Here is a 274,198-nt window from a genome sequence, read left to right as displayed (position 1 = left end):
GGAATGGAGAGTGACTTCCATAGTGTAGTTTTTCTTTTGGGGGAAACAAAATGTTTTAGATTTAATGCGGATTGCTTCACAGCTCTGAGTTGTGTCTTAATAAAACTGTTAAACAACAACAACAAACTTGGTGGTCTGCCAATTCAGACTTTGGTCTAGCTCAGCTTCCTCAGAAATTCATTTATTGCTTTACTCATTCTGTTATTGACACATTAAAGACATTAATAGAGAAAAGACAGGTTCTCTGATCTCAGAAGTCCTCAGTTGAGTAGGGAAAAAAGATGTGTACATAAAAAGTTAATATTCAGGCCCTGGCTGGCTAGCTGTTAGAACGTTATCCTGATATGCCAAGGTTGTGGGTTCAATCCCCAGGTCAGGGCACATACAAGAAGCCACCAATGAATACAAAAATAAGCGGAACAATTCAGTGTGGTGTGATAATATAGGCATAAGAGTAGAAATGATAAAGGGAAAGTTGGGTGGGAGCTACTAACTGAGTTGAGAAAAATGGTTAAATCAGATTCAAGGCAGATTGAAGGAGCATTGCCCAGAAGCACAGAGATGTAAAGGACTATGATACAAGAGTCTCCAAATACAATCAAACCTCTGTTCTCCATCATCTCCCATCTTGAACGATTCGGTTCTTGACCAAGTTGTTTCTGGAAAAAAGGCTCGGCTCTTGAACAAAACTTCGATTCTTGCCCCAACAACCCTTTCATGCTGATACTGGTATGATCAGACATGCATCTCTGAGGCAAAAAACAAAGGAGAGAATGTACAAGTATGAGTATGATTCAGTATTTGAACAAATCACTTTTCAAACAGCCTTCCAGAACAAATTAAGATTGAGCACCAAGGTTCCACTGTAGATCAATATGGCTGGAGATTAGGATGTTTGCAGGTATAGGGATGTTGGAAAGATGATAGACAGGGCTCAGCAAAGACACATGTGGAGCAACTTGGACAGATGAAAAAAGCAAGCAATACTCCTCCCCAACACACTGCCAGGGCAATTCTGCTTCTATTTAAAGTGACTTATTTCACATAAGACTTCTTTTTAAAAAATACATTTTAATGATAATGCTATTACAATTGTCTCAATTTCCTTCCTTTGACCTCTCCACCCGTTACCCCCATTCCCTCCAGTAATCTACCCCACTTAGTTCAAGTCCATGGGTCACACATATACCATATTTTGCTGCATAAATGTGCTGTATATAATGCATACCCACATTTTTGTGCACATTATACAAGGGATTATTATACCTATGGTATATAATCATTATACCCATGTATGATACACACCCTTATTTTCTCCTCAAAAATTTGGGCAAAAAGTGCCCGTTATATATGGCAAACTATGGTAAGTCCTTTGGCTACTCCATTTCCTATACTGTTCTTAACATCCCCCTATTTTGTACCTACCAATTTGTACTTTTTAAAAAATATATTTTATTGATTATGCTATTACAGTTGTCCCATTCCACCCTTCACTCCCCTCCACCCTGCACACCCTTTCCCACCCACATTCCCCCCTTTAGTTCATGTCCATGTGTCATAAGTTCTTTAGCTTCTACATTTCCCATACTATTCTTGCCCTCCCACTGTCTATTTTCTATCTACCATCTATGCTACTTATTCTCCGTACCTTTCCCCCTCTCTCCTCCCACTCCCCTGTTGCTAACCCTCCATGTGATCTCCATTTCTGTGGTTCTGTTCCTGTTCTAGTTGTTTGCTTAGTTTGTTTTTGTTTTTGTTTTAGGTGTGGTTGTTACCACATTTTACTATACATGTTTTTTATCTTCTTTTTCCTAGATAAGTCCCTTGAACATTTCATATAATAAGGGCTTGGTGATGATGAACTCCTTTAACTTGACCTTATCTGAGAAGCACTTTATCTGCCCTTCCATTCTAAATGAAAGCTTTGCTGGATAGAGCAATCTTGGATGGAGGTCCCTGCCTTTCATGACTTTGAATACTTCTTTCCAGCCCTTTCTTGCCTGTAAGATCTCTTTTGAGAAATCAGCTGACAGTCTGATGGGAACTCCTTTGTAGGTAACTGTCTCCTTATCTCTTGCTGCTTCTAGGATTCTCTCCTTCGTTTTTACCTTGGCTAATGTAATTATGATGTGCCTTGGTGTGTTTCTTCTTGGGTCCAACTTCTTTGGGACTCTCTGAGCTTCCTGGACTTCCTGGAAGTCTATTTCCTTTGCCAGATTGGGAAAGTTCTCCTTTATTATTTGTTCAAATAACTTTTCCACTTGTTGCTCTTCCTCTTCCCCTTCTGGTACCCCTATAATTCGGATGTTGGAACATTTAAAGATGTCCTGGAGGTTCCTAAGCCTCTCCTCATTTTTTTGAATTCTTGTTTCTTCATTCTTTTCTGTTTGTTTGGTTGTTTCTTTCTTTCTTCTGGTCCACTCCATTGATTTGAGCCCCAGTTTTCTTCCCATCACTATTGGTTCCCTATACATTTTCCTTCATTTCACTTAGCATAGCCTTCATTTTTTTCATCTAATTTGTGACCAAATTCAACAAGTACTGCGAGCATCCTGATCACCAGTGCTTTGAACTATGTATCTGATAGGATGGCTATCTCTTGGTCACTCAGTTGTATTTGCTATGGAGCTTTGATCTGTTCTTCCATTTGGGCCATTTTATTTATTTATTTATTTTTGTCTTGACATGCCTGTTACATATGAAGGGCAGAGCCTTAGGTGTTCACCAGGGTGGGGCAACTCAGTTGCTGGGTTGTGACATTTATGTGGGGGCGGGGTCTGAGGGGAAACAAGGGCGCTTGCTCCACTTTATGCCAGCTTTCAATCCCTCTGCTGCTTCCCCCAAGCAAACTGGGCCTTTCTGGTGCTCATTCCCGTGTGGGTGGGCCTCCCCAGCAAACTCTCCTGTGAGGCTTGAGAGTCTCTCCCTGCGCCTCAATCTCGACAGGTGTTCTCAGTTGGTGCTCTGAGGCTCTATTTCCTGGTGCTGGGACCCTGGGCTGCACAGTCTGTCTCACTCCCCAGTTTCACCTGGTTTATCTGTGTGCGAATGTGGGACCGCCCAGTCAGCCAGCTGCCTTGTGCACAGTGCCTTGCTTCACAATCACCCACTTGCTGGGTCTTCCAGCCACCACCTGTGCACCCAGGATCCACCCGCTACCTTCTTGAGCGTTCAGGGTGACTTGCATGCCCAGTGTCACTGCTTTTTGTGCCACCACCCCTCTCTGCCTGGCCGCCGAACTCCGCCCCTCCTACCGGTCTGCATGAATGTGTCTATTTTAACTCCTTGGTTGTCCAACTTCCATACAGTTCAATTTTCTGTCAGTTCTGGTTGTTATTTTGTTTCTAAATTGTTGTCCTTATTTTGGTTGTGTGAGGAGGCACAATGTGTCTACCTACCCCTCCATTTTGGCCAGAAGTCCCAATTTGTACTTCTTAATCCCTGCACCTTTTCCCCTATTTCCCCCTTCCCCCTCCCAACTGATAACCCTCCAAATGCTCTCCACATCTATAACTGTCTTCTTGTTCTACTTGTTTTTTAGATTCAGCTGTTGATAGTTGTGAACTTCTTGACATTTTAATGTTCAGAGTTTGCATCTTCTTTTCATTATATAATTCCCTTTAACATTTCATATATTAATGGCTTGGTGATGATGTGCTCCTTCAGTTTTACCTTCTCTGGGAAGCACTTTGTCTGCCCTTCCATTCTAAATGATAGCTTTGCTGGATAGAGTAATTTAGGTTGTAGGTCCTTGCTTTTCATCACTTTGAATACCTCTTGCCAGTCCCTTCTAGTCTGCAAAGTTTCTTATGAGAAATCAGCCGACAGTCTTACAGGAACTCCTTTGTAGACAACTCTCTACTTTTATCTTGCTGCTTTTAAGATTCTCTCCTTATCTTTAACCTTGGGTAATGTAATTATGATATGTCTTGGTGTGGTCCTCTTTGGGTTCATCTTGTTTGAGACTCTCTGTGCTTCCTGGACTTGTATGTCTATTTCCTTCACCATATTATGGAAGTTTTCTTTCATTATTTTTCAAATAAGTTTTCAATTTCTCTTCTTCTGCCACAACCCCTATGATTTAGATGTTAGTACATTTGAAGGTGTACCAGATGCTCCTTAGCCCATTCTCATTTTTAAAAAATTCTTTTTTCTTATTCTTGTTCTGATTTAGTTTGTTTTTCCTCCTTATGTTCCAAATCATTGATCTGAATCTTGGCTTCATCTCCTCCACTGTTGGTTCCCTGTAGATTTTTCTTTATTTCATTTGATCTTTCATTTCTGCCTGAGTCTTTTTTATGCCCTTGAAGTACCCAATGAGTTCCTTTAGCATCCTGGTAACAGTGTTTTGAACTCTGCATTTGATAGGTTGCTTATCTCAGTTTCATTTAGTTCTCTTTCTGGAGTTCTGTCCCTTTCATTTGGGCCATATTTCTTTGTTTCCTCAATTTGGCAGCCTTCTGTGTTTGGTTTCTGTATATTAGTAGAGCACTTTTGACCCCTGTCTTAGTTTGGCCTGTTGTAGAAAAAACACACCTGCAAGTTGTATTGGGCAGAGGCTAGGTAATCACCAGGGCAGGGCATCTCGTGTTTCAGCTCTGTTGCTTCTGCATGAAAGAGGGCTCAGAGTGGAGGCGATGCTGGCTGCTTGGCCTCTGGAGTTTTGCCCAGGAAGAAGCTGTCTCCTGGGCACTCACACTGATGTCAATCACTTCAATATCTCCTTGTATGCTATTGGTTTCCTTCCAGCTGTTGCCTGGTGCTGAATCCCAGAGGGAGTGGGTCTGCATGAGTCCTAAATCCATTGCAGGCCCTTTTAAGAGGAGGTCTCTTGAGGATCCTGCACGTTTCTTCCACCACCCCAACCCCCACTGGTTTTTATAGCCAGAAGTTATGGGGAATTATCTTCCTGGCACTGGAATCCTAGGCTGGGTGGTGTGGTCTGGGGCTAGGATTGCTCACTCCAGAGGTATCCCTCCCAATTTTTATCCAAGACACATGGTTGTAAGACTGCCCCATTCCATGCCTCTTCACATGTTTATGCCCCTCCTATCCATCTGGATGAATGTGGCTTCTTTAAATCCTTGGTTGTTGAACTTCCATACAGCTTGATTTTCTAATGATTCTGAGTGATTTTTGTTCTGTAGTCTAGTTAATTTTTTCTGTAGTTGTGCAAGATGGTGAGGTGTGTTTACCTACACCTCCATCTTGACTAGAAGTTCACATAAGACTTCTTAAAAAGAAAAGGGGGTGATCTGTGTTGCTGAAGGAAAAAAATCATCAGTATGAGTGGAATAGTGCAACAAAAGCCAAGCTGCAGCAGGTTACACAGTGAATGGAAGATGAGGAAATGGAGGCAGTGACTGCAGGACTTCCATTCAATATTTTTGGACAATAAAGGAAGAAGAAAGATAGTATCTAACTCAGGTAGGGTCCTTTAAATTATCATATATTACTGGTGTTGAGAAGAGCTAGATGTAAAAGCCATCAATATGCAGATGCCACAAGATTTAATTAAGATTACTTGAGAATGAATGTAAATAGAAAATTCTGAGGCCTGAGCTCTGGGGCACCTCTGTGTTTAGAGGTCAAAAAATGGACACCAAGAGAGCACAAGTAATTTAGTAAAACACAGATAAATATGACTACATTAAATTGAACACTTCTGTATGGGAAGACAACATAGGCAGCTAAAAGACAAGCCAAGGTTGGGGGGTGGGGGCTGGACCCACCTAACCAAAAAAGCAACTAGTAAGTAGAATTTATAAAGAATTTCTAAGAATCAATGGCAAAAAGATCACCCAACTGTATGTATTTGTATATGTATGTGTGTGTGAATGTACATACATATACATATATGTTTAACCTCCCCAGCAATCTAGGAAATGTTTATTGAGGTAACAAGATACCATTTTGCATTCACTTGCACAAGTAGAAAAATTTAATAGTTCAACAGCAGATTTTGGCAAGGATGTGGAACAAATGGAACTCATGTAGTGTTTGTAGATACGTAGAACAGTATGATTTGGAGAGCAATTTGGCAGTATCTAATAAAGTAGAAGAAATACATATATCTTATAACCCTGCAATCCCATTTCTGGGTACCAAGATACGTGTTAAAGCATCATTTGTATTAGTGACAATTTGAATACACCAAAATCTAATGTCTACCAACACAAAAAATGGATGAATAGGGATATAATTCATATAATAAAATACTATAAAAACAGATTTTCCAGCCATGATTAAGAGATATCAGTCTAGTCTTCCTACCATAAACAACTACAAAATCGAAAAATGTATGAGGAAACTACTTTCAACTAAAGGACAACAGGAAGCACAAGAGTGGTTCCTAATCACCTAGAGCCTCTACTTGGGACAGTATCCCAACTGTGGTGAAGAGAGCTACAGTCTGACCAGAGTAGAGTGATCCCACTGGGCTGAAGAGGCAGAGATCAGACTTAGGGATCACTGTAATAGCTGCAAACCATTGGCCAGAGCAAGGAAAAGAGGGCACCATACAGACATACAGATAGGGAGTTCCAGAAGTCCATGTGTGAGTGCCCCATAGATCTGTGACTAAAGGCTGGTGTGATGATTAATTTTATGTCTCAACTTGATTGGGCTGTGGGGTTCCCAGATACTAAGTTAATGTTATTTGTGGTTGCGTCTATGAGAGTGTTTCTGGATGAGAATGACACTGGAACTGGTAGATTCAGTAAAGAAGGTGGCCCTTTCCAAGTGGGTGGGCCTCAAACAATCTGTTGAAAGCCTGAATAGGACAAAAAGGCTGAGTAAGAATTCTTTCTGCTTGACTCTCTGAGCTGGGGACACTGGTCTTCCACTGCTTTCATATTTGGACTTGGACTGAAAATCACACTACTGGCTCTTCCAATTTTTAGGTCTTTGGCCTTGGATGAGAATTACATTATCACCTCTCTTAGGTCTCCAATGGCTGACTACAAATTCTGCAACTTCTGGTGTCACTTCCGGCAAGATGGAGGAATAGGTGGATACACCGTACCTCCTCGTACAACCAAGATTAGAAAAACAATAATTTACAACAATAATTTACTATCAGAATAACACCCAGATCTGGCAGAGGATTTATCTGAATGGAAGTCGGGCAGCCAAGAAGTTGAAGTAGATGTGTTCATCCGGACTGGTAGAAGACGAGCCGGGCGGGCGAGGGGCTGGCTCGAGTCGGCGGCGCGCGGCGGACGGGGAAGGCGCGAAATCGGCGCAAAGCCATCCGGGGGTGCAAGAAGGCAGCAGTGATCCCTGAGTACACAAGCTGCGGCTGGCAGACCCAGAGGGGTAGCGATTGTGGACCAGGGCAGAACTCGCGGACCAGAAGCCCAGACAAGGGTCTGAGTCCAGGAGAACGGAACTACCGCCATTGTTTTCTCCCGTCCCGCTCCCGCCCCACCCCCACATATAACGTCACAATCTAGCGACTGGGGTGCCCAGCCCCGGTGAGCACCTAAGGCTCCGCCCCCCACCGTAACAAGAGCAACCGGACCGGGGAAAAAAAAAAAAAAAGGAGAGATAGGGGAAAAAAAATATGTTTTCAACAGAGCAGATCAGTCCCCCAGGACTCATCCTTTTGAGTGACCAAGAATTAGCCAATCTATCAGATGCGCAGTTCAAAACACTGGTGATCAGAAAGCTCAAAGAACTGGTTGATTTTGGACGAAATTTAGAGGAAAGAATGCAGATTACCATAAAAGAGATGCAGGAAGACACGTGGAGGAGAGCCAATAGTGAAAGGAAGGAATATGAGTCTCAAAACAATACAGTGGACCAGAAGGAAGATAGAATCGACCAAGCAGGAAAGCATGATGAAATAAGAATTCAAAAAATTGAGGAAAAGATTAAGAGCATCCAAGACACCTTTAAACATTCCAATATCCGAATTATAGGGGTACCAGAATGGGAAGGGGAAAAGCAACAGATTCAACATGTATTTGAACAAATAATAAAGGAGAACTTCCCCAATCTGGCAAAGGGAACAGTCTTCCAAGAAATCCAAGAAGCTCAGAGAGCCCCAAAGAAGTTGGACCCAAGAAGAAACACACCAAGGCACATCATAATTACATTAGCCAAGGTAAAAACAAAGGAGAGAATCCTAGAAGCAGCAAGAGATAAGGGGACAGTAACCTACAAAGGAGTTCCCATCAGACTGTCAGCTGATTTCTCCAAAGAGACCTTACAGGCAAGAAAGGGCTGGAAAGAAATATTCCAAGTCATGAAAGACAAGGACCTACATCCCAGATTGCTCTATCCAGCAAAGCTCTCATTTAGAATGGAAGGGCAGATAAAGTGCTTCTCAGATAAGGTCAAGTTAAAGGAGTCATCATCACCAAGCCCTTATTTTATGAAATGCTAAAGGGACTTATCTAAGAAAAGAAGATAAAGAAAAGACATGTATAGTAAAAGGAAGCAAACTCACAAATATTAACAACCACACCTAAAGCAAAACCAGTAGAAACTAAGTAAACAATTAGAACAGGAACAGAACCAGAGAAAGGGAGGGCACATGGAGGGTTAGCAGCAGGGGGGTGGGAGGAGGAGAGAGGGGGAAAAGGTATAGAGAATAAGTAGCATAGAATGTAGGTTGAAAATAGATAGGGGGAGGGCAAGAATAGTACGGGAAATGTAGAAACTAAAGAACTCACAAGTATGACACATGGACATGAACTAAAGGGGGGAAATGTGGGTGGGAGGGAGGTACAGGGGGGAGGGGAGAGAAGGGGAGAAATGGGACAACTGTAATAGCATAATCAATAAATATATTTAAAAAATAGAAACAAACAAACAAACAAAAAAAACAAATTCTGTGACTCTCAGCCTCTGTAATTGCATGAGCCAACTCCTAATAATAAATATTTCGGGGGCTGTCCATCCATCCTATTGGCTGTGTTTTTCTGGAGGATCCTGAATAATGCAGTGAGGCTATAAACACACAGAGTGAGATCACCTGAGGTGTGAGTACCAGAAACAGGTACTATGTGGGGTTGAGTTTAGAACAGAAATCCTGGAGTTGGAGCAGTCATTGGATAAGAATACTGCCAGGGAAGCTGTGGCCCTGCCAAAGCAGAGAGATCTTGTAAACCCATATTTAACATCCTTGGCATTCAGCTGAAAGGCAAGAATATTTACATCTTGAGTTAATGACCAGAACACAGATATGCCCCACTCTAGGTTGATCCCAATAAAACCTAAGTCAAACCATGATAAGGTCCATAGGAAAAGAATTTGGAGGTTGAGTCTTACAAGTTACAGGGCTTGGGAAACCATTTAGGGTCTCCATTAATCTATAAAGACAAAACAAAACAAAACCAAGCCATGCCCTGGCTGGTGTGGCTCAATGGATTGAGCACCGGACTGTGAACCAAAGCGTCACTGGTTCAGTTCCCAGTCAGGGCACATGCCTGGGTTGTGGGCCAGGTCCTCACCAGGAAGCACGTGAGAGGCAACACACTGATGTTTCTCTCCCTCTCTTTCTCCTTCCCTTCCCTCTCTCTAAAAGTAAATAAATAAAAATTAAAAAAAAAACAAGCCTAACAAAGTATAACTCATTAGCCTGTAATTACATTGCCTACTAAAATAAGAATCCATATACTTCATGGAGAGATAACAGACTCTGAAGTATTGTTCACAATGTACGATATTCAATAAAAAGTCACTTATACATACAAACCCCCCCAAAAAAATGTGATCCACAGTCTAGAAAAAAGCAATGTACAGAAGTGAATTCAAATGTTAGGCTTAGCCAACCAAGATTGTAGATATGTCCAAATAATTACAGGAAGGCATGGTTTTAATGAGTGAATATATAAGGAATCCTTACAAAGAAATGAAAATTATGAGTTTGAAACATACTGAAAAATAATTGGAAAATTTCACTGGATAGGCTTAACAGCAGATTGGAGATAACAAAATAAAGTCAGTGAACTTAAGGACAGTTCAGTAGAAACTAAAATTTAAACATCTGCATATACTGTATTTTGCTGTGTATAATGTATACTGACATTTTTGTGCACATTATAGATGGGAATATTATACCCATGGTATGTAATCATTATATCACATCCTTATTTTACCCTCAAAAAATTTGGGCAAAAAAAGTGTGCATTATACACTGCAAAACATGGTAAGTGGACCTGCACAGTTCATATCTGAGTTGTTCAAGGGTCAACTGTGTTTTCAATGTGCACTTGGGAATCTGCATATGCAGAGGGCTAATTAAAATTTTACATGGATTTTCAACTATGCCTTGTGTTAGCACACCTAACTGCTGTGTTGTTCAAGGGCCAACAATACTTACAAATTCAAGTGAAAAGACAACATAACTTAATGGAATACTGTGATGACAGTGCTGAGAAGGACAGGTATAGATGTAAATGCCTACACCTAAAATGAGGAAAGCCCTGACTACTGTGGCTTGGTTGGGTGTTATCCTGCAAACTGAAAGGTTGCCAGTTGGATTCCTGGTCACGGTACATGCCTGAGTTGTAGGTTCAGTTCCTGGTCTGGGCACATAGGAGAGGCAAACTGAACGATGTTTCTCTCCCTCTCTTTCTCTGTGTCTCCCCCCCCCCCGCTCTAACAATAAATAAATAAACATTTTTAAAAAATAAAATGAGAAAAGATCTCAAAGCAATAACCTAACTTTATACCATGGGGAGCTGGGAAAAAAGAGCAAACTATACACAAAGTTAGTAGAAGAAAGGAAATAATGATTTGGGTAGAGATGAATAGTATACAGAATAGAAAACAATAGTGGATCGATAAAAACCAAAATGTTATTTCTTTAAAAATACAGGGTTGGGCACAAATAGTGCCCCTTTTTTATTACAAAATCATAAGCATATAATTCTGTAACATAACAATATCACACTCAAGCACACCATATAACATTTTAGGTGAAATGTTCCAATTAAAATTATAAATTATTATACCCTTATTATTACCCAACCAACCACACTCAAACAGGCCTTACTTCTGCTGGACCCTGTATTTTTAAAATGGATAAACCTATAGAGACTGACAAAGAAAAGAGAAAAGAGAAATAACTAAAATCAGAAATGCAAGTGGAGATATCACTACTAACCTTACAGAAATAAAAGGCATTGTAAGAGAATACTGTGAACAACTGTGCACCAAAAAAATTAGAAAACCTAGATGAAATGGACAAATTCCTTGCAATATGTAAATGACCTAAACTGACTAAAGATGAAATTGAAATCTCAATAAACCTATAATGGGTTAAAAAAAAAACTGAATCAGTGATCAAAAACCTCCCAACAAATAAAGAACCAGGTGGCTTCACAGATACCAAAACCAGATAAAGATATCACAAGAAAATTATAGGCTACTATCCTTTGTGAAGACAGTTGCAAAAATCCTCAACAACATACTAGTAAACCAAATCCAGCAGCACATAAAAAGGATTACACATCATGATCAAGTGGGATTTATCCTAGGAATGCAAGGCTGAACCTTTATATGACTTTCAACATATAAAAGTCAATACACTATTTCACAGTAATACAATGAAGACTAAGATATCATTCAGTTGATGCCAAAAAAAGGCATTTGATAAAATCCAATATCCTTTCATGATTAAAACTCTCACAAAACTAGAAATAGAAAATTCCTCAACACAATGAGAGTTATTTATGAAAATTCTGTAGCTCAGCATACTCACTGGTGAAAGACTGAAAGCTGTACCTATATGATCAAGAACAAGACAAAGATGCATGCTTTAACTACTGCTATTCACCACTACACTAGATGTTGTAGCCAAAGATGTTAGACAAGAAAAAGAAGTAAAAGGCATCCAATTCCAAAGGAAGGAGTAAAACTGTATCTGTAGATGACATGATCCTATATATTTTAAAAAAAAAATCCCAAAGAATTCACAAGAAAGTCATTGGAGATAATAAAGTCAACAAGACTGTAGGGTATAAGATCAACTCACAAAAATCAGTCATATTTGTATATGCCAGCAATAATCTAAGAAGGAAATTATGAAAGCAATTCCATTTACAATAGAATCTAAAATAAGAGTAAAATAACCAGGCATAAATTTAACCAATGAGGTGAAAGATTTGTACACTGAAAATAGCAAAACATTGCTGAAAGAAATGAAAGAAGACCTAAACAAATGGAAAGGCATCCCATGTTCATTGGAAGACAATATTTCTAAGAGGGCAATACTACACAAAGTAAACTACAGATTCAATGGATTGCCTATTAGAATTTAAACGGCCTTTTTTTTTTTTTTTTTTTTTTTTTTTTTTTTTTTTTTTTTTTGCAGAACTGGAAAAGTCAATCCTCAAATCCACATAGAATTGTGAGGGGCAATTCAGGCCCCAAATAGAACAATATTGAAAAAGAACAAGGTTGGAGGACTTATGCTTCCCAATTTCAAAAGCTACACAGAGCTACATTAATCAAAACAGTGTGGTTTTTGGCATAAGGGTAGATATACAGATCAGTGGAAACAAACTTAGAGTCCAGATATAATTATGCCCATATGTCTATAGCCAACTGATTTTCAACAAAGGTGCCAAGTCCCTTCAATAGAAGAAGACTCTCTTCAATAAATTGTGCTGGGACAACTGTATTTCCCCATGAAAAAGAATGAAGTGGAACCCTACTTCACACCATATGCAGAAACTGACTCAAAGTGGATCTATAACCTAAATATAAGAGCTAAGATCATAAAACTTCTAGAAGAATACATAGGTAAATCTTCATGACCTGGGATTTCATGCTAAAAGCACTAACAGCAAAATAAAAAATCTGGCTTCAACAAAGTTAAAAAGTTTTGTGCATCAAAGGACATTATCAAGAAAATGCAAAGACAATCCACTGACTTGGAGAAAATATTTGCAGACTGTATGTGATAAATGTTTACTATCCAGAATATATAGCAATCTTTACAACAACAAAAAGAGAAATGGTCCAATTAAAAATGGGCAAAGGACTGAAGCCATTTCTCCAAAGACATACAAATGGCCAATAAGCACATGAAAAGATGCTCAATATAGTTACTCATTAGGGAAATGCAAATCAAAGCCACGAGGTACCATTCCACACCCACTAGGATGGCTGTAATTTTTTAAAAAAGAAAATAAGTGTAGGTGAGGATATAGAGAAATTGGAAGCTTCATATAGTACTGTGGAAAGCAGTTTGGCAATCCCTCAAAAGTTAAACTTAGAATTATATGATCCACAATTTCACACCCAAAATATGGGAAGCAAGAGCTTGAAAAGATTGCCAATTAAAAAAAAAAACAGACAAAAGACTTGACTGGACAGTTCTTTGATAAACGTGAAAAAATACTCACCATCAGTAATTATTAGAGAATGCAAATTAAAACCACAGAGATATCATCTTACATCCATTAGGATGCCTACTATTTTAAAAAAAGCAGAAAGTAAGTTTGTGAGGATGTGGAGAAACTGGAATCCTTATGCACTAATGATGGGATTGTAAAATGTTGCCACTGCTACAGAAAATTGTTTGGAGTTTCCTCAAAAAATTAAAAATAGATTTACTGTATACCCAGCCATCTCATTTCTAGGTGTGTGTCTGAAGGAAATGAAATCACTTTCTTGAAGAGATAGCTGCATCTTCGTGTTCATTACAGCATTACTCACAATAACCAAGACGTGGAAACAACCTTAGTGTCTACCGACAGATGACTGGATAAAGAAAATATGGTATGTATACACAACAAAATATTATTCATCCATAAAAAAGAAAATCCTGCCTTTTGTGACAACATGGGTGGACCCTGAGGGAATTATGCCAAGTGAAATAAGTCCAACAGAGAAAGACAAATATTGTATGTTCTCACTTAAATGTGGAATCTAAAAAAAGCCAAACTCATAGAAACAGAAAGGAAAGTGGTAGTTGCCGGGGCCTGGGGACATGGGGAGATGATGTTCAAAGGGTATAAACTTCCAGCTTTCAGATGAGTAAGTTTTGGGGACCAAATGTACATAATGTGACAATAGTTAACAATACTGCATTTTATACTTAAAAGTTGAGAATAGATCTTAAATATTATCACCATACACAGACACAAACAGTAATTATATAAGTGGAGGTGTTAACTAACCTTATTGTGGTAATAATTTCATAATATGTACATGTATCAAATCATGTTGTAAATCTTAAACATACATATTATGTAATAATAATATCAGTAAAGCTAGGGGAAAATAACAATGTATTGTGGGGCTTATATCATGTGTAAAAGTAAAATATGTAACAACAACAACAGAAGGGCCAGGAAGTGAAAAGTATACAGGGTATGGCAAAAGTAGATTTACCATCATTTGTATAGAAAATAATATAATAAAAAATACTAATACAAGAGTAAGTGCTGTGTTTCATATACTTACTACTGTAAACCTACTTCCCCCTACCTGTACTATAAAGTTCTTATGCTACACATGATGTGCCTACTATCACCTGAAGGTAGATGCTGATGACATAAGACGTATACTATAAACTTTAAAGTGATCACTACAATAACAAAATGAAAAACTGTTAATTAGTCAACAAAGGAGGTAATGGAATAACAAAAAGTACTGATTAATTCAAAAGAACATGGAAAAAAGGGAAAGAACAAAGAATAAATATAAAACAAATAGCAAGATGATAAAAGCAAATCTAAAAATGTTAATAATAACATTAAAAGTTAATGATCTAAACACCTCAATTTACAGGTTTTATAAAGTAAAAAACACAACAAAATTCAATACCCATTTATGATTCAATTAAAAACCTCCCAACAAGCTGGGATAAGAAAGGAACTTCTTTTACCCAATAAAGGACAAGTCAGAAGCCCACAGCTAACATCACACTTAATGAGGGAAGACTGGGACAGGGTGAGGACGTCCACTTCCATCAGGTCTATTCAACATTACCAGGGCAATAAAGGCAAGGAAAAGAATGAATTAATACATAAATTGTAAGAGAAGCTGTAAAAATGTTCTTTATTTGCAGATGACACAATTGTGTTCACAGAAAATCTCAAGCAATCTATAAAAAAGAAAAACCCTTCTGAACTAATGAGTGAATTTAGCAAGATTATAGGAAAAAACATGGCCAATATACAAAATCAATCACACTTCTATATGCTAGCAACAAACAACTGAAATTTTATATTTAAAAATATAACAATAGCATAAAACATGAAATACAGATAAATTTAACAAAATATATTCAAGACTTCTACATTAAAACATTACACTAAATCTACAAAACATTTCTGACAGAAATTAAAGAAGATCTAAATAAATGGATGGATATATAGTCATGGACTGGAACCTTCAATATTGTTAAGGTAGCCATTATGCTCATATTGATCTGTATCGATTTGGCACAATTCTAAGGAAAAACCTCAAGGTTTTTTTGGTAGAAATTACCAAGCTGATTTAAAATTTACATGGTTATCCAGAACAGCCAAGTCAATTTTGACAAAAGAAATGATAACAATACCAAAGTCGGAGGACTTATGTTACTAGGCTTTAAGACGTCAGGGAAAGTTATTGTAATCAAGACAGTATGTTGTTGGGATAAACATACACAAACAGCTCAGTTGAACAGAATAGAGAGTTCAGAAAAAGACATACAGGTGGTAAATTGATGTTCTATATTGGCAGCATTGTAATGCAGTGGAGAAGATGCTGCAACACTGGAGGGATTAGTTACCTGTTACTGCGTAACAAATTACTCCACAACTTAGTCAACACAAATTTATCTTCCAGTTTCTTTGAGGAATTTGGGAGTGGCTTAGATGGGTAGTGTTGGCTCAGGATTTTCATGAGGTGAGAGTGAAGACATCAGTGAGGGCTCCAGTCACTGATGAAGGCTCAAGTAAAGCTGCAGGATCTGCTTCCAAGACAGTTCATTCACACAGTTATTTGGAAGAGGCCTCAGTTCCTCACCACGTGGATCTCTTCCTATGTCTGCTTACGTGTGTCCTCACCACATGGCAGCTGGCTTTCCACAGAGTGCGTGATCCAAGAAAGAGAAAGCAAGGGGGAGCCACAGTGCCTTTTATGCCTTAACCTTGGGTCATAACACCATTTCTTCACATTCTATCATTAAAATCAAGTCATTAAATACAACGCAAACCTAAGAGGAGAGGAATTTAGTCCCTATCTTTTGAAGAGGGGAGTGTGAAAGAATTCATGGGCATTTGTAAAATGCCCATACTAAGTATCCATATGGAACAAAATGGATCTCAACCTCTACCTCACAGCACACACAAAAATTATTTCAAAAATGGGTCAGAGGACTAGATAAAAGGTAAAACTACAAAACTTCTAGAAGGAAACACAGGAGATAATTTTTGCAACATTAGGATAGGCAGATTTCTTAGAATACAAAACACCATTACAAAATTCAATGTCATACACATAGTAAATACATATAAATGTCAAAAACAGGGTGGAGTGGAGGCAGATCATGCTGGGCTGCTGCTGCTGCTGCTGCTGCTGCCGCCGCCGTCATGCCAGCCCCTCAGTCTCAACAAGGCTGGGTGGTGCTCCATAATGGGAGACAAGCCAATCACGGAGCAGGTTGGATCCAGCTTCATTCAACATTGCTACCAGTTATTTCATAATGATAGAACTGAGTCATGCCTTACACGAGAAGGTCAGAAATTCCAGGGGAAAGCTGCCATTGTGGAGAAGTTGTCTAGCCTTCTATTCCAGAAAATCCAGCATAGCATTACGGCACAAGACCATCAGCCCATGCCAGATAGCAGCACCCTCAGCACGGCTGTGAGCTGGTGTAGGGCTGATGAAGACCCCGTCATGGGGTTCCACCAGATGTTGCTATTAAAGAACATCAACGATGCCTGGGTTTGTACCAGTGGCATGTTCAGGCTTGCCCTGTACAACTTTGGCTGACCTCCTCCCAGCCAGGCACTCATGCTGTTTCCTCCTCCCTCCTCTTCCCCATACTATTCACCCTCCTCCAGATACGCAAACAAGCAGGGCTGCAGTGGGAGCGGGCGAACTGTGCTGCTGCTACCTATGTATTGTGCATGATGTTTGGACGCTAGATAAGTTACATCTGACAGGAGTTTGTGTTGTGCTAGTGCATGCTTTGGGGAAGTTTAATGCAAAAGGTTGTCTTTTTGTTTTTATTATTTTTTAATCTGTTGACAAGTTACTCTAGTAACCCAAAGTGAAGGAGAAAGAGGCTGCCTTGCAGCCCAGATAATGATTTGTTCAGATGTTTCAATGCTTCATGATACAATAAAACCACAAAAGTTTTCTAACAACAAAACCAATGTTGAGTGCAAAAAGTAGTATAATAATACATGCAAAGTTAAAGAATACTGTATAGTAACATACCTAAAATGGATACGTACATATATATTGAGTATAAATGTGTGCAGGGGAAAACATCAACTTCAATATTGTGTTTACCTTGGAAGAGGAAGAGAAAGAGGGGAAATAGCATCCAGGTGGGGAGCACAAAGAATCTTAATTACATCTATAATGTGTTGTTATTTTTAAAGATCTGAAACGTAGCAAAATATAAACATTTGGCAAAACTGGGTGACAGAGCCCTGGATGGTGTGTTTCAGTGGATTGAGTGCCAGCTTGTGAACTGAATGGTCGCTGGTTTGATTCCCAGTCAGGGCAAATGCCTTGGGTTGTGGGCCAGGTCCCCAGTAGGGGGTGTGCAAGAGTCATCTGCACATTAATGTTTCTCTCCCTCTCTTTCTCCCTTCCTTATACCTCTCTAAAAATAAATAAATAAAATCTAAAAATAAAAGAATTTATTAAAAAAAAACCTGGGTGACAGATACACAGGGTATTCATTGTAGAATTCACTGTACATTTCTGAGGTTTGAAATAGTTTATAATAAAAAATTTTTTTAAAGGAATGGGGTCAGCAAGCTATGACCTGTGAGTGGGCTGTGTGTTTCTGTGTGTAAAGTTTCATTGAACACACACACACTAGATTATGTATTGTCTGGGGCCGCTTTCCTACCACAACAGCAGAGTCAGTAGTTGTGATAGAAGCCATATGGCCTCTAAGCCTAAAGGATTTTCTACCTGGCCTTGATTTATATCATTTATAGTGTGTGGCTTAATGTCTTCAACATAGTGGGCTTTCAAGAAATGTGCTAAGTACTCATAAACAGCACATGTTGGCTTTTTGTTTAATGAATATTAATTGAGCTCCTACTAAATGCCAGGTAATGTTGTAGGTACTGATTATATACAGTCAAGAAGACAGAGCCAGGCCTAACACTCAAGTTTCTTTGTCCTGGGATCCACGTTGCCTCAGGGTGTGATGTAGCAGGTATTGGGCTACTGTCCACTAGAGGGCAGCTTGAAGCTTGCCCAAAAGGTGCAGTAATAGCTCTTAAACCCAACAATCTAATATTACCAGGAACTATCATGAAGGACAAAACAGCAAACTACCTAAGGTTTGCATTTATTCTCTCAAAATTGTTTTTCTTTGTTTTTATTGTTGACACTATTACGGATGTCCCCATTTCCCCGCTTCCCCGCCATCTACCCAGAAGCTGCCCTCCCTTCTTCCCTCTGGCCATCACCAGGCTGTTGTGTATGTCTGTGGGTTATGCATATATATGTTCTTTGGCTCGTCCCTTTCACCTTCTTTCATCCAAGATTATTGTTAACAAAATTATAAAATGGGTCAAATTTGCCTTTGGAACTCCTACCCTCCTGTTTCTTCACCTTTTCTACCCCTTTCCCTGCAAAGTTAGAGTGAAACATTGCAGGTGCCACCTGTAATTAAAACACATGGGAGGGGCAGGCAGGTGCATCTCTAACTAACAGATCAGTCAGGCTGACAAGGGAGAGGAGGTACCCAGGCAGGCAGGGGTGAACCCGGGAAACACAGAACTGCAGGCCAAAGCCACCCTGAAAGCAGAAATGCTTGTGTGCTTGCTTGCACACAAATACCAAGTTTGGTATCTACCACATTAAAAGAAGAGAAGAAACACATACCTTCTATTATTAGCGCACCCACTACCTACTTTGTACCACACAGGATACAGCAATGAACACTACAGACAGTGCCAGCCCTCAAAAACAGGAATGTGCTAAAAGCATTGGAGTAGTAAAGACTTTCGGTACTAATAGCATAAGTAACCAAGTGTAGAGGCAAAAAACATTTTATCCTCAGGGATTCTGTGATTTCAGTGGACTGGCTTCTTTCTGTGTCAGGAAGATTAGAAGGCCATGGCTGATTGATGGTGGGGGGCTAGAATCATCTAGAGGCATCTTTGCTCATAGCTAGTGGCTGATGCTGGCTGTCATCTGGGACTTCCACTGAGCTGTGGGATGGAACATGTATACATTTCTTCTCCATGTTGTCTTTCCAAATGGATTAGTTTGGCTTCCTTGGAGTATAGCAGCTTAATTCTAAGAGCAAGCATTCCCAGAAAGAAGGGTGGAAGTACATAGCATGTTGATGATCTAGCCTCAGCAGTTCTACAGCATCACATCTGTCCTACTTTATTTGGTCAGGCAGCCACTAAGATCTGCATAGGTTCAAGGAAAAGAGACATAGACCACCAACCCCCACCACTTGGTAGAAGCACTAAAATTACATGGTAAGAAGAGCATGTGGGATGGGAGATGTTATACTATGGCCATCTTCAGAAAATATTATTGCCACCAGCTGTCATGACAGCATAGGGTGGTGGAGGGGTGCGTAACAGCAGAGGCCTCTGTGAGGAAGCCTTGTCTTCAGCTAAGGGGGATAGGCGGCTAAGAGGGCCTGGGGGAGAGTTTCAGGTAGAGGAATCAACATTTGCAAATGGTGCACTCCAGGAAGGGCTAGTGTGCTTGAATCATGTATGTCTCACTGTGAAGGAAGTATAAAGGGTAAGGGAAACATACTGCAAGAGAAGGAAACAGAGGGAAGACACCAAGTGTCCTGGGTCACACCTTCTGTGCTGGACCCCTGAGATCAGAGGCAACAACCACCCCGAAATTAATGAAAGTGAGGGAAACCCTATATGGTTTAGTTACCACCAACTACCCCAGGGGTCCCAGTATGGAAGACAAAGTTGAAACTGCCCAATTCTATCCAGATAAAGTAATGGAAGTCTAAAGAAAATAAACTATGCCTCTAACATGCCTGAGGCAGCTACAGATGAAAGAGTTGGCACAAGGCACATCAACAATATAGAGGAGATGGGGAGGCCCAGCAAGTCTACAGTAAAAAACTCACATTGCTGTCACTTAGGCACCCTACTACCCTGTACTCTTTCCCCTTGTTCTCATTTCAGATCAGTGACTGAGTGTTTTCCTCATTTTATACTTGGGATTGAATGTATCTCAAGCTAGTCTTGTCTCGACAGCTGACTCTTGAGACAATGGAAAATTAACTGAGTGCGCAGTTGCCTAAAAGGCACTGCGCTTGAAGATCAGGACAAGGAGGCCATTATTGAAGAAGCTAAGTTTGCTGTATAATAAGGATCAGAAGATCCAGTCCTGATTACAGAATCTGGATGGTTTCCCCCACCTCATCCTTTGAGACCATTCCAAAAGATCTGTTAGGATTCCATCTGGGAAAACACTAGTTCTTGGAGAGCAAGAAGGAAGAGGGTTATTGGTTGAAATAAAAACAATGTTGAATGAGTTCCAGCAAGCAGGGTTCTCAAACTCGTGAACAATAATCTGCCAAAGAATACAACTTCAAAAAACCCAACTAGAAGCACTATGCAGAGAAGTAAGATGAGAGGGGCCCCTAGGAAAGAAGACAGCCGGTCCACAGCACAAGAATCTGGATCCAGCCCTCCAGGCAGATGGAAAGGTCGCTCTGCAGAGAAGCCCCCTTCAGGATCTGTGAGGGAGACATAAACAGAAGACTCCTGGAAACGGAGATGGTGGCAGTACCAGCGAAACCCCTCAGGCACCTCAGAAGAGAACAGTCCAAGCAGACCCCACTGTTGAAAGTGAGGAGGCATTTAAGAATAGAATGGAAGCTAACAGGAAGATTTCTAAAGAATTAGAACCATGGCTTGTTGAGCACTACGACTTGGTTACCAGGCAGAAGTGGCCGTTTCAACTCCCTGCTAAGAAAAATGTAGATGCCATCCTAGAAGACTATGCAAGCTGCAAGAAATCACAGAAAAATGTCAACAATATCCCTGGCTGGTGTGGCTCAGTGGGTCAAGGACCGGTCTGTGAACCAAAGGTCACTGGTTCAGTTCCCAGTCAGGGCACGTGCCTGGGTTGCTAGCCAGGTCCCCAGTTGGGGGCACAAGAGAGGCAACTTGCACATCCATGTTTCTCTCCCTTCCCCTCTCTCTAAAAAACAATGAAATTTAAAAAAAAATATGCACTGCCCACCGAAATCCTCCTGGTTCACCCTGATGCACCAGTGTCCCAGGTTTATGGAGTGCCACACCTACCGAGATATTTGTAGGAGTCACAGAAATGTTGGCATATATGCCCCTTGATCAGAAGAGCCTTGCCGTATTGTTGGGCTATTTGCATATTGGCAAAGAATGGTGCATCTCTACTGCCAGTGATTCCAAAGTGGCTTTGGCTGAGCACCACTGCAAAGCCCTGTGAGGGTCTACTGACCACTCACTACTATGTGTAAACACTCTTTCTGTTCTTAGTCTTTTTCTTGCATAACTGATGTTCTTTAAAATTATTAATGTTTAACAGGGCTTATAATTCAGTTTTGTTTTAAACAGCAAATAAAAACAGTTCAAGCTCCTTTTCTCATTGAAAGTTACTACCAGGGTAAGCAGTAATTAGACAAAGAAAAAACATTCAGTAGAATACTTTCTGGCCTAGTTGACATTGCTTGAATGATGATGGTTCTATCCCTTTGACACTACACAATTTTCTGATTATCTATAATGCTACATGATAAAAGTCTCTAAGTGCCAAAGGTTCAACTTTATATACTTGAAAACCCGTATGTTTGTGCTCCTTTTCTAATGGTGCCTAGAGTGAAATAGTCCATCCTCTGCATGTCCCTCTGTGTTATTCCTCAGGCATTGTACCTTCTCTCAAATTGTTGAAGGAAGCTGGGTTGTCTCATGGTTTTTGTGTTTGAATCTAATGCACGTTCTATCATGATAGAAGCAGTGCATTATTGTGTAGCCATGGTTTTCTGGAGAAGTCAATATTTTAGGAACTGTATTTCAGATCTTAAATACAATCTGTTTCTAAATTTCAAAGAAAAAAAGAGTCAGATGCAAGAAATCTGTCCTTAAAATGGGTACTGTGTATCACTAGGCAGGTATTAATGCATATCAGATAAATTATAAATATCTGTATGCAGATGACAAGAGATAAAATTGGAGAGTCAAGGGAGACCAGACCATGAAGGATCTTATAAATTAGGTTAGAGTGTGGCTCCTGTGCTTCCCTAATGATACAATTTCAATCCAGCCGCAGACATATGACACAGATTATGTGGACACTAAACTACCTGCCACAATGACTTATGCTTTTGAAATTTTTGTTCATCCTACTTTCTGCATGAAATGGCTTTACTGAGCTGGGGAAAACCTAATTATCTTCTAAGATTCAGCCTAGGTGTCACCAACTCTGTCAACTCTTCCTCAACCCCAAATATATGGCCACCTTGGTGTCCCTACTCTATTTTGCACAGACTATTTTCACTGCACTTATTTACTTTATTGTACTCATTCATATACATGTTCTCTGCTCTAGTCTCTGGGCTCTTTGAAGACACTGATTGTGTCTTACTTGTTTATCTTTGGATGCTCAACACGTTGAGCACTCAATAATTGTTTGCACACTATTTCATGAGTGAAAATTCCACCTTCAAACTGAAGCTAACACGAATATGACTTTCTTACTTTGGTGAAGATCATAGATACTTTGGATTATCTTTTATTTTAAGCTCAGGCTATGCCAAAATTGAAGGGTATAACCATCACCAACACCATGTAATGACTGCTTTTTCTATGGCAGTTGTATGTTGTAAGCACTTAATATGTATTAACTATTTAATCCTCCTACTAGTCCTACTACAAGTTCAAGAAGGGTTGCAAAGGCTGCAGCTCATCACCTGGAGAAGAAGGCCCAAATGGGTAGATGAAATGAGGAAGATCTGGAGAGGTCTCATGAGCCACAGTGCAGAGGAAGAGAGCTGAAGAGTAGAGTTCTTTAGGAAAATGATTTGGGCTGTGGGATGAGGTTTTTACTGCTTATTGCAGTATGGGACCATGAGACATAGTCCATACACAAAATGGGTAGGATTCTTCATTATACACAGGAACAAGTGAGAAGTAACACTCTACAACTTATCAAGAAAACAATTAAAAATGCCATATGTTGTTTCCTGTTCCACTGAAGATGGAGTAAGCACATTCTATCATATTTTTCTTGCTAATTACAATAAAAACTCCAGTTCAAAATACACGAATAACTATGAAAAAAAAACATTCTGAAAGTGGAGAAAAGAAGGCAAACTGGCTGGGGACTTGAGGGATGACTCAGTGGTGAGTTCCCTTGGGTGGTCTATTTGTTTTGCCTCCTGTATAACCTGGCTTGGATGTTAGAGCAACATGCAACCAGAAAATGCTAGTAATTGCACTCTCAAAAAAAAAAATTCCCAAGAAAAGCCCACTTTCTCTAGCCAAACCACCAGAAGAATGTAGTTCTTCAGGAGGTTACCCTTTTGACAATAGCTACCCTGCTCTAGTCAAGCACCACAAAAAAACCTCAGAGCTTTCCCCTTCCCCACCAGGTACTGCAGAGACTGTGGGTCAAAGCCCTGTTGACCATCCCTTCCTTATACCAACAAAGCAAAGACGGCATTTCTTTCCTCCTTGCCAGGCACTGAAGAAACCATGGGGAGGAGTTCTACTGACTATTCACAACTTATACTAGTTGAACAATTAAAAGGTGGTACCCCATCCCTTCTCAAATAGAGTGGGGAAGTAGAAAAAGGGATATTGACTCTGAAGCAACCCATGTATGAAACTAACTGGTATCAACAGAGCAAAGCTTTGAGAACTGAACTACAATGTGGAATACTCTAAGGCATCATATTGGCCTCTGGGTAGCATACAGTGGAGCAGGTCAGAATAGATTTGCAAAGGCTTTGAAAACTAAATCGATGTTCAAACCAGAGCCCACAAAATTGGACCAGAATGTGCATTCTATATGTCAGCATATTGACTGCTTGCTGAAATAGAAGATTTACAAAGGAATTAGAGCTTCATAATATTAAAAATGAACAGGATAAAAAAATTACCTCTGATACTAAGAAACATGAAAAACAACTCAAATCAGAATATACAACAGATGCCAACACTGAGGTGACAAATATGTGGGAATTATTGAACAAGGATTTAGAGAGGCTACCATAAAAATGCCCTAAGTAATTATGAACACTTTTGGAACACAATGAAAAACAGGAAATCTGATCAAAGGTGAAGAAATTATAAAGACCTGACTGCAAATTTCAAAACTAAAAATTACAAGTAAAAAGCTCACTGAATGGACCTGAGAGCAGAATGGAGACTTAACAGATGAAAGGATCACTGAACCTGAAGATCTATCAGTAGAAATTATTCAGTATGAACAAAAGAAACAAAGCAGAAAAAAATGAACAAATGCCTATGGGACAATACAAAATATCTAACACTTATGTCACTGAAGTTCCAGAAGGAGAGTAAAAATAGTGCAGTGCACAACAAATATTTGAACAAATAATGGCTGTAAACTTCCCAAATTTGACAAAAGACATAAACCTACAATTCAAGAATCTGGGCAAACCCTAAAAGGAGAAACCTAAATAAATCAGCACCCAGACACACTGTAATCAAATGTCTGAAAATTAAAGATAAAGAAAAAATCTTGAAAGCAGCTGGAGAGGAACAAAGGATTACCTACGGGGGAATAACAATTCAAATGACTATAGCTTTGTCATCAGAAGAGCAACTTCTTAAGAAGGAAGAGGAAGATGGTGATGATGAGGATGAAGAAGACAACATGTCTGAAGGCTCTAAGGTGCCTTAGGGTGATCGTCCTGCAGGTGCCCAGCTCGACCAGCTTAATGGTGAGCAGGGCCCTCAGAGTATCAATGAGAGCGTCAAGGAGTGGTCACCCTGTGGACTCCACTAGGGCCAAGATAAAGGATGGGACGCAGCACCAGGCAATGGCACCTGTGAGTTGTCCTCCATGGCAGCTATCAATAAGGGGAATCATTCTTTGTTGCCATTGGGCCAGACCCCAATCCCCTATGCCATTGCTCCCAGGAACACCAGCCCTGCCTGAGGCCAGTGGGGCTCCCTTTGGCTGCCCTTCTGTGTGCAAAGAGAAGCCAGGTAACCCTATAGAGTGGACAGGGAGGGATGTGGTAGAATATTTCACAGAGGCTGGCTTTCCTGAGCAGACAACAGCTTTCTAAGAAAAAGAAATCAATGGCAAGTCTCTCCTGCTTATACAATAAACAGATGTGCTAACCTGCCTGTCCATCCGCATTAGCCTAGTGCTGAGAGCCTATAAGCACCACATCAAGGTGAAACAGGGTGCAGAATGACAGGTTCCCTGCAGCCCATGGTTGGGGGATGGGAGAAGGGAGAACAGATGACAGGCTAAAGATACTTTGCATGTCTATGGCAAGTTGATGACTAGCTAATAACCATGCTACCTGCCTGGGGCAAAAGGTGTACATGACTTTCAGAATGTACCTTGACTTGTGACATAGCCAGAGAGGTGGAGGCCACTGCATCACTGAATCATGCATGCCCTGACTAGAGATGGCAGGCAGCCAAGAGAAAGTAGAAGATGCAGGAAACCTGGCAAATGCAGCTCAATGTGGGAGGAGCTACATGGGAGGTCACGTAGGAAGCTCTGGGTCAGGATTTAAAAGAAGGGTGGGCAGCCCTGAGGTATAAGGGCTATGATGTAGCAGCTAAGCAGTTTGTAGAAGCATTGGTTTGCCATGGACAAAGCCATGCAGGTCGAGTGAGAAAAGGGAAGGAGGAACAGCCACGAGGAAGGAACCATGAGCCAGAAGGGAATTCAGCCATGTTGCCTATAATGATGTACCAGCTATGCAGTTTGTAGTCAGGATTCTGCCATGCAGCCTGGTGCAGTAAGGAAGGAGGCATGCTGCTGCACTAACTGTGCCTGCTCTAGTTGACTCTGAAGCCACCAAGAACTCTGTCTTGCAAGATGCTAACCTGCTGCTTTGCAGACTTGGACTTTATCTGGACTCTAGGGACTTGGTACATATGGAAAGGTCACTCTCTTGGGACTTGTGCCTTTCCTGGACTTCACCACGATCCAGTGCAACATGGCACATGCTTTCCTGGACTATTACATGGAGGCTAAAGACAACGAATCCCAGATCCTGAAGTGGAGAGCTGCTGTAAGAGGGTAGCAATCTGCCTGCACAGCCAGCTTAATAACAGATAAGAAGATGGGGAACTATTGGGCTTGGTTTTGGCTTTTAGCCTGGTGGAGAGCAAGGGAAGTGCTGGGTCTCATGGGAGAACAGGGATCTGAGCAGAAGTGCTCTCAGCACCCCCAGCTTTTTACCCCATAAATAAAAACTTGTTTCTCTCAACACTAATTGTTGGGTCATGCATCAGGGTGCCATGTGCACAGGCCTGTTTGCTCAGTTACAGAGATGCTCCAGCAAGGCTACTTTGAGAATAATGACCCTGATGGCTTTCTAGGCTGATGCCCAGTCTTGCCCCTGCACCAGCCCATTCCAGCCCCATCTCACTGAAGAGCCTCAGAGTCCAAAAGCTGCACCAGAGACACTTTCAGCCCTTATAACAGGTTTCAATGAAGGGGCACCCTTCCCTCTTCATCTCTGTCCTGTCTCAACATACATCTGGCTTTCAGCACATCCTAAACTCCCCAGCCTAGGACTTAAAAAAAAAAAGAGAGAGTTTCCCATCTCCTCTAGATCTTTAGTTCAGCCAGCTGTTTCCCATATAAATGATTTGTTCTGCCTGTTCATCTTGGTAGGTGGCCTTTCTTCCCTCCCCCACCAACCAGGCCCGTCCTTGGTCTGTCCCCAGCCTCTATCGCTGGGAAAGGTGGGGTGTGGTGCAGGGGTCTTCCCCACTCCTCCCCTTTCTGTTGGTTGTTGCTCTAGATGGCTGTATTGCTTTTAAATATCGTGTTGCAGTTTTTAAGAAGGAAAAAAATCATGGAGAAGGAACGAGCAAAACATTTTTAAAGTGCTGAAAGAAAAGAATTGACAACCCATAATTCTTTATGCAGTGAAAAATACCTTTCAGGAAAGAAGGTGAAGTAAAGATATTATAAAATGAAGGAAATGGGACTTCTAGCCAAGTTGGAGGCATAGGTAGATACGCTTTGCTTCTTTGAACAACCAAAAGGACAACAAATGAAAAAACAAAAAACAACCAGAACTGCCAGAGCATCAAACTGTATGGAACTCCAATAACCAAGGAGTTAAAGAAGAAACATTCATCCAGACCTGTAGGAAGGGTGGAGATGGGCAGCGGGGGCAGAGAGGATACACAGCAAGGTGGCAGCTGGTATACTGAGCAATTATGCATTTGCGTGTGGGATAAACCTGGAGGAACTGGGAAGCAAGACAGATTATGCAACTCAGGGTTCTAGCACAGGAAGATAAAGCCTCAAAACCTCTGGCTCTAAAAACCTCTGGGGGTTGTGGAGGTGGGAGAAACTCCCAGTCTCACAGGAGAGTCCACTGGAGGGACCCACGGGGTCCTACAACGTATACAAACCCACCCACCCAGGAATCACCAGATGGAGCACCACATGGGCCCAAATCACTTGTGGGTAGTGGGGAAAGTGACTAAAAGAAGGGCAAGAGCCAGGCAAGTGGCATTGTTCCCTCTCTGACCTCCCCCTACACATACAGCACCACAACGTAGTGAAGTGTGTTGCCCCACCCTGGTAAATACCTAAGACTCTGCCCCTTACCATATAACAGGTGTGCCGAGACAAAAATATATGGCCCAAATGAAAGAACAGCTCAAAACTCCTGAAAAAAAAAAAAAAACTAAGTGATGAGGAGATAGGCAACCTGTCAGATGCAGAGTTCAAAACACTGGTAATCAGGATGCTCAGAGAATTGACTGAGTATGGATGCAAAATAAAGGAAGACATGAAGACTATACAAAGTGAAATAAAGAAAAATATACAGGGAACCAACAGTGAAGGGAAGGGAACCGGGACTCAAATCAATGATTTGGAGCAAAAGGAAGAAATAAACATTCAACCAGAACAGAATGAAGAAACAAGAATTCAAAAAAATGAGGAGTTGTTTAGGAATCTCTGGGAAAACTTTAAATGCTCCAACACCTGAATCATAGGGGTGTCAGAAGGAGAAGAGGAAGAGCAAGAAATTGAAAACTTATTTGAAAAATGAATGAAAGAGAACTTTCCCAATCTGGCAAAGGAAATAGACATGCGAGTCCAGGAAGCTCAGAGAGTCCCAAAGAAGTTGGACCCAAAGAGGAACACACCAAGGCACATCATAATTACATTACCCAAGGTTCAAGATAAGGAGAGAATCTTAAAAGCAGCAAGAGAAAAGGAGACAGTTACCTACAAAGGAGTTCCCATAAAACTATCAGCTGATTTCTCACAAGAAACCTTGCAAGCAAGAAGGGGTTGGAAAGAAGTATTTATAGTCATGAAAGGCAAGGACCTACATCCAAGATTACTCTATCCAGCAAAGTTATCATTTAGAGTGGAAGGGCAGATAAAGTACTTTCCAGATACAGTCAAGTTAAAGGAGTTTATCATCACCAAGCCCTTATTATATGAAATGTTAAAGGGAGTTATCTAAGAAAAAGAGCAAAACTATGAACAGTAAAATGACAACAAACTCACAACTATTAACAACTGAACCTAAAAAACAGAAACTAAAACAAATTAAGCAAACAACTAGAACATGAACAAAATCACAGAAATGGAGATAACATGGAGGATTATCAGCAGGGAGGGGGAGGGGGGATGAGGGAAAATGCTGTACAGGGAATAAGTATAATTGGTAGATACAAAATAGACAGAGGGAGGTTCAGAACAGTATAGGAAATGGAGAAGCCAAAGAACTTGTATGTACGACCCATGGACAGGAACTGAGAGAGGGGGGGATGCTGGAAGGAGGGGTACAGGGTGGAGGGGAATAAAGGGGAGAAAAAATGGAACAACTGTAATAACATAATCAATAAAATATACTTAAGGAAAAAGAGATGATCGAAAATGGAATGATTTGCCACTATCAGAGCTGCTTTAAAGAAAAAAAAAGTTCTTTAAGCCCTGGCTGGTGTGGCTCAGTGGATTGAGCATCTGCCTGCAAACCAAAGGGTTGCTGGTTTGATTCCCAGTCAGGGCACATGCTTGGGTTGTGGGCCAGGTCCCCAGTGGGTAGCACGGGAGAGGCAACCACACATTGATGGTTCTCTCTCTCTCTTTCTCCCTCCTGTCCCCTGTCTATAAACAAATTAAAAATCTTTAATAAAAGTTCTTTAAATGAAAAGGAAATAACAGAAACTTGATATTTTGGGGGTAAATATTGGGTTAAATATAATCTCTTGAATTTTTAGAGCCATGTTTGATGGATGAAAGCAAAATTATAACACTGTCTCACATGGTTCTCAATGTATATAGAGATATTATTATTTAAGATAACAGCCCTGGCTGGTGTGGCTCAATGGACTGAGCACCAGTCAGGTTGCTGGTTTGATTCCCAGTCAGGGCACAAGCTTGGGTTGTGGGCTGGGTCCCCAGTTGGGGGCATGAGAGAGGCAACCAATCAATGTATCTCTCACACACTGATGTTTCTTTCTCTCTCTTTCTCCATCCATTCCCCTCTCTCTAAAGGTTAATAAAAATTTTAAAAAAGAAAAAGACAACAGTATCACCCTGGGCAGTGTGGTTCAGTTGGTTGGAGTGTCATCCCGTAAACTGAAAGGCTGCAGGTTCAATTCCCAATCAGGGCACATGCCTAGGTTGCAGGTTCAGTCCTGGGTCATGGCAGGTACCAGAGTCAACGAATCAATAGTTCTCTCTTTTTCTTCTTCCCTCTCTCCCTTCCCCTCTCTCTAAAATGAATAAGCATGTCTTCGGGTGAGGATTAAAAAAAAAAAAGAAAGAGGAAGACAACAGTATCATAAAGGAAGGAAAAAGACCTAAAGGTGGTAAAGTTTCTATATTCTACTTGAACTGGTAAAGTATGTATAATATAATCTCTACAGCAACAATTAATTGGTCTATACAGGCCAGAAAATACAGATTGTCAGATTATATGTTTTTAAAAACACGACTTAAGAGAGTTGTCACACAAAACAGCAAAGCAGAAAACTCTAGGAGTTGGTCCCATCATCAAAGCAACCACCGAGCAAGGAACAGTGATTGAAATCAACTATTCTGGAACACTGGAACATGACCAGAAACTTTTAACAACCAAAGGAGTCCTCATAAGAATGAAGGGAGAAGTCACTGCTCTTTCACAAGTGAGCACCATGTGCAAACCAGCCAACATCCCCCATTTCTTAGACATGTTGCAGCTGTGTGGACGGCAGCCTGCATTCCTGGAGAAGCTGCTGATGCCATTGCTGGCAGTGGAGATGTTGTCCTCCAAAAATTAGGGCTTATACATTTCGGTCAGTCTTATGGATCCCCGAGGACCAGCAGAAATGCTTGCCTTGCATTTGAACTCTCTCAGCAGCCAACATCAGCTTCCCCAGAGAAATAGTGACTTCACAAAAACAAGGGATACACTTTGCTGTTGTCCCTAGGGGAGACAGGCCACCGCTAGCCAGTTCCCACATCCTCAGGAGAACAGTGAGGCAAAATCTGTCAGAAAAGGAATAGAAGGTTTACCAGTCCTAGGTGACCCAGCAGTTTCACAAACAAACCCTCCAGTGAGTTTAAAAAAAAATTAGGCCCAACTCAGGGGAAGTGGAATTGCTCCTGCTGTGCAAGGAGGTCTAGCTGCTCCAGTGAAATTGATGCACAGAAAAGTATTCTGTCTGACACATCCTATGACGAAGAGCGACAAAAAACAATTCTGGATGTCCTGAGTCATCGCCAGATCATCCACGATTCTATTCAAAACCTGTATAAAAAGTACGATATCATTAATGGAAAAGTTTCAAAAATTCACTATTTTCACGTGAAATCAATGTGGCAAAATCACCCACATGGATATGCATAAAATTACCTTCTTTCTAGAAAGATCAAATTACAGAAAATGAAGAAGGACCCTCCTCCCTTCCCATTCTCTTACCCTGAAAGTGACAGCCCAATTATACCAGTAGAAAGGCCAAAAAATGATTCCAAGAGCAACATCTTGTAGGAACATCTTACCAGTCAGTGAGTTCATAGGATGAGATCAGGAGTCACTCTACCAGGAGTAGGAGCCGCACCTCAGCCAGAGTTTGATGATTTCTTCCATCTTCACACAGTCATATCAGTCATATTACACACTGATGATCTAATGCTGGGCTCCTTTTCCATGCCCTGCTTTGCCAGCCCAGGGGTTTGCAGCACCCGCAGTATCTTCTCAGCTGCCCAAGATGCCACGTAAGTACCAACAGCCACGTTGGGCCCAGGCAGATCCAGTGCAGTACACAACCCTGAGGTGATAGCTTACTCAACTTTGCTGAAAGCCTCAGCCATACTGCCTCATCTCTCTGCATCCCAGTTGGTTTTGCTACAAATTCATCAGTAGAAACTGATTGGGATATACTGAAACAAAACTTCTCTGATGACCTTTGACCTTGGTCCACAGGAAGTGATCCTTGGACACTCAAATCCTTTGTGCACCTCTTCAACAAAAATGACACTGATGGGAAAGCTCTGCTACCACTCGAGACATGATGTATATGGAGTGTAAGCTGGGGACAGCTCTGAAGTTGTGCCACTACATCAAAAAGCTTAAAGGAAATATGTTGACGTTTTTAAAACATTTGTGTAGATTTAGATTGAACTTAATTCTGGGGAGACCAACGCCATCTTGTTTTAAAATCATTTTGCTGCCCTTAGAAATTTTTATGTTGTAGAAGGTTCCTCTAAAGATATGTTATCTCCAGAATTGTAAAACTACATTACAGTCCAGTCTACTTCTTTAGAAACCATTTCACACATTACATTAGTAATTCAAATTGGCAGTTTGTTTTTTACTGTTGTCGTTGGATAGTTTACAAATATACTTCATATAGGAAACAGAAAAACACACTTGATTTTGGTTAATGTTTATATGTACAATCAAACAGCTAAATCCCAAAGAGAAAAGTAACAGGGATTGACAAGTTCTCTAATAAAATCCATGAGACGTTTTCCTTAGAAGAGAATTTAAAGGTACAGCGGTAGATATCATCATTCTCAAATATTTTGTCTGTTACTGCAGTGTTCTGTTCTTGTTCTACCAGTTTCCTGAAAAGGAATAGCCATATAAATTATTTTCCTTTTTGTATTATTTCTCTGTATACTGTAGTTGTTCTTTTTTAAAGAAAAAAAGTTTATAACCTTTCATGAAGTGTTCTTACCAGTTTTTTCATAAATTATAAGATAGATAGAATGGTTGTTTAGTGCAATTAGATCTTATACTAGAAGGGTGGTTTTGATGGAATCTGGTTATATTCTTTTACATTAAATATCTATTATTTTAAAACTCCTAAAATATTTTGCCTAAGTTTGGATATTTAGCTAGCCACTTATAGCTAACATCTCTCTGTAAAGATGCCTAGGTCCAAATTTTTAAAAGATATACATTCTATTATCTATGTTTATTCCTCATATAGATCCTGTTTCATATTTATATTTTACTCTATATCTAAAGTATACACACAAGTAAATCTTTTTTTTTAATTTAAAATGGCACATTGCACTCCAATAGAGGTAAAGATTAAATCTATGATGCATGCATGACCCATGGGCATGAACTAAGGAGGAGAGGATTGCTGGAAGAAAGAGGGGTACAGGGCAGATGGGGGCAAAGGGAGAAAATTGGGACAACTAATAGCATAATCAATAAAATATATTTTAAAAATATAAAAAATAAATCTACGTATAGTGAGATGTTCTTATTCTGTAAAAAATATGCGTATCATTTGCCATCACTAGTACCTCTCAGTTCACTTTTCAAGGTTTCCATACAGGAAAGTTCTCTCTCCTGTGCAACATTTCTAGTTAACTTGCTTTCTGAGCCATTTACTCTATTAAACTTTGGAAGGTACATGAGTTCTGACTTGCCATTTTGGACTTCACTTTAAAAATTAGAACTTCAAGCAAAACATATTAATCTTTTGTTATTTATTACATTGTTATATAACATTTATTGTAATATAACTTATGCTATGAGAATTGGTGCTAATTATATTAGCCAGTAACCAAGTGTCCTTTATATTTATAAACGAATGCAACTATTTACAGGGCATATGGGATCTAAAGAGTGCTTTTATCTATGTTATTCCTTTTGTGTTATTAGATAAGATTCTAATTTACACTTTTCATCTTTAATTGTGACAATTCTGTGCCAAGTTGAACAGTCCTCAGGTGTTTACAGAGATAAACATATTTACATGTTTACATAGATAAACACCTGAAGACTGTGAGAACTATGTTTTATAGTTCTCCGATTTTAAAATACAATGAAGTTAAAAGCTATCAAAATTAAAAAAGGAATATACACCTTGCAAAAATAGCTTGGAAAAGTAATATACAACCCTCAACAAGCAAAGTTTAGCAATCCCTGATGACTAAGAGAATCACGTTTTGAGAGTTACATTATAACACTTGGAATATACAGCTCTCAACTGCAACAAAAAAAAGATATACAAAGAAACAGCAAAGTCTGGACCATTCACAGGAAAAAAACTTGACAGAACCATCCCTGAGGAAGCTGAGACATTGGACTTACTAAAGAAAAACTTTAAATCAACCATCTTAAATATACTCAGTGAGTTCAGGACACTTTGAACACAGAACCAAAGAAAATCAGGAAAACAATGGATGAACAAAATGAGAATACCAATAAAACAAGAGTTACAGAAAGGAGCCAACCGGAAATTCTGGACTAAAAAGTACCTGAACTGAAATGAACAATTCACTAGAGGGGTTCAACAGCAGATCTGAAGTAAAAGGAAAGGTCAGCAAACTTGAAGACAAATCCTTTGAAATTATCCAGTCTGAGGAGCAGAAAGAAAACTAAATGACGAAAGGGAACTGAGCCCTGACAGGGTAGCTCAGTTGGTTAGAACATTGTCCAGACAGGCCAAGAATCACAGGCTCCATTCCCAGTCAGGGCACATACAAGTATCAACCAATGAGCTCTGACCAGTGTGGCTCAGTTGGTTGGGTGTCCTCTGGTTGCAGGTTTGATTCCCGGTCAGGGTACATGCCTAGGTTGTGGGTTCAGTCCCGGACAGATGCATAGGAGAGGCAACCAGTAGATGTTTCTGTCTCTCACCAGTAGTTCTCTCCCTCTCTTTCTTCTTCCCCCCTCTCTAAAAACAAATAAATAAACTTTTAAAAATGTTTAAAAAAAGAACCAACCAATGAACGCATAAATAAGTGGAACAAACCAATGTTTCTCTCTAGAGTAAAATTTTTAAAATTTTTAAAAAATGAAACAGTTAAAGGACCTGTGGAAGAGCAGTGAGAAGGCAAAGGACAGAATATTGGAGAGAGCTTTACAGGATCTCACAGAATGATGGGGTTGGAGACATGGTTAAGAGGCAAATCTGATAGTTTCATGCTTTCTTTAGTAAGTCTGGTGAATTTAGCGAGCACACAGGAGACGGGAGACTGGGAGAGGAGGCGAATATTATGACTTCAGATTTAGACAGAGTCTGAGGGATGGAAAAAGGCACCTAATGCTGCGCTATGCGGTCCTGGAGCTCAGAACTTCTATTAGAGGAAAGTGATTAAGAGCTTTCTAAACAACCTTAGTAACTGAGGAGATGATGTAGCAGACCAACATTTACTGAGTGCCAAGAACAGCCCTGGCTGGCATGGCTCATTTGGTTGGAGCCTCCTCCTGTACACCAAAAAGTCACAGGTTCGATTCCCCATCAGGGCAAATACCCAGGGTATCGAGTTCGATAATCGGTAGAAGGAGGCAACTGATGGATGTTTCTCTCTCACATCTGTGTCTGTTTGCCTGTCTCCCTCCCTCCCCCTCTCTTTAAAAGCAATAAAAATATTTTCAGAGAGCCAAGAACAGAACCCTGAACAGGGATGTGGTGCTGAGATGAGGAGTAGAAACCCAGAAAGGAGCAGCAGGCAGAGAAGAGGGGCTGGATGCCCTCGGAGGCACCGTGGGATTAATGAGAGCGAGAGCACAGGGACCAGCGAGGAAGGCGAAGAATGTGCTGGAGCAAGGGTGTCCAGCCTGCCTCCTAGGATGGCTATGAATGCGGCCCAACACAAAATTGTAAATTTACTTAAAACCTGTTTTTTGCTCATTGGTTTTCGTTAGTGTTTATGTTTTTAATGTGTGGCCCACGACAACTCTTCTACCATGTGGCTGAGACTCCAAAAGGTTGGACACCCCTGCAGGAGCAATGCTAAGAAACGCTACGCACCTACTAGGCGCTGAACTAACTGCCTTTTAATTGTGACGCGCTTGACACACCCAAGCACACAACGCTCTGCGCGCTCCTAACGTTCACCTCCTTGGGGTGGGAAGCCGCGGGTGACCCGCCCAGAGGTGAGTCTGCGCGAGGCCTAGGCGGCCCGAGGGCACGAAGGGGCTTACCTGACCGGGCAGCTCTGGACTGCGGCCTGCCCGCGCCGCCGCAGCCACCACCCAGTTTAAGCGGCTGTGGTCCGCAAGGCCCCGGGGGGAGCCCCTCCTCGCCACGAGGACCCAGCCTCCCCGGCCAGCGCGCCAGAGCAGGCGGAAACTGCGTGGTTCCACGTGCACCTCGCGCAACTCTCGTCACTGTGGGCAAGTCCCGCGAGAGGGGCACGAGGCAGCTGGTTACTGGGCAACGAGGCTAGGCTGCTGCCCCCTGCGGGTGCAGACTGGGGTCTGGGGTCTGTGGAGAGCAGAGTGAGGCTCCTGCCCTCTTTCTTCACTCCGCAGACCCAGAGAATCCAACTTGATGACAGTTTTCTGCAGGAAAGGGTAGTTTGCTCAGTCCCAGCACCCGCGTTCCCAAGGGTAGTGAGTTCCCCCACGACTGTGGCTCTTTGAGGGCCCAACCCCCCTCAGCTCTGTCCCTTGCAAGTGCTAGGTTTTTCTGGGGCACCCCCACCTCCCCAACAGAGCACTCCACACAGCTGGGCATTTCCCACGGTTGGTTGTTTGGCTTTGTTTCGTTCTCTGTAAGTTATAGGGATGGATCATTGGCAATCCAAATGCAACAGGCACTTCTTCTTCTTCTTCTTTTTTAAACATGCTAAGGGGTTTCCTCTCTCACAATCATGCTGTCACAAGGTCCGAACCAAACTGAATAGCTAACACCTGTTCTATTAGTCTGAGCATTTAAAGAAAAACCCTCCCTTGCCCCACTGGGGAGCACCAACCCAATTTCCACTTGGATCAATCACTTTCCCGGGGTCAGTCACCCCAGCCAGGACTGCGACTTCCTTTTCTTCCTGTTTGTTCAGACGCACGAAGAGCCTAGGATGGCTCAGCTCTTCAGTGGACCTGTGATTGGGGGTTAGGACGTACACGTCAGTCTATCCCAGGTTGACCTGAGTTGAATGTGATAGTGTATTTGAATGCAATAAATGTACTCACGTTTAAACAAACAACAAAAAACCCATTTTTGTGGGTTTCAAACTCTGAAATTCTGTATAATTCCTCTCTCTTACCATAAGCGGATCCTGTCACCTCTCCTCCTCTTTCATTTATTGGAAATAGTTTATTTTACATCAGGGGTCCCCAACCTCCAGGCCTGTTGGGAACCATGCTGCAAAGAAGGAGGTGAGCTTGAATGTAATGGACTTGAATCATTTCAAAACCAGCCCCCTCCCCCTCGGTCTGTGGAAAAATTGTCTTCCACGAAACCAGTACCTGGCTGCTTTATGTAGACATTCCTTCAGGTCTATTTCGAATACACTTTTCATCCTCAGTAGAGCCTGTAAAGCCCTTTTGCTCGAACCAGAAGCTCTCTGGGCTTTGCTTGGATATTATGACCAATCATTTTATTTCTTGCCTCAGTGATTTTTAACTTTGCCCTTTTTGCAAGTTCCCATCCCTTGCTAAAACCAGCAGTGTGGTTTCCCCAGTCCCGCTGCAGAGATTCCAAACATTGCTGGTGAAAGCAAAGAATCGGGCCGTCACTCTGCCACAGACACATCGTGCTCCTATGGCACACTGGAGGCTATTTTGCCCATTCCTGTGACCTCGTTGTCACATGCACTCCAACGTGTCCTCCACACTTCATGTAGTCTGCCTCAGGCTTTCCACTCGATCCCTCTCTACTTTTAGTAAATTTTTCTAAACATCTTTTAAATAAAAATTTGAAATATAAAAAGTATGAAAATAACAGGTATCAAATAATCCCCCACTCAGAAAAAACAAATATTGTCATTTTGTCATATCTTTCAATACTTTTTTCCCCAAATATTTTTAAATGAAAAAAGTGTAGAGAAGAAAAAAAGTATTTTTCCTCTACCCTTCTCAGTTCTCAGCTGGGGATCCTGTAACAAAACAACAACCAGAAAACAGGCTAACAAGAGAAAAGCATACACATTTAATGTAATTTTTGTGTGACATGGGAACCTTCATAAGGAAGGGACCCAAAGAAACAGTTAAACCTGAGTAAATAGTTATGCTAGGTTTGATGAAAAGTGGGGAGGTGTGAGAAGATGATAATACAAAAAAGGGTGTGAGCTGAGTGTAGTAAACTGGGGGCAACAGCAAGGAAGGCGCATCTGTTCAGATTCCTCTTGGCATCCCTCCGACTAGGAGATAAAGATGCTCCTTTCCTGGACTTCTGGCCAAGATGGACGCATAGGTAGACACACTGTGCTCCTCCCACAACCAAAAGAAGGACAATAATTTAAAAACAAAAACCAACCAGAACCAACAGAAAATTGAACTGTATGGAAGTCTGACAACCAAGGAGTTAAAGAAGAAACATCTATCCAGCCTGGTAGGAGGGTGGAGACGGGCAGCCAGGCAGAGAGGACTCACCTCAGGGAGGTGGCTGGAGGACTCCAGTGAGGCAGCAGATTGTGGAGCAGGGTGCGAAAGGCTGCAGCTGGCCAGTAAGGCAGCAGAGGGTGGACCGGGCAAGGTGGTGGATTGAGGACTGGGTGGTCTCACATTTGTGAGCAGATAAACTGGGAGAAACAACAGAAGCGGGACAGACTATGCAACCCAGGGCCCCAGCACGGGAAATAAAGTCTCAAACCACCGAATAGAAATACCTGCAGGGGGAGGGTTGAGGCTGCGAGAGAAACTCCCAGCCTCACAGGAGAGTTCATTGGAGAGACCCACAGGATCCTAGAACATACATAAGCCCACCCATGTGGGCCTCAGCGCCAGAAGGACCCAATTTGCTTGTGGGAAGCCGGGGAAGTAACTGAAAGCCAGCAGAGAGCAGAGCAAGCACCATTGTTCCCTCTTGGACCCCTCCCCCACATATAGCATCACAACCCAGCAACTGGGTTGCCCCGCCCTGGTGAGTATCTAAGGCTCCACCCCTCACCACATAACAGGTGTATCAAAACAAACAAACAAACAAACAAACAAACAAACACAAACAAAAAGGCCCAAATGAAAGAACAGATCAAAGCTCCATAAAAAATACAACCAAGCGATGAAGAGATAGTGAACCTATCAGATGTGTTACAGAACAAGGGGGGGAGGACAAGGGCAATGTACTATTACCCTTGGTCTGCTAAAGACCGAGTGGTTCTCTCCTCCTTCACTGGCTGTGATCCTCTCTCTGCACTGCCACAGGCGAGTGATCCTCCCTGCACAATGGCTGTGGGAATCCCCACTCTGGCAAAGCTGCGTGGTTCTCTCTCCAATGGCTGTGAGGATGGGGGGTCGCCACGCTGCCAAAGCCGAGTGGCGATTCTCTGCTAAAGCCACGGGGTGATTCTCTCTCACATGGTCATGGGAGCCCCCACTCTGGCAAAGCCGTGTGGTTCTCTCTGCACAATGGCTGCCACGTCTGGGTTTAAATCCGCACGCCCATCTTCCTCTGCAGCCCCATTTCCAACTCTGCCTACAACTGGCTACACTTGCCAGCACTCTCATATCCTTCCAGCTTTACTGGGCTGCCATTGTGAGTCTGGGCAGGCGTGGCCCCATGTCATGGAGCCAATCTTCTCCAAGCTCCCACACAGGCGCTATAACTCTGGGGGCCTGGCCCCCCCCCCCCCGTTATGTCTTGGTGGGGAAGTTACTTCCATTCCCCTGGCTCAGAGCATGGCCACAGCTATTTAACATATCTATACAACCAGTTAAAGGTTATAGATATGTTAAATGACCACACCAGAGGTTAGCTGCAAAGCTGTTGCTATGCAAAACAGCTCTCAGTGGCCCTGCTCCATGTGTTCCTTCCCCCAACGCACACCTGTTGGGGGGGGAGGATATCCTAATATTTCCTGAACACCTTGAGCTCTGGACCCCATTCCAAATCCCTATTTGGGGTCCCCCCTCTTGGCTGCACCCTGTTACAGGTGCACAGTTCAAAACACTGGTAATCAGGATGCTCACAGAATTGGTGGAATTTGGTTGCAAATTAGGTGAAAAAATGAAGGCTATGCTAAGTGAAATAAAGGAAAATGTACAGGGAACCAATAGTGATTGGAAGGAAACTGGGCCTCAAATCAATGGTATGGACCAGAAGGAAGGAAGAAACATCCAACCAGAAAAGAATGAAGAAACAAGAATTCAGAAAAATGAGGAAAGGCTTAGAAACCTCCAGGACATCCTTAAATGTTCCAGCATCCGAATTATAGGGGTACCAGAAGGGGAAGAGGAAGAGCAACAAGTGGAAAAGTTATTTGAACAAATAATAAAGGAGAACTTTCCCAATCTGGCAAAGGAAATAGACTTCCAGGAAGTCCAGGAAGCTCAGAGAGTCCCAAAGAAGTTGGACCCAAAGAGGAACACACCAAGGCACATCATAATTACATTAGCCAAGATTAAAGATAAGGAGAGAATCTTAAAAGCAGCAAGAAAAAAGAAGACAATTACCTACAAAGGAGTTCCCATCAGACTATCAGCTGATTTCTCAAAAGAGACCTTACAGGCAAGAAGGGGCTGGAAAGAAGTATTCCAAGTCATGAAAGGCAAGGACTTCCATCCAAGATTGCTCTATCCAGCAAAGCTTTCATTTAGAATGGAAGGGCAGATAAAGTGCTTCTCAGATAAGATCAAATTAAAGGAATTCGTCATCACCAAGCCCTTATTTTATGAAATGTTAAAGGGACTTATCTAAGAAAAAGAAGATAAGAAATATGAATAGTAAAATGACAACAAACTCACAATAATTAACAACCACACCTAAAACAAAAACAAAAGCAAACTAAGCAAACAACTAGAACAGGAACAGTAACACAGGAATGGGGATCACAGGGAGGGTTAACAACAGGGGAGTGGGAGGGGGAGAGAGGGGGAAAAGGTACAGAGAATAAGTAGCATAGATGGTAGGTAGAAAATAGACAGGGGAAGGGCAAGAATAGTATGGGAAATGTAGAAGGCAAGAACTTTTAAGTATGACACATGGACATGAACTAAAGGGGGGAATGTGGGTGGGAGGGGGTGTGCAGGGTTGGGGGGAATGAAGGGGGGAAAATGGGACAACTGTAATAGCATAATCAATAAAATATATTAAAAGAAAAAAGAAAAAAAAGATGTTCCTTTCCTCTGGGGAGTGTACTTCTCACAGGAGGGCTTTATGATCTGTTTAGTGGAATGTCTGAGAGTCCTTCCAGTGCATTTTTTTCCTCAGATTCCTTCACTGTAACATATTCAGTATGCCAGAGTACCATACTTTAGGGTAGCATGTTCTGGACCCTGTATCACCTGTCTGAAACCTCCCCAAGAAGTTTCATAATCCAGAAACTGAATTGGTAGATTGTCCCATAACCCACTGACCCAGTCTCTCAGGCCTGGAAATAGGCCTGTCCAGAAAAACAGCTGCATCTCATTTCAGGAGGCAGTTTTGCAGGGGAGCTCCCACCAAAGTTAGGCTTCTATGTGGCGTGAGCAATCAGTAAGGCATTAGTAAGGCATTAGTAAGAAGCATTTCTATGGAAACAAAAGAAAAATGAAGGCTAATGGTTGGAACAAACTGTAAGTTCAGTGTTTGAGTTCAGAGGGCAGTCGAGAAGATTTCTAGATGTTAGACAGATGGAGTGAGGACAGGCAGTGGCAATTTGACAGACTGTCCTGGTTTTCAGTGTGAATGTCTCTGCAGAAGGATGGGAGAAAAAGTGCAATTGTTAGTTTGGAGAGTTGTAGCCAGATATGGGAGGAAATTAGAGAAATTCAAGATCTGGTTCCATTTATAAATAGATAATAAAACCTTTAAGATGATGAAGGGGACTACAATTTAATATCCATGAGATTGTACTATAATTTTCCATTGAAACAGATCTTTCTAGTCATTGAAAGTTTTTAAGGAAGGGATGGAGGGTAACGAGATCAGATGTGACTTTGGGAATGACTGCACTAGCTGAAAACTGAGAAAGGCTTGGCAGAGGGCAGAGTTAGCTTAGGTGTAAGATTTAGGAGGCCACTGAAGCTATTTAGATGGAAGGTGATAGCTGGTGTCATATCACACTCCTGCTTAAAATCCTGAGCATAAAGCCCCAAATCCTTCAAATGGCGCTCAAGGCTTTCTGCAATTTGGCCCTTAAATCACTCACGCATAAGTGACAGGGCTGCTGTCATTCTTCAATGTGCCAAGCTCTCATTGCTATTAACATTGCCTACAGTACAGTGGTAACTTGGTACTTAGCATTAATTCACTCTAGGGTTTATGACAAGTGCCAACACCAACAAGTACCAAATGCTGAAGAATTTTCTCTTCGGTGGTGGTGTTGTGACTCATACAAGTTCTAGCAAATGCAATGGGTCCTGAGCAAATACCGAGTGGGTTTGACAAGTTCTGAAGCCAAAGGGCACCAAGGCATGACTATATTCTTCACCTCACTCTTCTCCCCACCAACTTCTACTTACTCTTCAGGTTCTAGCCTCAGTGTCATTTCCGCATGGAAGCTTGCCCTGGCCTCCTTGAATGCACCAGTTCCCTTGCCATGTCCTCCTTTGCCTGCACCCTTTGGGTCTTGCCTTGCACTTGTTCAGTGTCAGTTGGGCCACCGGACTACCCACTCTAGAGGGGTAGAGTGTCCCTGGCACCGTATCCCTGTGCCTTAAACACGGTAAATGTTGAGTAAGAACTGGTGGGAGGAATGAATGAATTTGCATCTCAAGGAATCTGCTTCAGCATACTCCTCATTTCTGTTATACTTCAATTCCTACCTCCTCTGACTTCTTTTTAGCCTTGAAGCATTCTTACCTCTTTCTCCTTCCTTGATGCCATTGCTTTATGAAGTTATTGCCTGATTTCTCTCCTTCCCTTGAATAGTGCTAGGTTTCTTGAAATAGTGTTTCATTCCCTTCTTGTGTATACTTCACTTTCTAACGTATGTGTCTGTCTTCCAAGCATGGAAGATCCTTAGAGAAGGAACTGTATCTTATTTTTCTCTTTCCCAGTCTCTTGTGTACAATATGAACTCAGCAATATTTGCTGAGTTGGCATAACTCAAGAGGACGTACCTGTTGTAATATTAGTCTTTTAAAAAGAAATTGAATACAATTTAGTTTTCAGAATTGATTGTGAATGTTGGTCGTGTAAGGACAAAATGTAACTAATTAGGAGACATGGAAAGTTCACTAGAGGTCTTGAAGGACAGTCTGAGATGCTTCCAAGGACTTTGGTATTTAACTCAGAAACTTAACCCTTTCTCTAGAAACAGTACTGCTGTGTCGTCAGCGACATTTAGGCTCAGTTTTGCCTCAGAAAGGGACCATGGTGCACACGAACGGAGGAAGAAGGGTTACAGAGCCCGTGCGCCCCGTGAGGTGGCCTGACGCAGACTTCATGGACTGCAGGAGGTGAAAGGCCAAGGGGGCTGGGAAAGATCTTGTGGGGTGACAATGCATCAGCCTGCAAAAAGAAGTGTTTTCAGTTGGCTAGTCTCACTGGTGAACACAGGAGGTGAGGATGGGAGGTGCCCTGTCCTCCTACCTAAGACTGGTCAATAGCTTCCTACTCTGTGGAACAAAATGAAAGCTTCTTAGCCTTATTGGATTTCCCATCGACTCTTGCTCCACTCTCATCTGTTCTCCAAGCTGCATTGGAACGGTCTTTTCAAAATGCAAATATGATTTTGGTAGCCCTTTGCCTAAAGCCCATCAACAGTTTCCCATGTTTGCCTGAGCTGCTCCTGCCTTTGCCCGGACTCACCGTGTGGCACTCTGCTTGGGCTCCAGCTACACTGGCCTTTCAGTCCCTTTAGTGACGCATCAGAGCGGATCAACCTCTTCACACTCTCTGTCTTAATCTTAGTCCAGATACCACTATCAAGAAAGGTTTTTCTCTGACCCTCCTAATATGCTCAGAGCACGCTATCATGTTCCTTTCTTCATTTACTCCAATCAGTTATACACTTGTTTTTTTGATTAATTATCCTAATTGTTTCCTTCAACAGCCTGTGAACTCTAGTACAGGATCATGTCTGTTTTTGCTCTCCATTGCATTTCCAGTGCATGATAAAAGCAGACACTTGATAACAAATCGTAAATACATGAGTGCAACTTTTGAGGAATCTTCATCTTTGAAAAATCTCAGCACCTACACAATGAATGGATGCATAAAATACGTGTAAAATTAAGAATGCATTGTAAAAAGAGCATTCACTCACTCCACAATGTTTGAAGGCCTGTACTGTACACTGGGGCAATGAGTTTAAGACTGAGGACAACCATGGTGAGCAGGATTAACTCACTGGCTTTAAGTCACAACAGTGCATAGTGTGCTTCTTGTATGTGCCCTTGGCCTAGATTTCACCTAGGCTCTCTTCCCCTCACCCATTTTCAACCCTTTATTCCCTTTTACTGTGGCAGGGCCACACCTGGCCCCTAAATGAATTTGGCCCCCTCCCCAACCCCTTTGTTATGGCATGTAGCATGTTGGTGGCCTGATTTCAGGACTACTTATAATATCCAGAGTGGTCAGCTAGCCGTGCTACCTTTCTAGAATTGCAGAGCAAGCCACAGGACCCCAGGAAGACCACTCAGGCATGAGCACCAGAGCCTTTGGGGCAACTGGTCAAGGCCATATGTAGGTACAGGGGGCCATTGAACACTGGAGTACCTCTGGAAGGGGAGAAAGGCACTGCTGGCCCAGGCCAGACCCACGCCCTGGACACTTCAAAGCATGGACGCCCCATCTCTCAAGGCAGTCCCCTACCTGGCTTTCTAGACTCTTAGATTCACACTTGATCTGCAAGACAGCTATAACCAAGAAGTGCCCAGTCTGTCAGTGACACTTCAAATGGAGCGGGCTCACCTTTGCATTCTGCTAAGGTGAGGAAAGCCCAGCCACAGGCAAATGTTCCCCATCTTCTGTATTTAACCAGATGGTCTTCTCTACTGGGTGATTTCAACACTATTTCTCCCTGCTCCCCTCACCGGGGTTCTTTGACCTCCATATACTCCATTGCTTCTAATTACTTGCATCATTCTCTGCTGACCAACCCCAGGTCTTGCCCTCACCCACCTGACCCACTCCTTCCCTATAGGCCCCCTTGGTTTAACATACTGGAAAGCATAAGGTTGCAGACAGTCTTGCCAGGGACAACCAGCCCCAGTCTGTCAGATCCCTCTGAAAAACCCTCTGGTAGCTGTGACTGGCTAGCTCCGCATCTTCTCACGATTGGCAACTTCCGTCCCTGAGCAAAATCTGTCCCATCCAATGTTAAGGCAGCAGTTTACTTTGACATCTGGAAGGCAGAGGAGGGCATACCCATAACCTAAGGCCCCAGGGTTTATGCAGAGACCTGGCCTTCCAGACAAATTAGAGAGCGCTCCACTCTGGCACTTTAATCATCCTCAGGGAAAGGAGGGGCGGGGGAGGAGAGGGTACAGAGGATGGCGCAACCTAGTTTCCCTACAACAGCAAAGGACATGCAACAGGAGTCCAATGCTTCAGAAAATGTTGTGTCTGGGACATATTCCCAGAGATGCAGAGTTTCAGTGGATTTAATGAGCCCTAGACTTTAAAACCACTTTGTTTGGTCAGTTATCACTGCTACTCTCCATTGCCAGGTTGAAATATTTATTTGAAAAATTGAAAACACAGATGCAATGTTTTGTACAAAGAAAGGTCTTAAAACCATAATAAAAGTATCGTTGGAGGGGAACAAAAGCCAGTGGCTACCTGCCCTGGGAAGGTAGGCACTCCGTGAAAAATGAAATTGATTTATAAGAACTATTCTAATGGAAAATTGGGGGAAAGGTTAAAAACAGAAAAGAAAAACAAACCCAACCCCATCCCTGCAGATCTAAGTGTGAAAGAGTTAAAAGTTAGAGACAATTGTGTTATCACCAAGATTTACCTGAACCCCCTCGGTTTGGCCCTATGAATAATCAGCTTAATTTAGGGCCTTCAAACCTGAGGTAGTTGAGGGTCACCTGAAAGACCTGTCTGGAAATGATCTACTCTCAGAATCGAACCCAATGGCATCGAACCAATTGTTTCATGTTGCTTTGGCTCCTGGGGTGAAAGGCTGGGCCACCACTGTGGGTCGCCGATCCTTATTTGGTCTGGACCCAGGAGACCATGGACTTGAGCGGCAGACAGCTCACTAGGCCAGTCGGTGGTGTTGAGGGCCGGCAGGCCTGTGGTGGTGGTGGTGTTCTATACTGTGGCAGTGCGGTCTCTGGAGAACAGAGGATGGCAGAGGGAGAGGGCAAAGCTGATCTGGTTGAAGGCCAATGCCAGCACTAAAGGCTTCTGTTGGCAGGAGGGATTTCCAGAGGTGTGGAAAGGTGGCAGAAGGTAGCAAGAACTTGACAGTAATTCAAGACCAGGTTAAGTGGAGCCAGAGGACCCCTCTAGACCAGCGATTTTCAACCTTTTTCATCTCATGGCACACATAAGCTACTAAAATTCTGCAGCACACCAAAAAATATATTTTTTTGCTCATCTGACAAAAAATAGGTATAATTTTGATTTATCCCCCCCCCAAAAAGCAATTACCTACCCTTTTTTGCTCCAAAGTGACTAAAAAATCGGATGCAATGCCTAGACCTGTTTGTTTATAAGGATTTCTGGTACCAAGAATTAAAGACACAACCTGAAGATGTGATGTGACCAATAAGATACAACTCTATTCATGGCTCAAGTGAGGGCATTCACACCAGTCAGCTATTGCTGTGTTGGCTACCGTCATTTTTCAATATGACAATCTCAGGGAAAAGAGGTCTAAATAGTCAGTATTGCCTGTTTTAAAAATTCTTACAGCATGCCGGCTGAAAAATTGCTGCTCTAGACTACGGAGCTGGCAATAAGTGAGCACTTCCTGGGTGTAAGCTCAGAACCAGCTGCTCCTTAGTGAGGCCACAGCATAGCAACCTGACTGAAAAACAGGCACCTGTGACCCCCATGGTACTTGGTGTCTGATGTGACAGCTCAAACACTTCCAAGAAAGAATGCCCTGGACGTTTTGTAATTCCAGCCACAGGGATGGGGACTCATATTTAGGTGGGAATCCTAGGGACCAATCTTAATTATAGACTAATTTAAACTCCTTGTTCAGATATAAAATAACCCCACAAAAGCAGGTCTTTTCTATCTTTTTCCTTATTATGTACACACACACCCTTATTCTAGAGGTATTAGAGCACCGTATTACAAAATTAAATAGATGCGGCAGCCTTTCAACCTCTGGTCAATCCTAAGCCACTCTTTTGCTGTTGTCCTCTCGTGACCCATTTACACTGACTCATGAGACTCCAGTCACAGATGATGCTCAGTGACTAATTTAAAAGGCTGTGAGATTCACTTTTAGCCTTAGGATATGATTTCTGTTTTCATCAAGGTGTACCACACTCATTCTTAGAAGAGCCAAGACAGGGCAATTTGACTTTGGCTAAAGAATGGGCTAGCTTCGAACCTGAGCAATGGTGGAAGTAATGATGTGACAGGTACTGCCTCACGTGAGACTGATGGAGCCTGTGCTCCTCTTCAAGTGCTTTCTTCATGGCTTCATTACTGGCTAAGCCCATGAAGATTTTAAAAATTACTGTGGCTTCTTTTCAAGAGGGAGTGATTTTTCAGAGTCCTTATCTGGCCCAGTATACTAGACTTTCCCTGAAGCACAACTGTTTGAGCGGCTGAGATTCTGAAAATGGGGACTAACCACCTATGGAAATATTGATCCACACCGAGAACATACTGATTGGCTTAATTGGCACAAGTGGGCCCGGGATGCCACACACCACTCCTTCTGAGCGTCGGATGGGAAAACGCTGAGCACAAAGAAGCGTTAAACATGAGCGCGCAGTTTCTACTGAACCCTCTTTAGCCTATGGTGGAGATCACACATCTGAGTCTCATCATCTGAGCTACAGGGAGACAGTTTTTTGAGTGCCCTACTTAGAGAATGCAGAGACGGAGTCTGGGGGGATATTGAAGGGGGGGGGCGTGTTGATTCACAGTGATCAAACAGGAGTCTCACAACCTGTCACATAGCCACATTTACAATGTTCCTTTGGGACAGGTCCTGGGAAGTGCTTGTTGGCTGCTACCTATGAGTTGCTACAGATAAGGAAGACATTGTTTGTCCAAGATCGAAAGGTCACTTGAATGCTGGGTCCATCTGGAGGTGGAGGAGTGCTGCCGGGCTGCCCGTCTCTGTGAGGGTATTGACACGCCCTCATCTCGTCCACAGGGCAGTGAGGGCCTGGGACACGTGGCTGGAAGGGAACGGAGCCATGGTCCCCCTTCATGTTTTCCCTGCCCAAGAAACTCTGAGGAACCTTGCTTGCTTCACGATCCAAACCAGCGACAGATTGGGATGGCATCTTGGCCTCGTTTCCGATTCTTGAAGACTGATGTACAGGCCAGCAATGCAAGCCTTGTTACAGTCACACCTGAAATCTTGATTGCTCCAAGCGTCTTTTTGTAGGCTGCTGCTGCTGCTGCTGCTGCTTAATGGAGGTTAGTAATAAATATTAAAGGAACCTAGCCAAGCACGGGGTTCTTTCCTACTGGGAGCAAGTTTGCCTGATCTTCTGGGTCTGTCATTAGGTAGAACATGGAACTAGCTTCTTCAGATTCAAGAGGATACCAAAGGCAGGCAGACATTTGGAGAAAGGAATTGAAAACCCCTCACAAGCGCCTTCTGGGGGCCCTGCCTGGGTCTGAAGGGAGGTGACAGGGAAAATTCATTCTGGGGGAAGAGGTGTGGCTATTCTCACCAGCTCCATTCAAGCATGTGATAAGGTTTTCCAGCCTGGTCAAGAGGAGTTCCCGAGAAAGGCGTCTCCTGAAGACCTGGGCCGTGTGCACCCTTCCTTTCCCTCTTTCTGTGGCCCTTTCATTTGTGAAGGTGGGCAGAGGCTGGCAGCTGGGCTCCAGCTTTGGGGAGGAAAGGCACTCCCTCCACTTCTGCCTTTGGAGGAAAGCTGTGGCTCAGCAGCTCTGCCCGACCCTGGGGAGTGGCCTCGGCTGACCCACGCTCAGCAGGAGACTCAGCCTGGAGGCTGATGGGAGCACCAAGGTAGAGCCTGAGCAGCACCGTTGCTGTTAACTGCTGTGGTCAGGGGCTCCTGGGAGCTCAGAGCTTCAGAGGTGTTCCCTTTGGGAGAGTTGGCTATGTGAGCGAAACTTGGAAAAAAGAAAACCCAAAACCCAGCCAATCACCATAAGCAGCAGTGGGAATCCATGGAACTGCCAAAAAGAGGGGGAGCACTGCCTTGGCATTCTCAGCCAGGACACTCCTCCTGTCCTTCTGACTCTGCACAGACTCAGGGTAGTGTCCTGGTTTGGAATCCGCCAGCCCTCTGATGCTCACAAGTTTGTGCAAGTGATGAAACTGAAAAGACTGAGAAGAAAACAGAAAAGAAAACTCATAAGACCTTCCCTCCGCAGGCTCTCAACCACAGCCACCACAGCCCCTCGGACAAGGACACTGATTGTTTAAGGCTAAAACAGCAGGCAGGACTGGGAGGGAGGTCCTCTCTGTGGGGGTGGCCCTGTTCCCGTCCTCTCTGGACACCAGGGAGGCGGGGGAAGAGCACAGATCACGGGTTCCGACACAAAGGGCGTCACTGTGGAGGGAGTCTTTGGAAGGCCATGCAGGTCCTGAGCACTGGACAATGGGAGTGGTGTGGCCGCCACTGCGACTCCAGGGGTTCAGTCTGTGGTGGGGAATAACACACACATAAAGGGCCAACTGAGATTTACACTGTGACGTGTGGGGCATCAGTGTGGCTCTATTCTTTTTCGGTTACCGCTTCTTGCAGTGCAGGTGGAGATGCTTCTGTTCCTAAAAAACAGCAACAACCATTCATGTTTCATAGCTTCCTGCATGCACACATTCAGTTAGCCCAAACCGCCACCGTGTGGGGCCCTAAAGAACATGATAATCATAACCACCCCTCCCTAAGTAACATGTCCAGAAAGGACTGGGTTACACGAGAGCCAGCCAAGTCCAACAAGAATTGGTCATCTTGGTTGTGATCAACTTGGTCACTATGGACATGCGGAAAAGCAGCACTCAGAGTCCGAGCAACAGAGGGTCTCTGGGCTGGTGGGCCGAACGTGATTCGCTCCACGCTATTCCTAGCTCCTGACCCTTCCTATCTTTTGGCTGTTGCTGCCCTTCGCCGGCTCTAGACAGTCAGAGCCTTGTAATTCACTTGTCCCTGGCTGCTGGATCTTCACTGATGACGATTCATTCATTCCCTATTCAACTCTAGGCTGCCCAGACACTAAACTCCTGGGGCACAAACCAGGCTTACTGAACCCGGAAGGGAATGGTGGTGGGTGACCACTCCACTGGTCATCATTAAGGCCTTGAAAGGTGACAACAAAAGCTTTCAATTGACAATTTACCCCCATTTGGGGCTTATAGTTATTTATAACTGAAAACATGCCCTGTGATACAGAGAAGTAGGAGGTCATTGACCAAAGGGCTCCTCATCCTGCTACATTCAAGGGGAAAGCCCTCCCCACACAGCACCCCCCTCCACTGTGGGGTAGCGCAGGTCCTCAGAGAGGCTTACCTTCTTCCCAGCCCTCCGCCACGCCAGCTAGCTCGTAGTGCTTTTTCCGAAGCTCTCCCAGTTTTTGACGCTCCTTCTGCAGTTCATTTTCTAGTTCCAGAACCCTCACCTGTGGGGAAAGTGGAATTTTCTTTTGAGCAGCAATCTGAGAACTATCTTATTTTGACTCATTTCCTTTTCTCCGTGTTCCCATTTTCTTCCATATTATTCCATAGCTCACCCAGTTCTCAGCCTCGTCTCTGCTCTGATTTCTCTGCCCTCTCATTCATCCCTCTGTTCCATCTATCCTCTCACCAGGACCCTCTACTAGAAATAAATGATGCCTTATTGTCCAAATGCCTGAAAGGGAGTTAGGGCTTATCTTAATTTCCTCTGATAAATCACCATCTAAAAACAACCCCGCCCTGGCTGGTGTGGCTCAGTGGATTGAGCACAGGCCTGCAAACCAAAGGGTCACTGGTTCGATTCTCAGTCTAGAGCACATGCCTGAGTTGCAGGCCAGGTCCCTGGTAGGGGGCTCATGAGAGGCAACCACACACTGATGTTTCTCTCCCTCTCTTTCTCCCACCCTTCCCCTCTCTAAAAATAGATAAATAAAATCTTTAAAATAAAAAAAAAGAAATAAAAACAACCCCAATGTTTGGCTTATCTAGTCATAACCCTTCAAGCCCATTTCCCTGGGAGTTCAGGCAGGAACCAAACATGATGGTTCTGGCGTCTCTGAGGGGTTGGTGCAACTTGGGGTTGTTATTATACAGGCACGGTCTCACTAAAGGTGAGTTACTTTTGGCTATCTGCACTTCTCATTAATTTGTTGTTACTCAAGAAATATTTGCTGAGCACCCATCATGCAGCCCAGGCCTTGCTGTAGGTGCTGAAGACAGTAATGCATATACAGACGAGGTCCCTGCTTACCTTGCAAGGGGAAGAGACAAACTAACAAACAAGAAAAGGTCAGATCATCAAGAAAATGACACAAGGTGACGGGATCAATACTAAGGATGGTCAGAAAATGAAACAGCTTTGGAGCTGACACCTAAATGGCCATAAGAGATCAGCTATTCAGATCACTGGGGAACAATATTCTAGTCGAGGAAGCGGACTTTCAGGCAGGAACGGGCTCGAGGGGAGGGAGAACAGGAAGAACCCTGTGCGGCTGACTGCCGTGTGGGAGTGGGAGAGGGCTGTGAGGCTGAAGCAGGTAAGGATCATTCTACCCAGGCCCACACAGGCCGGGTTAGAAATTTGGATGTTACTCTAAGTACCAAGAGAAGCCATTGGAAGATTGAAAGTGGGGAAGTGACATGCTGTCACTTATGTTTTTAAACTATGTAGAGAATGAGCGAACAGTAGAGGGGCAAAAATGGAAATAAGTAGGCCCAGTTAGATGTTCCTTTTTTGTTTTTAAACTTTTTATTATGGGAAATGTGACATAAATACAAAAAGACGGAGACTGGTACGATGAACCCCATCATGCGCCTTCCACCTGGTTCCACCGTCCGTCAACTCGTGGTCCCTCATACCTGTCCCCGCTCTCCCTCCCACCACCATCCCACTGGCCCCTCCACAGGGTGATAGTGAAAGACAGACACACATACTATAAAGTTAAGTTGCTTTGTCAGTAGCTCAGGAGGGAGACAATGGCAGCTTAGACTAGGTTAGGGAGGCGGAAAATACTGGGGAGGTTAATCAAGATTACCGTTTGGACATTTTGAGTTGATAGGACTTTCCATGCATTGGGTGTAGAGGGTGAGGGAAAGAGGAACCAAGGATGACTCCTAGGTTTGGGGCTCAGCACCCAGGTGGGTGGTGGTGATGCCATTTTCGGAGGTAGAACCAGGGAAGGGGACATATTTGGGGAAGAGGGAAACCAAGAGACCTGTTTTGGATATTAAGTTTGGGATGCTTACTCAGCAGCAAATGGAGATATCATGTCAGTGGCTGGACAAGTACAGAGCTCAAGGAGATCTCAGCTGGGGAGAAGAATCTGGTGTTCATCAGCACACAGGTGGTATTTAAAGTCAAGAGGGATTAGTTGAGACCACTAAACAAGAGAGTGCAGGTAGAGCAGACTCAGGCTTGAGCTGTTTTTTCAGTGTTTACACAGAAATTTCGCCACATGACTTTCCATTAAGATACCTCCTTTGGGACCCATCCACAGATTTTAATAGTTTTAATCTGGACTTTACCCCAGGACTGATGACTAGTAAGTCTAGGAGAAGGATGTCAGGTTTGGGGACACAAGTCCAAGGCTAGCGGGCAAGAGTTAAGATTCTCATTGTCACTAGTCCACTCTCTTCATGTCTACTGTCCCTTCCGGCACCATTTATTTATTCTTGAGCCAAAAGGTACATCTGAGTTCATTTCCCCCCAGGTCTCTCTCTCACTGGCTTCCTACCCTGGGAATAATACTTGGGGTTGATATCCTAAGTCATAAAACTGGCTAGACTTAGAGAGATGGAGTTCGTACCTGGGAGTCCATCTCCTGGCGTTTGATCTGGGTCAGCGTCATGCTTGAGAAGTCCATGTTGTCTGCCAGGACAGAAGTGAGAAATTCTTGTCAGATAATACCCCAGGGTGAGTCCCGCCTGGGAGGTGGCCGATGCCAATGCTCTACTGAAATGCTTGGTTTGCCGTTTACTAGCACGTGTGTGCCCATTGCAAGGGATGGACAGGAAGAAAGACGCAGTGACAGGGTAACCGGGGTCAGAATTCCCACCCCTCCACCCTCCCCACCAGACAGCCAGGCCTACAGATGCGTCTCTTTGAATTCAGAGAAATGGATAAATGGAAAATCTGCCTAAAGGTGTGTCACTGCAACAATACAAACAGCATGCTTGTGCAGTGTCCCTTCTTATGAGAAATTAAGTATTTATGCAAAAAGATGAAAAGTAAAGAGTTTGAAAACAGAACTGTGGGAAACTGGGATCATGGAGCATGTAAAGAACAGCTAACTTGGATTAAGGACAGTATTGCTTCTGAAAGGCTACCTGTTTCCTCAATCTGCGATTTGCCAGAAATGGTCGAGGCCACAACCGCAGCAGTGGCCTGGCTCACCCCGCGGGAGGCTTGCTGCAGCTGGGCCAGGTTGGAGCTGTCCTTGTCGGCTTTCACCTGCCAGAACCAAGCATGCTTAGGTTCACACGACACAGAGCGGTGGCAAGGACTGAGTCAGAGCTGGACTGATGGTTCTTGACAACCGGACGTGGATCCACTGCGGCTACCAGTCAACTGCTCAGAGACTGCTGCCTGTGGGGTCAACTCTGGCGCATGTTTAATCTAAAAGACGACCCCTGGCTTATTTGCTGGATGGCCTCAGACTCCAGCTTTATAAGGTATTTTGATGAGGCGCTCCCGTTGTGAAAACCGATTTGGCATACAAATAAGTAAGTACAATAAAAGAACACTCCCTGGGATACTATCAAACTCATGGAAGGATTTTGGTGACAAGCTTTGCATTAGGATTAACTGGGCAATGGTTCAAATCTGGAGACACTTGAGGAGAGGCCGATGCTGGCTGGGGAAGCCCTGCACCCAGCCGCTCCGACTCCGTCCTCATCTGAGAGCTCCTGGAATGCTGCGATTGCTCATCAGAGGTAGGCACCGGTGGGATGCTCAGAGGCCCCTTGTAACCAAGTGAGGAGAGCCACGAGGAGAGTACATGGTGAGCCGGGCAGAAGGGCTTGTTGCTGACAGATGAAAGGCTTTTGGGAGAGGTGGTAGGGGACCCTTGAGAGTCAGAATTTTAATTTGGGACCCAACCCACTGGGCCCTGGATAAATGATCTGTTCCTGGAGGTGCTCCCTAGTCCAAGTATCTCTAACCTAGCCAAGCCTCACAGTAAGTACCCCAGGGAGTCCGACACAGGTCCTACCTTGGATGCGGCCACAAGCTGGGCTGTGCTAGCAGCGATTTCATGGGAACACACCATCAGCTCCTCGAACTTCCCTCTGCCTTGTACCACCAGATCGGCCGCGTCACTGACAGTCGGGAAAGGACCAGACGGACTTTGTCACTGTTGAAGTCAGAGCTGCAACCCCTTATGATTCCACCTCTAGCCCAGCCCACCCCCCCTGCCAGCCTTGCCCCTGTGCTGCCCCAGGACACCCAGGATCCCTCTTAAACTTTATCATCAGTGCATTTCTAGGGGCGATATTTTTTCCCTTAGTGTTCTCTGGGGTGGATCAGTGGACTGGGGGTGGGGGAAGGACCATGGGGACCGAAAGACACTCACACCATGACAGTGGCTCCCCAGCCCACAGCTTTGGAGGCTGAGATGAGTCCTTCTGTCCATCGAGAATTCTTGGCATAAAACTCTTTAGGGGATGCTGTGCCCTAGGCAAATGAAAGATAATAATAGGTACCTTATACGGATTGCCTACTACGTGCCAGGTACACATACACACACACATATATATATGTATATGTATATAAATACACATGTGTGTGAGTGTGTATGTGTATATATATCCTCATTTGTATCTTCACAGTCACTCTGAGAGGCAAGCATTATTATTCCCATTTTACAGATGAGAAAAGTAAGATTCTGAGAAGCAAGAATACTTTCCCCAAGGTCATTCAGGCAATAAATGGAAGTAAACCCTAGGCTCCTCTGACTCCCAAACTCATAGCATTTCTATCATATTTCCACATTGTGTGTGTGTTTATATATTTTTTAAATAATTTTTTTAGATTTTATTCATTTATTTTTAGAGAGAAGGGAAGGGAGGGAGAAAGAGAGGGAGAGAAACATTGATATGTGAGAGAAATATCCATTGGTTGCCTCTCACATGCACCCAACCAGGGACCTGGCCTGCAACCCAGGCATGTGCCCTGACTGGGAATCGAACCAGTAATCCTTTGGTTTGTAGGCCAGCACTCAATCCACTGAGCCACACTTGCCAGGGCTATATATTGTAAAAATAATATATATATATTTTATATATGCATAAAATATGTACTTATAAGTAACAATCTCAGAAGAGTCTATCTGCTCTTCATGATTTGCCAAAAGAAGAGAGTATACAGTGAATAATTTTAAAAAACTATTTCTACTTGGCTTTTAAAAATGTATTTATGTTTTAAAAGTGTCTGATAGTCTGAGAATCTGCAGATACTCCTTGCTCAGTCCCTCTTTCTGTTTTTGGGGACCAAAAACATCACCTCTTACACTGATAAAAAGCACCACCAAAGCAGATAGAACTTTGTTCTTTATATGATTGTTTTCAGGCCCATAAACCGTTCCTGGACCTTTGTCTCTTGAGGTGCAGCTGCGCCAGGGATGTGAGAAAACACCAGATGGCAATAATGCCAGCAAAGGAGAAAGTCAAGGCGCTGAAGTCAACACGAGACTGAGGCACAGTCTGTGAACACTGCGAGTTGGCTGCTGCTGCTGCAGAGACACAGCAGAGCCCACTGTGAAAGTTACCACCAGGTTCGCTCGTCTGATCTGCCTAGTCTTCAAAAGCTCTCAGGTCCTCCTGCAAGGGCCCAGGCCTGCAATGCACACTGGGTTTCCACAGCAGGTTCCAGTGGTGTCTGCCTGGGTCAACGAGCCAGTAGCCAGAAGCTGGGGCTGGCTGCTCTCTGGCGACTTGGCAGTGTCCCAGTTTCTTCCCAGGATGTCTGCTGACACCCAAGGGGTGGCAGCTGTGTCCTCAGATGGACACGCAGGGTGTGACAGCAGCATACACAGATTTCACTGAGTGTGGACAAGTATATCACGCAGACTTAGCCTCTCAGTGAGCTGGGAATCCGTAACTAGTGTCCGTTCTGTTCTCCCTGTCTGTGGGCCCTCACCCACGCTTACCCGGCCGCTTTCCACGATCTCTCTCTGGAGGTCCTTCGAGGCCACAATCAGGACCTGAATAGCTTGCATTAGACTGGTACAAGATCCAAGAATCCTACAAACAAAGAAACAAACAAACAAAAGATGAAAAAAAAGGTGAGGGATACAGAGCAGAGACCAACAATGAAGAAAGCTGTTCTCTTTTTCCTTCCGAAACACAGGCAAACTTGGAATGGGAAATAAGGCAGGGAATGCCTTTTCTCGGGTGAAGCCCCAAAGGAAAGGCAGATGAGTTAAGGAGACTTGATTGTGGATCTTCTTCATAAGGAAGAGCTAAGTGAGGATTCTTGGGGGTTTCTTTTCCCCTATAATGCAACAACGATACTATCACCATCACTAATACTGTTACCGACAATTACATAGACTCAACCTTCCCCGTGGCTGCCAACGTTCTACGCTAATTAGTATAATCCAATGCAGGCCAGGCGGATCCTGACCACCTACATGCCACCATGCTGGTCAAACTGACCTTTCGTTCACCTCCAATTTGACTCCCGTGTCCCCTGCTCGAGATTTGCTGAGCATTTCCTGTTAAAAAGAAGCAAGGTTTCTTAACACGTCACAGGTACTGAGAACCACTGGTGTCCTACTATACTCCAATACCCAGATCTAGATGGGCCCATCCACATCCTCTCGAGAATTGGGGAAAACACCTAGACTTCTGATCTACTCAGTGGGAGGCAGCTCCAGCAGGCTGGTTCCCCTGTCCATGTCCTGACATCCTGGCCCCCAGGCTGATGTGCACAGGACTCTGAGCTATGGCACCACATCAGGAGGGGTAGCGGCTACAAGGCCCAGGAGGCAGGTACTTACACCAAGGTGGGTGGCCTGAGTCCTTCATCACAAGAGCAACATGGGGCCTTTCCAAAGGTGCCCACTCGGCTTTTCCCTGAGACAAGCATTATCACTGATTTACTGAGTGTCCAGCACTGACAGAGGTGGGCACTATCTCTCTTTTTTAATTCTCACCCGAGGACATGCTTATTAATTTTAGAGAGGGGAAGAGAGGGGGGAGAGAGAGAAACATCGATTGGTTGCTTCTCATGTGTGCCCCAACTATGGACCGAGCCCACAACCGTTTGGTGTATGGGACAACATTCCAACCAGCTGAGCCACACTGGCCATGGCGAGATGTACATTATCTCATTTAACTCTGAAAACATCCCTCTGAGGTAGGTGCTTTTACTATCGACATCATATCGAAATGAAATCTGAATGTTAGCGAGGCTAATGTAACATCGGAAGGAATACGGTTAGTAAGTGGTCAGCCAATCTGGAACCTGAATGTAGGATGGCCTGACAGCAAATATGCGAGGCTTGAGGAAGCTGCTCACCCTCTCTTGGTGAGGACTTTCTCAGTTCCTATTCCTCAGATATCCTGGTGGGTTCAGGTTCTGGTTTATTTTTATAGGGGGCCTCTGAAGCCTTAATGAACGACTATCATACATTCCATAGGAAATGTTGCCAAAGGGTAGCTGCCAGGGCATCACTTGAGATCTTTGGACACTTCCATACCTCTATTCTGGCTGTAGCAGTTTCAATGGCAGCTGAAGTAGCAGCCATCTCCTTGTCCACCAGGTCTCCTAGCTCCTCCTGCTTGATGTCCAGACCCCTGGGCAGGAGCTCCTGTGAAGAGATCGCGAGGGCTGAAACAACCCTTTCACCTCCTCTCTCCTCTCTTACAGCAGACCTGTAATCCTCACACGATGGCAGAAGGTAGGAGGATCCCCACCACATAACCTACTTCTGCAAGCCACAGAGGGGCATCCCTAATGGGCCTTGTCTGGAACTCTCCACCATGTGAACTTGGGAGCCGCGTGCCCTGCCCCCTCTACCTTCACTCAGAGCCCACCTCGTTCCGGGAGGCCAACCCTGCTTAACCCCACAAGGCTGCTCAGTTGCCGCTGCTCAGACCCTAACCCCACAGTTGCACCGTGTTGACTGTGTTTGCTGCTTGGGATGTTTTAAAAACCTCTTCAAATGTAGACAATGTCTTCCCAGTGGACAGCCTGCCCCTGATGTTACTTCCCACAGCAATCGGGCGAGGCAGTTCCTACTCCTGCTGCACAGGTGGGAAGCCTGGACTCAGAGAGATCAAATGCTTTGAACGCAGTTCTGCTAAGAAACAGCGAAGCAGGGATTGGAACTCAGGTCTAATGGCCCATGGCTGTCTTAAAACATTATGTGTTACAAATACAAGTGTGTAAAATAGATAGAAATGATTTAGAGAGTAAGAAAATGACCCATGTTACCCAACTTAAGGCATAGCTTAAGAAACATTATTAGTACCTTTGAAATCTCCTTTGCATCCTGCCTGATTCCCTCCCCCTTCCTCCCGACTCCTCACACCGAGGTAAGCACAGAACTCAGGAGAATGCTCATAATGCCTTTTCTTAACTTCATAAGAATGCATCCTTAAACAATACAGTGTTAGGGGTTTTTTTTGCATTTGTTTTGGTCCTTATTAAAAGGAACCATACTATTTATATTTTCTATGACTTGCTTCTTCACTCAGCATTCTGTGAGAGTCATCCTACACCGTAGCCATTTGATTCCTAGACATACAAACTCTAGAGAAACTTTGCACTCATGTACCAGGACGTGTGGAGAAGCATGATCAGCGACACATTCACTGATCACTATTCACTATTCACACTATTCACTATTCACTGATCACATTCACTATGATAGCCCCAAACTGGAAATAGCCCAAATGTCCATCAACAAGAGCGCAGATATAGAAATTAAGCAATATTCATGCAATGGAGCACAACAGAGCAGTGAAAATGAATGTATCTGCATGGAGAACTCTAACATACAGAATGTTGGAAACAGGAAGTTGTAGAAGGAAAGTCTTTAACATGTTTAACAATATGTTACTGGGGGTCAAACATTCTATCTGTAACCTTTACATTCCAACTTATAAAATCTGTGCCATACGCTATGCAATCCCTTCAGTTCTATCATCCGGTTTATTAATTCTTTCTTCAGTCTTGTTTTAACTCACTATTGACTCTCTATATCTTAAAGTTATTACTTTCAATGATTATATAGATATTTCATTTCTAGAAGTTCCATGGTTTTTTTTTTTTAATCTATCTGGTTATGTTTGAAACTCTTATTCCCTGTCACATTTTTAACACCTTTTAAAAAGTCCTTTAACATGTCAAACAGTTACTGTGAACTTACAGTCCTTGGGACTGTCTATGAAACTTCTTTGAGGTTTAGAATTCAAGTGTATTCCTTCAGACAACTGGGGTCTGTCTCTGCCAGGTATCGGGGCCCCTAACAACCTTAGGCTTTAAGCTTAATTTTCTGTTTGGAGATTTTTAGGCCAGACAGGTAAGCATGAGATTTGAACCTGAATCCGTGGAAAAGAATTCTCTAGGCAGCCATGTTTGCTGTTTTAACTCGTCAAGGTTAAGATGAGATCTTCCCTATGGGGCAGGATTTTTTTCCCCATTCACTTCAGACTTCCTTTTTGGGGAGGAGGGCTCCCCGTTCTAATCTTTAATCCTACTTAGGGTTAGGTTTTGTTTCTCATTCCCCTCTGTATGTGTGGCCCATTAAAATCCGAACCCTAGGTCACCAGAGATGGACAAACACTGGTTCTGGTATTCTTTTGGTTTCTGAATTTGAGAATCAGTTTTAATTTTTTAATTCTATTTTATTGCTATTACAGTTGTCTCAATTTTCCCCCCTCTGCCCCCTCCACCCAGCACCCCCCACCACTGCTCATGTCCATGGGCCATGCATATAAGTTCTTTGGCTGCTCCATTCCCTGTACTGTACTTTACTTCCCCATGGCTACTCTGGAACTAACTGTGTGTACTTCTTAACCCCCTCACCTCTTCATCCATTCCCAAGTACCCCCTTCCTGTCTGGCAACCATTAACACGCTCTCTGTATCCACGATTCTGTCTCTGTTCTTCTTATTTACTTAATTTGATTTTTATATTCAATTGTTGATAGATATCACTCCTGAATTTTTACCCACCACATGTGGGTGTGGGACCAGTCCAGGCCACGTCTCTGCCCCTCCTACCCATTTGGATGGATGTAATTTAATTCTGTGGTTGTCAGACTTCTATTCAACTTGATTTCTGATGGTTCTGAGTGATGACTGTTCAATTATGTTTTAGTTGCAATTTTCACGTGGTTGTGGGAGGAGGCTAGCCCTGTCTGCCTACACCACCATCTTTGAGTGTCCTCTGTCTTTAGCCAGTTCAGGTTCAATTAAAAAAATTTTACAAATTTTATTCAGCACTTTTCATGTCCTATTCTGGGGAGAGCCTCTAAATATCTGGCAACCCCTAGTGCCAGGAAGGAAACCTGCTTATGATCTTTTTATCACACGCTGCTTTGCTTTCACTGATTTAATCTGTATCCCTTCGTGGTGTCCTGCGTACTTTGCATGTACATAGTGATTTCTCAATTCTGCACTGTATTGGGGAAGATGCTTTATCTCCAACAAAAGGCAGACTGTGCTAATGCTGCCTAGGCTGCCACAGCAATTTAATAAGACCAAACCATCACCATGATTATGTCACCCTATGAAAGGGAGGTTAGCAATTCACCACTGTCCACAGTCCTCCTTTACTCAAGCCTTCCAGGTTCCCCACCTCATTGCCCACTTCTCCCCAGCACGAACCTTCCTTCCCCTTCTGACCCATCTCTGTATCTGGTTTGCTCTCTCTGCCTGCACAATTAATTAAACATTTGTGGGGTGCTAACCACCGGCCAGATACTATGCCAGGGACCAGGAATACAGCATGAAGAAGGTAGGGGCTCTACCTCTGAGGACTCACTGGGGGAAAACAGGCAGGTAAGGAGGCACGCTGCAGTGCCGGCCACCAACTGCAAGGTGAAGGGAGGGTACGAGAGGAGCCCAGAAAGGCGACTAAGGGCCAAGCTCTGGAGGCCCTTGCATGCAATGTTACATAATATGATTTTTGTTATCAAACAAGAGAAATCATAATCAGATCTCTGTTTCTGGAAGAGAGCAGAGGAAAAAGAGGCCAGAGGCAGAGACACTGATCAGAAGCCTGTTTTAAGAGCTTGAATGAGGGATGATGAGGATCTCAACTCTGGTCCTGATCTCCTCCTTCCTTGAACTTGTCACCACGCACTTTAGGAATTAATTAAATGCTTTGTATTGTACTCTTAAAATAGATCTCTATTTTACTTCTCATCACACTGTATAGAAATGGTTGCTTTCTTTATTTTCCCTCCTAATAGAGCCATGTCTCATTTGTCCCTTTATAACTTCACCCGGCACAATTCTCAGTATATGGGACATATTCACTACATCTTTATGGAATGAATAAATAAATACATACATCACCGTATCCGTTTTAGGCATCTCCTGCCCAACCACATAAAAACCCTTGAAAACAGAAAAACTATTCTAATTCTTCTTTAATCTTGCCTAGCATAATGACAACCACACAGTAAATTCTTAATTAACAGCCAGTGAATTAAATGCAACTGGGATGTCGTGCAGGGAAGTCAGATTTTTCAGCTCTCTTATTTTCTCGAATCAAGTTTAAAGTGCAGAAAGAACTGGCTTAAAACATCACTGACTTCCTGGCAAATCACAGGCACTCACACGCAAGATCAACAATGACTTTGTCCAGTGATGATACTGATAATACCTCGCCAATGGCCATGATCTTGCTGAGGCAGCTCTTCATAGATGTGCTGTTGACACTCTCAAGGGTTCCTTCTCCCTCCAGGAAAGCCAGATAGATGAGGGTTTCCTTGCCATACTGCTTACAGGCCTCGGTCAGTGCTGGTGATGCAAAGCAATAGGGACTTTTAAATGCCCTCTGCTCCCCTGGCTTTTCGGAATGTTCCCCCTCTCCACCCTGGCACTCACCATCGGCAGCCTCTGGTGGGGCTCTAAGGCAGGTGGTGCCACCGTGAACAATGGTGTCACTGGTCAAGCGGGCAAGGAGGGTGACCGAGTGCAGAAGCCCACTGATATCTGCCAAGAATTTAGAGGAGAGTTTCTTAGTCCTGTTTGAGGGGTATCACTTTCACATGTCTGCCCTCCCCACCCTTCCAGTTGTGCACGCTCTTTGCTGGATGCACAGGAACCCAGGTTTCACATTCACGCATTTCTGACCCTGCCCGGCCATCACTGGGGACAGACCCTATCCTTTCCCTTCTTACCTTCTGGGTGGGCCAGGTACTGGCTCCAGCATTTTTCCAGTTGCTCAATACAGTTGGAAACATACTTGACCGTGGAAAGAAGGTGATCTGTGATAGGAAAATCAGGACGAAGTCAAAACCAGAGTTGTCGTAGCTTGCTTCATCCCTGTTAGTTAAGTCACCTGATGGAGGAGCCTACTTAGTGCGTGGCTCCAGCCCTAAGGGAGCTGCCCTGAGGAGGGGGAAGGAAGGGAAGCTCCTTGGTTACACTGGTACATGATTCTCTTATTATAGCTTCAAAAGTTGTGCTTCTGAGCCTACCTGGTCTCCAGACAAGAGCCAGGGCAACCCCACTGCCCCCCTAGATGCTGCATCTCACTTCTCACTACTGCCCACTGTATTGAATCCAGACTTGCCTGGTAAGTCTCTCAAGGCCCCTAGACTCTCATTAATCTGGAGCCCAGAGCCTTGGCTTCCCCATTAGGCTAATCTGTGCTGCACACAACAGCCACTCCCACTGCTGTGGCCCTGGGCACAGGGCTGTGGAGGCTGTGTCGCCCAGGAGTTCCAGCAAGGGCTCTCTGGTCACACGGCCTAGGTGTGGCCTCCGGCTCTGCCACTACTGGCTGGGACCTCATGCCATCTGTGCCTGCTTCCTCACCTGAAAGCAGAAATAACAGTAACACCTCCGGCAGCCTCGTGAGGACTTGCTGCGCCAAGGCATGTGAAGTGCTTAGAATAGTGCTTGGCACAGAGAAAGCAAAGTCAGCTATTTTTATTACTGTTCCCCATTTTTCTTCCTCTCCATTGGCTCATGTCTCTTCTCTTCCTTCAAAAGCTAGCTCATCACATCTCTTCCCAGAATCTGCCCACAGCGGCCCCATTTCCTGGCATTCCCTCAGTGTGCTCCTTCATTTGTCCTGCTGTGTTTCCTCACAGACGGGCTCCCTGTCGAGTCAGATAGAACAGTTCTTGCTGTAGACTTCGCCACATCGTGACCTTTCTATTCCATCACAAAAATCAACTGTTAGCCGTCTCCTCCCATCTGCCCGTCCTTCAGTGGAGCCTCTCGTTCCTTTGCCAACACGTCTTCTCTGCTTGTGGACGAGATCTGCTCATCACTGGGATTTCCCAAATCCCCTGGGCCCGGGTGCTCCTCCACCCACTGTGCACAGAGGCTCTCCCCTCTGACTTGGAGGGCTTCCCTGACCTGGGCCCTGCTCTGCTCGCATGCTCTTAGGACTCCGGTGCCTGCCAAGTGGGCCCCTGGTCACACCTATGACTATGTGGGGATTTTTACTGCTCCTGCCCCTCCATGCTCATGATGCCTCCCTGTCTGACTTGAAGCTCATGAGCGACCATGCCTTGATGCAGAGCACATTTCTCTCCTTAGACATAGGACTGTCTGGTCCTCCTCCTACTGGCCTTTAGAATTGTTGTCAAGGCTCAGCTCCCAGTAGGCATTTGATTAGTGTAACCCATGGCTAAAGCAGTACTTATCACGCCTGGAAGCTTTAGAAAATACTACTGCCCAGTTCCTCCCACCCCCCCGGCCATTATGACACGCAGCTGGGCTGAGAACCCCTGAGTTCAGTGTCACGTGAGATTTAATGTCAACAGGATCTGATACCTGCAAGCCAGGAAGAGTACCTGCAGATCCGGGGCAGCTGATGAGAGTGGGCTCCTCGAGCTGCCGCAGGGCCTCTTGTATCACCTGCTCTGCAGCCTTCCTTGACTCTGCTAGAAGCATTTTCCGTTGGTCCTTTGCGAGCTGGCACATGGATTCCTAGAAATGGTCCAGGGAGGTGAGAGTCTGCCACAGACCCTGTAACAGGCTTCGAGCAGCATCCGCCTGTGACATAGCCAGGAGTCCTGGCATCTTAGCTCAAGTTCTTGCTTTGTCTGAGGTGTGAGCCACTGAGCACAGGAGGCTATGGGGATGGACCACTGCAACCCATCCTCCAATCTTGGGGAGAGAGTGTTAAGTGCATCCCTTTTTCCTATAAAAAGGAGAGCTCTGCTTTCCCTCATCTGCTCTGTGGGTGACTCAGGGCACACTGGCATTAGGGGCTATTCCTACAGATGTCTTCAAAATCAACCAGGAGGCCCTAAATCCCTCTCAGAGCCCCCTGGCTTCCATGAATCCACCACTGATGCCATGGGTGAGAGGTCGAACTCGGCTGGCCCGAGGGTGTCTCACTTGCCTGTGCGCTGGACAGTTTGAGCTGGGTGTGTTCCAGCTGTTCCTGAAGAGCAGAGACTTCCTCTTCGCGACGAGCCATGGCATTCACCAAGCTGTCCCGTTCCTTCTCCAGTTCAGCAATCTGAGTCACCCATTTTTCTTCTGCCTGCAATGGTGACCACGTGGAAAGAGGGAGTTGCCGGGAGGAACTAAACTGTCCCCTTCTCAGAAGTCCAAACCCACCACTAACTAGGCCACAAGGAACAGAATGTCATATCTCTTTAACATGACACTTTGATTCCCCTGACTACGCACTTATCACAGATGGGACCAGGCTGACCATATGCTGGACGGTGACAGAGGCTCAGTGACAGCAACACAAAAGCCAGAGCAGGGTGGGGGAATAAGGAAGGGAAGTAAAGAAGGCGGGGATCACCTGGGCACAGGTGTCCAGGCTGCCTTGGGCAATCTGGAGCTCCTGCTTGCTGGTGGCAAGTTCTTGCTTCAAATTCTCTAGTACTTCCGTCTGCTCTTGAGTCTGAAAGGGGAGAAAAACAGGAGCACCCTCATCTGGGTGGTGGGTACAAGGGATAAACATGTGTAAAAAGATCCCTGACCTATAAATGAGAGTTGTGTTGTCTTTTGTATGCAAGTTCTACCTCAGCAAAAGGGGCAGGGGCAGAAGGAGAGAACTCAGAGTGTACAAAAATTTTCTTCTGAGTAAGTGGAATGTCAAGGGGGAAATTTTAGGACACTTCCTGAATGCCGTGGTTAAGCCCATAATACTCATTAAAGTAGAAATGGATCTTTAATTCAGGTGTCCCAACACTGGTACACTACCAAATCTTGCCATCTAAAAATAGTCCCCTTCTTTGATTTCTAAGTGGTATTTTTCAAAGAGCAGGTTGTGACCTATTGGTAAAATTCACAGATAACATTTAAAAAAATGAAACAGCAAAATAAAATATCCCAAAGCATTCACATAGTAAGGAAAAGTATTTCTTTGTGAGACTTTTATTCCCATTGGATAGCTGTGTTTTTCAGTCTGGGTCACAGAAAGGGTAAGAGCCCCAACTTGACGTGTAAGGCATCCAGTTCTATCCATCTGACATGGCTCACTCCAAAGGGCCCTGCCCGTCAACCCCACCCTGAGTCACGGGTGTTCCTCTGGCTACTGCTCCTTGTAAACCCTCGTTCCTGTCTGATATCCACGTGCTTTCCTTAAGACTTGCCCCAGGAAAGCCTTTGCTGATGAAATGCAGTCACTTCTAACCCCTTCTGCCTCAGAAATCACAACCTACTCTATGTGGCCTCTTGCAGCACTCTCACAGGGCTCCAGCCCACAGAGCCAGCTGCCCGTGGAGCAGAAGACAAGGCTTTGGATCAAAGCCCGCCTCCAACTCAGATGGACCCCTCCCTCATTTCCCACGTTTGCCTCCCTCCCACTCACCTTCCGCTGCGCCTGCTCACTTATGCGCTGGTAGGAATCCTCTAGCTCTTTTTTCTCTCGTTCCAAATCCGCTTGGGCTTGTCTGGCCACAGACACCTGTTTAGTCACTTCTGCATTCTGTAAGAGAAGAGCATTGGCGGCTCGTCTCAGGCTTAAAGAACATCTTCCTTCTATAACAAAGGACAGCATTCGGGCTGTGAGGGCCTTAGGGTTGGACACAGACTCACTGTCCTACCCGGGGGAAGCCAGAAGGAAGCTGTCATCTGCAGATACTCAGCTCTCAAGTAGTTAAAGAACTAATAAAGGTGGGGATAATGATAATGCATGTGGGGCTAGCATCTAAGGTGAAGCTCAAGATATGGGCGGTGAGGGAGCCTGAAAAGCTGAGGTTCCCAAGAAATGGTGGAGACCCACTGGAGACTGGTGGGGCACTGGACCTGGAGAGGCCACGAGGCCTGAGTTGCTCTCTGCCCTGTGGGGTGGGGCCTGTGCACGGTGAGAGGCAGGTTGAGGGCCCTACCTTCCGCAGAAGGTCCGCGTGGTTCTGCACCAGCTCACTGTACTTCTCCTTGAGCTTGCTGTACCGCTGCTCATTGGCCTGGGCTTTCCCTGCGGCCAAGGACCAAAGTGAAGAGCCTACCTGGTTGGGACCCTCCGCCCCTCTTCCAATAAACCAGAATCCCTAGAAGACTCTCCTTTCTTTTCACAAGTGTATACACTTCTTTTCCCTCAAAAACCCTCCTGAAACTCCTTGGGGAAGCCTCCTTTAAAGAGAATTCACCTGACTCAAATCACTGCACCAGTTCATGCGTCCTGAGCATTTTTATATATGCATTTATTTTATCTGTGTTTTTGGCTTTAAGTCAAGCTATTTCTTGGTCTCTTTCTCCTTCGGAGATCCAGCCTCCTGGGCCAGGCACCCCTGTCCCCTTCTGTAGCCCCCATCACCATGTTCTCAGCAGCGCCTCACACAGGAGCCCCACCTGCTGGACTCCAGTCGCCCTCTGACTGGTGAGGAGAGCTGGCACTGCTGACAGCTCCTCTGGACAGGCGCAAGGCTAGGTGGGGCTCTGCCACCCTCCTCCTTCATCCTGACTGATCTCCCGCCCCACACCCTCACTCCCGCCCCCACCAGCCTCTCACTTTCTATCTCTGTCAGGCTCCGCTGTGCCTTCTCCGTGTCTTCTCGCTTCTTCTTGAGCTCATCCAGCTCCGCCCGGAGAAACTCGCTCTCATCGACAGCCTGCTGCCGCAGGTGCTGCTGCTCGGCCAGCTCGGCCTCCAGCTCACTAATGCGGCCCTTCAGCTGCAGGACAGCTCGCTGGCTCTGTGGGAAGGACTTAGGTAATACGGCTGATCGCCGTGCTGCTGTGGGTCAGGTGTGCTGGGCGGAGAAGCAGGTCCTGTCATGTTTCTAGCACTGACCAAATAAACGCCTAGGTTTTCCTAACAAATCCACTCCCGAAGTCTCTTGGGAGCTGAGCCTTCAGGTCATTACAAGCCATCCAATCAGCAACAACAGGGGACGACGGTGGGGGAATTCTGGTCCTGTTAGAGTGGCTTGGGAGAGCGATGCAGGAGCGGGAATCAGGAAGGACAGAATGTTCACCTGTCCCAGTGAGTAAAGCCTCTGACCAGCTCTGGGTGTGAAGGGCTAGGCGTGTACAGCATCAGGCACTGCAAACAGCCATCAGAGTTAGGGATCAAACCTTCTTACCACCATGTGAGCATAGGTCTTTCTCCTCACAGCTTCATAGCTGGTAGGTGGTCACGGTTATTTCTGAGGGACACTGGAGCTTGGCTTCAGTGCCATTCTCAAAGCAAATACAGTAGAAATGCACTACAACTGAGACCACGGAAAGACCAGATCCTCTGGCTTTGACATTTCTACTAATGAATCCCCTTTAAAATGTGGTCCAACAAGTATCTATGAGAAGCAACTTTTTTTAAAATTCTCACCCAAGGACATTTTTTCATTGCTTTCGGAAAAGGCGTATGGAAGAGAGGAAGGGTGAGAGAGGAACACTGAAGTGAGACATTAACATCAACTGGCTGACTCCCATGTGTACCCAGACCGGGAATTGAACCCACAATCCAGACATGTGCCCTGACCGGGAACCGAACCCACAGCGACCCTTCAGCCAACTGAGCCACACCAGCCAGGGTTATGTGAAGCAAATTTAATTAAAATCTGCTCTGTGATGGTAAAGCCCAAAAGCAGATCAGAGCCCACTCTCACCTCAGTCTTCAAGTTTTCCAGCTGTGCCTTCAGCCCACTGATCTCTTGGTACAATTGATCAATTAAGTGATCCCTGGGAACAGAAGGAGAACGAGTTTGCTTCCACTGTGGTCCTACCCCTCTCCTCCTAAATGCAAGCTGGGAGATCAGGGGAGGAAGTTAAAAGCCGGTGTTAATCTGGGGACAATTCTTTTCAAGTTCATCAATTTTACTCTAAGACAGTCAGTGTTACTAGATACTAATCTAATACCTACGGGTCCACTGTTATTTCAGGATCACTTGATTTTCTTTGGGGATCTAATGGGCTAATATTTGAGGGCCAAGACAGTTCTCTAAGAAGCCCAAGCATCATTAAGGATTCCTCTACGGTGAGGTGTGGCGAGTCAGATCACGGCCTAACTTAGTTTCTGCCACGTTTGTATTAGCCCAGCTTGCACTCACTTCTCATCCTTGTTCACACCGTTCTGACTGTTGAAATTGAAGGGATCACTGCTGAACGAGCTGCCAAAGATGTCATCAAACTTGTTGTCAAATACATTCTGTGGTGACCAAAAACGATTGAGAACAAAGTTAGAGGTCCAGAGAATTCTGACAGGGGGTCAAATGAGTGACATGTAAGAATGGACTCTTTCTTAATCAGGTTCAAGTCCATTCACAGTGCTCCTAGGGACCACGGGGCAGGGTGCTCAGTCTAATTGCAGCCTGGGTTAGAAGGCAGCTGACCCTGCTTAGAGCCAAGGTGGCTTGGCCAGAGCCCCTCCTGTCCTCTCCCCTGCTCCTGGGGGCAATGGGAAGAGCCAAGTTTCTCTCCCACTTGGTCCTCACCTGCTGGGAGGCATCCATGTCCATAAGGTCATCCTTCTCTAAGACTGGCTCGCTGTCAGGGGACGAGGCCTCGGCCGGGATTACCACCACGGGGCTGATGTGTTCTGACAGGGCAGAGGCCCGGAGGAAGTTGGGTGGGTTCTGAAGAGGGAAGACACGTCCTGGAAGTCTCTCACTTGTCAGGCCTGCCAATCTCTAAGAGCATCCTGGACTCGGCAGCTCCCAGGGTGTGGCTGGGTACACTTACCTCGGGCAGCTGAGGGATCTGAATGAGCCGCTTGAAGTACTGAAGGTTGCTGGAGCGGTAGAACAGATCTTTCAACCTAGGGATGGGGAAGAGCCTGAGAGGGCTGGGGTCTTCACCCGCCCCAGGGAGGAGGGCAGAGTGTACACCCCAGCTTTTCTCCTGTGCCTGCCCAGGCCAAAGGCACAGGCTGTCAAGGAGATGACCCCCATGGTGCAAGGATTCAATTATGATGCTATAGAGAAAGAGTATTTATAGCCAGTCCTGGTGGTGAGGAAAGTGTAACTCAAACTGCAAAATCCTTTACAAGAGCAGATAATCTGAAGACTGATTTCCATATCACTGTTGTTTGACAGACGAATCTTCCTAGGAATGTTTGGCTTACAGTAACTTTAAAATAAATATATTTTTTTCAGGACAAACCAACTACGCACAGGAAAAGGGAAGGGAACTTCATTACTAAGGGAGATCTCTTTTAAATCACTTCACCTTGTGTTACAGCCATTTGTTATCTCCCCAATTAGCTTCTAGAGAGTGGGCGCTGGGTCCTGCTGATGCTGGTCTACTACAACACTAGGCATCGAGGAATTATTCAACAAGTATTCATTGGAAAACCTCTATTTATCCTGTGTCCTTAATCTTGGATGAATATGGGAATGAAGAAATCGAATTTCTTTCTCATCCTCAGGTCTCTATTTCGAATCTAAACATTGAAGGCCAAGAAAGCTGAGAGCACCAGACATATTGGGTTGGCCAAAAAGTTTGTTTTTTTCCTGTGATGGACCTAGTAGTGCTTAGCTGTCTTTAACTTCATTCAAAATAATTGTTAGATTGTACTGTGACAGCTGTCGTATCAGTGTATATTATAAAAAAACTTACCAAAATTGGTGAATTTTTGTGCAGCCATTTTAAAATTGAAGATGGAAGAAGATATGCAACGTTTTTGGGAACATTATGCTTTATTATTTCAAGAAAGGTAAAAACACAACTGAAATGCAAAAAAAGATTTGTGCAGTGTATGGAGAAAGTGCTGTGACCCATCCAATGTAACAAAAGTGGTTCATGAAGTTTCTTGGTCCTATTGACACTTTGGCCGAATAACTCTTGGCCGTGGGGCTGTCTGATGCACTGGAAGGTGTTTAGCAGCACCCCTGGCCTCTGCCCACTAGAAGCCAGTAGTGGGAGATAGCTGACATACCCAAAATATCCAAATCAATGAAGTTATTGGTGAAAATGAAAAAATGTGTCTTTTATTTTACAGAAAAAACATAACAGACTTTTTGGCCAAGCCAGTGTTTCATGAGATGAAAGCGGGTCGTGGACCCCAGCACCCTCTCTCTGCAGCACAGAATTTTCTCCAGCTTAGCCTAACGAACTAAATCCCTGGGGTCTCATGACAGCCGTTTGGACCCCAAGGTTAGGAATATCCCTGTGATGTGATCGCTGCTTTCCCAGAATTAGAGGACAGTGACGCCTCAGAGAATCATAGAGAATGCCACCTAGAAGAGAAAGTGAAGTGGATACTCACAGGAGATGTTTTCATAAGCTAGCAAAAGTTAAAGGAAGTAAAACCACCTGACCACGCATCTCCTCCTTTCTGGGATGCAGCCAACAGTAATAGGCTCTGCTGCTTTCAACAGCTACTGGAATTTACATTCCAGGAAATCAGCCCCAGGGCCCGTCTCCTAGGGTTTAGTAAGTCATTTATTATAGAATAAACATACGAGGCTTTTCAAATGGAACAAGGAAATCAGGAGGTTAGTACAACCCTGAACTTGTCCTCTGACTGCTGCTCGGGAACCAGTAGCAGAGAAACCTAAGCTTGGGATTTGGGAGCTATGCTTTTCCTGTTGTCAAGGCTGAAGAAATCAACGGGAAAAACAAGAGGGTCAAAATAAACCCTGTCAAGCTGACTCCCTTCTCCGCTCCCTCGGTCCTTCCACCTCCCACTCCATTCCTTCCCCTCTTCTTGGGCATGCTTAATTGAGGGCGGAGCTATACTCTTCATCTAGCCACTGATTTTCTCTTCCAAGTGCACCGGAATAATTTGCCTCTCAGATAAGCGCTTCCTCTTCTAGCTTAGATAACTGGTTTATTAGCTCATGAATTCATATTAATGCTTATTTATTAAACACTATATGCTTAATGGCTATGTATCAAGTGCAAGAGATGTAACAGACAAGACAAACAGAAATAACGTGCTGAGAACGATGAAGGAGCCCTGACTGGCCTGGCTCACTTGGTTGAATGTCGTCCCACAAATAGAAAAGGCGGCCGACCTGATTCCAGGCAGGGCACACGCCTGGGTTGCGGGCCAGTCCTCAGTTGGGGCGCATGCGATCAATGTTTCTCACATTGATGTTTCTCTCCCTCTCTTTCTCCCTTCCTTCCCTCTCTCTAAAAATAAATAAAATCTTGGGGGGGGGGGGAAGAATGATGAGGGAAATAAACAGCGTGCTGTGAGGGAGAACGTGGGCATGGAATGGGGTGACGTTGGAGGATCAGGAGCTGGGGAAGAAGATCCCAACTCAAATCAGGTGACTGAAGACTGCCGCTGAGAGTGGTGACCAAAGCTGGCCCAGGGCTCGTCATGCTGGGAAAACAGAATTCCCGAGAGGGATGACAGCGTCCCTAGGAGAGGGAACAGAAAGATGCAGGCCCTGAGGAGGGAGCTGGAGGAGGACTCCGTGTGGCTGACACATGTCGAGCCTTGGAAACCAGGTCAGAGATAGTGGGCAGGGGCCAGATCATGCAGGGTCTTGTGAAGCAGAGCCCGGCGTCTATTCTCAGTGTAATCTGAGCCACGGAAAGGTTCTGAGCAAGGGGTTCACATTTTTACAAGGACGTTCTAACTGCTGGGTGAGAATAGGGCTGCGGGAGGGTGGAGTGGAAGTCTAGGGCACCCCATTGATACCGGAGGTCCTGGCAGACAGCAGCGGTAGCCGCAGAGATGGGAGATGTGACCAGAGCCAGGGTGTCTTTATAGAGCATCAGCTGAAACTGTGAATGGATTGGATGCGGGGGAGGAGGCAGATGGCAAGTTCTAAATCTCTGGCCTAAATGGACAGTGGCAGTATTTACTGAGATTAAAAAAACTGGGGAGACAAAGTTTCTTGGAGGAAAACCTAGAGTCAGTTTGAGATTTAAGTTTGGTGTAGACATGTCGCATACACAATTGGGTGCATGAGACTAGAATTCAGAGGCAAGGTTCTGCTAGAGATACGGATTTGGGAGTTGTCAGCACGTGCACGGCCTAAGACTGCGAGAACGCAGGGCGGAGAAAAAGTGAAGAGGAGGAAGCCCTGGGCATGAAGCAGGTGATGAATGAAATGGCCTTCTTCTGTGTACTGCTGCTGCTGCTTCTTTTTTTTTTTTTTAGATTTTATTCATTTACTTTTATAGATGGGGGAAGAGAGGGAGAAAGAGAGGGAAAGAAACATCAATTGGGTGCCTCTCAACACGCCCCAACTGGGGACCCGGCCCCTAACCCAGGTATGCATCTCAACCAGGAGTCAAACCGGTGACCTTTTGGTCTGCAGGCTGGCCCTCAATCCACTGAACACCACCAGCCGGGGCCTTCTACGTGCTTCCAGGGGATTTACTGAAGAAATGACAGCTTCCCCAGACACTGGTAGGTTTGCCAGCCTCCTAGTTCTTTTTCTTTCCTTGATTGCTTTAAAATGCAGATACCCTCATTCCTCAATTATTTAAAGCAAGTGCTCTTTGAGTTTATGGTAGTTTTTGATCTATCCTTCATTTCTATCACTTACGCCACTTACTTGGTGAACTGCTCCATGAAACGGTCCCGGTGGCCTTGTAGGGTATCAGCTGGGAGACCTGGGAGAAATGGGAAAAGAGTGGGAGGGAAGGGGAGGGACAGAAGGCAGGTCAAGCCACAGCAGACCCCCCATCCTGGGCGTGTGGCCACCCCTGCTGGCAGGCGTTCCTGGCCCAGTGCTGCCCCAGGACTGGTATCGAAGGAGGCTCCACAGGGAGTCTGGGGTGCTTATGCTCCAGATCGTTCCTTCAGGTTGCTCCTGGAGTGTGAGCCATGCTGGGCACAGTGGACTGGGAGTTGTGTCCCTGGCCACAGAAGCAGAGGTGACCACTGTGGTTTCCTGTAGACTGAAACTACTCTACAATAAAGTTTTATCTTTAGGAAAGTGTATACTGCGTGGAGCGTCTCTCCCACTCTTTCCCCACCTATGCCGTCCTGCACAGAGGCCGTCCGGGAGGTCTTGTGTATTGCTTTGCCTTTAAGCCCAAATACTTAATTACCCGTTTCTTCTCACATCTCACTACTTTATAAGAAAGTGGGGATGTTCTAATGGGTAATTGGGTTTCACAGCATCTTAGAAACAATTACAAGTTCATCTGTATTCAGAGTTCCTAAGTAACTGCCTGCCTTCTCTTAGAATTTAATCCAGCCTCTGCTCCCTCCAGACATGCCCATCTGCTCCAAAGCCCTTCTCATCCTCGACAATGGAGTCCAACCTCCCTTCCACCAAACCCTCCTGGAGTCATCAGAGCAATGCTGACTCCCTTGTCCCGTCTAAGTATCCAGACCCATTCCTTGTCAGTGACCACACATCTAAGGGTCCCTTGTTGGAGAATTCTAAAGTACAACCTTGCTAGTGCCCATTCACGTCTCCATTTTTCTTGGTGTTCCACCACCCACACCTTCTGCACGTGTACACTCTTCACAGTGGCTGCCGTGGGGTGTGGCCCTGGCAGCACCCAAATCAGATGCATCAGGGACATGGCTTAACGATGCAGACCCCAAGGGCAACAGACCTACCAATGCAGACCGTGCAGGGGCAGAACCCACACACATCGTTTTAAACAAGAAGCACATGAAAGTATAAGAATTTCTGCAGGGCCAGGAGTCTCCAAAATAGATTATACAAAAGCATCCTGGGGCCTGTGGCTAGGTCAGGGTCAGCACTCCACTTACTTGAGCAGCGTTTTATGTTTTACGTATCGCTACAGAATTCCATTTGTACAAAGAGACCATGTGGTTGGCCACTTTGGAAAGAACGCTTTTGCTGCTGTGGGTCTGGGCCGGATCTGTCGCCATTTGTGTGGTTCACAGAATACAGGACATATGTGGATGCAGGTGAGTTCAAGCCAGGGGTGGAGGGAGGGGGCCATCCTGGGACCCCACTGTGGCAAGCCATGTGCTTCACGGGACACCATGAAGCTGGCACCCTGCTCTTCTCAAGATGGGTCTTTTAGAGCAGAGGATGAAAGCTCAGGCCTGGAGGAGCTGCACTTCTCCAGGGACAGCGTCAGGCTGAGATCCTCCTTCTGGCCAGAAGCTCAGAGAAGATCTGGCTGGTGTACTCACAGGAGTGGAGTTTGAAGAGAAGCTTGACAGTGTAATCATAGAGGTGACTGCAGTCCAAGATGACCTGGATCAGTGGGGCGAGGCGACACTGCCCAGCTGTTGTCACTGACACGGAGCGGGACATGTCCAGGGAGTTGAACACTAGAAAACAGAAGGGGGAGAGAGGCAGTGGAGCTAGGAAGCTGTAGGTGACCTTCTCAGAGGGCCGAAGGCAGGGGTCTGGCATACACTGGGCACCTCTGTTGTGCGTACACTATTGCCTTTAATGCACTTAAACCTTACGCCATGCCTACAGGAGAATTAAAGGTAGCCTTGTTATACAGGCAAGGAAACTGAAGGTAAGGGACTGGAAGGTGGCCACAAAATCAAGAACTGGTTTTGCTGAGAGGTGGTGGGTTAAAAGACAGTTCCTTGTGTGGCCAGCAGGGGCTGGCCCAGAAGCCTGGCCCCTGTAAGCCAAGCTGCTCCACGGGTCTCGAGCAGGGAACTCTGCTCTTCCCTGTGCACAGCCCTGAGGAAGCCGGGAAAGAAGAGACTCAGCCACAGCCTGGTGCAGCGCCTGGGTGAGGAGACTCCTCCTCGAGGCGCTTCGTGGCTTCTGCCCCCAGGCTGAGCAGAGACTGAACACATCGCTTTTCAGTTTCTGATTTTTTAAAAAAGATTTTATTTATTTATTTATTTTTAGAGAGGGAAGGGAGGGAGAAAGAGAGAGAGAAACATCAATGTGCAGTTGCTGGGGGCTTTGGCCCACAATCCAGGCATGTGCCCTGACTGGGAATCGAACCTGCTTTGGTTCGCAGCCCAAGCTCAATCCACTGAGCTATGCCAGCCAGGGCTCTCAGTTTCTGATTTAATGGAAATGGGGAGATGAGCTCTTGATCAAGGGAAGCCCTCAGCTGTATGGGGCACCAGAATTTCAGGATTGGGAGGGGCTGCTGAGACAGCTGATCCAGCTCTTCCTTTCATGCATAAATGTGTGCTATGTTCCACGAGCTAGACAATGGAAACCCTGATGCTGACAGGTACCCAACAGTTAACACATGGGGAAAGTATCAAACATCGATAAGAACACAAGGAAGGGAATAAGCCAGCCTTGGATTCCTGGTAGCCTGCCACGGGGTTGTTGGGACAGCGAAGGGGGGTGTGTGCCAGAGCCCTGGGTGGGTGATTGGAGAGCCTGCTAGAACCAAGTTCAGGGGCTGGGACCAGGATGACCATCAGGATCGAAAGCTGATGGAGGTCCTTGGAGCAGGCCAACAGCAGGACTGCCCCCCACTTTCCCAAGCTCCAGGAAGCAGACTGCTCCCGAGACCCCTCGACATTAACCTATTGCACCTTCTCCTAAGCCAAGCAACTGGACCCTCAGCGCACACCAGCGGCCAGGGCTGATTTCCTGCCTGCAGTGGCTGCCCACCACCTCCAGAACTCCACTGGAGCCAGCAACAAAAGACATCCCCGGCAGCCCCGCAGGCACGCCCGGAGCTGCTGGGCCCGGCCTTCCCTGACTGCACTAATCCCTGCTAACCACTCAGTCTGGCAGCTGAAAGAAAGTCCAAACGGTTCTAATTAAAAGGCAGCTTTTCTTGACACAAATTAAAAGCAGCTGTCACTGCAAGGCGGCCATCCCCAAGTCTACTGGCTTCCATAGGCTGCACTCTGGCAGGGCATCACAGACGCTCCATCTCCAGGCCTGCCGCTGCTTTCCAGGAACGCCGCTGGCATCCAGGAACAGCTCGAGCAGCGTGACCACGGATGAGTTACTCGACCTCTCTGAGCCTCCACATGCTTTTCTATAAAATACAGATGGTTCTAATAGCTCATCTCATAAGGGTCTCGTAATAATTAAATGGAAATGTTGTGTGAAGTGCGTAGCACTGTGCAGTGGCTCTCAACTTTGGCTCTGAGATTGATTAGAATCATCTGGGGAAATTTAAAAACTACTAATGTCTGCCTGCAACTTTCCCACACCCCTGATTCTATTTTAATTGGTCTGGGGTTGGACTGGGGCATCAGTAGATTTCAGAAGCCCCCTCCCCACCCCGCCCTGGTGATTCTACTATGCTGTATTTTCTTGCTCAGTGGTTCTCAGACTTCAGCAAGCGTCAGAATGACCAGGTGGCACCGTCCAGCCGAATCCTGTGAGGATGGAAGTGTCCTTATGTGCTGTCCCATATGCTGGCCACATGTGGTTACTGAGTGCCCGAAACACAGTGAGTGTGACTGAGGCCCTGACTGTTTCATGTTATTTAATGGTAATCAATTTAAATAGTAACACGTGGCTAGTGGCAGCCACAGTGGATAGCACAGACCTGGGGGCCTTGTTAAAACGCTGAGTGGTGGGCCTCCGCCCCAAGCCCACTGTGCCTGGGGTGGGACCTGAGCGTTTGCTTTTCTAACAATTTCAGGTGATGCTGCCACTACTGGTCCACAGATCATAGAGCCGCTGCATAGATGTTAACTGTTACTGGTCCATTTCCCACAGCTGAAAACCAGCGGCACCCTGCTGAGGGTGCAGGTCAGAACCTTGCAAGGCCACAAATCAGGGCTGAGAAGCTGGAGAGGCTCCTTCCGACACCAGTCCTCGTGACTTTTGCGTCACACAGTAGGTGAGTCGGGACAGGGAAGGGAGCAGGGGAGACATGTAGAAGAGGGTTCTTGTTCCAAATCAGGGCTCTTTCAGGGACAAGAAAGTCAGACTTGGTAGCTCTCCTCTAGAAAACTCTAAGTAGCTAATTCACCCAGATAATCCCCGAGCATTCAGCTGGACACTGGCACCATCTCATGAGCTCGGTTCACCTGCCGTTTCTTCACTGCTGCTTTGCTGCTACAGACTGGGCTCTGGGCTAGAACAAAGGTGAGTGGGGTGTGGTTCCTGATTCTGAGGAGCTCGGCATCTCGTGGTAGTAAAACAAGTGAACAGTGCAGATGGAAGCAGAGCCAGTTATCAAGGGAGGTGGGAGCGAGCTGGCCCCCTGCGGTGGGGCATTTGCCTGCACCACACACCCATCCTCCTGGCCTCCTCACATCCTGGCGGGTGGCATCGCACCTCCGCTCACTCTTTCTCCAGCAGCTGGAAGGGACAGCCCCAAAGGCTGAGCCATCTGGCGCATGTCCCCAGCCACCACCATGGCAGGCGCCCTCTGAAAAGGCGGCCAGAGCTGCAGGAAGCATTGGGGTCACTTGAGTGACAACTTCTAGACTGATTCTCCCAAGGATGACAATTCCTAGAACATCACTCATATCTGCATGCAAACTAAACGCATTCTAAAGCTGAATGTCAATGAATTCCAACTTCTCCACATGGGCCCTTCCTGCCCAAAGAGAAGTAACTGAAAGTTCGCCACAACAGTGTGTATACTTCCATGCAAACATTTCTAATGCATTAAAAGCAAAACAAAACAAAACACCTCTGCACCATTTCTTCTACCTTGCTGACAATGCCTCAGAGCAGGGACTGGATTTTGCATTTCATTTTTACTTCTCTACTGATTTCTGCAGAGCATTCTGCTCAGATTGGCAGCTAGTGGGCATCACACACCCCTTCTCCCACACCAGTTTCCAACTGTTTCCGGTGCTCCTCTGACCACATCCTGCACTGAACTGATCAGTCAAAGTATCGAGGAACTTGCCACCCTGTCACAGGCCTGCGACAGCTGGAATTAACTGGCCGTTTGCCTTACAGATGAACATGATGAAAAAAACTGCAATTTACGGTGAGAGAATTTCTGTCTTTCAAGAGAACCAAAGCCCCAGGGGTGGGCCCTAGGTCCTCAAACACTGAGTCTGCCAAGCTTGCGTACAATTACTTGTGTTTTGGAATGTGCTTTCAGAGTTGGACACTTGTCATAGAACATCCTGAATCTTAGAAAACTGGTTCTTCCGTTTCCCAGGGGTGCAAGGGGGAGCCGTGTGGGGGAGGGGGGGCACACAGGAGACAAGGGAAGCAGCTGCTTCCTTCCAGAGGAAAGGAAGTGTTAGGGGCCGATGGCCTAGAAGCACCAGAACCCTCAGCAGGAGGGGCCCAGAAGTGCTCCCCTACTAGGGAATTAGGACTTCTCACGTGGATTTGGGTAACAACTTAACTCAACCAGCGTCTTCCCTGGCTCCTGACCAAATAGCAGATAGCAGCCCTTCGCGCAGAAATTCAGCCCAGAGGCCAGGCTGGCTGAGTAGTGGACAGGGCTGGGCCAAAGGACCAGCCAGTGCTGGGGCCTTGGTTCCTGGGCTGTCACAGAGGTTGGACCTGTCTTTGGGCTTTTGGCCTTCAGAGGGGAGTCAGTGGGCTGGGGAGTGTGGTCTTTCTGCTCAGATATGAAATCACCAACTCTGAAAATGCCCGAGAGCTTCAGCCCCTCTCTGCATGAGAGGCGGAGAGCCCACAGTCTCCATTTTTCCGGTCCTGTGCTGTGCAGCTTGTAGGGAGAGGGGAACTAGCCCGGCTGGTCCCAGCAGGAAACATGGCTAGGAATTTGGCCATTTCCACAACAGCCTAGACCAGATGGGAGGGAGGACTCACCAGTTTGGAAGAGGTTAAGTTCACACTCCAGGTAGTCGAACATCTCCACTGTCAGCTGAAAACTGAACCGGAGAGGAGAGAGAACTTACAGCCCACAGCCCAAGGCCAGCACTTCACCTGCCCCTTCCCCCACACCCTGTGCTGCTGCTTCCTCTCCAGTGCGCACGTGTGAGCACACATACATGCACACACACACACACACACACGAACTACAATTCTTAGCTCCCAACTAAGTGGGTATGAAGGCCATTTGGAGATCAAGTAGGGCGAATTCAACGGCGACAGTGGCAGAGGGAGAGGGCGGGCACCACCACACAGGGGTGGGCGGGTGGAGGGGACAGCGGGTAGAGCCTGGAGAGTGAGACAGCCTGGAGGGGTTCTGCAGAAGGTGCCAGCAGTAAGTGGCCCCGAGGCCAAGTCGCCAGGGGGCTTTAGTCCTCACTCCAGCGCCAGTCCCAACCCCTACCATCAGGCCGTCTAATGGGAAGTGAGAGACTCTACAAAGGCTTCCTTCCCCACCGGGTCCAGAGCACGAGGACAGCCACTTACAAGTTGTTAACATCACTCTCTCCAGCCTCGTCCAGCTGCCGGTCACTCATCTGAAGGTTGCCCGGAAACCTGGGATTCTGGAAGGGAAGCGGAGAAAGGAAGTCAGAACAGGGCACCCTCAAAACTCTCTAGACAGCCCAACTCAGCAACATCCAGCAAGCCGCCCGCACTGAGCTCGGGCAGCAGCAGGCCTCACTCTGCTTGTGTGGCACGAATGCAGACAATTCCTGCCTACACGCTTCCCGGGTGGGAGTTAGTGCATACAACCTCACACACAACACAGACCCTGACTGTGGCAAAGAACATCCATCACCCGTCACCGGAGGTGAAGCCCCCATCCCACCCCTGGGAGCCAGAAGAAGGTCCCCCCTAACAATCTGTGTCCAGGACGCTCTCCCGTGGTGTAGCGAGACCCAGCGGCTGGGAACGGTGGGCCCCGACCACCCACAAGACGCAGGCAGTGCAGCATTTGTTACCCCCAGTGCGTCTGGAATCCACGCCAGGCTTCCCACTGTCCTTCGGCCATTCCCCAAAGCCCCCGTTGTGGGTTCAAGGAAGGCAAACCCACTCTTATGTTAGCTTCAGCAAAACATTAGTCAGATAAACTGGAAGGTAGGAAAATATGACACCATGCACCCCAAAGTCAGGGGACATTATGTTGTATCAGTCATGGTCCCGCTATCTGGACCATCATCTCCTCCTCAGCGCATGGAGCCCAGGGCCAAGGGAAGGGCAGAGGTGGGCACGGGGAGACAGCCGGCTGGTCCACCAAGCGGAGTTCTGAATTCCAGTGCGAGCACGTTAGGCTCTAGAGACAGGAGCCCTGCACCCCGGCACCTCACTCTGGCCCCACACCCTGCCCTGGGCCCTTACAGCCCTCTCCTGCCCTCAGGCCCACCACCTGCCCCTCCGTCTCCCCCACTGTGAGCTCCTTCAACAACGCTCCCTTCTGGCTGCACTTACTTTCTCACTCAGTCTGAAAATTATGGTGACCTGGTCCCTTCCCCCCAGTTCTTGCCTTTCTTACTGCCTGTCCTTCCACCTGTTACACCTGGTGACTCTGGATTTTTGTCACATTCTATGTCTGAGACTGGCTGCCAAATATCCCTGGAGAAGGGCTCACAGCTGGGTCACTATTGGGTCATGCTCTCTAGCCTCAGGGCCCCGTTAACAGCCCCCACTAGTGCCTGGACGGCCCCCCTTCCCATCATTAACCTTCCAGCTTTCAAACCTGGTGCCCGACGAGGGCCCCCCACATGTCTTCCTTCTTACATCGTCGGTAACTCCCTCAGCTTCCTGCTCCGACTGTGCTCGGCCGTCCTTCCATTCCTCCAGCTTCAACAGGGAAGGGCTGCCTCTTCCCTGACTCAGGGTCAGCCCTTCCTGTGTCTATTTGATCTGCTCTAGGTTCTGGTTCATTCTCTCAGTCCTCCAACAAATCCTGACAGAGCACCTGTTCCAGGCTAGCTGCTGGGCCAGACACAGGACATAAGGAGACACACACACCCCTGTCCTCTGCCTTCTTGTCCTCTGTCCTCTGCCTTCTTGGGAGCCCACAGTCCAGAGCTCCCAGAGGCCCACTCCACCCCCTACGCCCCCACCTCTCTACCTATTGCCTGAGTCTTTCCCATGGTCCCTTATCTCCTTCTAGCTATTGCCCCCTCTCTCCTCTTTCTTGCTTGTCTTCAGGAAGTTCCATCCATTGTCTGTCCCGCAGGTAAGAGTCCTGACTGGCTCTCACCATCTTCTACCCTCCACACTCTGTTATCAGGATGGTCTCATGCACCCAGTCAGGCCCCTGCTGCTCTCCATGCTGCCTGCTCCGTGAACTAACGTCGACCCACTGCTAGTTCCACACACACACCGAAGTGTGCTGGGCCTCATGCCCTGTGTCTCCAGCTGATTCCTCTGCCTAGAATGCAGACTCCACCCCTCTCCATCAGCCCCCTCTGCTCTACCCGCGGTGTGGCAGACAGTTTAGGGGAAGGGCGACTGTATTCCACAGGAGGCAGGAGGGCTGTGAACTGTGGGGCCAAAGGGTGGACTGTGGCAGACTCTGTTTTCCAAAGAGTGCTGCTGTAATGTATCCCATTCAAAATGGTCTTTACAATGTGACCTTGACACTCCTCCTTGAACAGTGATTTCTGTCCCCTCTCATCGAATCTAAGGACCTCTGTGACTGCCTCAGCCAATATACGATGTTGGAAGGAATGCCTGTGAGTTCTGAGGCCAGACCTTACAAATGCCACGCGCTCCCCCCTGGCTCCCTTGGGGGAACCACCAGGCTGTGACGAAGCCCTCCCTGGGCCGGAGCCTCCATGAAGAGAGGGATGGCAGGCTGGCCACCCCTGTTGCAGCTCCAGCCAGGTTCTGGCTGCAACTGCGTGAGACCTTTGGCCAGACCTGTCCCGCCAAGCCCTTCCAGAACTCCTGACCAACACAAACGGTGGAGATACTAAAAGACTGTTGTTGCAAACTGAGTTTGGGGTGATATCTTGTGCAGCACAGATAACTGTAGCACCCTATGGCTGGGCTCAGCTGTCTCCTGGCCTCTGAGGCGCCTGCCTGGTTGACTCTGCGCTAGATACCCTCTGATGTGCTTCTGCACCACCCCTGGCGCTCTCAGTTCTCACCGCAGTCTGTCGCCGCTCCCTTTACCACTTCTCTCCCAACCAAACCACGACTCCCAGAGGCAGGGCAAGGTCTATTCATCTTTCTCTCTTCAAAGCCTACTGGTTCTGGCCCTTGGCAGGCAATCAACGTGACACGAGGGGAAGTAAGGGTAGCCACTGAGCAGTGTGGGCTAGTACAGTATTATACGAGCCTGGGTCCAAATCCCCACCTCACTACTGAAATGCTATGTGACACAGGTGAAGGATTCAGCCACTACTGGAGTTTAGTTTTCCTAGGATATAAAAATAATTACTTTGTAGGGTTGCTGTGAGGATTAGTGATGTAGAGAAAAGGTTTCAGAGACTAGGACCGTTTCAGTAAATCAAAGCTGCCCCTTAAGTTCATATACGATGATGGGGACAAAAGACACTAAATTCCCCCGGCCAGTGAGGCCCAGCTGGTTGAGCATCGTCCTGCTGAGCTTCATCCCTCAGAGCAAAAGGCGGCCTATTCGTCTGCCGGTCGGCACAGGGCCGGGTTGCGGGCCTGGTCCCCAGTCCAGGCACATGTGAGACACAACTGATCAAAGTTTCTCTCTCTCTTTCCCCTTCTCTTCCCTCTCTCTCTCTAAATAAATAAATACTCTAAAAAAATCTTTAAAAAAAAAACACTAAATGAGTTACTTTCCCTTAAATCTCCTTCCTTCTCCATTTTCTCCTGCCAGCTACCTAATTCAGGCGGTTTTCTCCATCCCCACCCCCTGACATGCCACCCTCCCCCACCGCCTATGAGCACCACACCCATCCTCCAAGGCCCACCTGCAGCCTCACGTCCTCCATCTTGCCCCTTCAAACACCGTGACCCTTCATGACTTCAGAGTGTCTCCGGCACTTCTCCAGGCACGGGCGGAGGCGCATGTGACTGCCGTGCATCACACGCGGCTGCTTCAAGCCTGTGAGCCTCCTCTCTCCAATGAGTCTGTACGCCCAGAGAACAGACCCTGTGTACCTGCTCTTATATGCTACGTGGTACCACACACACAGGTTTACACACAGTAGGTGCCTCAGAAATACTGACTAAAGTCACATATTGATGAAAAGAAGGTTCTGCATGGAAACTCACTATATAAATGGAAGGAACTACTTTTATTAACAGTGAAGTCAGTGCTTCTAAAACATTTTCATAGGGCTACTGGAGAGGGTTCCTCCTTCAATTTGCAAAACGGGGGACAGAGGGTACAGAAGACATGGGCCACGTCCCAGGGCCTGACCGGCCGTGGCTGCCCTACAAACTGTGTGCTCTCACACAGCTAGGAGTGGTATAGACACTGGTCAGGCTCCCTTACCGCCAGAAAGGCCTGATGACTAAGGCCATCGAGGCGCTGAGGAGACAGGGTGGGGGTGGGAGAGCACGGAACCGCCAGCAGAGACTCACTTTGGTGTGGTACTCCATCTTCGTTCTCAGCAGTTTGAGGTAGATGCTGCACAGCTGCCCGTACCCCTCGCTCAGGTGGCCCTTCCAGGAAGAGGGAAGAAAGCAGGTGTCAACACTAAACACCTGTGTTGAAAGACCTAGAGCCAGGACTTCACTCTTAAAAATATACATTTTTATGATTATGAAAATAATAAACGTCCATTGTTGACCACTCAGAAAACATAGAAAAGTACATATATGAACAAATCACCCTTAATGTAAACACCAGATATACTCATGGCTAACACTTTGGGGGACAAAATGTTATTTATTTCCTTTTCTTCAATTTAAATAGACTTTATTTTTATAGCAGTTTTAGCTTCGCTGCAAATTAAACAGAAAGCGCAGAGATTCCCTCTGTACCCCTTGCACATACACAGCCTCCCCCAACCACCAACACCACGCTCCCGAGTGGGACAACTGTCACCACTGATGAACATACGAAGACACATCATTATCGTCCAAAATAAATTCGACATTAAAGTTCACTCTTGGGACTGTACACCCTATGGGCTTTGACAAATGTATTAACGATATTGTGTTCACATTCTAATCTCATACAGAGTGGTTTTACTGCCCTGAAAATTCTCTGTGCGTTACCTTTATGTTGAAATATAAAATGGAATCAACTTGCCTTCTTTTCTTAATATAATGCAATATTTTCTATTTGCTTACATTTTCTTTTTTATCATTATTTTTAGTGACTGCCCAGTACATCATAAGCATGTACCATAATTTATCAAACCAACTCCCTACTGTTCATTATTACAGTTTAGTCTCATGCACAAACATGACGACTTTCTTTGGATAAATTCAGAACAAGGGCTTCTTACTTAAGAATTTGAAGTCTCCTACTCTTAGTAATCACAGTCTGGCTATGTGCTATTTCCTTTCTTCTGTCTCTCTAAGCACAGGGGAAGAAACGTCTCCTCCAGATGGGCTCCAGCGGACTAAGAGCATCTGTAACATTATACATGGGGGCGGGGGCCAGGGCTGGGATTTGAAATGGGACCAATCCTAGCAGGTAAAGAGTAAGTATGCCCTTGGAGTCTGCCCGTGCGGTCATGGCCTGGGTGCTGGGGAGGAAGGTAGGGTTAGCAGACTGATGACGGGAACTCCTAGTTATACACAGAAGAAAAGGGACATGGGGACACAAGCCTTCAACTGAACTGCTGCAGCTCCCACAGGATATTTGACTTTTGTCTTTTTTTTAGTTGTGTCTGTAGCCTAAAGAAACCCTGTTGAAACATGCCACAGTTGGCACCAAAGGGAGTTGAGCAATCAGAGGTTAAAAATACCAAATGCCAGAGATGAGTGTTTCATAATGTATTAATTTGCTATGAAAATTCATAATCACATTAATTTTTATATGACACTTGTTTATTATAGAAAAATTGGAAAGTACTGAAAAGCAAAAAAAAAAAGCAAAACTATTCTTACCATCAAGACTGTGGTAAGACTATTGTTACCAAAACTATTCTTACTATCCTTCACATGAAAATGTACAGGATCAGGCCCTAGCTGGTATAGCTCAGTGGATTGAGTGCAGACTGCGAACCAGAGGGACGCGGGTTCAATTGCCAGTCAGGGTACATGCCTGGGTTGCAGGACAGGTCCCCAGTAGGGGGTGCACAAGAGGCAACCACATATTGATATTTCTCACCCTCTCTCCTTCCCTTCCCCCCTCTCTAAAAATAAATAAATTAAAAAAGGAAATACACAGGATCAAAAAGTAAAAGATGAATGGATCACAGACTTCAGTGTAAAACACAAAACTATAAAATTCCAGAAAATAACACAGGAGAAAACCCAGGTGACCTCTGAGTATGGTGATGACTTCTTAGACACAACACCAAACACATGAGCTATTAAAAAAATAACTGATAGGCTGGAGTTCAATAAAATTAAAAACTTTTGCTCTGCAAAGAACAGTATCAAGAGAATGAGTAGATAAGCCATAGACCGGGGTGAAATGTTTGCAAAAGGCACACCTGACAAAGGACTACCATCCAAAGTATATAAACACCTCAATAATAAGAAAACAAAAAACCCAATTAAAAAATGGGGCACCCCCCAAAATAAGATGGCAAATAAGCATATAAAAAGATGTTCCACTTTGTATGTTGTCAGGGAAATGCAAATCAAAAAAATCAGACACCACTACATACTTATTGGAATGGCCCAAGCTGGCACAGTGGCAACACCAAACGCTGGTGAGGATGTGGAGCAGTAGGGACTCTCATTCATTGCTGGCGGGAATGCAAAGTGGTACAGCCACTTTGGAAGACAGTTTGGCAGTTGCTAACAGAGCTGAGCATACTCTTACCATATGATTCAGCAGTGGGGCTCCTTGGTTTTTACCCAAAGAAGCTGAAAACTTATTTCTACTCAAAATCCTACACATGGATGGTTATAGCAACTTTATTCATAAATGCCCCAAACCGGAAGCAACCAAGACGTCCTTCAGGAGATGAATAGATAAATCAGTTGTGGTACATCCTCACAATGGAATATTACTGAGTGTTAAAAAGAAATGAGTTATCAAGCCATGAAAAGACATAGAGGAACCTTAAATACATATTATCAAGTGGAAACAGCCAATCTGAAGGTTATATACTCTCTGATTCCCACTGGATGACGTTCTCGGGAAAGCAGAGCTGCGGGAGAACAAGAAGATGAGAGGGTGCTGGGGGTGCGGGCAGGAGGATGGGGTGGGAGGGAGGGACAGGTGGTAGACAGAAGATTTTTACATCAGTGAGAATGTTCTGGAGGACACTGCAACGGTGGACACATAACATTATACATTTGCCCAAGCCCACAGACTATACACAGCACAAGTGAACTGTAATATAAACTATAAGCTTTGGGTGATTGTGATGTATTAATGTAGGTTCATTGAGTGTAACAAATATATCCCTCTGGTGGGGGATTTTAATACAGGGGAGGCTGTGTGTGTTAGAGAGTGGTAAGGGGTGTAAGGGAAGTCTCTGTATTTTCCAGTCAATTTTGCTGTGAACCTAAAACTGCTGTAAAAAGAATAAGGTCTTAATTTAAAAAATAATAAAGTAAAAGAGGTTTCTAACTTCAGAAACTCTTAGGTAAATGGGAGAGAGACATTACATAGGAAAAAAGACCTAAAGGAATTCTATTTTGGACGAGGCAGGCTCGCTGCCTGGGTTGACCTTCCCACTGAAGACTGACGATATTGGCGAAATACTCTTTAAAACTTTGAAGGCATTCACGAACTAACAAGAGAGCAAGGAATCCTCAGGCCAGAGACTGAGCAAACACAGATCCTTGGAGAGTAAAGGGAATACTGGGATGATGGAGCTTGGGGAAAGGGGCTTTGCCGGACCAGGCGCACCCGAGCTTTGATCTTCTGGGCCTCCAGGGCCAGGCGGCGCACGGAAGCAGGACAGAGGCAAGGCCCTGGTCTGCCCAAGTTGAAGAGTCTAACGGAGAAGCCAAAAGGCTGGCTCCTCCCCCATTAGTTCGGGGGAACTAACAGTAAACTGTGAACAGCACATCTGTACCCCTGCACGGAAGGGGTCCTTCCTGAGGACTGCAGAGAAAATCTGCTGCCTCAGACCACTGTTGTGATCAGAGGGAGGAAACAATTGGACCCATGAGCTAGTTCTCAAGGGGCTCTGCCTGGAATTTGAAAAACCTTGAGCTGAGATTTTAGAGTGATCCCCACAGAAGCAAATGCCAGCTCTCTCTGGAGGAACCTGCCTTCATTAGACTTCAAACAATCCCTACAAATAAAATGCCAAGGAAAATGAGCAGCTCGCAGTAAGAAATAACTAAACACAGAAAAAAACTATATAGCATGAACAAAATTTAACAAAAACAACAGATGCCAGAAACAGACCTCTTAAGGGCTTGAGATAACAGAAATGTAAAAAATAATATATGAAGCCACTATGTGTAATATGTCTAAAATAAATAAGAGACCATTCAAAAATACATGCGGGGCACAAGACATTATAAAGAATGCGACCCTGGTTGGTATGGCTCAGTGGATTGAGCACTGACCTGCAAACTAAAAAGGTCACAGGTTCAATTCCCAGTCAGGGCACATGCCTGGGTTTGGGGTCGGGTTCCCAGTTGGGATGTGTGAAAAGCAACTGATTGATGTATCTCTTGCATATCCATGTTTCTTTCCCTCTCTCTCTCCCTCCTTTCCCCTCTCTCTAAAAATAAATAAATAAAATCTTTAAAAGAGAGAAAAAGGAATGCCACTCAGACTAGAGCCAGCTGAGGAGGTAACAAGTAAAGCCAGATCTAATAACATTAACACAGAATGAAGCAGAGACAAAGAGGTAGAAAAAAAATGAAACAGCACTGTAAAGTGAGAGGGGGGATAATGTGAGAAAGTCTAACACACTTCTAACCAAAGCGTCAGAGGGAAAGACAGACTGGAGGTGCAGAGACTGTATTTGAAGAGACAGTGAGAACTTTTCATAGCTAATGAAGAATATTAACCCACAGGTCTAAGGAGTCCAAAGAATCCCACCTAGACATGCACTGAGATCTTTAAAGTGGCCAGATACAAAAACACAGATCAGCTTCAAAGGGGTACTGGTGAGTCTGACTACAGACTACATCGAAATGAAAGCTGAAAGTCAGGGGAAGCATAGCGTGAATAGTATCTTCCATGTGATGACAGAAAATAACTGTCATAACCAAGATTCTAAATGCAGAGAAAATATGTTCCATGAATGAGGGTGAAGTAAAGACATTCTCAAACAACTAAAAATAGCCAGTGGCCACCAATAGACTTCTTCACTAAAGGAAGTTCTAAAGGAAATTGTTCAGGCAGAGAGAAAGTTATCTCAGATGGAAGATATGAGCTGTAAGAAGAAATGAAAAACACAGAATAAAACAATTAAAATAAAATATTGGGTTGGCCAAAAAGTTCGTTTAGTTTTTTCTGTACAATGGCTCTAGTAGTGCATCATTGTCTTGAATTTCATTCAAAACAATTTTGATAGGTTGTATTGTGACAGCTGTCATATCAGTGTGCACTAAAAAAAAGAAACTTATCAAAAATGGTGAATTTTTGTGCAGCCACTTTAATATTAAATATGCAACATTTTGGGCATATAATTCCAAGAAAAAGAAAAATATAACTGAAATGTAAGAAAAGATGTAAGCTGTGTACGGAGACGGTGCTGTGATTGATTGAACGTGTCAAAAGTAGTTTCCGAAGTTTCTTGGTACTATTATTTTGGCCAAATAACTCTTTGCTGTGGGGCTGTCTGATGCTTTGGAAGGTGTTCAGTCGCACCCCTGGGCTCTACCCACTAGAAGCCAACAGTGGGAGATGGCCGACATGCTCAAAATATTCAAATCAACCAAATTATTGGTGAAAATAAAAACTGTGTTTTTTATTTTACGGAAAAAAAAAACATACAGACTTTTTGGCCAACCTAATATCTTATAGGATTTAAAAAGAAAAAAGAACCAAGAGTACACTACACGGCGGTGACACGTAAGCTGAGAAGGAGCGGAGTTAGAATGTTGTTCGGTCACCATGCCATACAGGAGACTGACAAAGACACAAACTTTAGACCTTGATAAGCTAAACATGCATTTTGTCATTATTAGATAGCATACCAAAAAATAAAATATAAGAGCAGAGACTGTTTTACTCTCCCACTGGCAACTAGAGAAAAATGGAATGAGAAAAAATAATCCAACAGAAGACACGGTGAGAGAAACAGAAACGGGCGGGAAAAGGGCACAAGTAAGATGGAGACGTAAATCTGAACACATCACGCATTCGAGTAGATGTAGGTGGAGCACATGCACAGTAGAAAGACAAAGACCGCCGTCTTCACCAAATCAACGATAAAATCCAACTAATTGCTATTTACAAGTGATATTTTTGAGACATATGAATGTAGAAAAGTGAAAAAAAAAGGACGGAAAAAGACACACCAGGCAAATGCTAACAAAAAGGAGAGAGACCTAAGCTCTACGTAGTGTTTAGGGATACAACAGAGAGTTCTCCAGTACCCAGCGGGGAGGTCTGGGGACAACTCGCAGCCTTGTTCCGTTGAACCGGCCTTGTGACTAGGCAAAGCCGCTTCCCTCTCCGGGCCTGTAGCCCCTCGTCTGTAATGGGCAGACAGGACCACACAGCTGCTAACATGTTGTGAGTGCACAGATGCAGGTGAGAGTTTGAAGGAAAGGGCTCAAGTCGCAGTCCCCCACTGCAAGAGGAGGTGAAGGCCAAGGGACACACTGAAATCAACTTGGAGATTCCTTCAAAATGCACATCACCTCCCACCCATACACATACTCATTGGGTATCAGAATCTAGAGGCATCCTGATGCATGCATAAGAACAAACACTCTTTCCAATTGATTCTCATGTTGTCACCTTCCTCCTCCCTCGGCCCAGGGCACTGAGAATCCCGACACTGAAAAGAAAAAGCCCCAGCACTGAGAAGTGGGAATGCTAGTTCTCAGTGTGCGGTGACCCAACAGGACCAGTTTAAAAAGGAGTGGGAACTGCGGCAGTGTCACTGCCGAGGGAATCCCAGTGCCTGGAGGACGTTGTGACACAGGGTTCCGTTGGCAGAAGCAGCTCCCAGGCCCTGGAACTTCTCTACAGCTTCCAGGGACCCCTGGTAAGACCTCAGGTATCATGGTACTATTTGGGGGCACCCTTGACCCCTCCCTGATGCTGAGAGAAATCCTAAACAAGTTGGAAGAGATGAATCTGTTCCCTTCCCTAGTCCGTGTTCTGCGGCCTCCGGGGAAGACGAAGGAGGCCTGAGCAGCCCCTGCGCAAATCTCCAAACTCACCCACATCCTGCTCATGTCACTCAGTTCGTTTTTGTATCTCAGAGAGTCCTTCAGGACCTGGGGAGGAAAGAGAGCAGCCTATGAGACGAGAGGACACAGGTGACGGCACAGGATGGGTCTCAGGTGGGCTGGAGAGGCTGCTCAGAGAGACGACCCCACCTTTAACCAGCAACCAAAAGGCCAGAGGAAAGGGGCAGCTGCTCCGCTCAGTGTGGGAGTGGACAGCGGCCTCTGTGGCCCAGGCCATCACATGTTCCCCACGTGGGCCCCTGGCCCTCTGGCCACTCCCTGTAGCCCCAGGAACTCACGTTCGCATGTCCATCTCGCAGGAGTTTGTGGAACACGTGGCAGAACTTCCAGCAGAGCACGGCGTTGCTGGACAGGGGCAGCCGGTTGACGACAGACCAAAAGGTCTGCGCCCCCTTCTCATGGTGGGTGCCCAGTATGCATGGTGAGGGAGGGTCAGGGAAAACAAAGGCACCAGCCCTGCCTCAGGCACCCAGCCAGTCAAGCCTGCAACAGGCTTCTGTGGAGGGTTGTGTAATTGTTTGGGGCAGTGGCCCTACCTAGGAGGGGACACTGCTTATAACTAAGATGCCACAGATCTGTACATTTATCGGGCAATTTTTTGACAGATGGCAATGAACTGACTCATCCCAATCAAGTACATTTTGTTAGATCATTTTCCCAGAGATGGAAACGTCTCTTAGGAGGGATGTCTCTTGGGAAGGGGCCCCGGTACGCCTTTCGTGGGCAGAGAATGTGGTCAGTAGCACCCGACTCCTCTCCACGGGGCACTCCGCTCTTCCGCTGAAAGCAGCAGGCTTTGTGTACAATGCCTTTTCCCTAAACTCAAACTGATTCTGATACCCCAACTCTTCCGTAAACCTTCCTGGCCTCGTCCAAGGGTGCCTTCGTCTCCTAACAATCTGAACTCCCTGTGTGTGGAATCCTGGGGCCACTTCTTCCCCAGATTCGACTCCAAACGGCACCCACTGCCCAGGGACCGCCCGCCACGGTGTGTGTGTCGTAACTGCCCACCTGGCCCCACGTGCCTCTGAGTCAGCGCCCCAGACCTCTGTGAACAGTGAAGCCTCTTCGGGGCAAGCAGAGGGCGCCCACATTTCTGTTGTCACTGTCTGTTTAAACAGGCCTCACACACCCAGGAACTGGGCATCATCAACCCCAAGGGCAGCTCTTTGCTTCCAAGGTTAGGTTCTTTATCGAGGCTCACGTGCCATTTAGGGCAGAAAGTTGTGCCTCAGGCCATAAACTATGTGACTCACCCAGACGCACGTTGTTTTTCTTCTGAGCTAGAAGTTACCATAAAGTTGCTTCCCTGGCCTGAAATCTGCATTTTGAGAGGGTGGGCCTGAACATAGACTTTTGGGTCTGGGACCTGAAATCAGCTTTTGGTCTTGCATTTCTGAAATAGCTTATGTTTTCACCTAAAGCTCAGCCCCTTGGACTAGAAAAGAGCCAAGAAGAGAGACGGTGGCACCCTCCCCTCTCGTGCGATGACCTCGCTCACACTGACTGGAGCCCCTCTCCCCGAGGGCAGTGTGCCAGAACAGAGGCCGGAGCAGGTGTGCGCTAGCTGGACACTCTGACTTCGAGAGAGGCAAGAAGACTTTTCTGGCCTTCCTTGACTGTATAAGCCTTTTAATGTCCCTATTATGTACCAGGCGCTGTAAAAGGCACTCAGGGGTATAAAGAAAAATAAGACTCAGTCCCCAGCCTCTAGAAGTGGTGGGGGCTACTAGGGGGACAACCTGTTCACCAGTTAGGTGCCTGGGTTAAATGAATGTCTGACAGTATTTCTAAAGTCAAAGGCATTCGGGTGACTGATGCTCTTTAAAAGAATACAGAAAGAATAAATGTTTTGTGATAATCATTAACTGGTCTTTACAACTCTACTGTAAGGAGTTGATCTTTTCAGCATTTATCTACCACTTGAAAACTGAGAATCAGCCCTGGCTGATGTAGCTCAGTGGATTGAGAACCAAAGGGTCACAGGTTCAATTCCCTGTCAGGGCACATGCCTGGGTTGTGGGCCAGGTCCCCAGTAAGGGGCACATGAGAGGCAACCACACATTGATGTTTCTAATCCCTCTCTTTCTCTCCCTCACCCTCTCTCTAAAAGATAAATAAATAAAATCATAAAAGAAAAGAGAGAGGCACAGAATATTAAGAGCTGGAACATAAGACCTTTGAAATCTTCTTCAACCAGCCCTCTCATCTGACAGACAAGGGAACTAAGTCCAGAGGGAGCCAGAGAGCTCCAGAGGCGGGATCCTGGACCCTTCCTCCAGTACCTCTTCTTCGCCCCAGGTGGCCCCCTGGTCCTCTGCCCCATCCGGAGGAGCACACTGGCCTATGACAACTATCTCTCTCTTACTTCATATCTTGCGTCAGACTGATCACAAATCCTTACCAGGTAATGGCAAGGATTAGGACTGGGTAATTCTGAGAAAAATCAAGTGGGTTCAGTAAAGCAAAGGGACTGTCTCCCTGGGAATAAAGGGGCCAGGTGGAGCTGGCCCACTGTCGAGCAGGCTTCTGGGGTACCAGGGAGCGGCTCTACAGCCCCCACCCCACGGCAAAGCTCTGACTCCACACGGAGCATCTTCCCACTGAAGACAAGCTGTTTTCCCTCCTCTGAAGCGCAGTGCATGCTGTGAGCAACCCTTCCTGCGGGCCTGCCCGTTCTGGACATGTAACCTAGGGGGTTTCCTCCAGGGGCTGAGGTGGGTTGGCGTCAACACACACTGTTCAGGACCGACTGGCTGTGGTGCGGCTGCCAGGGCGAGCCCAGGCAAGAAGGAGCTGCCCATCCCAGGCGGAAGCCCAGCCTCTACTCGCCCTGACGGGTGTCCTGCTCCACCCCGGGCACACACACAGATCAAGGTTCAACCCCACTGGCAGCCTCTCCTTTGACTTTGGGGGATTCCGCCTTCCAGCTCCTGGACTCTGTACCTCAGGGGCAGATTCCCAGGGATCCCCCAGCCACAGTGCTGCCTGCACTTCTCTCCAAAGCCACAGACCCATGACAGTGCTCATCTGGGGCACTGCCAACTCAGCGCTGAAAACCTCAGAGTGACTGGTTCCCTAAACCTCCTTGAGGCCCCTGTCTTCTCCCCTTCTGGGTTAGGGTGAACTCTGTGTTGGCGTAAGGCCAACCACGGAAGCTGAGACATTTGTTTTGCTTCTGTGCTCAGAAAAGATTATCATGTCCCCAAAGGGGTGGCCAGGGTGGCCCTACAGGCAAAGTGGGGGACCTGGAGTGACTTTATGGCACAGGTGGAAACCCCTCTGGCAGCCCCGGCTAGATGGCTCCAAGGGTTGCAGCGTCGTCCTGTACGCCAAAGAGACTGCAGGTTCGATTCCCAGTTGGGGAGTGTACAGGAGGCAACCAATTAATGTTTCTCTCCCTCTCTCTCCCTAAAATCAATAAACATATCCTCCAGTGAGGATTTTTTTTTAAGAAAAAAGAAAGAAGAAAATCCCTCTGATGTCCTGAGGAAGCATCCCCAAAGAAAGGACTTGGCAGCCCGGAGAGCTGAAGTCCTAGGAGGGGAGTGGGATCTCTGTAAGCTTGAAGGACTGGGCTCGACGGCCACACTGGCGCCTTCCACCCTGATGGGCCTTGGTCTCTGGGGCCAGCTGCTGCCAACCGACACTGCTCAACCCTGTGGGGGCCTGGCCTGCGTGGGGGTTCCCCTTCCTGCAGCTGAGCAAGGACACTTCACCCTGACCTCAGTCCCCACAATTTGACCCCCCTCAGGCTTGGTCTTCAAGCAACATCCAAAAGGATATTTCTGGCGTGTTTTTCCTTTACAGCCACTTCCTGCGTATTAATGGCCTTATTGATGCTGACGGTCTGAAAAACAAGAGGGAGGGGAAGGGAAAGGGAGGATGAGATGAATAAGCTTCAGAGAGTGGCCCAGACCCTCCCAGAGGCCGCACCCCTTTCTCCCCCTCCAGTGACTCCTCTCCCCTTCTCTGCAGACCCTTCTGCCCCGCTGTCCCAGTGCTTGGCCCCCAGGGGAGGGGGGGCAGAGGTGGGCAGTGCTCCCAGGCCAGCTGGCCCAGACTGTCCTAAGGCAGTGGGCTGTGCTGCCTGGCATTGGCTGTGCCCAGCTGCTGCGCCCGCCTGCCACTCTTCACTTGGCACAACAACATGGCAATTAAAGCCCGCACAAAGGGATGCTTTTTCATCCCCCAGGGAAACATTATTTCTCTGGGAGGAGGAGGAAGCAGCGCTGAGATCAGGGAGTGACTGTGGCCCAAAGACCATCCAGCCACCCCTCACCACCAGAGCCTTCCCCCGAGCCTCCTTCCCTCGCTGGCCCAGGCCACTCTGCTCTCGTTTCCCCACTCTCCCGCACTTTGCAGCACCTAACCAAATCCCTTTTTATTTCCTTACTTACATCGAAGGACATTAAAAATATGTACTCTTTTCCCGTTATTTTAAAAAGCAGTTCTTTTTAATTTAGCAAAGCACATATACATATGAATAGAACTACAGAAACACACACAGGATCGTATCACACAGGCTGTTTTTATAAGTATAGGTTTCTCCTGTTTGTGTTTTGCTCTGCTTCCCTTCCACAAACATCCCTGTACCCCAACTCACGTCAATAACCTGTTGTGCACCCCCAACACACTCACCTCCCCACACTGAAGGGGTTAATTTTGCCATGGTTCTACAAAAACCAAACTGCCACATACAGACTTTTTTTCACTGTGTTTTTCTCGCTTGAAAAGATCTCATGAAAAATTCACCAAGTGCAATGGCGAAACTCTAGTTCATTCTTTAAAAAGACAACATCATATTCCATGGTGTGGGTGGATGTGGTTTATACAAGCTTTCCCATGTTGGACGGCAATTTATTTTCAGTTTTTTTAATCACTGTAAACTATTTTAGTAAACATCCTTGTATATATATACTTATTAATTGATGTTTTTATTTCCAAGGGATAGAGTTCTAGGAGTGAGATTACTAGGTCAATTTTTTTTAAACTTTTCATTATGAAAAAGTCCAAACACAGATACGTATGAAGACTAGTATAATAGGCCCTCATATCATAAGGCCCCAGAACCAACCATCACAAACTTTTAGCCAAACATGCTTCTTTATGGACGAGGGGTTGTGAAGATTTTGTGTGCCAATATTTTAGGTGCTGCAGGTTCAACTCTGCTGCTGTAGCACAAAAGCAGCCTCAGTGATACTAAAAAAAATGTAACTGAATGAGTGCGGCTGTGTTCCAATAAAACTTCATTTAAAACCCAGGTGGCGGTCAGGATTTGGCTGTGCCTGTAGTGTGCAGACCCTTGCTTTAAACCATCAGCCACGGACACCCTCGACCCCCCTGGATTATCTGAAGTAAATTCCCAAGTGTTATGCCATTTTCACAGTATATATTCAGTATGACTCTCTAAGGAAAAAGGACTCTTTAAAAATATTATAAATCACACTGAAAATTGTAAGGACAATTCCTTAATAACACCAAATGTTTGTTGCTCACATTTCCCTATTGTATCAAAACAACAAAGCTTTCTTGCAGTCACTCTAATTAGGATGCAAACAAGGGTGCCATCTTGCTTTCTAAAAAGGCTCTAACAGTTCATCTTTCCACTGACAATGCACGAAAGCACCCCCACCAACAGCAGCGGTTATCGTCTCTTACCGTTTTGTTGCTCTCATGGGTGTACGACAGTGATCACTACTTTAATTTCTATTTCCTGCTCTTATATGTTATGATTGTTGACTGCCTTGCATAGTTAAGTATGTCCATCTTATCTTTTATAACTTCTCTGTTTATTTAACGTTTCTTCTACCCCTTATATTTTCTTTTAAGTGTTTTATTGTTTGCTTTTTCATATTTGAGTCTTTACCTGGAAAAAATACATACATACATATGTACAGGTACTTATGACGAGGTCTGTCCAGAAAAAGTCCAGCCATTATTAATAAGAGAACAATTTGCACAACATCGATGTAACCTGGCAGCCAAGGAGAGTGGACTGGAGTGTGCATGCGTGAGCAGTGAAGACCTCACTGTACTAGCCAGTGGGGGCAGTAGATGCTGCTGAGTGAGCACAGCTAATCTGTGGCCAGTATATTCAAAATGACTGAGTGAGTAGAGCAATGAATCTGCATCAAATTTTGCATTAAGCTTGAACATTCCTCCACAGAAACTATTCAGATGATTCAGAAGGCCACAGCTATGGGCAACTGGTGATTGGCAGGTTCATCACGACAATGTGCCTACTCATGCATCACATCTCAAGCAGAGGTTTTGGTGAAACATCAAACCACTCAGGTGACTCAGCCCCCCAACAGCCCAGAGTTAGCATCCTCTGACTTCTGGCTTTTCCCAAAACTAAAATCATCTTTGAAAGGGAAGAGATTTCAGATTGTTGATGAGATTCAGGAAAATATGATAGGGCACCTGATGGCAACTGCAAGAACTGTGTGAGGTCCCAAGGTGCCTACTTCAAAGGGGACTGAGATGTCATTGTCCTATGTACAGCGTTTTTTTGTATCTTGTATCTTCTTCAGTAAATGTCTCTATCTTTCATATTACATGACTGGATACCTTCTGGACAGACCTCATATGTGTGTGTGTGTGTGTATACAGTATAAGTTATTTCTAGGCTTTACTTAGATATGTTTTTATATCTGGTTTATACAATGTTTGGATGTGTTAAGCCCACTTTTCCATGTTTTTTTCTCCCTACCAGGTTCAACTATTTAACAGCACAAGCTCTGTTGTGGGTTGAATTGTGTCCCCGCCCCCAAAAAGATATGTTCGAGTCCAAATCTCCCAGTGCCTACGAAAGTGACCTCATTCGGAAGCAGGGCTTCTGCAGGTGTAACTGGTTGAGATGAGGTCATACTGGGTCAGGGTGGGCCCTAAATCCAATATGACTGATGTCCTCATAAGAATATGTGAATACAAAATAATGTTGAATGCAAACTTTTATTGTAAAGTGAAATAATAATAATTTTGAAAAAAGCCACGAGAAGATGGAGGCAGAGGTTTGAGTGATGTGTTTACAAGCCGAGGAACACCAAGGAGGACCGCAACCACCAGGAGCGAGGAGAGGCACGGAAGGATGCTTCCCGGAGCCTTCGGAGGGGGCGTGGCCTTGTTTTCACTGATTTTGGACTTCTAGCCTCCTAACTGTGAGAACAAATTTTTGTGTTTTTTTAACTTTTTAAAAATATATTTTACTGATTATGCTATTACAGTTGTCCCATTTCCCCCCCTCACTCCCCTCCACCCTGAACACCCCCTCCCACCCACATTCCCCCCCTTTAGTTCATGTCCATGTGTCATACTTATGAGTTCTTTAGCTTCTACATTTCCCGTACTATTCTTACCCTCCCCCTGTCTATTTTCTACCTACCATCTATGCTACTTATTCTCTGTACCTTTTCCCCCTCTCTCCCCCTCCCACTCCCCTGTTGCTAACCCTCCACATGATCTCCATTTCTGTGATTCTGTTCCTGTTCTAGTTCTTTGCTTAGTTTGTTTTTGTTTTTGTTTTAGGTGTGGTTGTTAATAATTGTGAGTTTGCTGTCATTTTACTGTACATGTTTTTTATCTTCTTTTTCTTAGATAACTCCCTTCAACATTTCATATAATAAGGGCTTGGTGATGGGGAACTCCTTTAACTTGACCTTACCTGACAAGAACTTTATCTGCCCTTCCATTCTAAATGAAAGCTTTGCTGGATAGAGCAATCCCAGATGCAGGTCCCTGCCCTTCATGATTTGGAATACTCCTTTCCAGCCTCTTCTTGCCTGTAAGGTCTCTTTTGAGAAATCAGCTGACAGTCTGATGGGAACTCCTTTGTAGGTAACTCTCTTCTTTTGTCTTGCTGCTTTTAAGATTCTCTCCTTATCTTTAATCTTGGCTAATGTAATTATGATGTGCCTTGGTGTGTTCCTCCTTGGGTCCAACTTCTTTGGGACTCTCTGAGCTTCCTGGACTTCCTGGAAGTCTATTTCCTTTGCCAGTATGGGGAAGTTCTCCTTTATTATTTGTTCAAATAACTTTTCCACTTGTTGCTCTTCCTCTTCCCCTTCTGGTACCCCTATAATTCGGATACTGGAACATTTAAAGATGTCCTGGAGGTTCCTAAGCCTCTCATTTTTCTGAATTCTTATTTCTTCCTTCTTTTCTGATTGGATGTTTTTCTTCCTTCTGGTCTGCTCCATTGATTTGAGTCCCAGTTTCCTTTCCATCACTATTGGTTCCCTGTACATTTTCCTTTATTTCGCTTGGTGTAGCCTTCATTTTTCCATCTAATTTGGGACCCAATTCAACTAGCTCTGTGAGCATCCTGATTACTAGTGTTTTGAACTGTGCATATGACACGCTATCTCCTCATCACTTAGTTGTATTTTTTCTGGAGCTTTGAGCTGTTCTTTCATTTGGGCCATTTTTTTTTTTGTCTTGATACACCTGTTAGTAGTGAGGGGCAGAGTCTTAGGTGTTCACCAGGGTGGGGCAACCCATGGTGTTATGTTGGGGAGGGGTCTGGGAGGCAACAATGGCGCTTGCTCCACTCTCTGGTGACTTTCGGTCACTTCCCCCAATTCCCCCAAGCAAACTGGGCCCTCTGGTGCTGATTCCCATGTGGGTGGGCTTGTGTATGTTCTAGGACCCTGTGGGTTTCTCCAATGGACTCTCCTGTGAGGCTGGGAGTCTCTCCCGGCACCTCAGTCCCCACAGGTGTTTTCAATTGGTGATTTGAGGCTTTATTTCCCTGCACTGGGACCCAGGGTTGGGCCGTCAGACTCACTCCCCAGTTTCGCCTGGTTTATCTGCACGTGAATATGTGACCGCTGGTCTGTCAGCCGCCTTGCGCGCCCCCCCCACAATCCGCCACCTCGCTGCATCTGCCCACCGTTGTTCCGTGCGCCCGGGTTCCGCCAGCCTCAGCTTTGCTGCGACTCCTCTCCGCCCGGCAGCCTGACTCCGCCCCCCTTACCAGTCTGGATGAAGGTGTCTACTTTAACTCCTTGGTTGTCGGACTTCCGTACAGTTCGATTTTCTGTCAGTACTGGTTGTTTTTTGTTTTTAAATTGTTGTTGTCCTTATTTTGGTTGTGCGAGGAGGCACAGTGTATCTACCTACACCTCCATCTTGGCCGGAACTCACATTTTTGTTGTTTTAAACCACCCAATTTGTGGTGACTTGTTATGGCAGCCCCAGGAGACTAATACGGCATCCTTTTCCCACGAGACTGGGTCCTCCTGAGGACGAGGAGAGTGCAGATGCTTCCTTCCCTCTTCCCTCCAGCACACAACATGGGGCTCTGCTGAGAAGGAATCTTATATGAGAGATGCCACAGGAGAGAAGTAAATCATTTATTCCCCAGACATCTCTCAGTGAAGCAGTCCATGTATGCTATGGAGGCCGAGAGCTTCCAGCTTCCCCTTAACAAATCCTTCCTTGGGCCCTGTGTCTCAGCATCTGCTTCCAGGCCCATCCCAGGCCGTTCGCTTTCCTTCAGATTTCCTCAGGTACTTACGGCGGTTTAAATCATGTTTCTCCTGGCTGCAGATGCAGCTCTAGGCAAAGTCACCACCTCTGCTGAGCCCTTAAAGGTTGCCTGCATTCCATAAGAAAGTATAAGGGACATAAACATGTAAAATGACAAGAGACCCAAATCCACTCCGGTGCTGAACTGGATGATGTGGTCAAGTTCTAGTGGGGCTGGTAGAGACACCAGTACAGGCAGAGAGGAAGAAGAGAAAACCCATGTTAGTAGAATATTCTAGAAATGTGGTCAGAGCCTTGAGGGAGGACCTGTGATGGGTGAAATTTACATTTATTCCACAAATATTTGTTTATATTAATCAACTCAAGTGCCCAAGCTTGTGGTCATTTTGGCCTTGCTTGCAAAAAAAAAAAATCCTGAAAATTTCTTTAAGCAATAGGACACCCTGACTTTGTATCTATAGACTGTGTGTGTGTGGCTGTAAACTGGAAGTGTTCTGTGTTCTAAATGTTTAAGGAGGGAGAATCCCCTTGAAATGGTGAAGCCGCTCAGGAAAGACTTCTCAGGGGAAGAAAGGAGTAACTTGTCTTGGGTGCCGTCCCCTGCAATGTACCTACTTCTTGTATTTGTGCTGTGTGCAAACTCAGGGGCACTTAGGAGCACACAGAGAGGCTAAGCTGCTTGCCCAAGGTCATACCATTCACTTCCAACTTGGCCAACTGGATCTGCAAGCAGAGTCCTGAACCATGGAGGGGCTTACAGGCGCTGGGGATAGGTCAGGCACAGGGAGGACAGGCTCCCGGCAGAGGAAGCACAACAAGGAACGGCAGAACGGAAAGGCCTGGAGCAGGCAGGCAGGTTTGGCTGGAGGGCGGCATCTATACGAGGGAGGAAGGAGGATGAAGCCAGAAGGTGCTGTGGTGCTGGATGTGGAAAGCCAGTGGGCCTCGAATGGGCAGGAAAAGACAGAAGCAGCTGGAGGAAGACTGACCAGCAGCAGTGTGAGAGCTGGGGCAAAGGAGGATGGGGCCAGGAGGGAAGGAGCTGAGGGAGAAAGCTGTTAATAGCAGACATGTGAAAAAGTAAAGGCTTCAACCAAAATGACAAGTGAAAATGTTAAGAACCCTGTAGAAGGTAGGAGCTCCCATTCACAGGGGATGCAGCAGAAGGGCGCATCCAAGGTGCTGCAGAGGTTTTGAACCTACACAAGTGGGTTCCAGAATAGAAGCAGGGCACGGAGACTTCGTAAGCAAAGGACAATGAGGCTGGGAAGACCTGGGGTGAGAAACGGTCATTTTAAAAAGAATGAGGAACTGAACCAGCAGTAGCAGTGGTTGTAACTATCAAGGTAACGGCAGCTGATGAGTGCGTGCTACCAGGCTCTGTGCTAATTAAACATTTTGTATGAATTATCTCGTTAAGGCCTTGTAACTCTACATCCTATGAGTAGGCGAGCATTACTACTAATCAGCTCCATTTTACAAATACAGAAACCAAGGCTTAGAAAGGCGAACAAACTGCCCGAGGCCAGTCCACCAGCCAGTGTGGAGCTGGGACTGAGACCGGCAGTGCGGGCCTATGACTCGGGCACCTGGTCACGTCCCCACACTAGACACGTTCCTCCACTCCACGCAAACAGAACCAGAACCTGAACGGTTCCCCCGGGCTGGAAAATAGGTTAAACTTCACAAGATGCAATGCAGTAGGTACAAAGGAAATCTCCTACATTTAGGTCTAAACTCAGTGGCACAGGGTGAAGAAGCCTCAAAGCAGCGCTTGTGAAAACAGTTTAGGTGTTTTATTTGGCTGCTAACCTGATATAAGCTACATTTTGATATGGCTGATCAAAATGCAAGCCTGAGATCTTATGAATTAAAAGGAGCATAGTGTTCAGAAGGCGGGGCGGGGAGAGTTCCAATGCACTGTGCAGATCAATTCCCAAGTAAAAACTCTATTTTGTTTTAGGCTCCTTAAAGGAAAACTGACAAACGAGACCACTTGGAAAAGAAAGTGACCTAGGCTGGGATGCATGCAGGACCTGAAGAAAACTTAGAGGAGTATCAGTCTTCTGAAAGGTGGTCATGTGGGAAAGGATTCGCTCCAGAGGATCAAACCTCAACCAATTAGTACAACTACAGGCGGGCCATTTCTGGATAAACTTAAAGGTGCCCACGAAAGATTTCCTCGTTGTTAGAAGCATATAGGTAACAAGGGGCACCGACCCATAGGTAACAGGGGGCACCGACCGGCACCTTCACCGAGCTCTCACTTAGCTGTTAAGGAGTAGTTACTTTTATACAGTCCTAAAATCACATTCAGCCCTTTGAAGGCAACCGTGAGGCTGATGTGGCCCCTGGTGAAAATGAGTTTGACACCCCTGATTATAGGCAGAAGTGAGGCAACCTCTCCTCAGGGTTATTGTGGAAAAGAAGGATTGGCTCGGGCGGGATCAGATGACTTCTAGGTTCCTTCCCATGTTTAGACTCTGTAAAGGCCCTCAGGCGATGGAGGGCTTTGGATATCGGCAAGAAATTGTGACCTCATGGATACTAGGGAGCCACAGAAGGCTCTTGAGCAGGGGAGGGCCTTAATACAAATACCCTTCATCCCCCCGAGTTTGAGGAGTTGCTGCTTCAGTGCCCTGATGAAAGAAGGAACAACTTCCATGTGGACATCCAGAGTCACAGTCCCCAGCACGAGTTCAGGACGCTAAGAAAGCGTAGCACTGGTCTATGCAACAAAGTTTCCTCCCAAACCAACAGCTACGAGTCATTGGCAAGTCCTGCCTGCCCTTGTGAGGTCTGCCCCAGACCCCTTTCTTGCATGTCTGGCAGGCTCACAGGAACACCCACTTACTGCAGCCAATGTGCCCAAAGTTCTCCAACCAACACCTCCCCGAGCAGAGCCCCCAGGAGGCAGCGTCCAGCCTGCGACGGCAGGCCCACTGCCCGGTTTCTGCGGCAAGGCTTTCTGGGCTCAGGGGCAGGGCTGAGCCTCAGCATTCGGGGCTCGTAGGGGCAAGCTGTGGGTCCTCCAGGGCCCTCGGAATGCCAGGCACAGGGACGTTTCCAGGCAGAAGTTCTGGGCTACGGCAAGTTTCCTCTCCTTATGCAATACTCAGTGCCTGGGATTCCGCCCCCGTGGGACAGGCTCTTCCACGCCCTCCTTCATTCCAAATCCCTGCCCGTCTTCCCAGCGCAGACCAGATGTCACCTTCCTTTGGACTTGCCAGGCTACTCTGTCCAGTAGCCATTGTTTCTTTTTTCTTGAATTCCTATTTCTCTTCATGAGTTTGACACTTAATATGTTACATTGTCTTACCTCAGAGCAAAGTCCTGAGGGCAAGGACACTGCCTTCTTCCCTTGAGGGCCCACAGTTGCTAAGGCAGGGCATAGAGTCTTGATAAATCATTCAAGACTGCTTGCTCCCCCCACCCCGCTCTGTAGAGTACCCGGTACATGATTCACGGTCTCTTGAGGAAATCTGCTTCCTCTCTCTTCCCTCCCAGACTCTCTCTGAAGAAAATAATTGGGTTCTGGACTGGGCAATGCCTGGGGGCCCTGCCAGGGCAGAGGGTGGGAAGTTCAGGGCTCAATCTCTCACCTCCGGCCTAGGTTAGAGAACGTCCTCTGAGAATAGGCTGCTTTTCCAGATTTCCCTTGAGTCACACGGGACCTAAGACCACGCAGTGTCCCCCTGAAAGAGCAGCATTGTACACCACTTCCTGACCCAGCTGGCCCTTGTGTCCCAAGCTGGTTCCGGAGAGCCAATTATCAGCAGGCACCACAGGAAGGGTGGCTTTCTCCCAGCCTCCCCCCCCGCCCCCCGCCCCACTCCATCTCCATCCTCTGCTCCCTCAGCCAGGCTGCAGCCAACGAAAACCCTAGGGCCTTCCTTGCTTCTGCGGGGAGCAGCGCCTGGGCCTGGCCTGTGGGGTCCAGCTGGACACTGTCCGCTCACGCACACAGCTCTTGGCAGAGGCCCAGCACGTGGGCTGCCAGGGCCGAGCTGGTTCGGAAAGGCCCCTTGGGCAAAGGCTCCACAGCAGGGGCAGGAGCAGATGATGTGCCCGAGTAGGGGAGCCGGGTCCTGGGGCAAAGGATGGAGGGGCCTGCGGTCCAGACCAAGTCAAGGAACTCTGAGACCAGGCAGGGCAGAGGGGAAAGAAGAAAGATAGAAGGGAGATGAGAGAAATGAAAAGACCAGGGGGAAAGGAGGCTTTTCTCAGCAAAGGCGTCAGTGGCTACCACCAACGGCCTCGACAATGATTGCCCACCGAGGGGGCCGAGTGCTGGCAGCCAGCATTGCCTTACGGCGTCCCTCACCTGCTCAGGTTCAGAAGCTTGAGGTAAACAGATAAGGGAGAGGGTCCTGTCAACACCTGCAGTTTGGTCTCGGCTCTCCTCCTGCCACCCCAGCCTGCATTCCTGCAAAGGCTTCCAGAGGCCATGAGGCAGGCTCAGCCAACACAGGGCTGGAAGAATCTTTTTTCCCAAGCGCCTAATCCTGAGACACAGGGGAGAAAAGGACCCTCTGGGGAGTCGACTCTGGGGAGGAACAAGGATGGCAATGAGGGAGGGTGGGGCGAGATTCGGGAAGAGGCTAACTCGAAAGGCTGCCGCAGCACGTCACAGTAAACATGGGGACAGCTTAATTTCACGACCAGGACCCCAAACCTGGGTGAGGATGACAGAGTTCAGAAGCAAGTTGAGATTCATGAGCTTCAGGGGAAGGGACAAGCAAGGCACAAGACTGGGTGCCTTCAGCACATTGTAAGACGTCTCTGGCCTTGGCTGTGAGACTTAGGTGCTGGTGCCCGACAGCTAGTCTTTGTAATTCTCTTCATCAGAAATAATAATAACCGAGCAGTCACGGTTGGTGTCGACGGGTTAGCGGCAGCAGCAGCAGAGCCTCTGCCTCCTACTGGCCACTGAACTCGGGCATTTGCTTCTGGTCCTCCCTGTGGCTCTAGAGGGCAGGGATCAACCCCCTATTCTCTGAGTCGAGTTGCCCGAAGTAGCAGAGGCAGCGGCAGGTGGAGCCAGGGTTCAAACCCAGGTCCCCGTCCTCACATTGGCTGCCTTCAGTGACTCCCAGCAGGCTGGCACACTAGCCAACACCATCCCCCCGTCTGCCTTGCTTCCTAACCTGTGACGCTGGGCCCCAGATCGCCATCTACTTATGTTCGTTCCTTAGGGATCTCAGCCAGGCCCTTGGTTTGAACGCTTAACTTCTGCCAGCATGCCCACCTGCCCACTTAATCCTCCCCCATTCTCCTTAGAAGCCATCCTTGACTGTGGCCTTTGCTTCAATGCTCCCATCCAACCCATCAGTAATGCTGTCCTTCCCATTCCCAAGCCCCTGTGCTTCTCCTCATCTCTGCCTCCACTCAAGCCCAAACCACTGTGTCCCCAGTGGGCCACTGAAACAGCCTCCCAAATGGACTGGCCCTCCGCCAGCTTCTCTCCACCCAGCAGTCAGAGTGATCTTTGTAAGCCACTCATGAGGTCACACCACCTGCTCCGAGCCCCCACCACATTCTCCCTCCTACTCATTATGCCCGACCACACGGGCTGCCTCTTTTTTCACTTTTTCTGTCTCTGACGCTCCTTATGCCCTGAAGAGTCTTCCCCCATTCTTTGCTAGATTTTCCTCCTTCTTCAAGCTGTTCAAACACCACCTCCTAGGCAACCTCTCTACTCCAGAGCATCCCTCCGTCCCACGCCCTGCGCTATCTCCATCACAACTCACAACCACCCCGGTTGTTCCTGCGGAGGCCCTCATCACGCCCTGAGACTCCCGTGCTTGTTCAGGTGCTCATTTTTGGCCTCCCGCTAGGCAGTGAGCTCTGGGAGGGCAGGGCCGTGCTCTCAGCCGCGCACACCGTGCCTGGCACGCGATGGGCAGGGACAGAGGAGGGCCTGCTCTGCTCAGCCCTCTCCACACAGACGTCCTTGGTACCTGGTCTGCTCCGCCCTCCTGTCTGTCTCGTCCTTCCTCAAGTCATATTTCTTTCCCTTTCCAGTTGAAAATCTTACTGAGGTTGAAGTATAAGCTACCCTAACTGATGCTATCCAGCTACTGTTTTCTTTTTTTAAAAAATTATTTTATTGTTGTTCAATTACAGTTGTCTGCATTTACCCCCCCACTACTCCCCTGCCCGCCAGCCACACCTGCCTCCCTCCCTTGCTTCCACCCCCCACCTTGGTTTTGTCCATGTGTCCTTTATAGTAGTTCCTGAAAACCCTTTCCCCCATTATCCCCTCCCACCTGCCCTCTGGTTACTCTCAGATTGTTCTTAATTCCAGTGTCTCTGGCTATATTTTGCTTGCTTTTTTTCTTTTGTTGATTAGGTTCCAGTTAAAGGTGAGATCATATGGTATTTGTCCTTCACTGCCTGGCTTATTAGCATAATCCAGCTATTATTTCTTACACTTCTTTTATACCTAGTAGGCTCCATATAATTAAATACTTTGACTTATTTGCATGTTTTTATAAAAGGTATTTGCTATGAACTAAATTGTGTGCCCCTCAAACTGATACGTTGAAGCCCTATCCCCAGTGTGATGGTATTTGGCAATGGGGCCTTTGGGAGGTGGCACTTAGGGTTAGGTTCAAATGAGGTCATGAGGATGGGGCCCTCACGACGAGATTAGTGCCCTTATAAAAAGAGACACCAGAAAGTGCTTACTTTCTCTTTTTCTTCACAAGGAGGTGGCTGTCCAAAAGTCACAAACATATAAATTAGCCAGCACCTTGACCTTGAAATTCTCAGCCTCCACAGCTGTGAAAAATAAATTCCTGTTGTTTAAGCCACCCAGCCTACAGTGTTTCATTATGGAAGCCTGAACAGACTAGGATAGTACTTTTTTTTCCTTTTAGTATTCTGTGTGCCTTATCTGCTTCATAAGCTGGGGACTAGTGAAATTAGGATCACATCTCCTGCTACCCCCACTCTAGAGCCCCCAACCACCCTCTGGCTTCTGGATAGGTGGTTATTAACCGAACTGAGTCACACTGTTTTCAAAGCGTTCAGCAAAAAGGAAGGCACTATATTGCAGTCTGACAACCTGGAGGAGAAGATGGAATAAGAAAGTCGAGAAGATTAAAAAACGCCAATAACTTCTGCAACCAGCACGGTGTTTAATCCTGTGTGGGGAGGAGGGTAGTCAGGACAGCGAAGCGTCTGGAACCGCTGAAGAAATAAGAACGTTCAAAGTGGAAAACACTGGTGGGAGCAACCAAAGTGCCCGCCCACACAGAATGGGTGGACACACAAAACATGGCGCACTCACACAGCGCAGCGCCGTTCAGGCCGCAAGGAAGGAACTTGTGCCACATGCCACAGCACGGGTGAATCTTGAGGACATTATGCAAAGTGCAATAAGTTGGATACAAAAGGAGGGAAGGGTGGGCAGGCTGGAATGGGAACGGAGGGCAGAAAATTGTACTTGAACAATGATTAAAATAAAATTTAAAAAGAAGTTAGACACAAAAGGATATATACTATTTGTTTCCACTAACACAAGACACCTAGAACAGTCAAACTTACAGAGACAGAGGGGGCACGGTGGGTACCAGGAGCAGGGAGGACGGGGAGTGGAGAGCTGCTGTTTAATGGGTGCAGAGCCTCAGGTCGGGAAAATGAAAAAGGCCTGGGGATGGGCAGGGGTGACTGACTACATGAACAATGCGAGTGTAAATGCCACTTAGAAGTGGTAAAGTGGTAAATTTTATGGTGCATATATTTTACCACATCCACACACAAAAAAGAGTAAGGAACTGATACGTGTGACAACATGGATAAAGCTAAAAAATATAACGCTAAGTGAAAGAAGCTAGATTCAAAAGGCCACATACTATGTGGTTCCATTCATACGGCATTCTGGAGAAGTCAGGACTATAAGGATAAAAGACACAGATCAGTGGTTGCCAGAGTAAGGGTGATGGAGGGTGACTACAAAGGGGCAGAGGGAATTTTGGGGGGTGATGGACCTACTTCGAATTTTGACTATAATTGTATATGACTTTCAAAACTCACAAAATTGCACAGTAACAATGGGCAACAGATGTTCAGTCATCAGAGGAGTGTTTACACAAGACAGTTTTTAAGACCGCCCCCCAACCCTATGATCCCATGGTTCTGGGAGGAACGGAGAGAACTGGGAATAAGCCTGAGAAAAAGCAGTTGGCAAGGCTGGAGGGGAACCCAGCGGGGGTCAGGGTTACCTCTCTCAGCGAAGGTGTTTCAGTTTAGAGCACAGGTGGCAAACATAAGGCCTCCACCTTGTTTTATCCACCCGGCACCTTGTTTCTACCCGGCGGCAGCGCCGAGCTCTCGCTTAACTGTTAAGGAGTAGTTACATTTACACAGTCCTAAAATTACATTCAGCCCTTTGAAGGCAACCTCGGGGCTGATGTGGCCCCCAGTGAAAATGAATTTGATGCCCCTCTAAACTTTAGAGGGAGTCATCAACTGGGTCAACTGTGTGGGGAGATGAGGACTGAGAATCATCCACTGCCTATGGCAAGGACGTCGCTGGTGCCCTGGGAAGAGCTGCTCTAGGTGAATGCTGGAGGAGGCAGAAGGCTGTGTGGGGTGGGTGGGAGAGAACGAGAGGAAAGGAGTGGGAGACAGACTGGACAGAATAGGTTTCCCTTTCCTTCCAGGGCCTGGGGCTCAGTGGTGGGGCTCTCGGGACCACAAACAGCTCCTCATCTCTCTCCTTCCCTCCAGGACCTCCCACCGGTGGGTGTCTGCAGTTGGAACTGCAGCTCTACGGCGGGTCCTCCCTCCCTGGACAGGCTCAGAGAGACAAGGAGTGCAGACAAGCATGGGGTCTTTCCAGACTGGGAGCAGAGGGACTGCAAAGGCTGTGCCTTTTGCGGAGATAAATACCTATCTTTCCCTCTGTGAAAATGATCCAGGATGTTCTTTAATCCCTAGGGAAGCATTCTCCCTTACTATTAACAAGACCCCTGTCCCATCTGCCCCCTCATTACTCGTCCTAAGGCTCCTCTTATTCGGGGGGGACAAAGTGAGAGAGCTGAGCAAGCAGTCTGTGTCCTGAACCAGTCCTCCGTACACTCTCTGAGAGGCATTCCAGGTCACTCGTGCTGTCATGCACACCTCATACTCTGGTTTTTCTCGGCCACCACACTGGAAGACACCCCCTCCCCCACCAGCTCCATATCCCCACAACTCTACAGAACTTTTACTACAGATGCCGAATCACACCGTTTGGCAAGGGGACGGCTGCTTATAGGAAGGTGGACCCCGTCTTGATCCCTCCTGACCTGGAGAAGAAGCCAGCTAGCTCAGTCCCTCTGCCCTCAGTTATTACAGCTGCTCAGCCAGGTCATCCCGTCACATCCTCAAGCAGAGATCATCCCCCTGCACATTTGTCCCACCTGAAAACCCATGCCCATGTCACCCACGGACTTGAGCAGCCCAGCTTCTCAGGTGGGCCTTGCAGCCACTTTTTTCCTCCATACAGCAGCTGTCCCTCCCACACAAGAATGCCTATGACAGCCCTCAGGGTACCCAGGGAGGCCTTCAGAAGGCCCTCGGAGGATAAGACACTTAGACACCAGTTGTCATGGAAAAGAAGCCAGCCCCTCTCCCCTCTCCTCCACCTGCAGGGGGCCGTGGCTTCAGAAAGCACACGCTCCCTTGCAGTTCTGCTTTTCTTTTCACAGAGGAAGGCTTGGTTTTGCCTTCCTAGGAACCGAAACTGCAATGCCAAGTACAGGCCTTGCACTGAGAACTCACTAGGGTCACTTTCTGGGCAAGTCACTCTGCCCAGCAAAGTCAGGCCTTAGACAGGCCTTTTGCAAGGTCCTCGCCTGCCAGATGCACAGCTGGTCGACAAGAGCTGAAACCCTGTGCTGTGTCTTTGACTAAACTTGCTCAACTTCCTCTCCTCCCCTCTACCATGTCTGCTGCCACTCTCCATCACCCAGATTTTTAACTGTGAGGTTAGTTTCGTCTCCTCTCTGCCTGACTGACAGACAGGTGGTCCTCGGGCACAGGAAGCACCCATTCTCAGGCCCGGTGCCTCTCCTGGAGCCCTACTCCTGAGAGTGTCTTCCTCTGTCGAATGAGTGAGGCAGGAGGCACACACTATATCCAGACAGGGCCAAGGTCTGCCCCTTCTCCCTCCCAAACATCCCTCAGATCTCTTCTTGTTCCATGGCTACAGCAAACACACTTATCTTATGTCCATATGACTGTATGATGGGCCCTTTATTTCCAGCCCCCACCACAAATAACGTTTATTAACCAGAAATAAAACAGCAAGAATAACCTTCCTCATGAGTCCTCCCAGCAGAGAAATCTAGAGTGGCTCCCGACTTTGTGAATTCCAAACCCTCCAACATTTTGGGTTGGCCAAAAGTTGTTTTTTTTTTTTTTAATAAGATGGCTCCAGTGGCACTTAGTTATTTTTAACTTCATTCAAAATAATTGTGTTAGATTGTGTTGGGACAGCTGTTATATCCAAAAAAAACACACCAAAATTGGTGAATTTTTGAGTAGCCATTTTAAAACTGAAGATGGGAGAAAATATGCAACATTTTTGGCATATTATGCTTTATTATTTCAAGAAAGGTAAAATGCAATTGAAATGCAAAAAAGAAAAAGATTTGTGCAGTGTATGGAGAAGGTGCTGTGATTGACCAAATGTATTAAAAGCAGTTTGTGAAGTTTCGTGCTGGAGATTGTTTCACTGGACAATGCTCCCTGGTTGTCGGGTAGACCAGTTGGACGTTGACGGTGATCAAATAGAGACATTGAGAATAATCAACATTCTACCACATGAGAGATGGTCAACATACTCAAAGTATCCAAACCAGTAAAGTTACTGGTGAAAATGAAAAATGGGTCTTCTTTTTTATGGCAACAACCATACAGACTTTTTGGCCAACCCAATAGCTCCAGTGTCACCCCTCTCAACCCTTCAGCTGCATTTCTCACTTCAGATGGTGGTCTTCACATTACTGTAATCCAATTTTCATGGAATGAAGTTTATAAATAAACAGAGCCCCATCCTACAGAGGGGTGGCTACATGAAGATACCTTATTTGACCCTAGCAAATAATTTTGTAATGTTAAACATTTCCAATATACAGGTTTGGCTCATTCAAATGTGTAAACACCAGGTTTGCTTAAGTAATAATGACAATAGCATTTCTCATTTTCATTTAGCCCTTTATAATATTCAAAGAGCTTTCATAAACACTGCCTTCCTGATGCTGAGAAAGCCTTGGGAGGGAGGCAGAGCGAACTTTGTGGATGAACAAGTGGGCTCAGAGAGGCCTGAGACTCGGCAGCCAGCACCCACCACGTGGCAGCTGCTGCCCACCCTTCTCGGTCGGGCACACGTGCTCCACTCACCTAATTTTGATGGCCACAACTGACCTCTTAGCCAAAGCCCACCTGTTTCCTGAACCTCTTCCCTGACCTCAACCCACTGGTTGTCTCAAAGGCAAAATTTCTCTCTACCTTATACAATGTCCAACCTGCCCTCCTAGTAGACACTACAATCTTGCAGTGTAGTAAGAATGTAAAGGAGAAAGTTTTTCAGAAAACCTGAAGTGGGTGTGTAAAGAAGATCCAACCTAAGGCCAAACAACCTCTAAACAAGTTAGCCTTCTACTGTTGTCGAGAAAGCAGCATCTCATTGTAGTTGCTCACACACATTCCACCGAACCCTTAATCACAGTTGTGTTCTCTCGAGAGACATGTCCCAGTCTGAAGAAAAACAGAGACTGTGATGAGACTATGAAGCCCAAGTTCATCACAGGCAGACACTCTGGACAGCACCCGAACAAAGCTCCAGCAGACAGTGGCCACAGGACCTTACTCTTATCGGAGATATCAGCAGGGTGGGGGGTGTCACTGAGAGGGGAATCTGAGCCCTGAGCGCCAGTCCCCAGACAAACCAGCCAGTCTGTGTCAGTCAGTGGTGGGATTCACATCGGCTACCTCAAAGCCTCATCAGTTCTGCAGACAGCAGGCTTGGCTGTGGGCGGGGTGAATAGGACCTGGCTATCTCTTGGGTCAGTGGTTCTAAAACCCGGCTGTGCGTGAATACCTGAGCTCCTAACCCTGTACTGCAGCAGCTTCCACACACCTAACAGATTCCTTTGCTCCACCCCCAGGGTGCATTCACCTGGTCTGGAAAGGAGCCACTGCTCACTGCACGCTATCTCAGGTTGTGCTACAGATGAACATTCTATGTCAGAGTCCAAGAAAATAACTCAGCCACAGAAAAAGCAGGAAAGGAGAGGAGAATGCATGAGGGCAAAGAGCAAGGGAACAATAAGGACAGTGAATGGGGAAATACTAAGGAAAAATGAAAAATAAAGAGATTTTTCTCGGCTCAGACAGGCATATCTTAACATAAATATAAATTTGGGGGTGGAGGGGTATGAGTTGGCACTAAAGACAAATTAGGAGATTATTATTCACTTTATGAAAGAATATGACATCAGATTCCTTTAAATAGCAATCTCTGCTAGTACATTTAAAATAGGATTCCATTTACAGAAGTGTGATTTATACAAAACTACATCTGTTACATAGGCTCAGAAAAATAGCTCCCTCCTGTGTAGGCTGGCTAACTATAGAGCTGGCCCGGGCCAGATGGCCACCTATTTTCTTCTTAAAGACACCCCGCCCCGCTCTCCGTCACTTGTTTCTATGTTTTATCTGACTACGGTGAACAGATTCTTAAGGGCCACTCCAGTCTCTTTTGGTCTTCCCTAAACTCAGGGAACACTGCTCTGAGTTCTTTTCACATTCGCTCATTCATTCAACACACATTTGTTGAAGGAAGGCCTGTCACGCACTGGGCACTACTCTAGGAATGCAGCTGTGAACAAAAAACAATGCCTCTGGCACCACAGACCTTACCTCCAAGTGGGAGAGTGAGAGTAAACAAATACATAGAATATATAGCGCATGCGCCGGCAATTGGCGCTATGGGGGAAAAATGAGGCCAACTGTGGGGCCAGGGCTCACTGAGCTGGTGTCATGACCGAACACGGGGTCATCGGGGAAGGTGGCACTACTAGGTGACAGAGGGACACATTTGAAAGTGATGAGGAAGCTGGCAAACAAGTTCTAGGCATAACCCACTGGGCAGGTACGAGAACACCTAGGGGTTAAGCGTGACTGGGGCCAGGAGGTCCAGGAGGGGAGGGGCTGAGTCACAAGGGGCTTGGGGACCACTGTAAGTCTTTGTCATGAGCGAGACAGGAGCCACTGGGAGGCTCTGAGCAAAGGCGTGACTCAGTCTGACTCACTTGTTAGGAAGGATCCCTCTGGCTGCTATGCGGAGACTGCAGGGGCTGCACGGAAGCAGGGAGGAAAATTAAGATGCTGCCACATCAATTCAGGCAGAGATTATGGCAGCTCAGATCAGGCCAGTCACGGTGGAGGCGCCAATATGTGGTCAGATATATTTTGAAGGTAGAGCTCACAGGACTTGCTGATATTATGGACATGGGGTGTGAGGAAGGGGTCAAGGATGGCACCCTGGTAATCTGCCGGAGCAACAAGAGGGAATGAGTTGCCACTGACAAGATGGAGAGAACTGTGTCCACAGGAAGGTGGAAGGGGTAGACCTGGGGGGTGGGGGCAACCAGGAGTTTTCCTCAGACGAGTCCAATGCGAGATGCCTCTGAGGTACCTGAATGGAGCCATGAAAGGCAGTGGCATGTGCGAGCTTAGAATTCAAAAGAGGTTCGAGCTGGCCGTAACCACCTGGTAGTCATCAGGACATAGAGATGGGATTTAAAAAGAGTAAGTTCATCTTGACCAGTGTGGCTCTGGCTCAGCTGGTTGGACACTGTCCGGCAAAGTGAAAAGCTGTCGGTTCGATTCCCAGTCAGGGCACATGTCTGGGCTGTGCATTTGGTCCCAGGTTGGGGTGTGTGTGAGAGGCAATTGATCAGTGTTTTTCTCACACATTGATGTCTCTCTTCCTTTTTTCTCCCTCCCCTCCCCTCTCTCTAAAAATAAAGAAATAAAATCTTAAAAAAAAAAGGGTAAGCTCACCAAGGCATAATTGCAGGTGAGAAATCTGGGGCAGCTTGAGGATTCCCAGTGTTCAAGAGAAGAGAGACAATGAGCAGTGCAAACAGGAAAGAAACAGTCCGTGAGGTCGTAGAAAACCAGGAGAGTGTGGAGTCCTGGAAGCCACGTGAAGCAATGAATTTCACCTGGAAGCGACTGACTGCGTTAAATGCTACCACCAGACCAAGCAGGACGGACGAGAGCTGGAAACTGACCGTCAGACTGAACACTGTGGTGACCTGTACCTAGGCTTTCTGGCACAGAAGTGGGGAGAACCTGGTGGGGGAGTCGCAAGGCGAAGGCAGCAAGAGCCGGTAAGGAGGCAGAGAGAGGAGGCGGCGGCGGAGTCTAGGTTTCCTTGATCTAAATGGGGAAAGCGCTAACTCGCTTGCCTGCAGGTAAGGGGAGGGTAAGGAGAGTCGCTGGGCGGCGGAGGGATCCACGCACAACAGGAGGCGGCCACTGTTCCAGGCACCGGTCAGGTCGCAGGGTACGGGCGCAGGCGTAGGCGGACAGACGTGCAAGCTTCTCCGGACTGCGCCTCATCTCATTTCACAGCGAAACAGGTCAGGGGCAGAGTGAGGGTGGGAAGGCGGCGGCTCCACGTATGGTGCAGGAACACAGTGGGCTGTGCGGACCAGAGGAGGCACTGGCCGCCAGGAACAGCACCGAAGGCCCATCCATTCCCCTGCCCTCTGAAGGAAGAAATTCAGCCAGCCCTCTGCCCCCTCCTCCTCCAGACCACTGCTCCCCAATCCCTTTCACTTTTTCGCACACCGACCCTCTCTTTCTCATTGCCTTTTTAACTTTTAAACTGATTGGGCATTGATGGAATCACTCAGATATACTTCGTCACTTGCTCCTTCTTCAATGAGGCCTTTCAGAGGAAGGAAAGATGGAATTGAAGGTGCTTCCTTTGGGAAGACAGAGCCAGGGACTTGGCAATAGACGTGTGTGGCGGGCCAGGATGTGGCGGGCCACACTGGAGTCTGGGGGAAGCAGGGGAAATATAAGGCAAAATATCCAGACTGTCTCAGTTCTCTCAACTTCCTTCCTTCTCCCCCCGCCCCACCCGCCTCCCTTTTGGATCTCAATTTCCTTATCTAAAACACAGACTGAATAGTCTCTACTCCACTGTGTTCCGTCTCTCATTCTCTAATTCAATTAACCTCTCCTGGCCTGTAATAGATCCCAGACTCATTTGTACACATTATTTCATTTAACCCTTACAGTAACACTGGGACTTGCTAACACCATCGATGAGATGGGGAAACAGGCTCGAAGGGGTTAAGTGACTTGCCCAGCTAGTGGGGATGCCTGGCTAGCTAGATGCTCCAGCTGCTGAGTAGCAGAGCCAGAATTTCAATCAAGATCTCACCCCAGGGTCAGGCACATCAGTCCCGGCTATATCCTTCAAGGTCTGGGATCCTTCAGGCTCATTTCCACGGAGAGAACATTCAGGTCAACATAAAGCCTGGGGTTGCAGAAACTGCAGTCCTTATTAACACGCAACAAAAGCACAGGCCTCCCTGACCTCAGGTCAGGGCCAAAGAGAAGAGAGTGGGTGAGGAGTGCAGGGTCTGGTCACCCTCGGGAGGCCATGGAATGTCGCAGCTGGCAGGCAGGAGCCCTGATGGATATTTCCAGCTCCGGACACAGGAAGTAATAACAGGCTGAGAAGGGTTTTCTAAACAGTTTTCTGCAGTGGAGAGAGGGGTGGGTGCTAATTTCAGAGGTAGATTTCATCATCAGCTGTATGGCTGTGACGGACTTCCTCAGAAAGCTGAGCAGCCAGGAACTCTTACTTCTGTTTCTCGAGGGTGTTGGAGAGCCCTTCCTCTGCAGAAAAGCCACGAGGTTCAAGAGAAGTTCAGAGGTGTGGGTGGAGTCACCTGAAGAGCCCTGGGCAGGGTGAGCCCCCCGAGGCTGTCTGGGCCTGAGATTCCACAGTTCCCTGGGCCACCAGCTCTTGCTGGTCACAGCACGGCCAGATCTCTCCTTAACATGGCACAGCTCCAACCACACCGAGGGTTCACCCGTGCCTTTGCTTCATTCCGGACCTATAACCTAAATTAACCGCCCTCCCCAAACCATCTCCCTTTGTTTAAGTCCTGTCACTAATTGGTCAGTCAAGATTTTACTCATTCACCAAATTCTCCCTCCAAGCACATACAGAGTACCTCTATGTCAAGTGCTGCACTAAGTCAACTCTCAGGTGACTAAGATGTAAGTCCTGGCGTTAAGGGTGTAGTCTGCACATTAGTCTGCATGGGGAGAAAGGCGGTGGCACTGTGTGCACAGCCAGTGAGGGAAGAGATGCAGGTGAGCGCAGAGTGCAGGGGGGCCTGGGCACAGGCTTCGAACCAAGGCTGAAGGGTTGTGTATGGCAGCCCTTCGCCGGAGGAAAGGTGTTTAACCCAACAGGACAGGCTGGAGAAGGGACATGCAGGGCATTCAGGGGAGAGGCCAGAACCAAGGCACAGAAGTCAGGGCCAGCGCCCAGTGTAGGGACTGGCAAGCAGTTCGTGTTGCTGGAGTGTGACAAGGCAAAAAGGTGGCGGGGATCAGAGTTATAGGGCGACAAGAGAGAACCGTCTAAGCAACCTTCCCCTGCACGCACCACTCAGCTCAAAACACATCAATAAAAAGATTTCTTAAAAGCCAAAATCTTAAAGTATAAAGCAGTAAATGGATCCTCTTACATGTGTGTACAAAGCTATCACCACAACAGTGGAAAATGGATACAGCTAAAATCTATTAACGGGGTGCGAATTACAATGAAATGATACATCTCTGCTCTCTTGGATACAGGGTAGCAATCACTAACAGTTAGGGAATGCTGGCCACGGGCCAGGCACCAGTCTAGCTGACACGCATCCTGACCCCTGCACCCTCACAACAACCCTAGAGGGCTCTGTGGCCACCCCACCACAGGGGAAATGCACGTGGGAGCCTCGGTGACCTGTGTGGGTGAGTGAGCAGTGCAGACAGCACTGGGACCCCAGGACATGTGCCATTCACCACCCTGATGCACTCTTTCTGGACCCACGGCACAGTGTAAGCTAACAGAAACTGTATCAGGCATGGCCTGACTTTGTTTAAACATGTGTGCATTTGTCTATGTACATGTGCGCTTGTATTTGGCCCAATCAAATGAAAACGTGGTCATTTTTGATGCATAAGAACAGCACTTTCCATACGATGCAACCTAGCACGTGAGCATGCACACATGTACATATACATGCAAAGAAAAAAAGTCTACGAGGACCTGTACCAAATTGTTAGCAGTAGTTTTGGATGGTGGGAATATGCCCCAACTTTATTTCTTTACACTTTTTCATATTTTCTGAAAAATAGCACAAGTTCAACATTTTCCTGTTTCCTCAACGCAGCTGCCAAAGAGCACAGCTGTGTGACATTAGGATGCTGCCCAAGTACAGGAGTCCCAGCCCCTGGAGCTACGGCATCTCCCCTTAGGAGCTGAGAAGCCCACGGTGGTCGAAAGCTGCCGCAGGGAGAGCCCAGCGTTCCAAGCGACAAGTCCTGCCAGCTGTGGGACTTCTCTGAGCCTCAGTTTCTCCACCTCGAACATGAGAGGAGGAGTCACGCTTCTCTGAGAAATGACTGATGCGAGCCCAAGGGCTCTGTTGTCCCACCCTCATTCTAGTCGATATGACCTGGGTAGGGCTGAAAGGGCCTCCTTAACTGCTGATGACACCGCGTCCACCCCCAGGACCACGGCCAGAGAACTGCCCATCGGCACTCAGCCCCTTTAATGGAGATCCGCTGGACACAAAAGGCAGTGCCTTCCCTCCAACTTCTATGACATCCAAGAGGAACTGCAAAGCTCACAGCGCTCTCTCCACTGTACAGCGGGCTGCTGCATCCCACGTCGATGGGCTGCAGGAAGGCAGCGCGGGGCAGCGGCTGCACAGGGCAAGCTCCCTGAGGTCCAGATGCAGGCAACTCTCAGCAACGAGCTAGGGCTGCACTGGGATGTGGTTTCAGCCAGATCGTAAGCCAGTAACAGACCAGGAATGGGAGTCTCGGGGTCCACTGGCAGCCAAGGAAAACGCCAGCTAGGAGTGACCGGCCCACTCCCCTTTGATTGTTTTTACCCATGCATCCTTAGGGCAAGCACGGCCACATCTGTGTGCTCCACTCCCAGATCACTCACTACCTCCCACACCCTACACAGCTCGCTCCTGTACATTTACTGTTACTATCTCACCCCGGCACTACCACCCCTCCTTCCACACACACAGAGGGCAGCTCCACAAATCGAGGGTCTCTGTTCAGTTCACTGAAGTGCCACAAGTGCTTAGAACAGCACCTGGTACATAAAGGGTACTCCATCAATGTTTGTTGAATGAATGAGTGAATGAATGGGCAGCAATGTCACCCTCCCAACGCATGTCCTATGCCACTTGGGAGAACTAGTTAGTCCTGCCTGAATGTCTGTAGATAGGACTTTCCTTAAATCTCTAACATGGCCCCTATCATACTACATGATGATTATTTATCTTCTGCACTTCCTTGAAGGCAGGAATTTCCAGATGATTCCATCCTCTTTCACATTCTCGGTGCCCGGCATAGGCCTCAGGGTGTGCTGACTGGGGGGATGATCTTGATACAGGCACAGAACAGGATGACCTGCAGAACCCCAGTCAGGATGCTGATACTGATCTGAGCTAGAAGGACTCGGGGGGCAGTGATTTATTAAGACCCCCTTCCAGAGAACCCGGCCTGAGATAGCTGCAGCTAGAGAGTACTATTTTACGTCCCAGAAAATGAGACTGAGCCAAGTGCACCCAAGAGAGGTCATGATAGAAAGTTAAAGAAATGTTCATTTCCAAAAAAACCTCCCCCCCCCACCCACGGTTTGCAGCTCCCACACTCGCTCTGGCACAGGACGGCTCATCTCCAGCACTGGGGCCAGAGGAGGTGTAAGCCTGTTGGCCAGGATAGCACGTCCACCCCTGATCGTCAGGGGGAGGGCCTCAGTGACTGGTTCTCCTGGATGCTTGCTGACTATTTTTAACTTGGGCCCCACGCCTGCAGCCACTCATCTTCCCTCTGGTTCCTCTGGCCCTGCTCCTGACAAGCCCACTGGATGTCCACCCGCCTGCTCAGGCACACTCTCTCTGCCGGAATGTCTTCTCATCTCTTCATCCACTCACGGCGCACCTGCTGTGTGTCGTGCGCTTTCATCAGTAAGCTGGCTGCTCCCCTTCTTCAAAACACAGCATAAACACCTCTTCCAGGAAGCACTGAGATATAAAAAGACTAGGATCCCTTGTCCTGGAAACTTTGCTAGTCCGCTGGAGACAGTGACCACACCTACTCACCTAGCATAAGCCACAGGTAGTTCCTGGACACACCTGTGGTCTCGTGACCGTGCGCTCTGCCTGGAATGCCCTTCCTCTCCTCAGCTGCTGGGGGAAGTCCTCTTCCCCTTCTCCAGCTTCTTCAGGGAGGCCCTTCCTCTAAGGCAGGGGTGTCAAACCCATTTTCCCGGGGGCCACATCAGCCTCGTGGTTGCCTTCAAAGGGCCAAAATAACTTTAGGACTGTGTAAATGTAACTACTCCTCAACTGCTGAGGAGTTGAAATTACATCTGGCCCTTTGAAGGCAACTGCAAGGCTGATGTGGCCCCCGGTGAAGATGAGTCTGACACCCCTGACCTGGTGCCGGCTCGTCAGTCCTCTCTCCTCTCACACCAGCACACCCCTTGGATGCACGCTGCACCCCGCCTCACATACTGCAGTAACTGATGACCCGTCTGACTGCCCCACCAGACCGAGCTCACCCAGAAGATGGGTCATTCTGAAAGCCCCTTTGCCTGAAATTTCAGGGTTGCATTTGTTGCTTAAATGAATGAGCAAAAATACTGATCATTGTAGCTGTAGCTTAGTAAGCCCCTCCCCTGTGCCATGAAGTTTAAACAGGCCATCTCAACCCCTCCCTTGTCTGCAGACACCAATGCCTCCCAGATGAGGAAGCTGGAGGACAGTGAGGTCAACTAACTCGTCCGTCCGTAGTCCTAAAGAGGCAAGCAGTGGCGTCGGGTTTACTCCACAGCCCCTGCCAGAACCCAGTGCGGTCTCTGACACGGAACAGGCTCCCCAAACCTCCATGTGCAGGCTGGTGCTGCGGGCTCCAGGTGGTTCCCACTCACGTACAGTCCCTCACCCTCCAGTCCCATCTGGGAACCACCTCCAGATCAGACTCCTCAGGATGGCAGGGAATCTAAAATAGGCAGGATTTTTTTTTTTTTTCTTAAAAGACCTATGGCTTAGCTGCTTTGGGGCCCCAGGCAGAATAACAAACGCCAGAATTCTCTGGCTCAGGGACAGCTGCCAGACCATGTGCCTGTCTGGCTTTGGACGGGGACCTCACAGGCAAGAAAGGAGACAAAGGTGGAGTGGGAACAGCCCCTGAACGTGCTCTTCAAGAAAATCACTCAGCTGTGTGTGTGGGGGCGGGGGCTTAGGGGGAAGACAGAAGCGGGGGTCTTCTGTCTGTGGGTTGGGATGGGATGTCTTAAAACCTATGTCTGTCTCTGAACTTACACCTGACTGGCAGGGTGACTTGGAGCGGCCTCTGAGGACACTGAATCCTGCTTCGCAAGGCTGTTCTGAGGGAGAAGACAATCCAGGTGAGAGTGCTCTGTCAATCCCAAACATCTCTGTGCCATCCAACTCAGTGTGCCTCAAGGAAACCTCTGTCCTCCTCCCCTGACTGAGCCCTTCCACAGACCACTCGGCCGCCGGCAGCTCCAGGTCCTGCCATCTCAACACCACCCCCGGGGCCTGCGCAGAGAGCGGGGCTCCAGGGTGTCCGCACCGAATGCAGCCTCATCTTGGTTAAAATCACCTGGATAAAATATGAGTGATCAGGGACAATAACTGATGGCAGTTACAAGGTAAATCAAAAACATTTTTCCTAAGCATTTTTAAATGTTTTTAACATTGCATTTTAGCCTTAAAAATTTCTTAAAGATTTTTATTTATTTTTAGAAAGGAGGGGAGGAAGGGAGAAAGAGGAGACAAACATCAGCACGTGAGAAATACATTGATTGGTTGTCCCTCGCACGCCCCCAACTGGGGACCTGGCCTGCAACCCAGGCATGTGCCCTGACTGGGGATCAAGCCCCAGACCTTTTGGTTTGCAAGCAAGCCGGCACTCAATCCACTGAGCCACACCAGCCAGGGCACTAAGCGTTTTTAAAGGAGGCAAATACAGATTTCCCTCGCCACTGGCACCTGTCTGAGGCCCAGGTCCTCTATGACCCCAAACCTTATTCCAGGGGCCAGGTGGAGGAGGCGGCTTATCTGCGGTGTCCTGCTGGCCTTGTGGTGGGAGATACACAAACGGGCCCCGAGCAGCTCCAGAGGCTGGAGAGGCTCTCTCTTCTGGGAGTTCCTTCTGCTGTGGGGTGGCCCTGCTGTGGGGAAGTCCCGGCCAGGCAAAATCTGTGCCTCTAGAAAACAAATCCCACCTCCCAGCCACGTGGAGCAGATAACCGCCCTCTTCCATCTGACAGCCCTCAGCGAGGCAGACTGCAATCGGCCCTCTAGTCTTCTCACCAGGCTGACACCCTCTCCCCACCCTCCTCGGGTCTCTCTAGGTCAGAGGCCTCACACCTCTTTTGACTCTGACCACAGTAAGAAGTCCATTTTATGAAGCCAGTCCTTCTCTGTGTCCTGTGTGTATGTGACCAAAACCAGTTTCATGAACTAATGCCTACCCCCTTGCAGGGAACACAGCTGGATATTTTCTGATCTATTTCACTCTGTTAAATGCTGCCTACAATACACTACATGGATTTTGTGACCCAGAGCTAAAAACAGTGCTCTGGTTTCACCCATGTCCAACTTGAACAAATTTTTTAGCTCAGACCCGACGGCCTCCTTCCACAGCTCTTAGCTGATGTGGGCTGTGAGTCGCGTCCTTGGATCCCTCTGCACTGGGATCTCCCCAGCTTGCATTTGCTTCTCCCACGCTCCACCTCAACCCAGCAAATACACGTGCACACCAGCAGTCACAGAAGTTTGAACTGAAGCTTTTTTTCCTGGACCGCCATCATTATCATTTGCTCAGAACACCTGTAACACCTCTCCCCTAATCCTCCCACCTTCCTGCTGTGTAAACTGGAGGATCCTAGGGGTCAGGTGTCTCAGTTTCGAAGAGAAGGCTGTCATTCATGAAACCCAGAGTTTTAAGAATAGCCATAGGTGATGGAGGTGCACAGTCCACCCATAGACAGGTGCTCATCCCCTCTCCCTGGATCTTCTCCCCTAGGGCAGCGGTCCCCAGCCTTTTCAGCACCAGGGACTGGCTTCTGTTGAAGACAATTTTTCCATGGTGGGAGAGGTCAAGGGTGGGAGGTACGGGAGGCAGACCTCAGGCAGTGATGGAAGTGCCAAGGAGGAGGAAGGTTGGTGAGCCCTAGGGGACCCAGAGACCAAAGGCCACCACCCAGCTCATCTTTTTAGATTAGCTTGTGGCCACTGAATAATTTTCCTTATATTTTATCTTTATTTCTTTTTATTTTTTAAACTGAATTTATTGGGGTAACATTGGCTAATAAAATTATACAGGTTTCAGGTGTACGATTCTACAATACATCATCTGTATATTGTATTGTGTGTTTACCACCCCAAGTCAAGTCTCCTTTCTTCACCATTCATCCCCCTATATCCTCTTCTGCCTCAGTCGCCCCTCCCTTCCCTCTGGCAATCACCATACAGTTGCCTGTGTCCATAAGTCTTTCTTTGTTGTTTTTATTTTGCTTAATTCCTTCACCCTTCTCTCCCAGCCTGCAACCCCCTTCCCTCTGACAGCTGTCAGTCTGTTGTCTGTGTCCTTGTGTCTGTCTCCAGTTGGTGAGTTTATTTTGCTCACTAGAATCCAAACACGTGTGCAAGCACATGGTACCTGCCTTTCTCTTCTCGCCCTTTACTTCCTGTGTTGTCATAGCACGCGTTTGGTGACCAGGAAGGCTGGACACAAGACCTGGTCCCACCATGTGTGTGGGACCCGGGGCTTCACTTTGCGGAACCTGTTTTCTTGTCCATGAACTTTGGTTATTATTTCTTCCCTGCCTTCCTCACAGGACTGTAATAAACATGAACAAATATGGAAATGCCCTGTAAACTCTAGAGCACTATGCAAATATAAACTACTATGTAAATTATGCATTCTTTTGTAAGAATGGACAGCGTTGACTCTGCTCCCCAAATTATAGCTCTGCACCCTCTGTGATTTGTAAAGGCACAGACTCCATCATCAACCCCCAAAAGGCACCTGCGCTTTACCCCCAAGTGCCAGGTTAAACCAGCTCTCCCTTGGGAGATACCTGGTGTCATCAAAAATTCATCAGTCATAGCAGCTGGTGAATCCACGCTCCCTAGTCACTTGTACCTTCATTCAGAAAATAGACAGGGGAGACTTGGTCTCAGAAGCAGTCAATTAAATACAGCCTACACTCAGCTCTTCTGGCCAATCAGGAAAAGAAAGGGCGGAGGGGGGCGGGCCAGGGAGAGAATCAGAGACATCTTGGAGACCAACATTACCGTAACAGCCACCACGTGTGCAGGACTTACTATGCCAGGTCCTGCGCTTACAAGAATTATTTCCAGCCTTCATGAGAGGGCGCAAGGCAGGTGTGGGCACACCTCAGAGACGGTGCAGGTTTGGTTCCAGGTGGCCACTGCAAAGTGCACCACAATAAAGTGAATCGTACAAATTTTGTGGTTTCCCAGTGCATATAAAAGTGATGTTTAACTGTACTATAGTCTACTGAGTGTGTAATAGCATTATGTCTAAAAAAATGCCCATACTTTAATTTAAAAATACTTTATTGCTAAAACATGTCGGCCGTTTTCTAAGCCTTTTGGAAAAAGAGTGTCGAGAGACTTGCTTGGTGCAGGATTGCTGCTACTAACCTTCAATTTGTTAAAAAGAAAAAAAAAGCCCACAATATTTGTAAAGTACAATGAAACGAGGTATGCCTGTATTAGTGTCCTCACTTTACAGATGAGGCTAAGAGGTAAGAAATTGGCTCAAAAGCTTGCAGGGAGCTGGGTGAACTGTAATTTGCTTTTCTCATTCAGTGATAAGCTAAAGAAACTCCCAAGGCTGATGCTGGGCTCTGCCAGGTATATGGTGGAAATGCTGGGTTTGAGGTTGACCGTGGAGCTGGGGGCCCCCAGAGCGAGGACTTTGAATTGGAGATGGGGCTTTAATGGTCAGAACAAATAGTAACTTGGGCCCACTGCAGGAATAAGAGGCAGGTACCAACTCCCTGGGGTGGGTTAGGTTCTTCTCACTACACAGTCCAGGGTCTGTGCTCTTTACAAAGAGCTGAGGACAATAGTTTCTGGGCTGGGTATTTAGCTGCTCAATAATTAATGAGAATCTAATATCCCTTTTGTTTGGATCCCAAGCTAAAACAGAAAAGAGGCAATACATGAGCCCTTCCAGTGCCCAAAATCCTCCAGAGGTTACCCAGTGCCTACAGGCCAAGGCTGGAACAACTTGGCTGGTATTCAAAGTTTCTCTGGTCTGGCCTTAACCAATGATCTCGACATTTCCTAATCGCAAACCTCTGTCCCAGCCAGGCGTCCTCAGCCTTACCCAACGGGCTCTGCCCATTCCTCTTCCTGTGACTCTCCCGGCAGCCAACGCCCCTCACTGCCCTCAGCACAGCCCACACCACTCAGCCTCCGAGAGCCAGCCTAAGGCATCGTCCTCCGTCTGAACTCTGCAGCCCAGTCCCTTCTCAGACCCCACAGCCCTTGGAGCTGTGACCCTCGGTCTGGGGCCTGCATGGATAGCTGTTTGGCAGCCATGGGATTAGAGCTTCAAGTCCATCCACCATAGCCTGGACGGCTGACTCTGGTCTTGTTAAGACATCTCTAGGAAAGGGCCTGGCGCCCGTCAGTCTTCTGCCTCCCCACCCCCACAGCTGCAGACAGGACTGCTTTTTGGGGTTAGTTCTAATAATCGCCCAAAGAAAGTGAGCTTTCATGGTTCACACCTGCGTTGCCCAACCAGGAACAGGTATGCATCCTCACAGGGAGATGGGAGACGACAAAGTTTCTTGCCCAACCACGAGTGGTGCTCAGTCAGTCTGAGACTGGTCTCCAGCCATAGGAAGAAATGATTCTAACCTATCATCTGCTCCCCTTCCTTTTGTCCCCCACCCAAGACAGGATGCCAAAGGGCTGGGAGGGCTGGCAGGGCTGGGAACCTACCTGCCTCTCCCACAGAGATAGTTGCGTCTAAAGGGCACTCTTTGGGAAAACTAGCCAATTCTGCACAAGATGAAATCATATTCTAGTACCTTTCTATCCCTAAGGTATCCGCAGACCCAGACCCCTCCCCCAGACACGCAGGCAGACCCCAACCCAGCTCCTTTCCTCTGAAGCACAGCTCATCTGTTGGGTACCTCTCCATCCTGGCACTCCAGCCCTCAAAGTTTGTAAGGCTTGGGGTGGGGGATGTGTTACCCTGGTCTGAAGCCAGGGTCAGGATGGTAGTGATGCCAAGGTCATCCTAAAATCTTCATTCAGAGTGGCAGCCAATCAGGACCCCTGAGAAAACCTGCCCCAGAGGGACAAGTGCTCCCAGGGACCCTCTCCCTTTAGAGCCCCCTAAATCACATCCTGCTACCCCCTGAGGACTGCTCCTCACTTAACAAGCAATGTATTCAGCTCCCACTGTGTTCCTGGGGGTGAAGGGCTGCCCTGAAGGGGGGATCAGCCCCCTCAGGGGGGCAGATGCTTAAGAGGCTGTTCCTTAGGTGCATGCAGCTGGAGTCTACAAGTGGTAAATCTAGAACCTCCTCATCTATGGCAAGGATTCCGTTCCTGCCCCCTCATCTTCCAGGGTGGTTGACGCCCTAGCTCCTCCACACTGCCCTCCAAGGCCACCCACCTGTGCCCTCCTGACCACTGGCTCAGCCCAAAAATCTTCCCATAAATCTCAAATAGGTGTGCAAGCAGGGGCTCCGGAGGGGATGAGACTAGCCCCTTTCCCGCAGCCATGCCCCCCTCCCCCACCAGGCCGGTTCCACAATTTGGGAGGTGAGCTCCACAGCCCTCTCTCCCAGGAGACTATCGAGCTCTCCTGGGCAGCCCTGGCGGCAGCACGGCGGGAAACCGGGAGCCCCGTCCCCGTCCGCCAGCCGCCTCCAGAAACCTGGCCCGACTCCCTTCTCCAGCACGCCTGGAGTTGGGGCCAACAGGCAGGATCAACAATCCAGAAACTTTCAATGGATCAAGCCGACTGGGAGGAGAAAAAAGAGAGGGAAGTCGCGGCGGGGGGGGGGGGGGGGGGGAGCCGGGGGTAGGCTCCAGGGCAGAGCCCCTGCTCCTCACTTACCATCTTGCTCACATCCATGACCGAGGCTGGAGGGCACCCCCCACCCCTTGGGATCCGCTTCCCCCAAATGCTGCTCCCAGCTAATCCAGCCCCGACGGTGCCATGCTGCGGGGAGGGCTGCTGGCAGGGGCCCCGCGGACCTGGGAAGGCGGAGGCGGCGGCGGCGGCAGGACCGCGGCTGGACCGGAGAAAGGAAGGGAAAGGAAGGGGGAGGGGAAGCGGGGAGGGGAGGGTGCGGAGCGCGAAGCCGCAGCGCGCACCAGGGGCGGGGGAGGCGCGGCCCTGCGAGCGGCCCCGCGCGGTGAGCCCCGGGGAGCCGGGAAATCCCGAAATCAGCGCGGGGTGCCCTGGTGGCGGGGAGCGGGGAGCCGTGAGCGGAGGGATGCGGGGGACGGGCAATGGACCGATTTTCTGGGCCGGAGCCCGGAGCCCGCGGCCCAGCGCGCGGCTAGGGGGTTATTTGAATAACAAAGGTCGCTTCTCCCGGAGCCCCGGCGGCGGCGGGGATCGCGGAGCCCGGAGCGGGGCCGCCGGGCCCGCCAGGAAGTGTGAGTGTCTGTGTGTGTGTGTATGTGCAGCTGTGTGCGCGCACGCGCGTGTGTGTGTGTGTGTGTGTGTGCGTGTTTGGTGGTGGGATCAGTGGGGCTCAGGAAGTGAGCGGGGGAGGCGGCTGAAAAGGAGGGAGAGCTGGGGGGCGCCGCCAGCCGACATTCCAGTGGGGGCAGGGGGTCCGCTCAGCCCCTCCTCATTTGGCTTCACTGGACAAAGGCGGAATTCAGAGCCAGTTGCTTCCCTCCTTCGGCTAATCCGGAGGGGACGTCCAGATGAGTCTGGGGTCTGCCAACAGATAGGCGAATTGAGGCATCGGAACAGGTATCGCCGAAAGGCCCTTAGGTTCCCCGCGAGTGAAACAGAACCAGCCCTCCCTGGAGTAAGGGAAACTGGCTTCCAAACGATGTTGGCCCTGAGTGCAGGGCTCCCTTTCTCTCAAAGTAGAATCCCCAGATCTTCCATTCCATACTCAGTGCCTCGTCTGCCCTTAGAGAAATGGGAGGCGGACACTCCTCTCTGTAGGGGGCACAGCTGGTGGCAGAAAAGGACTCCTGGCCAATGCTCTTTGGGGCAGTTACCAGAAAAAGGCCGGAGGGCCCGAGCCTCTCCCTGGTTTCAAGACAGGCTGCTTCAAATCCTCAGAGGAGCGCGATGGCTTTAGGCACAGCCGACTCAGCAGCGACCTGAGACTGCTTACACCAGCCCTGTGTTGCTCAGCAGGTGAGGAAACTGAGATCCAGAGAAGGGGAGTGATTTACCCGGGGCCACACAGCTGGAAGGAAATGGGGGTAGGAGAATCCTCAGTAAGGACAGCGCAGCCCAAGCCAACAGAGGCTTCCCTTGCTGCCATGGAGCATCCAGCTTCCAAAATCCTTTCCAGTGAGCAGGTGATGGGGCCTACCCACAACGCTGGCCCTCTGGCCACACCAAAGGGCCAAGAAGGCAGCTCTGGTTAAGTCCCCTATGCTGACTAGGACAGCCCCTGCCTCTTTACTTCTGAGTTCTCAACCTATGAAATAGGGAGTGTTTCTTTGCCTCCTAGAGGGAGAACATTATGATATAAAAGATGGAAAGCAGAAGTGTGGGGGTGTAAAGAGCTTTCACTGTGGAGGTTATTTTCATCTCTGGGCTCTGGACCCCAGTCAGGGGGTTCCTCAGCTTCAGGTAAGGGCTCTCCAGGCCCAGGTGTCTGTCTAACCTCGAGTCTCGATGGCAGGCTGACTCTCCCACCCCATTGCAAGGCTGCCCCTGCAAGCCCAGCCCTTCTCATCCTGTGCCCCAGCCAGAGAAGTCAGGAGGGCTGCTGTGGTCTGCTCTAGCATGCTGGGCTCCCACGGAGGTGACCCCCAAGTGCAGTCAGGGCCAGGAGAACAAGCAGGAGTCAAACCAGTGCACAAATGAGGTTTCGATTATCCGCTGCATTAAATGTACCACCATCTTAAAAAAAAAAAAGATGAATAGACTTTATATTTAAAAAGTTGCCCTGGCTGGTGTGGCTCAGTGGATTGAGTGCCTGCCTGTGAACCAAAGGGTCACCAGTTCCATTTCCAGTCAGGGCACATGCCTGGGGTTTGGGCCAGGGCCCCAGTTGGGGGTGTGCAAGAGGCAACCACACATGGATGTTTCTTTCCCTCTCCTTCTCCCTCCCTTCCTCTCTCTCTAAAAATAAATAAATAAGGTCTCTTAGGCCTCGGGTTCATCAATAGATCAAGGTCTCCCAATAGATCTTGGTGCCTTAGCTGCCAAAGCCCAATTTTCTCATTGCTAAAATGGAGATAGTGATACCCACTTCACTCTCAGGTGGCAAATGAAAGAACTTTCCCATACCTTACCTGTAGTCCACTGAATTAATGGTCCCCCAAAGATATCAGGCCCTCATCTCTGGAACCTGTAAACACTACCTCATATGGCAAAGACTGTGCAGGTGTGATTAAGGATTCTGAGATGGGAAGATGACCCTGGATTATCTGGGTAGACCCTAGATGCAAGCACAGGTCTCCCTGTAGGAGGGACATTTAACACCCGGGAGAGGTCAGGAAGAGTACCACGGGGGCAGAGTGATGGAATCATGCACCACGACAAGGCAGGACGTGCTGGCAGCCACCAGAAGCTCTGACAGGCAAGGCACAGATCCTCCCCTAGCGCCTCCAGAAGGAATGTGGTCCTGTCAACACCTTGATTTGGGCCCAGTGATACTGATCATAGACTTCTGGCCTCCAGAACTACCAGAGAACAAACTTCTGCTGTTTTAACCATGGGATTTATGGGAATTTGTTAACAGCAGCCACAGGAAGTGAATACACTACCCAAAGGTCAGTGAGGGCTGGCATCATGGCTGCAGACTGGCCTCTGCCCTGGGGGCTTCTCTGTAGATGTCCTTGGAGCTGCTCATGTGATGCCAAAGGAGAGGGCTGCCGGGAGCAGGCCCGCCCTCCCATTCCATTCAGGGTAGTGTCCTGGCAAGTACATGTAAGTATGGATGCATGGATGCATGTGTGCACACACGCACAAACACAGGGAAGGGGCAAACAGATTTTCTCAAAAAAGCTTGGGCTTCTCCGCCTGGGCTAACCTGGCACCTGCTAGGCCACCAGCAAACAAACATCTCCAGGGCCGCCGTTCCTACCACTCCTCCAGGGAGGTAGGTTCAGGCTCGTAGAAGAGGCGACAAGGAGGGGCCTGCCTGAGCATTCCCCATTCTACAGTGGCTGTGCCACAAGGTTCCGTGGGCTCCGGACAATGAGGAAGGACACTTCTGGCCATGCAGGAGGGGAGGCAGACAACTCGAAGCACATGTGGTCACCATGAGGCTGTGGGCCAGCGGCTTGGGCTGGGGAGACTCTTGAATAAGTTGGGTCAGAAAGAGAAACCAGGTCCAGAAGTAAGACTGCTGCGGCTATTCTGTCTGTTCCACACCAGCTCCAGGCTGCCTCACCCAAAGGCCTACAGGACGTCTCCCCCCCGCCCGGGGGGGGGGGGGGGGCAGTGCTCTCAGCCTCACAGGCACCTCGTTCTCGAGGAGTCTAAAGATAACTTTTCTTTCTCCCCTGTTTTCCCAATTTGGTCTCTCTCCCATGGGACATGCAACATGTTTCTGTCCCAACTAATGGTTCTACCTGCACTAGTTGCTCAAGCTAGAAACTTCGAAGTTGGCTTTAAGGTTTCCACAGACAATCCTTCACTCTCACCCCACCTAATCAGGCCCCTGGTCCGTGCAATATTTTTCTGGGAAATAGCTTCCATTCTGTGACGGAAGGCCTGCCCTCCCAGCAACAAACGTTCCCATGAGGGCGAAGGCCTTCAACTACAGCCCCCTAGCCTCCCGCTCTGGTCTCTTCCCATATAATCCATCTTCCACACATCTGAGTGTGAGGCCCCCCTGGCCCACCCCAAACAGGAACAAACAAACCTCTTTTGTGGTCCATTACCCCTCAAGCTCCTTACGAATCTGGCTGCACCTCCTTCCATTCTCCCAGCCTGCCTTCTCCCACTCTCTCCTCTGCCCCATCAGGTGGGGTCCTGGCCCATCAAACTGCTCATGAGTACTCAGGGAGCGCCTGGAATGCTTTTCCCAATTCCTCGGCTTGGCAGATTCCTTGTCACCCTTCAGGACCCATCTCAGATGTCACCTTCCCTGTGAAGCTGTCCCTGACCCCTCCAGACACAAGCAGTCACTCAAGAGTCCCTCTTACAATGGAGAGCTCCTGGGTACAGCCTCCATCACCCTGGTAAGGGGTGGTCCTTGTCCTTGGTTCTCCTGGCTTACCTGTGAGCTCCCTCAGGCGGAGGCTGGGCCTCACTGGCCTTGCATCCTGGGTGCCCTGTTCCTTCCTTCCCTTATCTGTCCCAGAGCTCCCTCCAGCCCGAATTCCTTACCCACATCACTGCACCGCCCTACACATCACCCTAAAAGTAGGGAATGGACTCAGGAGACCTGTAGGAAAGGTGTAGTGATGTGATCTGGTAGAGAGCGGCACCTACTGGAGAACTGTGATTCTGCAGGCTAGCCTTATAAATACCACACGGATCCCAGCGGAGGGGCTCAGTGCGGGCCTTATAGAAGACTTTAGAAATGATATTCCATTATTTTCCAGAAACAAATACTCCCAAGAAAGCGCCTTATATAATGTATGTTACTGTGCTACCATTAACAATAAACATATGCAGAGGGCTTTCAAGTTTGTGAAATGCCTTTTTGTCCATTATCTCATTTGATCCTTAAAAAATTGGGGAAGGCAAGTAGAATGGGAATTCTCACAACACTTATTTTACAGTTGAGGCTTATAGAGGAAAGAGTGTACAACTGAAACCAGGAAAGGCACTGAGGTAGGGAGAGGAGGTCCAGAGGTTTGTTAGCTTTGCCTATAGTGTTTTAACATTTTATAAGGAATATGTGATGAAATACTATTACCTGCCTAATAACAAATATTAAAGAAGAAAGTGTTGGCTCTGAAGTCAGACCTCAAGCTGAATTCCAGCTGCATTACCTTCTTGATACGGGCGAGTATCTTAACCTCTTTGAATTTGTTCCGACTGACATATTACACCCGCAGGGCTGGTGTGAGAAGGAAGGAAACCAGTGTCCGCAAAGCACGTGGCGCAGCGGAAGGCTGGCCCCCAGCTCAACACACTCATCTCTCCATTCACCTGGTGGTGAGTCCCTGCAAAGTTCTGGGTAATTTTTTCTAAGCTCATATCATAAGAGAAAAGGGTGAAAAGCCAAGGATAGCAGCAGGCAGTCTGATCAAAATGACAGCACGTAAGTAGTGTTAGAGGGAGAAAAATAAGTAATCAAAGCCACCGACCACACACAGCTGAGCGGCAGAAGACATCAGCTGGCAGTCACTCGCTGGGTGACCCCCAACCTTCCCGTGGGAAGCTCCTGCAAACGTGGGAAGCCCCTGCAAACGGAGGCTTGGCCAGCGTCAGTGAGGTCCCAGCATGGCCTGCGATCCCGGTGGCTCCGCCACAGAGTATTCCCACGGGGCTTCCTTGGGCAGAATGCGGCCTTTTCCATGAGCCGCTTTGACTTCAGTGGGAAAGGCCTTCTGCTGCCTTCCTGTGCGGGCATGATTACACTTAAAAGTCGAAAACAAAAACCAAAATACCCTAAAGAAGCACAAGAGGTCCTATACCTAGAGTGTATCTCAGTACCTGAAGGGCACAACATCCCGCGGCAAGTTGGGAGGTGGGTGCTTTAGGGGGGAGAGAGGACATTTGTGTCATGCTGTGAATAATAGTAACTGGTAACGTTCAGGGAGTCCTCCCATGTGCCAGGCACTTACAAGCACTATTTCTTTCAGTCCCCATAGCAACCCTGTACACTGTTACTGTTATCACCCGCATTTTACAATAAGGAACCAAAGCCCACAAAGGTTAAGTGACTTTCCCAGGGCCCCACAGCTAATGCCCTCACCAGGGCTGGCAGGCAGTTTAAACTGCTATTATTAGTGTGAATTTTTGTTTATGGGCTTGATTTTCTTTATCCTAAAACCCTGTGAATTGATTGAGAGTACAATGAATTCAGCTGCCTTCTCTTCCTTCCTCTAAGTGATCTGCATAAAATCCCAGAGGCTGACACCAGGCACTTGTACCCCAAACTGTTCCTCCCCCTGCACCGTGCACCCTGCTGTATGGGCCCACCTGCAAGAATATGCCCCAGGAAGGGATTCCTTATTTAGTTTACACCTCTCCCCTGAACACTGTTTTCACCACTAATGTCCTAAATAGGCATATATTTGAGAGATATCTGGCATTGTCCCAGGTGCCCCAAAATCTGAAACAGAAGTGAAAATGAATACTGGCAGGCCTCATTTTATTGTGCCTTGCTTTATTGCATTTCATGTTATGTTTTTTTACAAACTGAAGACAAGACCCTCCGCCAGCAAAAAGATCCTCACTTCATTGTGGTGGTCTGGACCCAAGCCCACAACACCCCAGGGCATGCCTGTACTGGCTTTTAAACACCAGGTAGAATGAAGGTGATGGCAGCTAAGGCAGGAGGCTGTCGGCGACGAACAACACACTAGGACACGACTGGGAAAACCCCACGGCCACAGGGGACTGAAGGGAAGGCGAAGATGAGCAGAGAATGCAGGTGGGAGACCCCGGCGTTAAACACGAGAAGTGCCGGGAAGGAGAGTGGACTGTGAGGTGGGGACGACACTCCCGCCCCCCCACGGGATGCTGCAGGTCACAGACAGGCTCAGCTTCCACATCAACATCTTCTCTGCGAAACCTTTCAGATGGAGCCGCCGGGAAGTCTTTCTTTTGACTTCTTGGAGCATACTTCTAATTTTATACGAAATCCTAGTTATTTGCTTTCTATACATAAAATTCATTTTTTAGCAAACTATTTTTTCAAAGATTTTATTTATTTTTAGAGAGAGGGGAAGGGAGGGAGAAAGAGAGAGGGAAAATCATCAGTGAGTGGCTGCCCCCCCCACCCTGCGCCCCCGACTTTGCTGCAACCTGGGCAACCGGCGACCCTCTGGTTTGCAGGCCAGCACTCAACCCGCTGAGCCACACTGGCCAGGGCGTAAAATTCATTTTATGGGAAACCCAATACCGGCACGTACAGGTGACAGGGTAACAATAAACTGAAGCTGAGCTCTCTTGGGGAAGCCCCAGGCTGGCAGAGGCAGTTGGTGGCATGGAGTGCCCCACCCAGATGTTTCTACCAAGCCCTGGGTCTCAGTTTTGGAGTTGCCACAACTGCCCCGGAAGCCTCATCCTTTGTGGTCCTGAAGGGCCAGGTTGTCAGCAGCTTAAGCCATCTGATTAGAGTCCTGCATGCATGCCATAGCCGGGTGCCTGCAGGAATCCCTGCTCCCCTGCTGATGGGCCGCCAGCCCTCGTCACCCATACCGACCACATAGGTGCTGACATTCAGAAGACAGCCCAAACAGGAGTATGGGTGGCACTCTCCATAAATCTCCACTATGAGCTCTAAGCCAGCACATCCCACAAGGGCTGTGGCCTGGCCTCTGGGCACCCACTCAGTAAAGACTTAGTTACTGAAGTGTGGTTGCAGTGGCTGCATTGTTGAGCCCGCATTAGACCTAACACATATCTGTGCAACACTTCGCCCATTACAGGGTTTACAGGAGCAAGGAACTCACCTTGTGAGTGCCAGGCACCAGACGGGATGCTGTGCCCACGTTGTCCTGCCTCGTCCTTCCAGCTCATGGCACCTGCTCTGTAGATGTGGATGCTGAGTTACAGAGGGGCTAGGGACTTCCCAAGGCCCGACAGATAGTGACCACCACAGGTCACTCCCTGCAGATTCCCTGCTTTCTCTCTGTACCCAAGGCCCACCATCCTGGGACAAACTTGGGCATGGCAGCGGCTCCGGTCACTTCCACGGATGACCTGCCAGCCTTCTAGGAGTGAGGCCACAGGAAGCTCTTCATCAGCTGGGACATCTGCTCAAGTGCACTCTCTGGGTACCAGCTGGGGGTGCGGGGCAGAGGTCAGAGCTATCCTTGGGGACCTTAAGGAGTGGCAACATAAATAAATAATGAGATGACGTCTGAAGTGCCACTTAGGTCCAAAAAAGTCAAGTGCTCTGCTATCACGAGGCCTACTCCAGGACTAAGGGTGTTCTGGGGACATACTCAGGAGCTCAGGAATGCAGCCCACTAGAGAAAGTGTCTAAAAAATACCCTCCTGGTCAGCAAAAGGGCCAGGGTCTCCCAGGAGGAAGGGCAGAGGTCCGGGGTTCCTCTCTCACTCTGGCAAATGAGTACACGTGAACCTGTGTGCCTTAGCCCTTGTTTTATCATCTGTGACCCCCAAAATATGGAATTCTGTTTCTAGTTCTGCTTGCCAGTGGCTCCCATTGGGAGTTCAGCTACTGCAGCTGCTAAGCCACCTAGAAATGTTCTTATTCTTCCCTTCAGAAGAGCGGGTGCACATAAAAGGCAGACAACAGTTTTAAATCAAGAAAACCAGAAGCGTGCCCACAGTTCTCAGGCAGTTCAGGAGGATGAGGCGGGCCAAGCAGTGCATACCAGAGCCCCGCTGGCTCCTCTGTGGGACAGGAACTGCCCCTGACCCCATTCAGGGAGGTGCCATGGGTACCTGCACCTGCCACTCTCCTTCTGAGGGTTCCAGGAGAACAGAATGCAGATGGAGCTGTAAATGGAGGCTGGCGGCAAGGGAGATCAGCAGAAGCAAGGAGACCTCGCAGCAGGGATGGTGACAAGGGGCAGTGTGGCCAAGTGTGATGAGTGGAACAGGCCAAGTATGTCTGTTTGGAAGTGGAGGCATCTCACTGAGCAGATTCCTGTGGAGTTAGAACACTTAGTTTCTGCCATGTAGGCAATAGAAAGCCAGAGAGGCCACTGGCTGGGAAGAGCAAACACAAACTCAAGAGGTGAGGCAGGACTGAGTGCCTCCACCCTTTCAGAGCTCAGGCCAAGGCCGGCTGGAGCACCACTGAGGACTTAGAGGAGTCAAGCAATGCAGGGCGACCACAGGGCGGCCCCTCCAGCCTGTGGACTGCTATGCCTAGCTATGTGTGAGGACAGCTGCTGGGAGTGGTGCCTGGGGGTGCTCCGGAGAAGAGCCAGGCTGGGAGCTGCAGGTGGTCGGGGTGAGCCAGGAAGATGGAAGCCTGAACTGGGGCCCAGGCTTTAAGAAGACAGCAAGGGAAAAGATGAGACCAGCGGCAGGGATGAAGGAGGGGCGAAGGAGATCTGACCCTGGAAGCGAGGAGAAGTGGTACTGTTAGGAGGAATCAGAACAAGAGTCCTGCTTTCCAGGGCGATGTGGAGAGAACCTGGTCTCTACTCCGTTCAGTCCGCACTGCTGGTTGACAATGTGCCCAGGGAGCTCCAGTGGACACCCTGTGGTGTGATCAGATGGGGCCCAGATGTGCGATTCAGGAGTCACCTATGAGTCAAGGGAGCCAGGAGAGCCACTGGGAAGCTGGCTGAGTCCCAAGGGTGGGCACTCAGCTCAGGCCAGGCCTGGAGAAGGCAGTAGGGCCCCCAGAAGATGGGCCATTTTGCTGGCTGTGGACTAAGGGGAACTTTTGTTTTTAACCCCTTCTGGACTTAAGTACAACTTTCAAAATGATCCTCTCTTTCCCTTCAGTATTTATAAGGGACACTTTTTAATGAAGTCATAGAAAAGCAGTCTTTGAATGCTTTTAGCCCTTGGAATGTGACTTAAACCATCATTGTCGTCATCATCACAGCAGCCTGCAACACTATTTACTGAGCCCCTGTTGTGTAGGGCACAGCGCCAGGCATGGCAGCGCCCACCTCTGAATTTGAGAAATCAGAAGTTGAAAAGCATACCACCCTGGCCAGTGTGGCTCCGTCAGTTGGGTGTCGTTCACAAGGCGAAGGGTCACCAGTCTGATTCCTGGTCAGAGCATGTGCCTAGGTTGCAGGCTCGGACCCCAGTCAGGGTTCGTGCAGGAAGCAGCCAACTGATGTTTTCCTTGCACATTGATATTTCTCTTCCTCTCTTTCTCCCTCCCTTCCCATCTCTCTAAAAATAAATAAATAAAATCCTAAAAAAGAAAGAGAGGAAGACAGATAGACAGACCAAGGCAGAGTGGAGGAAAATGGAGGCTGACATTGCCAGTGGTGGCTCAGCTGCACGTTGCAATTACCTGGGAAGCCTGGGCCCTGCCTGGGAATCAGCATTGTACATCTCCCCCAGGGGATGCTGACTGTGCAGCCAAGACTGGGAATAAGTGAGATCACCATTAGGGCTCGGGAACTCTGGCCCCAGTCCTGGCTGAAACTGAGGTGTGCGAGAGACAGCGTGGCACTTACTTTGCCACATCACACTGGGAATTTCCAAGCTTCCACCTGGGCTTTTCCATCCCTTGGCCAAAGACTCAGCATAAGCAAGGACCTCTTTGCTCCTGGTAGATCTCTCTTCCCTCTTTACACTGCCATCCCCACCCCCATGTTGAACACAGGTATCTGTGGACCCTTCCCACCCATTTGGCCTCACAGGGGAGGGAAAGACCCCAGTACGGCTGAGCTGCATGGAGACACCCAGCATACTCCCAGAATCCACCTCCATTCCACAAGATCAACTGGGCTGAGGAAGAAGGGTGGCCTGGTCGCCGCTTTTAGCTGGAAAGGCAACAAAGATCTAATGGACTCCTAAAGCCTCTCCAGGCAGGCTGTGGGTAGCTGGTGGGGGGGAAGAGGCACAGAGACAGATGGAAGCCACTCAGCCAAGGCCCTGAGTCAGCAGACGGCTGGAAACCTCGGCTCAGGGGCCCAGGCTGCCAGCGCTCTCTGCCCCTGCCCGCCTGGCTCCTCCCTGGAGGCAGGAATTTTGGACATCCTCAAATGGCCTAGCCCAGAGGCTGCCCGCCTCTCGCTTGGAGAGGTTTTTCCACAGCTCCTCCCTAGGTAGGCAAGTCCAGGAATCTGTCTGTGCCCAGTTTCTAATAAGTGACAACCTGTCTCAGGGGTGTGGACCGGGGCAGGAAGCATCGACTCAGAGATGTCTGCAGTGACCAAGGGCCAGCATTTCCGCCCTGGAAAGGGCGGCAGCTAGGCTAATTCCATGTTATTACAGCCTTACAGGAAGCCAGCCTGGCCCAGCTGTCGGCCAGCAGCAATTTATGGGCATTAGGGGCAGAGGGAGGGAGAAGAGGGAAGAGAAAGGAAAACACAGCCTTCCCCATTCCCTCCCCCCAAAATTGATCCTGAGTTATTTTTAGGTGCTTATTCATCCCACACATTTCTCTTTAAGAGCCACAACACAGGCTCTGTGCAAACACCATTTAGCAGGAGGCGGCCGCTCACACAGGGGGGATGGGGCAGGGGAGGGGTCACCTGTATGAGAAGGAGGGAGAGTGAGAGGGTCTTCAAGGACCCTTCTCACAGTAAAAATGTCCCACAGTTCTGAAGACGGAGTAGGGAGGCAAACGAAGAGAGGCTTTTAAATCAGAATCCCCAAGTTCAAGTCTTACTGCCAGCTTTCTCTCACCGGATGGTCTTGGGCAGCTCACTGGGAACATGAGATGAGACCTTGGGATGGAACCCTGGCTGCATGTGGCTTTGGGCAGATCATTCAACCCCCTGTGCCTTAATTTCCCCATCTATAAACAAGGCTAGTTACTGTATGTAAAACACCAGAAAATTGCCTGGTATACCTAGTGTTATGTAAGAGTGAGCTATCGTTTCTATTATAGTACCATGCACATGTTAATTATTACTGTCAATTTTAAAAAGTGTATTGGAGTAGAACAGAGTCGGAAGCCACAGAAAGCCTGAGGTGAAAAAAGGTAAAGTTACAGTTTTTAGCCAAAGAACATACATGCATAACTCATAGACACAGACAACAGTATGGTGATGGCCAGGGACAGGGGCATGTGGGGCCTGGGTGGAGGATGGCGGGGGCGGGGGGGGGGGAGAAATGGGGATATTTGTAATAGTGCCAATGAAAATAGAGAGAAAAATGTATTCACAACCCAGCGCCTACCAAGGATGAGCGTAAAGAGGCTCTGCCTCCATTTAAGTATGAATGTCGAGGCATAGATTCTCCTCCTCTGAGTGGGTGACACCCACTCTTCGGGTGTTAGAGGGGTTCACAGAAATGGAAAGCCGCAGCACAGCTTGCAGGAGGGGCTCGTCCTGCTGCTGACTCTGCACTTTCTGGTGCGATGGCTTAATACTGTCCTCTCGACTGGGTCACAGGGCGCCCAGAGAGTAGGCTGGACATTATTTCTGGGTGTGTCTGTGGGGGCGTTTCTGGATGAGACTGGCATTTAAGTTGGTGGACTGAGCACAGAAGACTGTCCTCCCCAGCGAGGGTGGGCAGCGCCCAGTGCTGAGGGCCTGCTAGAACAAGGTGGGAGAAGGCAGAATTCGTTCTTTTCCTGCCAATTACTTGAGCTGGGACATCGGTCTTCTTGGCCTGGGACTTACACTGTTGGCTGCCCTGGTTCTCAGGCTTTTGGACTTGGGCTGAATTATACCACTAACTTTCCTGAGGTCTCTAGCTTACAGACAGCAGTGGGAGCCACTTCCCTACAATCAATCAATCAATCAATCAATCAGTGTGTGTGAGTGTGAGTCCTCTTTCTCTGGTTGCCCACTTAAGCAGATGCAGACCGGTCCAGAACCTGACCACTCTCTGCCAGCTGTTACCTTTCTTTGCAAGGACCACCCTCCGAGCACCGCCTCCCTAACCCCCACCTGGCCCTCCTGGCTGCTCCTTCTGCCCTTGGTGCATCCTACATGCTAACCCAGGCCTTACTGACCTCTCCCTTCTAGTTCCATCCAGGAAACTTTACTGTGTGTCCTCTGTATGCGTAGCCCCAAGCTAAGTGCTGTGAGTGCTGAGACACATAATGCCAGCAGCTCAGACTGCAGACAGTTTCAATACAACATGGAGGTTACCTGGACAGGAAGACTGTGCAGGTGCCCAGGGAGCACCAAGGAGGGGCTGGAGATGGGTCGGGGAAGGGGCAGCAGGCCAAGGGCATCTTCTTGCGGGAAGTGACAAGCAAAGGTGTCTAAAGCAGGAGTGTGCACGGGCGCAGGGTGGGGAGATTCAGCAGGGCCCCCCGCGGGCGAGGTACCTGGAGAGGAGCCAGAATCCCCTAAGCTCTCACTGCCCGCCACCCTCACATAGCTGGTCCCAGGTCAAAGTGGCCTAAATCCCAGTCTTTTCCACACCTGTCTGCCTCCCTCAGGGCTGCTCTGGCCCCTCTGAAACCCTCCAGGCTGAGCACCCCAGCAGAGACTCTGGGGCCAGGGTCCACTTCCGTCATGGGATCCTGGGCTTAAGTGGCAAGATGCTAAGGACAGTGGTCTCCTCACCTCCAGATTCCCCATCTGCCACCTCAGGGAACATTCAGAAACAGGCATGCCACCCCCTCCTTAAAATCCTAAGGGCTCCCCACCCATAGCTTTCAAGGGGGATCCCAAGGGCTTTCCTCTGGCTGTTGCCCCACCAGCCTTGTCCCATGTCACTCCTGCCCCAGGGCCTTTGCAGGAGCTAACCTCTCTCCCTACAATGCCAACCTCTGTCCTTTCTGTTTCTTTCTGCTCAGCAGAAAAACACACACACGTGCTCATCACTCCTGAGAAGTCTTCCTGGGCACGTTGTCTCCCACAGCACTTCTTGCACGTCTCCAGCTCTGGTGCCATCACTGGGGCTGGCTGATGCTCTGAGGGCCGGGGCCTGGTCTCATTCCAAGCCCAGCCCAGGGCAAGCAGCTCTCCCAAACTTCAAGTGAGGCTCTTAAAGCACATGCACAGGAAGAACCCTGCCATTCCTAAGTATATTGGCATCACTAGAGGTGACAATCCTTTTAATAAATGGCAATAGTACAGAGGCAAAGTTCACCTCATGTTCTAGAGAAAAGGCTAGTAAGTAGCACATATAGGTCAAGGGCATTCACTACAATACGTGACTGAGTAATAAAGGTTTGGGAGTGAAGCAAACTGTGACCTCATCAGGTGAAGGAATTCCTGCCCCTCCCTCAGGCTGGGGTCACCTCTGCCCGGGGAACCCCACTGGGAGTGAAACACTTGATAAAGCCGCCACCCACAACCGTCAGACCCCCCACAAGAGTCAGGCCTCACACACAGACTAGCCATGCAGTCTGAGGGAAATTATTCTGTGAGCCACAGTTTCTCTGCCCATAAAATGGGAATAAAAAAAACACTGCACTTACAAGAAGTTATTATAGAGATCAAGTGCAGAATAACCTGTAAAAGTACTTAGGAAACTATTAGTGCTCATAAAATGTTCTGAACTTCAAAGCAGTCAGAGCAAGCCTTCAATTAATAGTGGTTGAATGTATGAATGAAGGCAAGTTTATTATTATTATTGCTAAGTTTATTAATAAATAATAAAATCTGTCCTTGTGGGTATAACAGGTTTTATTACACAGAGTCTCTTGCCAATTCTTGCCCCACCAACCTGGCTGCTCCCCTCTTTGCTTGGCTTCTAGGATCTGGCTCAACGGGTGTCCTGGGAAGAACAAGGACCCCGGCTCCACCATGAACAGGTGTGTGACCAGACTGCGGTTCTCACCCTCCCTGAGCCTGTTTTCAGGAGGCTGATTGAGGGCTGTGGAGAGGATTAAAGGAGGTGATTGACAACCAGTGCCTGAGATCTGTGCTCCGTGGCCATGAACTCCTGGGCCCCCTCGAGGGCTCCTGGGGAGCAGGGCTCAGGGACCAGACCAGATAAACGGACTTCTGTCTTCCAGTGGGGCCAGAGTGAGGCCAAGGGGTCACCTGGCACTGTTGCTAGTTGTACCGGGTGTTGTAGAGAGCCTGGCAACAGTCCTTCCACCCCACCAGCGCCCCCCACCCCGCCCAGCTCCCACAAGAAGAGGCATGGAGTCCATGGCTGTCTCGGTTTTCCTGGGGGTGACAGTGGGAGGGGCATCTGGGAACTTTTCTCCCAGAAACCCTGGAAAGTTTCCCCTCTGGAGTTTCAAGCTGTCTGACTTGCAAAGTACCTGGCCTATCTTTGCTCTACATTTTAAAATCCAATTTTCTCCTTAAAGTTGGAGACACTGCCTTAAACACAAACTCTCCACCAGCATTTCTTGCTGTGCATTTAAAAAGTCTACAGCTGGTGCCAAAAGAATGGGAAGGGAGTGGTCTCCTGGGACTTGTTCTTGGCCCACTGTGACTGATGAGGCCGGGGCCTGTTTCTCTCTGTTCACAGCTGAATGCCATCTCCAAACAGCGCCTGGCACAGAGCAAGCCCTCAGTTCATAGTGGCTGAATGTACGAACAAAGACGAGCAAGAGCCCATTTTCCTGACGTGCCAGCCCCGTGTTGAGTGCTGGGTGCACACGGGGCCCTGCAATACCTAACGCTAGTGGGCGTCTTTGGCTTTCACACCCGGATCTCATGTCTCAACGTCCTGTGGCGCAGGAGTGTGACCACCTTTTACAGAGGAGCTCAATGAGACGCTGAGGGCTCCTCTGCGAGACAGCCCTGTTGTCTCCTACCGGGCTCCTTCACCATTGTCATGGCTGCAGGCTCTTCCCACAGCCTGGTGTTCTTTCTGCTGTCCTATTACACCATCTGGGACAACCGCCATCACCCAGCGGTCTGCAGTTCATCTGTCCATCTACCCACCCAACCAGGCCAACACTCACTCAGTCCCACCATGTGCCAGGTTCTGTGCTTGGCTCCAGGGGCGGGCGGGGGGGGGGGGTGGATGTGGGCAGGTGAATGCAAAAGTGGAGGAAGAACAGACCTCAGGGGCTGCTCTTTCTACCAGCAATGAAGGGGGCCAAACATCTGCTCTGTGGCCAGCGTAGAAGAGTCTGGTGGGTCCGCTGAACGATAAACAAAGAATCACCATATGACCCAGCAATTCCACTCCTAGTTAGATCCCCATGAGAACCGGGACTCCAGCAGGTACTTACACACATGTCCACAGCAGCACTGCTCACAACAAACAGAAAACAACCCGAGTGTCTGTGAGCAGGTGAATGGATAAGCAAATGTAGGTACAACAGAATATTATTTGGCTATAAAAAGAGATGAAGTTCTGATACATGATTCAACGTGCATGAACCTTGAAAACATTACGCTAAGTGAAATAAGCCAGATACAAATGGACAAATGTCCATGCCCCACTTTTATGGGCCATCTAGAATATGCAAATTCACCGAGACAGAGAACGGAACACCCGGGGACAGGGTGAGATGGGGAAGGAAGCTGTTGCTTCATGAGCCCCGAGTTTCTGTTCAGTCGATGAGAATTCTGGAACCGGTGGTGATTATCGCACAGCATTGTCAATGTGACTGGTGTCACTGAATTGCACACTTAAAAATAGTTAAAATGGAAATATTTACGTTATATATTTTTAAAAAGCACAAACACTCACAAACTGTGACAGTGGTGTGGGTCAGAAACAGAACAATGTGGATTGGAGTAGAAATACGGGCCAGGGAAACAGAACAACAAGTCTGAAAGCAAAGCAGACGGCTCGGGCAGTACCTATACCATGGGAAAAGTTCTCACGGGCAGTGAGGGAAGCCAAATGTAAAAAAGCAAGAGGCCAAACAGAGTAAATACAGAAAAATCAGTTTATAACTTTAGCACTGAGAAGAGCTTGTGCAAGACATAAAATAAAATGACGACGCCATAAGCGGTCTCCTGTGGCAGCACAGTCTTTGAACTGGACAGTCTCGTAGGATCTGATAACATCTCAAATACGCACATCCTCTAATTTCTGGGCATCTATCCTAGAGAAGTGCCCCCGTGAGCCATGTTCCAGGGCATTCCCTGAAGCACTGCTCCTAAGGAACAAGCGAGAACAACTTAGATGTTCCCGCAAGAGCAGAAACTTGAAACAAGCTAGAGTACTTCAGTTCTAAGGAATGACATCCTGGACCACTCCATTAGATTTGCTAGCTGGCTTATCAGCCTCTTCCTCACTTTCAAAGGATTCTGCAGGCGGAAGACACATCTGCCCCACTCCACAACCGCCCTGCGCAACGCCATCTGAAGAGCTGCCAGACTTGGGAGAAGGGCTTGGAATGTCCTACCCCAGCAGCTTAGCTCTGAGGTTAGGGAAGGTCAGGAACGTGGCAGCTGGGGAGGCATGTTGGTGTTTGTGGGGGTAGCAGGGGGCCAAGGGAGGGAAGGAGACCAGGGGAAAAAACTATAAAAACAGCAGAAAAGGAAGCCAAGGCCGGACTGTGTGGTGGTTAAAGGGGCCATACCCACAGCAATAAAATTCTAATCACTGGCCAGTCGCTTACAGGCAGAGACACATCAAGTGATATCAGTATGTCCTCAGAAGCTCCTTTGGGTGATTTAGGTCATTTTGTCTCCTCCTATCTCTGGTCAGTCCCGGGCCGGGCTGTAGCTCATTCATGTGTTACCCAAAGTTGGGCAGTCTTGCAATGGCTTCCCTGCACACCTGAAGCCTGCAAGAAGACTTGGATTTGGTTACCCTGGGTGTCCCAGTATCCCCTACACTGCTGTCCACCCCACTCCACTTCTTCCCATCTCAGGAAGGGGAGGGGACCTATATCTTCAGAGCATCCATTGTCATATTTAATCCTCACAATTACTGTAATTAGAAAGGTAAGCAATGTACCCACGGTCAGCCAACTAACAAGGATCAAGGCCAGGTTCAGCATACAAATCCAGGCTGTTTACGTCTAAATGTCATGCTCTTCCCATGAGCTGAGGCAGCCGAGGAAGCTCCTATGGAGTGCCCACTCTGTGAAGGAAACTCTGCTGAGTGCTGCAGGGACACAGAATAAGCCCTGATCCAGACAGCCTGTGTCCTGGGGGAGCACATGAGCTGCAGTATGTGGTAGAAGGACGACAGCGGCATACTCGATTTGTAAGATGAGCAACACCGGAATGCCACAGAGGTCAGCAGTGGGGAGAGAACGCAACAGGTAGAGAAAGACCATGACAAGAATGTTTGGGGCCTGTCCAGAACATAGCGGAACCAACGCGTGGTTTGTTGGTCTGCTTCCAACCCTCTCCTCTGAGCCCCAAGGAATCCCTCAAACCATTACAAAACAGCAACTACAACAATAACAAATCAATACCACCAAACCAACACGGAGAACTCCCCCTCCCTGTCATCTTCCCGGCACCCTCCCTCCATCTCCTTGTTGTTACAGGTAATGGCAGAAGTGTCAAGAAAAAAGGCCAAGAACAAAGCATCAGGAAACACCCCATCTAGGAAGGCAGAAGCAGCCACTGCAAGAAACCAAGAAAGCTCAGAGACAGCAAGGGAAGAGGAGGACTGGGGACCGTCCTAAAAGGAGGAGGAGTCAGCCAGATCCTTCAGGGACATCCCTGCGGATAGGAGCTGCTGGAGGAGGGGAGGAAAGGCACCAAAGTGCTGGTGAGGTTTCTAATGCCACTGGGGGAGCAGCTGCCACAGAATAACTCAGGCCTGAGTCAGACGGGATGACAGAGGGACCGGAGAGCGGGGGCAAGAGGGAGGCAGGGAGGTGGACTTTGGGAAAGGCTGGTGGTGAAGGGCAGAGGATCGCAGGAAGTTCTTGAGGGATGGAAAGGTCCAAAGGAGGCGGTAGGGATGGGAGGATTTGCACACAGTCGTAGGCAGAAGAGACGGAATGGGTAGAAACTGCAGCAGAAGAGCGGTGGCTGAGTGAGCGAAGTGTCTGAGGAGCAGATGGGCTCCAGGAAACAAGTGGGTAGGGGAGCCGCAGTCAGGAAAGAGGAGGGGGAGTGTACTCAGTGATGTCACGGTGGGTGCGCGGAATCAGAAGTGGAGGGCTGAGTCACTTCGGAGGGCTTCCAGCTTTGCAATAAAGCAAAGTTATCTCCGGAGAGGAAGGAAGGAGGGGGAAAGATGAACTGAGAGAAAGTGGCATTCTGGAAGCTCAGGTGGGTGAGAGGTGGGTCTCCAGGCAGTAAGGGAGGGATGGTGAGGAGGGGGAGGCAATGAGTATAGACTCTTCTTTCAGGAGAATGAAGGGAAAGGACAGAGGGAGGCCCCTTTGGAAGAGGCAGGATAGGACAGAGAGTTTCAAAGGCTGGGGGGAGGGGCACAGGGGTGTATTTATAGGATGAGAAGACAGATAGGAGGGGAAATTACCGAAGACACAAGAGTGGAGACAACAGAGCATCATCTCGGGGACACGGGCACGGAAGGCCAAGATTCCGGTGGCAGCCTGCAGCCTGGCCAAACTGGCAACCTGGGCTGAGGCTTCCGCAGTGAAAACCCCCACCTTTTCTCACGTGAGCCGCCGCAAAGTCACACCTGCCCACCTGATGCTTACGTGCCTGTGATCTTTGTATGGCGCTACAGGAATTTACACCTACCCTAATTACATTTCATACATTGTCTTTCTGACCATCTATCCTGGTACAATGACCAAGAAAACATGAAACTCACTCTGTCATTTGCCAAGTTCCTTTTCAGTTCAGCTGTGCACGAGGTACGTGCCAGGCTGTGTGAAGAATAAGACAGTCCTTGCTGCCAATGTGCTGCCAGTGCAGTGGGGAGGCACACACGACAAATCACTGTACTGCAGTTTCAATGTCACGGCAAGTGCCATGAAGGAACTGGGATTTTCCCTACTAACCCAGAATTAGCTGGTGGGACCCAAAGCTGGAGGGGGCTCAAGTGGTGATATGTGTTCCACATGCTAGAGTCAGACAGCTCCCAACCAGCTTCCTAAGAGGCAGCAAGACCACCAGACTGCTCAACAAAGCGCTTAGGTTGTGCACAGTGCTGGGGTTGCCCAGAGAGGGGATCACTTCCCCAGCCCGGGCCTCGGGGGCGATGATGCCTGAGCTGAGTTTGGCAGATGAGCAATAGGAGCCCCAGAGAGGGAGGGTGGTAAATGTGTTCTTGGAAGAAGTGGGGTGGCTGTGTGACAGAAAGTCCAAGGCAAGGAATGTGGGCAGGGGAGTCTGGAGAGCCAGGCGATCAGGGGTGTGGGAAAAAGAGGCCCGCATTACAGGTCTACCCTGAAGGTCTGTGGCGCGAATGGGATGGAGTGGCATTTCCAGGTTATAGGTGCTCCCTCACCAACCAGGGGGCTCCTTGCACACCGCTCTCAGGTCCGAACTGGAGCAGAAGACACAACTGATGGAGGAAGGAGATGGTCAGTGAATGGAGACACGAGCAGGTCTGAGTTTTGGAGGCACCACCGGCAGAGCTGTGCAGGCAAGAGCTCTGGGGATGGCCAAGTTGAAAGCAGGGGACAGTGAGGTCCCAGCATAAAATGCTGAGGCCTGACCGTGAGCCGCAAAGAAAGGAAGGAGAAGAGAGAACAGAGTCAGGACATACCTAGGAGGTGAAACTCAGCAGGACGTGGCAATGTTAAGGGTGAGAACGCGGAACCGGTAGGCCAGGTTGACTCCTAGTTTTCTGCCTCAGGTTATTAATAGAGCAACCTCCCTGCCAAGGCAAGACGGGATGCGATCCAGGCCATGTTGGCTACAGACAGACAGGAGGAGCAACGCCTTCCATTTTAACAGGTAGGCGGTGGAGCGGATGGGGTTGAGTTCAAATACATTAGAGGTTCTGTGGCAGGAAACAGAGAGCATTTGTGCCTGGTGGCTCCGGTTTTCTGCATGGAGCTGGAGACAAGTGAGCAAGGAGAGATGGAGCTAGAACTCTGAGGAGCAGGGCGGTCTGAGAGAGTCACTGTCGAGAAAGGGGTCACCAAGAAATGCTGGAGGCCCAGGTGAATGTGGAGGGTGTTTTGTCTTTGACTTTTTTTATCCTTACCCAAGGGCATTTTAAAAAAATTGTTTTTGAGAGAGAGGAGGCAGGCGTGGGGAGCAGAGGGAAACATCAATGTGAGGGAGAAGCCTCAATTGGCTGCCTTCTCACATGCACCTTGACCTGGGATCAAACCCGCAACATGGGTGTGTGCCCTGCCTGGGAATCAAACCTGTGACCTTTTGTTCTACAGAACAACACTCCAACGGAGGCACACTGGCCAGAGCTGTCTTTGGACTTTTTAATAGTATCTTTTCTCCTATAAAAGCTTTTAATTTTTACATAGCCAAATCTATCAGCCTTTTTATACATAGTTTCTAGGCTTCACAGCCTATGCTTTAAAAAGCCTTCCCCTATATGGCAGTTTAAAACAGAGAAACAGCAAAACAAGGCAGGGCCGTATGTGCTGATATAAACAATGTCCAAGATACACATCAAACGAAACAGCACAGCATGCCCACACAAACTACATGCTTGCGGACACAGGCTGTGTCAGGAAGGTCATACAAGACTGCAAAGGGGCTGCCTCTGGGGAGCGCACTGGCTGGTGTGGATGTTATGGAGGGCACAGGGCAAGGGGTCAGAGGACATGAGCAAGATGGACTCAAGGCAAGGACTCCGCTGGCAAGGGTGGAGTGAGCAGGCACGCTTCAGACATAGAGCAGTTACTGATCTCAAGAACAGAGATCACCTGGGATCAGAGGAGAGCACACAGTAGATTCCATATATACCAAAAACAATACCAAAATTAGTACTAAGGCTTGAGTGAACCTATTTTATACTAAGGTGAAAAAAGGTTAAGTAGCATTCACAGGGTGTCACAGGGCAGATAGCTAACAGGGTGTCGCCTTCTGTTTGGGGCCTGATTAACCCTCACCAGCGCTACGCCACTTCTCACACCATCATACTCACTGGAAAAAGCGGGATGCAAAACTGTTTATAGTATGAGCACAATTTTGTAAAAATAAAAAGATAATTATATGTGTGGGTGTATGTGTGTATTATATGGCTTATTTTTAGGAAGTCACCAGAAAGAAATAACACTAAAATATTAACGGTAGTTATCTCAGTGGGATTTTTAAAATGTTTTCTACAAAAGATTTTCTACAATTAGATTCGTATTAACAGAAAAAAAAATGTTATTTAAAATAGTCACTGGAATGAGCAAGTATCAAAGGCATTTTACCAAAATAGACTTTCTGGAAAAAGACACCTTGGCAACATACTCTGAGAATTTGAATAAGCCAAAAAAAAAAAAAAAAGTATTCTGCTTGATTCATGGGGTAATAGTGGAAAGAACATGAAATTTAGAAGATCTGGATTCAGGCTACTTAGAAAAGTGTTAACTCCCTCAGCGTCCATGTCCTTATATAAAAATGAATGTGAAAATAATAAAACTTGCTTCACATGGTTACTATAGAGACCAAGTGTGACACTAAAGATAAAAAATCTGTCAATTAAACCATATAAATTTAATATTATTATAGTATATATTTTTTATTTTTAGAGAGAGGGGAAGGGAGGGAGAAAGAGAAGGAGAGAAACGTCAGTGTTCAGTTGCCTCTCACACACCCCCTACTGGGGACCTGGCCCACAACCCAGGCATGTGCCCTTACTGGGAATCGAACTGGTGACCCTTTGGTTCGCAGGCCAGAATTCAATCCACTGAGCCATACCAGCCAGGGCTAAATTTAATATTATTGTTAATTCTTCCTTTTACTCTTTTATTAACACATTGGCATATACCCAATTCAAAATTAAATTATGACTATAAAATAAAATGCCAATTCTTGACTAATCAAGTTAATTTGATTTCATAAAATAAACATTCATTAGGGGTGGGGGGAAAGGCAGAAAACCATACTTGAACAACAATAAAAAAATTAAAAAATAAAAAATAAAATAAACATTCATTAAAATCAGGCTATGGCTTGTATTAATGAGCCACAATAATACAATAAACATCTCAAGTTTCCTCATATTCCAACTCAAAAATCATTGTTGTGTACAATTCAAGAAGACTGCTTCCCTGACCAGTAGTCCTTATGCCCAGTCCCAAGGCCCCTGATCTTCCTGGAAGCCGAGGCCAAGCTCTGTGCTTGCCCACAGCTGTGTGAAGCTTCCAGGCATCCTCTGCTCACAATGGCTCATAATCCTTTCTGTCCAAACCAAAGACAGATCCAATTTTCTAAAATGCCCACTCCTGTACCAATAGCCCTTCCTTCCTCTTGCCTCAATGTGGGAGGTGTCCTTCTTCGCGTTGAGGCCAGCCTCTTCAATGGGCTCCTGTCCTGAGCCTTCCCACCTTTCAAAGCCATCACCCCTTGGGCCTTAGCGCATCTTCAGCTCATTCCTACAGGAGACTGCAACAACCTCCCAGTCTCCACTCTTGCCCACCTATGCTCCATGCCTACATGTAGTCTGAATAGCATTTATTTTAAAAAGTTCAGATGTAATTCAGACACCATAGAATTCACCATTTTATATTCCCATCAGCAAAGTATAAGGGTTCCAATTTCCTTCATGGGAATGTTAGGCCCAAGAGGATGATGGTGTTAAGGCACCTATGTTCCCTTCTAGGAGTTTGATAGGTTTAGCTCTGACATTTAAGTCTTTGATCCTTTGGAGTTCATTTTTTGTGTGTGTATAGTATGAGGTAGGGGTGCCACTTCATCTTTTACATATGGATTTCCAGTTGGCCCAGCACCATTTCTTGAAAGACTTTCTTTCCCTGTTGGAAACCGCCCTGCCTGGTTTCAGAAGCTGTAACCCGCCATGAGTAAAGAGACCTTGGGACCATAAGCCACTAAGGAGACAAAGCTTATCTTCCTAGTAGAGGCACTAGCCTCTGCCCTCTTTTACTTCACCCTGCTTGGCCCCGGGCAGATGACTGGTTAGCCAATGACCAGTAAATTTCCTCAAGGGAGGGACAACCCAAGACAGGCAGGGTTGTGAAGGGGCCCTCAGGGGAGGACTTGAGGGGGCTATAGAAAAAGGGGGTGATGGGCCCTTACCCCTCTGCTTTGACATAGCCTGAATCCTCATTCTGTCTGTGAGAAGTCTCTTAATCTCTTGGCTGCCTCACTTCCCCTGCCTGACTTAAGCCTGAAACAATGCCGGAGGGTGGTGCAGCCCTGGTCTGGAAAGGTTGGGTTCCTTGGGGCAATCAGGCCTAAGAAAGAATGCATGAAATCCTGTGAAACCTGCTTTGTTAAGAATGCCCTCAATTTTCTGATAAGGGCCCATGCATAAAATGAGTTTTTCCCCCCAAGTTTTGTGGCCCTTTAGCTAACTGACCCTGACAGAATAAGTCCTCATAGTTCTTTGAATGTTATCTATTGTTTGATCATTACTGCCTGACAATGAATGGTGAACTTTATCTGTATTCCTGTGCAAATTGAATCCAATAAAAGCCCACTGAGGAACAGGCTTCTGACCCTTCTCCTTTGAGAGATCGGCCACTTTTCCTCCCCAAGCAGATCATGTGTTGGTAGACTTATTCTCATCCATGGCAGCCTGGGGGGGCTCTGCAGGAGAAGCCCCTCCACATCTCCCCATTAAATGGTCTAGGTCCCCTTGTCAAACATGAACTGACCGTAAATGGGATTCTTTCTGGACACTCAATCCTATTCCAGATCTGTATTTCTATCCTTATGCCAGTACCACACTATCTTGATTACTGCAGATTTGTAATAAGTTTTGAAATTGGGAAGTATCAGTCTACCATCTTTGTTCTTTTTTAAGATTGCTTTGGCTGATTGGTCCTTGAAATTTCCATATGAATTTTAGTATAAACTTGTCTATTTCTGCAGAAAGGCAGTTGAAATTTTAATAAGGACTGCATTGAATCTGTAGATCAGTAGGGTAGTATCGCCATGTTAACAAAATGAAAAATTAAATTTTCTAGTCCATACACATGGGATGTCTTTCTGTTATTTAGGTCTTCTTTAATTTCTTTCAACAATGTTTATAGTTTTCAGTGTATAAGTCTTGTACATCTTTGGTTAAATCTATTCCTAAGTATTTTATTCTTTTTGTTGATGCTATTATAAATAGAAACTATATTCTTAATTTTATTTTTGGATTTTTCATAGCTAGTATATAGAAATACAAGTTATTTTAAAAATACTGATCTTTTGTATCCTGCAAGATCATTTGTTAGCTTAATGCTAATTAAACTTGCTTCACTCAATTATTAGTTTGATAGGGTTGTTTTTTTTATTTTTTTGGTTGTTTTTGTTGGGCTCTAAAGAGTTTTCTTTTATGTATATGATCATTATCATCAACCAACAAAGATAGTTTCACCACTTCTTTGCCAATCTAGGTACCTTTTATTTCTTTTTTCTTGACTAACTGCCCTCATTACAATCCCTAATATAATCTTGGATATAAGTGGTAAGAGCAGACATCCTTGTTTTGTTCCTGACCTTAGGAGGGAATTTTTCAGTCTTTCATTACTGTGATGTTAGCTGTGAATATTTTAAACATGCTCTTTATCATAGTGAAATATTTCTTAATTTCTCTTTCATATATGAGGGAGTTTTACTAACTGTAGACTTCTTGGTTAGCAGTTCTTTTTCTCCTTCAGTCACTTGAATGCCACCCTACTGCCTCCTGGCTGCCACGTTGCTGCTGTTGTTTTTTTTACTGAGAAATCAGCTGTTAGTTTCATTGAGGATCCCCTGCACATGACGAATCACTTTTCTCTCATTGCTTTCTCTTCTTGTCTTTGTCTTTTGATAGTGTGGTTATGATGTGTCCAGATGGGGACCTCTTTGAATGTATCCTGCTTGAAGTTTGTTGAGTTCCTTAGATGTGTAAATGAATGTTTTTCTTCATCAAATATGGCATGTTTTTCGCCAATATTTCTTCAAATATCTCAAGTGCCCTATCTCCAAGCTTCCAGATTCTTTCTTCTGTCTGCTCAAGTCTGCTGTTGAGTCAAGTATTTTTTGTTTGTTTGTTTTAATTATTAGAACTTTCAATTCCATAATTTTCTTTTTGGTTCATTTTTATAGTTTTTATGATTATCTCTATCTGAGATTCCATTTTCACACTTTCATTCTTTAGATATGGTTTCCTTTATTTCTTTGAACATATTTAAAATACCTGATTTAAAGTATTTATCTAGTAATTCCAGCTTCTGGGTTCCTCAGGGACAGTTTCTATTAACTGCTTTATTTCCCCTGTAAATATAGGATCATATTTTCTAATCATTTCTTTTCATGTTTCATAATTTTTATTGAAAACTGTACATGTTGTCTACAGCCATACTACCCTGAACATGCCCGATCCCATCTGAAAACTGTACACGTCAAATAATATAATGTAACTCTGGAAATCAGATTTTGCCTCCTCTATAGGGTGTGCTACTTATTTTAGTGGTTATTTGTTTAGTGAGTTTACTGAACTAATTCTGCAAACTCTGTATTCTATGTCATGATGACCACTACAGTCTTGGATCAGTTAACTTAATGGCTAGTTAATGGTTAGATAGAGATTTCCTTAACCTCACAGAACCAATAAATCTCCCACTCCTTGCTTAGTTGCTCAGTATGTGTGCTAGGGAATGCCTTTGACACTCAGCCAGGCAGTTTATAACTCTGCCTCAATTTTCATGTCCTGTTTGCACAGAGCTTCAGTTAGAAGTGAGCCTACTGCCTTCTCAAGTCTTTCTGAACATACACACAGCCAACAGCTCTGCATGGATTAAAGGAATATGTCAGAGCTTTTAAAAGACCCTTATGGACATCTTATTCCTCAGCCTTTCCTTTTAAGCTTTATGTCCTATAGTTAACCCCAAGTGTTATCCATTGCCTCAGGCAGCTGTGATGTTAAAATATGCAACAAATGTCCCTGGGTAGAGGTTTTTAGCACTGGGACAGTGTAAGTAAGGTCAAAGAAGGAACAAACCTTCCAAGTAAGGTCTTCACGGGAACCACTGGGTAGGTTAGATAATGACTACTTTACATGATCTGGCTGATGTCTTCACTCTCCTTCATCTTCTAACCCTCTCTGCCTCATTAATTCTGCTCCAGCTACTCTGGCATTCTTGCAGTTTCTTGAACAAGCTTATTCTTGCCTCAGGGACTTTGCACATACAGTTTTCTGCCTGAAAAACCCTTTCCCATGATCACTTCTCTACTATAACCTCCTTCTCACCCAACCCCCACCTCCAAAACTCACTGTTCTCTTTCTCTTGTTTTCAAGAGTAGTTATCCCTGCCTGGCATTATATCATATATGTACTTCCTATTGTCTGATTTTCCTGTTGGAACCTAAGATCTGTGACGATGGACTCTGACTTATATTGTATCCACAGCTCTTAAAACAGTGCCTGGATCTGCTAATAAATACCTGCTTAAAAATGAAGTAAGTCTCACCCTGGTTGGTGTAGCTCAATGGATTGAGTACCAGCCTGTCAACTGAAGGGTCACCAATTTGATTTCCAGTCAGGGCACATGCCTGGGTTCCATTAGGGGGCACACAAGAGGAAACCACACATTGATGTTTCTCTCCTCTCTTTCTCCCTCCCTTCCTCTCTTTCTAAAAATAAATAATTAAAATCCTTAAAAATCCTGGCTGGCATAGCTCAGTGGATTGAGCGCAGGCTGCAAACCAAAGTGTTGCAGGTTTGATTCCAGTCAGGGTACATGCCTGGGTTGCAGGCCACAGCCCCCAGCGACCGCACATTGATGTTTCTCTCTTTCTCCCTCTATCTCCTTCCCTTCCCTCTCTAAAAATAAATAAAATCTTTTTTAAAAAATCCTTAAAAAAAATAAAGTAGTCTTCTATGATGGATTTGTATTCTGCCAGCTTACCTAAACTGGACTACATTTCCCAAAATTCCCTTCCTTGTTTAATTCCAAAGTAGCATGAGACACTTTATCCAAGAATTGACACACAACCATGAAGAAGAGGCCATGTTCCTTTATGCTCATGAAGTTAGTGCAAGGCACCAGACACAGTTTCAGCTCATGCACGCCATCACTTGTCTTTGGGCTCATCTGGTTAGCATGCAACAGCAGCCAGGCCCACAGCTCCTCCAGCTGTAGCTTTCCCAACTCCTGAGCCAGGTGCATATTTAACTCTATGACAAAGAACACCAGTACTCTGCACGACATCCTCATTATTCAAGTTGGAGGAATGCATTCAGTGGAAAAACAACAGAGGTTCCAGTTCATCCTTAAGGGTTCCAGCTAACCTTCTAAAGTTCCAGCTTTTTCTTGCTTTCCCACTTTACATGACTCTTCCTTTCCCAGCTGCCTCCTTATGGACTTCAAGGTCCAGCACCAGACATAGAGACAACTTCACATAGACAGGGTAACGGGCTCCCACACTGTGCAAAGTCAGATGTTTATAACAGATCCTTTGTTACATATATCTCCAAATGGTTCTGCTTCCCTGATTGAACCTCACTGATATATCCATTCTCTATTTATCCCTGTATGCTTTTGAACCTAAGAAAAATCCCTCCTCAACCTCACACACTCCTCCAATCATGACTCCCTCTTCCCTTCCCCAAACTTCTTGAAAGACCTGCCTTTACAGATGGTCTTCATTTCACAAACTCCATGCTAGGTCAACAATAATCTCCATTTGCAAAATCCAAAGAACACTTCTCTGTTGCTGGGGTGTATTTTTGTTTGTTTGTTTTCAGTTCCCACACACAGCTTGTGTCTTTAGTAGTGTTTTTCACAGCTTATACCCTGATCTACATGAAACTCTTCCCTTGTTCTCCGTGGTACCAAGCTTTCCTGGTTCCCCTTTTTCATTTTCACTCCCTTTGCTGGCTTCTTCACAACCTCTATTAAATTTGGGGGTTCTCAGGGCAGATGAACACCCCCCTTGGCCTTCTGTATTCTCTCTTTCAGTAGTCTCCTCCTGCCCCATGCCTCCAATGCCGCCAGGATGTCAACATCACTTCCATCTCTCTGACCTCCAGACCTGTTCAGCAATATCCACAGTGACCTCATCCTTGACATGTCCCAAATCCACCCCTGACCAATCTGATAACACCATTGTGCTTTAGGCTGTGGCCAAAGCCTGAATCCTGAGAATAACCTTTGAGTATGTTCCCTCTCAATCTAGCCAATGGCTAAGTCCTGGCACCTCAGTCTTTCAAATGTCCCATCCACTTCTCTCCTGTCTCTGTGGCTACCGTCTTCACTCTCCTCACTGACCCCTTGCCCCTTCACCCTATTCTTCACAATGTGGCCTCCCTTCAATCCATGCTACTACCTCATTCAAATATGTATGGGATCACAACTACATGACCGAGGGCCTTTAAAAAGTACACATACAATCATGACATTCCTCTGCCTCAAGTCCTTTGAAAGTTTTCCATTGTCTTTAGGATAAAACACAACACTCAACAGGGACTGAAAGCCCTACGCACTGCCTGTGTCTTCAGCACTGGCTGGAGACCCAGAGCCCTCCCTGTCTACCAGAGGCACTCCACACCATTCCTGGAATGAACAACATTTTATCCAGCTTCTAGTCTTTGCACTTTGCCTGGAGTGTTCTTTTTGACCTCCTCTTCCAGCTAATTTCTGCTCTTCCTTAAGATCTTGGCCTAAACCTCCCTTCCTGCTATCCCCAGGCCAGGGTGGTTCTCCTGTTATTCACTCCACAGCACCTGATTTTATGGTCGCATCATGCCTACCATCACATGTTGAGCATCCATCCACCTACCAGACTCACGTGGGTGACAGCTGGTCCTGTCTCATCCACCTACCACATCCCCCAAAAGGTTGCTGGTTGGACTCCCAGTCAGGCCACATGCCTGGGTTGCAGGCCAGGTCCCCCACTGGAGGCACATGAGAGGCAACCAACTGATGTCTCTCTCCCTCTCTTTCTCCCTCCCTCCCCCTCTCTCTGAAAATAAATATATAAAATCTTTTTTAAAAACCTGTTAAGTAAATACATTTAAAAGGTTTAGAAATGATTTATCTAGGCCCAAACCCTCATTTTATAGACAACAACACCAAAACAAATAAACAAAAACAACAGTAGCCCAGAGGAAATTAATATTCCTATTCCCCAGGAGACCAGAGTTTTGGCTGTTTATGCAGGATTTTGACCTTGGAATGCTTCAGTAAGTATTAATAGAGAGACACGGCTATGGAGACACATGCACACTCCAAAACACACCTGCTACGGAACTCATAAACAGGAGCAAATGCTTCTGACCATGTCCCCACCTCCTCCTTCATACTATGTCGTCAGATTGCTGCCCTAGAGGGTAATCCATTCCCGCTCTGCTGGTCAGCCAAGGGCATGCACAATGGCACAGGGCATTCTATTCAAGGACTTTGGGAGTAAGGCTAGAGAATTTAAATGAGCTCCAAGAGGCAAACATCAATATTCATCATTCACTCGAGGTTTATGAAGAAGCTGGGAGGCCCTGAAGCCCTGGACTGGGGCAGTGCAGAGAATCCAAACATGAACTAAACGAGGCTGTTTGACCAAATGAGCTGTAAAGTACCCCTTGGGCCCAATGAGCTGTTTCTGTACGGCTACTGGGCAGGGACTTATCTAAGTGAAAGGGTAAGCAAGATGACTTTGGTAGCTGTGAACACGCTGACGGAGGGGTGGCCTGTCAGGAAGCAAAGGCTTTCACTTAGCTTCCTTCCTGGGCCAGTGCGGTGTGCGTGCATGCATGTCTGTGTGTGCGTGCATGTCTGTGTGTGCATGTATCTCAGAGAAGCTGGAGGAGAGGGAAGAAAACCAGACTGGAGGAAGAAATGACGCCACTGGGGGCCTCCACCTTTTCAGTATGGAAGAGAGAGACATCTTGAGGATCTAAGCCTCTAGAGGTGTAGGTTGCGGAGGTCCAGAGGTCATGGGCATTGAGCACCACCCCCCTGCCCCATCCTTACCATCTGGTGTTGTGGAAAAAACAGCACCTGCTCCCTGTTTATTAAAGGGTCTGTTCTGGTCTCTGAAGTTCATCAAGGAGGAAATAAAAACAAGTGAACATTTGTATGGCACTTGACAGTTTATAAAACACTTTCATGCATATTATTCAATAATGGGGGCAGTGTAGCTGGACCAAATTCCAGTTCTGCAGCCAATCGGGTAAGTGAACTTAAACAAATTGTGGACTCTCCGAGCTTCAGTTTCCTCATCCCTAAGACAGGGTCAGAGATCAGCTCTAAGTGGCTCCTGGGCGGGTGATTAAATGTGGTTAGGTACGGCATATCTGACACCAGGATGCACTCTATGTAGTTACTGATAAGTATTATTGTTTAGCCTTTGTAACAACTTTGCAAATAGATAATACACCCCTATTCCACTTGAGGAAACTGGGACACAGAGGTTAAGCGGTTCACTGGGAGTCTCACAGCCGTGTGCTGCAATGCCGCTCTTCCAGTGCTGACAATGACATTACTGCTACAAAGGTTCCAAAGAGATTTACAAGTACCAGAGTGCAGGGCAGAATTAAAGGTGGGAGACTACAGGCCACATGTTTCCAGGGGCCACCAGGCTGGAGTCCGACGACAGGCCCAAAGCTGACTTCCCAATACTGGCTATATTGGGGACCCCTCCATCCCTCCCACACAGGGGAGAGACAGAGCTAATCCTTAGTGTGAACAGTACAGAATGGCCACAGGTGCCCTTGCCCCTCCAGCCAGGACTTGTCCCTGGGCAGCCTGGGACCCGAGACGCACACAGGTCGGGGCTCTGAATCAAGCTTGGAGGGCAGAGTCGAACTGGCTGGCTTTGAACTTTCAGGTTCTGCACTACCAGAGCCGCCGCTCCAACTCCAGCTTCCCTTCATTCTGCTCCTCCCAGGCTGCTGCTCTCCCTCCCTTTAAGCATGCTTTCTCCTAGAAGTTTCCATTGCCATCGGCTCTGAACCCTTGTGTCTGCTTGCAGCCTTCTCTACCTGCCCAAGTTGCTTGCTCAGTTACCATAACTCACAGTCCATTTCATGGACCTCCTCTCAGGCTCAGCATTCTCCTACACACACACACATGCACACACACGCACGCACACACACCACGCTCTGTTCTTCCACATCCTGTCTGCCTCAGTTCTCCTCCACTCCCCCAGGCTCATCATAAGCCCCTTTGCATCTGAACATCCCTCAAATGTGGGTGACCCCCAGAAATCTGCTCTTGGTCCTGTCTCCTGGCCACCTTCCAACCCTCATTCCTGCCATCACACCTCTTTGCTCCAAGCCTGTTTTTCTTTCTCTTTTCCTTTAATTTCAATCACACAGAAAATAAAGAAAATTACAATGACACCAGTGTACTCATTATCCAGCATTATCGAATCTTAACTTTGGCGGAGTTGAAACTCCTTGCACACCTTCTTCAATTCCACTCTGCTTCCTCACTGCCAAAATGTTCCTACTCTCCTGAATGTGGTCTCTCTCTCTCTCTCTTTTTTAAAGATTTTATTTATTTATTTTTAAAGAGGAGGAAGGGAGGGAGAAAGAGAGGGAGAGAAACATCAATGTGTGGTTGCCTCTCATGTGCCTCCCACTGGGGACCTGGCATACAACCCAGGCATGTGCCCTGACTGTGAATCGAACCAGTGACCCCTTGGTCACAGCCTGTGCTCAATCCACTGAGCCACACCAGCCAGGGCTCTGAATGTGGTCTTTGTAATTCTCTTGCATGTTTTTAGAACGTTTATTCAAATGTGCACATTCAAACCAACATGCGGTATCTTCACGTTTTCAAACAGTACGTAAATAGGAGCACCATTTCTGCTCCTTGCTCTTTCTTCCTTACATGCTAACCAGAAGCTGAACTCCACTGGCTGTTTTCCTGTGTGTCTGACATTTATAGTTTTTTCAGAGCTAGCCATGCTGACACAATGTAAACCACTGAGTAGTGTCCCCTTGCACCAGTCGATCTGGCCACCTTCGTGTAGGTAGACACTTCGGTTGTTTCCAACTTTTTCCAACTACAAACAGATTGTTTGGTGATTCAGTGAATAATCTAGTTTACACGTCTTGTGCACGTGGGTCTAGAAGTGAAATTGCTGGGTTCGAGGTATGCACATTTTAAACTGTTTCCAGACTGATCGGGACTTGATTCTGTTTTGTCCACTCTACTGTTGATTCCCTGTGATTTATTCTTCAATTTCAGTCCATGGATCCTTAATATCTGATTGTGGTTTTTTTTGTTATGGTTTCCATGTCCTTTTTCATGCTGTTGAAGTTCTAAGTTCCTTGAGCATCCTATAACCATTGTTCTGATCTCTGTATCTGGCAGTCTGCTTGATCCATTTCATTTAATTCTCTCTTTGTACATTTCTCCTGTGCTTTTATTTGGGACCTGTTTCTTTGTCTCCTCATTTTGGCCATCTCCCTGTGTTTGTTTCTGTGTATTAGGTGGAGCTGCTCCATCTCCCAGACTTGGTAAAGTATGTAATAGGTGTCCTGCAGGGCCCAGTGGTGCAGCCTCCCCTGTCACCTGGGCTGGGCACTCCAGCTGTGCCCCCTGTGTGCATTGTTCTGCTATAGTTGATCCATGATTGCTGTTGAAACATCACTGGGAGGGACTGTCCCCCGCCCCCAAAGCCAATCGGTTTCGAGGTAAGCCTGAGGCTATAGCAGAGAAGGTGCTGTTCAGGGTTTGACCCCAGGCAGCAGGACTTGCTTCAGTGGGGACTGCTGAGTCCGCCCTTTGAGTGCGTTACTCATGGAGGTAGCTGCATTGTAATCCGGCACGGTCTGAAGCTGTCCACTGGGTGTACTGGCTCTGAGGCCTCCTGGGAAGTGCAAGGTCAGCCACCACCCATGCCCTGCCTGGAGCCACCTGGCATGAGCTACAGAGTGACCCGCAGATGGCTGCTACTTGTGCTGGGCTTGGAGGTGCCCAGGAGAGGCCAAGCTGAGAACTGAGGCTGGCTGCCACTAGTGGTGGGCCTGGGGACACTTACCAAGAGGGATGGGGTAGGCAGAGGCCAGATGCTGCTTGTTTGAAAGATTTTATGAAAGTCAAAAGCGTGAGCCAAGACAGGCCATTTGTTTGGAAAAGCTGCTGGAAACAGCTTGGGTGAGTCTGTAAGTTGGGTGGGACAGGGTCTCAGGAAATCACCAGGACAGGGTGAACAGGGATAGCCAGGTTGATGAAGACTCAGATCCAGCGCCCGCCTGCTGGCTATGTGTAGGGTAGGGGAGTCTCAGCAAAAGAACAATGGCCTTTGACAGCACCTCTGTCTGGGAGAAAGCTGCCCCTCCAGACCTGGCCCCAAAACCAGACAATTCAGTTCCTCCCCATAGGTCCCTGGTGCCTTCTGAGCTGCTGTCCCAGTGCTGGAGCTCAGGGTGACTGAATCTGAGTAACTCTGTGTGGGGGCCCTTTAAGAACATTGGACTCCAGCTGCCCTCTGTCTCACCCAGCCACAATCTCTGCTGGTTCTTGCAGCCAGAAGTTATGGGGACTTATCTTTCTGGTACTGGAACACTGGGGTGGGGGTTCTGATGTGGGGCTGGGACCTGCTCCTCAGGGGACCTCCATAGTTGAGATATCCCTCCCAATTTTTATCAATCACCCCCGTTGATTGGTTGTGGGATCAGACTGTTCCACATCTCCACCCCCCTCCCCACCTACCAGTCTCGATGTGGCTTCTCCTTTATATCCTTAGTTACAGGACTTCAGCTAGCTTTCAGGCACTTCTGAGCAATGGCTGTTCTGCAGCTGTAATTTGATGTGGTTGTGGGAGGTTACGAGTACCACATTTACTTACACCACCATTTGACCGGAGCCCTCGGTAGCACTTCTAAGTGTTCGAGGCAAGAGGGTTTTCAAGCTGTCTGATCCACTTTGAGTCTGTAACCAGAAGTCTCCAGGGGCCCCAGATCTCTCCCCCAGGAGTCCAGCCGGCACCTCACTGAAACAGAAGACGACTCTGCTGGTACTCGTCTGCTCCCCACATGATGCCTGTAATATCTCGGATGACAACACACATTGTTTGCACCCAACCTTCCTTCCCAGCTTCATTTCCTCTGTGCCTTACTCCCTTCCCAACCTGCATCCCTAACTCTCGCTGTTCTCAGAACCAGCTCTTCCATGCTTCTGGGCCTTTCAACATGATTTTTTTTTTGTGCCCTCAGTTGTAAACTTCTTTGAGGCATCACTCATGATTACCCCCTCTGTAAGTTATCCACCCCACTTAGAAAGAGTCCTTCACCCCCTTGCTAGTGCCCCCTAGTGCCACCTCAGCTAGGTGGATAACTTACTATGGTTGTTGATAAGTCTCTCTCCTCTGTGAAACTAGGGGCCAAGCTGGGGGTCTTCCCTGCATTCTGGACTCCACATGGTGCTTGCCCACACTGCTGGTGCGCTGCTTGTGTGTGCCACAATCCTGGGAGGTGGTGTGTGCAAACCCACTAGGACTGCTTTCCCTCGGGCATAGCAGGGTGCTCACAGAACTTTCCGTGGTTGGTGAGTGAGACCCCACCACCACCACATAGAGTGGCCAAGGCTGAGAAGATCCAGGGAATCAGGAGCCTACCATGCTGCATCTGCAGGAGTGGTGGCAGAGGGGCTCTTGGCAGAGACTCTGGGGAGTGAGTGACTGAAAGGTGGCCAATGCAGCCCACATGACAGGGAACTGGACTGAGGGGAGATCTGCTTGGTCACCCCTCTGGAAGAGGACCGCTGGGACACAAAGCCCCACCTGTCAGGCTCTCCGTGCAAACCCTCTGTACAGTCCTCCCAGCCCTGCCGTCTGCACGCTGCCAGCAGCTGCCACCCTCCCTCACTTAGCAGCCCTCAGTCCTCTCCTGGGGACAGCTGCAACCGCACCAGTGGGTAGAAAGTGGTTTCATCATGGGCCTCCCAGCTCTAGTTCCTAATAGCAACCTTCAGATTGCTAGAGCCACTCCAGAAGCCAGCAGCGGAGAGTGGCCCCATGGCACCTGGGGGTCCCCAACTTGAGTTACAAGCAAAGGACCAGTGTTTCCAGCTGACCAGTTGACCAGGGCCTTCCTTCAAGACCCCCTGCACCCTCTCTGAGGTCCCCTGACTCAGCTCCACACGGTGGCCATGCCCAGGACCCAAACCAGACAGAAAGACAATAAACCAAACTGGCAGAGCAAATGCCTAAACAGAAACACAGATCACACTTTTATTTTTGCCTTATAATGGTAATTCCAACTCGCTGTAGAAAATTATTTATACATATATGTATATATGCAGGTATGTATAAATGTGTGTATATGTATACATATATGAACGTGTAATATAAATAAAATTTTTGGCTGTGCCCTGGCCCTTCAGGGAAGTCAGTTTCCCTGGAGTTGTACAGTCCGTGACTTTGTCTGTGTTTCCATGAGGATCTCTTGCCACGAACCATGAAGACAAATAGAGAGTGAGGGCCGTCAAAAAAACAGCCCTCACAGAGATGTCAACTTAGTGAGTTGTGACAGGTGCTTGGACAGCGTCACCAGGAAACTCAAAGATAGCACCATCCTTTGCTGCACACGCTTGGAAGACGGTCTGGAGCCACGACGGATCTTATTTGCTCTTGAATGTGAACTCCCTCGGGTGAGGGGTTCCTTGACCTTTGTGTCCTTGATCCCTGGTACAAATGGGTGCTTAATGCTTGAGAATAAACTTCACACATTTTGCATTTCTCAGCATGCTCAGCAGAGAGTCAGAGGCCTGGCCCTAAGGAAGGCAGAAACCTTTACTAAGTAAACTAATGGGGAGAGTGAGCACCCAGCAGAAGCCCTGGCCTCTACTTTCAGATCAACCTTCCCAGCAGGAGACCGAGTCCTGGGAGAACCGCCCTACCTGGGGCAGGCGGGACACGGCGCAGCAGCTCGGGAGGCTGCATCTTTTTCATTATTTCATGTTCCACCACCCAGAGGCAACATTTTTATTTATTTCCTTCTTTTTCCTGTGCTTTCTTTTTATCTTTATTTTACCAACAAATAAATCTTAAAAACACCACCAGGTAGTTAGATCATATTCCAGATAAACTTTTTAAAGGGTATTTCTCCTAAAGTGTAATAATTTCATATTATTTAAAATGCTATAAATATAATTATACATAATTGCATAATATTTCATACTATGGACAGATTCATTCATTCAACAATGATTTACTTTTTTCCTACTATGTTCTAGGCACTTTTTAAGCACTGGATGTATCAGAAACTTCTCCTCCACCTTATGTTGAACGCTTAGGTTGTTTACAATTTCTATTAAACTGACACTATGATAAACACCTATGTATGTAAGAGGGCTTTGTATATTTCAAGTTATTTTCTTAGGAGAGATTCTTAGAAATTGAATTACTGGGTCAAACAGTAACAATATTTTAAGATTCTTGACATGTTATACTGGACTGCCTTCCCAAAAGTCATACCAATTTGCTCTTTCTTTATCAGAAGAGTGCCTATTTGTACATCCTGACATTATTCAATTTTGTCAGAATAAAAAATGTATAAGTATCTTATTAGATTAATTTGTAGTTTTTACTTACCAGTTTTTCTTATGTTTATGACATTTTTCTCCTTTATGAGTCATCTTATTCATATCTACTTATTTATTGGAGTTTGTGCTTACTTAAGAGTTTTGTGTAAGTCCTCTAAATAGATTAAGATATCTACTCTATCTGCCCTGGCTGGTGCAGCTCGGTGGACTGAGTGCCAGCCTGTGAACCAAAGGGTCACCGGTTCGATTCCCAGTCAGGGCACATGCCTGGGTTGCAGGCCAGGTCCCCAGTAGGGGGCATGTGAGAGACAACCACACATTGATGTTTCTCTCCCTCTCTTCTTCTCTCCCTTCCTCTCTCTCTAAAAATAAATAAGTAAAATCTTTATTTAAAAAAGGTATCTACTCCATCACTTTTTAAAACACATGAGGGAGAACCCCCCAAAAAACAATTACCTTCTGGAGGGCAGGCCCTGTAGTACAGGCTTCCCCTGCTGGGTGAGTGCTCTAGGAACCCATCTGTATCGGCATACCATGGGGCGTGTGAGAGGCTGCATTCTGCATCAGTCAACTTTTTTTGAAGATTGCCCACTTCATGATGGGTGACTTACGAGAGCACCTGCCCACACTATGCTGAGTATTCAGCAGTTTATGACCAAAACAGCGTGACCCCTGTGCCCTACCCTCCCTGTCCACCTGATCTCATTCCAGATGAAAAAAGTCCTCAAAGGGAAATGATGTTTTGTTGGTGTGGAAGAGGTGAAACAAAAAACGGCAGAAGCACTAAAAGGCTTTAAAATTGATGAGTTCAAGAAATGTTTTTGAGCAGTGGAAAAACGTCTCAATAGGCATATTGCATCAAGTGGGGTATACTTTGGAAATGACTGAAGTTAAAACATGTAAGAACAGGCTGGCGTAGCTCAGTGGATTGAGCTTGGGCTGGGAACCAAAGTGTCCCAGGTTCGATTCCCAGCCAGGGTGCATGCCTGGGTTGCAGGCCATAACCCCCCCAACCGCACATTGAAGTTTCTCTGTCTCTCTCTCTCTCTCCCTCTTCCCTCTCTAAAATAAATAAATAAAAACACGTAAGAAATACACAATTTTTAATAAATAAATTCCAGGTTTCTTTGCGTCTCCCTTGTATTATTTTTTTACACATCTATTACTTATATCATATCTATTTTTATCCTTTTATTAATTTTATTTTTTAATAAAGTCATCAAAAATCATACATAAATATAGTTTAAAAAGCAAGTGGTCACACTACCAAGGAAGTAAAAAGATAACTAATGAAATAGAGAAAATATTGGCAAATCATATATTTGATCAGAGTCTAATATGCAGAATACATAAAGAATTCTTACAACTCAGCAACACAAACAAAAACAATCCAATAAAAGAATATGTAAAGGACACAAACATTTATATAAAGAAAATGTACGATGGCTAGTAAGCACATGAAAAGACTGTCAACACCATTAGTCATTAGAGAAATGCAAAGCAAATCAAAACCCACATGAGCAACGTTCATATCCATTAGCACTATAATATTTTAGAAAACAAACCTGGAACTAACAGGCGCTGGTAAGGAAGCGGAAGCACCGGGGCCCTCGCACACACCCAGTGGGGACGTAGAACGTGCAGCCACAGTGGACAGGTCCGGCCATTTCCTCGGGAAGCTAAACGTAGAACTACCACATGACCCAGTACTTCCACTCCCAGGTGTATCCCCCAAAAGCACTGAAAACAGGCATTCCAACTATAAAACGTGAACTTAATGTTCATAGCATCACTATTCTCAGTAGCCAAAAAGCAGAAATAACCCAATGTCTTTCTGTTACGGAACGGAGGGGCGAAGGTGGTGTGTTCATGCAGTGGAATGTTATTCAGCCATAAAAAGGAGTGAACCGCTGACACACGCTACAGCATGGATGGACCTCGAAAAGACCGTGCTAAGTAGAAGAAGCTGACACATTGTGTGATTCCATTTGTAGGAAACTTCTAGAATAAACCCACAGAGACGCAGGCTCCTGCTGGCCAGGAGCTGGGGGTTCAGGGGAAGGAGACGGAGGAATGGGGAGTGACTGCTTAATAGGTCTGTGGTTTCCTCTGGCGGGGGAATGAAAATGTCTTGGAACCAGACAGAGGTACTGGTTGCACAACAGTGTGAATGTACCAAATACCACTGAACTGTACACTTAAAAGCGGTCGGTGGTTAATTTCGTATTATGTAAATTTTCACCTCACAAAAAACATTAATTGGTGAGGACAGCCCCGAATACGCAAACCAGCAGTCCTTTGCTCCCCTTCGTCCTCCGAGTCCTGCTCCCCAGAGGCAGTCTCGCCCTCTGCCTCTTCTCCCTTCCAGTAGGTACTGACAAACTCGATGCTTCTGATTTATAGACCTATCCTGCTATTTCTTTATTTATTAATGCCAAATATTCCTAATGACTTCCTATTATGACAGATAAATAATGCCCTTAGTTATCCAACCACCCTTTCTTTCTCATCTTCTCAGTATGGTTATACAAATGTTTCAGTTAAGTAGTCAGTGTCTAAATTACAGCTATATAAATGTCACTCAGCACAGCGCCAAGGGGAAAACTATGATTATATTTTCCGTTCTTGTTCACCTTTTTTATTTCCTTGGAGTATATAATCCCTTTGTTATTTTACTTGCGCAATTTTCTACCTACACATTCTGAACTTCTCCCAAATACTCTGCTGCGGGTAAGCCACTGGGCGGGGTGTCTTGTTTCCGGAAGGCACCCCCAGCTCGCCTGCACTGGGCCCACTCTCCCCAAATCTCAGGCTCTCCTCTTCCTCTTGTCTCGCTGAAGTGCATCCTCCCGTAAAAAGGATTCACAGAGATTTTTTTTTTTTTGCATCCTACATTATCTGACAATATTTTTGTTATGTCTTCAACACTTTATTAGTTACTCAGCTGGGCAAGAAAATAATATATTGGAAATCATTTTTGCCCAGGCTGCTGAAGGCATGCACACTTAGCATCCACTGACAGCTCTTGAAAAGTGCAGCAGTACCCAATTCTCATTCCTTTGCCTGATGCCTGTTTTCCTCTCGGGAAACCTGTAGAACCCCCTCATTAACCCTGGTGTTCTAACATTTCTGTGCCTTGGGGTGTCTTTTGTCATTGGTGGTTACCGCACATGGGCACTCCAAAGATGCACTCCCTGTGTAACTTCTTTGATCCCCCACTTCTTGATGCCTCTGTTTCTCTCTGGAAGTTGACACATTTTGACATTGAACCTTCTGAACTGATTCTCTAGGTCTCTTATCTGTTCTCTGTACTTTTTCAACTTGTACTTTTTGCTACTTTGTGAGACTTTTCTTGACTTTATCTTTTATGACTTTATTTTCTAATGAAATTTTTAGTTCACTGCCCTCTTGAACTCTACCAGAATACCATTTGGAAGTTTCCAAAGTTTTCTTCTGAACTTGCATTGTCTTTGTTCTTACAGATTGCTTTTTCCTGATGGTTTATTTGAGTTCTTCTGTTCATGCATAGGCTTGCCTTTCCTTATAAGTCAGCTGATCCTTAGTTAGCTGTTTATATTAATAACAAAGTTCAAAACAGGTTCATTGGAGTTTCTGTGTGGAAGTTCCAGTGGTGGAACTCATCAACCGGCAAACGTTGTTTTAGGGAGGGGGTGCTCCCTCTTACTGAACCTCCCAGTCAGGCTGTGGAGGGCTCTGCTCTGAGCCCTTGGGTTTCTCCAGAGAAGCACCTTCTGATGGCCCACCGGGGCAGCACATGTACTGGGCTCATTTGGATGGAGTGAAAGTTGCAGACTAGCCCCTTGTCTTCAGGACTGCGGTACCCCGCCCTCTGCCACACAGAATGTCTGCGTTAGGAAGCTAATCCAGGAAACTAGGAAACCAGGACAGAGACTTTAAGTTTTTGTGAACACATAAGTCAACGTTTTTCTCACTGTGATATTTTTGACTGCTTTAGAACTCAGAGGTTCTCTCCTACCCCAAAATGCTCTCTTCTACCCTCTTCAAGTTTTTTAAAAATAGCTTAATCTCTCTCCCCCCCAAATTTAACTTTGTAATCTTCCTGGCATTATCTAGGCAGGCACCCTGAGGTGAGAATCTAAAACACCCTCTTCTCACAGACAGCTAACCAAATGACTGACCATCGATGAATTTCTCAAATGATGTTTCGAATCTTATTGACATGTGAGGTCACCTCCATCATATAATTTACATGTGCATAAAGGTACATTTCTGGGTTATATATTCTACTGATCCGTTTGTTCTTAAGCCATATTAAGACACAGTTTTAATCATTAAACTATTTTGGATATTTAGTAGGGCGTTCTCCTCACTGCAATCTTTTTCAAAGTTTTAAAAGTTATTCTCACTCATTTATTATTCCAGGTAATTTTAGAAAAACTTAAGTTCCAAAGTAAATCCTATTGCAGTTTTGGCTACAATGGTAAAAATACAAAGTACTCTAGGAAAAGCAGACAATCTCTGCAAATTCCACAGTTTGCACTGAAAACAAAGTACACCTCCCCATTAATTCAACTGCTTTATCTCTCAGTAGAGTTTCAGAATTTTCCTCGGGACCTCTCAGTCTAAAATAACTCCTTACCCTTTCCCCCTACTTTGCATTTGTAATGGTCATCGTTTTCCGTTTTCATAAGGACAAGGAGAGGCTCACATGTAGGGCTCATCAGGGCCAGGCACCGCTGCAGACCCTTTGTAAGTGTCACCTCGCCACATTCTCGGGACCCTCCACTTCTACTCACGCGTGAAAAAACCGGGGCACAAAGAAATTAGTTCAAAGTCACAGCGGAAGAAGAATCAGGTTTCCCATCCAGGTGATTTTACTCAGGAGCCCATGGTTTTATCTACAATCAGTATTTTTACCCTTCAGCTGTAAAAAGGAATGCGGAAGCCTTTTTTATGCTAATATCTTTTAAATTGCCAAGATATTGGTGAATGAAAAAGCAAGATTCTGCACTATCATTTGTATAAATAAAAAGTGGGGAAGAGGGTACTATTCCAATATATTCATATCAATTTATATGTAAAAATACAACACTTGGAGGGTACAACAATTAGTAAAGGAGTGGTGTTCTCTCTCATGGTGTAGCAGAAATTAGGCGGGAGGGGGCGGGGGGGGGGAAGGGAGCCTTTTCCACATTTTTTAAACCAAGTAATTTTATTATCTCTTCAAAAATTAAGTAAATTTTAAGTTTTGTAATTAAAAATAAGACACATAGCAGACACTCAGTAAATATGTTTTGAGTAAATGACTAGAGATTTCATAGATTCTTTTTTGAAACAGATTTATTTTTAAAAATATTTTATTTATTATTTTTAGAGAGGGGAAGGGAGGGAGAAAGAGAGAGAGAGAATCAATGTGTGGTTGCCTCTCACGTGGCCCCCACTGGGGACCTGGCCTGCAACCCAGGCTTGTGCCCTGACTGGGAATCGAACCTGCGATGCTTTGGTTCACAGCCTGTGCTCAGTCCACTGAGCTATGCCAGCCAAGAGATTTCATAGATTCTTATAAAGGTAAATTATGATCTTGCTCATTTTGGTGAATAGGATCTGTTTTTTTGTTGTTGTTCTTAAATTTTATTTTTAGAAAGGGGGAGGGAAGAAGAAAGAGGGAAAGAAACATCGACTGGTTACCTCTCACACATACCTCCAACTGGGAACCTGGGCATGTGCCCTGACAGGAAATCGAACTGGCGACCTTTCAGACCTTTCAGTTTGCAGGCCGGCACTCAATCCACTGAGCCACACCAGCCAGGGCTGTTTTTTATTAGACTCTCAAGCTGGTTGCTGATATACAGGAAAATATACTATTGATTTTCATATATGTTGCTCCCAGCACTTTTATTCCTTATAATGAACTTGCTTCTGAATTCTAGGCCCTTTTGCACTGATTTTTGTAGGTTTCCAGTGAACATGGCAGGGGTCTAAGCTAGTTCCATGAATGTGTTTAGTAGACAGGTCAGGAATGAAAATGGCGAAAGGTGAGACTGTTGTGAAGGAAAGCGTGCACTCTCCACATAAAGACATTAAGTTCCAATTTATGTTAAAACAAAGAAACAAACACCACCATGTGAGCCAAACAAAAAAGCCCACAAAAGAATCCAGCCTCCTGCTTGCAGTATTACCTGTTCACTCACGCTTTCTCTCTTTTCCCTCAGCTACGCCCCTAGTCCTCCGAAGCCTTCCTCCGGCCCACCTGCCCCCAAAGCCTCCCTGGATTCTCCAGCCCGCCCTGAGCTTCTCTCCTCCACAGCTGTCGGGTTTAGAACCACTGCAATCCACAGTGTGGCCCCTAGTCCTGCCTTCCTGGGCTCTCCTCACCATCTTACCATCCTCTGTTCCCCCAGTGAGGGGGCTGCAGTTCAGCCCACCCATCTTCCCTGGGTTCTAAGAGCGATCTGAATTCAACAATCAAGTCTGATTTATCCCTGACTCCTGGGGCCTGGCTCTGGGAAACCTCTGCTGGAGAATGGATACTCTCAGAGGAGGTCTCCTCTTTGGTAGGCAATCCCACTAAGTCACTTATCCGAAACCCTGACAGAATTCTGTACAGCAAGCCAAGGAGAACAGCAGGACACCCATCCTCCGGGACCAGGCGGACCCTCCATGAGGGCAGAAACTAGTTTCTAAGCTGTCACTTAGAGCAAGCCCTCAACCGTAATTGCTGGTGGACCGACATGGAGCTTACCATCCATACAGCCACAAGAAATAGAGCCACGGCAGAGACAAAAGACAACATCTGAGGAAAACCAACAAAAAGGAAGCTAGGGTGAGGAGTGAGCAAGGTCTCTTGGGCTTCCCGATCCTGGCAGGGAGTGGCCTTGTAGTCCCCTCCCTGAGAGGTGAATTCCTTTATTCCTGAATGAGAATAATTGTTGCCGCCTCTCCCAAGGCTGTGAAAACATTCACATTTCATTCTGGAAAAAACTCTATCACCTACAGTTGTCCTCATTTCAGAATTGAGAAATGGAGAGTGGGAGGAGTTGAGTAACTTGCCCAAAATCATACAGGCAACGTGCCTTTCAGCCAGAGCTGGGACGAGGGTCTGGGACTGCATCTCGGTGTTCTTTCCTGCAGCGGGGGTTTGGAGGACCTCGCCCTGGGAGGAGAAGCCTGGCACTAACTGCTGTCCCACTGCACTGTGGCGCCAGCTGAAGATGCAACAGTAAGTAACACGGATTCTTACTGAGCTCCTGGAGTCCCCACTGGTAGTGGGAGGGAGAGAGATGATGAAACTGAAAACAACTAAACAAGATGATCCTGCCCAGTGATACATGTAATGAAGAAAATATGATGAGCTGATGAGATGGAGCGTGGAGGTGTGGGGTGGTCAGAAGAAACCCCTTTAAGGAGGCAGAAGCACAGTGAGCAGAGGCTGGTGAGGGCATCAGGGGCAGTTTTTAGGGGGTATTAATAAAGTTGGCTTTATTCTAAGCAATTTAGGAGTCATCGGAAGGTTTTAAGCAGAGCAATGACATAATCTGATTTATGTTGTTTGTTTGCTTGTTTAAAGCTGTCTCTGGCTGCTTTGCAGAAGATGAATCCTAGGGGGCTAAGGTCCTAGTACAAAAGGCAGACTAAGTTGTCCTACATAAGACCTCTCCCACGCAATACATAGACATGCCAGAAAAAAATGTTTTAATATAATCATATAATCATATGTTTTTAATATAAACATATAGATGAACTTGAAAGTATCTCCAGGTACTGAGAGCTACTGCAGCAAATGAGACCGAAAGACACATTCTATAGGATATATAAACCATGCACGTATGTGCTACGAGGGACCGAAGTTGAGGACACTGACCGTGTGGGCATCCGAGTCTGGAACTGAACTCCCGGCCAAAGCCTCAGCCCCAGGCCCTTGGTGAGGAGACGAGGGAGAAGCCAGAGTCTCTGGCCCGGGCTGGGTGGGTGTGCCAAGATCCCCCCACTGTTCACGGAGTGGGAACCCTTGTCCTGGAAAACCAGGTAAGACTTGGCCTACATACAACCAAGTCTTGAGCCCTGGAGGGTCTGGCAAAGACAAATATAAAGAGACATCCCTGGGGACGTCTTCACAGTTCAGGCACACGCAGGACTCCCTAGAATATAACCTACATCAGAGCAGGTCTCACAGGCAAAAGTGACAAAAGTTACCGGGAAAATCAAATGCTACACAAAGAGAACATTCGACCAAGAGAATGAATACTCCAAAAACTAGAATATGAGTCCCCTGAAAGGGACTTCAGAACAAGAAAGTTTAAAATAGTCAATGAGATGAAGAAATAGAAACCACATAGCAAAAATAAGATATTCTAGAAAAAGAGCAAGTGAATTTTTCAAAAGTTGAAATTCTAAAAATCAAAAGTAGATTTAGATCCAACAAAAGAGAATTAGTGAAGAGGAAAATAAAACAGAGGAAATCACCTACAATGAAAAGAAAGGGAAAAAATAAATAGACAGGAAATATGAAAGAGAAACCGAATTAAATGCAGAGTAAAATGAGAAGTTCTGTCATATGTTTTACAGGGTTTGTAAAAGGGAAAACAGGGAAAAAATCAGAGTCAATAATCAAAGAGATAACGGCTGAGAATTTTCCAAATCACAGGATAAATGAAACCAAGTCCCGAGAACAACAAACTGAAACACCTGGCGCACACACAGCGCCACATCAAGAGAGAACACTGAAAGCTGTTAAAGAGAAACTTATCGGCAAGGGATTATCCACGAGGGACGGACAAGCAAAGCAGGCTAGTGATGGCCCGAAGACAACGTAATGACAGAGGCACACTGCCAGGGGAAGGGGGGGGCGGGGGGAACGGGACGGAGACAATGCGACAGACAGGAAGGCAGCGGGACCCTGCTTCTGTTCTCTCTGCTTGTCCCGCCTCCCCCCTGTGCCTCAGCAGCGCAGGCAGCAGGAGGGGGTGTCCAGGTGGCCTGCTCTGGGGAGGTTCTCACCATGGTACCCACAGGCCATGCCCCTGACCCCACTGTGTCCACAGTCCTGCTTGCACCCAAGATGACAATAAGGAAAGTCAAGTCTGCTGAGTGGATGGGCTCTAAGGAAAACCCCCAAAAGATCAGCAAATAGTCATTTAACCTGGCCTTGAAAAAATGGAATCTTAGGCCAAAAAGACCACAGGGAAGGATAAATCTTCAGACCAAAAAATTCTCAAGAAAAAGGGAAAGGAAGCAAAAGAAAATGGGCAGAGGGAGATCATCAAGCAGAGACTAAAGACAAATTAACAACAGAATCGGAATCTAAAAATCAGGGTATTTCAAGCCCCATTGCAGAGGGTAACAAAGGAATCTCAGACCAGTCTGAGCGATGGCTCTGGCATACCTTTCTCCCACAATTCTTCGAAGCAGCTTCCTCAACTATTTTAAGAATGCAAATTTCCTGTAGTTCCAGAAACATATTTTTAAGAAGCATGAAATCTGCCTTCTTCCATGCTTTAATGCATGTTTAAATAAGTGCAAATGCCTTTTTAAGAGCTAAAATCATGTGCTGATTAATTTCAGTAAAAACAGAAATTAGTGGTGTGTTTAATTACAGGATGTTTTGATTGTTGTAAACTCAACATTCCATAGACTCTGAGGGGCATAATAAAAAATCCTCTAAAACACACATAGCCCAAATGACAGTCATTTAAAAATGGCCCATCTTTCACATTTGCGTTTGCCCCTACTATTATTATCTCTGTGTCTTCTGTATGGTCTTGGCCTCCTTATCAGAATCAACACTACCTGTGGCAACATCCTAAAAGGGAAGGTCCAGGATTCCCCCAAACTTGTTCATGTGCCATGGATGTAATGTGGAAGCCAGCACATCCTGTGTTATCAGGGCATTCCTCACACAAGACTTTAAAGTTAACAATATTTGAAAATTCTGAGCTCTGGTGTCCTCTACTTGTGGATAAATTGTCTCCAAATAGTGTGCTGGAATAACCATTGAGTAACTCTTTAGCAAAACGTTGCAGCTACATTGTATAGGATTTTTAATACCAGCATTAACTCATCCTGTTTGTATGCTGAGGACCAAACAAGTACCAATAAAATCTTGGCTATAACAGAAAAAAAGAGGGTGAAATGTAGACACCTTTAGGCATGTTTAGACTAAGAGAATTCACTACACAGGGCTTCTTGCAGAAAGAGCTACTAAGTTCCTCTCCCAAAGAGATGTCAGTTCAGCCCCAGAGAAAGTTCAGAACTCCTAAAAGAGTCCTGCTTATATTCTAGAAGGAACATTTGAGAAACAAAAATATTATCCCCAAAGTTTTATACCCTCTTGACATTCTCTTGACCACTCGATGTGCCCAAAGTGCGAGCCAGAGGAAGAGGGTAGGTAGAAAGCCAATGCCCCCCCCCCCTTGAAAGTCCCCCCACCCAATCTACACCACTGTGACCGGCATGAGTGGAATTTCGGGCTGGACTTCTCTCTGGGGCGAACTGTTTCCCAGCCTCTGCAGCACATTACACCAGTAAAAATCTGGGGGCCCCATCCTGCTCCTGTCCACCTGCATCGCCGGCTGCCTGCCAACCAGCACGTGGGAGAGAATGGTGTGCAGTGGCTCCCCCACGCAGCCGCTGCTGCTGCTCTGGGGCTGCGGGGGTGGAGGGGTCGGGGGAGCAGCTCTGGCTGACACGTTCCTGAGCACAGCTCTTCTGGCCTTCTCAGGGAGGGCACGCTCGTCCGAGGTCACTCTCCAGGGCGGGAGGCATTTTTTAATAGAGACAGGAAGAGAAGTATCAAGAAGTGACTCCCTGGCAAAGGAAACTTAAACCCAAGCCCCGAGCTGTGGTGATTCCGTCATGAAGACACTGACACCACTGCTCTGCTCCCTGCGAACCCACAGAAAATCTGGTGAAACTTTGCTCTTCTTTCCAGAAAAAAAAAAAGTATTTTCTTCCTCTTCTCTGTTCAGACATAACATCACCAACACAGCTCTTTAAATATCTCTGCCGGGAGGCTATATTTAGTGACTATTTGGCCCTTAAAATGAGCCTGATTTCCTGTGGTAAAAAGTTCTCAACTACTAGGAGAGAGGCCCAGAGAACTCTGAAGCACTGACAAACAACTTGAAAGCTTGTGGTGTTCAAACACTGTAAGAAAAGGAGTTAACTGCTGTTTCTGGGTAGGTGACTAACGCCCAAAATAAGGGGAGAAAAATCATAACAAAAAAGTGTGTCTGGTCTGAGCACTTTCAATGTCATCCTGGAGAACAGATTGACAGGGGACAACTATTTGAGCCAATAATCATATGTGGTGCATGGCCCTCCTTCAGAAAGGCACCATTTATTTATTCATTCATTCATTCACTCATTCACTCATTCATTCATTTACTCACCCGCTCACTCTACTCCCTCATCACTCATTCATTCCTTCACTCAGCCACTCACTCACCACATCTGCACATTTCCCTACAGGCAAAGCCCTGTGGTCTTTAGGAGCTCTAGGTCACGGACAAACAAGAAACACAAATCATGGGACTGGAAGGTCTTCCCTAGAAAGGGCCCTTGGAGGGATAGGGAGCGGGTGCTGTAGGGAAAACCTGGAAGGTAGAGGATGCTTCCGCTGGGGCCATTCAGGAAGGCCAGGGGTGGGGGAGGGGGGCGGCAATAGTCAGCACTGGCTACTGCTCTGGACCCTCTCATTCAACCCACTCATTGAGCCCAGATGCCAGTACATTATCCCATACTACAGATGAGCACCTTTCCCAAGGTCCACACACAATAACAAACACAAGTGGAGTAGGAGCTACGACTGCCTGGCTGGGAAGTGCTGAACTCGAAGCCCTAAGCCCTGGCAACAGGCGAGGCTGCCAGAGTGTGTCTGCTGGGCTGCGCTGTGCCAGCCACACAGACCAGTAGCTCTTTGGAACGGGCACCAGGCTCTCCCTGCTCTGATGCAGCCTGGACTGGTCAGGTTCTCCCTCTTCAGAGCTGCTGCCCTGCCCCTCTGTGTGTGGGGGTCCCCAGTGTCCCCAGGATGACCCAAGGGAGCACAGGAACGCACATGTACTTAGCCCTGACTAAGGTCTGCCAAGCAACATGCCATTCTCTTTTCTCAGCATTCTAATTGGAGATAATTTTAGACTTTCAGAAAAATTTCAAAAACAGTACAGAGTTCCTGTACATCTTTGCCCAACTTCCATTTATATTAACTAACATTTTATACAATAGGAAAGTCATCAAAACTAAGACTTTAACCCTGTACAATACTATTAGCTATAGCACAGAATCAGTCAGGATTTCTCAAGTTTTTCCACTGTTGCTCTCTTTCCATTCCAGCATCCAGTTCAGGATCCCCACTGTGTGCTGGTTGTCACATCTCCTCAGCCCGCCCCCACGCGCAGTCTGTCCTGTCCCCTCCCCACCCCCACCCCCCCTCTGTGACAGCTCCTTGCCTTTCCTGGTCGTTCATGACCTTGACATTTTTGAGGAGCACTGGTCAATTATTTTGTTGAACATCCCTCCACTTGGGTTGGTGTATTTTATTGTCATTAAATTCAAAGTGTGCAATTTGGGCAAGAGAACCACAGAGGTAACACGCCTGGCTCATTGTATCACGGCCCGGGCCATTTGTTTTTATACACGGCCTTCATGAGTTTCTCTGGGTCCTCAGGGCAGCCCCACGAGGCAATTCTGTTATCCCCCATTACACAGATGGGGAAACTGAGGCAAAGAATCAAGGCATTTGCCCAAGGTCACAGAGGTAGTAAGTAGCAGAGATAGGATTTGAACTCAGTTACATCTTTGGATCTCTCTGTTCCACCCCCAAACTGTTACTTCAATTCTTCCTAGTTTAAAATACTTCATACGACTTTAACTAAACATAGGAAGTTGGACTTGTATAACTAATCTAACTATTCCTAGTCCTACAAGCGTGATTCTAAAATCAGTGAGTGAACAATAAGGATAACAGTTAATATTTACTGAGCACCTACTATTTCCCTGGCAGAGTGCTGCATCTTGTATACATAAGGTATCTCATTCAAATCTTTCCAAAAACACAATGAAGTAGATACCACGGGGACGCAATCCCTTATTATAAACTCCTGGGGCCAGTGTATTTGGGATTTAGAATCTGGGGGTCTAGGCATCACCCTCTAATCAAACATAGTAACACCGTTGCAGCATATTATATGACCATCCACTCTAAGATGGACATATAACAAAAACCACAATAGCACCAGGCAAGTGCAGGTAGGGCACCAAATCTGAAAAGAACTTCAGGTTTTCAGAGCTTTGGGATTTCAGAATAGCAGATTAGGGATTGTGGGCCTGTACTATTACCTAAAACAATTTGCAAACGAGCAAACCGAGGCTTAGAGGACCTCACAGCTGGCCACCACCCAGGCCTGCCCCTCACTCTGAGGCCTCAGGCAGTGAGTCCACAGCTGGGACGTGACACCACGCATTTAACACTCTCTCCCATCCACTGGTTTTTATTTCCCATTTCCCGTGACAAAACATGTTGTAAACATATTTAACTGGCACTCAAAATAAATGAAAATAAATAAATATTCAAAACTCCAGGGCCCTGAGCTGTCCCCGGAGCAAGGCGGGAAGATGACCGCACCGTCACCACCGTCACTCTGACACAGTTACATACTTCCTTTCTAGGCGCCGGAGGAAGTACTTCCTCTTTCCATAAAATATCATGAATGCCGTCAGATCAATCCGGTCCAATGAGCCTGAGTTCTGCCTCTAAGGAGGCCCGCAAAAAGGGTCTGCGAGAGGTCCAGATCATTCTTTATGACATCAGGACACTCTTAATCATTCAGACTCTCCTTCATAATGCGTTAGAGCTAAATCTTGTAATTCCTCGTGGCCCTATCAACATGTTTGGCCTATTCCACGCTCAGGCTGGATGCGCCTTACTCCCCGCCGGGCACCAGGGAGCACCCTTTCACCTGCCCTATCCCGGTCATTCCTTCCCAGTTGGGAGGTTTGGGAGGAAAGCTCCAGACAGCGACGTCATCTTCGCGGTTCCTGTCGTCTCACACAGCCCCCTCCACCCCTGTGCCTGTGGGCTTTCTCACGTGACCCTAAGGCGATAAAATTAGTGGACGCCTGCGTTCTGCAGTGATTTTCTCACTGCAGGGAGAGTTGTGGGCAAATACTAAGTACACAGAAACCTGAGCAAACAAAAACAATGAGTTACTCCAGCACTAATGAAAATGTATACAGGGAAGGAGAAGACAGCAAAGTACGGCTAGGGGCTCAGCTGCCCCTCGTGTTTCCAGGGTCAATCATGATCGCGTTGACCCTGAACACCGAGGTACAGTTCTGGGGACAGGAGAGGAAACGTGTTTGCCACAGGGGTGGGAAGGGCACACATGTGAAGTAAGCAAGATATTTATCTTCCATAACTGGCAGGCTCATAATAAGGGCTATAATGAAAACAGTTTAAAGAAATGAAACAGGTGTTTCTGGGAAGCAGGAAATGCTGGGGAAAGGAGAAACAGCTGGGCCAGGAGACTGGCTGGAATTGGTGACAAGCCCGTGTAACTATCTGAGCCCTGTAACAGGTAAACCTTTAATGAAAATAAAATCATACAACCAGCCATGGGCGGTGCCACGGCCCAAACCCTGGAATTCTGACGCAGGGCCGGTGTCCCTCCGTCCCACCTGCACCCCTGCTTCAGCTTCTGTCTTTCCAGATCAGACAAGTCTCTCTGCATGCCCTATCATCTCAGCTGTCATCTCTGAGCCAGCCCTGTGCCACAGAACCAGAAATCCAGATTTCTCTGGGCCCCTGGGGTAGCCCTGGCCCTGCGCAAAGGCAGGCCAGTGTGTCCGGGTCTCGGTCCAGAAAAACGCATCCCCAGATCTCCCGGTGATTCTTCCTGTGGTTCTGCACTCTGCCCTCAGTGCACCTGGAACCCCAGTGTGTGCCCTGGTCTAGACAACCCTCAACTCAGGCCTCATCAGGCGCAGATAAACCAGGAGACCTATTCTGTGCCAAATAGCGCACTTGCCCCTAAACTTCGATGTTACTAACAACTCGTCAGAATAACAGTGATATTTCTGAGGACTTGCTACACAGAAGACAATGTATTGGGCATTTTTCATGTATTATGTCACAATCCTTTCATCAACCCTATGAGCTAGGTGTGTTTGTTTACTACATTGACTCAGAGTCATACGTGGTCACCAGCATCTCTGGCGAGCAGTCAGCCTGGGACCCACAGCAGGTAAACCGGCTGGCTCCACAGCCCACGCTCGTCACCTCTACAGTCTCGGGGCACAACCCGGGCCCAGACACGAGCCTGGCTTGGCCTCAGATCTAGGCAATGACGTGCAGTGTGGACCCTGGGCAAGTTATTTTTCTTTTCTAATCCTCCCTTTCTTCTGGGAAACTGGACTAAATCAGAGGTCACCCCTCAGACCATGCCAGGAACCAGGGAGCTGAGGGCCATGCATGAAGCGGGCTGGTGGTAGAAGACAGCAGGGAGTGGTGCAGAATGCGGAAACCCAAGTGTTCTCTAAGTCCAACAGATTTAGTAGGTCGGGGCGCAGGTTTGCTGCAACGGCATCATTATAGACATCCCATGTGCCTCTGATGTAGTGTCAAAGAATTTTTCTGAAAATGGTACTTTTTACATGGTACAACCGAGGCCTAACAGGCTAACACTGGGAGGCTACCACAGGATGAGAAGACTGTCGCAGAGGTGCTCGGCACGCAGTCTGTCCTGAGCACTGCACAGTCCTGAGCAGAAGGCAGCAGCCGGTGCCCGGGCAGAGGTGGCCAACTGCACTGTGAGTTTTCTGAGTGAGTGACCCTGAGAGGCCAGTTCTTTAGGGGGACACAGGTCCATCTGGCCAACACAGAAGTCCCCCATAACAACTAGTTGCAGCCAGAAGGAAAGGTCTCTTGGGGGCAGGAAAGCCGGGAATCAGGACAGCAGAGCTGGAACAACAAGGGCCAGGTGTTGTCAAGAGGCAGCCAGCCTCGACAGGGCTGCTACCCCAGTGACTGCACTGACCCAGAATCGCCAACCCTCCAAGCCTTTGGGGCAGCCTCGCCCGATCCCCTCATTTCACAGACGCTGACTGAACACCTATAGCAGGTACAGGCCATGGCAGAAAGGAAAACCACTGCCAGAAACAAGGCTTCCAATTCTTAACCCAGCGCTCCAGGAGCTCCTGGCTGCTCCGCAGCGGAGCCCAGGAACACGGGGCCGTTCCAGACCACCAGGACCTCTGTAAGCATCAGGACACAGCAGGCCCACGCTGGGGGAAAGCCCATCATGGATCGTCACCTCTGCTTCCTGACTCAAGTCAGCTCTCCAGCAGAGACCATCCTGATCCTACAGTAACATGGGGATTCCCCACCCGCCTTTTTGAGTAGCACAGGACTCCACCAAAAAAATTTTTTTTAAGGTTAAGTGATTATATCTGTGATCCTTAAACTTGGAACTGCACGAAAGAACTCCATGGCCCGGCAGGAAAGAATGTTTTGAATAGGCTGCTGAACTGTTTTTCCAGGATCAAACTTCTGTGAAAAAGTGCCAAGCGTGGAAGTCCAAGGTTCTGTCCACGACCACAAGGAGCACAGATGAAGGAGCAAGTGTCCCTCCGGGTGAGGGAGGGTGGCCCATCCGTGAGGGGAGGCAGGGCTCCGCTAGGCCTCTTGCCCCAGGGTGTAAGTTACCTGTTATCATCCCAGAATAGGTGTAACTGCTGCTGTAACAAATTACCACAAATTTAACAGCTTAAAACAATGCCCACGTTTCATCTAACAGTTTGGTAGGTCAGAAGGGCAACTCCATCTCACTGGCTAAAATCCAGGTGTCAGCAGGGCTGCATTCCCTGCTGGAAGTGCAGGGAAAATTCCCTTCTGGGGTCATTCCAGTTGTTGGTATAGTCTAATTCCTTGTGGCCAGAAACCCGAGGTCCTGTACCCTTGCTGGCTGTCAGCCAGGGGCCACCTGTGAGCTCCTAGCGGTCTACCTCTAGTCCTTGCACACAAGGCCCTGCGTCTCAGAGCCAGCAAAGGCACATTGACTCCTCCTCACACCTGCATTCTCTCTGCCACATCTTTCTTCTGCTTGCAGCCAGAGAAGGGTTCTCTGCTTTAAAGGGCCGGTGTGGCTCAGCTACTTGGGCATCATCCCACAAAGTGAAAGGTTGCCGGTTCGATTCCTAGTCAGGGCACATGCTAGGGTTGCAGGCTGGTCCCTGGTTGGGGTGTGTGTGGGAGGCAGCTGATCAATGTTTCTCTCCCTCTCTTTCTCCCTCCCTTCCCCTCTCTCTAGAAATAAAATAAAATCTATAATAATAATAATAATAAACAATGAAGAAGAGTTTGGCAGGCGAATAGAGTGGAAGAGGCATTCCAGGCAGAAAAGAATGGCGCTACCTGGAAAAACACAAAGGAGTGGAACGGGCCTGTGCTGGGAGAATGCCGAGGGCTGGGTGAGGCTGGGCTGCAGAGGAGGAGAGCAGCAGGACGTCGAAGCTGGCTCTGTGTCATGCCAACAGGCTTGGGTTTCAGCTAGGAGTGATGCATAACAAAGAGAGGTTTTTAAAACATGAAATCATACAAGCAGTTACGCCTTTTAAAACAGAATTCAGATGGCCAAGGGGAGGGTAGATCGCAAGAGGGTAGAGACTGGAGGGAAGGAAGGCCGGCAGGGCTGTGTCGTAAACAGTTCAGGCTGGAGATGAAGGGCCGAAAGGAGGCACAGGCCGCGGCGGGTGAAGTGGGAGTGAGATGCAGAGCAATCAGGGAGACGTAACACCAGGCATCTGTGACAAGCTGCAGGGGTGCAGACTAGACGGGCATCAGGGATGACTGAGAGAATTTCAGCTGGAATGGCTAGGGATGGTTTATAAAGTGAAATTCTCAAAATTTGAGAACAAAGGAGAACAGTCAAGTTTGTGGCAAGAGACGGAGTTCAGGTTTAAGTGTGTTGGGTTTTTCCTATCAGCAAGAATGGACCTAGACTGTACAGGGAGGAGTCCCAGCTTACATTAAGGATCTCAAAGGAAACAGAAGATCTCAAGTCACTTCCCAGCATGAGTCAGGGAGCTGACATTCAAGAGGAAGTCCGCAGAGAACCACCCACGTTACATCAGAGAGCTGGTCCCGTTAGCATCCCTCTGGTGGCTCCCAATGTGCCCAGGAGAACCCATATTCACAGTTAGGTCATGGTTCCCAGCTGGGACCAAAAATGGGTGATGCTCATTCAGTTCTTAATTCAAAATACTTTATCCTTCATTCCCCATACCCTTAACAACAGTCATTCAAGGGCAGACACTGTGCCAGGAACCCAAGGTTATAAGATGAACGAGGCACTCAACATAGATTTTGTGGATGCCTACCAAGTGCCGAGCCCAGAGACGCGGAGCCCTGGACCGAGCCCTGTTACTCTAGGGGCAGCTACCCTGGACGTTGCTCAGAGAAAAAACCACACAGCTCATACCTGTGCTTTCTGAAGTATTACAGAAAATGGGAGGGAAGAATATGGCATCAGTCAAGAAACATCCAAGGAAGACCAAACAGAGAAGGCAACTGCTTCCAGCCAAAATGGGAGAGGGAGTGTATGGCAGGGGAGTAAGACATAACACACAGAGCAGCTGCACTGTGGGCTGGCTCCACACACCACACAGCCAAAGACCTGGAAGAACTATCATTAGAGGGTTGGCGTTTTTGCCACACTCCCCGGTGACATTCCCCAAGCTCCAAGACGGTCAGGGTGGCTTATCCTAGCTTCCTTATGCATGACTTGATCCAAATCTTTGCAACATGAACTAAAACTTCAGGTTGTGTTCCAAAAGTCCACCATGAGGTCTTTAGTCTTATTCAAATGTACTTCTTTTGAGCCCGGAGACACACTTTCTTCTCACATTCTCTCCTTTGAGAACTTTTTACCACCTAATTGATTTTGTATTTCACAGGCACCCTGAGGCTTAGCTGATGTAAAGCCCTCTGCTAGATGCGGGGAAGCTGGCTAAACGCTGAGTGAGGAACTCAGAGCCCATCTGCCACTAAGGCAGGAAGACGAATTAATGGAAGCGAGGGTAACACGGTAAGTGTGGGTTAATGACAGGTCTCCACTTCCTGGCTACATGTTACGGCAGTGCTCGGAAGGTGCTTGTGTATGCATGATTCATACATCAGAGGCTTTCCAGTTCTAGGGCAGCGTCAGAAATGCTTTCACAGGAAGGCTGCATTCGAAAGAGACCTCAAATGCATACGTGGCAGGTCCTTAGCCTCCTCAAACACCATCTTCTATTCACTAGGAAGAGGTTGTTATTGTTGTTGTTTTCAACCTTTTGTACTGTGAAATAACTACACAAAACAAAAATGTACAGCTAATAAGTTTTCATAACCACCTGGGCCAATAAACAGGCTGGTGGCCGCACCTCCAAGCTCCCTTTGTGCACACTCCACTCACTCACCTCCCCGCAAGCAGAGTCAGTCCTGCACCTGGAGTGGCATGATGACCGTTCCCTCTCTTCTTTACGGTTTTCCCATCTAAGGAGCACCCCTTAGCACTGGTTTAGCTTTGCCTATTTTAAAAAATATTTTTAATTTTTAGTTTTTCTTTTTTTTTCTCAATGTTTCCTACGTGGTTTGTCTCCTCTGCCACTGTCCACAGGACTCTGAGCAGGTGCGGGAACACGTAGGTGCGGACGCAAGGCCCCGCTTTCTCTCCAGGGCTGTGGGAATGGACCGCTCATCAAGGGCCAGAGCCCTGAGCTGCCTTCTGCCACCCAGACAGAGCCCCAGGGAGAGTGACCTCCCGTGGGGCATCCACATGGGAGATCTGCCTGTTTTTTAAGCCTGATGTCAGTGGAAGCATACAGAAGGTGTCCTTTTGGGCTGCCTTTTTTGGTAAGATTCATGCATGTTGCTGAGTGTAGCTATATTTTATTCATTTTCATTTTGGTAAAGTGTCCCAATGAGAGACTATGTCACAATTTATCTATTGTCAATGGACTTTTAGATTGTTTCTAGTCTGGGGCTATTACAAAATATGATTATGAATATTCTTCTTGGTACACATGTATGCATTTCTATTCAGTATATAGCTAGAAGTGGAATTGCTGGGTTATTGAGTGTGTGTATCTTCAATTTTAGGATAATCCCAGACTGTTTTCCAAAGCAGTTTTCCGAAACAGCCTGGAAAACTGATGGGGCCGTACGCCGGCTGCACCAGTGCATGGCCGCATCACAGGGCACCGGTGTCTGCGTGCTTCGAGTCCTTGTCAACGCTTGGCACTGTCAGGCATTTTTCACTTTTATTTCAGCCATCTTGATCTCACAGTAATTTAATTTGCATTTCCCCAATTACTCGTGGAGTTGCACAACTTTTCCTATGTTTATTAGCCATTCGTTAATCCTCTTTTGTGAAGTTCCTCTGGCCTATTTTTCTATTCGTTGCCCTTTTTTTTTTCTTATAAGTTTTTTACATATTCCTGATACAGGCCTTTTGATGATTATTGCAAAAATACTCTTCTGGGAGGAATTTCAAATGTCCCAATAGTCAATTGGGAAAGACTGAGGGGGAAAAAACCTCTGTACCTTTTCTAAGTTATTCACATAATTGAACTTCAGCCCAAAGCCCCAGACCACACCTCAGCTTTGAAGGGAGATACATGCGGAAAGGAAGAGTCTGAGATCCGAGTCACCAGGTTCAAGCCTCAGCTCAGCCACTTCCTGAGTGCTGTTAAGGCGAGTCACTTCAGCTCTCTGAGCCTCAGTGTCCACACATGAAAACTGACCCCAACCACCTACTGCACGGTTGTGCTGTGCCTAAAAAAAGGTTGTGTGTAAATGTGCTTTATAACTGCAGTGTTGGCTGTTGTTACATCAGAAGCCACCGGCCACACCAGCTTCCTGAGCTGCCCCACAGCACTGACAGCAGAAGCAACAGCAGCAACCTTTTAGATTCCAGTTCTCTTCCCACATCTGAGCCAGAGGACACCTTCGTTGCCCATCCCTCTCCCTGAACCGTACAGCCCACAGCTGGGAACAGGGCTCCTCCCTGCCTGCCCAGGCAGGAAAACAGGAAGCAGCTCCCACTCTGCCAAGAGGTGGGGCTGACAAGTTCCCTTTTGTAGGTGGGCATCTCTCCAGGCCATCAACCCTCTGCATGCAGACAAAGCACTAGCCCCAGCCCACTGCACCAGGCTGCGCCCCACACCCCACCCAGGTCTCCTCCACGAGGTCATGGGATAAGTGTGCCAATGGATGGGGAGCATAAATAGGTCCTCATCAGTGCCTCATGGGCAAGGAACCCTTTCAGTGCCCAAGTGGTGCTAGGGATCTGCTCTCCTGAGCCACACAGCCACTCCCTACCCTTCCTGAGGTGCAGCAGCATCCTCTCCTGAGCCCCTCATCACCAGTACCCTCACCAGGACCCAGGGCCCATTCCATACACAGGGGGCATTCTCTTCAAGCCAGCAGAGAAAGCTCAGAAGAAATGCACACCATTATTCCGCGGTGTGAAAGCCTGTTGACAGGAGGCTCTCAAATAAGCTAAAATATTGGAGAGCTGGAAGGACCTTCAAAATCTTTTCCAGCCTCCTCATTTTGAAACAAGACATTCAGTAGCAGAGCCAGATATTCTCCAGGGGAGGGTTCTCACGTTCCTCTGCACTCATCCCAACATCCCTTACACCCCGCCGCAAACGCCAGCCCCTGCACACGGCCACTGCCATTAACCACACCCAGGTGCCCGAGACACTGCGCCAGTCAGTCTCTCTTCCTGGTGATATCTTCTAGCTCAGAGAGGTCCCACCTAAAGAAGAAAGATGCCCTGGGAAGGCCAAGGCCATGTTTTTGGAATGCTTATAAAGTATTCCAAACTCTACAGAAATTCAAATAATTGACCTTCCGCCCAAATTTTGTTTCTAGACTCTGTAGGCGTTCTCCTACGTGGTTTCTCCAGCCCAGCTCTCAGGAACTGGGCAGGGACTTCCCTGGCACGCTGGGTGCACAGGCAGGGCACACGGGACAGAGACTTAGTAAGAATTAATCACTGGAATAACCAAAGGAGAAAGAGGGAGAATCTCCAAAATGTGCAAAAGAAAAGTACTCTGCAAGAGGGGGCCTGCCTTCGTTAGTACCCAGGCTCCCCGTAGATCCTCCAACTGTTTCATACTCACATGTTTGGCAAACAGTCAGCATTGCAAGGCCCTGAGGACCAGACGCTGCCCCCAGTAGCTTAGAGTCTAGAAGGGAAGCCAAGATGTGGGCTTGCTCGGGTGAATGGAGAGACATACAGTAGCTAGGGGCCCTGCTCACTTGAACACATGATCTAGTGGAAACTAGACTTCAGGGGCTGTCTAGTGGAAGGAGGCAATTGTGAGTTAAGGCCTGAGAAGGATAGGGACTGGGGACCCTGCTGTGCCACATCATGCAGGGTCTCTGGGGAGCCATCAAAGATTCTCAAAAAGAGGGAGTTACAAAAGCAATGTTGGGCTTTAGAGACAAGCCATCTGGCACCAGGTTATTTAGGGGGCAGGGCGGTTGGGATTACAACAACGTAGACAACAAGTAATAAAAGCAGGAACAGTGAGAAGCAAAGAGACAAGAGAAGTGTCATGGGCAGAATGGGGCTGTGAGGGCAAGAGGGAGGGAGGACTCAGAACTGATGCCAAGGAGATGATGGGGACCAGACACAGGCATTCAGAGACTGAAGAGGCTGAAGGGTGGAGTTTGGGCCACATATGGTTCATCCAGTGGGAGATGGCCAATAGGAAGTGGTCACTCGGGCTAGGAAGTCAGGAGGGAGATGTGGGGAAGCGGCATCATGGAGGTGAGACTAGATACCAGCCGATGGTGCTGAGGGCAGAGGAAGTGGATAGGAGGTAAAAGAGAAGTGGGGTGAGGGCAGTGCCTTGGGGACCCCAACAGTTAGTGGGAGGAGGGAGGGAGACAGCCGGAGCGGGTCAGGCAATGACACACAGGGCTGGGAATTGTGTACGGCCAGGCTCTGGGACTGGTTTCCCTGGGTCCGAGTCTCAGCTCTGTCACTTACTTCAGGACCCTGAGCTGGTTATTAACCCATCTTAAGCCTCAATTTCCTCATCTATAAAATAGGGATTATAATTCATAAATTTGTTGCAAGAATTGAAAGCAGTGGTTCATGTAAGGCAGGGGTGTCAAGCTCATTTTCACTGGGGGCCACATCAGCCTCGTGGTTGCCTTCAAAGGGCCGAAATAATTTTAGGACTGTATAACTGTAACTACTCCTTAATAGTTAAGGAGTTGAAATTACATTGGGTCCTTTGAAGGCAATCTCGAGGCTGACGTGGCCCCCGGTGAAAATGGGTTTGCACCCTTGATGTGAGGCATTTACCAACTGCACACGGTAAATGCGGTAATGTCGGCTATTATGATGAGTATGAGTGGGAGGAAACCATGGACCTGAAGGAAGTTGTTGGCGTCCTTTCTACATTTTCAATACCAACTAAGGGAGCAAGGAGGAGATCCGGGTAACTTTTACATAAGAAGCCATTCCCACACACCAGGGTTGAGAACCACTGATCCCTCTCAGCCAACCCTGAAACCTCTCGGCTGATGAATCGAAGGCTGAGCGTCTGCTGAAGATCGTGAACAAGGTGGCAGAAACACCCTGATGTAACATGGAGAAGAAGACTTGGCTGTCCGATGTTAAAGCCCTGGCTTCTCTTTACTCACTGTGTGACCTTGGCCAAGTCACTTGTTCTCTCAGTCCGAGCTATTAAATGGGTAGAAATCACCTAACATGTTTCTAGTACCCAGAAGCCCCTTAATAAATACTTGTTTCTGTCTCTTCTTCTGAAGAACCCAAATCTCCTGGCCCTTCCAAACACGTGATTCACTGGGATTCTGTACTCTGTGCTGGGCTCCACCTGAACAGACCGTTCCTTTCTAAAGGCTCCTCTGTGTTTCCAGAGCCCCAGCCTCTCCCCTCTGATCCCAGCATTCACCTGCCACAGAGCAGAGCTGCTGAAATTTAGGTGTGCACAGGACCACTGGGACGCTGGCTGAAATGCAGGCTCAGATTCAGTAGGTCCTGCTCTGGTCAGGACTCTGGTGAGGCTGGGGCTGCAGGTCCTCCGTCCTCAACACAGAGGAACCCTGCGGGGCTGGTCCGCCCCCACTGACTCATGAGCTCCTCGGGGCTGGTCTCCTTTATCATCCTCATCTCCCCGTCCCTTCCACAGTATGCGCTTACTAAATGGATGTTGAAAAGAATAGACAAACCATAGAGAAAACTACTTTCTAGCTAAGTAAATAGAATCAGGGCATTTTGTTTGTCTGTGAGTTGCAGCCCATCTAGTTCATTTCGAATCACCCTCCTGAACTGGCGATGTGAGGACAGTGTGGTGGAGGGGGCCTGAGACCTGGAACCCTGCATCTGAGTTCCAACCCTGTTATTCACCAACCACTAGCCCGAGGTAAGTTACCAAGCTCTCATCCATAAAGTGAGGGAGATTTTACCTAACCACCATGGAGCCCAATGATGGCTAAAACACGTTTCACAAAGTGCTCCAGGCAAGGGGTTACTGTTACAGCAGCTATTTTGAGAGCAAGACCAACTTTTCATTTCCCTAGAGCCTGAAGGTTACTTGTGATAGACTGGACGGAGGACACGCCGGGGGTCTAGTTGGAGATGGGGGCTGTGGCAGGTGGGTCTGGGGTCCCCACTCTGGCAGGAACAGTGACTGTGTGCCTTGTGAGGATGATGCCAGGAGAACAGAGGAGGGAAGGCTTCCCGGAAGAAGCTGGCGGAAGTGAGGAAACAAGGATGGTCTGAGGGCTCCGCCAGGACACTGGCCTGACCAGAAGGAAGGCAGAGAAGTCAGAACCCTCTGGTGGGCACAGGGCAGGTTCCCGACTGAGAATGTAGGAGGCAAGGCTGAACCAGGAGGAAAACGTAGAGGGAAACACATCAAGTAACTTCAGTTGTCCTCTGCAGTCCACAGCTGAGTGACCCACCCAGGCCAGGGCTTCTCTGTTGGAGATAACCAGTCATTTTCTATGCTCAACTACAACCAGCTCATCACTGACACAAGCCTCGGGCATCTGAGGACACAGACAAAAACAAGACACAGTCCTGTCTCAGGAAGCTCACAGTTAACTGACGGCACCATAGAAAAGTTGACAGCAGGCAGGAGGTAGGAATGGCCAATTCTGCTCCTGTCTCCACCCCTGCCAATCCGTGCCATCCACACTTACCTCCAGGTGTTTCCTGATGCCATTCCCATTCCTGGAATCCTCTCCCCTCCACCCGGCAAGTGCTAACTCATGCTGAAAGGGGTTCGGTCCTGGGTGAGGGCTGCTATCCCTCCCCACCCCCCCCACCCCCCACACACAGCCTGTACTTTATGCGCGTGCTCTTGGTAATTACCGCATTACCTAGTAACACCTCTGTCCCTCTACTGAAGCGTTAATCACAACCTGCACGATTACTTACACTGCTTTCTTATGTCTTATCTCCCCAGTTAGATTATATATAGCAATAATCACTGAAATAATGCTCCACAGTTTACAAAATGCCTTTACACATATTCTTTAAATTAATCCCCACAAGTATTGTCTTTATTTTACAATGAAGAAACAGAGGCTTAGAAAGGACAGACAACTTGCCTCAGGCCACACAGCCTAGCCACAGGCCCAGCCATAAAATTCAGACCTCTTCTAGCTCCAATGCCAGTGTTCTGCCCAGTAGTCAGAGGCAACTTTCAACTGTGTGACCTTGGGCAGGTTACTTAACCTCTCTGGGCCTCCATTTCCTCCAGGATAATGTGGCTGATACCCTACCTAATAGGTGCTTGTAAAACTTAAAGATAATACAATAAAGTACTTAGAACAGTGCCAAACACTAATTAGTTACAATTATCACTATACCTTGGCTGATTCTCACAGTCTCTTCACTCACTTAAAAATTTTTTTCTAACTTATTTTTATGTATCATAATATACTTGATAGGTAGTCATTAAACAAAACAAATTTTTTCAGATTGACTAATGTGAAGTTTTAGGATTGTTTTCTTTTTTTTCACCCTCCTACCCCCAATAGAAAAACTCCCTTTTCCTGCTTCAGACTACCTCCTCACTTCCCACTACCCCCAACACTAGGCCAAATTTAGCCAATTACAAGTGTTCCACAGAATAATCTAGACTCTCCCCATTGGGCTGTCCCTGGATAGTGAGGGAACATGTCAGTTGTAGGTGGAAACTTTCACAAACCTAATTTCTATCACTCTAATGGGTCAAAGTTTTATTTCTTTATTGCTCCAGTTTTTACTTATTTGAGACTCTAGAAGGAATGGAGTATCATAAAATAACACTTATTTATTTTCCTTTTCCATCTAAAAAAAGGAGAAGAATATTGACACTGTTTCCTGGGGCAAAAAGCCTCATGTGACCAGGCAACTGGTAGAGGCACTCACACCCAAGGCAGACGGGCAGGGAAAGCTTCCTTCTTTTCAGCAGCCCAGTCCACAAAGCCAGAGAACAAGCCTTGAACCCTGCTGGACCCTGAGAGGCATAAGTGAAAGGCCACCTCTCCCATCCCACCTGGGGTAGGAAGACTCAGGAAGAGGACACGCCCTACTTTACATCATCCAGACACACCTGTGAGGGGCCAGAGGTGGCTGGGAAAGGAAAAGGATGAAGTCCCCCGGGGTGTAAAGCTTTATTCTTTGCAAGATTCCATATATAGAACACTTAGTCAGGTCCTCACAATCTTTGCTATCTGAAAGTTTTTTGGGGGGAGGGGGCGGGGGGGGGGCCGCAGAACAGAGCAGGGAAACCAGCCCTCTGGCAGTGGAGGCCCAGCTGGATCTTCAAAGGTTCCACTCGGAGAGGAGTGAAGAACCAATCTGCCTAAACAATTTTGGCACTGGGATTAAAAGTACTGCACCCTTTGAAATGGATATTGCATACAAACGAGCTGATGAACATTATGAACATGTCAGCTTAATTCAGTCAAATCAATACACCAGGCATTAAAACGCTAGGTAAAAATGGATTGTGGCTTTTTGTTGATGACACAGAGGAATTTTGGCCCCCAGCCCTGGTCAGGCTGGACAAATAGGGCAGTCTGCCTATTAGCTGTCAGGCACATCTTGGGGGATGAAATCAGGACCCCAAGTCAGGGCACCACTGGGTAGCTAGCTCATCTTACCGGCATTGGACTGTCGGGCCAAGCACCTCCATTCCTGCCCTGGCCGCCCCCTCCTACAGCCCCCAGTTATTTTCCAAGCTGGGCCACACTTCGCATTTCCTACATTCCTTCTCACCGCTCAAACCCCTCTGGCCCAGCCTCCGAGGGCCGACAGCTGGGGGTGGTGTGAGCTAAGCAGGAGGCACCAGGAAGGGGGTAATAGGCGAGGGGGGAGTGTCGATGCAACTGAGAAGTGATCGACAGGAGAGGAAAGGGCTCCGACCCCTTCGCATCCCCAGCCCAGCGCCCCACTCTTCGCCACCACACTCGCGTCCCAAAGTGGCTCTCCAACGCACTCCCCTTGCCTAGGGGCACTTCCATTCCGTCACTTTTCAGTTCTTCCCCCTGACACCGCCCCTGCTATCCCGCCGGGACCGCTCCCGTCAGCCGCGCCGCACGGATCCCGCTAGCTCCTCGGAGCCGCCCTGCCTCTCTCCCAGGCCAGCTGGGATGCCCGGGTCCCCGACCTTCCCAGGTCGCCCAGACCTGCGCACGAGATGCCCCCTCTAGCGGTCCCCTTGCCCTGTCCTACCCTCGGCCTGCAAGACCCCTGCTCCCTTCAGAGCCCCTCCGGCACACCGCGTCTCAGGGATGCCCCAGCCACGCGTGCCCCCGGGGTCCCCAGGTCCTCACCTGAGTCCGCTCGAAGCTCTCGCGCTCCGCCGCCTCCATCCCCGCGCCGACGCCGCGCCGGCTCAGCACTTTGGGCAGCGGGTTGGGCACCTGCTTCATGGAGCTGGCCATCCGGTCCATGTCGCCTCGCGGAGCCGAGTCTGGGGCCCTCGGCCGCGCCGGGATCCCCTCGGCGCCGTCCGCCCCGCCCGCCCCGCTGGGATCCGGCGCTAACGGGACGGCTGCCGCCTCTCATTGGTTGGAAGCGCTGCTACTCTCCCGAGGCCCCGCCCCACCCAGAGGCTTCCCTGCCCGCACCCGGTCCCTCCGAAGCCCCCGGTGCGTCCCGCCCGCCGAGCCCTCCGGACTGCCCGGCGCGCGGTGACCGGCCCGGAAGCTTGTCCATCATTGGGTCCCACCGCCCCCGGCGGGGGCGGGGTCCGGGGAAGGCCCTGGCCCGCCCTCTCCCGCCACGCCCCCGACGCCGGTGCACCGCCCGCCCGCCCCCCCACGCTCCCCCGCCCTAGTCCGTGCCCTTTCCCCGCCAGCCGCTCTCTCCTTCGGCCCGGGCCCTGCGAGGTCCCGGCGTGGTGGGTGGGGGTCATTCTGGCCGGGAGGCGGCCCTCCCGCGGGGACTTCTGACCCGCCTGGAATACCCTGTTTACTTCCTTTCGGCCGGGGGCCGGAGAGCGCGGGATGGACCGACCTGGCGGCTGCAGCCCCGGGAGGCGCTACCCCCAGGCCCGGCTCCCGCAGGATGGGTCGGCATCTGCCAGAGCCGGCCGCTGTGGGTGGCGGTCTCCAGCCAGTTCACGCGGCTTCCTTCCTTATCTTGACCCCGTCCTGAATCCCTGCCAGTCTTCTCCGTGATGATTGCAGCCCCGGGGAGCGCTGGGCTGGGTCAGCTGGAACCTCCCGCACCCTCTTTCCAAACCTTTCCTCATCTGGACCGGCCACAGTATTCGTTGGTAGAAACCTCTGTGGACACTTTATTTAGCCTTGCCTCTGGGCTACTACTGCCATCCTCAGACTTCAGCCAAGGTACCGACGGGCAGAGGGAAGCGTGATGTTTAACGGAAAGTTAGAGTTTTCCGTAAATTTTGGTGTTAGGAGCGAAGCTTTGAAGCTCAAAGCAAAGAAGGGCATTAACATTTTTTAACTAAAAAAAATTAAAAATAGAAAAAAATGTTAACTAAGAACTTTTGAAAATGTCAACGTAAGAAACATTCAAAACCTGTAGAGAATTTTTGGTGAGTTAATTTGAACGAAACTGACAACAATTGCCGGAAAGCCATAACTCAGCAGACTGAGAAATGTTCTGGAAAATGGCAGTTTAGCACCTTATTTTATACATTAGAATCAGAGGAGGAGCCTGAAGGGGTTTACATGAAATCCATTGGTGATAGATTAAGGGAAGCGGGAGAAAGTGGGTGGGGAGTGGGGTGGCACGCTCTGGGATTGAATAAAAGTTGAAATGATAGACACATCTTTTACATAAGTGGGTAAAGGTTAGTTAACAGTCAACAATTAACATGGTAATAATAACAATGGGGGGATTTGTGGTCTCAGCTTGTGCTCAAGGGGTTAGGGAAAAAGGAAGTTACCTTGACATTCCAAAAGTATGTAATCATAGATGCAAAAGACGATAAGACAGACTTAGTTAAAGTGAAATTGACCTTCGTTAGGCAAAAATACTGGCCTAGGACAGAACTACCCGCCAGAAATTGCTTTCAATTAATATTTTAACTTTGGACTATCCTTTGTGGTTACTTTAGATCTCTGAGTGTGTAAAGCTGCCTCACAGGCCTCCCCTGAGCTTGCTTATCAGGTGGCCCCAGTTCTTCCACAATAAAAATTTACACACTGGGTAGAGAAGTGAGAGAGTGGGGAGGCCTTCCCAGGCCTGAGGACGCCACTGAAGGCTCTTCTTGCTCAGACCTGTGCTTTGCCAGGCTGGCATTGTTGGATGGGATCTTGGCAGGAGAGGGAAAGGAGGCAACTGATGGGGAGACTCTGGCAACAGCTGAGAGACAGTGAGGCCCTGCCCTAGAATGGAAAGGAGAAAGTCCTGTCCTGTGGAGGTTAGTGAACAGGCTTGGACACAGGGAATGCTGAAAGAGAGGAGGCAGAGGTGGGGCCAGAATTTCTGTAGAGGAGGGGTTTAAGGATGGCTACTCGTTGGAGGGGGATTGCCTTGAGGCTCTATTTGCATAGCAAGCACACGGGTTTCACCTTTTTAAAAATTGTGTTTACATGGGAGGCTTTGGGGCTGCTCCCCTTGGGTCCCTCTGGGAAGAGGTTCACTGTCACCTGGTTTTGAGGCTTTGTGTCTGGGCATATGGAGATGACACTGGGTAGAAGAGCATGGTAATAGCATGCTGGGTGATGAAGAGGAGATGACTTCATCTCTAAGCGAAACAATGTCAACATAGACTTGGCCAGTAAGCAAATGATGTGTGAAAACAGGAGAGGAGCCTGGGGAGGAAGAGTTGAAGAAATAGAAGGAGCAGCAAGGCCAAGAGGGTAGGTGTTATCAGTAAATTGTACCCCGTTAGGAGATAAAGACAATAGATGAGTATCATGTTTGAGGTGGTTTGGGGGTTGTGAAGATGTATCATTCAGAGCTACAGAAGGAAAGGGATCACACCCTGGAAGGGCTGATTGAAAACTGAAGAAGAAACTTGCCCAAAGGTGTAACCTAGACTAAGGGAATGAGCCAAAGAGGGTGGGGCACTCGGACTGGAACAGTCGAAGCTGTTACCAGCCTGTACGTGAAGGGAGAGGCAGGGGAGCTGCACTGGAACCAGTTAGAAGCTCTAGTCACAGGACAGGAGGCTCCTGACAACGGCTGTGGCCTTAGATAGAACACCAGTCACTGGGAGACCCCACTCTCTGTTTTTCTGTCCTATCCTCTGATTACCTACTAGTGCCTCCCACTGGCCACACCCAGCTGGAAGCCAGAGGCAAGGGTGATAACTCAGTACTGGCCCCACCCCTCCTTCTGGATGCAGAGCAGAGTGGAGTGGAGACTAGATCTAGGGGAGAGGGGGGCAGGAGGGTCCCAGTCCAGGGGGCTTACAGGAATGTGCCTACAAGGAAAACAGACAAGATAATAATATTACCTGTGTTTGCCAGTTCTTAGTCCTGCACACACCCAGGAAGAGAGTGATTTATGACCCTTTGCCCAGAGTTTATGCTTCAATAAAAAGGGCCCTTTAAACAGGGATGAATTGGTCTGCTTACTTCTTGTTAGAATAAACCAGAATAGGAATTAGGAATTTGTGGTTTGGAGGCACCCTGTAGAAAAGACTCAGTTGAGTTAGTTACCTTCCTCTGTGAAACTCAGAGTGAGTTAAAAATAAGGATGTCTCACTGGCCCCAGCAGCAAACCCTTTGCCAAGGGTTGAGGGAAACCATCCTCCAGCACATGAACTATAGGACACTGCTCATTTCCTTTAGCTCTTACTGTCTCTCCCAGCATTTGGAACCACTTGCTTCATACCTTCTAGGGATGCCAGATTTGGGGCATGGAATCCTCATCTCTGGGAAACCGAAAGGGGGATACATGTGATTATCTGCCTCTCCGTAGCTGGTGAAATATGTCCCACCCCAGACCTAGTTTGGATCTGATTTAGTATCTGGTATGAGGTTATAGAAACTGAGCACTCTATTCTTATAGATTTCTGGAGCCCAAGCACACATGTTTTCATAGTTTGAATGAGATATCATTAATATACATTAAACTGCACATATTTAAAGTATACAATATGAGTTTTGACATCTGTGTACACCCATAAAGCCATAACCACACTCCAGATAACAAACATATTCATCACCCCCAAATGCCCTTTTGTAATTCATTCTTACTTCCTCCCAAACCCCTCTCCCTAGGCAGCTACTGACCAGCTCTCTACTGCCATGCATTAGTTGCACTTTCTAAAATTTTATATAAGTGGAATCATATAGGATATATTCTTTTTTTGTTTGGCTTTTTCTCCAAAGAACAGTTATTTTGAAATGTATGTATGTTGCCACTTGTATCTTTAATTGCTGTATAGTATTCCAGTATATGGATAGTCCACAATTTATTTATCCATTAACCTGCTGATGGATATTTGGATTCTTTCCAGTTTTTGACTATTACAAAAAAAGAGCTTCTATGAACAGTTATGCACAAGTCTTTGTGTGAACACATGCTTTCGTTTCTCCTGGGTAAAATACCTTGTATGGTGGATGTATGTTTACCTTTTTGAAATTGCCAAATTACTTTCCAAAGTGGTTGTACCATTTTACATTCCTACCATCAGCATATGAGAGTTCTAATTGCTTCACATCCTTGTCAGCACTTGGCATGGTCAGTCTTTTCATTTTAACCATTCGAATGAGTATGTAGTAGATCTCACTGGTGTTGAAATTTGCATTTCCCCAATCACTAATGATTTGATTGCCTTTTCAGGTGTTTATTTGACATCTGTATATTCTCTTTGGTAAAATGGTTTATTTTTAAAAGATTTTGTTTATTTATAGAGAGAGGGGAAGGGAGGAAGAAAGGGAGAGAAACATCAATGTATGGCTGCCTCTCGTGCATCCCCCAAACTGGGGACCTGGCCTGCAACCCAGGCATGTACCCTGACTGGGAATCGAACCAGCAACCCTTTGGTTGGCAGGCTGGTACTCAATCTGCTGAGCTGCGCCAGCCAGGGCTTTGGTAAAGTATTTATTCAAACCTTTTGTACATTTAAAAAAGATTATATTGAAATGATAATAGATTTATAGAAGAATTGCAAAATACTACATACTACAGAGTTTCTACAGAGTTTCTACATACTCCTCACCTATCTTCTTATACAACCTCATGTTAACATCATCTGACATAGCCATGGTACAATTATTAAAACTAGGAAATGGATATCAGTACAATACCATTAACTAAACTAAAGACTTTATCTGGATTTCACCATCTACTAATGTCCTTATTCTGCCCCAGGATCCGATCTAAAACTGCACATTGTCTATAGTTGTCATGCTTTCTTAGTCTCCTCCAATCTGTGACGGTTCCTCACTTTTGTGTTTTTGAATTGTCACTTTTGAATAGTACTGACCAGATATTTTATAGGCTGTTCCTCATTTTGAACTTACTGTATTTTTCAGACTATTAGATACACCTAGGTTTTAGAGGAGGAATATAGGGAAAATTTTTTGAAAAAAAATGTAGAAAATATTTAGTAACATAAATAATATAATATTTCACCAATGTAAATGTAAACAAAACTCAACAGGAGCATTAACAACCATTATTCCTCCCAAATTTGGGAGGAGAAATGTGCATCTTGTAGTCCGAAAAATACAGTACCTGATATTTTCTTATGATTAGATTGATGGTATGAATTTCTGGTAGAAATAGCAGAAGTGATATGCCCCTCTTCATGCATTCCCTTGGGGGTAATACTGTCAATATGTGTTATTATTGTTGATAAGCTCCATCATTTGCTTGTGGTCTGTTATTTTTCTCCATTGTTTTATCCCTTTTAATTAATAAAAATTTGCAGGAGATACTTTGAAGCTATGCAAATCTCCTGTTTCTCCTTAATATTTTTGGCCCATCTTTTTTTTAAATATATTTTATTGATTATGCTATTACAGTTGTCCCATTTCCCCCCTTCTCTCCCCTCCACCCTGTACCCCCTCTCCCACCCACATTCCCCCCCTTTAGTTCATGTCCATGTGTCATACTTATGAGTTCTTTAGCTTCTACATTTCCCATACTATTCTTGCCCTCCCCCTATCTATTTTCAACCTACATTCTATGCTACTTATTCTCTATACCTTTTCCCCCTCTCTCCTTCTCCCATCCCCCTGCTGCTAACCCTCCATGTGCCCTCCATTTCTGTGGTTCTGTTCCTGTTCTAGTTGTTTACTTAGTTTCTTTTGGTTTTGCTTTAGGTGTGGTTGTTCATAATTGTGAGTTTGCTGTCCTTTTACTATACAGTCTTTTCTTTATCTTCTTTTCTTAGATAAGTCCCTTTAGCATTTCATGAAATAAGGGCTTGGTGATGATGAACTCCTTTAATTTGACCTTATCTGAAAAGCACTTTATCTGCCCTTCCATTCTAAATGAGAGCTTTGCTGGATAGAGCAATCTGGGATGTAGGTCCTTGTCTTTCATGACTTGGAATACTTCTTTCCAGCCCCTTCTTGCCTGTAAGGTCTCTTTGGAGAAATCAGCTGACAGTCTGATGGGAACTCCTTTGTAGGTGACTGTCCCCTTATCTGTTGCTGCTTCTAGGATTCTCTCCTTCATTTTTACCTTGGCTAATGTAATTATGATGTGCCTTGGTGTGTTTCTTCTTGGGTCCAACTTCTTTGGGGCTCTCTGCGCTCCTTGGATTTCTTGGAAGACTGTTCCCTTTGCCAGATTGGGGAAGTTCTCCTTTATTATTTGTTCAAATACATGCTCAATTTGTTGCTCTTCCCCTTCCCCTTCTGGTACCCCTATAATTCAGATGTTGGAATGTTTAAAGGTGTCCTGGATGCTCTTAAGCTTTTCCTCGTTTTTTTGAATTCTTATTTCATCATGCTTTTCTACTTGGTTGATTCTATCTTCCTTCTGGTCCACTGTATTGTTTTGAGACTGATTCCTTCCTTTCACTATTGGCTCTCTGTGTATCTTCCTGCATCTCTTTTATGGTAACCTGCATCCTTTCATCTAATTTGTGCCCAAAGTCAACCAGTTCTGTGAGCTTTCTGATCACCAGTGTTTTGAACTGTGCATCTGATAGATTGGCTATTTCTTGGTCGCTCAAAAGGATGAGTCCTGGGGGACTGATCTGTTCTGTTGGAAACATATCTTTCCCTTTCTCTCCTTTTTTTTTCTTTTTTTTTCCCAGTCTGGTCGCTCTTGTTACGGTGAGGGGCAGAGCCTTAGGTGTTCACCGGGGCTGGGCACCCTAGTCACTAGATTGTGACGTTATATGTGGGGGCAGGGATGGGAGCGAGGACGGGAGGGAACAATGGCGGTAGTTCCGTTCTCCTGGGCTCAGACCCTTCTCTGGGATCCTGGGCTGCGAGCTCTGCCCTGGTCCACAGTCGCTGCCTCACTGGGTCTGCCAGCCGCAGCTTGAGTACTCAGGGTCCACCACTGCATTCTTGCACCCCGGATGGCTGTTGCGCCGATTTCACAACAAATTTTCCCTGACCTCCGCGCACCACCGACCCGCGCCAGCCCCGTGCCCTCCCAGCTCATCTTCTCCTACCAGTCTGGATGTATGGGTCTACTTCAACTTCTTGGCTGTCCAACTTCCATTCAGATAAATCCTCTGTCAGTTCTGGGTGTTATTCTGTCTGTAAATTATTGTTGTTCTAATCTTGGTTATGCGAGGAGGTACAGTGTGTCCACCTATTCCTCCATCTTGCTGGAAGTCCGGCCCATCTTTTAACTGAGTTGTTTTTCTTCTTATTGAACTCTTACATGTGTTTACCAAGGCTGCAGGAATCGGAGTCAATATATGAAACTCAGCTATACACCAGCAATTAACAATCATAAATTGAAATGTATAAATGATACTATATGATAGTATCAAAATTATGGAGTACTTACAAACAAATTTGACACAAGACATGTATACTGAAAACTATAAAACATTGCTGAAAGAAAGTAAGGAAGATAAACAATGGAGAAAAGCACTGTGTTTATGGATCTGAGATTCAATTTTGTTAAGATATCAGTTCTTCCTAAATTGACCTATAGATTTGATGCAGTTCTGATCAAATTTCCAGCAAGCTATTTTGTAAAAATCTGTTAAGGTGACTCTAAAGATTGTAGAGAAAGGTAAAGTACCTAGAATATTCAAAACAACTTTGAAAAAGAACACATTTCACTACTTACATTACAAGAACAAGGCTTATAAGGCTACAGTAATCAAAACAGTGTGGTATTGGTGAAAATGTAGATACGTCAATCAATAGAACAGATTAGAGAGTCCAGAAATGGGACCACACATATATGGTCAGTTGATTTTCCACAAAGGTGCAAGGCAATTCAATGGAATAAAGATAATCCTTTCAATAGGAGGTGCTAGAATAACTGGATAACCAAATGCCAAAAAGAACAACAACAAAAACATTCAGCCCTCACCTTGGCCAGTGTGGCTCAGTTGGCTGGAGTGTCATCCCATAGCCAAAGGGTTATGGGTTTGATTCCCAGTCAGGACACACACCTAGGTTACAGGTTCAGTCCCCATCTGGGCATGTACAATGCACTGTCCAGGTGCGTATGGGAGGCAACCAATCAATGTTTCTCTCTTGAATTGATGCTTTCCTCTCTCTCTCTCTTTAAAAAGCAATGAAAAAAATGTCCTTGGGTAAAGATTAAAAAAAATGTTTTAAACCATCAATCCTCAATACTTTCTTCACATCATGTACAAAAATTAACTGAAGATGCATTATAGATCTAAGTATGAAAACTAAGGCTCTTAGTGGTATTGCATTTGGCAATAGTTTCTTAAATACATTGCCAAAAGCATGAATTATAAAAGGAAAAAATCAATAAATATACTTTATCAAAATTTTAAAATTTTGCCCTTCAGAAGTCTACTATGAAAATGGAAAGGAGGACTTCCAGTCAAGATGGTGGCATAGGTAAACACCGGTCACCTCCTCACACAACCACATCAAAATTACAATTAAAACATAGAACAACCATCACTCAGAACTGTCAGAAATAGAGTTGGATGGAAGTCTGACAACTGCAGAATTAAAGAAACCACATGTGGGTGGGGGACCAGCCTGTTCCATCTCTTTGCCCCTCCTATCCCATCCAGACTGGTAGGAGGGACAAAGACATGGAATAGGCTGGTCCCCCACCCACATGTAGTGGGTAAAAATTCAGGAGGGATGTCCTGGTAGTGAGGATCCCAGGTGCACACCAACCCAGGGTTCCAGTGCCAGGAAGATAAGTCCCCATAATTTCTGGCTGCAAAAAACAGTGGGAATTGAGTTAGTGGAAGAAACTTCTGGACTTCTAAGCAGTTCCCCTTAAAGAATCCACACATGGACTTCCTCAGACTCACTCTCTCTGATTTCCAGCACTGGGGTAGCAGCTTGAAAGGCAGAAGTGGTATGTGGGGAGGAACTGAAGTGTCTGCATAAAGATGAGACCTGGGGGACAGTTTCCTCTCAGATAGAAAGGCAAGCAAGTCACTTTCTGAGCCCTCCCCCAACAGAGCCACAGAGCCAGCAGGCAAGTGCCATATCTGAGGCTCCATCAGCCTGGTTAACACTGTTTGCCCTGCCCTGGAGATCTCCTGAGACTCTGTTCCACATTACTTACAGGCCCACCTAAACTGTTAACTGTGACTTTTCCATATGAATTGCTGGTCTTGGCTCATGCTTCACAACTTCCTAAATCTTATCAAACAAGCAACAGCCAGCCTCAGTGAGCTCCTAGCCCCTATACCTCTTGCTAAGTATCCCAAAGCCTGGCACTAGCAGCAGCCAGCCTAGATTCACAGTTTGGTTTTGCCTAGGAATCTCCAAGCCCAACACAAATCTCAGCAGAAATCTCAGACTGCTTTATACTTCATGCAGAGTGGCCCCAGCAGAACATAGGTGGATACTGACCTTGGCCTACAACATCTGGAAAATCCCAGAGCCTGCATACCCAGTGGTCAAAAGACCATGTCAGAGCACCACCACCCTGCCCCACAGCTGATCCTCCATGGAGTGTGGAGGTTGGTGGTCAGTGGTGACAGCCAGTCCTTGCAGATAACTGGCCTGAGAAAATTCCTCCCATGACCTGCCAACAGCAACCAAGTCTTAACTACAAGAGGAAGGTATAGTCAGCTTGGGTAATACAGAAACTGTGCCACTGGACCCTATAGGACACCTACTACATTAGGTCACACTACCAAGACGTAGTACATAGTAGCTGTACCTAATACATAGAAACAAACACAGGGAGGCTGCCAAAATGAGGAGACAAAGAAACATGGCCCAAATGAAAGAACAGATCAAAACTCCAGAAAAGAAACTAAAAAAAAAAACAAAACACAAAAAACATGGAGATAAGTGATCTAACAGATGCAGAATTCAAAACATTGGTTATAAAGATGTAAAGGAATTTAGTGAGGACCTCAACAACATAAAAAAGGTCCAGTCAGAAATGAAGGATACACTAACTGAAATTTAAAAAACAATTTACAGGGAAAAAACAGTAGAGTGGGTTAAGTGGAGAATCAAATCAATGATTTGGAAAATAAGGAAGCAAAAAACAACCAATCAGAACAACAAAAAGAAAAAAGGATTAAAAAAATGAGGATAGTATAAGCAGTCCGTGGCACAACTTCAAGAGTTAGAACATTTGCATCATAGGGGTGCCAGAAGGAGAAGAGAAAGAGCAAGAATGGAAATCTATTTGAAAAAATAATGAAAGAAAACTTCCCTAATTTGGTGAAGAAAATAGACATACAAGTCCAGGAAGCACAGAGTCCCAAATAAGATGGATGCAAAGAGGCCCACTCCAAGACACATCATAATTAATATGCCAAAGATGAAAGATAAAAAGAAAATCTTTTTTTATAGACTTTATATTTTCTAAGATTTTATTTATTTTTATGGAGGGGAAGGAAGGGAGAAAGAGAGGGGAAAAACATCAAGGTGCGGTTGCCTGTCGCATGCTTTCAACTGGGTACCTGGCCCACAACCCAGGCATACACCCTGACTGGGAATCGAACCAGCAACCGTTTGGTTCACAGGCCAGCACTCAATTCACTGAGCCACACCAGCCAGGGTGATAAAGAGAGAATATTAAAAGCAGCAAGAGTAAAGCAGTTAGTTACCAATGGGGGAATTCTCATCAGACTGTCAGCTGATTTCTCAAAAGAAACTTTGCAGGCTAGAAGTGATTGGCAAGAAATATTGAAAATCATGAAAAGCAAGGACCTGCAGCCAAGATTGTTTTAGCCAGCAAAGCTACCATTTAGAATCGTGGGGCAGATAAAGTGCTTCCCAGATAACAAAAACTAAAGAAGCCCATCATTACCAAACCATTATTATATGACATGTTGAAGGGACTTCTTTAAGAAAAAGAAGATAAAAACTATGAAAAATAAAATGGCAATAAATACATATCTTTCAACAATTGAATCTGAAAAACAAACTTAGTAAACAAGAAGAAGACAGAATCGTGGATGCAGGGAGTGTTTTGATGGTTGCCAGATGGGAGGTGGGAAAGGGAAGAGGGCAAAGAGGTGAGAGGATTAAGAAGTACAAATAGGTAGTTACAGAATAGTCATGGGATTGTAAAGTACAGTGCAGGAAATGGAGTAGCCGAAGAACTTATGCACATGGCCCATGGACATGAACAATGGTGTGAGGATTGCCTGAGGGACTGGGGGTGCTGGGTGGAGGAGGGCAGAAGAGGGGAAACTGGGGTGACTGTAATAGCATAATCAATAATGGATAACTTTTTAAAAATGAAAATGAAGGCATAGATTGGGAAAAAATACTTCTAAAACATTCATCCAAGAAAGGCCTTTCTTATATCTAGAGTAGGCCAAGTACACATTTTTACCTAGTTTGGGTTTTAAATTGTTCAAACAGCAGAGTGACTCAGGCACAAGAGTATAACATAGGGGACCATCTAAGGGATTTACAAGGACATGGATCTGAGTCTGAACCTTCATTCCTCCACATTCTACCTGTGGATACTTGGGCAAGTTACTGAATGTTCAGAGTCTCTTACCCAACTGCAAAGCAGGAAGAGTAGCAATACAGCTTTCATTCATTCAGCAGACATTTGCTGAGCTCCTGCTCTGGAGGAGGCACAGGACTACAGAGGTATAAGTTTATTGCTTACTGATGGATACACATGTAAAGGAAAGCACATCCTACATAAGAAGGCAAGTGCTAGATTAGAGGTATGAGAGTGTCGTGTTTCTCCAGATATTGGGGGAATGAAACAAGAATAGGATCTTATGGAAAATTATCTCTCTACGTGTGTATATGAATACTTGAGAAAAAGGATAGAGTTAGGCCTATATTTAATGAATTGTAGGGATGTCCATGATAAGTTGTCAAATGGGAGAGAAGCAAAACGCAAAGTAGTGTGTATAGAATGATTTTTCTTTGGTAAAAACAAAACCAAAATTCTCATAGTGCTGTATATATGCTTGTGTATGTGAATGAACACAGAAAAAGTTTGAGAGGATATAATACAGGCTGTTAATAACTGTTACAGGGTGGAGATAAGGTTTTATATACAGATTATTGCTGTTATGTATCTCTTAATTTAAAAATAAAATTAAGACAATTTAAACAAAATAGTCGATAAACACAGGAACAACAAAATTACACCCCAGGCAGTGTTTTGTATGTTGGTTGAAACAGACTCCCAGCTTATTACTAGCTGGTGCAGAGGCAGAGCTCCAACACTGGAAGCTGCCCCTTGTTGCATAGGGTGTTTATACTTTACTGCCTAAAGTCTTTGCCAGATCTTGAAATGTCCGTGCCAGTACTCAAGGCATTAATTGTGTGTGTAGGGGGTTCAGGGTAGATCGGGGAGAAGGGTGGTGACCAGTAATGGGACTGCAGAGACCTGGCAGAAGCAACCAGGGGCGCCCCACACCTGACCACATGGGTAAGCTGGAATGGAGCACCTGTCCTGGCTGAATCAGGAGCTAAGGCAGAACCTGAAACTGGAGCCAATGGCTGTGTCAAGTCAGAAGTCAGGGAGACAGGAAGTAAGCCAAAACGGGAACTGAAGCCAAAACCGGACAGGCAGCCTGGAAGCCGGGAATGGGCAAAGAGCGCTGAATTGACCCTGGTGATGGACGAGGGTCAAGTGTCTGCAGGAACAGCTGATCTCATCCTGCACTTGCTAAATAATACCATTGATCAAGATAAGGAATACTTTGAGGGAAAGACAACGAGTTCATCTGTGGACACAGCAAGGTTCAAATGCCACACAGAGATGGCCATCATGCTATTGGAATGTCAGAAGGACTTCAGAGCTCTAGATGTAGGTCGAGTGTCCCTCTCATTGAGGTGATGGGGAAGCTGTGGGCCTGCATGAGAGAAGAGAGGGGGATCCAGACAGAAACTTGGAGCAAGCCACGTATGGGGGAAAATATTTGTAAAACATTTATCTAACAAAGGACATGTATCTAGAATATACCAAGTATACATTTTTAAGGTTTACCTGCTTTTAAATTATTCACACAGGTCAGGATGAATAAGGAACAAGAGCACAGTGCAGGCGATCCAGTCAGGGATTTGCGGTGACAGGGACCTGGGTTTGAGCTTTAGCTCTGTCGTGTTTAGTTATCAGGTGGGCAAGAGGTAAGAAGCATCCACAAAAAATGCTTAAGGAAAAGAAGCTAAAGGAGACAGAAAATGAAGCCCAAGAAGCCAGCAGATTTCCATGTCATCAGACCCAGGCAGGAGAGCACAGCTAGAAAAAAAGCAGTCGATAAAAGTGCCCAAGGCCACAGAGAGGTCAGGGAAGGGCGACTGAGGAGAGGACCTGGAAAATGCAGACCTGTCCCTCTGAGAGAGCAGTTTAAGTGGGTGTGTATGGATGCTGAAAAGGTCAGGGGTGTCCAAGATTTGATAATTCACCAGGAGGACCACAGAGCTAACTGAAAGCTGTTATACTCATGGTTACAGCTTATAACGACAAAAGGATACAGGTTAGAATCTGCCAAGGAGAGAGAGGCGCGGCGCAGAGTCCAAGAGGTTCCACATTCAGAGCTTCCGGTGTCTCCTCCCAGCGCAGTCCTGGGCAGCTCCAGCTTCTCCGAGCAGTGATGTGTGACGGTGTGCTTGGAGTATTGCCAACCAAAGAAGCTCATTCAAGCCTTGTGTGCAGCGTTTTCTTGGGGCTCCATCATGTGGACATGGTGGTCACCTGTGAGGCTGACCTTTAGTCTCCAGCCCCTCCAAAGGTCAAGTAGTCCTGTATGGCCCAAAGCCCGCAGGTAAACAAAGACACTCTTATTAGGACATTGCAAGTTCTTTGAGATTGCCTCATAGGAGCTGACGTCAAAGCCAGCGTTCTCTTTGGGTAAGGCCGATTCTATACTATACAGATGCTAAATTATTGCAGTGAGTTGAGAAAAGAATTAACTGTAAGCAGAAGTACCAGAAGTCCTTCTGGTACTATTCCAAAACAAGTGTCAGGAAAAACAAAGGTAACAGGCTGTATGGAAAAATGGGGAGGGGCAGAGAAATGGGGCAGAGGTAAGGAGGGCTGAGGGATGCAGGTTGCAGGGAGAGCAGGGCATGGACTTCAGGGCCACGGGAGAGAAGATGAGGTGGGGAGGCGTTAGATTGTGCCCAGTGAGGGGCGAGTTTGAGAGAGGCATTCTGCAGCGGAGCTGAGGCGCATCCATCTGGCGGTGAGACTGGCAGTGAGATTCTGAAGTGATGACCTTGGGATGTTCCTTCCTGGAAAGGAGGAGGCAAGGAACTGAATGTTAAGAGTTGATGGGGCCATCCAAATTAGATGTGAGATCGGCCAGAGCAAAGCTAGAAGCAATGTTCTCTGAGAGAAATTTGTGAATACAGATGTGTCAGGATAATATTTTTCCATATATCGCTCTCTCCTCATACACACCCCTCCCCATACCATTTCCCTTTGATATTTACCCAGTGGCATTTACTGCCTCAAGAAAGAAAAAAAAAATAAAGCAGAAAGAAATGCTTTATGGTTACAGAAACCTAGGGTTTAAGTTTCAAAATTTGGGAGACACAATTATGCCATAAACAATAGATTAGGAAGCCTAGAGGAAGCATCAGGCTACCCAATGCCCAGGCCTGGAGCTCCTCCCAGGGGGTTGGGAGAGACAGGAATGCAGAGCGCTTAGACACCAGTGCGGTTCTGGTGAAGGGCTCTTTAACTTGGCCCCTTGGGCTGAGTCCCACGGGTGAAGGGGGCTCTGACACAGACACAGAGAGGCCCGGAGAATTGGGGGCAGAAGGGACCCTCATTCTCCTTTTCTTAGTGGGCCCTGGTGTAACAATAAGGCCCCAGAGACCCCTGAGCTGGCAGCAAGAGGCCTGAGAGAGGCCCCAGAGCCCTACATGCCCCAGTGGTGTGGTGCCTGGAGCAGCAGAACATTCCCCATGAGCCCAAGAGCTGTGGGCCATGGTGCAGGGAGTCAGCAGACCTGAAAAGGTGGACATGGCAGTGACCTGTAAGGACCAGGCTCTGTGGGCAGGGAGGGCACAAGGATGACAGCCAGGCCCGATGACACTCCCACCACTGCTTAGCACAGTCAGAACCCCTGGGGAAAAGCACCGTGAGACCCTGAACTGTTGGCTCTGAGCTCTGCCCTCTGGGAGACCAGGAGCTCACAGAACTCCTGTTCAGTGATGGAAAAGCAAAAGTACATTTCTTACACGTTGAAGACTGTGAACTTTCCAATCTGGATAATACAGACTTATAGACCAGGGAAAGATTTCCTTCTGGTACAATGTTTGGACCAAACTTCCATCACTACTTGCCCAGGGTTCCATTTGTCAGTGTCCTATCAGTTTTCTTGAGTGTGGAGAGACACGGCCTTCCTTGAGTAGCACTTTTTGTCCATAGTTTCTGACTGTTTCCAACAGCTTACAACGGCTGCTGAGGTCATTTTCAGGAGGTATGGTAGGGGCCTGCCGGACTTCAGCAACTGTGAACAGCAGAGGGTGGAGGGCCCACAGCTGGGTGTGGGCTTCTGTAGCTGGGGAGGGCCAGCCCACAGTGGGTGGTGGGGCGCATGAAAAAGACGGCCAACAGCAACCCGAGTTCTCCATCACACAGTGATAAAACAAGATTCACTAAAAAAATTTTTTTCAAGATTTTTCGTTCTTCTCAGGATTGCGTCTGTGTGTTTCTCAACACGTGACAGGGACTGTTTGCCAGCCTTTTGCCTCCCACCCCCTCTCTCCACCTTTCTGCAGCAACGAGATGTAATGGGCTGAATTATGTCTCTCAAAATTCATATGTATTTGGAGATAGAATCTTCCACAAAGTAAATAAAATAAGTTAAAATGAGGTCAGTAGGCTGGGCCCTAATCCAACATGACAGCTGTTTTTATAAGGAAAGATATTGAGACGCAGATACACCCGGGGGAGGAGCACGTGAAGCTGCAGGGAGAAGACGGCCGTCTGCCAGCCAAGGACAAAGGTCTAAGAAGAAACCAGTCCTGCCGACACCTTGATCTCTGACTTCTAGCCTCCAGAACCACGAGAAAATAAATTCTGTTATTTAAGCTCCCTGGTGGTAGCACTTCACTGCGGCAGCCCTGGCAGACTAGTCCACCCCCATCTCTAACCTTAACCCTCTTCCTCTAATGCGGGATTTCACTTCCCCTTCCAGGGGGTACGCACCTGTGTGAATGCGTTCAGTTGAGAAACAGGAGAGCACTTTGCTGTGTTTCCATCTTGCTACTTTTCCTGTGCCTCCAATGTGCTCTACCAGTCATTCAGTGAATGTCCATGGCTGATTCTGTGCCACGCACAAGGGCTACACTGGCAAAGGGACAGATGCGGTCCTTGCCGGCATGAAGACTGCAGTCTGGTGGCAAGGCATGGTTAGCCTCCTCGTGCCCCATCCTGCCCCACCGGCTGCCAGCTGCACCCCTACCCAGCCCTGTACAGCTGCCACCGAAGGGAGGAAGGGTGGTGTCCACACATTCACCAGGGGTCAGGTCCTGGTGCTGGGTGTCACAAGCCTGAAACATACAGCCCTGACTGCTGTCCGCAGACATTTGCTACTAAGATGGAAGGCAGCCTGAGGACAAAATTGATATCAGGAAAAAGACAGTGCCCAGAGGGTCACAGAGGAACAAAGCTGGGGTCCGGATCAGTCTCTGATGATACAGGGCTGAGGCCTCCAGCGCCACGTAGGATGGGAGAGTGAGGGTGCCCATTCTTGCCTTGATCTGACTTGAGGGGACAGCATTCACTCTTTGGCTGTTAAGTATGACGCTCACTGCAGGGGGTTTGTGTGTCTGTGTGTTCAGATGCCCTTTATCAGTCCCCTGTACCTGCAATGTTTAAAAAAAGCCTCCACATTACAATATCATTGTCTTCATTATGAAAATTAAACATAGTTCTGGTGAAAAAAAATGACATGGTTAGCCTGACAAGTAGTACAAGCTAATGAAGTCACACACAATACCACAAATTCAAAAGCACTATGAATACCACAGAATTAAAAACCTGATGAAACAGAATGGTATAGAGGAAAGAGCTTGGACTTTGGAATTAGTTCTAATCTTCCTTCCTTGCTTGCTTTTTCTGGCTCAAAATTTAATGACCAGTTACTATCCATGTCTAGAGATATAGGACATATAAGGGCCACAGAAAACATAATCCTTGCCCTTATGAACAGTCAGAAACTGTTCTTGTTTCTGACGAGTCGAGGAACCTGACTTGTCCCTGGCGAGGGCGAACGGCGGTGAGCCAGGAGCAGAAGTGGGCTCCGCAGCGGTGAGTGGCAGCTGCAACCACGGCTTCCTCAGAGAGAAAGGAGAGGCCATCGTTTTCAATTCAGTGTCCTTAGGAGGCCCCAGGAATTCTAGAGACAAGTTATTTGAATTTCATTGAAATGATCCTTGTTTAACCCTTTAAAAAGCAATGGCCAAAAGCAACATCTCTCTAAAATGTATTATATACCAAATTTCGACATATATGAGATCATTGATAGATTTAATAGCAGTTTAATTTATAAATTTCACTGATGTATTTGAAATTATAACATAAATTTTTGTGTTCTTGGTTTTTATATTGAGGTTTCATATAAGATTTTATTTTGAAAAGTTTCCCCTGATTAAAAAAAAGAAAAAAAGAAAGCTTTGAACGCCACTGAGATGACAGTTTTGAAAATGCTTCACACACAATCGGATGCTAAGGAGAACACCCCTGACCCTCAGAGCACTGGGAACAGCACCCTGCCGGGCAGCTGGGCTCTTTCCTGAAAAGTGGGGCACACGCCCTGGGGTGTTCAGGGGCCTCGTATCCGTATCCGAGGTACCCTGAGGCCTGCTGCTGGGAGTGCGAATCAGGTTGTACTGAGCAAATACTGGGCTGCAAGACCTCCACCACCAGGCCTCTCATTCTCCCACTTCACGCCCCAACTCTCCATTAATAGGGGTCAAGAGGGAGCTGATCTTCTTTGAGTCCATTTTGGCTTCCCTGGGCCTCCTCGGTTCCCTCAAGGTCCAGGAGGGAGTCTTGCCAAGTAGAAGTAAATGGCTCCCATGATTCTTCATCAAGAGGGGCCTGCCCAGGAGGAATGAATCTGCCCTCCCCAGCAGAGCGAGACACACACTGGGGAGCCAAGCCACACCTGCCACCACGTTCTGTCCTGGCCCAACTATGTGCCTTGGCTACCTGGCACCCACCTCACTGGGCCTCTTACCCCTGTTTATGTCAGTAACCCTGTAAAGCCCAGACCCGCAGGCCACACCTCTCCTCCCTGCTCTAATTCCCACACCGCTCCCCCATGCCCACCTTGTCCCCATGTCCTCCTCCTCCTCAATTCTAGAACCCCCTCTGCTCTATGCGCTCTGGAATGTATGTCCATCATCAGCAAATCTTACACCCTCAGCCTTCCCTCATCTTCTTGCTAGTGAAACATAGCTCTCCACTCAGGGCTGCAACTCTGCGGCTCTCTGAGGAGAGGCCTGAGGTGGTCTCCTTCTCCCATGCCCTACCACCAGCTGATGGAGCAGGTGTCCTCCTGGCTCTGCAGGGTTGCTTCCACACTGTCTTCCGGTCTCCTTCCTTCAAACCTTCAGCCTCTACCCCTGCATCACCAGCCACACTGCCAGCACTTCTCGTTGCCTGTGCCCTTGACTGACCCCCTCCCACCAGTCCCCCCTCCCTCACCTCATCATAGTACCGACCGTGCCTTTTATTGTCTGGTACTTTGCCACCTCCGGAGCTTGCTGACTCTGGAGGGACTGTCGAGATAGCAAACAACTCACCTGCAAGCTTACATCCCAGAGTCCACCCCCTGCCCCGCTCCTTTATGGGCTCCCACACTCAGGGCTACTGCCTGCCCACAGCCAAGTACCAGACAACTAGGATAGCCCCTGTGACCTGGAGCCCACTGAAATTATTCGAACCAGTCAATCCTAAATCTGTATACCCCGCCTTGCCCCTGTTTTTGTTTTTTTTTTTTCCCACGGAAACCACAGTAAAGACTCTTGCCACGTTTCCACCCTCCACCCCCCACCTCCCAACTGACCCTGGTGCTTCCCAGTGTGGCCCATGAGGCACGGCATGCCCCCTTCACCCGCGACCTGTGACTAACAGTCTTTCCAACAGCAGTTGCAGCAGCTCCGTTGGCCTTGGCATACCTGAGTAATAACAAGGTCTACACTTTAAACGCTGATGATGTCAGCTCCCTGGCTCACTGCCCCTCTCTCCACCATTATTTCATCTTGATTCCTGGTGATTTTCATATGCACATACACCCCAGCCTCTCAGTTCCTTGTCCTCCACCCAATCTCAGCCACTCATTCCCAGGTTCATACACTTGACCTCATAGTTGCTAATAGCTCAATTTTATTAGGAGGCCCTCTCATGGGCCACTGCCTCCTATCTTTACATGTTCCTCCTCTAGAACCCTGGCTGCAGGTCACTGGAGCCTATTACAATCCTTTGACTCCACCTTTTCACTGCCTCCCCACTCCCCACACAACCCCCATTTCTCTCTCCATAGGCACAGAAGTCCCTACGATTGGCCACAAAGCTTATAGGCTTTGTCCCCCATTATCTCTGAGGTCACCTGCTATTCCTCTTCACCTTGTTTACTTCACTTGCTTTGCACTGTCTCCTCTAACAAAGCCAGGAGCACTTCTGCCTCGGGCCCTTTGCACTGGCAATTGCTGTTGCCTGGAACATTCTTCCTGCAAATACCTGCAGGGCTCATGCCCTTCCCTCCTTCAAGTCTTTGATCAGATGTCACCTTCCAAATGAAGCTTTTCCTGACCACTGTGCCAGCACTCCCTGACCCCCTTACCTTACTCCATTTTTTCCATAGCTCTGACCTTCTAACACACCACCTAGTTTACTTGTGTATTATGTTTATCGTTTATCACCCAACTCCCCTACTAAAAAGTAATCTGTGATGGCAGATTTTTCTTACTCACTGCTATAACCTTGGTATCTAGAAGAGTGCTTTCCATATAATATATGCACAACAGATATTTATTTAATGAATGAAGGAGGACCCTGAGATAATCTTGTCCAACTTTCTCATTGTAACAATAACGAGGCAGCAGCCACAACAGACATTCATTACTTATGTATACCAGGCACTGTGCTCTGAGTGTTTTGTGTGTTATCTCATTTAGCTCTCAAAGCAGCTCCATGAGCTTGATATCACTACAATCTGTATTTTACTCATAAGGAAACTGGAGTTAATGGAGGATTCAAGTTCAGGATCTTATTGGATCCTTAAATTGTTAAGTGGTGGCACTAGGATCCAAGCCCAGGCAGCCTGAGTCCAAGCCCGAGCTCTCAGGCATCTGTCGTAAGGTGCAGATCACGTGTACAGAAGGTCTCCGTGTGAGAAAAGTGCTTCACACAGAGGAGGGATTATCAATGCGTAGGATACTGGGGCCCAGGCACCTGCTTGGTGCAGGGATGCCCTTAATCAAGCACCTTGAATTTGCTGGGGTTGCTGGTTGGGGGTGGGGAGTGGACAAGGCAGCAACCTAGCGTCTCCCAGGCAGGCGGCAGGGTGGCTGAGCAGAGCTGGCTCCTGGTGCCTCGTTGCCGGCTCTAATGCGCTCAGCGGAAGCTTAACTGCCCCAAGAGAACCTTAATGGACCCGCGGAGTCACAGCTGCAGCTGAAACAGTGGATGAATAATGGAGAAGACAAGGTCATTAACAACCAGAGAAGGGAGGTAGGGGAAAGAAGAGTGATTGGTTTCTAAGGATTGAACCCCATTTCTGACCAAATCTTTGACTCCTATCTCCCCAGTCACAGCTCCTTCTTTCTGTTCTAGGGTCCAGGTGTCCAGTGAGCCCCAAATCTGTATACCTGGGTTTCTCCCCTGCCAGGAATCTGCCTCAGCTGGTTCCTTACCCCCAGCTTTCATCCATCTCAGAGCATATTGGAATTTAGGCGTGAGGGTCAGAGAGGATTCACTGGAGGGCGGGAGCTAGTAAGTCTATTTAGAAAAAGCCTCCCAGTGACTCAGAGATGCCTCTCCTTCTCCCCTGTGTCTACGGAGAGCCAATGACATGCATTTCTGTTTTTTTTATTTCTTCCATCTTTCGTCCAATACATTAGTATTAAGAATTTACTATGCATCAGACGTTTGCCCAAGCTCCATATCAAAATGTGTTAAATAATTCACAAGAGTAGCATAATAGAAGCAGATAATTTTAGAATAAAACCAAAGCACGTGAGCCCTGCAGAGGACCCTGGTGGGAACGGCAGCCTCTGGATTTGAGCTCCGGGTGACGCTGGGGTCATCTCTCCCTGCCTCCTCCTGTCCTGCCCACTTGGGGCCCCGGGCATTTCTCGCCTGGACTGTATAACATCTCCCTGCCTTTTTAAAAAACTGTTTTTATTGTGGTAAAATATACCTAACAGAAAACGTACCATTTTTAACCATTTTTAGTGTGCAGGCCAGTGGCATCAGGTACACTGGCGATGTTGTGCGCGCCCCCTCCCCCCACTATTCACTTCCGGAACTTTTCCATCAAACCCAGCAGAAACTCTGTACCCATTAAACAACAATTCTCCACTCCTCCCTCCCTCCTAGCCCTTGGTAACCTCTGTTCTGCTTACTTTCTCTATGAATTTGCCTAATAGAGGTAATGCTGGTAAGTGTAATTAAACAATATTTGCCCTTTTTTTGTCTGGCTTCTTTCACTGTACACTGTGTTCTCAGGGTTCATGCATGGTGCAGCATGTGTCCTTCTGAAGGCTGAATAACACTCCAGGGTGGGGGTGCGCCACATTTTGGCTGTCCTTCCATGGGCTGGAAATGTGGGCTGTTTCCGCTTTCTGGCTCCTGTGATTAGTGCTGCTATGAACACAACCGAATCCCCGCTTTTGATCATGCTCTCCACGCAAATATCAGACATGATTTCTTGAAACACAGATGCGTTCATTTACTTTCCTGCTTAAGATCCACGAAGGGCGTCCTGTTGCTCACACACCTGAATCCAGACATCCTGACCTGGGCACAGGAGGATTTCACGATTGTCGCCCTCGTTTTCAGCTCCCCTCCAACCTTGCCCCGGCCCGGCTCCTTCTGGCTCTCCAAATGCACCTGCACCTCCTGGCTGCCAGCGCCCCTGCCTCTGTGGGAATGCCCTTCTCTGTTTGCAGAAGCGCCGTTCATTTGCAAAAACTCAGCTTAAACACTCAACCTTCGTGGACCCTGACAGAGAATGAACCCTACCCTCTGCATCTGAGGTTGAAAGGAAGAGATTGGAATTCCCACCTCTGCCATTCACTACCTGGGTGACTTTGGACAAGTTTCTTAACCTCAGAACTTGTTTTCTCATCTCTGAAGTGCGTTGTTGAAAGATACTTTTCAGAAAAAGACAAAATCATGGCTCTCATACAGGCATAAAAGTGAACACATGTTAAAGATTTTATTTTCCTCATAACGAGAGAACCAGACAGATGTCACAACTGATTCAGAAGAGAGTCTGAAAAACAGACACCTTTATAGATCAGGAACATTGAAGTGAATATGCAGTTACAGTCAAACTGGTTTTTCCACAAAGAATGAGGAGGACTCAGTTGAACCTCTACAGCAGGGGTGTCAAACTCATTTTCACCAGAAGCCACATCAGCCTCAAGGTTGCCTTCAAACCGCCGAATGTAATTTTGGGACTGTATAAATATAACTACTCCTTAACAGTTAGGCGAGAGTTCGGCACTGCTGCTGGGTGCCCGGCCAGATAAAACAAGGTGGGGGGCCGTATTCAGCCCGTGGGCTTGTGTTTGCCACCTGTGCTCTATGGGAAGAGAATTCATTTTCATCAGTTACCTACATCTTACAGAGCTGCAAAGGAGTTCCCATAGAATCAGAACCTGATGACGCAGACTGGTATAGTACAGATAAAGCACAGCTTTCTCTACTTGACTTGAGTCCTTCCCAGTTATTTGTTTTTCCTCTTTCAGGGCACCAAGAAGGCAACTTCTAGGCCTCTTGGTGGCTGACTGAGGCCTCGCAGCTGGATCTGTAGAGTGAACTGTGAGTGGAATTGGCAGGCGTCACTATGGGCCCCCACATTTAACTACGGGTTCAGAGATCTTTATACCTCTGTTAGCCTGGATCCCTGGCTGACCATGTGAACAAAACTTCCAGCCCAGCTGTGTCAGATGTGTAGTATGAGTGGGACATAAACTGAGATTTGAGCTTATTTGTTTTGCGGCATAATTTAACTTACCCTGACTGATCTCAGAGGAAGCTGTGACAAGAGAGAGCGTGCAGGGCCTAACATAGATGTCACTCCATCACTGACTGTTCTTTCTTCCCCCAACATGTTACAGTAGCACTTAGCTCATTTCATCAAGACAATGTATCGCTGGGTCTATATTTATTGCTAGAATGTGAGTGCCACAAGGTTAGGGACCATGATTTTTTGCGGGGGAGGGCATTGATTTTTGTTGGCCTTTGTATTCTCAAATGGTATTTGACCATCCAGTCAGTGGCTTGGATAAATGTTTACTGAATCAATAGATCAAGTATTTATTGAATTCAAGCTCTTCCACTTGAGTTAGTTATAAATTTCTGAAACCTTAAATATTTCATCTCTAAACTGGAGAAAAAAATTCCTAATGGACTTGTAAGAAGTGAAAAAAAATCATGGGGATATGAGAGCCCTTTGTTACTTTTAAATTATGTAATCGTCAGAGGGATTATCATGACTTAAAGAAACCAAGGCCTCTAAAGCTGGAGTGATGGAGCTCAAATCAGAGCAAAACTTGAGATTTTGAGACTGAAAAAGGTCAAGAGTTGAAGGGGCTCTGAGGGACACTTCCAGAAGTCTCCCTGGGGACATCGACCACGTGGATATCCAGGGCCCTACATGTGTATGTGGCTCCCAGAGAGTGAGTGACTCACTGCTGATGTCAGAGACTCAGCAGAGGGTCTGAGTCTCGTGAGAGTCCCATCAGCCTGGGATGACTCCGAGAGGCCCCGGAGAGCCCACAACTGTGGGACAGAGCAAGGATGCTGGCCCCGGGCAGTCAGTCACTTTGGGAACATACACTATCCAAGCAGCCCAAGATTTCCCTCAAGGGATCAAGAAATTTGTTCATTTCCTAATTAGTAGAGAGTAAAGGAGAACTTTTCTGATGTTCTGGTCTGAAGGCAGGGAAGATTACATGAAGGTGGAAGAAGAAATGTGGGGACGGCATTACAGGGTAGTTAACAAGATTGTGTGCTCTCTGGAGGGTCAGTGCTCCTTTAAGGGGTATTACTTTTGGCATTTCAAAGGTATATTAACTGATGCACAGAACAATGGACAGGGCTTGTTTAAGGCAAAGATAAGCTTTTTACTAAAGAAGTTATATGCCTGGGGTATGACTACCCACCATGACCTGCCCCGTTAGGAATTTATAATCAGATCACCACCCTGTGAGGTTGCTTTCCATAGAACTCCTTTTTTTGGGGGGGGTCCACAATCTCTTTTTTATATTGCTCATGAGTATGAAAGTCAAGAGCTGTAAGGAGTCCTGAATATCTATTCCAATCTTCTTGTTTCATGAATGTGATATAAGAGATCTGATCAGATCACTGGGGAGCAATAGGGAAGGACTGCAGGAGGAGGTTGCCTGAGACGATGGCCAACAGTTTAGGATGGGATTGGCTGAGAAGCTGAACCCCTCCAGTGCACATGGAACGATGGGCTGGAAGATGTAAACAGAAGGAAAGCCAAGACAGCTCTCTTTCTCTCCCTCAGGGATGCCTGGATGATCACACTGTAGCCAACTCGGTTTCCCAAAGGACAGTATTTTAAATGGGAGAAGGAACTCTGGGTGCAGCCTAGGGCTGGGCTGCTCTGGCAGCGGGCGGCAGGGTCATTTTTCTCTGGGTGTTCTAGAGGAGATGGGCTCTGAGGCAGAAGCCTGCCATTCTTCCAAAAGTGTGTAGCTTTTGTGTCTTATGTTGTTTTAATCTGTAAACTAATCTTATACAAATAAGGTCATTAAAAACTAGCAAGGAGAATGATAGGGGAACTCAAGGGTTAAAGACTTGAGCCTTAGTTGATATGCTCAAGTGACTAGTGCCTGTGGAAAGCTGTTTTTCCAAAATTACGTGGCTTTTGAATACAGATGCCTTTCCTTTTTCACCAAAACTCTGCCTCCAGAATTTTGCCTAGAGGGGAGAACATTCAGCAGGACCCCACTTACTGTTCAGTAACAAATGAAGAAGCTGAGGCCCAAGCAGAGGGGTTGTTACAGGACAGCATCTGGGCCCAGAGTGGGACTGCCTCAGGCCCACCGGTGGTATGTGGGTTCCTGACTTCACATAGCAAAGATTTCACAACACGAGTCCAGGTGATTTTGAGAGTATGTCTATTAAAGCTGGGGACATCGAAAGGAAGGAAAGGCTTAAGACAGAAGAAGCAACAGGAGAGAAAAAGTCAGAGAGAAGGGGGCCCTGGAGACAGGTTCAGGGATAAGCCCAGGAGGAGCTGCTGCTGTCCACTTCTCCCCTAGTGGCAAGTCTTGTGGGACCCTTAGAGTTTAGAAGATCAGCGCCTATGGGGAAGAAGTGGGGGGAGAGAAAGAGGTGGGCGTGCTCCTGAGAGGGAGAATGCGCTATGAATTCTTTGTCTTTGGGTTTTATCTTTCTCTGGCTGCTGGTTGGAAATACTAGGGGAGGTCTCAAAGGAGGGTCTTAGCAGAATATTCATTAGCTTTTCTGGCGTGTCCTTCAGTATGTTGATTCATCAAAATGTGCGTAGAAAGGGATCAAGGTTATTTTTCTGGTTAGTTTTGTTTTTAAAGAATGTTACTGAAGAGGGACCAGAGCGGTCTGGCATGTGTAAACCATTTGCTCCTAAGTGCCCTTGGGTAGGGAAGATAAACCCTTGTGATGCATTAGCTGGCTGTAAACTGCTCAACTTGTTTGGCCTTGTTTAATTATTTTGTCTCAGTTTCCCTTATTCCACTTGCTAAGGAATTTCCCTAGCTTCTCACTATCCTGCCTCAGTGTCTTCACTCACACAGGCCCCTTATCTTGTGTGCATTTCATTGCTGTCCTTCCCTCTGAAGGCCAAGTCTTCGTCTTCTCATGTCTTTCCCATGCCCTCCTCCCTCAGTGCCTGCAGGTGACCCTGGATCTCAGGCGGATGCCCAGTAAAGACCCATTGAATGGGCCTCTCTGTAAAGTGTTAGGAGAGAAGAAATAGGAGTCCTTGAAAATGGTAAGATACTCTTGCCATCTACTGGTGTGTGCCTGGAACTGCAAACAAATATTTGTCTGGTGGCTTACTCCCCAAATGTTTGCTGCGTCCTCTATCTGTGCAAAGATATTTGGACTTGGTCTTGACCTCAAGGAGCTTGAAGTCTGGTAGAGAGCTAAGAGCATCAATAAATATATTCCAATTGTAAACAAGTACCATGGAATGGGGACAAAATATGTCAGAGTCCTTCAGAGGCAGGAGGGGCTGCTGCTGTTTGTGGACATGGAGGAAATCATTGAGACCCCATTGAAAATATGACTTTGGCATTCTCATCAAAGGGAAGAGGCCTTTCATCAGTGTGGTCTAGTTTGGCAAGTGGAATTTTTGGCAGGGAGAGAGTGGGAGTAGAGAGGGGATGTTCTAGTGAAGGGAACGGCATTCAGGAGATGGAAGGAAATTACCACTTGAAGGATTAGAGTGAGCTAGGGGTTGTCTCATATTATTCAGAAAAGCACAGAATGGCCCAGTGTGTTTGGCTGGGTGAGTGGTGAGTGAGAAGCTGGAAAGTAGACGGGACCTGGTTCAGGGAGGTCGTGTTGTTAGTACCCCACTCACATGCCCTTAGGACTTACCACGTGTCTCAGCCTGCCAGCATCTGCAGCCTTCTGAGGGCTCTCTCCTTGGGACCCACTCTGCCCTCACACACAGCAGGCAGGAAGTGCACCCCTCACTTAACCCAGCAGCCCTCTGCCCGTGACTGGCTGAAACTGGTATATAAATACCTTTCTTTGCTCCCTTCCCCATGGCTTATGCTAACTCTCAAACATATGTTTGACCATTAATTCCCAGAGGTCCCACAGCGGTCACTTGCTTCATAACACACTGGTTGCCTCCCCCCCCCCCCCCCCGCCTCACTTCCCCATGTCCTACTGGTGTCTCCTGAGATCATTTCCAACATATATTATGTAGTCAAATTCTTATCTCAAGGCCTGCTTCAGATGTAGAAGAAACTCAATCTAAAACACCATGGAAGACCTGGGATGCTAAGTTAAGAAGATTGGACTTTGAACAATAAGAGCTTCCTTATTGCCAAGTCATGATAGCCATAATTTGCACACAGTGTCTCCTAAACTACCACCCTCTCCACATTCTCTCTTGTGACCATCGGGACTTCCCAGCCAGTGTCCACCCAGCTGAGTTCTGTTGCTGTGGAGTGAAACAGCAGTACGTATATCCTGATCACTGCCCTTGCTTTGAAGATCCAGCCCAGGCAAGTGGAATGATGCACTTTAAAAAAAATTTAATCTTGTATTATTATTATTTTTTTAATGCTGCATTTTTGCATCTACTGTTTGTTGCAAATTTCCAGGGTTCATTCTTTTATAATTTTCTCTCTGCATAAAGAGTTTTCTTTAGCCATTCTTTTAAGGAAGGGAGCAAGGACTTTCACCCCAGTCCAGCAGTAATAAGGCATCTCTCCTTATTGTAAATGGATTAAATGTACCAGTTAAAAGACAGAGATTGGAGGAACAGATGTTTTTATAAATGACTAAATTATATACTGTCTGTCTATAAGAAATTCACTTCAAATCTAACTACCTAGGCAGGCTAAAAGTAAAAGGGCGGGGAAAGATACAGCATGCAAATACTAATCAAAAGAAAGCAGCAGAGGACATAGCGCTGTCAGATGAAGCAGACTTCAGAGCAAAGACAAAGACCAGGGACGGAGAGATGACACAATGATAGGGGGTCAGTGCACCAAAAAGACATAGCAGTCCTAACTGTGTACACACCAAAAAGCAGAGCTGCAAAATATGTGAGGCAAAAATTGATAGAAACATAAAGAAAAATGAACAAATCCACAATTATACGTGGAGATCTCAACATCCTTCTCTCAACATCTAGTACTGAAAATCCGCAAAGACATGGGAGAACTCAACACCAACAGGATCGAGTACATGGAACACTCCACCCAACAACAGCAGAGCACACATTCCTTTCCTGTGCCCAAGGAGTGTGTACCAAGGAGCACCATACATTCCAGGCCATGAGACGAAACCTCACATTAAAAAGAATTGAAATCACACAGTGTGTTCTCTGGCCACACTGGAATAAGTCTAGAAATCAGTAACAGATAACAGTCAACTCTCCAAATACTGGGAGACTAAACAGCAGACTTAAAATGATCCATGGGTTAAAGAAATCTCAAGGGAAATTTGAAAAATACACTGAATCGAATGAAAATGGAACATAGTGAAATGTGTGAGACACAGCAAAGCAGCGCCAAGAGGATACTCCTGGCACTAAATGCTAACATTAGAGAAAAGGAAAAGTCTCAAATCAATCATCTAAGCTTCTGCCTCAAGATATTAGGAAACAAAAATCAGATAAGTCCAAAGCAAACAAAAGGGAAATAATCCTGAGGACCAGAAATCAATGACATTTGAAAACAAAAATGATAGAGAACATCAAGGAAACTAAAAGCCGATTCTTTGAAAAGATCAATACAATTGACAAGCCTTTAGCAAGAATGACAAAGAAAAAGGGAGAAGACACAAGTTACAAAAATCAGGAATGAAGTGGAGGAGACGCTGCGGACCCTGTGGACATCCGAAGGATGACAAGGGAGCGCCTGGAGCACACCAGCACCCTGAGTTCAACTCGGATAAAAAGAGCCGATGCCCTAAAACGCACCAACTGTCACAACTCACCCAGCATGAAAAAGATAATTTGAATACTTGCATAACTAGTAAGGAAATTTAATTTGTAAGTTAAAACTCCCCAGAAGGAAATCTCTAGGCCCAGATGTTTTTACTGGAAAATTTACCAGACGTTTAAAGAGGAATTAGAGAAACACCTAGAGGGCTTGTGGAAAGAGATCGCTGGGCGCCCCCTCTGCTTCTGATTGAGTTAGGTCTGGGCGGGTCCTGAGAATTTCCATCTCTATCAAGTTCCAGCTCTCCTCCTGCTGCTCCAGGGACTAGCTGACCACCAGGGCTGTAACTCAATCCTGGCTCATTCTGCACGTCCCAAGTGGGTTTGTCTGAATTGCATCTACATGAAGCCTCAACTTCCATTTAAATGTTTCCACAGAAGAACTTTGAAGAAAAAAAGTCACAGAAATTAAACAGTTTTCAAACTATGTATTCTGCATGTAGTCTTTTTTTTTTTAAAGAGAAACATTATCATGTTTTGGCAATTGTTAAACATTGTATAACTGGGCTGTTTCTTTTAAAAAGTAAAGTAAAACAACTCCCTTTGTTAGTTGTTTTATTACCTGGAATTTTCTATTAACTGTTCTGTGTGTCTATCATAATCCTCACAATAACCTGGAGTAACTTCTGAATCATGAGGAAAAGCTGTATTATGTTCAGCTCAATTTTAATACTAATCATGTTCTATAGAATGCCAATGCTTTACAAATGCTCTAAGAATTATTAAAACAGTAGAATACTTGATGATCCAAGACACTTCATACCCGAGCAATAATTAATAGGATTATGATAAGAACTTATAACTGGAAAATTAGAATGGCCCCTCTTTATCATAGAGATTTTCAGAAATAATGTCTGAAAACTATCTACCTATGAGTTTTGCAGAGTAAAACATACTGATAAAGATCTTATTTTGAATATGTTTTAAACACAAACGAACAAGTGAACAAGGGACACTCCCTTCTAACGCATCTCCTTCACTTCTGTCCGTGTTTTCCGTCAGCACGTTTTCTCCCAGAACTCTCTCTGTTGGTCTAATTCTCAGCCAAGCAGCTGTTACTACAAAGAATGCAGCAGTGGTTATATCAAGAAAATGTACTGTATATGGGTTGACAAACAGTTTAATACAAACTTTTAATTACAAATCACCCATGTTTCACAATTCAAATATTACTTGAAAGATCTAAAACCACATTAAAAACATGTGGGAACTACCACTGTGTTCACAGCTTAACTGTGCTCAGTATGCGAATACCACATGGCAGGAAACAAGGGACTCAAACAGAAAACTCAGGCTCTTTCCCCCAAGTTTATTTACCTGAAAACCCGTCTTTCTTTTTTAAAAAAAAATCTATAGCATAAATATTCTTAATGGTCCACATGAAATACTTTCTGTTACCAAAGGCCTCAAGAGGCCGAAACAGTCCTTTGGGGCGTCGGTGTGGCCGCCCACCCACTTCAGTCACTGTCGTCACGAAGGTTTCACTGAAAATACTCCTACAGCAGTTTGTAAGTACAGGGGCCTGTGCAAATAGCAACCCTTCTTTTCCTTACAAAATCATAAGCATGTGATTCTGTAACATAACAATGTCACACTCAAGCATGCCACATGACATTTTAGGTGAAACGTTCAAGTTGCTGTCCATCTCGTGCGAGACATTCTCATGCCCTGCCAACCACACCCAGGCAAGCCTTGCTTCTGCCGGACCCGGGGTATAAGCGATGAACCCACTAGAACCTCATCATAAACTGGTTTGTCTTCGTGTATAACTTGGTCATTGTATCTATAAAAAGATATTGGCCAGTCTCTGAATTTCATCTTCCAGGAGTATTTAGCTGGCATAGTGTCTTACATTTTTAAAAACTTGAATGCGTTTACAAGGGACAAACACTGTTGAATTCATCACTTCTGCTGATTACATTTCCAGTATCACTCATTTATGTTTGCTACAGTTGCATCTGAGATGGCAGTTTATATCAAAAAGCCCAAAGATCTCACTAAAACACAAGATTGTAGCTTATTGAGGGCAAGACCCCGTGTTAAGTGCTGGCCGTGGTACAGGCAAACCTCGTGAACTGATGGCACAACTTTCTATACGGCAATCTGGCAGCAGGGATTGAATTTAAAATGGCCACAGCTATCTCATTCTAAACAGATAATTGAAGAAGTGCAAAAAGATTAACAAGATTGTTCATTACAACACTGCTATCATCATAAAAAAGCAGACACAACTTAAATATCTATTAAGAGACGACTGATTAAACTAAGCATGTCACCTTAAATCAATTAATTTCTAATGCAGGGATTGTTGATAACTATTATTTATATATATGTGTGTGTGTGTATGGCATTTGTCCAGAAAATGCCCAGCCATTTTTTGTTTGTTTTTAAGTGTATTTTATTGATCATGCTATTACAGTTGTTCCATTTTTCTTCTCCCCTTTATCCACCTCTGGCCTGCACCGCCCCTCCTACCTGCATTCTACCTCCTCAGTTCATGTCCATGGGTCGTACATACAAGTTCTTTGGCTTCTCCATTTCCAATACTATTCTTAGCCTCCCCCTGTCTATTTTGTACCCACCATTTACGCTTCTTATTACCTGCACCTTTTCTGTCCTCCCTCTCCCCACTGATAACCCTCCATGTGGTCTCCATTTCTTTGACCCTGTTCCTGTTCTAGTTGTTTGCTCAGTTTGTTTTAGTTTTTGTTTTTTAGGTTCAGTGATTGATAGCTGAGTTTGTTGTCATTTTACTCTTCATATTTTTTATCATCTTCTTTTTCTTAGATAAGTCCCTTTAACATTTCATATAATAAGGGCTTGGTGATGATGAATTCCTTGAACTTGACCATGTCTGGAAAGCACTTTCTCTGCCCTTCCATTCTAAATGAGAGCTTTGCTGGATAGAGTAATCCTGCATGTAGGTCCTTGTCTTTCATGACTAGGAATACTTCTTTCCAGCCCCTTCTTGCCTGTAAGGTTTATTTTGAGAAATCAGCTGATAGTCTTATGGGAACTCCTTTGTAGGTAACTGTCTCTTTCTCTCTTGCTGCTTTTAAGATTCTCTCCTTATCTTTAATCTTGGGTAACTTAATTATGATGTGCCTTGGTGTGTTCCTCCTTGGGGCCAGCTTCTTTGGGACTCAGCTTCCTGAACTTCCTGGAACTCTATTTACTTCACCTGATTGGGGACGTTTTCCTTCATTATTTTTTAAAATCTGTTTTCAACTTCTTGCTCTTCCTCTTCTCCTTCTGGCACCCCTATAATTCAGATGTTGGAATGTTTAAAGTTGTCCCAGAGGTTCCTCAGCCTCTCTTCATTTTTTTTGAATTCTTGTTTCTTCATTCTGTTCTGGTTGAATGTTTATTTCTTCCTTCTGTTCCAAATCATTGATTTGAGTCCCAGTTTCCTTCCCTTCACTGTTGGTTCCATATATATATATATTTTTTTTTTAATTTCACTTTGCATAGCCTCCACTTCTTGTGACCATACTTAACCATTTCTGTGAGCATCCTGATTCCCACTGTTTTGAACTCTGCATCTGATAGATTAGCTATCTCCTCATCGCTTAGTTCTTTTTCTGGAGTTTTGATCTGGTTTTTCATTTGAGCCATATTTCTTTATCTTGGCACACCTTTTATATTGTAAGGGGCAAAGCTTTAAGCATTCACCAGGGCAGGGAAACCCACTTCCATGTGTTGTGCCACTGTATGTGGGAGAGGGGTCAGAGAGGGAACAGTGACACCTTCCTGGCTCTTGCCCTGCTTTCGGTCACTTGCCCTGCTACCCACAAGGGATTTGGGCCCTTCTGGTGCTGATTCCTGAGTGGGTAGGTTTGCATACATTCTAGGACCCCGTGGGTCTCTTCAACAATCTCTCCTGTGAGGGTGGGAGTTTCTCCCACCACTGCAACCCCCAGAGGTTTTTACAGCCAGAGGCTTTGAGGCTTTAGTTTCCTGCACTGGAACCCTGGGTTGTGCAGTCTGTCTCCCTCCCAAGTTGTTCCTCCTGGCTTATCTGCATGTGAATGTTGAACCACCTGGTCCGCCAACCACTGCCTCATTCATCCGGTCAGTCACCTTGCCTCATGTCCTCTCCACCCTGGCTGCCCATCTCCACCCCTCCTACCAGTCCGGATGAATGTTTCTTCTTTAACTCCTTGGTTGTCAGACTTCCATACAGTTCAATTTTCTGGCAGTTCTGGTTGTTTTTGTTTTTAAATTTGTTGTCATTCTCTTGGTTGTGTGAGGAAGCAAAGCGTATCTACCTACGCCTCCACCTTGGCTAGAACTCAGCCATTGTTAATAAAATGAGAATAGTTTGCGTGACATCAATGTAACCTGTCAGCCAAGGAGAGTGGACTGGAATGATCATTAACAATGATGGCTTCACTGTAGTAGGCAGTGAACTAGTGCGTACTGGGCAGTAGACACTGTTGAGTGAGCATGTGTACTGTGTGGCCATCACATTCAAAATGACTGAGTAAGCAGAGCAAGGAATCTGCATCCAATTTTGTGTTAGGCTTGAACATTCCTCCACAGAAACTATTCAGATGATTTAGAAGGCTGCAGCTATGGGCAACTGGTGATTGGCAACTTCATCACAATAATGCACCTGCTCATGCATCATGTCTCGTGCAAAGTTTTTGGGCAAAACATCTAATCACCCAAGAGACAGCCCCCTCATAGCCCACATTTTGTGCCCTGTAACTTCTGGATTTTCCCCAAACTAAAATCACCTTTGAAAGGGGTGAGATTCAGGAAAATACAATGGGGCAACTGATGGCAATTGGGAGAACTATGTGAGGTCCCATGGTGCCTACTTTGAAGGGGACTGAGGCATCACTGTCCTATGTACAATATTTCTTGTATCTTGTATCTTCTTCAATATATGTCTCTATTTTTCATATTACATGGTTGGATACCTTCTGGACAGACCTCATATATATGGCACATAAGTATGACATATATGTATATAGTACATACATATTTCATCGACTGAGATGGGGAAAACTGTGGGTAGAGCAGATTTATTAGCGACTATCAGGAGTATAGTTACAGACATCCAAGTGTGAGACATCAATTAACATCCCAGGGGAGATGTTGAGCAGGCAGTAGGATATAGTGCACACCTGGAGGGAAGGGCAGAGACCTTCTCCACAGATAAAACTGGAGCATCATCAGCTTCATGTCATAGTTGTATGCATACCTAGGTAGAGATCTGAAAGGATATTTACCAAACTTTGGTGACGGTGGTCTATTGATGATTTGGTTTTAGTGAATTTTGCATCTTCTTTAAACATTTCTGTACTACATATAAATTTCTGTAATGAATATGTATCTTCATCAACATAAAAAATTAAAATACAGGAAATAAAAGTAAAGGAAGTTTGTTCTTTATCAGAGTCTTCTTTTGGGGTTCCCTAGGGACCTGTCTGATATTCCATTATTTATCCCAGCTCCTTGACAACTAGCTTGACCCTCAGTTTCCTCATCCGTAACATTAGGGAGGTGAGCCACACCACTGGATCTCCAAACTGAGTTTATACCAGAACCTAACAGGGTGTTTAAAAAACTAGATATTAGATCCCAGTCAAGCCTACCAATGATCTCTATTTTAATGTCAGGAAATAGAAAAATAAATGGAATCCAATGAAATTCATTTAACCTCAGAATGTATTCATACCTTTTAGATTTAAAGTATAATGGTTTATGCCCATTAAAAAGAATTCTTGGGACTTCCAGCAAGATGGAGGAATAGGTGGACGCACCGTACCTCCTCGCACAACCAAGATTAGAACAACAATAATTTACAGATAGAATAACACCCAGAACTGATAGAGGATTTATCTGAATGGAAGTCGGACAGCCAAGAAGTTGAAGTACACCCATACATCCAGGCTGGTAGGAGACGACGAGCCGGGCGGGTGTGGGGCTGGCGCGGGTCAGTGGCGCGCGGAGGTTGGGGAAAATTTGGCGCAAAATCAGCCCGGCAGCCATCCGGGGCGCAAGAATGCAGCGGTGATCCCTGAGTACGCAAGCTGCGGCTGGTGGACCCAGTGAGGCAGCAACTGTGGACCAGGGCAGAGCTCACAGCCCAGGATCCCAGAGAAGGGTCTGAGCCCAGGAGAACGGTCCCCGCTCCCGCCTCCGCCCCCACATATAACATCACAATCTAGTGACTAGGGTGCCCAGCCCCGGTGAACACCTAAGGCTCCGCCGCCCACCATAACAAGAGCGACCAGACTGGGGAAAAAAAAAGGAGAGACAGGGAAGGATATGTTTCCAACAGAACAGATCAGTCCCCCAGGACTCATCCTTTTGAGCGACCAAGAAACATCCAATCTATCAGATGCACAGTTCAAAACACTGGTGATCAGAAAGCTCACGGAATTGGTTGGTTTGGGGCACCAATTAGATGAAAGGATGCAGGTTACCATAAAAGAGATGCAGGAAGATATATGGAGGAGAGCCAATAGTGAAAGGAAGGAATCTGAGTCTCAAAACAATACAGTGGACCAGAAAGAAGGTAGAACCAAGCAAGTAGAAAAGCATGATGAAATAAGAATTCAAAAAAAAAAACAAGGAAAAGCTTAAGAGCATCCAGGACACCTTTAAACGTTCCAACATCCGAATTATAGGGGTACCAGAATGGGAAGGGGAAAAGCAACAGATTGAGCACATATTTGAACAAGTAATAAAGGAGAACTTCCACAATCTGGCAAAGGGAACAGTCTTCCAAGAAATCCAAGAAGCTCAGAAAGCCCCAAAGAAGTTGGACCCAAGAAAAAACACACCAAGGCACATCATAATTACATTAGCCAAGGTAAAAACAAAGGAGAGAATCCTACAAGCAGCAAGAGATAAGGGGACAGTCACCTACAAAGGAGTTCCCATCAGACTGTCAGCTGATTTCTCCAAAGAGACCTTACAGGCAAGAAGGGGCTGGAAAGAAATATTCCAAGTCATGAAAGACAAGGACCTACATCCCAGATTGATCTATCCAGCAAAGCTCTCATTTAGAATGGAAGGGCAGATAAAGTGCTTCTCAGATAAGGTCAAGTTAAAGGAGTTCCTCATCACCAAGCCCTTATTATATGAAATGCTAAAGGGACTTACCTAAGAAAAGAAGATAAAGAAAAGACATGTATAGTAAAAGGACAGCAAACTCACAATTATGAACAACCACATCTAAAGCAAAACCTAAAGAAACTAAGTAAACAACTAGAACAGGAACAGAACCACAGAAATGGAGGGCACATGGAGGGCTAGCAGCAGGGGGGTGGGAGGAGGAGAGAGGGGGAAAAGGTATGGAGAATAAGTAGCATAGAATGTAGGTTGAAAATAGATAGGGGGAGGGCAAGAGTAGTACAGGAAATGTAGAAGCTAAAGAACTCGTAAGTATGACACATGGACAGGAACTAAAGGGGGGGAACGTGGGTGGGAGAGGGGGTACAGGGTGGAGGGGAGAGAAGGGGGGAAATGGGACAACTGTAACAGCATAATCAATAAAATATATTAAAAAATAAAATTAATAAAATGATATAAAAAGAATTCTTATAGGAGACTTTATAAACTGAAATATATATTAAACAGAATTCCAAAAATTAAATAAATATTTGTTTTAAATTATTAAATGTTCCACATTCAGATGATATAAACTGATTCATTTTCTTTCTCAGTGTTTATAAACAATGTATTTAAATATGTGTGCATTTAAAGAAATTAAAATGATTCATACCAAAAAATGAAGAAAAGGGAATTAATATCAATTCTATATAATCTCTTACCAGAAGTAGAAATGGAAGGAGCATTTCCCAATTAATTTTATTTAAAAGTACCCTGATACCAAAACTAGACAAGATGGCGGGTGGGGGGAGGCTGAGAGAGAGAGAGATAGAGAGAGAGAGGGAGAAAGATAGAGAGAGAACGAACTATAGACCAATATCCCTCATGAATATAGATGCAGGAATTCTTAACAAAATCTTGCAAAATTAAATTCAGCAATACATAAAGAGAATTATACAGCATGATAAGTGAGGTCTATTCCAGGGATGCAAGACTAGCTCAATATTTGAAAATCAATCAATGTAATCCACCATACTAACAGACTAAAAAAAAAATTGTGTAATCATATTGATGCAGAAAAACTGAAAAATAGGAAAAGAGGGGAATTTCCTCAACTTAATTTTTTTAGAAGTCTACAAAAAAAATCAACAAATACAAATAACATCATACTTACTGATGAAAGACTGCTTTTTCCCTGAGACTGGGAACAAAGCAAGGATGTCTCTTCTCAACACTGTTATTCAACATAGTACTTGAAATTCTAGCCAGTATAAGAAGGCAAAAAAAAAAAAAAGAAAGAAAGAAAAATCCCCCCAAAACATAGATATCAAAATGGAGGAAATAAAACTATCCCTATTTGCAATTGACACAGTTGTGTGCTTAGGAAATTTCAAGGAATCTATCCAAAACTCCTAGAAATAAGCAGTGAGTTCAACAAAGTCTCAGAAAACAAGATCAACATGCAAAAATCAGTTGCACCCACTTCATAGCATATACAAATATTAACTTAAAAGGGACCAAATACCTAAATGTAAAGCTAAAACTATAGAATTCTTAGAGGAAAATATAAGTGTAAATCTCCAGGTCTTGGATTAGGCAGTGGTTTCTTAGATGATACTAAAAGCATAAGCAACCAAAGAAAAAAAATAAAGTGGATTTCATAAAAATTAACAAATTTTGTGCATTAAGTGGGGACTATCAAGAAAACGAAAAGACGACTCACAGGGAGAAATACTTGCAAACCATTTATCTAGTAAGGGTCTAGTATCTAGAATATATGAGTATAAAGATCCCTTATAACTCAAAAATGGAAAGACAAAAGTAAAAAAAATTGAGTAGACATTTCTCCAAAGAAGATTAGAAGATTGCCCATACAAATGGCCAATAAGTACATGAAAAGATGCTCAATATGACTTATTATAAGAGATATAAAAATTAAAATCACAGTGAGATACCACTTCACATCTTACTAGGATAACTCATCAAAAAGATAGACAATAACAAGTGTTGACAAGGATATAGAGATATTGAAATCCTCATACACTATTGGTAGAAATAGAAACCTGATGCAGCTGTTGTGGAAAACAGTTTGGGGTAGTTTCTCAAAATTGTTGTTGATCATAGAGTTACCATATTCCCAGCAATTTCATCTCTACATATATACGCAAAGCAATGAAGACATATGTTCATACAAAAACTTGTACATCCATGTTAATAGCCAAAAAGTGGGAAAAACCCAAATGTCTTTCAACTAATGAATGGATAAACAAAAGATGGTATAATCCATGTAATGGAATATTATTCAGCAATGAAAATAAATGAAGAACTAATATATGCTACATATGAATGAACTTGGAAAATATTATGCCAAATGCAAGAAGTCTGATGCAAAAGGCCACATATTTTATAATTCTATTTATATGAAAATCCATAGAGACAGAAGTATATTAGTATTTTCTAGGGCTGAAGGGAGAGGAGAATAGGGAGTGACTCCTAATAGGTATGTGGTTTCTTTTGGGGGGGGGGGTAAAAATATTCTGGAATTAATAATGATGATGATTGCACAACCTTGTGAACATACTAAAAATCACTAAATTGTACACTTTAAAATGGTGAGTTTTATGGTGTGTGAATTATTTTTCAATAAAAAATGCAAATTTAAAAATTAGTTGGATTACAGCCTTGGCCAGGTAGCTCAGTTGGTTAGAGTTTCCTCCCAATATACTAAGGTTGCAAGTTTGGTCTCCACAAATGAATGCATAAATAAGTGGGAAAACCAATTGATATCTCTCTCCCCCCCAATCAATAAATAAAAAAAGAAAAAAATTTATCACATTATGGAACAGATGGGCAGGAAGTAGCCACACACAAGAACTGATGTGCAAATCTATTCAATGGAGAAAGAATAGTCATTTTTGTAAAGACTTTATTTATTTATTTTTAAAGAAAAGTGAGGGAGGGAGAAAGAGAAGGAGAGAAACATAAATGTGTGAGAGGAACATTAACTGGTTGCCTCTTGCACGCACCCAACTGGGGACCTGGTCCGCGACCCAGGCATGTGCCCTGACCAGGAAGTGAACCAGAGACCTTTCAGTTTGTAGGCTGGCATTCAATCCACTGAGCCACACCAGCCAGGGCAAGAACAGTGATTTTAATAAATGGTGCTGAAGCAATTAAGTACCCATAGGTAAATAAACCAACCAACCAACCTTGATTTAAACCTCATACCTATACAAAAATTAACCCAAAATGCACTCTAGATTTAAATATAAATGGAAAACTATAGAACTTTTAGGAGAAACATAGAAAAAATATTTGGGACATATGGTTTGGTGAAGAGTTCTTAGGGATAACACCAAAAACATGAGTTATAAAAGGAGAAAAATTAATAAATTAGACTTCATCAAAATTCAACCTTGTGGTCTGTGAAGGACCCCATTAAGAAAATGAAAAGACAAACTACAGACTGGGAAAAAATATTTTCAAACCACATATTGATAAAGGACTCAGAGCAAAACTCAATAGTGAAAACAAGCAATCTAATTAGAAAATGAACAAAAACACTAGAGATATTTCATCAAAGAGGATATGTGGATGAACAATACGCTCATGAAAAGATATTCCATATTGCTAGCCAATAGGGAAGAGGAAATTATGACCATGACGATTTATCAGTATTAGAACAGTTAAAATAAAAAATAATGACAGTCCCAAGTGCTAGTAAGGATGCCCAGAAACTGGGCATACACCCAGTCATCATACACCATTGACCAGAATGTAAATGACACTGCCCACCAGTGAATGACAATGAACGACTGATATGCACAACAGCTTGGATGCACTGAGTGAACCTAAGAAAGCCAAACTCTAAAGTTCACATGTTATATGATTCCATTTATATAATATTCTGGAAATGACACAATTATAGAGAAGGAGGACAGAGTAATGGTTGCCAGAGGTTAATAATGGTGGGGAGGTGAGGAGTGACTATAAAGAGATACTGCTAGGACATCTTTGTGGTGATGGAATACTTCTGTACTGTGTTTGTGATGAAGTCTATGTGACTAAAATGACAGAACTATACAAACACTATACCAATATCAATTTCTTGGGTCTCATTTTTATTATAATTATGTAAGATATAACTCTTGGGGTAAACTGGGTAAAACATACATCCAAAATCCCTGTATTATTTTTGCAATTTCTTGTGAATCTATAAATATTTTTTAAAAAATTTCTTTAGGCTGCCCTGGCTGGTGTGGCTCAGTGGATTGAGTGTCAGCCTGCAAACCAAAGGGTCACCAATTCAATTCCCAGTCAGGGCACATTTCTGGGTTGCAGGCTAGGCCCCCCGTGGGAGGCATGTGGGAGGCAACAACACATAGATATTTCTCCCCCTCTCTCCCTCCTTCCCTTCCCCTCTGCTTAAAAACAAATAAATAAAATCTTCAAAAAAATTTATTTAGGTTATATAGACATAGGCATTGTAGGGTTGGTGGGTAGATAATATTCATGTTTCATTAATTTAAAAAGAAAAAAAAAACAACCAAGATGAAGGCATTTCATTTACCCAGAACCAACAGGCTATGAGGTGTTACACCGAATTTTCCAAGTAACATAAACTTACCTGTCCAAGCAACGTTCAAACATTTGATGGGCATTTAGCCAAAATATATTAAAATTGTCCATAGGATTTTTTCTGCACGAAAACATAAAGGCAGAATTCAACACTGGGGTTGGTTCGGGGAGTGGGGCCCTACCAGGAAGTTGGCTGCAAATGTAGACTCAGTTTCTTTTCTCTGAAGAAAGTCAGGTTTATAGAGTAAGAATGAGCAGGTCAAATCTTTACCAAAAACAAAAAAACCTTTATTAAACAAAACTCTGGTGGAAAACAACTCTTCCTCTCCCCCAGGCCCATGGATCCTTCTGTTGAGAAATCCTCCAGGCTCTGCCAAGGATGACAGGGCCAACGGCAGGGTCCAAGTGTCCTTGGGCTAAAACTCAGCAGTCACAACCATTGTCAGGGTTTCAGTAAAGAAATATATCTTTGCACCCATTTTTCCTTCGGTTCTGCACAGACTCTCAGGCCTCTTTTGGTAGTGAATCTGCGGGAGAGAGGCGCTGATGGTCAGTACTGAGAAGGGGTGGGGGGCCAGCCGCCTGCCTTGGGTTTTAGCCTTGCCACACCTCTGTCACCCTCTCTTTGCTCCCTTTTCTGGTCCAGGCCCGCCCTCCTCTCTGATACATGCTTTCTGCTGGAAACAGGCTTCTTGGCCCACCTGCCAGCGAAAGCATTTTCCAACAGCTCTGGTCTGAAGCATGTAACCTGTACCCTGCCTCTTAACTGTTTCATTTTAATCTAACAACTTTATTGAGATGTAATTCACACACAATGCAGTTCACTCATTTAAAGGGTATAATGATCATTCAATGGTTTTTAGCATATACATGCATGACACAACCATCACTACTATAATTTTAGAACATTTGCATCACCCCAGAAAGGGAACTTATATGGCTTATGCCACTTAATTTTTTTATTTTTTAGTAGAGGGAGAGAAAGGAAGAAAGAGAGGGGGGAAAATATCAATTTCTTGGTCCACTTATTTATGCATTCATTGGCTGAATTTTCTATGTGCCCTGACTGGGAATCAAACCTGCAACCTTGGCATATTGGGAGGATGCTCTAACCAACTGAGCTACCCAGCCAGGGCTGCTATTTAATTCTTAATCACATTATCATAGACTGTTTGCCATGATTTCTTATATATGATTCCTGATTCTTGCTGTGATCTCAGTAAGAAGTGGGGTTGTGGTTAATGTCCCTGAATCTCCTTCAGCCTCCCTGAGAGCCTAGACCCTGTCGTTCTAGCCTGGAGCACCTTGCAGAGCCCAACAGAGTATAGGGCTCTCAGGAAGGCCCCAGTACACGCAGGGGAGAAGAGCCAGGAGAATGAGAAAATAAGACAGAGGAAGTGCTTTCTGGACGTATGAAAGCATGCCATTACTCCTACTGAGAGATGGGGGTCTCTGTCCTCACCTCTTGAATTTAGGCCAGCCTTAGGGACTGGTCAACCAACAGAGTGTGGCAGAAGTGACACTATGTGACTTCATAGGCTAAGTCAGAAAAGATGGTGGGGCTTCTTGGTTTATTGGATTACTTATGCTGGAACCTTGAACCACCTTGTAAGGAGTCCTACCAGCCAGATCACCAGACTGTGAGGAAGCCTAAACTAGCCCAACAGAGAGATCACACAGAGAGGCCCCAAAGAGAGAGACATGCCACCAGCCCCAGCTGTCCTATCTCCAGTACCACCTGACTTCAACCATCCAGCCAAGCTGTCCTGGAAATTCAGACCCACAAAAACCATTAAGAGATAAGAAATAAGTCATTGTTGCATTAAGCCCCTAAGTTTTGGGGTAGTTTGTTAAGCAGCCATAGATAACCGATATAAGCCTCTCACCTTCTTTTTACAAATGTGGGAAATTGACTTGCCCAAGGTCACACACACAGCTTGTACTTGTAAGTGACAGAGCCACTGCTTTGAGCCCACCTCAGGGCTCTTTGCCAGCTGTCAGTTAAGTGTTGATGACTCTAAAGCTCCAGAAAGCCAACTGAGACACAAAGAAGACCCAGGACATCCTGAGCCCCAGGGTACCCCCTTCATATCTAAGCACTTGAGTATCTTTTCCTGGTCCTTAACTTCTCAACGGCAGGCGGGTTGGCCTCTGAAGACCCTTCTTTCCCCTTCTGCACTATTCTCTCAAGCTCAGAAACCTCGTGTCCTGGGAGGAGTGACCTGCCCCTCCCTGTGTATTTGCACTTAAAGATGTTTTTGTTGAATGCTGGTAACCTGGATTGTCACCCTGCCCATGAATGTGGCAGCAACATGGCCAAATTCTGCCACTGACGGAACTTTTGTCAAACATTCCCTGTGTGTAGGCACAGTACTGAGTGCCTTGTATGCATTATCTCACTTAGTCCTGCCAGAGGCTCTGTGAGGCGTGTGTCCCCTCTCCTGCTACCAATGAGCCTGGCCTGGCCTGGCTCCTATTTACCCGTCTGCCTTGTTGAAGACATGTTCCTCCTCCCCCCACTCACCTGCTGCTCCCTCTGCCTGGTACATCCCTGCTCCTTCCTGCCCTCTTGACCTGGGCCACCCTCACTGGTCTTCATGGTCTCAATGTAAATGTCACTTCCTCAGGGGGACCTCCTGACATTGAGCAAGGTCCTACTGTGACTACAATGAGGAGTGGCAGAATATGCCACCCCAAAATATGCCACTTTGGCATAAAGATTATTTTTAGCTAAAGGCACTTAAAAAAAAATCAGGCGCAAGAAGGGCTCTCTGACCTCCTCCTTTCTTCCTGGAAATAGGAGATAAAACTCTCATGTAAAAACATGTCCACTGTACCAATAAAAAAGAAGCATTTTTGTTATCAGAGATAGGGAGTCAGGCCAAGGCAATTCTGCAGAAATAGACCTTGTCTGCCCTGGCTGGCATAGCTTAGTGGATTGAGCATGGGCTGGGAACCAAAGTGTTTCAGGTTCGATTCCCAGCCAGGGTACATTCCTGGGTTGCAGGCCATAACCCCCAGCAACTGCACATTGATGTTTCTCTCCCTCTCTCTCTCTCTCTCTCTCTCTCTCTTTCTCTCTCTCTCTCTCTCTCTCTCTCTCTCTCTCCCTTCCCTCTCTAAAATAAATAAATAAATAAATAAGAAATAGACCTTGTCAAAATAACTCTCACCATCCTTCAGCCACCCACCCCCATACATTTTAGATACTTTTCTACAATTGCCTCTCTTTGTTCAACTTAGTATAAATGCATTTAGGTTTTGCCACATTTTTTTTGTTGGGGGGGTTCTCATTTTCCTATGAGGGCTCCTGTGTATGTGTAAAAATCTGTATGCTTCTCTCCTGTTCATCTATCTGTGTCAATTTAATTCTCAAGCCCAGCCTAAGAGGGCAGAGATAAAGTTGTGCCTTCCCTACAGTGACGGCTCCCTCCTGCTCTCCTTCCTGCTGTGCCTTTCAAGCAGCCATCACAAGTGTGATTATCTATTTTGTGCAAATATCTTTTAATGACCCCTTTCTTATGCCAGATGTAAGGTCTATAAGGCTCTTATTTTCTCTTTTAAACTCAGTACTTAACACAGCCTGGCACACGGTATGGAAGTTAGGAAATCAAAGCTCAGACTCATACTTGTTACATTTGTCAGAGGCAGGGTGACAAACCAAGTTACCAGGTTTCCACCCGGAGGCTCATCTTGGTACTGTAGGAGACTGCCTTCTACCCACCCAGTTACATGGCTGGCAGGAACCCTAAAAGCCCAAATGAGAAATACTCACATCACAGCATGCTGGGGACAGCTGCTCCTAGTGAATTCATAGCTTTGCACCAATTTCCAGGGAAGGATCCTTGGGCTGAATCGTAAGCAGCAGTATTTGGCCACATCACTGCCACCTAAAAAAAAGGGAGAGGAAGGAGATTGGAGACACCCCTTTGTTTCTACTCCTAGTCATCCCGGGAAGCAATGTGTGGCAGCTACATACGTGTGGCAGTTCCAAGGTGGACTCTCAGGATGAAAAGTAGGAGTATAAGGGAAGCTGCAAGGAAGCTCTTCATGGTGCTCCAAGCTGAGCCCTTCACAGCCTTCTCCTAAATTCCTCTTGTCTAAACAGCCCCCCTCTTGTAGGGCTTAGCAGTCCCTGAAGGTGATTCCAGATAATCTTGTAGTTGAGAATTTGACACCACTATAAATGAGGAAGCTGATACCCTTAAGAAGAATATTAAAAAGTGAGGCAATGTCATCTAAAGGAAGGGGAGGAGCCAGCTTGTAACTGAGTCACTTGACCCAGTGTTAGGTCACTGCTCCCTTGCTTGAAAAGGAAAAACAAAGAAAACAAAAGAATAATTCCAGTGAACTGGCTGAAATTCCTTTACAATAAAATTAGTTGTTCCTGAGAAATTTCTGGCTCTTGGGCTGAAGCTTTCTTTGCTTTATAAACATTGCTTATCTCTTGGTGAGGTCTGGGCAGTCTCAGGACATGTATGTAGGGCAGCCTGACCATGACAATGGACATCTAAGAACAAAGCTCCAAGCATATGCCTGCTGTGTTCTTAGTGTCACACATCACCCCCTATACAGTGCCAGAGCTGCTTGGGGGCACACAGAACTATCTCATCTGGTTTAGAGGATCAAAAGCCTGATAGGACACTACAATTGCCTAGAGTCTGAAAGATAGACATCTTCCCAGTCACTGCTTTGCACCTCTTGAGTCAGGCTCTTTGGTGAGGGGGTGGGGAGTGGAGGGTACAGGAATCTATATTTTAACCAGGTTAGGCTGAGACTTCCGGCCAAGGTGGAGGCATAGGTAGATATACTGTGCCTCCTTTCATAATCAAAAGGACAACAAATTGAAAAACAAAAAATAATCACAACTGCCAGAAAATTGAACTGTATGAAAATCCAATAGCCAAGGAGTTAAAGAAGAAACATTCATCCAGACTGGTAGGAAGGGTGGAATGGGCCAGGGTGGAGATGATGTGCAGCAGGGCAGCAACTGAAGCACTGGGTGCTCCCACATTTGCATGTGTATAAACCTGGAGGAACAACTGAGGAGTGAGACTAATCACACAACCCAGGATTCTAGCAAGGGTAAATAAAGCTTCATAACCTCTGGTTGTAAAAATCTGTGTGGGTTGTGGCAGCAGGAGAAACTCCAGGGCTCCCAGGAAAGTTCGTTGGAGAGACCCATAGAATCCTAGAAAGGTATACAAACTCACACACCTGGAAATCAGCATCTGAAAGAGCACAATCTATTTGTGAGTAGTGGGGGAAGTTACTGAAAGCTTCCAAGAGCTGAGCAATAAGCATTGTTTCCTCTTGGACCCCTCTCCTATACACAGCGCCACAACACAGCTAAGAGGGTTGCCCTGCCCTGACAAATACCTAAGGCTCTGCCCCTTACAATGTAGCAGTTGTGCTGAGACAAAAAAATATGGCCAAAATGAAAGAACAGATCAAACCTCCAAAAAGAGAACTAAGTGATGAAGAGATAGCCAACCTATCAGATTCAGAGTTCAAAACACTGGTAACCAAGATGCTCACACAAAGTATTGAGTATGGTCACAAAATAGAGGAAAAAGTGAAGGCTATGCAAAGCCAAATGAAGAAAAATATACAGGGAACCAACAGTGAAGGGAAGGAAACTGAGACTCAAATCAATGATTTGGAACAAAAGGAAGAAATAAACATTCAACCAGAATAGAATGAAGAAACAAGAATTCAAAAAAATGAGGAGAAGCTTAGGAACCTCCAGGACATCTTTAAATATTCCAACATCTGAATTGTAGGGGTACCAGAAGGAGAAGAGGAAGAGCAAGAAGTCGAAAACTTATTTGAACAAATGATGTAGGAGAACTTCACCCATCTGGCAAAGGAAATAGACTTTCAGGAAGTCCAGGAAGCTAAGAGAGTCCCAAAGAAGTTGGACCCAAGGAGGAACACACCAAAACACATCATAATTACATTACCCAAGATTAAAGATAAGGAGAGAATCTTAAAACAGCAAGAGAAAAGGAGACAGTTACCTACAAAGGAGTTCTGTGAAACTATCAGATGATTTCTCAAAAGAAACCTGCAGGCAAGAAGGGGCTGGAAAGAAATATTCCAAATCATGAAAGGCAAGGACCTACATCCCAGATTGCTCTATCCAGCAAAGCTCTCATTTAGAATGGAAGGGGAGATAAAGTGCTTCTCAGATGATGTCAAGTTAAAGGAGTTCATCATCACCAAGCCCTTATTATATGAAATGTTAAAGGGACTTATCTAAGAAGAAGATCAAAACTGTGAACAGTAAAATGACAACAAACTCATACTTATCAACAATGGAACCTAAAAAAAAAAAAAAAAAAGGAAGAAAAACAAACCAAGCAAACAACTAGAACGGGAGCAGAATTTCAGAAATGGAGATCACATGGAGGGTTATCAGTGAGGAGGCGGGAGAATGGGGGAAAAGGGACAGGGAATAAGAAGCGTAAATGGTAGGTACAAAATATACAGGGGGAGGTTAAGAATAGTATAGGAAATGTTGAAGCCAAAGAACTTATATATACGACTCATGGACATGAACTAAGGGTGGAGGGAATGCTGGTGGGAGGGGTGCGGGGCAGAGGTAGATAAAGGGGAGAAAAAATTGAGACAATTGTAAGAGCATAATTAATAAAATATATTTTTAAAAATAGTTGGCTGAAATGAAGAAAGTGAGTTTTAAAAAAGGGCAGTGACTTTTGCCAGAAGAGTCTCAGGAAGGGATAGATGGGGTTTTTAAATCCTTGTTTCATAACTGTGCTCAGTCACCCCTACCCCTGATATGACCCTGGACGTACAACGTTTTAATTTAAGCCCTGGCTGGTATGGCTGAGTGGCTAGAGCGTCATTCTGTAACTGAAGAGTTCCAGATTCGATTCCCAGTCAGGGCACATACCTGGGTTGCTGGCCAGGTCCCCAGTGGGGGAACATGTGAGAGGCAACCACACATTGATGTTTCTCTCCCTTTTCCTCCCTCCCTTCCCCTCTCTCTAAAAATAAATGAATAAAACCTTTTTCAAAAAATTAGCTGAAATCTGCCCTGGCTGGTGTGGCTCAGTGGATTGAGTACCAGCCTGTGAACCAAAGGGTCGCCAGTTTGATGACCAGTCAGGGCACATGCCTGGGCTGCAGGCCAGGTCCCCAGTGAGGGGTCCACAAGAGGCAACCGCACATTGATGTTTTTCTCTTTCCCCTCTGTCTAAAAATAAATAAATAAAATCTTTTTAAAAAATTTAGCTGAAATCTATATTCCTGTTACTTTTACTTATTGACCCAATTCTATACAAAAAAAGCACCTAATTTCTATTCCCTTTTTTTTTGGGTAGATTTCGGCAGATTTGTAAACCATTGTTTCAGTTTGGGTTTTCCTAGAACAGGCCGTGAGAGAAGGATTCTGGTGTAAGCAATTCCTGAGAGATGTGAGGCCAGAAGGAGCCAGTTAGAGGAGGGGGAAGCAGGGGGCGAGGGAAGAGCAAGTACGAGGGAATACAAGGCAGGTTATCCAGCAGGCTACCAGCACAAGCAGCTCCAGCTCAGTTTCACCAGGGGGTTCTGGGAGCCAGTGCAGAACCAGCCTGAGTCAGCCAAATTGCGTGATGAGGAAGTGTGGACATTAACCCCCCAGCCCTCTGGATGGCATTTGCTGCAGACTGTGCCTCCCACTTGTGGTTTATCCTCTGAGTAGGCTGAGCATGCATGCTCTGTGATTAGGAAAAAGGCCCTCAGGCTTCATCCAGGGGTTCTGCAATGAGCAGGCTTTGGCTCACAGAGGGAACCAGGAGAGGCTGTGGGTGAGACCCCAACAGCACTATCCACAGCCATTATCATGTTTGTCCTGAATGTTCTGTTCCTTAGGCAAACTGCCCCCCCTCCACCATGCCTTCAGTTCGCCCCCAGTCTCTGCTTAAAGGAACAGTTACCATGTGCTGGGAACCCACATGCACCCGTCGTGAATGGGACACACACACACTAACTACAAGAGGGTGATAAACAGTTGGCAAGTTGGACTACATAAAATTTGCAAGTTTTATTCATTAGAAGACACCAATAGAAAAGTAAAAAGTAATCTGCAGTTTGGAAGACGTTTTCAGTGCATCTGTACTAGTTGAATAGTGTCCCCCCAATTCACAGCCACCCAGAACGTCAGACTGTTACCTTATCTGGAAAAGAGGGACTTGGCTGTTGGTGGAGGAGTTTATATTAGATTAGAGTGAACTCTTGTGAAATTGTGATTTATAATGAGAATATATATTTAGTCTACATCCCCCAGCACACAGCTCCTACAATCCTTGGAGTTTTCTGAGTGGTCAAAGAAATGGGAGCATCTTTTGTTATAATATTTGGTCTTTTATTCTCAGCTTGTGAAATAGCACCAAAGCAATGAAGGTGAAAGGAGTGTCTTGTTATTCATAAAAAGCCCCTCTTGACCATACCTTTTAACTTTACTTTTTATTTTTTAATTCCTATTTTTTGATTGATTTTATTTTTTAATTTATTTTTAGAGAGGGGAAGAGAGGGAGAAAGAGAGGGAAAGAAACATCAATGTGTGGTTGCCTCTCGTACGCCCCCTATTGGGGACCTGGCCCACAACCCAGGCATGTGTTCTGACTGGGAATTGAACCTGCGACCCTTTGGTTCACAGCCAGGCACTCAATTCACTGAGCCACACCAGCCAGGGCTTTTTTTTTTTTTCTTCCCAACCACACCTTTTATTTTAATCATGTAATTTCTGGAAAGCTCCTAGGTGACCACAGGACGAGGACTGGTTGCCAGGGGAACCAATCCTGTGATTATAAGGTTGGAATTTTCAGCCCTCTCCGTAATTTCTAGGGAAGGGAGAGGAGCTGGAGGTTAAATTAATCTCTAGTGGCCAATGATTTAATCAATCCTGACTACATAATAATACCTCCACAAAACTCTCAGAAGAACAGAGTTCAGAGAATTTCTAGGCTGGTGAACACGGAGAGCTGCTGGGACGGTGGTGAGCCCAGAGAGGGCATGGATGGAAGCTCAGGGCCCTCCCCCATCCCTTGTCCTGTGCATCTCTTCCATCCGACAGTTCCTGAGTCACATCCTTTATAAGAAACTAGTGTCTAAGCACAGCCCACACCCCCTGAAGTGACGATGGCTTTCTGAGTCTGCTTTTTCCAATGTCCTCCTGAACGTTTGGGTCTTTCTTTGCCTTTCCACAGGGACTTTAAGTCGTGGGCGGCAAGGTGGTGGGGGCTGAGATCCCTCGTGTGTGGGCATGCATGTGTGTGACCTGTGTCTCCCAGGCCAGCAGGGGCCCGCCCCCCACCAAGCCCAGTTTCTGTTCTCATCCCCCTGACAAGGACACAGGGTGGGTGGCAACATATGTGTCCCCCAAGAAGGGCACCACGGTATCCTTGCCATCACCAACCCCTCAGACTGTCATCATCCTGTGGCAGCCCTGTTCCCCTTTCCTGGACACTCCTTCCAAAAGGCATCTGGCTCCTGGATTATAAATGAAATCCCTGGTTCTGACCTTCCCTGGGGGCTGCCTCTCCTGCATCCTGCCTCTCCGAGCAGGAGCCCAGATAAAGGCTGGACCTTGGATTTATCCATCCCTCCTGTTTGTTTTTTTGTTAACACCCCTTTTTGTTTGTTTGTTTTCTCCATGTGTGTTATTACCTAATTTATTACCTCCTTTCCCCCTTTTTTCTTTTCTTTTCTTTTTTTAATTAAAGAGCAAAGCTCTTTATAGCTTTGTAATTTAAAAAACTGAAAAAAAAATACTGAAGAACTTTGGGGGGAATTTTGTACATTTTTCCTTTGCAAATATTGGACTTTTTTTTTTTTTTTTTTTTTTTTTTTTTGATTTTATTTTTTTTTATTTATTTTTAGGGAGGGAAGGAAGCGGGGGGAGAGAGAGAGAGACAGAGAGAGAGAGAGAGACCAATGTGCGGTTGCTGGGGGTTATGGCCTGCAACCCAGGAATGTACCCTGGCTGGGAATCGAACCTGGGACACTTTGGTTCCCAGCCCGCGCTCAATCCACTGAGCTACGCCAGCCAGGGCTACAAATATTGGACTTTTTAAAGCTTTATTGTGGTTAATTTGAAGTAATAAAGTAGACAAGGATAAAGTGGAAAAAAAAAAAAAAAGAAAGAAACTAGTGTCTACTAAGTAACCCTAGTTTTCCTGAGTTCTATGAGTCACTCTAGCAAATTATTGATCCTGAGGAGGGAGTCCTGGGAACCTCTGATCTACAGCAGGTTGGTCAGAAGCACAGGTGACAACCTGGACTTGTGATTGGCCTCTGAAGCTGGGGCAGCCTTGAGGGACTGAGCCCTTTGCCTAAGGCAAGGGCATCAAACTCATTTTCCCCACAGGCCACATCAGCCTCGAGGTTGCCTTCAAAGGGCCGAAATAATTTTAGGACTGTATAAATGTAACTACTCCTTAACTGTTAAGGAGCTGAAATTACATTCAGCCCTTTGAAGGCAACTGCAAGGCTGATGTGGCCCCAGTGAAAATGAGTTTGACACCCCTGCTCTAAGGTGTCCAATGTTATCTTGAGGCAGATAGTGTCAGAATTGAGTTCAATGGTAAGGATACTCAGCCGGTGTGTGAGAATTGCTTGGTGAGGAAAACCTCCCCACATCAGGTGTTAGAAGTAAAGTATTAAGAGTAGAATGTTTGCTCCAGCTGATGTGGTTCAGTGGACTGAGTGCCGGCCTGTGAACCAAAGGGTCGCTGGTTTGATTCCCAGTCAGGGCACGTGCCTGGGTTGCAGGGCCAGGTCCCCAGTGGGGGCCAGGTGAGAGGCAACCACATATTGATGTTTCTCTCCCTTTCTTTCTCCCTCCCTTCCCCTCTGTCTACAAATAAATAAAATCTTTAAAAAAAAAGAGTAGAGTGTTGTGATGAGTAGACAGAAAAGAGAAGAATATCTTTATAAGAAGTCCATGCCAAGAGACAGGGACACAAGGAAGAAGTCCCCACAAGAATGGAGGCAGAGACTGGAATCATGCATCTACTTACAAGCGAGGAGCATCCAGGACGGCCAGGAGCCACGAGGGGGTAGAGAGAGGCAAGGGGGCATCCTCCCCCAGGGCCTTCAGAGGGAGCCCAGCCCGGCCAACACCTTGGCTTCAGACTTCTACCCTCCGGAACCATGACAGAATACATTTCTGTTGTTTTAAACCACCCGCTTTGTGGTAATTGTTTAAGAAGCTCTGGGAAACTAATACAACATGTATTTGTAAAAGGGCTAAAATTGAGAATATATAAAGAACACTGCAACTCAACAAGAAAGACAGCCCAATAGGAAAATGGCTGAAACTGACACAGTTTAAAAAAGAAGAAACCCAAACAATGAATGGAAAGAGGCTTGATTATAGAAACAACCAGAGAAATGCAACTTAAACCCCAATGTTATCCTTCTTCCCCATACCCACTAGAATGGCGAAAGAGAGAAAGACGGAAAATACCAAATGTTAATGAGGATATGGCACATGGGAAGCTCACATACTGCTGGTGGGAGAGGAAGACTATTATTGGCAGCATTCGACTGAAGCTGGACAGGCACACACTCCACAACCCAGCAGTTCCTCTTCCAGGGCATACGCAACAGCGATGCGCCCACGTGTCCGCCAAAGCCACTGTTTGTAATAGCACTGACCTGGAAACCACTGAAATACCCATCACCAGTAGAATGGAAAACAGGTCTTGGCTTATGAACAGAATACAACACCACAGACTGACAACTCTGTGTGTGTGTGGTGTGGGGGTGGTTAGTGGGGTGGAGGGATTGAGCAAAAAAGACAAAGAACTCATGGACGCGGACAACAGTGCAGTGATTGTCAGGGAGGGGGTGGAGCTGGAAGAGGATATGGGGGGATAAATGGTAACGGAAAATGCAGAAAAAATGAAAAAATACAATACAAATAAATAAAATTAAATTAAATTAAAAATATGGTCTAATACCATGCAACAATGAGAATGAATTATAATTACATGTAACTATGTAGATGTATCTCATGACCTAATGATGAAGAAAGGAAGCGAGATACAAAAGAGAAATATTGTAGGATGCCATGGGTATCAAGTATCAAACAAGCAAAACTAGCCTACGGTGGTGGAAGTCGGAACAGTGGTTACCCTTTGGGGAGAGCACTGGGAAGGGAGGCCCAGGGGGAGCCCTGGGTCCTCATGTGCTGTCCCTGGATCTAGGCGCTGGTGTACCCATTCACCCTCCTGAAAACTCACTGAGCTGTACTCTTAGGAATTGTGTACTTTTCTGTTTGTATACTGTATTTCAATAAATGAGTGAAGGGGAAGGAAATAATACGGTAAATAAAACGAAACAAGTAATTCTGCAGTTAAAGAAAGGTTTTACTAGAGCCTTGGCCTTCCCTTTCCCTTCCTTCCTCCTCCCCACTTCAAGGACAATGCAGCTGCTGACCCTGTCAGCCCACATCCCGTTTGCACTGTCTCTGCTCCCCGCTTTCAAACTACACCAGAGCCCCCGCCCACCACCAGACTCTCCAGGGTCTGCCTTGGCTGCCACACTCCCTGGGATCTGAGGTTAAGACCTCTTCTTAGCTTCAATAACTGTATCTTCAAAAACCCTATTTCCAGATAAGTTCACATTCTGAGGTTCTGGGTGGGCATGACTTTTTGGGGGATATGATTCAATAGATCAGTACAGATCTATTAGAAAACTCTCCCACCCTGTAGACTGCTTTTCCACTCTTTTATTAGTGTCTTCTAATGAATATAAGTTCCAAATTTTAATGGGGCTCACTTTATCAACTTTTTCCCTTTATGGTTAATAATTATTGCATTTGTGAGACATCTGGGTCCCTTCAGCCAAGGAGCATGTCTACAAATGGGCTTCTGGTGAAACTCCTCCTTGGTTCTTATACACAAGGCTAGTCTGGCTGGGGCCTTAAATGTGTCCTTAATGCCAGCCCATCACTAGCGACCCTGGATCCCAGTCTGCTCCCTGTGGTTGAAGCCCCTGACCACACCAAACAGCCGGCCGGCTGGGCTCCTGCCGCATGTGTATGGATCACTGAGAACCCTCCATCCCATGTGATCCGCACTGCTGTCAGCATTCCCTGCTGCTGTTGACCCTGTCCCCCAGTTGGGCCTACTGGTCTTCTACGGCCACAGGCACTGGGCTCAGGCAGCCTGACTTGTCTCTGCAGGCTTTCCTTCCTTAGCTGGGTTGCTTCTCCCCCTTCCACTCCCCTCATTATGGACTGAATTGTGTTCCCCCCAAATTCATATATTGAAGCCTTATCCCCTGATGTGACTATATTTGGAAGTAGGGTCTTCAAAGAGGTAATTATGGTTAAAGATGGGCCCTGATCCAATAGGACTAGTGTCTTTATAGGAAGGAGAAGAGATACCACAGATGCACATGAGCAGAGAAAAGACCATGTGAGGACAACACAGCAAGTAGTTAGTGATCTGCAAGGCAAGGAGAGAAGCCTCAGGAGAAATTAACCCTGTGGACATCCTGATCTTGAACTTTCATTCTCTGGAACTGTGTAAAATTAAATTTCTGTTTGTTAAGCCACCCAGTCTGTGGTATTTGGTTACAGCATCCCGAGGTGAGTAATACAACCCACACCCTTGTGAGTGGGCTCCTCCCACCCTCCCTCATATCCAGGGTTGAGTTCTCCTAGAAGCAGATGCTGAGCTTCTGGGAGGAGATCATAGGAACTACACTGGGGTGGGGGTGGGGTGATAGAGGGGAAGGCAGCCAGTAGAGGAAGGTGCTTTATCAAGCAGGTTACCACTGAGGACAACGGGCTCAGCCCTGCCCGAAATCTCTGGACACAGACCGGAGTCCTGCAACTGAGGGCAAGAAAGCCAGGGCCCTCATCCTCCACCTCCCCTCACCGCTGGCTGAGGGCACTTGGACCTGCCTGCCCTGTGCGTGGGCCAAGAGGGAGCCCTAATGTTAGGGTTAGGGTTAGGGCTAGGGAGCCCTCCGATGGAGGATTTAGGTGCACGTGATGATGGCTGGAGGGAACAGTGAGAATGGAAGGGTGAGTGCTGACAGGGTGTGGGCTGGCACTGCCAGTGTCTGCTCCATGTGCACTAGTGGGTCGGGGCAGAATATCCTCTGGTGGGGGACAGAATGTCCCATTATGCGTCTGCAAAGACTCTCCCTCTGGGCTTATGACCCATGGCACCTGCTCAGGGAAGCTTTCCTCCATCCTCCCTTCCAAGCTGGATTGTGTGGCCCTCCTCCACTCCCAGACAACGTTGTGCAGTGTTGAATTACAGAGCCGCAGCAGTAACATCCCTTCTTCACACTCATCAGCTTCCCTGTCCACCTTCCATCCTGGATGGTGTTTTTTTACATTCATTCCTTCACTGACTTGTCCATTCAACAAACATTTTTTTAATGCTCTCTGCATTGTGCCAGATGCTCAGATCGAGAGGTAAACTTGACAGATGTGGTCCCTGCTGTATATACACTGCAGTATATATTTACTAGAGGGAACTGACATTAAACAGAAAACAATTACCCAATAAATGATTAATTATACGCTTAATGATTAATTATACGCTGTGCGCTTTGATGGAGAAGCACAGTGAGCTTGGAGAATGTAAACTGAGGGAATCGGAATGAGGCTAAGGGTTAGAAAACTCTTCCTTTAAAGTGACCTTTGCACTTAGCCGTGAAGCACAAGTTGCTGGTTATTCTCCCTTTGCATGCACTTGTGCATATACATGTGTGCAAGTACATACCTTGTCTCTGCAACTCATCATTCTCTACCCTCCTCTGCCCTGCGAAGTGCTGGGAATATAACCTCCATAAACAGCATCTTCAAGCTTCCGGACCTTCCCCTCTGGCTGCCTCCTAGATTCTGCTTGTCCTGCTCCCTCCCCGCCTGGTCATAGCTCTGGCAGTGGTCTGTGTTTCTCCATGGCCCCAGCTCACTGGGGCAATTCCTTTGCTGCAGCTGCAGCTCTCTCTGGCTCTCTGGGCTCTGTAGCCTCTAATATTATTCTTGCCCATGCCCCTTATGCCTAAAGGTGGTGGTATTTACTTGCTGCACTAGTCTTTGGCTGCCTCACCATCCCTATGTACTCTTGAACACTGCTGCAGATCCCTGTACGCTTTCCTTTTATTAAAGTTTCTTTCTCTAGACCCTTTTGCATTTGTTGTATGGATTCTACTCAGACCCTGACTGGAAAGAAAACAACTAAATAGGACAGAGAAAGCATTCCAGGGAGAGTGAATGCACGCACAAAGGCCTTGTGGCAGCAGACAGCAGAGCATATTCGAGGAACGGAAAGGAAGCCGGCACATTTGGGGCAGAGAGAAGGCGTGGGAGGTGAGAGAAGTGAAATGGGGATGTGGAGGTGGAACAGGCTGTGGCTGGGTCAGGCAGGACCCTGCCCAGCAGCAGCTAACACTTGGGGCTGACTGTGTGCCAGGCACCGTTCTGTGGTGCTCCACCCATGTGAGCTCCTGACACAGCGCTATATGGCAGGTGTGTTTGTTACTAGTCTCTTCTTACCGATGAGGAAACTGAGGCACACCTGGTAATTGGTGAGACCAGGATATGAATGCAGGTAGTCTAGCTCCAAAGCCCATGTTCTTTATCTCCAGGCCCAGGGTTTTATGGAGGCTAAAGCTTTCTCAGTCTGAAGGCCCTCCTTTTTTTTAAAAAAAAAGATGCAAAACTACCAAATGAGGTGCAGAGCTCTGGAAGGGGCCATGCAAGTCAGAGGCCTTGAGATAGCTGACAAACAGCTGACATTTGACACAGTTGGGACCGATGAGACATGTCTGCACAGCAGAGGCGACTGTGGCCGGATTTCCTGTCTATCTCTTCCCATATGCCTGTCCCTGCTAGCATCAGGTGGTGAGAGTTTTGGACACCTGTGCAGAAAAAATTCTGCACGATGCCTCTGATTCTGCGCAAAATGACTTGTTGACCACAGAATAGAGACCCCTAGCAACCCTAATGCTGCCTGTTTCCCTCACCTGGGAAGTTAAGTACAAAATGAAACTATGGGCAGGCCAACTGCCAGAACACTGAAGGAAGCTGTTGCTAGGAATGTTTCTTAGGAAGTCACCACCTGAGAGGTTAAGATTTATTAGAGCCACTACCCCTCCCATACCCTGGACAGGAGTGTATAGAAACAAGGAGTTTTAGTTGAGAATAATAATCTCGATACATGGAAACGAACACAAAACATGCCCCCCTGCAAGATGTATAAATAAAAAAAACCTAGGCAAAAATACAGTTACCTAATCGAGACAAATTTAATCTCAATGGATAATATTTGATTTTTATATACCTACAAATCACCCCTTGCACCCTTTTAATTTAGACCAGTTCCTAGAATTTTAATAGACACCTAGTTACTAATTGGCACCTGAAAGTTTGTGCCCGTATAGCTTCGTTGGCTATCTGATTAATGACCCTCTTGGTCAAAATAACCTTTGTTTAATATGGTTGATCTGTGGGACCTCCTGTACTTTTTGGTTATTTCTTTATTTAACATGATTGATCTATAAAATCTTCTGTACTTTTTGAAGTTATTTCTGTGGTAACCGTTTCTGTTTTAAAAATCACACTATGCATTGAATGTTGTATAACCTCCCCTATAAAAATAAAGATTGATTTTTCTCAGAGAGTCAGTCGGGTCTAGAGAGCCTGGCTGTCCTCCAGCACCTCACCCGGTGTCTCGTTTCGCCTGAGCCGTTCCTCCTTCAGGGACCCGGGGACCCGCCGAGGCTGGACCCCGGCAGGCTTCCTGAGCTTCCAAAAATCTGCACCAACTCTGCCCTACTGCCTCCTATACAGAGTGTGGGTCAAGCATTTTTTTCTTTATCCTAAATGCAAAAGGAAGACATTAATGAGTTTAAGCATGGGAGTGCCAAGATTAGAGGAGGAATTTATAAAGACGACCATGGCTGTTGTAAGGGCCATGGTCGTCTTACAACACTAGAAATGCACTAGAAAGAGACAAGGGGGTGTGTGGAAAACCAGTAAGAAGACTCTTTGTCTTCACAAGCCTGAGCACAGTATTTGGAATCCATTTGTTTCACAGATGTTTTCTGCGTCCTTGCCAGGTGCCCAAGCACTACCTTGGACTCTAGAGGTATGTGGTGGTCCAGACCCAGCCCAGCCCTTATCGAAGCTGAGTGAGTGTAAATAAACCCCTGTCTGCTGTCCCAGTGAGATCTCAGTACAGGCGAGCAGGGAGAGACCGGACGGAGGCACAGTGTGCACTAGCAGGGTTTCCCCAGCACTATGCAGCTCCCTCAAGAAGTATACAGTGTCCTGGTTTAGGTCTGTTAAAAATAAATACAGTCATGCACCACACAATGACGTTTTGGTCAATGATAAACCACTTCTACAACAGTGGTCCCATTAGATTATAACAGACCTGAAGTTTCTATGAACAATGGAAGAATATGGAGCTCAGGGGGATTTTTCTTCTCTGATGTCAGCAATACTTGGGCTGGGCTATAGATTCCCTCCTTCTCACAACACATCCATTTTGAATGCATGTCAGTCAGTCTGACCTCTTTGAGTACAGAGAAGCCTGTCCCAGAATTACATATACTCTTTCTTTCTCTTCTAGGAATACCACAAAGTTCCTTAATCTGACCACTGCTCCAACATGCAGTAATCAAAACCACACTGCCATGACAGCCCCTGTGTTGTTTCTTCACGCTGCTGATGCTCAGGCTGCCGTGCAGCCCCTCCTGATAGTCACTGCTACGGTAATTTATGTCTTACCATCCAGTTTCTCCTTGGTGTTTCCAATCCACCCAGCCCACATCCCTGTTCATGCCGCAGCACTGACAGCTTCAACATTCTATCTCTGACTCCACTGGAAGGAAGCAGGGGGAGTACTTGAGGGATAGTGTTTATAAAGTCTACAGTCCAGCACAGCAGAGATTTTCAACTGGTGAGTCTCAAGAATTTTAAAACATGCAATACCTGACTTTAGTCAGGGGCACTGACCTCTTTTCCCTTAGATTGTAAAAAAAAAAAAAGATAACAATCAACACAATAGCCATCTGGTGTGAATGAATCAAAATTATACTTAGTTTTTGTCAGATCAGCAAAAAATATATTTTTTGGTGTGCCATAGAATTTTAGTAATTTGTTTATGTGTGCCATGAGATGAAAAAGGGTGAAAATCACCCTGATTAGTGTGGCTCAGTGGATTGAGAGCCGGCCTGTGAACCAAAAGGTCACAGGTTCAATTCCTAATCAGGGCACATGCTTGGGTTGTGGGCCAGCTCCCTAGTTGCAGCTACACAAGAGGGAACTGATCGATATTTTTCTCACACATCCATGTTTCTCTCCCTCTCTTTCTCCCTCTATTCCCTTTTCTCTGAAAATAAGTGAAATCTTTGAGAGAGAGAGAGAAAGAGAGAAAGAGAGAAAGAAGGAAGGAAGGAAGGAAGGAAGGAAGGAAGGAAGGAAGGAAGGAAGGAAGGAAGGAAGGAAGGAAAAGAGAGAAAGAAAGAAAAGTTGAAAATCACTGATGTACAATAATACCCTAGGCCTTCACATTCACTCACCACTGACTCACTCAGAGCAACTTCCAGTCCTGCAAGTTCCATTCAAGGTAAGTGTTCTACACAGGTATCATTAAAAAAAATCCTTTATACCATATTTTTATTATAGCTTGTCTATGTTCAGGTATGTTTAGATAAAGAAATATTTACCATTGGGTTACAGATGCCCACAGTATTCAGCACAGTAACACTCTGTACAGGGTTGTAGCCTGGCAACAACAGGCTACACCACGCAGCCTAGGTGTGTGGTGCTACAGCGTCTCGGTGTGTGTTAGTGCACTCCAGAATGATCCCATACCCACAAAATCACCTAACAATGCCTTTCTCAGTGCCTATCCCCATCATTAGTGATGTGGGACTGTAAAAGGAACCTCATTTAAAATGGAGCCCAGAAGCCCCAAAGGGGAGCTCTCACACACTACCACCCATGAGAAGGAAGAATTTCTCCTTGCCCTTCAATCTTCACCTGAACCTCTTTAGCTGGCTGTCTTCAGGTTGGGCTCCTAGTTAAAGGCCAACCAATGAGAAACAGCACACTCAGCCAATGAGAAGCCATTACCCTCTGAAGGCTTCAGAAATAGCCCCTCCCAACTTCCTCTCTTTCCACCCCCACCTCTGTTCTTCCCACCTGCCTACAGCAGTTTGCTAATAGTTTGCTTGTCCTGAACTGCAATTCTTCTGCTATTCCCAAATAAATCCATTATACTGGCAAAATAACTGGCTCTTTTGTTCTGTTATTTATTTTTTTTAATTTTTTTACTGTTTAATTACAGTTGTCCTCATCCCCCCCCCATTACTCTCCCCTGCCCTACCAACCCCCCACTTCCCACATTCAGTTCTCCCCCGACCCCCATTGCCTTTGTCCATGGCTCCTTTATACTTGTTCCTTGACTTGACCCTTCCCCTCTTTCCCTGTCATCCCCTCCTCCCTTCCCTCTGGTCGCTGTCAGTTTGTTCTTTATTTCCAAGTCTCTGGTTCTATTTTGCTCAACTTGTTTGTTTTGTTGATTAGGTTCCACTTATAGGTGAGATCATATGTTATTTGTTTTTCACTGCTTGACTTATTTCACCTAGCATAATACTCCCTAGCTCCATCTATGCTGTTGCAAAGGGTAGGTTTTCTTTCTTTCTGCTGTGTAGTATTCCATTGTGTAAATGTACCACAGTTTTTTGATCCACTCATTTACTGATGGGCACTTAGGCTGTTTCCAGCACTTGGCTATTGTAAATAATGCTGCTATGAACAATGTGGTTCTTTTGAATTGATGTTTCAGGACTCTTATGGTATAATCCCAGCAGTGGAATTGCTGGGATTTTGTTTTTAAAGGTCAACATGTTGAATAGAAACAGGGTGGAATCTAGAAAAGAAAATCATGTTTTCTAGAATTGGAAAAAGGCAAACTCTTTTTGTTTGTTTGTAACCAGTAACTCCTTCTATCCTTGTGACAGTTTCATGAGGGAGGTTTTATTATCCCCCCTTTAATAGAAGGAGACTGAAGTTCAGAGAGGTGAGGTGATTTGTTCAAGGTCCACAGCTAGTAGATGGCAGGGCCAAGGTTCAAAGTCAAGTCTGTCTTATGCCTGTGCCTTGTCCTGCCTCTGAGTGTCTTAAGGTCCTGGGCCCTGGGCCCCCTTCCCTGAGAAAGGAGCTTCAGTGTTTGCTAGACCCAGGAGCCAAAACTACTCTGTAATTAAGAGAGGATATTGAAGCAATAAGGTTGTCGCACTTGTAGAGCTGTTTCTATGAGCTGAAACAAAAAGGGAAATGCAATTGGTCCCATGATCCAGAATATCCAGAAAATAAAACAAACCCCCGGATTCCCGGGAGAAGTGCGGCTTTCCTAGACTCTGCGTACTGAGGGAAGTGTCTCTGGGTAATTCTCAGAAAGTATCACTGGGTGACATTGTGACCCGGCCACACTCACAGCGTCCTGCAAGAGTACATTCCATGGGCTTATCATCATTCAGAAGTTAAAAATAAGAGACTGAAAAATAAGAGACTGTGAGGGTTCCAGGAAAAGTCTGTCACAAGATATTGTTCCCTGCAGTCAGAAAATATAGAGGCCAAAAACCTTTATTAAGAAAAGTGGTAATTACCCTCTGCAAAGAAGAAGCAGAAAGAATACAGGTCGGATTGGGCAGGACCCAAGGGAGGAAGAGAAGCCGGAGGTGGGAGGAAGGTGCATGGATTTTACAAATTAGGGAAACCAAGACTCAGAGAAGTTAAGTGATATATTTCAAGGTCATGCAGCTTATAAAGCCTTCAATGAAGGACTAAACCCACACTCCTCTTGATTTGTTAATGCGTGTTATTTTTCTCCTTCATGATGTGAAGCCATAGCCTCCCAATGCCTACACTAGCTTCTTGTGCAATAATGTCTTCTGCTGTCATTTTTTAAAAAGTTAATTAAATCCAGCGGTGCATGTGTGTTTTTTAAAGTTCAAAACAGGACTCCCAAGAGCTGATTGAGACCACTCCTGGGACACCCTGGTCACGGGCTGCATTCACCCCCCCCCTCCTGCCCAGGCCTCACCTGGGCAATTCAGGGTGCTCCCTGTTCACACTCAACTGTCCTCAACTGAGATGAGAACAGGCAGGATACAGCTACCATCAAAGGAGAAATCACATTTTACTTGGATTGTTACTTGAGAGTGGAAAGTGTGTCCACACTCTGCATACAAATCACATGTATCTCATTCACGGGGGAAAAAAGGTGGGGTCCTTCTACCCCTCAGCCCCAATGCTATCTTCCCCTCACCAAAATGTGGGGAAAGACCAGCTTTCAAGTCAAAGCAGGTCTTTGTTCCCAAAGCAGCATGAAGCAAGTCATGTCACAAAGTGGGACATCACCTTGAAGCCATATCTTCACACAGGAATTAAAACACGCAGGCTGACCCATTGTCCTCCATGCTCATGTCAGAACAAACACCAGTGAGCTCCTGAAAACTTGTTAATCATATCCATAAGAAGTGTGCAAGAAGTGCCAGGATCTAGCAGTGAATACCACAAAGGGGCCCTCTGCTTTTGTTGGATTTTTATTCATTCAGAGTGCTGGGAGTGGGGCAAGCCAAGAGCATCCCCACATGATAGAGAGCTGCAGCTGTTGGCAGATCACCGATCCCCCCCCACACACACACACACAGACAGCCTGTAGGCCCCACTGCAATATCAGCAAGGCGGCCCAGAGAAACCAGCTGCAGGCTAAGGTGCAAGCAGGTGTGTCTGCAGGTTGGGCTTCATGCACCTGGGCTATGAAGGAGCCTGGAAGGCAGAAAAGGGCCAGCTCTAGCTCTGGAGGGAGGTAAAGCCTGCCATTGCCCTCCTCCCAGAACTTCTCCCCCAGCTCAGGGGTGGCCAGGGTCCAGGATGCTTGGAGCTGTTGCTCAGGCCCCAGAAGCCTCCCCTGCCTTGGGTTTAATAGTTTTAATTTTATTTTTCAAATATAGTTGACATTCAGTATTATTCAGTTCCAGTTCTAACTCTATCCCATTATACGTCTGCATTTCTAAAACTGTATATTGCTGCCTAGATCTAGATAAAATTATGTGAAGAAAGTTGGGTCTTAAACTATGTAAGTATGGGTTTTATTTTTTAAGTATATTTTATTGATTATGCTATTATAGTTATCCCAATTTTGCTCCTCTTTATCACCCTTGGCCTGGTACCCTATTCCCTCCAGCATTCCCCACCCTGCTTAGCTCATGTCCATGGGTCGTATATATAAGTTCTTTGGCTTCTTCATTTCCTATACTATTCTTAACCTCCCCCTGTCTATTTTGTACCTACCAGTTATGCTTCTTGTTCCCTGTACCTCTTCCCTTGTTCTCCTCATCCCCCTCCTCACTGATAAACCTCTGTGTGATTTCTATTTCTGTGATTCATTTCCTGTTCTAGTTGTTTCCTTAGTTGTTTTTTTTTTTCCAGGTTCGGTTGCTGATAGTTGTGAGTTTGTTGTTATTTTACTGTTCATAGTTTTGATACTTTCTTAGATAAGTCCCTTTAATAATATTTCATATAATAAGGACTTGGTGATAATGAACTCCTTGAACTTGACCTTATCTGAGAAGCACTTTATCTGTCCTCATTCTAAATGATAGCTTTGATGGATAGAGTTATCTTGGATGTAGGTTCTTGCCTCTCATGCCTTTGCATACTTCTTTCCATTCCCTTCTTTCCTGTAAGGTTTCTTTTGAGAAATCAGCTGATAGTCTTACAGGAACTCCTTTGTAGGTAACTGTCTCCTTTTCTCTAGCTGCTTTTAAGATTATCTCCTTATCTCTAATCTTTGGCAATTCAATTATGATATGTCTTAATGTGTTCCTCTTTGGATCCAACTTCTTTGGGACTCTCTGAGCTTCCTGAACTTGTATATCTATTTCCTTCACCAGTTTGGGGAAGTTTTCTTACATTATTTTTTCAAATAAGTTTTCAATTTCTTTCTCTTTCAATTTCTTCTCCTCCTGACACCCCTAAAATTCAGATGTTGGAATGTTTAAAGCTGTCCCAGAGGTTCCTAAGCCTCTCCTCACTTTTTTTTTAAATTCTTGTTTCTTCATTCTGTTCTGGTTGAATGTTTATTTATCCTTTTGTTCCAAATTGTTGATTTGAGTCTCAGTTTCCCTCCCTTCACTGTTGGTTTCCTGTATATTTTTCTTTACTTTGTACAGCCTTCGCTTCTTCTATTTGGCAGCTGTACTCAATCACTTCACTGATTACCAGTGTTTGAAACTCTGCCCTGATAGGTTGGTATCTCCTTATTGCTTAGTTCTTTTTATAGAGTTTTGATCTATTCTTTAATTTGGTCCATATTTCTTTGTCTTGGTGCACCTGTTACGTTGTAAGGAGTGGAGCCTCAGGCATTTGCCAGGGCGGGGCAACCCACTTCGCTGAATTGTGGCTCTGTATGTGGGGGTGGGTCAGAGAGGGGACAATGCTGCTTGTTCAGCCCTTGCCCTACTTTCAGTCACTTCCCCTACTGCCCACAAATGAATTGCACCCTTCTAGGTGCTCCCTGGTGCTGATTCCCAGTGGGCAGGTTTGTGTATGTTGTACGACCCTGTGGGCCTCTCCAACTGACTCTCCTGTGACACTGGGGGTTTCCCCCACTGCCACAACCCCCACAGGTTGTGAGAGGTTTTGAGGCTTTATTACCCAGTGCTGGAACTCTGGGTTGTGCGGTCTGTCTCATTCTGGAATTGTTCCTCCCAGCTTATCCACATTCAAATGTGGGGTCTGTCTCACTGTTTATCCTCCCACAGTTGTTCCTCCCTGCTCTGCCAGCGCCACCCCACCCACTGGTCTACCAGCCACCACTTTGCTGCACACCCTCTCCACTCTGGCTCCCCATCTCTGTGCCTCCTACCAGTCTCAATGAATGTCTCTTCTTTAACTCCTTGGTTGTCGGACTTCCATACAATTCGATTTTCTGGCAGTTCTGGTTGTTTTTTGTTTTTAAATTGGTTGTTATCCTTCTTTTGGCTGTGTGAGGAAGCAAAGTGTATCTACATATGCCTCCAGCTTGGCCAGAAGTCTGTCTTGGGCTTTTTATAGACTAGACCAGTGACTTTCAACCTTTTTCATCTCATGGCATACAAGCTAATTATTAAAATTCCGTGACACACCAAAATATTTATTTTTTGCCAATCTGACAAAAAAAAATGGGATGGCTATTGTTATGTTGGCTGTTGTCCTTTTCTTATTTGACAATCTAAGGGAAAAGAGATCAGTGCCCCTGACTAAATAGTCAAGTATTGCATGTTTTAAAACTTCTTGCAGCACACTTGTTGAAAACTGCTGGATTAGACACATCCCCTGCAAATGAGGCCAAGTAATAGGAACATTATTTTTCCCTTATTATTGCTGGCTCACCAGGCCGTAAGCAGACTGGCAAGAATCTGAGACCCAGACCTAAGCCTCAGGATGGAGTTGGGCAGTAGCTACATGGAGCTGTTGGCAAGGTGTCTCTTCCCCCTAGCATTCAAGTTTTTCATGTACCTCTGGACCCAGTGCTTCTCAGGGTCACCACGGAATTTCTGGCCCTGCTTGGTGGCAAAGCTGTGAGAAATTGACAGCACACCTCTTGAGACCTGGCAGGAACCTGGAGCTACTGAGGAAGAGGTAGGTGTGACAGCCCATGGAGGACAAGCTGCTGCCCAGTCTCTTAGCAAGTTATTCATATGGTGCCATCTCCTTGTATGTCTGCATCTCTGTTTCAGTGCTCATGTTCAGTCACCTTCCTGTCTGATGGGAGAGGCCCAGTCCTGCCTTTAGGTAATGCTGGATCTCTACCCACAGGGAGGAGTAAGAAAATGCAATGAAAGCCCTCAAGAAAAAAAAGGACACATGCCTCGAGTTCACACACCATACAAAGAAATAAGGCCAATATGGGTTCCAGGGCTGGGAGTGGGCAGCGGGATGGCCTCTTCCAGCCCAGCTCAGAGCTTGGGGTACCAGACTATGGATCTGAGCCTCATGCCTGTGGGAAAAGTTCCTAATATGAACATCACGTTTCTATGGCATGCCACTGTTTATATAGTGGGTTCACACCTCTTGCCTCACGTGAGAGGCAGCTATGAATTTTGGGGATTCCTAGGTGACCTCAAGCCATTCTGGGTCTCAGTTGTCCTCTGCAAAGTGGAGATAATTCTATCTGGCTCAAAGGATGTTCAGGAGAGTTAGTTAAGATAACATTATATAAGGTGGATGAAAAGTAGGTTTACAGTTGTGAGTACACAAAACCCAGCATTTATTTTTATTATTTATTATAGTATTATTTTCCATACAAACAACTATAAACCTACTTTTGCCCCACCCTGAGTGCCCTGAATGGTGCCTAGTACACATTTGATGCTCAGTAAATGATTGCTGACTCTGACTCTTCTTTCTAGTTTTATGGGTGAGGAAGCTGAGGCTCAGGGAGGTGAGGTGAGTTCTCCAGGATCACAGGGCCAGGGATTCCTGACTTCACTCCTCAGTGACCCTGGAGTCTCATCTCCCTGCATCCCACCCCCAGCAGATGCCCAAGGAGAAGTACTAGTTAGTTACAGCACTCTCACCTTGGGGGCAGGTACTCCTATTGGACAGCTAGTAGCTTACCATTCTGTTCTCAGTTTTCTTGGAAATAAAGGTCTTGCAGCAAGAAGAGGAGATGATCACAGAGCCTAAAACATGGGAAGAGACAAGAGCCATGACCTTTCTCAGCCTGCCCTAGGCTCTGGGCTTTGGATATGGGGCCCTTCTCCTACAATAAATACCTTCAGTCCAGTCACTGGGCTACAGCATTCTCCTCTAGCTCCAGACTGGTTGGAACTCCACCCTTCACTGTGCCATCCCAGGCATGCCCTCAGGATGGCTGTGCTACCCAAGAGACCTAGGCTAGGGCTAGAAATCTTATTTGCAGGGGCAATGTAGTGGGTACACAGGGCCAGGAGCAGAAGGCCAGCTATGATGGTCGTGAGGCCTGTCATGTCCTGGATAGCAGGGAAGGAAGCTCAGGGCTCAAAGCTGAGGTGCAGAAAGAGAAGGGTTGGGAACACTGGGCCTGGTTCCTTGAAGCACACTCTACCCTCCCTTTGTCCTTAAGAGAGGAAACTAGGAGGAAATATGTACTAATGTGACCTCTCCTCTACCCCTCCAGGCTTCCTTGGAAGTCCTAGAGGCCTAAGTTCTACAAAGAAGAAGTTGTTCCCCAGCTGAGTCAACTCTGATGGTGCTCTAAGAAAAGGCCAGGGGCGGGGCTGGGGGGGGGGGGCGGTGCAGGGAATTGCCCCGAAGGAGCCAAGTGCAAAAGCTTAGAATGCATAGTCAGGAAGGCTAATTGACATCCTAGCTGTGCTGCTCATTCCCCGTGGGAGCCTGAGTAAGTCACCTCTCTCAATTTCTTTAGCTGAAGAAACTCTCCTTCCTTCCATTCATTCACCAATTTTATTAGGCATGTGCTATGGCCAGAGTTTTAGTAGGGAGACAGATCTGAGATCAAGTGTATATAATAAACCATTACAGGTGCTGGCATAGTGGTCATCGAGCAAGCAGATGCTGTCATTATCTGTCTGTATTCCCTTGGACCCCTTTACCACTGGCTCTTGGAAGTCTCACAGTCCCAGCCATCAGGCTGCCAGAGTGCCTCACCTGCAGGCTCTAGGAATGTGTGAAGTACCTGGAAACTTACAGCTGTCGGGAAGCCCTTGACCAATGTCTGCTGGAAAGATACAGACTCCAGGTCCAGTGTGACCTACACTGCTTCCTGAGTTCTTGGTGGGGGCGATCCAGTTACCCCTCGTGCTGCAGGACTTTGCTGCCTCCTTCCCTTCTGGGCCTGCTTCCCACTCCCCTGCTAGTTTCTCCTGGAAGCACTTTCAATAAGCCACTAGCCCACATACCCTGGAATGGGGACTGCAACCTGAGATAAGGGGTGTACATGGGGAATGGGAAACCAGCCATTTCTGCTGGGAGGAAAGTCCTGATGTACTCAGACTTGACCGCTGTCCTGAGATTTGGAAGATGGGAGGCAGTGGTAACCATGCAGAGGCTTTGCAAATCATAATGGTCAGTTCAGAATGGTTGTTAGGGACTGAGGTGACTGTCAGACAGAGTGGAACATGGCACCCACCTCATTCCATGACCCATCCCTAGATCTCAGACTGGGATCCCATATTTAGAGACTCTTGTCATAGTTGCTTCAATTTCCAAACCCCGCCCCTAAACCCCAATCTCTATCCTCCATTTCATGTCTCATGGAAACACTTGGCCTTTTCCAGCCTCCCTGCTTTGGCCGCCTAGGGCACCAGGAACACACTGGTGTAGGAGCACAGTGGCAGGTGTCACCTAATGGCCAGTTGTGCATCTGTGTCTCCTGCTTGACCATGAACACTGTGAAGCCAATACTTCATTTCCATACCCACCAAGTCCCGAGCACATCACTGGTCCCATGGCCAGTGTGTGTAAAATGAATATATGGTAGGCCAACTCTGAGTACCTCTCCTCTAGACTAAGAACTCCCATATGGTATCTGCCCAGCGTGAAAGAGGTCAGTGTGTACAAGAGGGAGCCAGCAGGCAGGTCCTCTGATAAGGCCAAGACTGATCTCCTGGCCCTGCTTTACAGAGTGGAAAATGCTGTGGACCCCGCTCAGCTCCTCACCAGCCTTGCACGTTCCCCTCATCAACCAGCAGTAACAGTCTTCACCCGGCAGAGGATGAGGAGCATTCAGTGAGGAGCCCTTAATAGATGCAGTGGCATTTCATGATTCCATTTTACAACACACCATTGTAACTTTTGCTTCTCAGCAATTCAAAGGGGAGAGACTTGGTCTGCATTTTTATGCTTCAGTGGGCGCTGGGAGTGGGAGCGGGGTGTGGCAGGAGATGGAAGTGGCGAGGGAAGAGATGGGGCAGAGACAGCATGTCTGAGAAGGATGAGGACAGGGCTGAGCAGGGCGGGTGGCATGAGGCGAAGTGCTAGCTGCCCACATGTTGCAACCAGAGTGGGATGGCAGAAGGTCATTGGATGGGAGAGTGCGGGGTGTGGTGTTCAACCTGATTACCAACACCCATTAGGGACTTTTCCAAGGCCCTTTTTTAAAAGCACCCAGTCCTGATGTTCTGTCTGGGGAAGGAGGGGCCAAGGGTAGCTAACCCCAATTTATAAAGGGAGAAAATGAAGTCTGACTAGACATCATCACAGAGCCACGTATCTGGATCCCCAAAATGGGAACCTACATGCTTCCCACTTGAAGGGGTGAAATCCAACAGCCAGAGTGATTATTTAAGTAAAAGTGGAAGGGGGGACGGGGAGATTCTAGGAGAGCAGAAAAGGCATAAGTAGAACGAGAAAAGAGGAAGGAGAGATGGGACAAGAGGGAGGAGGGCATGACAATAGGTACAGACAGAGCCAACTTGGAGAAGGGAAGTGAAGAGAAAAGAAGAGAAAGAGGGGCAGTGTGCGGCATTCGGCACCCCCATGGCTCAGTCTCAGACCCTGCTCCTTACCCCGCTGAGGTTTCTCCTTCTGCAAGGTGAGGTGTAGGCAAGATCTGCATTTTCCCTTTAGTGGCAGCGACACCAACATGGGTGATAATGTGCATTTCTCATTTTAATTTAAATATGTCTTGCTATGATGAGGGATTTTATATTTATGGTAGTGATATATGGTTTCAAATACCCAAAGACATGTCCCAGGAAGGGAGAATTGGTCTTGATGGCTCTAAATCATGTAAAAGTTGACCACAGCAAAGGGCTGTGGTGTGAGGGTTAGGTGAACTGGGCAGGAGAGACAGATGGAGCAGAGCCTGGTTCACCTATAAAATTACTAAGTACTTTAGATCCCTCATCTCCATCAAATATTCCCACTTTATGCACAAGGAAACTGCAGCTTAGAGGTCAGGAAAGGGTAGGGCTGGCAATTTGAACTGAGATCTGTCTTAAATCAAGGTTCATGTGGTACTTCCACCAGTGGAGCTCAGCCTTGATCCTGTGGCAGTGGGGCCACCATGGTTTTGAAGTGTGGAGTTAATGATCTGTGATCTACTGACATGATTGGATCCGCTGGCAGGTGTGGGAGGAAGAGGTAAGGGGCAGGGGAGACTGACTGGGAGGTTATTGTAGCTGTCCAGGGGACTGAGGTAGGGGTCAAGAAGAGTTTAATTTGGTTCCACTCCACTCACTATATCTACCCAAAGAGACTGTGGAAAGGGAGATGCAGAACTTGAGGTGCCACCTCCAAAGATGCCATCCACCCCACAGCCTGCATTCCAGGTTTGGGTAAGAAGCAACTGTGAGTTTCCTAAGATCCACTTCTTGGAAGTCAGCCCAGAACCCACGTTTTAAAGCCTCTCCCTAAACCCTGAGAAGACTAGCCAGTAGCCATGGCCCAGCAGGACCACCTTCTGGATTTGAAAGTCACCGGCAAGGACTGAAATCCCAGCTCACTTCCTTAGCTGTGTGACCATTACTTAACTTCATGGCTTGGTGTTTGTGTCATCTTCTACAAAATGGGAACTAATAAAAGTATCTTCTGCCTCATGGGTTATAATGAGGAATGAGTGAGAAGACTCATGTCAAGTGCTTAGCTCCTCATCTGGCCTAGACCAAGTGCCCCCCAAAAGGTGGCCATTCTTGTTTTTGTTGTTTTGTCACAACAAGTTGTTAACAAGCTGATGATCTGACTCATCCACAGTCTCTTCTGTGGATTATCACATTTAATATAATCTTTAGTATATTATCTACTTAATATAATCACTTGAATATATTATCACATTTAATCTAATTTTTACAATAATGGCCTTGTAGATTAGACATTAATTTCACTGTACAGAGAGGTGGAATAACTTGCTCACGGTCACATGGTCCCTGGCTCCACCTCCAGTCAGCACTTGAACCCTAAACCTCCATAGTTAGGTATTATAAATGTGGGGGCAATGCACCTCAGTTGGTTGAGCATTGCCCTGCAATGCAAAAGGTCACCGGTTTGGTTCCGGTGGGGGCACATGCCTGGGTTGCAGCTGGTCCCTGGTGGGAGCATGTACAGGAGGCAAACCAATTGATGTTTCTCTCCCTCTCTTTCTCCCTCCCTTCCTCTTTCTCTAAAAATAAATAAATACCATTTTTTTAAATGCCAGGGTAGTGAGGGAGAGAAGGGTAAGAGAGGGGAAATTGATGAAATGATCCTGAAATTCACATGGAAATGCAAGAAACACGGAATAGCTAATACAATTTTGAAAAAGGAGAACAAAGCTGGAGGACTAACACTTCTGGATTTCAAAACTTACTGCAAACTAATCAAGAAAGTTTGGTGTTGGCATAAGGACGGACATAGAGATCAATGGAATAGAACTGAGAGTCCAGATGTAATCCCTCAATTAATTTTTTTTACAAAGGTACCAAGGCTATTCAGTGGGAAAGAAGGGTCTTTTTAACAAAAGAAGCCAGGAAACTGGACCTCCACATGCAAATGAATGAAACTGGACCTCTCTCTCATTCCACATACAACAATTAATTAAACATAGATCAAAAACCTTAATAATGTAAGAGCTAAGACTATAAATCTTCATGACCTTCAATTAACTAACAGTTTCTTTGATATGGCACCAAAAGCACAAGCAAGCAAAGGAAAAATAAATAAGTTGGACTTCATTAAAATTAAAACCTTTTGTGTGAACCACTACCAAAAAAGTGAAAAGCCAGCCCACATAAGGAAATAAAGTATTTGGAAATCATTTGATAAGGGTCTAGTATTCTTATAGGGCTGGCCAAAAAGTTCACTTTGCTTTTTTAATAAAATAAAAGACGTTTTTTATTTTTACCAACATTTTATTGATTTGGATATTTTGAGTATGTCAACTTATCATCTGTGTGGTATAATGTTGATTGTTTTTAATGTCTCAACTTGATTGCTATCAACTTAAATGTATCTACCCAACCATGGAGAATTGCCCAGTGAGAAATCTCCAGCATGAAACTTTGCAAACCACTTTTGACATGAATGATCAGTCACGGAACTTTCTCCATACCCTGACAAATCTTTTTTTGTGTGTTTTAGTTGCATTTTTACCTTTCTTGAAATAATAAAGCATAATATGCTAAAAATGTTGCATGTTTTCTTCCATCTTCACTATTAAAATGGCTACACAAAAATTCACCCATTTTGATAAGTTTTTAAATTATATTTGATTGATTATGCTATTACAATTGTCCCGACTTTTCCCCCTTTGCTTCTCTCCACCCAGCACCCCCCACTTCCTCCGGCAATCCCCTCACTCTTGTTCATGTCCATGGGCATGTATATAAGTTCTTTGGCTACTCCCTTTCTTATGCTGTACGTTAAATTCCCATGACTATTCATGGGAATTAAAATATGACTATTCTTAGTCATATTTTAATAAAATATTAAAAATATTTTATTTATTTAGAGAAAGGGAGGGAGAAAGAGAGGGAGAGAAACTTCAATGTGTGGTTGCCTCTCATGCACTCCCAACTGGGGACCTAAGTTGGGGACCTCAACCCAGGCATGTGCCCTGACTGGGAATCGAATCAGTGATCCTTTGGTTCACAGTCCACTGAGCCACACCAGGCAGGACACTATTTGTATTTCTTAATCCCCTCACTTATCACCCATTCTTCCACATCCCCATCTCTTTATCTTTAACCTTTTGCATTTTAATTATGCTCTGCTTGGAGTAGTCCTCTTTGCATCCATCCTGTTTGGGCCTCTGTACTTTCTGGACTTGCATGTCTATTTCCTTCACCAAATTAGGGAAGTTTTCTTTCATTATTTTTTTCAAATAGATTTCCAATTTCTTGCTCTTTCTCTTCTCTTTCTGGCACCCCTATACTGCAAATGTTGGATTGCTTAAAGTTGTCCCAGAGGCTTCTTACACTATCCTCATTTTTTGGATTCTCTTCTTATTCTCTTCTTCCTATTGTTCTGACTGGTTCATTTTTGCCTCTTCATGTTTCATATCATTGATTTGATTCTCGGCTTTATCTACTCTACTGTTGTTTCCCTGTAAATTGTTTTTTATTTCAATCAGTGTATCCTTCATTTCTGACTGGATCTTTTTATGCTGATGAGGTCCTCACTTAGTTCCTTTAGCATCCTTATAATCAGTGTTTTGAACCCTGCACCTAATAGATTGCTTATCTCCATTCATTTAGCTCTTTTTCTGGAGTTTTGATCTGTCCTTTCATTTAGGCCATGTTTCTTTGTCTCCTCATTTTGGCAGCTTTCCTGTGTTTGTTTCTATGTATTAGGAAGGAGTGCTTTGACTCCATGTCTTAGTAGTGAGGCCTAATGTAGTAGATGTCCTGTAGGGTGCAGTGGCACAGCCTCCCCTATCATTGAAGCTGGGTACTCAAGGTGCTCCTTCGTGTGAGCTAAATACATATTCCTCTTGTAATTGAGCCTTGATTGCTGTTGGAAGATCAATGGGAGGGATTCACCCAAGCCAGCCAGCTGCAAGAATTGAATGTGACCACTTACCACCAACCTCTACCCTCTGTGGAGGATCAACTATGCAGGGGCATGTGGTGCTCCAATGTGGTCTGTAACTGTCCACTGGGTGCACTGGCCCTGGGGTTTCCCAGGTGGTGCAAGCCAAGGTCAGCCCCAACCTGAGTTTTGGCCAGGGCATGAGTTATAAAGCAATCTGAGATGGCTGCTACTTGTGCTGGGCTTGGAGATTTCTAGGCAAAGCCAAGCTGTGAATCCAGGCTGGTAGTTCTGGCCCTGGGGCTCACTGAGGCCAGCTGCTGCTTGTTTGAGAGGACTTAGGAAGTTGTGAAGCAGGGGTGTGCAACGTGTGGCCCATAGGGTCTATGCAGCCCAGGATGGCTATGAATGCAGCCCAACACAATATCAGAAATTTACTTAAAACATTACGAGATTTTTTGTGATTACATGTTGTAATGTCATGTGAAATAAATGTACATATTCTCTCACTATTTGTACACATGCATGGCTTCAGTTTTACGGCAGTGTGCAGCTTCCAGTGTGTTATCTTCCAAGGCCAGGCAGCAGAATTGACACCATCAGACATTACATGTGCTTGTGGTGACTTAGCGAGGCAGCGATTATCAATAATATTTCAACCTGCCATTGCAATGTTAGGCATTTAATGTTATTTAGAAGTCTGGTAAGCTTTCTTATTTGATTATTAAAGGTACTTCCACACCTTGGTATTGCCTCACACATTGTCTGCCACGCTTTACAATCGGCTCGCCCCTTCGCCCTGCATGGGCAGCCGGGGGGGCTGTGGAAGGGCCCAAACCTTGCTTTCTATTTTCCTGTCAGTTAATTTTCGTAATAAAAATAAGTAAAGTCTTTTAGCTATTATTATTTTTTTAACCCCAGCATGGCTTCTACAACATCTCAAAAGAAAAAAGAATCCCAAAAAGGAAAAATTACAAAGGGAAGAAGATTGTTCAATGAAAAGTAGAGGGATGACTACTTTTTTGTTGAGGCAAATGGTAAGGCACTCTGCTTAATTTGTAGGGAATTTGTGCAAGTTTTCAAAGACTATAATTTGAAAAGGCATCATATGCAAAAGCATGCTGCCAAATTCAGTGTGTGTGACAGATTGTGTTTTAAGGACAAAATAACAGAACTGAAAGAAAGTCTGTCTTCTCAACAAAAATTTGTTCAAAAAGTTACAACTCAGGCAGATTCAATTGTAAAAGCTAGTCATGTGGCAGCATATTTAATAGCAAAAAAATCAAGACCATTTACTGATGGTGAGTTTATTAAGCAATGTATAGAAAGCATGGCTGATATAATTTTCCCTGAAAAAAAAAAGGGGGGGGGGATATTTTAAAAATTAGTTTGTCTCACCAGACTATAGCCAGGCAAATCAAAGACACTGGAAAATCTATCAAGAGAAGTTTGGAGAGCAAAGCTGCTAATTTTAAATTTTGTGCTTTGGTGATGGGTGATAGCACTGCTGCTGCAGATACAGCTCAACTTGTCATTTTTGTTAGAGGTTTAGATGATGAATATAATGTCACTGAAGAAGTGGCTTCTTTAATGCCATTAAAAGACACAAACAAATCAAGAGACTTATTAAGAAACAGTAAAAAAACATGTTAAAGTGACTTTCTTTGTCCATTGTCCACATATCTGGTATAGTTACTGATGGTGCCCTGGCAACTGGAGGTGAAAGAGAGGGACTTGTAAAAGTAACAGAAGATGATGCAATTGCCGCTCAAAACTCATGTTTGATGAAGTATCGTTGCATAGTACATCAAGAAAATTTATGCAACTTCCGGCCAAGATGGAGGTGTAGGTAGACACACTGTACCTCCTCACACAACCAAAATAAAGACAACAACAATTTAAAAACCAAAAAAAAAAAAAAAAAAACAACCAGAACTGCCAGAAAATCAAACTGTATGGAAGTCCAACAACCAAGGAGTTAAAGTAGACATATTCATTCGGATCCATAAGAGAGGCAGAGTCTGGCAGTCAAAGGGCTCACAGCAGGGCAGCAGGCAGACCCTGGGTATGCAAAGCAGCAGCTAGTGTACCCAGCAAGGCAGTGGGTTGTAGAGGGGCACAACGTATCCAGTCCCATATTCGAGTGCAGATAAACCAGGCAAAACTGGGGAGCAAGACAGACTGAACAGCCCAGGGTCCCAGTGCAGGGCAATAAAGCCTCAAAACACTCATTGAAAACACCTGTGGGGGTTAAGGTGCCAAGGGAAACTCCAAGCCTCATAGGAGAGGTCATTGGAGAGACTCACAGGGTCCCAGGACATACACAAACCCAACCACATTGGAATCGGCACCAGAAGGGCCCAATTTGCTTGCAGGAAGCAACTGAAATCTGGCCAAGAGCGGAACAAGCACCATTGTTCCCTCTTGGGCTCCTGCTCCACAAACAGTGTCACAACCCAGGGACTGGCTTGCCCTGCCCAGGTGAACACCTAAGGCTCTGCCCCTCACCACATAACAGCACCTCAGGACAAAAAAAAAAAAAAAGGCCCAAACAAAAGAACAGATCAAAGCTCCAGAAAAAATACAACTAAGCAACAAAGAGATTGCCAACCTATCAGATACACAGTTCAAAACACTGATAATCAGGATGCTCACAAAGTTGGTTGAATTTGGTCACAAATTAGATGAAAAAAATGAAGGCTACACTAAGTGAAATAAAGGAAAATGTACAGGGAACCTATAGTGATGGGAAGGAAAGTGAGACTCAAATCAATGGAGTGGATCAGAAGGAAGAAAGAAATATCCAATCAGAAAAAAATGAAGAAATAAAAATTCAAAAAAAAAATGAGGAGAGGCTTAGGAACCTCCAGGACATCTTTAAATGTCCCAACATCTGAATTGTAGGGGTACCAGAAGGAGAAGAGGAAGAGCAACAAGGAGAAAAGTTATTTGAACAAATAATAAAGGAGAACTTCTCCATTCTGGCAAAGGAAATAGACTTTCAGGAAGTCCAAGAAGCTGAGTCCCAAAGAAGCTGGACCCAAGGAGAAACACACCAAGGCACATCATAATTACATTAGCCAAGATTAAAGATAAGGAGAGAATCTTAAAAGCAGCAAGACAACATGAGAGAGTTACCTATAAATGAGTACCCATAAGACTGTCAGATGATTTCTCAAAAGAAACCTTACAGGCAAGAAGGGGCTAAAAAGAAGTATTCCAAGTCATGAAAGGCAAGGACCTACATCCAAGATTGCTCTATCCAGCAAAGCTTTCATTTAGAATGAAGGACAGATAAAGTGCTTCTTGGATAAGGTCAAGCTAAAGGAGTTCATCATCACCAAGCCCTTATTATATGAAATGCTAAAGGGACTTATCTAAGAAAAGAAGATAAAGAAAAGACATGTATAGTAAAAGGACAGCAAACTCACAATTATGAACAACCACACCTAATACAAAAACAAACTAAGCAAACAACTAGAACAGGAGCAGAACCACAGAAATGGAGATAACATGGAGGATTATCAACAGGGGAGTGGGAGGAGGAGAGAGGGGGCAAGGCACAGAGAATAAGTAGTATAGATTGTAGGTAGACTATAGACAGGGGGAGGGTAAGAATAGTATAGGAAATGTAGAAGCCAAAGAACTTATATGCATGACCCATGGACATGAACTAAAGGGGGGAATGTGGGTGGGAAGGGGTGTGCAGGGTGGAGGGGAGTGAAGGGCGAAAAATAGGACAACCATAATAGCACAATCAATAAAATATATTAAAAAATTAAAAAATAAAAATAAATAAGTGAAATCTTAAAAAGAAAAACAAAGAAAAATTTAGGCACAAAAGCTTTAAAAATGGATAACGTCATGCAGATCATCATGAAGACTGTGAATTTCGTAAGAGCCAAGAGATTGAATCATCGCCATTTCCAGGAATTTCTTAAAAGCTCTGGTGCTGACTATGGAGACATCACTTACTTTTCAAAAGTAAGATGGCTAAGTCAAGACCAAATGTTGAAAAGATTTTATGATTTGTGACATGTTATCAAGTCATTTATGGTATCAGAAAACAAATTTGATGATGAAAACTGGCTTACAGATTTAGCATTTTTAGTGGATTTAACCCTTCATTTAAATGAGTTAAACATACATCTTCAAGTTGAAAACCAACTTATCAATATCAGGTTTCTTTTTTTCTTTACTTTTTAAATGTATTTTATTGATTACGCTATTACAGTTGTCCCATTTCCCCCTTCACTCCCCTCCACCCTGTACCCCCTCTCCCACCCACATTCCCCCCTTTAGTTCATGTCCATGTGTCATACTTTTGAGTTCTTTAGCTTCTACATTTCCCATACTATTCTTGCCCTCCCCCTATCTATTTTCAACCTACATTCTATGCTACTTATTCTCTGTACCTTTTCCCCCTCTCTCCTCCTCCCACCCCCCTGCTGCTAGCCCTCCATGTGCCCTCCATTTCTGTGGTTCTGTTCCTGTTCTAGTCGTTTACTTAGTTTCTTTTGGTTTTGCTTTAGGTGTGGTTGTTCATAATTGTGAGTTTGCTGTCCTTTTACTATACATGTCTTTTCTTTATCTTCTTTTCTTAGGTAAGTCCCTTTAGCATTTCATATAATAAGGGCTTGGTGATGATGAACTCCTTTAACTTGACCTTATCTGAAAAGCACTTTATCTTCTCTTCCATTCTAAATGAGAGCTTTGCTGGATAGGTCAATCTGGGATGTAGGTCCTTGTCTTTCATGACTTGGAATATTTCTTTCCAGCCCCTTCTTGCCTGTAAGGTCTCTTTGGAGAAATCAGCTGACAGTCTGATGGGAACTCCTTTGTAGGTGACTGTCCCTTATCTCTTGCTGCTTCTAGGATTCTCTCCTTCATTTTTACCTTGGCTAATGTAATTATGATGTGCCTTGGTATGTTTCTTCTTGGGTCCAACTTCTTTGGGGCTCTCTGAGCTTCTTGGATTTCTTGGAAGACTGTTCCCTTTGCCAGATTGGGGAAGTTCTCCTTTATTATTTGTTCAAATACGTGCTCAATCTGTTGCTTTTCTCCTTCCCATTCTGGTACCCCTATAATTCAGATGTTGGAATGTTTAAAGGTGTCCTGGATGCTCTTAAGCTTTTCCTCGATTTTTTGAATTCTTATTTCATCATGCTTTCCTCCTTGGTTGATTCTATCTTCCTTCTGGTCTACTGTATTGTTTTGAGACTTAGATTCCTTCCTTTCACTATTGGCTCTCCTCCGAGTATCTTCCTGCATCTCTTTTATGGTAACCTGCATCTTTTCATATAATTTGCGCCCAAAAATCAACCAATTCTGTGAGCTTTCTGATCACCAGTGTTTTGAACTGTGCATCTGATAGATTGGCTATTTCTTAGTTGCTCAAAAGGATGAGTCCTGGGGGACTGATCTGTTCTGTTGGAAACATATCTTATGTCTTTCCCTATCTCTCCTCCTTTCTTTTTTTTTTTTTTTTTTGGTCTGGTCGCTCTTGTTACGGTGGGGGGCGGGGCCTTAGGTGTTCACCGGGGCTGGGCACTCTGGTCCCTAGATTGTGGGGGCAGGGGCGGGGGTGGGGGGGGAACAATGGCGGTAGTTCCGTTCTCCTGGGCTCAGGCCCTTCTCTGGGATTCTGGGCTGCGAGCTCTGCCCTGGTCCACAATCGCTGCCCCACTGGGTCCGCCAGCCACAGCTTGTGTACTCAGGGATCGCCGCTGCGTTCTTGCACTCCAGATGGCTGTCGCGCCAATTTCACGCCAAATTTTCCCCGACCTCCGCACGCTGCTGACCCGTGCCTGCCCGGCTTGCCGTCTCCTACCAGTCTGGATGTATGGGTCCACTTCAACTTCTTGGCTGTCTGACTTCCATTCAGATAAATCCTCTGTCAGTTCTGAGTGATATTATGTCTGCAAATCTTGTTGTTCTAATCTTGGTTGTGGGAGGAGGCACGGTGCGTCCACCTAGTCCTCCGTCTTGCCAGAAGTCCTCAATATCATGTTTCAAACATAACAGCACTCCAAATGAAACTGAAATTATGGCAAGCTCCAATTAGGGCGAACAATTTCATGCATTTTGACACATTGTCTGAACACAGTCCTGTGAGCAGTGAAAAACGTGTAGCCTTGGTTTTCGATTTGGTACAAGAACCCGAAAACAGATTTCAATATTTCCGGAAAAATAATCAGTATTTTGCTGTATTTGCAACTCTATTTTCAGCCAGCATAAATATGTTACCTGCCATTTTTCAAGTGGAATGCATACAACTGACATTTGACTTAAAGAAAAGTTTGATCGTGTCTCTTTAGTGGACTTCTATAGGTCCCTTCTTCCCAGAGACAATACCTCTTGCTTCACAATCACGCCTTATTCATGGCATTGCTATTTGGCAGCATCTACATTTGTGAGCAACTATTTTCAAGACTGTAAAACATGTTAAGAGTAAAATTAGAACCACAATATCTGTTGAGCACCTTGAGAACTCCCTGAGAATTGCAACTACTTCGATCAAACCAGATATCGATGCACTGGTTTCCCAAATAAAATGTCAAACATCCCGCTAGTTTTATGTTGCCCTCTTTTTTTTTTACTTTTATAATACAAAATATTTTTTAAAAATCAACAATGTCTTATTACTTAGATATGTACATTTTCTATATTAGTGATCACAAACTTGGGACCTGCTTGATGATTTTAAAAGATTTTTGAAAGGGCAGCTGCATAATTACGGTTATTATATGAGGGCTTTTTGCTTATCTGTGATGGCAGATGTCACAAAAATTATGCTCGGAACTTTTTTTTATCATCAGTTTTCGTTAGTGTTCGTGTACTTAATGTGTGGCCCAAGACAACTCTTTTTCTTCCAGTGTGACCCAGAGACACCAAAAGGTTGGACACCCCTGTTGTGAAGCATGAGCCAAGATCAGCCATTCATATGGATGCAGTCACCCAAGCAGCTTGGGTGGGGCAGAGTCTCTGGGGATCTTCAAGGCAGGTCAAACAGTGTTAGCTGTTTGAAATCTTAGATACAGCACCAGTCTGCCAGCTCCGTCGGGGGGAGGGCCCAGAAAAGGGGCAATGGCCTCTGCTCACCTTGATGCCAGACACCTCACCCTCCCCCTGCCTGCCACTGGTGCCCCTCAAGATGCCTCCCCGGTGCCAGAGCCCAGAGGTGGCACTCGCCATTCATTAGTAGGACTCACCATTCATTAGTAGGTGAGTCCTTCAAGAAGAACTGCTTGAGGCTCCAGAAGTTTCTTCCACCAACTCAATCCCCTGTGGTTTTTACAGCCACAAGTTGTAGGGAGTTGTCTTTCTGACACTGGAACCATGGGCTGGGGGTCCTGGTGTGGGACTGGGACTCCTCGCTACCAAGATATTGCTCCTGAATTTTTGTACACCACACATGGATGTGGGACTGGCCCCTTCTGCATCTTCACCCCTCCTAGTCTGGATGGATGTGGTTTCTTTAATTCCGTAGTTGTCAGACTTCCATTCAGCTTGATTTCTGATGCTTCTGAGTGATGGTTGTTCTATACTTTAGTTGTAATTTTGATGTGGTTGTGAGAAGAGGTGAGCTGTGTCTGCCTATGCTGCCATCTTGACTGGAAGTCTTGATAAGTATTTTTTAAATGCACACTGATATGAGAGCTGTCAAAATACAATCTAACAAAATTGTTTTAAATGAAGTTAAAGACAACTAAGTGCTACTAGAGCCATCTTACAGAAAAAAAAATGAACTTTTTGGCCCACCCAATATATATACATATACATATACATATACATATACATATACATATAGAAAAACTCTTACAACTTCACAATAAAAAGACAAATAACTCAATTAAAAATATACAAAGAATTTGAATAGGTATTTCTCCAAAGAATATATACAAGTGACCAATAAGCACATGAAAAGATGCTCTACATCATTAATTATTAAGAAAATAAAAATCAGAGCACAATGAGATATCACTTTGTAGCCAAATGCAGGTCCAGCTGCCTGCCACTATTAAAGCCAATACTTGAGAGGCAGGTGCTGATGTAAAGGAAAGTGGTTCATTCAGATGTCAGCAAACTGGAAGATGGGGGACTCACATCTCAAAGCCCATCTCCACATCTAAGTTGAGGCAGAGGTTTTTATGAGGAGGGAGAGGGGAACAGAACAAAGATCAAGGGAGGGGATTCAAAGTTCTCCATGTGCAGACAAGCACAGTCTATTCCAATAAGGCAAATGATGGTCCGGTGTGCATCGTGCTGGTTTAGTCATCCTAGATCCACATGATCCTGGCTCCTTTGATGAAGGTCAGCATATCTCCCAGAGCTAGGATGCCTGAAGGAGTCGGTATCTTTTGAAGTTAGTTCCTAAGATTGTTGCACAGACATGGTGTTCATCTATGAGCTACATATTAGTCAGAGTCAGCACTGACAGAAACAATGGTGAGATGGGTTACAATCTCCCACCACTACAATTTCCCACTGTTACAACTTCATATTCATTAGGTTGGCTATTAAATAAAAAAACAACAATGGAAAATAACAAGTGTTGGCAAAGCAATGGGGCCCCTCAAACATTGCTCATGGGAATGTAAGATGGTGCAACAATGTGGAAAAGTTTGGAATATCCTGAAAAAGTTAAATGTAGAGTTACAATATGACCCAGTAATTCCACTCCCAAAGAACTGGAAACACACAATACTTACCCACAAATTTTTATAGCAGTATTGTTCATAGTCTATTTAGTCTATTGTTCATAGACTAAAAGGTAGAAACAACCTACTGTCCATCCACTGATGAATGGATAAACAAAGCTATTAAATTCATAAAATGGAATTTGATTCAGCCATAAGAAGGAGTAAAGTACCCACATATGCATTATGTTAAGTGAAAGAAGTCAGACACAGAAGGTCAGATACTATATACCACTTATAAGAAATATTAATGATAGACAAATCCATAGAGACTTAAAAAAGATTTATGGTTCCTAGGGGCCTAGGGGTAGAAGTGAGTTGGAAGATACGGGGTTTCTTTTTGGGGTGATTAAAATATTCTAAAATTAGTAGAGAGGGTTGTACAAACTGTGAATATACCACTCAACTATACACTTTAAAGGGGATTAAGTGATAAATTTGATATTATATAGAATTTATCTTCAAAGTCAAAGAAAAAACGAGCATAGAGAATGAGATAAGGAAACTTTCAAAATGTTAGTTTAAATGGCAGGGACTTAATGGTTTTATTTAGGTCTTTGCTGAGCCAACCAGTGTGGCTCAGTTAATTGGGTGTTAATTGGGCATCATCTTGCAAAGAAAAAGGTTGCTGGTTGGATTCCCTATCAGGGAACACACCTGTGTTTCGGGTTTGGTTTCTAGTTGGGGTGTGTACCACTCCCTCTCTTTCTCCCTTCCTTCTCCTCTCTATTATAATAATAATAAATAAAATATTTTGTTTAAAAAAAGTCTTATCCAGCCTCAAAGACCTCACCTG

The 274,198-nt window shown here is 46.3% G+C and overlaps 4 protein-coding genes, 1 non-coding gene and 2 pseudogenes across 10 annotated transcripts; 3 read left to right on the top strand and 4 right to left on the bottom strand.

Moving 5' to 3' along the window:
• The first annotated feature begins 15,042 nt into the window (after nt 1-15,042).
• Nucleotides 15,043-17,052, top strand: LOC118499536 (nuclear transport factor 2-like). The gene has a single exon (XM_036020802.1). The coding sequence runs from the start codon at nt 16,585-16,587 to the stop codon at nt 16,942-16,944; it is 360 nt and encodes a 119-aa protein (XP_035876695.1). The 5' UTR covers nt 15,043-16,584; the 3' UTR covers nt 16,945-17,052.
• Nucleotides 17,053-20,666: 3,614 nt separating this feature from the next.
• On the top strand, nt 20,667-25,152 carry LOC114500105 (annotated as a pseudogene).
• Nucleotides 25,153-26,329: 1,177 nt separating this feature from the next.
• On the top strand, nt 26,330-31,770 carry LOC114500018 (annotated as a pseudogene).
• A 13,527-nt stretch (nt 31,771-45,297) lies between these two features.
• HIP1 (huntingtin interacting protein 1) lies at nt 45,298-191,706 on the bottom strand. 6 transcript variants are annotated; one of them, XM_036020799.1, is made up of 32 exons: nt 191,501-191,620; nt 94,341-94,404; nt 90,833-90,975; nt 90,525-90,581; nt 83,670-83,750; nt 79,623-79,699; nt 79,074-79,135; nt 74,558-74,698; nt 72,990-73,047; nt 69,214-69,289; nt 68,967-69,107; nt 68,583-68,680; nt 68,142-68,214; nt 67,046-67,229; nt 66,423-66,511; nt 65,903-66,019; nt 64,889-64,990; nt 64,475-64,618; nt 63,921-64,056; nt 62,294-62,378; nt 61,996-62,108; nt 61,772-61,908; nt 57,633-57,743; nt 56,587-56,645; nt 56,079-56,172; nt 54,504-54,604; nt 54,144-54,249; nt 53,260-53,383; nt 52,740-52,801; nt 50,270-50,378; nt 49,449-49,530; nt 45,298-49,086 (listed from the first exon to the last, which is right to left on the bottom strand). In XM_036020799.1, the coding sequence occupies exons 1-31, from the start codon at nt 191,618-191,620 to the stop codon at nt 49,478-49,480; spliced, it is 3,117 nt and encodes a 1,038-aa protein (XP_035876692.1). In that variant the 3' UTR covers nt 45,298-49,086; nt 49,449-49,477. The 6 variants fall into 6 exon arrangements, with proteins under 6 accessions (XP_035876692.1, XP_035876691.1, XP_035876693.1 ...); XM_028507610.2 differs by having other exon boundaries at nt 46,840-49,086; nt 61,996-62,103; nt 62,292-62,378; nt 191,501-191,676; XM_028507618.2 differs by lacking the exon at nt 191,501-191,620 and adding an exon at nt 126,516-126,721 and having other exon boundaries at nt 46,840-49,086; nt 61,996-62,103; nt 62,292-62,378.
• LOC114514148 lies at nt 183,260-183,466 on the bottom strand. The gene has a single exon (XR_003685921.1). It is a non-coding gene; the product is annotated as a small nucleolar RNA SNORA73 family (small nucleolar RNA).
• Nucleotides 191,707-232,487: 40,781 nt separating the features above from the next.
• On the bottom strand, nt 232,488-236,432 carry CCL26 (C-C motif chemokine ligand 26). Its single transcript, XM_028516508.2, has 3 exons — nt 236,201-236,432; nt 235,997-236,111; nt 232,488-232,748 (listed from the first exon to the last, which is right to left on the bottom strand). Exons 1-3 carry the CDS (start codon nt 236,271-236,273, stop codon nt 232,664-232,666), a joined length of 273 nt encoding a protein of 90 aa, XP_028372309.1. The 5' UTR covers nt 236,274-236,432; the 3' UTR covers nt 232,488-232,663.
• Nucleotides 236,433-256,716: 20,284 nt separating this feature from the next.
• CCL24 (C-C motif chemokine ligand 24) lies at nt 256,717-258,246 on the bottom strand. Its single transcript, XM_028516385.1, is given in 4 exon segments — nt 256,717-256,834; nt 257,570-257,579; nt 257,836-257,946; nt 258,180-258,246. Coding segments are annotated over 4 exon segments (306 nt in total).
• Nucleotides 258,247-274,198: the final 15,952 nt, after the last annotated feature.

Source organism: Phyllostomus discolor, chromosome 3 (assembly GCF_004126475.2).
Source record: "Phyllostomus discolor isolate MPI-MPIP mPhyDis1 chromosome 3, mPhyDis1.pri.v3, whole genome shotgun sequence".
Taxonomy (NCBI): Eukaryota; Metazoa; Chordata; class Mammalia; order Chiroptera; family Phyllostomidae; genus Phyllostomus; species Phyllostomus discolor.
This window is presented reverse-complemented; position numbering and strand designations above follow the sequence as displayed.

What these genes read in the sequence shown, in the direction of transcription:
- LOC118499536 (XM_036020802.1), top strand. Translation starts at nt 16,585, where the DNA reads ATGGGAGACAAGCCAATCACGGAGCAGGTTGGATCCAGCTTCATTCAA.
- HIP1 (XM_036020798.1), bottom strand. Translation starts at nt 191,620, where the DNA reads ATGGACCGGATGGCCAGCTCCATGAAGCAGGTGCCCAACCCGCTGCCC. An exon ending in TGCGAGATGGACATGCGAAC is followed by an intron (nt 90,582 to 90,832) that starts GTGAGTTCCTGG and finishes TTTCCTCCCCAG; the next exon opens with GTCCTGAAGGACTCTCTGAG. An exon ending in GTGACATGAGCAGGATGTGG is followed by an intron (nt 83,751 to 90,524) that starts GTGAGTTTGGAG and finishes TCTTCCTGGAAG; the next exon opens with GGCCACCTGAGCGAGGGGTA.
- CCL26 (XM_028516508.2), bottom strand. Translation starts at nt 236,273, where the DNA reads ATGAAGAGCTTCCTTGCAGCTTCCCTTATACTCCTACTTTTCATCCTG. An exon ending in CCACCTTGGAACTGCCACAC is followed by an intron (nt 236,112 to 236,200) that starts GTATGTAGCTGC and finishes CCTTTTTTTTAG; the next exon opens with GTGGCAGTGATGTGGCCAAA. An exon ending in TGTCCCCAGCATGCTGTGAT is followed by an intron (nt 232,749 to 235,996) that starts GTGAGTATTTCT and finishes TCTCTCCCGCAG; the next exon opens with ATTCACTACCAAAAGAGGCC.